Genomic DNA, 285,885 nt, shown 5'->3' with positions numbered 1-285,885 from the left:
GATGGAGGGAGCCTGCATGGTATAGATGGAAAGCCCAAATGGCAACTGTGGAATGTCAGGGAAGAGCTCTGTAAAGATAGCTTCATGGAAGAGAAGGGGCCAGGTGTGAGGATTTGGTAGAATGTGGTCAAGTGTAGGGAGAATGTGGCTTCTGACCACCATTCCCATTTTACCAAGCAGCTGTTCTCCCTGGGAACCCTGATATTGCAGTGGTGCAGCAGATGGATAGAGGTGTGCATGTCCCCACCCATGCCTGCTGGGAAAGGGAACCATGTATTGAGTGCCTGCTGTATGCTAGACACTATGCCAGATTCTCCGCCAGCATTATCACATGCAATCCTTATGATAACTCCGTGATATGTTATTCTTATTTTACAATGTAGAAGCTGACACTCAGAGAGGTTGAGTAATTTGTTCAAGGTCACACTGGTGGGAAGAGGCCAGGGCAGGATTTGAACTCAGGTCTTTCACATTCTAAAGTCTTTGTTCTTTCCACTCTGGTGCAGAGCATTTGGTTCCCAGCTTCCTGAACCTGATTTTCCTCTAGCCACTGGGTTTCTGGAGGAATTTATATGACATCGTTGCTGCCTTCATCATTAGAAGGCTGTCACCAGGGTGACAGGGAACAGTAGATATGGAGCTGTCACAATGGGAAAAATGAGGTGATGAGGAAGGCACTCCATCACCGCCTCTGGATTAGAGGTGGCCACGGCTCTGCCTGGCACATTCTGCCTGTCATGATTCTACTTCAGCTGCACCCCAACCTCATCCTTGCCTCTTCTTCAAAGGGGTGGAATCCAGGCTCAAAATCCATCCCTGAATTCCAAAATATGGAGTCATCTTCATGGAAAGGGGCCAAGCCATCATCTTCAGAACCAAGCGAGGAACTAGAGCAGCACTTAACACTTCGGGAGGTCACAGACCCCGCTCAGAAGCTGAGAAAAGCTATGGACCTTCTCGCTGGAAAAATGCACCTATGCACACACATTCACACACAAATCTGTTTGCATGCAATTTAAGGTAGTTCCTGGACTCTCTGCAGTCAAACTCAGGACTTTAAATTAGGAGGCTTTCTCTCTGGAAATGCTGGGGGGATACATTTATAAAATACAGTTTCTGACCATGTCTCCTTTTCTGATCCCTTCCCTATTCTTAAGCTCCTGGAGAAAACAAAGGAAATGTAACTCAAATGCAGTAACTGTTTTAGAAGAGTGAGTTGGCAACACCCTGTGTGGGCAGGTTGAAGCGCTGGCCACAGTGAGAGCTTTGGGTTATCTGTCCGTTTAAATTGCTCAGGGTTCTTCACGTCTATGATGGTGCAGGTGGGCTGCCCAGACAATCAGTAGTGGGCTCCATGTCTGAAAATCAGTCTGTCAAGCTCTAAGCCCCTCAGGGCGCTGGCTCGTGAAATGCGTAGGTGCTGCACCTTACAGGGGATGGGCTGGAAAATGCTTTGTAGAAGAGCCCGTTGCTGCAAGGCCCTGAGGTCCTCCTCCCTCTCACCCCCAGCTACCTCTGCAAGTTCCTGTTCCTCCCTCACAGGAAGCACGTGTGCTCTTAATAGAGCTGCCTAATCACTTGTTTAAACTAGACATTTTGTGGGTAATGACTCCTGGCTGGGTCCAGAGAAAGCCATCAGCTATCCCCTGTAGGGATGAGCCCTGCCGGACATGGTCCCTGCTGGCTGCAGGGGCCAGGGCAGTCCTTGCTGAGGCAGACCCAGCTGTGTGGTGGGGCATAGAGGGCGGATGGGGACTGTCTGGAAGTTTGGCAAAGAGAGCTGGCACCTCCCTCCCTCCCTTGCCTACCCTGCTACTCCTGGGCACAGGATGATCCCAAAGGTGAGGGCTGATGGGAGTGCAGAGCTGGGAGGCAGGGTGCCTGAGGTCGTTTCCCCCCTCTGCCAGTGGCACTCAAAGGACAGCTCCTGGCACAGGTCAGTCCCACGTACACCTGCACCTGTCTCCCAGCCGGAGAAGACAGAAAATCTGGCAATGCCTATGGTTTTCCAGTCCCAGGGGTGCGATTGCACAGCCAGCAGATTCACTGTTTGCCCAAAGTTTTGAGGTCTGAGGAGAGAGGTGCTAGAGAAATATAAGTTACAGCCATGTTAATTATTATTATTTTTATCATTATTACAGGAGAGAATGTTCCCCCTGTTAATTCCCTGGGAAAATGACTGTGAAAATGAGCTGGCACCATCCGGGCCTTGTGCCCAGGAGAGCAAGAGTGCTGGCTAATACAGCCTCCAAATTTGCTCCCCTCCAAGCTGCTTTTCCAGGTCTGCCACTATACCCCTCTGCCTGCCACCTCCCCTAACACACACGTGCACCCACGTGCACGATACACAACACCCACACTCTTACACACCTGCAGCCCCGGCTGCAGAGAGGAGCATGCATAGCTCCTGCAGCATTAGAGAAGGGATTTGGCCCTTGTTCCTATTTCACTGGGCGAAAACCAACTGAGCTATAGGAGAACCATGTGAAGGGGTGGGGGAAGACCCCTGCTTTCGTTCTGGAGTTTTCCACTTGCAAACACTTCCACATGCATCATCCCACAGGCTCTCTCACAGCTAGGTAGTTGGTGTGGGGTGAAAAGTGAGAGCTTAGGCATCACACAGCACTGAATTTACGCTGTGACTTCTGTTAATACATGTACTGGCTGTGTGACTGGGAGTCCGTTGCTTAATTTCTTCAAGTCTCTGTTTCACCGTCAATAAATATACTACTACTCTCATAGGGTTGTTGTGTGGATTAAAATCTTTTTAAAGCCTTGTGAGGGGTCTAACACATAGTTAGCATTCAATAAATGGTGCCTATTAAAATTCAAGGCAGATATTTTTATCCCCATTTTATAGATGAGAAGAAACTCAGAAAGTCAGTGAGATCGTCCTACAGCTGGTGTCAACCTAAGTAATAAACAGAGAGGCTCTCCAAAAGAAAAAGATGTTTCTTTGGGAATAGAGCATTGCAATGGGAATTTCCATGCCATGGTAAACTGTGTGTGTTCAGGAAGGCAAAAGAAGACAAAGATTTTTAAAAGAAAGGATGAGGAGGAGTACATAATTGTTTTGAAATAATTATCCTTGGCTACAAAGATCAATAACAAGGGTGACACCCATCTGAGGTTGGATACCCAGCTGTGGACAGATGTCCTTGCAGAAACATTTTTTGTGTAAGGTTTCGATGGCCTTTGTGCAAGATTGTGGTTCGTGCAATCTTTTTGTTAGTTTTTATCAGGCGTCCAAGCATGATAACCCTCTCTTCATGGCCTTCCCTGGCTCTATTTGTCAGGGTGGTATTTTTAACCCTGGTAAGTGCTAGAGCTGTTATTGGAACTCCTGGATTTCGATCCAGATTAACTCTTAGTGCCAAGCCCTCAAACGCCGCTGTTCTCCTGGGCGACTTGGGTGGCGATGGTGTGGAACTGCGTGGTTGCTGTTAGCCTTTTGGCTTCCCCTGCAGCCAGCTATGTCCTCCCTAGCCTGCCCCACACACATGACCATCCATCTGGGGACTTCTGAAGGTGTCACCTGGTGGCTGCAGCTGTTGCTCAGTCTCTGCCAGGTGGGGCAAGGGAGATGGGTAGAGGAGCCCCCAGAACCCCGTGAAAACCTCAGGGCCTCATGGGGTGAGAAAAGGTGGTGACGGATGGAAAGCAAGGAAAGGGAAGGGGTAGAGAAGAGACAGGAGAGTCAGGAAAAGAGGTGGGGCAGGGAGAGAGGAGCCAGGCCTCACAGTCTCCCGGGAAGGAGCTGCACAGCCTGTTCCACAGGCTGCATTTGCTACAGCTGGGAATGCCCTTCCAGGAGGGGGCGAATCCCATATTCAGAAACCTGTTTCTCTCTCTGATAATAACACATCCTTATGTTCGGTGGCCGCTATGGTCTGAATGTTTGTGTCTCCCCAGAGTTTCTGTGTTGAATCTTAACCCCCAGTGTGATGGTGTTACAAGGCAGGGCCCTTGGGAGGTGAGACCATGAGGGTGGAGCCCACCCGAGTAGGATTAGTGTCCTTGTAAGAGACCCCAGAGAGCTCCCTCTCCCTTTCTGCTGTGTGAGGGCACAGTGAGAAGAGGGCCCCCATCTATAAACCGGGAAGCGGGCCTTCACCAGACAGCGAATCTGCAGCTCCTCGATCTTGGGTTTCCCAGCCTCCAGAACAGTGAACAATAAATTTCCGTTGTTCATAAACTACATAGTTTATAATATTTTGTTGCAGCAGTCCAAATGGACTAAGATCATGGCAAATCCAGCTATTTAATTTACTTTTCAAATATGATCTGCTTGTGAATTTATGGTATATGAATTATATTTCAAAGCTATTGTGAACATATAGGATCATATAATATATACATATGTGTATGTATGTGTATAAAATCGTAATACGATTTGTTAAGAGCATAGATTCTTGCTTCCTACTAGCTGTATGATCTTGGGCAGGAGGCTTAACTTTTTTTTAACCTCAGTTTTCTCATCTGCACAATGGGGATAATAATATAATAGAGTTTTATGAGGATTGAAAGAGATAGTGAATGGCAAGTGCCTGGAAGAGAGTCAGCCCTTAATGAAATTAGCTAATTTTATTGCATCTATTTTAGCTACACAAGGCATATGTCATTACCTAAATTTTACTTATTTATTTGCTTACTTTAGAAACAGTGCCTTCTGTCACCCAAACTTGGATTGCAGTAGTGCAATCAGAGCTCACCACAGCCTCACCTCCTGGGCTCAAGCAATCCTCCTGCCTTAGCCTCTCAAGTAGCTAGGACTACAGGTATGCACCACCATGACAGGCTGACTTTAAAAACAAATTGTTATAGAGATGGGGTCTCACTATGTTGCCCAGGCTGGTCTTGAACTCCTGGCCTTAAGTGATCCTCCCAACTCGGCCTCCCAAAGTGCTGGGATTACAGGCATGAGCCACCATGCCTGGCCATTCCCCCTATTTTAGAATTGAGGAAACTGAGCTCAGGAGGATGTTTCTCTGTACAAGTCTGGAGGGCAGGCACCTTGTCTTATTCATCTCTGTGATCCTGTGCACAGGGTTGGGCTCAGTGAATCTTCGTAGAGTAATAGACGTTTCACCCCTTGCTCAGTGGGGACCTGGCACTGGAATGCCAGGTTCTGGCTCCTAAGCCCAGGTTCTCCCCATCAAGCCAGGCTGATCAGCTAGGGAGGTTGAGAAGGCCCTATGGCGCAGGAGCCTCCTGGAGGCCTGTGGGTCTCTCCAGAGCTACCCAGGGGACCATGCCACCACATGCTAACAGGGGAAGGACTTCCAAAGGCAGGAGCTGAGGCTGCTCTGCCAGGGGATAGCCGTCTCAGGGCAAGGTCATTTGGCAGGCTCACAGAGCCCCCCAAAACCCTTCCCCAGCCTGGGAGCAGGAGCCTGGGGGGTGGTGTCGCACTAGACGGGCAGATAGACAGCTTCTTCAGTCTGGGATTCCACTGAAAGCCCTGAAGGCCTGAAGCCCTGCTTCATGTAGTGCGGATTAGGCATGATGGGGTCCTAAAAATCTCCACATGGCCTCTTGGCAAGTCTGGGATTGCTTCCTCGCTTTGTACTACTTAGAAGACCTTGGGCAAGTTACTTCACCTCTGCAGGCCTCAGTTTCCTTATCCGTGAAATACAGGTGCCAGTAGTCTGACTCCAAAGGTGTGGGGGATTCAGTGAAATGGTGCACGGAAGCACAGAGCCGAGCCCTGTTGTGAATAATGAAGCAGGTCAGAGGCCTGGCCCCGAGATCACAGAGATCACCACGACTGTGCTCTGGCTATGCCAACAGTAATGGGTGAGATCAGCGCTGGTGATTGTGTTCCCCGGGCCTCTGCCTACAGGCCTCATGCCAGGGCCTGATGCTGGGGGCGGGCTACAGGGGTGAGCAGGCAATCACTGTTGGGGTCCCCCTATGCTCAGTGAATGCTTTCACGAAGCAGGAGGGAGACCAGAAGAAAAGCAAGGAAAGGAAAAGAAAACCCTAGCACATTCTCCTCTGTCCTCCCCCAGCTCCGCAGCTCCTGGGGGAACTGAGCTGCATAATACAATGAGATTTAATAAAATGCCTTTAACTCACAAAGTTTGTCTGCTGCCAGCTCCTTAATTAAATTGCCTAATGCTGCTTTGCAATGGCAGCACAAACTCCTGTGTTTAAAGAGCACGGTGTTGCCATGGCACTCCCCTACAGGGTAAGCAGGGTGTGGAGGAGCATACAGATGAGGCCCGGGGTCGGGGCCTTCCTGCAGAGTCCTCTCTACCACCCGCTCACCGACTGCCCCCAGACACACACACACACACACACACACATACATGCACACACATGTCACATGCTGCAATAGGCAGATTCTGGTCTGGTCTGGTCTGGGAAAGGATTTAATCCTTGCTAAGGATGCTGAGCTGCAGTTAGAACTGGGAGACTCAGAGGCAACCACACAGAGCAGAGCTGGTCAGCTGATCTGGCTGTGGACAGTGGGCTCCAGCCACAGCCCTTGGTACTCAGGGCAGCCCTGTAGGGCCTGGGGCAACCAAGTGTCTCCCCAAGTCGCTCCTTCTGGCTGCCAACAGCCACCACCCTCTTCCCTGGTGCACTGTTCAAATACACTCGTCTATGTGGGTCCTGACGAGAAGGGCTGGGAAGCACTGGGCTAGATCTGATTGGTTTGATGAGAAAGTAGGGATGTTCTTTCACATGTGGATGGTAGAGGAAGGAGAAGCTCATTTGCTTTATGGTTTTTGTTCTTCAGAAGTAATCTAAGTCCTAGCTTCACATTCAAACCAGTTGGGGATTTTTCCCCCAATGTTTTATTACGAAAAATTCCAACATAGAGCAAAGTTGAGGGAATTTTACAGTGAGCAACCATCTACCTACCACTTAGACTCTGCCATTAACCTTTTACTCGACTTGCCTTACCTGGCTCTTTCCATCTGTCCACTCCTCTATCAATCCATCTTACTTTTGGTGCATTTCAAAGTAAATTACAGCCATCCATACACTTTTCCCTAAATATTTCAGTATCAACAACTACGGGGTTTAATTTTTGCTTATAATATTTTTCTTTTGATATAAAATTTACGAAGAAATTCTGGAAAGTTTTTTTTAATACCATGTGTGGACCCAACACCTCAGAGATTGGTTTAATTGGTCTAGAGTGGGAGGTAGGCATCAATATATTTTATTTTATTTTATTTTTTCTAAAGGACAGAGTCTCCCCGTGTCTCCCAGGCTGAAGTGCAGTTGTGCAATCATGGCTTGCTTCAGCCTTAACCTCATGGGCTCCAGGGATCCTCCTGTCAGCCTCCTGAGTAGCTAGGACTACAGGCATGCACCTTGTAGCCCACTGCCCATAGCAAGACAAGTTGGCCAGCTCTGCTCTGTGCGGATGACCCTAAGTCCTCCAGATCACTATGTTGCCCAGGCTGGTCTCAAACTCCTGGGCTCAAGCAATCCCTTCACCTTGGCCTTCTAAAGTGCTGGGATTACAGGCATGAGCCACTGTACCTGGCCAGCATTAGTATATTTTAAAAGATCCCCATGTAATTCTATGGCACAGCCAGAGTTGAAAAACAGAGATAACAGGAAGCAAAGGATTGTCATTTTTATGTCCATGATCATCCTTCTTTTAGTGTGCCCCTCTGTGTGCATGTGAATCCACTTATTCTCATGTTAGCATTATTGGGGGGTCTCATTTCCCAATGTGTATTTCCCAGTGACAGAAGCCGTGTCTGTTTCAGGTTCTGTACACATCACAGCAATGAGGCCATGTGCATGTTCTGATGGTGATCAGGGCAGCTATAATGACCAGGATTGTGACAGTGGATGGAGGAGATGATGATGCTCGTGGAAGGTATTAAATGAGTGTGGTCATGGCAGCAAGCAGGGGATTCATAAGGCAAAGATGGGCTGGTGGCATTAACAGAGAAGGCAGGCTGCAGGTGGACTGACCATGGTGATGGTGGAGGTAAGTCTCATGATGGCATTGTGATAATGAGATGGTCATCTTGGTGATGCTGCTGCTGTTGCCTGTCCCTGTGAGGGTGATGTGCCAACAGATGCTGATTCCCTGCAGTGATTCTCGTCCGGGAAGAATGTTGGTCGTTACATGGCAGGAAGGTTGGTCCTTCCATTTGGGATTCTCACTGCTGCAAGGTGCAGCTCCTTCCAAAATTCTGAGGCCACCTGAGAACCTTCTACCCCTGGAGCCAAGGAAGAGGCTCAGCAGAGCAGCAGCAGCTCCTTGCTCAGCTGCCCTGTTCCACTGCACTTTAAGACAGCTCCGGTGTTAAGTACGAGTGGGTCATTAGGAACATTTATTTAAGATGAACTGTTCTGGGAGCCAGCCGGGCTTGGGATGCCAGCCATCTCGTGATCGATAGTGATTTTATTTGCTGCCTGAACAGTTTCCTGTTCCCTTCGTGCCTGGTGCACTCAAGGGAGGACTGGAAAACTGCTGTGGTTCCCCCTCCCTTAATCCATGCAGCAGGGGGCAGAGGTGAGCAAAGCCCCAGAGTAGTCCTGACCTCTCTCCAAGGGCTGGGATGATACCCTCTCTGAATTGTACTGGGCTGCGGAGAGAGGGTTAAGGATGAGAACAAGGTTGGGGCTGCCAAGACACATTACACTTAAAATATTTATATATTAATATTTACTTATATGTAAATATACATAAGCCCAGGGAATAATGCTGGAAAATACCTTTAAAATAATATTGCCCAACGTTTTTATTTTACAGATGAGAAAACTAGGGTTAAGTGGTCAGCAAATAAGATCGTTGTTAAGAACAATAAAAACACATTTTATGCAAATATCTCTAAGAAAGCAGAGTGAACTCACACCTGTGATCTGATCAGATCTTTAGAATGGTCCTGTGAGTTGGCAGGAAACTTCCTGCCCATCTGACCCATGGCTCCTGAATCCCTTCCCAGATTTTTTCCACTATGCAGTGAGCCTAGGTCACATCTGTATAGCACTTCTCAGCTCACCATGCGTATTTCACGTCATGTTTTCATTTGATCTGTACATCTCTAAAAAAGAGATGGCACTAGTCTTATTCCCATTTTTCAGTGGAGAAAACTGAGGTTCATGGAGATGAAGCATCTTGCCCAAGCTTGCACAGTTAGTAAGTAGCAAAGTGGGAACTAGAACTCAGGATGCCGATGTTACTGGATGGCTTAAAACAACATAAATGTATTGGCTCACAGATTTGGAGGCTGGAAGTTCAAAATCAAGTTGTCAGCAGGGCCACCCTGGCTCTGAAACTTGTAGAGAGGGATTCTTCCTTGCCTCTTCCTGCCTCCTGGTGGTGGCCATCAGTTGGTGGTGTCCCTTGGCTCACAGCTACAGTGCACATGGCACCTTCCTGTGTGTCTCTGTTTTCACATGGCTTTTTTTTTCTTATAAGGCTACCAGTCATATTGAATTAGGGCCTTCTGTAATAGCCTCATTGTCAGGTGATTTCATCTGCAAAGCCCTTATTTCCAAATAAGGTCATGTTTACAGGTACTGGGGCTTAGGACCTCAATATATCTTTTTGAGGAACACAATTCAACCCGTAACAGTCCCTGACCTCCAAGCCAAGGGCCTTTTCCAACATGCTGTTTGCGTACTGGGCTCCATCCCATTCATTCTCTCCTCTGTGTCTTCTATTCCCAAGGACCAGGTGCTCCCCTCCCCTGCAATGCAGGATGTAGGGCTGGCTGAGAGCCCTTTTCATTTTCTGCTCTTCCCAAATTATTACAAGCTAATAAAGTAAAATATGAAATATAGGTGGGCTTTTTGTCTTTTTTATTCCCAGACAGTAAAAATCATTAATGCTTGCTCTTAATTAGTTTAATTTCAAAGCTTCTAAATATTGATTTAACCTACACTCTTTTGTACTTGCTGCAGTCACTGAATTATGCCTGTTATTGATCGCAGATGGAAGCATTTCCTTCCACAGTCTTGGGGGCCCTGGGAGCCGCTGGACCTGCAGCGGGTGCACTGGGCTCCGAAGGCGTGGATGGGTGTGAAGGAGAGGAAGCCTCTGCCAGATTGGAAAGGGCCTTCTCCTGAAGAAGCGCTGCCGAGCTTAGGCCAGAGGCCAGTTACTTTCTCTCGGGTTGGCCCACGGCCAGTGGAGCTTGAATAAGAAGTCAACTGGAAATCTTATTCTATTCCAGCCTTGAGGAAGCAGGAGGAGAGCTGGGCAGCTGGGGCTGGAGGAGGGGGCTGGAGGAAGGTGATGTGGGGTCAGGGTTTAGAGCACAGGTGTTAGGGCCAGCCAGGAACAAGTCTGAGTCCTGGCTTTACCAGCTGAATGTTCTGGGCAGGGTACCTTACCTCTTACGTCTGGGAAGTGGGGCTAGTAATTTCCACATTATGGTGTTACTGTGAGCATTCAACACAATCACTCTGTGTCAGGCACCTAACCCAAGGCCTGGCTCGTAATCAGTGTCCAGTCAATGGCTACCATTATTATCATTGCCCTCTCGCTGGAAAAACAAAGACTGGACTTGGAAGCATACTGTATCTTCTAGCCTCAGCCTCCTTACTTGTTTAGGTGTGATCTTGAACAAGTCACTTATCTCCTTTCCACTAAAATGAGGATAATGGCCCCTATGGCTTCAGAGGGCTACTGCGAGAATCACATACATCGTAGTCCGTTTGTGCTGCTGTAACAGAATACCCCAGAATGGGTAATTTATAAAGAACAGAAATTTATTTCTTATGGTTCTGGAGGCTGGGAAGTCCAAGACAAGGTGCCAGCATATTGTGAGGGCTGCTCTCTGCTTTCAAGATGGTGCCTCAAAATGTTGCGTCCTCATGTGGCAGAAGGTAGACAGGCAAAAAAAAAAAAAAAAAAAAAAAAATTCCAGCTGACAAGCCCTTTTATAACAGTAATTTATTCCTTCGTGACCTAAACACCTCCCAACACTGTTGCACTGGGTAATAAGTTTCCCACACATGAATTTTTTGGGACATAGACCATAGCAACATAGGATTGTGGATATGGAAGATTTTTTTTTTTTTTGAGACAGAGTCTCACTCTGTCACCCAGGCTGGAGTGCAGTGCCACGATCTCAGCTAACTGCAACCTCCACCCCCCAGGTTCAAGCAGTTCTGCCTCAGCCTCCCAAGAAGCTGGCATTATAAGTGCATGCCACCACACCCAGCTAATTTTTGTATTTTTAATAGAGTCAGGGTTTCACCTTGTTGCCAGGCTAGTCTCGAACTCCTGACCTCAAGTTATCCACCCACCTTGACCTCCCAAAGTGCAGGGATTACAGGTGTGAGCCACCGCACCTGGCCGATATGGAAGAATTTTAATTGCAAGATGCGTTTGGTCTGAACAGATTTTATTATTGATGGCTGTTGTAGTTATTCCCTTTTTTTGTTTGGGTTTGGGTTTATTTTTATCATTAGAGACAGGGTCTTGCTCTGTTGTCCAGGCTGTAGTACTGTTGTGTAGTCATAGCTCACTGCAGCCTTGAACTCCTGGTCTCACATGATCCTCCCACCTCAGCTTCTGAAGTAGCTAAAACTAAAGGTATGAACCACCACACCCAGATAGATAGATAGGTTTTGTTTGGGTTTTGGTTTTGGTAAAGACAGGGTTTCACTGTGTGGGCCAGGCTGGTCTCAAACTCCTGGGCTCTAATAAGCCTCTCTTGGCCTCCCAAAGCACTGAGATTATAGGTGTGAGCCACTGCGCCCAGCTGGCTCCTGCCTTATACACTTCCTTCGGCTGGCCTCTGCCTGAGTATTGCACCCAGACTGTTTCGCCTCTGGCTTGCTGCTCCTACGTCTTCATCACATCACTCACACTCTCAGGACCCAAGGGGAGCTGCTCACTGCTTGCAATTCACTTCATATGTTTTAATCTCGGGACTTTTCCTCCTAGTGTCTCCTATCTGTGCATCTGCTGGCCTACAGATTCCGGCAACACTCCCGTGTGAATTTTTCAATGGCTTTATTGAAGTATAATTTGCATACCATCAAATTCAGCCATTTTCAGTGTACAGTGATTTTTTAGTAAATTCCCCTGAATGTTTGTCTAACTTCCTATACGAGGTAGAATCAATGCTCTTTCCCCTAGCTGTGCCTTGCTGCCCTCACTCTGTGACAACTTTTATCATCCTCTAGTAGACTGGTTTAGTTTTCTTTTTAACCTGTGAATTCCCACCTGCCCTCCCCATAACTTCACATACATACAGTGCCTGGGATAAGGTCAGGGCTCTATTTCATGCTCACTGGAAGCAGAGTTCCCTTGTGGCCAGGACAGAGGAAGTGAGGAGGGGTCTTGAATACCTAACCTAATCTGTCAGGGTATAAGCAGATCATCATATATACATACACATACATATATATATATATATCATATACGTGTGTGTGTGTATACATATTAGATGGAGCATTCTAGGTGTCACTGTTCTTGGTGTGTAGGATTCTGATCTCAGCTGGAGAGGAGGTTAGACACGAGCTAGCCGGCAATCCTCAAACTTAAGCATGCATCAGAACCGCCTGTAGGGCTTGTGCAAACACAGGTGACTAGGGCCCACCCTCAGGGTTTCTGATTCTGCAGGTCTGGGGTGGGCCACGGGACCCGCATTTCTAGCAAGTTTCCAGGTGATGCAGATACTACCGGTCCGGGGACCACAGCGTGAGAACCACTGCTCTAGCCCAGCCCCTCATTTGGGAGAGGAGAAACCCAAGGCCTAGGGCAGGAAGAAGACACCATCCGAAGTCTGTCCCCAGGCCAGGAGTACAGCCAGCCCTGTCCCATGCTGCGTCTCGCAGCACTGCTTCCCACACCTGGCTTTGGAGGTGGGTGCAGAGTGGGAGGTGGGAAGCAGCCTCTGAGAAACGCTGTCCACTGGTCTGCCCTGGCAAGGGGGAATGCAGAGGGACTGCTCGGCCGGGGAGAGGGCCTGGGGGAGGGAATGGCCGGGACACTGGAGGAGGTGGCCAGGAGGGACAGGCCATTGTCTTGCAGTTAGAAGAGAGGAAAGACAAACCCCACCGCTGGGCCTCAGCTGCAACCATTTATCTCCCGGCTGCCTGAGACAGCTGACGGAGGGAGCAGGCGGCACCCGGGAGACTCCTTCCTCCGCGTGATTTATCTGGAGCTTCGTCTGGCAAACCTGCTGATGAAATGAGTCTCCTTTTCTCTCCGCCTCATCAATTTTCATTCTGATTTCCTTTTCCTTTTCTGTTAGAAGGGGCTTGGCCTTTCTCCGTGTTTAACTGGGCCGCTCCCCATTCTCTGCCTCTCTCCTTGGCCACCAGGGCCCAGCCCCTCTGACCAGGCCTCACCCACCCCCGCCCAACCCCGACCTGAGGGTCCTTCCCTCAGTACCACTGACACTGGGGGGCGGGAAAGCCAAGCCTCCTTACCTCAGGCCTCGTTCACCTTGAAAGCAGTGGTGCTTCCCGCTATTCATCCAGGTCTTAAAGCCACTGTCCCTGCCCTTGAGCAGCCCGCAGTCTGAGAGAAGGTGAGCATCGTATTTGATGTGGACTTTTTTAATTTCAACTTTTATATACAGGGGTCCATGTGCAGATTTGTTCCTCTGGAATACTGCATGATGCTGGGGTTTGTAGTATGGCTCCTGTCACCCTGGTAGTGGGCATATACCTGATATGTAGGTTTTTAACCACCCCCCCACTCTCTAGTAGTCCACAGTGTCTGCTGTTCCTATATTTATGTCCATGTGTGCTCAGTACTTAACTCCCATTTATACATGAGAACATGTGATATTTGGTTTTCTGTTCCTGGTGTGAATTTGCTTAGGACGATGGCCTCCAGCTCCATCCATACTGCTGCAAAGGCCACGATTTCATTCTTTTGATCTTGTTCTTTCGATGGCTGTGTAGTAGTCCACGGTGTATGTATGAGTCTGTTTTCACACTGCTGATAAAGACATACCCGAGACTGGGAAGAAAAAGAGGTTTAATTGAACTTACAGTTCCACATGGCTAGGGAGGCCTCAGAATCATGGCGGGAGGTGAAAGGCACTTTCTACATGGTGGTGGCAAGAGAAAATGAGCAAGGTGCAAAAGTGGAAACCCCTGATAAAACCCTCAGATCTCATGAGAATTACTCACTACCATGAGAACAGTATGGGGGAAATCACCCCCAGGATTCAAATTATCTCCCATGAGTTCCTTCCACAACACGTGGAAATTATGGGAGTACAATTCAAGAAGAGATTTGGGTGGAGACACGCCAAACCATATCCGTGTATATGCAGGACATTTTCTTTGTGGATGTGGATCCTTGAGGGTGGAAGAAGGAGCAAGGGATTGATTATTTTGAGTGGGTGGTGGAGCCTGGCCATTAGGGAAGACCACATAGGGGTAAAATATAAACTATGACTTCTGAGATAGAAAGGAATTTCCCAGATACGCAGGTGAGGAAGAGGACTTGTGGGCAAGATCCCTGCATGTGCAGAGTCATGGGATAGGAGAGACAATCGCTTGTATTACTCTTGAGTCTTCCCTCCTCTTCCCCGTGCCCTTGCAGTTTGTCCCAGGGATCCACTGGGGCTAAAGGGATGTGCTGGGACCCAGGCTGCTGGAGGAGCCTTTGAAGAATGCTGTGGGGTCTGTTCAGTGCCCCCACCTGACTCCTGACGCAAGAGGCGGAGAAGCTCGTGGGTCAGCACTGGGCTCAGCTGCCCATCTGAGGCTAGCAACTGTGGCCAGCGTGGAACATCTATGGGAGGCCAACAGCTGCAACATTTAGAACTCTTCTGGGAGGGGCACTTTCGACCCTTCTGGAGAGCATGTGGGGAAGCAAGGAGTTGCTCCCCTAAGCCAGGAGGAGCTGGAGCTGAGTTGTTTATTGGGTGAGAGTTGTGTCTAACACCAGTGATCTTTAAATGAACTGAGTCCTAGGGCTGTCCTGAAGACCAGAACTACACCCCCAGTTGAAGCCTCCAGGGAGTGCTTATGGCTGACATCGGACAGGGCAGCTCCGTTAGGAAGGAGTGTTGCCTGCACTAGGAAGGTGCCAAGGAAGAGGCTGCCTGCCTTAGAGACTGAGTTCCCTGATAGGCCAGCCTGATGCTGGCCTGATACAAATGTGGTCTTGAAGCCCAGCCAGGGAAATGTGCCTCCAACAAATGGAAGTGGATAAAAAGGGAAAGAGACTCTAATGAGCGCCAGGCACTCTCTAGACATCTTTTCCAGATTCCCCTCGCTATGAGGCAGGTCTCTCTCCATCTTGCAGATGAGAATCTCAGTGAAGGGGCTCAGGACCACACAGCCAGTGCAGGTCTCTGGTACCGCACCGTCTCTAAAGCCTGCAGTTCAGCCACTTACCTACGCTCTGAGAGAGTCAGTGGAACCTGCGGGATTTCCGGAGGGGGAGCCTGAGAGAGCTTCAGAAGGGTGAAAGTTGTCATAGGAGCACGGCACATCCAGAGGCAAGAACCTGAGTCAGAGAAAAGGGCCCTCTTCACCTGGAGCCAGTGACCAAGGAAGGGCTAAAGAGGCCATGCCTGGAGTGGCCGGGGTATGGCCCAGGGAAGGCAGGCTCTGGGGTGATGCTTGTCTCCTTCCTGTCAGGAAGGAAGGAGGCAGGGGATCTGAGCCCAGACACTGCCCACCCGGTAGGCAGTGGAGCCACCTGAGCTCTGAGGCAGCCAGCCCCCACCTCTCCACTTGCTTTGCCTGCCTTGCCTTTCTTTTCTTCCCTCCCTCCCTCTTTCTTTCCTTCTCCCAATATTCTCTGAGCTACCACTGTGTCCAGACTGTTGGAAGAACTGGCAACTTGGAGCACAGCTCCTGCCCTAGAGGAGCTCACAGTCTGGTCGGGGAGACAGCCAGCCAGCCAATTTAGAATGGAGGTACACTGAGGCACACTAGGGCACCATGGGAGCCCAGGAAATGGGTGCAGGGGATCGGAAAAGGCTTTCCTGAGGATCAGCAGAAGCCTGGCAGCGAGCAGCAGTGAGGCGCAGCCTGGAGCTGCCTCCGTGCCCCGGCCGGCTGGCTCTGCTCCCCTGCAGCCTTTTTTGGTGCAGTGCAAGCAGACAGCAAGGACTCTGTGCGCTACCTACTGGCACCCTCTACTCCTAATTAAGAAATAACGAGGCAGGCTCCCTTCCAGGCAGCAGAGCTCTAATACTCTCTGTTTGGGCCAGCCAGGAGACCTGGGAAGACAGAGATTCCTGCCTGGGGACAGTCCCTCCCCTCCCAGGCCCAGCAAGGGGGGTTTCCTGGAACCCTGACCCCTCTCATTCCAGAGAGGAGGGGAGGGCAAGTGTGAACAAAGAAGCCTCACCTTTGCCCAGCAGATGCCCTCCAGTCTCTTCCCGCTATGACAGCCCTGGAGGTCAGGTGAGTGCTGGCACCAGACTCATGGAACTGGCAAGGGCTGGCGATGGGGTTCAGATCCTGGCTCCTCCACACGCTCGCTGTGGGACTTCAGTCCCGACCCTTAGCTTCGCGAAGCTTAGGTTTCTCATCTGAAAAGTGCCTCCCTCACAGAAGGATGGGAGGAGGAAAACCAAGTGGCTAGCAATAGAAGTGCTGGCACGTGGAAGACACTCAGGAACGCCACATCTTTCCTCTGAGACTTTGCTTTCTGTTATCATCCCAGTGGCGTCAACCAGAGTTGAAGGGACTCATTTTCCCAAAAGAGAGATTCTCAGAGTAATGGTTTTCAAGCTTTTATAGCTACAGCCAAAGGCAAAAAAAAAAAAGAAAAAAAAAAAGCCTTGTATCACATCCCAGTGCCCAAATGGGTATATAAAATGGTAGGGGTGAAACTATCTCAAAGCAATGCTTAGTCTGGCTGCACACAATGCAGTCTGATATTTTTGATTTTGTATTCTTTTTTTTGAGACTGAGTCTTGCTCTTGTTGCCCAGGCTGAAGTACAATGGTGTGATCTCAGTTCACCGCTACCTCTGCCTCCCGGGTTCAAGCAATTCTCTTGCCTCAGCTTCCTGAGGCATGTACCACCACACCAGGCTCATTTTGTATTTTTAGTAGAGACAGGGTTTTCCCATGTTGGTCTGGTTAGTCTCGAACTCCCGACCTCAGGTGACCTACCTGCCTCAGCCTCCCAAAGTGCTGGGATTACAGATGTGAGCCACCGCGCCTTGCCTCTATTTTTTTTTTTTTTTTTTTTTTTTTCTGGAGACAGAATCTCACTCTGTCATCAGGCTGGAGTGCAATGGTGCGATCTTGGCTCACTGCAACCTCTGCCTCCAGAGTTCAAGTGATTCTCTTGCCTCAGCCTCCCAAGTAGCTGGGACTACAGACACACACCACCATGCCCAGCTAAATTTTGTATATATGTATATATATATATATATATATATATATATATATATATATATATATTTTTTTTTTTTTTTTTTTTTTTTTTTTTTTTTGTAGAGACAAGGTTTCACCATGTTGGCCAGGATGGTCTCGATCTCCTGACCTTGTGATCCACCCACCTCGGCCTCCCAGAGTGCTGGGATTACAGGTGTGAGCTACCGTGCTGGCCTCTATTCATTTTTTAAATGTAGATCATGGCCCGCATTAGTTTTCATGACCTACTAATGGGTTGTGATTGACAGTTCACAGCAGAGCCCCCCTCAGGCCTGCAAGGGAAAGTGCACAGTACTAGGCTCTAGGGACACAAAACTCCAAAACCATCCTTTCCTCAAGGAGCTCTCTGCCTGGTTGGGAAGACAGACTCACGGCCTAACAGTGAGGAAGTTGCCACTGTGGTTTGTTCAGAGTCTCGGGGGCAGCTGTGGGAGGAACCATCCTTCTCTAAGAGAAAGCGTCACAGAGGAGAGGGCATCTGGGATGGGTTTTCACTGCTGAAGAGGAGTTGCATGGTTGAAGTTGGGGAAGGGCATGGCAGGCAGAGTGAGAGGCCCAAGGTGTGGAAGGAAAAATAGCCAGAGTGCGGTGTGTCTGGGAATGAGAGGCAGTGACGGGAAGTGAGGCTCTCTCAGGTGAGCAGGAGAGGCCAAAAGAGGCCATTGTACACAAGGCCAGAAGTGAAAAGAGAAGTGAAAGCGGTGTGAGCATTTTTAGGGGGGTGTGAGGTGGGAGAGGGCAGATGAAGAGGGCAGGCATTTCCAGCTTTTGGTGGACGGTGGTGCTGACAGCAGTGGGACCAGCACAGTACAGCAGGTGGTGGGGGGAGATGTGCCATGTAGGACAAGCGGAATGGGAGGAGCCTCTGAGACTGCCCAGTACAATGGCCCAGGGGACGGACGGTTAGGAGTGCAGGGCGGGCTCCTCCCTGGCCACCCCCAGTCCATCCTCCTGCCTATGCCCCAGAACTCTTGATGAGAAGGCCTAGGGGGCAGGGGGCCAGGAGGTCACCCGCATCATCCTCCCTCAAGGCAGCATGGCACTCCCAGGCCCAGGCCACGAGGATGCTGGCCAGAGCTGGGCCTCACGGCTTAGAGCAATTTTTAGATATGGGAACTCTGAAACGACAGAGAAGAATCAGCCTTTCTTCCTGGAGATCACTGGTTAAACATGAGACTTTGAGAAGCTATAGCTCCCTTTGAAGTAGAAGGAGGAATGAAGTGGATTTAAAGTTCCCTAACACCAGAGTAACCTAATTCCAAAGACCCCGGTCTCAACTTGTCATGGAAAAGGAAGGGGAATTCTGGGTTTTCAAAAGGAAACTGCTTGGAGGCAATAGAAGTCGGGACAGTGGCCAGCTCCAGGTGGAGGCTGGATACTGAGTGGGAGGGGACACACAGGAGCCTTCTGGAGTGCTGGGAATGTGTATGTGTTGATTTGGGTGGTGGTTGTACTGGTATCTATGCATGTTGGGACCAAGGACCTTTATGTACTCTCCTGTACATACAATATACCTCAACAATTATTTTAAAGTTTATTACAAAAGTTGAGAGATGAGAAGTAGTAGGTTGGTACCAAAGTAATTGAGGTTTTGGCCACTAATTTTAATGGTCAAAACCACAATTACTCTTGCGCCAACCCAATACATCATGAGATGGAAGGAGAGGCCACAGTGCTGGGAGGAATGGAGGGAAGGAATAGACACTTCCTGCGCCTTACATCGCGTACTCCTCACTGCCATTCCAGAAGGAGTGCAGGCATTATCCCCATTTCCCAGCTCGGGCATTTGAGGCTTGAAAGGCTAAGTACTTTGCCCAAGGTCACAGAGCGAGCAGCAGAGCCAGGCTCACGCTCCACCACTCCTCCTTCACATAAGTTATTCATGGAATTCAGACCCTGGAAGAGCAGATAAACGCTGAGGCTGAGGTCTCCTTCAGCTCTGAGGTTCTGGTTGTGTGTGATTAAATGGGAGGTGGGAGTGAGGGGCCAGGCTCACCTCCCAGGAGGAGCTGGAGGCCAGGTATGCAGATGGAGGACTGGCCTTCCTTGCCCTCAGCATCTCTCTCACCCAGCGCTTATCTGCTGGTGAGGAGGCTGAAGTTTATCAATGCTACACTCAATTACACCGCCCATCTGTCTCCGCAGCTTTGCAGGGAGAGGGGGGTCCTGGCACTGCAGCAGCCAAGGCCAGGCAATCGATCACCGCCTGCCACCCTCCCTCCGGACCCTCGGCTCCCGGGATGAGGCTGGGCAGGGAACCGCCTGGGAGAGGAGGGAGGAGGAGAGGAGAAGAGAGAGAGAGACTCTGTGTCCACCAATACCAGGCAGGAGCACTGGGGCTGTGCTGGGGCCGGGGCTGGAGAGGAGAGAAGGGAGAAAACAGTGACAGCATCTCCAAACTCTTCCTTCAGAGCTTTGCCAAAGGTCTTAGTTCAACGAAGGGTGTAGCGGATTAATTTCACAGTTTCTGCTAAATCCAGGGAAACAGTCTGGAGGACATAGGCCTGACAGCGTTTGCAGCATCAGCCCTTCCAAGAGGAAAACTTGCCCTTGGAATGGGCAACCAACCCAGCTTCTTGGAATACGGCTCTGGGGCATTTTGCCTCCTGTCCCTGAACCCCACCGCTGGCCAGCAGTTACTACACAAAAAGCAGTCCCCAGCCCCCAATCAGAAGGCGGGCTGAAGTCCGTGTGCAGCGGCTGGCTCTGTTTGTCCCTGTGGTTCCAGGCCCAGCCACACTCACACAGAAAGTGTCCTTCCCCACACTGTCCCCCAAGGGGGTCGTTCTAGGCAGGAGTCAAGGAACAGGAGCTGAGGGGCCCAGCAGGCAGCAGGTGGGGCAGAGGCACTGAGGACCCGGGCTGTCTCTGAAGGGATTTGTAACTGAGGCAGCCTTGACCTCTGTTCCTGTATAACAGGCGCTGATCCACGTTGGCTGGGCTGGTGACTCTTCAAAGACCCTGGATTTGAATCCTGACCCCACTCCATAGAAGCTGTGTAACCTCTGATGAATCACTTAACGTTTCTGACTCTCAGTTGCCTCCCTGGCAAAATGGGGCTAAATAATCCCTTCTTTGCCTACACACAGGGTTGTTGGGGGGATTAAATGCAACGCGTGTTCTCTACGCATTTCACTATAGCCACTCACAAGCACCCGCTACAGGCTCAGTCCTAAACTTGGTGCTCTGGGAACACAAAAGGCATGTAAGACATGGCCCCTGCCTCAAGCAGCTTGAAATCCAGTTGGGGAAAGTATACACGTGACAGTCTGAACTCCTGATCACCCCTGGAGATTACGGATGAAAGACAATTAGCTTTCTCTGCAGTTCCCCAGTAGAAACTGCTAATCAGCCTGCATGAGCGGGCCATGTGCGAGGCAGCCTTAGATGGTGATGGCAGGTGAGTGGGCAGCTCTGAGCTCTACCCTGGAAAGGGCTGCATGCTCAGCAGTGAGGGGGTGGACTTGTCTGGGCCTTTGCCAAGCCTTGGGGTCAGAGGTACAGTGTGAACATGAGTCATCAAGTCACTGACTCTCTGGATCCTAAGACCCAGCCCCAGGCTCTTGGCCCAAGAGCTACGACAAGCTCTGCCTCATCCACCCAGCCCAATCAGGGGAGGGCAGGAGGGGGCAGCAGGCTGGGATGGAGGGAAAGGTAAGTGCCTGGAGGGTTTCTTTGATCCCCGCAGCGCAGTTGAGCACTGACACAGCACTTAGGTGTTGGTGGAGAAGGGAGCCTGGACTCATATAGGATCTGAAGGTCAGGGAGATGCTGGGGTCCAGCTGAAGACCCCTCTCCACTTCCTCCAGCCCTCACCTTCTCTCCTCTTGTGAAATGTCTTGGGCTCTCCTAGTAGTTTTTTGTTTTTGAACCTGCCTCCCCAGCTAGCATGGCACTTGCTAACTTATCGAGTCCTAGGAACCAACTTCTGCTGCCTCCGAGGAAGTCCTAGAGCTGGAGCACCTCCTAACCCTAAGAGATGACTCGAGCTGGAAGGGAGTTAACATCCCGTTCTTTCTGTGTGCAACACACTCGTTTAATTCTAATGACAATATCATGTAACACAGAAGGAAATGGCTGCTCAGAGAAGTCAAGCAGCTTTGCCTAGGATGCCCGGGTAGTGAGTGGTAGGGCCGAGATTTGGGTCCCGATCTATTTGCTGGTGGGTCAGCTCTCTCACAGCAGGTCTAGGTGGGAGTCAGGGGTCTCTGGTCTGCAAGTGTGGCAGGACTACTGGCCAGAGATCCAGTTCCACAGGGACCTCTCGGGGACTCAACTTGTTCCCTACTTCCTTTCCACCCACATAGAATACCACAAAATTCCCTCCCCACTTCCTGACCCCCAAACACTGGCTTGGGTGGCTGAGTTCCCCTTGCACATGTATGCAGGCGTGCATGCATGTGTACACGTGTGTTTGTTTACCCTGAGTTCTACGTGTCAGTGCACACACGCCCCTACACAAAACCTCTGTGCCTTTTAAGTCACGGTTGTTTTTCCCACCATCAGAAATAGCTGCAGAGAAAAGTGGGAAGTAGTCAAATGTAAATAGGCTTGCTGTGTTCCTGCTCAGGGAAGGGTACCCTGCCTCCAACTGCTCCCCTCCCAAGCACTAGCATCGTGGAAGCAGGATGAGGTAGGCGAAGAGCCCCTCTGGCCCACTCAGAGGCAGCTTCCAGGATGGCTGCAGGAGACATGGCTCCAAGTTTTCTGCGGCTACCTGGTAAGGAGTCACCACCCCAGGGGACAAGAACGGGCATGCGGCCTGCTGCTGTGGCAGTCAGTATATCCCAGACCCTCCAGGGGCAGGGTAGGCTTGGGCCAGACAGACCTGGGAGCAGAGATGTGAAGTGTGGATGGCACACAGTCCCTGGACTTGGGTTCATTCCTGTATCTTGCTGCTCACCAGCTATGTGACTTGAGCCAAGTTCTTTAACCTCAGTCTCTTAATCTGCAAACTGGTGGTATTAGTGCTTATCTCACATACCTGTTATGAGGGTTATGTGAAATAAGACCTTCAGAGTTTTTGAAGAGTCCTGAGCAATCGTAGGTGCTCAGTGTTTGTGCATTTCTTTGACACTTGTAGCTAAAAACCTACCTGGAATCAGCCTTCCACTCAGGAGTCAGACCAGGCTCAAGAAGGGGACATGGTCTGGCCCCTTTTAATTCCCATCTTTGGTTCTGGGTCAAGACTGGACTTGCCCCCACGGCCCTGGGATCTGAGAGAGAAACTGGGTAGGTTCCTCACACCAGATGGAGGAAACAGCTGTGGCTTGGATTCTCGATTGCAGGGATGATGTCCAGGCTCCCGGGGAAAGGGGTTCTAGAGTCACAGAGACTGAGTCATATAATCAACACTCACTGGGCACTCATCCTGTACTACAGGCATGAGGCAAGACAGGTCTCTAGTTGGAGACTTTTTCCCACGGTGTGGTCGGAACTGTGACAGTAGGACGTGCGAGTACTGTAAGAGCATAAGGCCAGCCCCTTAGCCAGCAGGCGGGGAGGTTTTAGAGAAGCTTTCTTCTGCAGGAGGTGACTGAACTTAAAGCTGAGCATTGAGAACAAGTAGGAGTTTTCTGGAAGACAATGAGGAGGAGATATTAGAAGGTGGGGGGCATGTCACAGTAACTTCAACCCAAAAGGTTTGTGTGGAACGGGTAAGTGGGGTGGTGACAAGAGAAGCCAGGTGAAGGGGCCGAGCCAGGTCATAGAAGGTCTTACCTGCACAGCTGAGGAGCTCAGACCCAGGCTTCTTAACTCCACTACCTCGTCCTGGGCAACTCTGCCAGGCTGTTGGGAAAGGAGAAGAACTCCTGCCTCCATAATGGGGAAGTTGGCAAACACCAAAGCAGCACGCCCCGCCCAGAAGAGCCTAGGCAGCAGCACGCCCCGCCCAGAAGAGCCTAGGCAGCAGCACGCCCCGCCCAGAAGAGCCTAGGCAGCAGCACGCCCCGCCCAGAAGAGCCTAGGCAGCAGCACGCCCCGCCCAGAAGAGCCTAGGCAGCAGCACGCCCCTCCCAGAAGAGCCTAGGCAGCAGCACGCCCCGCCCAGAAGAGCCTAGGCAGCAGCACGCCCCGCCCAGAAGAGCCTAGGCAGCAGCACGCCCCTCCCAGAAGAGCCTAGGCAGCAGCACGCCCCGCCCAGAAGAGCCTAGGCAGCAGCACGCCCCTCCCAGAAGAGCCTAGGCAGCAGCACGCCCCGCCCAGAAGAGCCTAGGCAGCAGCACGCCCCGCCCAGAAGAGCCTAGGCAGCAGCACGCCCCGCCCAGAAGAGCCTAGGCAGCAGCACGCCCCGCCCAGAAGAGCCTAGGCAGCAGCACGCCCCGCCCAGAAGAGCCTAGGCAGCAGCACACCTGCTTCCCAGCCTGCCTGTATGTGGACCAGACTTGCTGCCTTTCACCTCCAGAGTCCTGGGGAGTCCATCCCAGATTTTAGAAGCTGTACTTATTCCATCAACCCTCACCCACCTCCCACGTACACTGCCAGAGGAAGTTTTGGAAACTCATTTTGTCTTTCATTTACCCAGTGAGCCAAGCAGGTTGGGAGGAAAGAGGTAAGAAAAGTTAGAAAACCTACCTCACATCTCTCTGGGCTCTGAAGGACTCTGAAGATGACAATAATTTCAGCCCATCCACTCTCCTTCCCTCCCAAAACACACACACACACACACACACACACACCCCTTCCTCTCCTTCACTGAAGACTCACAGACACTCACTCTGTGAGCAGATCTTAGAAACCAACACTAAAGCCTTAAGGACAGGCCTGGCCATGACCTGTGCAGCTCCTTTGGTTTGCTGAGTCAAAAACATGGGAGGGGCCGGGCGCGGTGGCTCACGCCTGTAATCCAGCACTTTGGGAGACCAAGGTGGGCAGATCCCTTGAGGTCAGGACTTTGAGACCAGCCTGGCCAACATGGAGAAATCCCATCTCTACTAAAAATACAAAAATTAGCTGGGGGTGGTGGCACATACCTGTAATCACAGCTACTCAGGAGGCTGAAGCAGGAGAATTGCTTGAACCCAGGAGGCAGAGGATGCAGTTTGCTGAGACTGCACCATTGTACTCCAGCCTGGGCAACAGAGTGAGACTCTGTCTCAAACAAACAAACAAGCAAACAAACACAGGAGTGGGGGTAGATACTGTTTCTCTGCAACCTCCTTAACTCTGCATCCTCTTCTTCCAGGGCTGCCCCTGATGGGGCCTGGCAATGAGTGAGCAGGCCCCGCCCCAGTGGACAAGAAGGAGGAGCTGTATCCAGAAGGGCGAGAAGTGATGCCCGGTGTAGAATGACTGCCCTGGGAGGGTGGTTCCTCGGGCCCTGGCAGGGTTGTTGACCCTCACCCTGCAAAACACGAAGAGCAGGACTCCAGACTCTTCTTGTGAATGGTCCCCTGCCCTGCAGCTCCACCATGAGGCTCCTCGTGACCCCCCTCTTGCTAGCTTGGGTGGCTGGTGCCACTGCCGCTGTGCCCGTGGTACCCTGGCGTGTGCCCTGCCCGCCTCAGTGTGCCTGCCAGATCCGGCCCTGGTATACGCCCCGCTCATCCTACCGTGAGGCCACCACTGTGGACTGCAATGACCTATTCCTGACGGCGGTGCCCCCTGCGCTCCCCGTGGGCACGCAGACCCTGCTCCTGCAGAGCAACAGCATTGCCCGTGTGGACCAGAGTGAGCTGGGCTACCTGGCCAATCTCACAGAGCTGGACCTGTCCCAGAACAGCTTTTCAGACGCCCGAGACTGTGATTTCCACGCCCTGCCCCAGCTGCTGAGCCTGCACCTGGAGGAGAACCAGCTGACCCGGCTGGAGGACCACAGCTTTGCAGGGCTGGCCAGCCTACAGGAACTGTATCTCAACCACAACCAGCTCTACCGCATCGCCCCCAGGGCCTTTGCGGGCCTCAGCAACCTGCTACGGTTGCACCTCAATTCCAACCTGCTGAGGGCCATTGATAGCCGCTGGTTCGAAATGCTGCCCAACCTGGAGATACTCATGATTGGCGGCAACAAGGTAGATGCCATCCTGGATATGAACTTCCGGCCCCTGGCCAACCTGCGCAGCCTGGTGCTAGCAGGCATGAACCTGCGGGAGATCTCCGACTATGCCCTGGAGGGGCTGCAGAGCCTGGAGAGCCTCTCCTTCTACGACAACCAGCTGGCTCGAGTGCCCAGGCGGGCACTGGAACAGGTGCCCGGGCTCAAGTTCCTAGACCTGAACAAGAACCCGCTCCAGCGGGTCGGGCCAGGGGACTTTGCCAACATGCTGCACCTCAAGGAACTGGGGCTGAACAACATGGAGGAGCTGGTCTCCATCGACAAGTTCGCCCTGGTGAACCTCCCCGAGCTGACCAAGCTGGACATCACCAACAACCCACGGCTGTCCTTCATCCACCCCCGCGCCTTCCACCACCTGCCCCAGATGGAGACCCTCATGCTCAACAACAATGCTCTCAGTGCCTTGCACCAGCAGACGGTGGAGTCCCTGCCCAACCTGCAGGAGGTAGGTCTCCACGGCAACCCCATCCGCTGTGACTGTGTCATCCGCTGGGCCAACGCCACGGGCACCCGTGTCCGCTTCATCGAGCCGCAGTCCACCCTGTGCGCGGAGCCTCCGGACCTCCAGCGCCGCCCAGTCCGTGAGGTGCCCTTCCGGGAGATGACGGACCACTGTTTGCCCCTCATCTCCCCCCGCAGCTTCCCCCCCAGCCTCCAGGTGGCCAGTGGAGAGAGCATGGTGCTGCATTGCCGGGCACTGGCCGAACCCGAACCCGAGATCTACTGGGTCACTCCAGCGGGGCTTCGACTCACACCTGCCCATGCAGGCAGGAGGTACCGGGTGTACCCCGAGGGGACCCTGGAGCTGCGGAGGGTGACGGCGGAAGAGGCAGGGCTGTACACCTGTGTGGCCCAGAACCTGGTGGGGGCTGACACTAAGACGGTTAGTGTGGTTGTGGGCCGTGCTCTCCTCCAGCCAGGCAGGGACGAAGGACGGGGGCTGGAGCTCCGGGTGCAGGAGACCCACCCCTATCACATCCTGCTATCTTGGGTCCCCCCACCCAACACAGTGTCCACCAACCTCACCTGGTCTAGTGCCTCCTCCCTCCGGGGTCAGGGGGCCACGGCTCTGGCCCGCCTGCCTCGGGGCACCCACAGCTACAACATTACCCGCCTCCTTCAGGCCACGGAGTACTGGGCCTGCCTGCAAGTGGCCTTTGCTGATGCCCATACCCAGTTGGCTTGCGTATGGGCCAGGACCAAAGAGGCTACTTCTTGCCACAGAGCCTTAGGGGACCGACCTGGGCTCATCGCCATCCTGGCTCTCGCTGTCCTCCTCCTGGCAGCTGGGCTAGCGGCCCACCTTGGCACAGGACAACCCAGGCAGGGGGTGGGTGGGCGGCGGCCTCTCCCTCCAGCCTGGGCTTTCTGGGGCTGGAGTGCCCCTTCTGTCCGGGTTGTGTCTGCTCCCCTCGTCCTGCCCTGGAATCCAGGGAGGAAGCTGTCCAGATCCTCAGTAGCGGAGACACTGTCGCCACCATTGTCTCAAAATTCTTGAAGCTCGGCCTGTACTCAGCAGGAAGGAAATCACTAGGACTACTTTTTACCAAAAGGGAAGCAGGCTGGGCCACATGCCCTGCCAGGAAGGGGACATGGACCCATGTGCTTGAGGCCTGGCAGCTGGGCCAAGACAGATGGGGCTTTGTGGCCCTGGGGGTGCTTCTGTGGCCTCCAAAAAGTTGCCCTTACCTTCCAGGGCCACCTCTGCTGCCATTCTGAGGAACATCTCCAAGGAACAGGAGGGACTCTGGCTAGAGCCTCCCGCCTCCCCATTTCCTCCTTGCCCAGAGGCTCCTGGGCCTGGCTTGGCTGTCCCCTGCCTGTGTCCCTGGGCTGCACCCCTTCCTCTTCTCTTTCTCTGTACAGTCTCAGTCGCTTGCTCTTGTGCTTCCTGGGCAAGGGCTGAAGGAGGCCTCTCCATCTCACCTCGGGGGACAGCCCTCAACATGGGAGTGACCCCAGCCAGATCCGAAGGACATTTGGAAGAGGACGCCCAGGAACGCCTCATCTCAGCAGCCCGGGCTTGGCATTCCGCAGCTGACTTTCTATAGGCAATTTTGTACCTTTGTGGAGAAATGTGTCACCTCCCCCAACCCGATTCACTCTTTTCTCCTGTTTTGTAAAAAATAAAAATAAATAATAACAATAATACGGGGGAAAGGAATGAAAGGAAAATAATCCTCTGAGTATTGAGTTAAGGAGCTCTGCTCTGGAATCTCCTCGGAGCCTGGAGGGAGATGGGCATGGGGGGCCACCTGGGATATGAGAAGAGGGACAGGGTGATAGAGAGGACAGTTTTTCCTTTTCAGTTTGAATTCTGGCTCCTGGGCCTGCTCCTGGCCCCCAAGAGTCTCCGTGGCTATGATAATGATCCGAGTGAGGAAAGGAAGGAGGCAGAGCGCAGGAGGCAAGGAGAGGGAACCATCGAGACATACCCCAAGATGGAGAGAGCGGAAATTTCCATCACCAAATGCTGTCACCCCTTCTCCTTCTCTGATAAGCAATTAACATGCCAGAGCATAGGAAGCACTTCCCAGCCTATTTCTAATTAAACAAACCCAAGAGGCAGAGTCATGCAGAGAATTGCAAATCATCAAGACAGCAAGAACTTTGGCTTGCTGGGGCAGGAGCGGGACATGGGGTGATAGAGGATTTAGGGAGGGGAGGGCTATGGAATAAGGAAGTGACTGCATTTTATCTTTCTGTTCCATTTCTGTATAATTTGCAATAAGCATGGTTTGCTTTTGTAGTTTTTTTTTTTCTTTTGAAACTGATCGAGTTCTTAGGACTCCATGTGAAGAGGAACATCTGTTGGGAAGCCATTAGAGCCAAGGGCAGAGGGGCACTGTGGCCCCATCAAGGGGGCCGTGCCAGAGCCAGTTGCCACTGGGCCACCGCTCTCCGTTTCTGAGCTAGGCTGGGAAAGGAATGGGTTTCCTGAGACTGACAGCAATGCACAAACCCCGAGGGTCCCCCTGTGCTACACAGCACATTTCGTAGACTTGGTGGAAGCAGATCCTGAGCCATCATCAAGACTGCAAACGTATACACAGGCGGAAGCCAGACCAGTGACAGAGCACCAGGCCCCATGGACCTGGAGCACTCACCTAAACCAGGGGGTAGTGTCCCTCCCTCAGGAAGCTCAAAGAGAGCAGGCTCTGCGAAGACCATCAGCAAATAGCCACGGTAGGAACCTTCTTCCTTTTGGCCCAGGTCCTTACTCAGAGTCACCTGTGGGGCTTGCTAAACACAGATGGCTGGTCCTGCCCCCAGAGTTTCCCATCTACTAGAGCTGGGTGGTGGCTGAGAACCTGGATGTCTAACAAGTTTTCAGGTGACACTGATGCTGCTAGACTGGGGACAACACTTTGAGAACCACTGGGTGCAGGCTTGCAGTGGCTGGGATTTTTCACTCCTGCTCCAGTCCTCGGCTTTTTAATAGACAGTGTTGTGGCTTATGGCTCCAGAAAAGAGTTGGGAAGAGGCTGGAGGATGGTCCCTCCTCCCCACTCTTCTGACAGGTTGCTCACCCCCATTTCAATGACACACTGCCTTGAGGTCAGCTGCTCCTTTCATGAGTGCTTTTTTACATGGGCATGTTCTGCATTATTTAGGGGAGGGGAAGGCAGAGACGCTTTCGACATCTACACACATGCTCCCCCTTCCTTTCCCTGCGGCACCCTGGCAGACACTCCTAGCACCCCACACGGTTCTCTTCTGATGAGTTTTGGGATCATCACAGCCATGTTCTAGGCAGCCCTTCCAATGGACTGGAGCTGGTCTGTGTAGTTTAGCCTATTCTCCATTCTCAGGATCCAGAAGCTCTGTAGGGAGGAGGTGGGACAGAGCCTGTGCTGATCACGGAAAACTGGAGTCAGAAATCAACTCCTCAGGCCAGGCGCGGTGGCTCATGCCTATAATCCCAGCACTTAGGGAGGCTGAGGCGGGCAAATAACCTGAGGTCAGAAGGTCAAGTTCATCCTGGGCAACATGGTGAAACTCCGTCTCTACTAAAAACACAAAAATTAGCTGGGCGTGGTGATGGGCACCTGTAATCCCAGCTACTTGGGAGGCTGAGGCAGGAGAATCGCTTGAACCCGGGAGGCGGAGGTTGCAGTGAGCCAAGATCGCACCATTGCACTCCAGCCTGGGAGACGAGCGAAACTGTCTCCATAAACAAAAAAGAAAGAAACGCCTCTCCTTTCCTCCCAGAAGATCCACAGTGCTGCCTGAGACATGGAGAATCAAGGTGTTCCCTTAAATAAGCTCCTGACCCCTGTAAGAGCCTGTGGAGCCCTGTAACACCCTGTCACCACCTCCACTGCCACCCTGGAACTTACTGAGCTATCAAAACAGGGGCACCTGCAGATACAGAGGTCCCAAGGCTTTAGATCCCTCAGGCTCAAAAGACATGCACGTGTGCCTGCAGTTGGAAGGTAGAAAGAGGGAGTGTTCCCAGCCCCGGAGGAACACTTGCCTGCTCTGATCTCTTTGCTACCCCCATTTCCACCAGACTCCTCAGTTACAGAATGATTGGAAGCTGTGAGCCCCTGGGGAAAGGCAGAAATCATCCAAGCCAGAGGATGCAGCTCTGGCTCCCAGGCTCCATGTGCCTGTACTTGATGCGCTGTGGCGTCTCAGCTGCTGTGGGGCTCACAGCTGCTCAAGTCCTTGAACGTGAATGCTTTCTTCTCAGAAGAAAGTGTCAGTTATGAGCGCTTAATCTGTGTCTCACCTGAATCCCCAGGTCCTGAACTGTTTGGCTACACCAGCGAAGTTAGGTCAGGTGGGAAAAGGAAAGCAGCTCATGACATCTCTTCTGTAACGAGAGATGACACTGCAGGGATACTCCCCAGTTGGAGAGAGGGAGGACAAGGCGCTCTGTGGGTTGCTGTGTCCTGGAATAGCCAGAAATGGAGCAGCTGAACGTAAGCAGCCTCTCCCCTGGTACACAGCTGGACGTTTGGCCTTGGTGTGTTTCGAGCAGGAGGAAGGACAGTGGGACCATCCCCTGCCCTCCTCTGGCCCTATGCGTCCATTAACACAGCCTAACAGGTGACATTGAAGCGTAAGCTTCAATACTAGACCAAACATCTGGGCAAATAAACATACTGGGTTTAAAACAAAACAGCTATTAAGCCTGCCTGGTGTCTTCTGTACATTTCAGATTGCTTTTCTTTTAATCCTAAATAGAAATAATACTTACCACCAGGTGCAGTGGCTCATGCCTGTAATTCCAGCACCTTGGGAGGCCAAGGCAGGTGGATCATCTGAGCCCAGGAGTTCAAGACCAGCCTGGCCAAGATAGTGAAACCCCATCTCTACTAAAAATACAAAAAAAAATTAGCCAGGCATGGTGGTGGGCACCTGTGGTCCAGCTACTCAGGAGGCTGAGGCAGGAGAATCGCTTGAATCCAGGAGGTGGAGATTGCAGTGAGCCAAGATTGTGCCACTGCACTCCAGCCTGGGCAACACAGTGAGACTCTGTCGAAGAAAAAAGAAAAGAAAAGAAAGGGAAGGAGGGAAGAAGGGAAGGAGGGAGGAGAAGGAAGGAAGAAAGGAAGGAGAAAGAAAAAGAAAGGAAGGAAGGAAGGAAAGAAGAAAAGAAAAGAAAAGAAAAAAAGAAAGGGAGGGAGGGAAGGAAGGAAGGAAACTTGCTTCTGTTTAAAATTTTAAGTTTAGGGCCTATCATTTCTTTCTATTGAAATGATTTCAAAACCTAACCCAATTTGTTGAGCATATTAGTTTTCCCTCCCTAGTGCACTGGCCAATTCAATCCTGCCTTCTGTGTCCTCATACACGGCTCAGATAGGTCACAGAGCAGAACTGGGCCAGGAGACAGTTCTGCGGCTCACCACTGCAGCCTTCCCGCCAGCCTGACATGGGTCCATTAATCAACATGTCTGGTGTGGCTGCTCAGCTAGCTACAAACCACCCAAATACACTATATCGCAGCCTGCATTTCTGCAACTCATCTGTAGGGTTGTCAAGACAAACTTTGTGAAAGGTTGAGCTGAAATGAGGATGTAATGAGTGTGTAGCATTCCTGGGAACCATCAGTCTAATCACCGTATCACAGAAGTAGAGAAGAACGGCTGGTCTGGTGTCAGGGACCAGCTGGGACTCTCCCGATCTTAGCACTGAAAGTCCCACATTTCAGGAAACTCTCTCAGTCCTGGGGAAACTGGGATGGTTGGTCACCTTGTCTAGTGAATTCTAAGTCTACCCAAGCCACCTTCCTCTCTCCCTTCCAATCAACAAACATTTAGTGAAGATGACCATGTGATAGGTGCCGTTCTGTGGACTAAGGATACAAACAAAAGTCGCAGAGGCTGTAGACCTCGCATTTTAGTAAGGGAGAAAGCTGATGGACGGGAGAAGTAGGTTAAAATATCTAATATGTTGAATGGGGATGAGTACTAGGGAGAAAAAAATGTCAGGAAAGATGAGTGGGGCCTCGATAGGGTGGTCATAAAAGGCCTCACTGAGAAGGTAGCATTTCAGCAAAGAGATGGGAAAGTGAACCAAGCAGTTGTCTGGGGGAAGAGTGATCCAGGCATGGAGAATGGCAAGGGTGAAGGTCAAGAGCAAGGAGGCTGGTGTGGCCCGAGCAAGAGCGGGTGGAGGAAAAGAACCCGTGAGACCTGCTGTCAGAGAAGCAGCCAGCAGCTGGCGGTGTGGGCCTGCAGACCACGAGAAGGACTGTGGCTTTTCCTTTCAGTAAGAAGGGGAGCCCCTGGAGAGTTCTGAGCAGACATGATTTGACTTACATGGATCCCTCTGGTTGCCAGATGGAGAACAGAGCATGTGGGTCTGGGGTGCACAAGGGCAGAGGTGAAGAGGCCAGGTAAGAGGCTACCAGGACTGTCACCTCGGTTGAATAATTTCCTCTAGAACTTTGCCAGGATGGATGCGAAATGCACCTTTGTACTTTCTAAATCTATCCTTTCCCTTATTTTAGAAAATTGAAGCCACGTTTGCTCTTTTGCAGGCTTCGGACTTCTTTCTGCTTTCCCATGATTCTTCCAAGTACTTATGCAAAGTAGTTCATGTAGACGAAGCCTCCACCATCACATCTGTAAGCTCTATCAGTGCCCTGCAGTGAGAATGACACTCACTTAAGGTGGTGAGGAATGATCTTGATTGGCCTTCAACTCCATCTTAATTGTGTTTGTTGTTAAAGCACATCGTTCCAAGGGAGACAACAGTGACATACACAAGTCACCATCCTGCTGTTCCATCAGCCATCAACAACGCCTTGACAGGTCCAGGCATGACGGCTGCCTTCCTTCCTTGTGATTTTACCCAAAGAACTCTTGTGTGTTCTTCACAGGTATCACAAGTGTCACAGCAACCTGTCCTTTAACCCAGCCAGTATGATTCTTACCCATTAACACTATTTTTTTGCAGTTACCCTTTAAGAACATCTGTATTTTGTAGAATGGCAATAATGGCTAAACTGATGAAGTATTTACTACATGCAAGTCACTGTCGTAGGAATTTCACAGGTGCCATGTCATTTTATTCACAGCTACCATATTCAAGTGGGTACAATTATCCCCATTTTACAGATTTAGATATTAGAGCTCAGAAAAGTTAAATGATTCATTCATCCAAGGTCACACAGCTAGTAGGTGGCAGAACCAGAATTCAAATGCTGTCTGATTCCAAAGGCCGGGTCTTCACCACTCTACCCTACTGATTTCAAATTTACATACTTTCGGCCAGGCGTGGTGGCTCATGCCTGGCGGGCTGATCACCTGAGGTCAGGAGTTCAAGACCAGCCTGGCCAACGTGGCAAAACTCCATCTTTACTAAAATACAAAAATTAGCTGGTCGTGGTGGCGGGTGCCTGTAATCCCAAATATGTGGGAGACCAAGGCAGTAGAATTGCTTGAACACAGGAGGTGAAGGTTGCAGTGAGCTGAGATTGAGCCACTGCACTCCAGCCTCAGCAACAGAGCAAGACTCTGTCTCAAAAAAAGAAATGTATATACTTTCAAAGTATGTCAAAAGTTTTGGGAGAGCAGAAGGATTCTAAGATCTGTGTGCACTGGAGAGCTCCCTGTGCAGCCACTTTTATTTTTAGAGGCTGCCCTCTTTTTTTTTTTTTTTAAACTCAGGATAATTTGCGACTTTATTGTCAGGACTTCAGTTTTAAAACCTCTTGAACTATTTTCTCTTGAGAACCACAGCTGATGATTCCTTTCTCTGAAGTTTTGAAGCATCCTTTGTAGAAGTCTGACTCTATATTCTCACCTTTTCATTCCCTGGATCCTATCAACTCTAAAATTCTGTAGTGGCTTCCTCTGGAGGCTCTGATCACTCCCCTCAGTAATCAGTTCTTTTTTGTTGGTCAGAATTAAGTCCAGAACAGCTTTTGCCCATGGGCTTCCTTTGCTTTTGAGCGATGTCAGCTGGGCAAGTCAGGAACTCATCAGAGGCTTAACGCTGAGCTCTGCCCCACACCAAGCGAGTGTCTAGATGGCAGGAGCCGCCCCTCACTGCCTCCTAATCTGCATGCCTATTTTACAGCATTGACGAGAAAACGTGGTCCCCATGGTCTCCTTCTAGCCTAGTGGCCCGTGTAATTCTCATAGACAATGTCCTCCCAAGCCATTCTCCTTTATCCTCATCCAAATGCTGGTTCTGCCTCTTATTGACCTTTTAGGCCCTGTTACAGACATGAATCAGTACCCCCGCCCTCCACATCCACCACATACTCCAAATCTTTCTGTTTCTCTAGGTTGCTTTATCTACAGCCCCCAGCCAAAGAAATTCTGCTTGGCTGTAGAAATTTCCAGTCACCTGGTTTCCGACCCCCACCTTCTGCACCACTGCACACTTAGAGAGACCTTGTCTGTGTTGCTTCTGGATGTCTTAGAGCTCTGAAAGAGCCATTGTTTGAAAATGGCAACTTCCAGGCTGGGCGTGGTAGCTCGCATCTGTAATCCTAACACTTTGGGAGGCCGAGACAGGTGGATCACTTGAGGTCAGGAGTTCAAGACCAGTCTGGCCAACATGGTGAAACCCCATCTCTACTAAAAATATAAAAATTAGCTAGGTGTGGTGGTACATGCCTGTAATCCCAGTTACTTGGGAGACTGAGGCAGGAGAATCACCTGAACCTGGGAAATGAAGGTTGCAGTGAGCTGAGGTTGCACCACTACACTCTAGCCCGGGCAACAGAGAGAGACTCTGTCTCAAAAAAAAAAAAAAGAAAGAAAAAGAAAATGGCAATTTCCTTCACACAGAACACTAGTAGGTTGGGAGAACGCTAAGGAGCTATTCCTTAACTTTAGTTGCCACCCTTACAAATCAAAAGGACCAGGCTGCCAGCCTGCAAGGGAGGAAGAAAGGCTTAGATTCAACCTATGTGAAAAGGATCATATGTGGTCTGTTTTGGAGGACTACTAAGCTCATTGATCTCGACCTTCTCACTTGCTGTTAGTAATAGCTGTTAGTAATAAATAAGGCCCAACAGATATTATCGTCCCCATTTTATAGGTAAAGAGGCTGAGGCTTGGAATATTTAAATAACTTACCCAAGGTCACACAACTAATAAGGTTACAGCTGGAGTTTGAACCCAGGTCCTCTAATTTTGAATTCCCTTGCCCTGTTCAGTTACCACGCCACCTTCTACATAAAGAACAAGGATGCGGATGGCATGTGCTCCTCTCAGGGCATGTAACACTAGACAGAAACAATCAGGGCTAACTACAGAGGATAAAGAAGAGATGGTGTCACTTACGCCAGTGGGGATTATAGAGCTGTGTGTGTGGCAAGCAGGAGCAAGAGCATACAGGGTGGTCCCAGGATGCATGGGGGTGGAACAGAGCTATGCAGAGGAGCCACAGCTCAGTGTGTGCTTCACCATCCCAGAGCTCTAAGACCATTGATCAGTAACATCCCAACTCTCACAGCTGAAGGCAACCTCAAGGAGTCATCTGGTTTAGGCCCCTACCTTCTAATGGCTCAAATACCATTATCTCTATTCATTTTACAGTGAGTGATGAAGGAGGAACTAGAACCCAGGTCTCCTGACTCAGGGAAGGGCTACATTAAGGATCATTGGAAGACAGGTGGTCATTTTTCTCAGGGTCCTCCACTAGAGTCAGTGGGTCAAAGATGGACTTCCATGGATTGCTGAAAAATTTTTCTATGTACATGTAGATGTAAAATGTCTGGAGAGAGGGCACCTTAGATTTAATAAGATTCTGAAACAGGTCTAAAATCCAGAAAGGTCAAGAACTACTGCATTAGAGGGTGCAAGAATCATACTCACAGCTGCAGGATTCGAGACTACCGCTGGGAGTTGCCAAGGGAAACAGAGCCACCCACAACAATCTGAGAGTCTGCCAGTGAGTTTTAGATTGATGAACATTCACCATCTCTACACCTAAATGGGACCCAGATTTACGTATAAAGACATTTCCTTTAAAATAAGGAAAATGCAGTGAATTCCCCGTGTTTTCATTTGCAAAGCAAAGGCTCTTATGTCGGCTCTTAACCTTCAAGCTTTCGGGAATTCTACTGCAATCCCCCACATCATCCATGGGTCTCTGACTCCTGAGAGCCACATTAGAGCTCACTCAGCCAGTGAACAATAACTGTCCCACCACCATGTGCCCAGTGAGGGCAGTGGCTTTAGCCAAGTGCCATGAGAAACCTAGACTGAAGCTCTTCTCTTCTTTAATCTTGGGTAGATTAGAATCACCCATCCTGTTCCCTTTCTCCTTTTTGCCCCTGCCCCAGTTCCTCAACCTTTCTGACCCCACCCTGCACACATGCAAATACATAGGCTGTGTTCACACGTGCCCGTACATGTGCTCGCACAAACACACACAACTTTGTAAATGTCATGTACAGCTCTGCTCCAGTCCCCCATTCTACACACCATCTGCCAGGAGCTATTTTAAGCACCTAATAAAACTGTTTTAGAGTGAATCCTGGGGTGTTCTGCCCTTTGCTTCTCCAGGGCAAGAGCAACCAAGCTCCAGATGGAGCTAAATTTTGCTACCAAGTGAAGAGGAGGAGAATCAACCAAGGGCTACGGAGAGACCCTAGTGACCTCCCCACAGCAGTATGGTGTGTCTCCGCTTTGTACTGACTGCCCCTTGCTGTAACACCCTTGGCTAGTAACCAAACCTCCCCACCTCATCCATAGGCGGCTACCACCTCACTCAGTGGTTCTGAAGCCTGAGCACGCATCAGAAGCACCTGGAGGGTGGCAAAAACACAGGTTGCTGGGCCTCATCTCAGAATTTCCAATTCCCTAATTCTGGAGTGGGGCTTGGAAGTTTGCATTTCTAACACAAGTTCCCAAATGTTTGCCGGTTCAGGGACTACACCAAGAGCTAGTGACCTAACTCACGAGCTTGTTGTGAAGATTAAATAAGAAAACATCTAAAGCACCTGGCACATAGTAAGGCAGTGGGCCTCAACCTTGGCTGTGCATTAGAATCACCTAGCGGGTTTTAAAACATCCGGATGCTCAGCACCGCAGATCAATTAAATCCAGGTCTCTAACGGTGAGATACGTAAATTGCCACTTTTTTTAAAGCTCCCAGGTGACCTCACTATGCAGCCAAGGTTGAGAGTCGCTGAATTAAGTGCTCGATAAATTTACAAAGCCCTTTATAAGCTACCCAGCCACCCCTATCCTAAGAGCCTCCCTCTCCTCCTCCTTCCCCAGAGTCCCGTCTCTCCCTCTGGCTCCCATGGGAAGACCTGAGTGAAGCTTAACCTTGGCTTTGGCTTCTAGAGTGGATGCTGAGGACCACGTGGAAGATGAGCGCTCGTTCGTTCACTCAGTGGCTCATCCACTCAGTCATCATCAGCCCAGCTGCCATTACGGCACCCACGAGGTGCTCGGGGAATACAGCGATCAGTCAAATCTAGTGTTGTCCTCAGGAGTTGGTAACATAGAACAAAAGATGTAGAATAATAGACTCTCAGATCCTGAAGGGTCCTCCAGCCCCACCTCCCACCCACCACAGAAGTTGTCTTTACAACCTGCCGATTATCTCTTCCCAGCATCAATACTTTAAGTGACAGAAAGCTCATCATTTCACAAGGCAGCCCATCCAGCTTAACAATGCTTCTTGTTAGAAAGTTCTTCCTTAGAAAACTGAAACCCACTGCCCTGTAACTCCCATTCATTAGCTCTAAACTCTGGAAGCTCCTCATCTCAGGCTTGCCCTCCCACATGACTAGACTGCAGCTATGCAGATTCCTTCCATGGTAAGGAGAAAATACAGCCTATAAGTCAAGGGTGTATTAATCCCATCAAAGTAGAGTTCCTCTCTATGAAAATTTACTGCCAGGCACAGTGGCTCACATCTGTAATCCCAGCACAATGGGAGACCAAGGTGGGCAAATCACCTGAGGTCAGAAATTCAATACTAGCCTGGTCAACATGGTGAAACCCTGTCTCTACTAAAAATGCAAAAATTAGCAGGGAATGAGTGGTGGGCACCTGTAATCCCAGCTACTTGGGAGGCTGAGGCAGGAGAATCACTTGAACCCTGGAGGCAGAGGTTGCAGTGAGCCAAGACTGCCATTGCACTCCAGCCTGGGCGACAAGAGTGAAACTGTCTCCAAAAAAAAAAGAAAGAAAAGAAAAAGAATATTTACTTTCTGGCTTTCACAGATTGTGCTGGGAAGCTAAAGTCAACATAACACAAAAATATTCACTAATGAACCAACCACAATTTACCCTTAACCCCTCACTAATAGATTCTTTCGGTTTAACTCCAGCCTCAGCCTGACCCAACCTATTGTGTCAAAGGTCTTTGTTGGTCTCTGCTGGTCACAGGTGGCTACCACTGCACAAACAAATATACAAACCAATTGCAAAGTGAAATTGCATATCCTGCCTCCCAAAATGCAGATTTTAATTAGGTTGATGAAATCAATGTTAGAGAATTTTTTGCATCATCCACAAAGCCATTGAAAAAATAAGGAGCTGGGGGAAACCAGCTACACTAATGAAGAGAAAACCAGCAGGGATCATGACAACGTAGTTACCACCAAGTCAATGACGTGGGTACCAGAAACTGAGAGGCCTTTGGAAAATGAATGAAGCATCGCAATATTTTTGCAAAACAAAGACGCTCTTTAAGATCCTGCAGCAAAAAATCAGGCAACAAAGAGTGTTTCCCTCCAGGAGTCTACCACTTGGTTAAGGAGTCCAGTATTACCAGGGGAAGAGTTTCTATACTATGTCAAGTACAAGTCAGCGATGACCAAGAGTTAGATTAAGGGGGACGTAGATTAATGGTTCAGAAGGGGAGGTCCAAGAAGACTCAAATGGTTGGTGAAGGCTCTGCTGAGGAGGAGGAAGTGGGCTTGTTTTTGAAGGAGGATGTACATCCACCATCACCACCACCTGTCGGCCTCCTATGTGGATACCCACCACACTCCAGTCAAGAGAGGCCCAAAAATCTACATCTAACATGCCAGGTACATTGAGGAATTAAATTGTGATGTGTATGGTCAAGATCTCAGGAACACAGACATGCAATGGACCAGGACACGTGGCAGGGGAGGCCAAGGGCTAGAGGCACCCCTGGAGGTAGAGGAGGAGGGCACATCTAAGAAACCACTCAAGCCCCTGGCTGCCCTGTGTCCAACCCATCAGGGTGTGTTGCCAGCAGGCCAGTGCTGAGGGTCCCCCATAGGTCTGGCCACTTCAGCCAGGAGGAGGACAGAGAACAGCAAAGTCACATTTTGCTCAGTGAAAGGGAAATTGGCAGCAACTAGCAGCCTTTCCCTCCATGCTGACGCTCTCCTGTATGGTCAGGGATGCTTCCAGCTTTCATCCCGTACATCCCACAGGAATAGGAAGGCAGAGATTCCCTTCATGGGTGTGGGACCCAAAGCAACATCGTGTTTCCCACCTCTCAGCCTCCCCACTATTTTTATAGAGAAGAAATAGGCTAAGGTGAATGCCAAGGGGAAAGTAAGTTATAAATACATGCGGCGAGAAGAAGTGGGGTGTGTGTGCAGGAGGTGCAGTCAGGGAAAACAGCTCGTGATTCCTGGCCATTTTGGTTCCAGTTAAGCACCCGGGGCCTTCTCCTCCAGCTGCCTCTCGGGGTCCCCATCCATCCTCAGGCAGGGGAAAGAGTGCCTGGGAATCCAATGTTACTCAAATAAGGGGAGTCTGAGTCAGGAATGAGCTCTCACTTCCTGCTGCCCCCAAGAAAGGAGAGCTGTCCATACCTCATCCCCACCCTTACCTTCACTTTGCTTTTTTTTTTTTTTAAAGAAAGGGCAGGGTCTATGTTTGGTTTTTGTGTATGTGTGTGGTTTGTGTGTGTTTTAGTTTGTTTTTTTTTGTTTTGTTTTGTTGTTGAGACGGAGTCTCACTCTCTTGCCCAGGCTCGCTGCAAGAGGTTCAAGTGATTCTCCTGCCTCGGTCTCTCGAGTAACTGGGACAACAGGCACATATCACCATGCTGGCTAATTTTTATATTTTTAGCAGAGATAGGGTTTTGCTATGTTGGCCAGGCTGGCCTTGAAATCCTGACCTCAAGTAATCTGGCCACCTCAGCCTCCCAAAGTGCTGGGATTATAGGTGTGAACCACCACACCTAGCTTGTTTTGCTTTTGGAGACAGGGGCTCACACCGTCACCCAGGCTGGCGTGCAGTGGCACGACCATAGCTTACTACAGCCTCAACGTCCTGAGCTCAAGCAATCCTCCCACCCCAGCCTCCTGAGTAGCTGGGACTACAGGTGAGCACCACCATGCTTGGCTAATTTTTGTATTTTTTGTAGAGATTGGTTTTTACCATGTAGCCTGGGCTACTCTCAAACTCCTAGGCTCAAACGATCCTCCCTCCTTGGCCTCCCAAAGTGCTGGGACTACAGACGTGAGCCACCACACCCAGTCCTGCTTTGCTTTTTTAAAAAATTAATCTAATTTCTTTTTATTTTTAATGGTGGTAAAAAGCACATAACAAAATGTATCATCCTAACCATTTATAAGTGTTCAATAGTATTAAGTATGTTGATGTTGTTGCAAACCAATAGCCTGAACTCTTCATTTTGCAAAACTGAACTCTGTACCCGTTAAACAACCACTCCCCATGCCCCCAAGCTCCAGCCTCTGACAACCACCATTCTACCTTCTGTCTCTATGAATCCGGCTGCTTTAGACACTTCATGTAAGTGGAATCACACAGTATTTGTCTTTTATTTCACTTAGCATCACGTCCTCAAGCTTCCCCCATGTTGCAGAACATGTCAGACGTTCCTTCCTTTTCAAGGCGGAGTACTATTCGCTGGTGTCTGTGCACCACATCTTGCTTATCCATTCATCTGTTGATGGGCATTTGGGTTGCTTCTACCTCTTGGCTGCTGTGAATAATGGTGCTATCAACACGGATACGCAAACATCTCTTCAAGACTCTGTTTTTTTCTTTTTGCGGGTGGCAGCGAGCGCGGAGAGTACACCATGAAGGCTTCGGGCACACTACGAGAGTACAAGGTGGTGGGTCGCTGCCTGCCCACCCCCAAATGCCACACGCCGCCCCTCTACCGCATGCGAATCTTTGCGCCTAATCACGTCGTCGCCAAGTCCTGCTTCTGGTACTTCGTGTCTCAGTTGAAGAAGATGAAGAAGTCTTCAGGGGAGATTGTCTACTGTGGGCAGGTGTTCAAGAAGTCTCCCTTGCAGGTGAAGAACTTTGGTATTTGGCTGCGCTATGACTCCCGGAGCGGCACCCACAACATGTAGCGGGAATACCGGGACCTGACCACCGCGGGCGCTGTCACCCAGTTCTACCGAGACATGGGCGCCCGGCACCGCGCCCGGGCCCACTCCATCCAGATCATGAAAGTGGAGGAGATCGCAGCCAGCAAGTGCCGCCGGCCGGCCGTCAAGCAGTTCCACGACTCCAAGATCAAGTTCCCGCTGCCCCACCTGGTCCTGCGCCGTCAGCACAAGCCACGCTTCACCACCAAGAGGCCCAACACCTTCTTCTAGGTGTGGGGCCCTCGCCTGGGTGTGCCCCAAATAAACTCAGGAACGCCAAAAAAAAAAAGGCTCTGTTTTCAATTTGTTTGGATGTATATCCAGAAGTGGGATTGTTGGATCATATGGTCATTCTATCTTTTTTTTAAGAATGGCCATATTGTTTTCCACAGCAGCCGCATCATTTTACATTCCCACCAGCAGTGCACGACAGTTCCATTTCTCCACCCTGCTTTGCTTTTGAGTATTTGGGAACTAGGGGCTGCCCCAGCACCTCTGGACTTGAAATGAGAACCCAGGACCTCAGTCCGGTTTGGCCCGAAATCTTAGTCCTTCTCTGCCTTCTCTTTAGAGCCGCCTCTTTTCATTTCTGGAGAAATGTCATTATCCAGCCCCTGAGGGGTCATGCTCTCCAGCAGGCCTGAGAGGAACAAAGAAAACCAGGGCTTCCAAGGCAATGAGTAAAACAAACTCCCAAGAGCAGTGGCCTCAGATGGCAGCTCCCACAGCAATGAGACAGATTCGGGGTGAGACACAGTGAGTCACCACCTCCTCCTGAGCTGGCTGCGTGGTCCACAGCAAGGGTAAGGAGATGAAAGGGGAGGCTGGACTTGGGGGAACAGGTGTGGAAGTGCGATGTCACTGTCACCTCTCCCACATCCACCATGGCATCCTCTAAGCCGGCCTCTCTGCTGTGTGCTGGAGTCAGCAGCCAATGGTCTCATTCTAAAATCCAAATCTGGTGCTACCACGTCCTGGCTTCAAATGTTTCTGAGGCTTCTTACTGCCCTCAGACTGAAGTCCAAATGCCTTGCACAATTACGGCCCCGCATGACCTGGCCTTGGTATCTCATGCTGGCTCTCTCCCATCACTCTGAGGTCCAGCCACATCAAATGCGTGTCAGTTGCTAGAACCAACCACACTCGCTGTCTCCTTTGGGCCTTCATACAGTGTCCTCTCAGCCTGGGACATTCTCCTCCACACCACCCTCTTTCTCTCCTTTTCATCTGGTTAGCTCTACTCATCCCTTAGGTTTCAGCCTAGATGGCACTTCCTCCAGGAAGCTTTCCATGACATCCTCCAATTCTGAGTCAGGGCCTCTTCTCAGTACAGCCACAGAACTTATTATACTGAGGGTGCAGTCTGTTGACTTGGCTGTGTTCTTAAAATACTCGGTTCCATGAGGAGAGCAGAGTCTTGTTCACTTTTTTCCTCTAGAACTCAGAACATGGCCTGGTTCAGTGTAGGTGTTTATTAAAAGCTTTTTGAAGAGTCGGTGAATGAGTGAATACATGAAGGACTGAACCATGAGGATGATGAGACCTGGCAGTGGTGGGTGGGCATCAGACTTCCACCTCCCCTCCCACCCACATGACCACAGAGGGCTCTAAACTGCCACCATGTCAAGTTAAAAATTAACCAGACCGTTTGATTTCTTCCTTGGCTTTTGGTGTCTCCCCCAAATTATGAAAAATAAGGGTAGGCAAAAAAGGGGTGGGGACCACACAGATGAAACACGAACCCTGGAGTTCCTTTGGAGAGCTACTCCAAAGCTCTGGGTCTGAGCAGATTTAAATTTATCCGGCTTTCCCCTGCCGCGAGGCACTTAGTAAGGAAGAATGCAGTTTCTTCAAGCCCCTCCCTGACTTTCCAGCTTCTGACCAAAGATCATGTTCTGCCCCCTCCAGCCCTCACCACCTCCCACCAGCCCACCCACCACCTCCTCTTCCTCTTGCCAGGAGATGGCTGTGATCTATGGATGTCTCCCTGGGAGCTGGCCCAGTCCCAAGGCCCAAGGAGCCAGGTGTGACAGTGATGTATGGGTCCGCGCTGGACTCTAATTGGCCATTCCCTGTGGAGCATGGAGACTTAGCAAGACAAAAATCTCCTCTATAGCATCCTGAATCTTTTCCTGTGGCTGATAAACAGCAAGTCCCTGAACTGGGAACATTCAGAAAGGAAGAGCAATGATTCAGGGGAGAGGAGGGAAGGAAAGCCTCCATCCAGAAGTGCTCATGCTCGCCCCAGGGCACTAGAGCTTCATGTTCTAGGGACACAAAGGATTAGAACATTTTATGTAAGTACTATTGTCATGTCATTTGAACTAAAAACAGCATGCAGAACCCCAAAGAGCTTCCACGCCTATTAGCCTTTTCACTCCCTTGCCATCCAGGAGTGGGCAGGGGTCTCTGTACAACCAGAGCTACTATTATGGTTTATTATTATTACTGCCCCCTGTTATTACATTATTTATTACACTTTATCTTCAGTCCTCCCAACAATCCCAGCAGGTAGGGAGTTGTTTGTGTCATCTAAAGCTGTATACAAACTTAACTTTTTAATAAGAAGAGTAATATAATTCTGAATTTGTGATTCACAAATAATTCATGCTCTTCTTTTATTTTGCTTTGTGTTTGTTTGTTTTCTAATGGACTTTATTTTTTAGAGCAGTTTTAGGCTCAGGGCGAAATTGAACAGATGGTACAGAGAGTTCCCACACAGCCCTGCCCTTGTGCGCACAGCCTCCCCTGTGCCCCACCAGAGTGATCCATTTGTTACAGTCAGTGACCTACATGGGCACATTGCTGTTACTCAAAGTCTACAGTTCACATTAGGGCTGCTCTTGATGTTGTACATTCTCTGAGTTTGGAAAAATGTATAATGACATGTATCCACCATTATAGTGTCCTACAGAGTACTTTCACTGCCCGAAACATCCTCTGTGCTGAGGTCAAGAGTTTTAACCTCATATCTAGACAAAGAAACAGAGGTCCAGGAAGTTTATGTGACTTACCCAATGCCAGGTCCAGGATTCAAAACAGAGTCTATTGTATTCCTGACCCCAAGCCCTTTCTCCCCTCTAGCACCAACTTCTCCCATAGCAGGTGGGTGAACTGTGGACCCTCATTACCCAGCTAGCCAGGGGCAATGTTGGAATGGAAGCCCAAGATGCTTGCCCTCGTCCCAGATGTCTGCTGGGTCCCTCCCTGTCCTGGTGGTCAACCTCAGGCATTACCCATGACCAGGCAATAGACTGGGATCATTGGATCAGATCCCAGAACATAAAGCAGACCTTTCAGTTCAGAGAGAAAACCTTGCTGTCCAGTGTCCTCTTGGGCTGAAGCCAGCATGGAAATTCAAGTCCATCCTTCTCTTGACTCCCAGGCCCTGAGGTCCCACCATGGCAGAGCAGAGCAAGTCCTCTCTCTGCCATTGAGAAGGGAGTGAGATGGTTACACATTTCATAGTAATCATGTATGTCAAGGTTCTCTGATGCCAAAGGGCCCAGACTAGAGGTAGCCAGGTGACCTGGCCAGGGCTGGAGTCTGGCCAGATTTGTCTAGCATCAAAGGTACCCCCAGCCCACCCCCCTCAAAATCATGCAGGGATGCACATACACATGCTCTTAATTACTCCTGACCTGGTACCAGCCTCATTGTGTGTCCTTTTCTAAGGGACTCTGCCTCCCACAATAGCCATTAAAACTGACAATTCTGAATGCAAGCTGTGGCAAAAAAAAAAAAAAAAGTAAGCTCCCCACCATTTGCTGGCAAACTGGCATGTCAGTGCTAACACCCTCGTCACCACCGCAATAGTCACCCTCGTCCCTACAGCCCCCACATTTGGAAGGCCAGTCACAAAGCCTTTTTCCATCCACACCACAATCCCATGAGGTGAGCAGAGCAGTATTTGTCTCCCCAGTTGGCGGATGCAAAACATGAGGCTCAGAGAGGTTAGGTGATTTACCCACGGTCACACAGCTGAGAATGGAATCTCAGCCTCTTTTTACTACCACACATAAAATTGCTCTGCTGTTGACAAAGCAGCAAGCATTTCTCCAGTTGCAGGCAAAACACCAGGCTGCCAAGCTATGATGCTTCGGGAGCAGAAAGTCTGTGATGAGAGAGAACACAGAACTTCCCTTCCCTCCTCTAGGCAGGGAGCCCCAGCAGGAGTCTCCGAAGGTCTCTGAGGACTACAGCTCTTCGGACTCCCTCTCACAGTGGCCACTCTGAGTCCCTCAGGAGAGAGGGACTCAACAGAGCAAGGTGGCAGGCGAGGGAGAGCAGAGCCTCACCCATCCTTCCTCTGCACCCCTTGTCCCCTCACCCCCCGAATATACTTCGGCTCCCCTCTCCCTCCCTATTTTGGGACTTAGGAAGGTCAGATAAAGTATCCAAGACCTCTCGCCCTCATTTCTTCCTGTCTTTCAGGAGCCATGTTAAATCTTAATTAGAGGAAATCTGAGGCCATTCCCATGGAGCGCCATTCAAGGAAAGCAGTAACCCCCAGTGCACACACACAGGGCGGGTGAGGCAAGCCCAGGCAGCGCACAGGTCTGGGGCTCAGGTGAGTCCCCACAGGCATGCTGCAAGCTGCCAGAGCCAGCCTGTGGACCTGCTGGGTGTCCAAGTAGGTGCAGCCTCTTTATCTATCTCTTTGCACTGGGGGTCAGAAGAATGGGGGAAGATCCGGGACCCATCTGATATGCTGAGTTCAGTTCAGTCTGCAAGATGGTTTTCCCAGTGAAATGAAATTCAGTCACACCCAAAGTGAGAACGGAAAGGCCCAGATAGATGAGGCTAAGACAGGCGCCCACAGCTGTTCTAGAAACTGACCCTGCTCCATCACACACACGCACGCACACAGACATGCCAGTACATGAACACACACACGCGTAGCGTACAGGCCCCCACAGACTGCAGCTCCACTCTAGAAGAAACGATTGTCAAGCATCACCCCACAAACCAGGAGCAGCTCCCAGCTCCTGCGTTACCTCCACCTCCCTCACTGCCCCGGCACTTAGACTATGTGAGACCATAGTCACACATGACTCCAGCCAGACCCAGGGGAGCCTGCTGTTCTTGCCCTCTCATATTATTTCCTGCTCTGAGCTAAGTTCCACAGTCATTCAGCCAAGCAGTGAAATAACTCCTCTTGCCAAAAAAGCTAATGCAAGGTGAAATGGTATTAATAACAGCACAGTGTCTAGACAGGAGGTAATGGTCCTGAAACACTCTGCACTGGTCCGCCTTCACCTTGCACAGCCCGAGAGCCACATACATTGATAAACTTGAGCGCCTTCAGCAAGGCTTCCCAGCATACAGGTCTAGATGGGATTCTCCCAACCTTGATGGCCTGTGAGAGCCATCCTTAGACAGTGTAGGATGATCGCATGGAATGGGGAGGAGAATCATTCTCAGCATTTTTAAAGGAGACATTTAGAACAGTGTATGTGAGTTACAGGGAGCTCGGTTTTAACTCAATGGAAGACAATTTTCTAACAGCAAAAGCTGACTAATGATAACAAAGGGTGTCTTTGTGAGGTGGTGAGAGCTCTGTCACAGTATATATTAAGATAGCATAGTGTTTAAGAGTTTAAGCTATAGAGTCAGATATACCCGGCTTCAGTTCCTGGCTCTGTCATTTCCTGATTGTGTGACTTTGAGGAAGTTACTGGAAACTCAGTTTCTTCGTCGGCACATAAGCGTAATAATACCTCCTCGGGTTTTGAGGATTGAGATTAAAGCACATAAACTGGAGTGCCTCACATGAACTATTATTATAAATAAAAAGCAGAAGCTGGGCGGCTACCAGTCGGGGATGCCAGCAAAGAGACTCCCACAGTGGTTGGGGAGGAATTAGATAATCTCTGAGATCCCATCTGACTCAAAGGATATACATCTTCATTCTTTCTTTTTTCTTCTCCTCATTCAACAGATGAAACCACACTGTGACAGAAAATATGCTAGACCCGGAATAGACAAGGGGTCAGAGACTGCCTCACAGCCTCACTCATTCCTTGCCTTAAAGCTGTCCCCAGGCCAGGCACGGTGGCTCACGCTATAATCCCAGAACTTTGGGAGGCTGAGGCAGGTGGATCACCTGAGGTCAGGAGTTCTAGACCAGCCTGGCCAGCATAGTGAAACCCTGTCTCTACTAAAAATACAAAAATTAGGCAGGTGTGGTGGCACATGCCTGTCATCCCAGCTACCCAGGAGGCTGAGGCAGGAGAATCACTTGAACCCGGGAGGCAGAGGTTGCAGTAGGCCAAGATCATGCCATTGCACCATGCTAGCCTAGGCAACAAGACCGAAACTCCATCTCAAAAAAAAAAAAAATTCCCCATCTGATCAGAAAGATGAGATGTTGGCATGTAACACACACGTGTGCACGCACACGCTGCCATGCTGCCGTGGCCTCATCAGCATGACGGACACTGAGCCCTGCACAAAGCATGAGTGTGTCAAGACTTGGCTATTCATTTCTCCCTGTAACTGACTCCAGAGCACGTGCCACTTCACAGGCTGTCTCCAGACCCTTTTGATGCTGCGTCCATTGCAGCAAGATCTATCTGCCACAACCTGGTGCACCAGATATCTATTCCCTAGGCCAAAAAGAAATCAACAAAAAGTTGTCTGCAGGCTGGCCTCATCATTACAGAAGTGACTGGTTGGCAGAGATCACCATTCCACAGGGAGTGCATGTTTCAGAAGGACAAAGCATAACTCTTCCGTGGGTGGGATCTGAAATAACCAGCCTAGCCTGAAACAGCAGGCTGGTCCCCCCACAGTATGGCACCAAGTCAGGAGCTCAGGGCTGGTTTCTGCTGTAGAATGTTGGACATTCAACTATGGCAGTAACCAGGTTAGTCTTGGTGAGTCCGTGTGGCTAAGCCTATGCCAAGCCCTCTACCGAGCCATCAGGGCCACTCTGTCCATAAGCCCACTGAGCAAACCCTGGGTCACTGAAAGAACAGTCTAATGAGCATCTCAAAGTAGACCACCTTGTCTGCCTGTCTACCTGACTACCAACAGGAGCTTGATTGATGTCCACATGACACAGAAATATTCTCATATTCTTTGCCCATTCTGGAGGCCAATCCACATCTCTTTTTTTCTAAACTTCCTTGTCACCAATCCCTGAATCTTACCCCTTCCACCTTTTTGACCATCTGGCCAAACCACTAGCAAAGCATATGCATTAATAAGGGCCTTACCTCAGGCCGTCTCTCCTTCAAGTAAAGTGGTCAATAAGTTGTACTGCTCAAAGCACGGCCCACTAGAAGGATTTCTGTTCTCTACTTCAGAGACTCTTCTGAATGGAGAGATAAGGCAAGGGTAGTTTACTTTGAGTGAGGGCCAACATGTCATAAAGAGTTTTGCAAAGCAGTCTTGGGTGTCTGCCTCCTCAGGCAACTCTGCATGCCGCCCTAGGGGCAGATTGAGGGAGAGGCAGCAGTGCAGCAGAAGTGGGCACACTGGAACTTATGTGAGTGGCTCATACCATTTTCACCAGCCATTGGCACCTGTTCGGACCAGTCCCACTCATATCACTTGCACTTGATTATGGAGTGTGACTGGACATGCCTGAATTCATGGCATGGTTCATCATGGTGGGTAGCTTGGGTTGCATGCTCATGTGGTGTCCAATGATCAGGGGTTTCATTTATTAGGGCCAATAAAAAGCCTAAACTGGCCGGGCATGGTGGCTCACTCCTGTAATCCCAGCACTTTGGCAAGTCGAGGTGAACGGATCACAAGGTCAAGAGATTGAGACCATACTGGCCAACATGGCGAAACCCTGTCTCTACTAAAAATGCAAAAATTAGCCAGGCAAGGTGGCACGTGCCTGTAGTCCCAGCTACTTGGTAGGCTAAGGCAGGAGAATCACTTGAACCCAGGATGGGGAGGTTGCAGTGAGCCGAGATCATGCCACTGCACTCCGGCCTGGCAACAGAGCAAGACTAGAATAATGACCCGAGAAAGAGAGTATGTCCTTCCTTCCAAAGCCTCTGGGTCTCTACATGAGCAGAATAGGCAATAAAAAAAAAATTAATTAAAAAACAACAACAACAAAGCCTCAGGATCTCCACTGGAGATCCTGGATCCCAGGTTCCACATAGCATCTGAAATTGGTCTACCAAATCCAGAGACTGGCCTTCCACCAAAATGGATTAACAGAGACAGAATTTACCCTCCCACCTAAAACAACCAAAAACCGACAAAATCTATGAAACAACTATTTATAAGACACAGTGTACCAGATAATGAAAAGCAATAATCCCTGAGAGATGGGAAAGGAACGAGGTCACTCCTGTGACTGCCCCAGCTTACTGACTTAAGGAAGTTTCCAGGCCTCCTTCCAGGAGGGAGGAGGAACCAAGTGGAGCCTGATGGATTCCCTGAGCGGAGGAGACAATGCTGAGATTCTAGCTACAAGGCAGATAGAATTCACAGGAAAGAAAACTGCAGGGGAAAGCACTGCACAGAGAGAGAACCCGAGATCTAAAGAGACCCCCGCCCCAGCCTTACGTATTCAGATGAGTACCAATCAGCACATGTAGGTCAGGAATCCATACGAGGCTGGGGAAAGAATCATCTGCAAGGATGAAAGTTTGCTGGGTGTAATTCCAGCACTTTGGGAGGTTGAGGCAGGCAGATCACTTGAGGTCAGGAGTTTGAGACCAGCCTGGCCAACATGGTGAAACCCTGTCTCTACTAAAATTACAAAAATAAGCTAAACTACGCCTGTGGTCACAGCTACTTGGGAGGCTGAAGGAGGAGAATCACTTGAACTTGGGAGGCAGAGGTTGCAGTGAGCCGAGATCTCACCAGTGCACTCCAGCCTGGGCGACAGAGTGAGACTCCGTCTCTAAAAAAAGAAAAAAAAAAGAAGAGTGAAAGTTTAGCTGGGTGCAATGGCACAAGCCTATAGTCCCAGCCATTTGGGAGGCTAAGACGGGAGGAATGGCTTGAGCTCCGGAGGTCGAGGCTGTAGTGATGATTGTCCACTGCACTCTTACCTGGGTGACAGAGCCAGACCCTGTCTCAAAAAACAAACAAACAAAGAAGAATGAAAGGCAACAGTGTTCAACACGCAAACTGGGAATGGTGCCTGTTCCTACAGGCCAGACTGGAAAACCCCATGATTCATGGGGCGTCAGATAAGTACATACAAGAGTGTTGCTTCCAGAGTGTGCAATAATTAGCCCTAGACCCTAAGTTCTCACCTTTCTCAATTAATACTTAGGCTGAATAGTTCTTGATTGTACACCTATTCTAAGCATTTATGTGCCTTTTAACAGAACTCCAAAATACATGAAGGAAAAACTGACAGAACTGCAAGGAGAAATGGACAAATCCAACTCATAATTATAGTCAGAGATTTTAATACCCTCTCTCAATGTTGATAGAACAAGTGGTCAGGAAATTAGCAAGGATACAGAAGATTTGAACGCTACCAAGCAACTCACCTCATGGACATTTCTAGGATGCTCCACCCAACAGCAGAGGACACATTCATTCTTTTTAAATCTACATGAAACTTCTATCAAGAAAGAACATCTTCTGGGCCAAAAAATAAAACTCAATAAAAAGGATTTATGTCACACTAAATATATCCCCTGACCATAGTAGAAATAAATTTGAAATCAATAACAGAAAGGTAACTAGAAAATCCCTAAATATTTGAGAACTAAATAACAAATTCTAAATAATCCAAGGGCCAAGGATAAGGGAAATTAGGAAATATTTTCAACTGAGTGAAAAAAAATGTAACATACCCAAATCTGTAGGATCAGCCTGGGCGCAGTGACTCACACCTGTAATCCCAGCACTTTGGAGACCAAAGCGGGAGGATCACTTGAGGCCAGGAGTTTAAAACCAGTGCCTGAGCAACAGAGCGAGACCCCATCTCTACAAAAAATAAAAAGAAATAACATTAGCCAGGCACATGGCACGTACCTGTAGTCCTAGCTACTTGGGAGACTGAAGCAGCAGGATGGCTTGAGCCAAGGAGTTCGAGGCTGCAGTGAGCCATGATTGTGCCACCGCACTCCAGCCTGAGCAACAGAGAGAGAGTCGAGACTCTGTCTCTAAAAAATCAAAAACAACAACAACAACAAAACTCTGGGATGCCACAAAAGTAGTTCTTATGGAGAAATTCGTAGCATTAAACACCTGTCTTGCAAAAGAAGGTTTCAAATCAACTCTCCTTCTATCACTGCTCTGCTATAATCTGTGTATATCTCTCCCACAAGATAAGTCCTCTGAGAACTGTAGACGTATCTCATCCATCCTGGGTCTACAGAACCTAACACCTGGTCCACCGCAGGCCTCCAGAAACACAACTTAACAAGAATTCCACCCTTACTGCCTTCCCTGTCACAGCAGCTGGGAGAAGCCCTCTAGAGCTGGGCCTTCTATCCTATTCCATTTGGAATAAACAAAATTCTGGTCCCCAGACATGGCCCAGGAAGACCCTGAGAACTGGAGAGAGGCCTATTTTTCAAGCTCAATCTGTTGGGGGAAAGCAGAACCCAACACCCTAGCCCTTGAAAACCCCCTTTTAAAACCTTGTTGTATTCGGCCACTCTTGCATTGACATAAAGAAATGCCTGATACTGGGTAAGTTATCAAGGAGGTTTAATTGGCTCGTGGTTCTGCGGGCTATACAGGAAGCATGGCAGCATCTGCTTCTGAGGAGGCCTCAGGGAGCTTCCAATCAAAGCAGAAGGCAAGGGAGGAACAGGTGCAATCCACGGCAAAAGCAGGACCTGAGTTCTTTCTCACCACGGGGCTTCTGCACCTGCTGCTGTCTCTTCCCTAGTTCTTCATGGGCCCGGCTCCCCACACTGTCCTGGTTACAGCTTAGCATGGCCTGTGGTACAGTGCACACTGACGTTTCAGCATGCCCAGACTCATCACCTGGAGCCCCTTCCTGTGGCATCACCAGATTTTGCTTTGGATAACTCCCCCTGCTCCAGTGGATACAGTCCTGATGAAACTGTCAATCACAGGTCCCTGGTCTTCATCCTGCTCTCCCCTGGCCAAAGAATGAGGACCCTTTGTCCCTGGGTTGTGAATCCCGAACAAAGTGTCACAAACCCAGAACACCATTGGGAGACGTTTGTCCCAGTGGCCACCCCCTGAAGAGACTGTCTTTGAGTGCCTGCCATAAAGGTGCCCAAAATAACCCTGGTTCCTGTGCCTTCTTTTATTCTTTTTCTCTTTTCTTCTTTCCTTTGATCCTGTAAACTCCCCTTATCCTTCCAGAAATGTCCTTTTGCTTAAGTTTTCCAGAACTAATTTCTATTGCTTGCAATAAAGAACTCTGAGGTCCCATCCTCAGTCAACATCTGTGTTTTTCAAAATTTAAACTGATTTTAAAACTTCTCTTTGTTTCCTTGTGTATTGTCTGTCTCTGCCACTGCAATGGAAGTGCCATGTCAGCAGGAACCTATTCTGTCTGCTCCCTCCTGTCCCTCGGCACCTAGTCCCTGCCTGGCACATAGCAGGGACTCCAGAGGAAGGGAGAACCACACTCTGGTCTGTATATTACCGTAGGGTCCACTTAGAACACAGGGCTGTGTGAAAGAAAGGGAAAGGAGAGGGCTTATGGAAACCAGTGAAGGAGCTTCCACCCCTCCCAGGAGAGTGAATTCTAGCTTTGGATTCCAAGCAGTAGATTTCAAGACCAGAGGTCTCCTCCCCTCCCCCTTTGATCTCTACCAAGCCTTCCTAAGTCTGGAGCAGTGTCTTGTAAATCTTTAATTACAAGAAAATTGCAACCCAACCAACGAACACACGAATAGTGTTGATAAATATTTAAAGTTGCTACAGCAGCAGATCTGAAGGGATTAAGAAAAGATATATTGGAGTGACAGTTATTAAACACTAAATCCCAGTAAATGTTACCGAGCATATAAATAATGCAAACTCCTGACAGCCGTGCTGTTGCTGACATGACAGGAGAGACGTCTGCTCAGGGACGTGGTGTCGGGGGAGGCAGTGGGTCCTCAAGGCCCGTGGCAGGGGTTTGGGAAGAGAGAGGACAGCCACGCACTTACCTCCCTGCCCCCTGGAGTCATGCCCTGCCTCACAGTCCCTTGGTGCCACTGGCTCCCTGGAGGGGTGGCAGATCATGGCTGGAAGGAAAGAAGAAGTCTCCAGAATGAGTACATTTGGAGGGCCCCAGTGGCCGGGCTGTCACCCGGGGCTGTCAGTCAGGTGGACCAGCTCTGACTTTTCCCAGGGCTCTGGAATGGGCCCGTTTGGATTGCCACCAGCACAAAGCCATTCGGAAGAAAGGTAACCAGCTTTGCTTCATTCATTCCTTCATCTTCACTCCTTTAATTCTCTACTCATTTCTTGTTTCACCATTCACCTATTTCCCCCACTTATGCACTAATTGTCTCGTTCTATTATTCATACACTCACTAGTGTATGCATTCTTTCATGCATTTATTCAATTACTCATGCATGTACTAATTTACTTAAAAGTTACTCACTCACTGGTCAAATGTTTATTGAGCACTTTTGACAGCCGGGGAGAAGCAAAGGTGAGAAATACCCAGGCTGTACCCTCAAGATCTGAAAGCCTAGGAGAGGGTGGGGACCAGAAAGATAAAAATATTCTAATATAGTAGGCTCTTGGCATTTGCAGAATCCATATTTGCAGTTTGACTATTCGGTAAATACCCACAAAGGTCTATGACTGTCAAAGATCTGAACTGCTACTGTTGACACACAGCTTTGAATGACACATGCATGGAGGCTGGTGTGTGGAAATGAAGGTACCTGATGAGGTCTGGAGAAGTCAGGGAAGGCTTCCTGCAGGGGGAGCTGCTTGGGCACCAGCTATATGCCAGGCATTCTACTGTGTTAGTTCATTTTATTATAACAGCACTCTCCCGGCCCATTTTAAAGATTAGAAAATTGGAGATCAGCTTGTCCAAAGCCACAAATGGCAAAAGAGAATCAGACCCTGTCTCCAAAGCCAACGTGCTTTCTACCGAATTCAACTGCCTCTTGGAGGCCCCAGCCATCTACTTCTCTACAATGAAGAGTGGGAAAATCCCTTCTTCCCAAGGACAGCGAGAAAAGTTTATTTTGTTTATTTGTTTGAGATATAATTTATGTTCAGTAAAATACACAGATTTTAAGTGTACCATTCAACACGTTTAGACAAATGAACACACCCATGTAACCAACATCTAAATCAAGGTATGAAATATTTCCATCACCCTAGAAAATCTCCACCAGAGACCACCACTGTTTTAATTTCCATCACCAGATTTGTGTTGCCAGTTCTTGAGTTTCATATAAATGTATTTAACGTATGAATGGCTTCTTTCCCTTAACATAGTAAGACAGAAGTAATATAGTTTGGATATTTGTCCCTGCCCAAATCTCACGTTGAATTATAATCCCCAATGCTGGAGGTGGGGCCTGGTAGGAATTGTTTGGGTCATGGGGGTAGATCCCTCATGGCTTGGTGAGTCCTTGAGATAGTAAATGAGTTATCACAAGATCTAGTCATTTAAAAGTGTGTGGGGGCCAGATGCAGTGGCTCACGCCTGTAATCCTAGCACTTTGGGAGGCCAAGGCGGGTGGATCACCTGAGGTCAGGAGTTTGAGACCAACCTAACCAACATGGTGAAACCCTGTCTCTACTAAAAATACAAAAAATTAGCCCAGTGTGGTGGTGGTGGTGGGTGCCTGTAATCCCAGCTACTCGGGAGGCTGGGGCAGGAGAATCACTTGAACCCAGGAGGCAAAGGTTGCAGTGAGCCGAGATCGTGCCATTGCACTCCAGCCTGGGCGACAAGAGCAAAATTCCATCTCAAAAAAAAAAAAAGTGCGTGCGGTCAGCTGCGGTGGCTCACTGCTGTAATCCCAGCACTTTGGGAGGCTGGGGCAGGGGGATGACTTGAGGCCAGGAGTTTGATACCAGCCTGGTCAAGATGATGAAACCCCATCTCTACGAAAAATACAGAAATTAGCCGGGCATGGTGGCGCATGCCTGTAATCCCAGCTACTTGGGAGCCTGAGGCAGGAGAATTGCTTGAACCCGGGAGGCGGAGGTTGCAGTGAGCCGAGATCACGCCACTGCACTCCAGAGCGAGACACTGTCTCGAAAAATAAAATAAAATAAAAATAAATTCATAAAAGTGTATGGTACTTCCCCTGCTACCCTGACTCTCTCCGTCCTGCTTTTGCCATGCATTGTGCCTGCTCTTCCTTTGCCTTCTGCCTTGATTGGAAGCTTTCTGAGGCCTCCTCAGAAGCAGATGCTGCCATGCTTCCTGTACAGCCCACAGAACCACGAGCCAATTAAACCTCCTTTCTTGATAACTTATCCAGTATCAGGCATTTCTTTATGTCAATGCAAGAATGGCCGAATACAACAAGGTTTTAAAAGGTGGTTTTCAAGCTGGGTATAGTGTCTGAGGCCTATAATCCTAGCACTTTGGGAGGCCAAGGCAGGTGGATCACTTGAGGTCAGGAGTTAGAGATAGGCCTGACCAATATGGTGAAACCCTGTCTCTACTGAAAATACAAAAGAAATTATCCAGCGTGGTGGTGCATGCTATAATCCCTGCTACTCAGGAGGCTGAGGTGGGAGGATTGCTTGAACCCAGAAGGCAAAGGTTGCAATGAGCCGAGATCACATCACTGCACTCCAGCCTGGGCTACAGAGTGAGACCCTGTTTCAAAAAAAAAAAAAAGGCAGGGACAGCTGAAATGCCTGACTTGCTGAATGAATGAGCTCAGAGAACCAGCCCTGCCCATGGAGGTTATGCTCTCCAGGTGTCCCCTGGGAGGAGGAGAACATTCCCTAAGGCTTCTCAATTATATTCTCACTGTCAGGGAGAATATATACATTTTATACATTACAATTGGATAACAAAATTTCCTGACACAGGGTGACGGGGGAAGGCTGAGGAAATGCCTCAAGGGTCTGTGACAACAAGGCTGGGGAAGTGGCCAGGGCCTGAATCAGATGCAGGAATGAGGGCAAGGGCCTTGGGGGCCTCCTGGACAATCCAGTGTCTTTCTCTAAAAAGGGCTGTGGCTGAGCCAGAACTGCTGCAGCCAATGGACTGAAGCTTTTTCATTGATCTATACATCTCAGTGGTCATTATCTGCAGCCCAGGCTGTCTCTGCCCCAGGCAGCTCACTACTGTGGCACCCTGTGGCATCCTTCCAACATGCCCCTTGAGAAGGAGCCAGGCTGTTCATCCCCAGAAGGAAAGAGAGGCTGGGGCAGAATACATGTCCATGTTCCAGACTACATCAGTCAGCCGATCAACAATCATCAAGAAGCCCTTCAGAGGGAAATGGCAATTTCATTCACTCTGGTCTTTAACCACCTATAGTCTCTTAGCATTTCCTAAATGTTTGTCTCTATCTTTCTCTCTCATGATGTCATTGAGTCAATGAAGATATACTGCATTTGAGAAGCAACCCAATATTATAAAGAACATTAGGCTGGGTATGGTGGCTCACACCCATAACTCTAGCACTTTGGGAGGCCGAGGCAGGAAGATCACCTGAGGTTGGGAGTTTGAGACCAGCCTGACCAACATGGAGAAACCCTGTCTCTACGAAAAAACACAAAATTAGCCAGGCGTGGTGGTACATAACTGTAATCCCAGCTACTCAAGAGACTGAGGCAGGAGAATTGCTTGAACCCAGGAGGCGGAGGTGTGGTAAGCCGAGATCAGCCAATTGCACTCCAGCCTGGGCAACAAGAGTAAAATTCCGTCTCAAAAAAATATATATATATTAACACTGGAGCCAGACTGTCTGGGTTTGAACCCGAGATTTTCCACTTACTAGCTGTGTGATCTTAGGCAAACTGGGTCTCAGATATCTTGTCTATAAACTGGCAATAATCAAATACTCACAGAGGTATTGTGAAGAGCAGAGGAGCTAAATATGTAACCTGTTTAGAAGGGTTTTGGTACATGGTGCAATAGACATTTTTGCTATTAAAATAATAATTGTTACTCTATGCAAAGCACAGTGCTAGATTCTGCACATAAGACAGTAACCAACAGAGAAATTCCACCTGCTCTCATGGAACTTAACTTGGAAGCTGCAGGGGAACTGCATCTTCTGACTGTGATACATGGAAGGAAATAGAAGTACAGTGGCTGGGGGAGATACAGTCGGGACCTGAGCTGGACTGAGACATCAGGGAAGGCTCTCCAGACATAGTGATACCACGTTGAGTTTCAAAGGATGGTGGGAGTTGACTGGGGAAGAAGGGCACAGCAGGCGCAGTATAGGGTGGGGAGGGGCCCGGCTGTCTGGAACTGAAAGGCCAATGTGAGTGGAGTTTGCAGAGATCCTCAAAGTGCAGAGTGGGGAGGGCAGGAGATGAAGCAATGCAGAGGAGTCGGGAGTCGGGAGTCAGGAGGCCGCTGCTGGTACAGTCCACAGAAAAGTAGACATAGCACCGAAGGCACAATCCATAACAGAGATGACTGAGAAGACTCCATTCAAATGAAAAACTGCTTTGCAAAACACGCCGTCAAGAGAAGGAGGAGACAAGCCACAGACTAGGAGAAATATTTGCCAAAGACATATCTGATTCAAAATATATAAAGAATTCTTAAAACACAACCATAAGAAAACAAACACCAGATTAAAAACTGAGCCAAGGCCGGGTGCGGTAGCTTATGCCTGTAATCCCAGCACTTTGGGAGGCAGAGGCAGGAGGATCATCTGAGGTCAGGAGTTCAAAACCAGCCTGGCCAACATGGCGAAACCCCATCTCTAATAAAAATACAAAAATTAGCCGGGCATGGTGGTGTGTGCCTGTAATCCCAGGTACCCGGGAGGCTGAGGCAGGAGAATGGCTTGAACCTGGGAGGCAGAGGTTGGAGTAAGCTGAGATCACTCCACTGCACTCCAGCCTGGGTGAGAGCGAGACTCCCTCTCAAAAAAAAGTGAGCCAAACACCTTAACAGACATCTCACCAAAGAAGTACAAATGACAGATACGCATATGAAAAGATGCCCCACATCACATGTCACTGGGGAAATGCAAATGAAAACAACGTGATACCACTACGTACATTAGAATGGCCCAAATCTGGAGCACTGACGATACCACATGCTAGTGAGGATGTGCAGCAACAGGAAATCTCATTCACTGCTGGTGAGGATACAAAATGGCACAGCCACTTTGGAAGACAGCTTCATGGTTTCTTACAAAACTAAACATACTTTCACCATATAATTTAGCAGTCGCACTCCTTGGTATTTACCCAAATGAGTGGAAAACTTATGTCCACAAAAAAACCCACACACAGATGTTTATAGCAGCTTTGTTTCTATTGCCAAAACTTGGAAGCACCCAAGGTGTCCTTCAGTAGGTGGAAGGATAAATAAACTGTGGTACATCCAGACAATGGAATATTATTCAGCGCTAAAAGGAAATGAGCAGCCAGGTGCTATGGCATTTGCCTGCAATCCCAGCTACTTGGTTGGTTGAGGCAGGAAGATGGCTTGAGCCCAGAAGCTCAAGACCAGCCTGGGCAACATAGTGAGCAAGACCCTATCTCAAAAAAAAAAAAAAAAAAAAAGAGAGAGAGCCAGAAAAGAAATACGAAAAAGAAAAGAAAGAAATGAGCTATCACTGGGCGCAGTGGCTCATGCCTGTAATCTCAGCACTTTTGGAAGCCGAGGCAGGTGGATCACCTGAGGTTGGAAGTTGGAGACCAGCCTGACCAACATGGAGAAACCCTGTCTCTACTAAATATACAAAATTAGCCAGGAGTGGTGGCACATGCCTGTAATCCCAGCTACTAGAGAGGCTGGGGCAGGAGAATCACTTGAACCTGGGAGGCAGAGGTTGCAGTGAGCCGAGAACATGCCATTGCACTCCAGCCTGGACAACGAAAGTGAAACTCCGTCTCAAAAAAAAAAAAAAAAGAAATGAGCTATCAAGCCACAAAGAAAGTTGGAAGAAATTTACATGCTTATTACTAAGTAAAAGAAGCCAATCTGAACAGGCTACATACTGCATGATTCCGACTATTTGACATTCTGGAAAAGACAAAACTATAGACACAGTAAAAAGATCAGTGGTTACCGGAAGTTAGGAGGTAAAAGGGATGAACAGATCGAGTACGGAGGATTTTTATGGCAGTAAAACTACTTTGTATGATGCTACACATTTGTTCGAACCCACAGAATATACACCACCAAGAGCGATTCCTAATGTAAACTGTGGACTGTGGGTGATAATGATGTGTCATGTGTCGGGGTGGGGGGCATACAAGAACTTTGTCTCTTCCTTGATTTTGCTGTGAACCTAAAACTGCTCTAAGAAATGAAGTCCATTAAAAAGAAAAAAGGAGCCACCCAAAGCATCCGCAGTGCGGAAAGAAAGAGTCAAGTTCCAGATGCGCTAAACGAGGAACAGGTGAACTCAATCCAGTGTGCCTCCAGTCCCTGGGCCTTGGGCAACGCCACTCACCGAGGGTCCACTGGAGGCTGGAGAGCAGGCTGGGACCGTTTCTGCCTCAGTAATCTTGAGTAGAGGAGGGTGAAACACCCAGGTAGAGTGTCCAGCAGGTATTTAAATGCATGACTCTAAAGTTCAGAGATGCTGTGTAGATCTGGAAGGCGTCTGCGGGTAAAAGATGGGTTAAACCATGAGCGCGGAGAGTGCCCAGCACACCAGGAAGAGACAGAAAAACGGCAAGGTGCGTCTCTGCAAGGGTTCCACGTGTGGCCTGAATGTATAATTTGGAAAAACTGCCACCCCCTACACCCTCCCTCTCAATCCCCCACGTTTTCACCCTCTTACCTGTCCCCATCAAAACGCAGCCAGTCGGGCTCCCCCTGTTGGGAAAAGGAAACCTTGGTCAGACTCCACAGCCCACATTTTTAGGTGGGGGCGGGTGTGGCCGATTGTGAGTGAGGAGGGAGAGAGGGGAGATGTTTGAGAGGGTAAGGGAAATAGAGAACAGCTGGGAGGGAGGGAGGAGGAGGAGGAGAATAGGAAGGGACAGAGGTGGAGGAGGGAAAGGAAAGGAGAGGGGCCTGGAGGAGGGGGAAGGAAAGACAAAGGACTGCTGGGAATCAACCCAGCAGGAATTACACTCTTTTTTTTTTCTTCAAATTTTTGGAAGCTAGCATTTACCCAGGTGGGAAAGGAAGCTTCTTCTTCTTTTTTTTTTTTTTGAGTCTGAGTTTCGCTCTTGTTGCCCAGGCTGGAGTGCAATGGCGGGATCTCAGCTCACTGCAACCGCCGCCTCCCAGGTTCAAGCAATTATCCTGCCTGAGCCTCCCGAGTAGCTGGGATTACAGGCGCGCGCCCCCACGCCCGGCTGGGAAAGGGAGCTTCTTCACAAATAACCAAACATATGTATGAGTGTCGGCTGCAGATGTGAATGTGAATGGCAAAGGGGGGCTGGCTGTGGCTGTGGGTGCAGATGGAGGGGATGTGCGTGCCTTACACATACTGTCAAGGAAAAGAGAAATGGGCAGAGGCCTCAAAATAAGCAAACCACCCTTCCACAGCCCCAATAAATCTGTTTTCGTTTCCTGTCTTCCCTGTCCTCTTCCATGTGCACGTGTGACCTTTACCTCTTTAACTCACCAGAGTTGAGGGAGGTAAAGCCATGCCGCATCGAGCAGAGTCCCAGACCACAGTCGCAGACGCCTTCCGAAGTCACCGTCTCCTAGCAAGCCCCTCCCCCAGCAAGGCCCGCACCAGCCCCGCCCCTCCCCACTTCCGCCAGGCTCTGGGCGTGGTCTTGCATCTGCTTTGCATTTCCAATGAGTGCTCCCCTGCCCCTCTCAGGCTGTCGACACCACCCCTCCCCAGGACTGCAGGGTCTCTGCCTTTTCTGAGTCAAGGCTTCCACCCTGCTTTCCTGGGCCGGAGGTGGCTGCCAGGTTTGTGCAGAGCTAGAGGTTCTGAGGCGCTGGGAACTCACAGGGTCAGCGCCTCCTCTATGCAACAACGTAAGTACATTTCCATGTCATGTGCAATCCTTGCAATATAAGGTGACTGACTGTGTTATAGGCCATCCACAAGATGTCCTCTCTGCCTAACCATTGTCCTAGAGTTGAAAACACTGGAAACTATTTTTTTTTTTTAAGAGTTTTTCCCCCATGAAAATGTTCCCCGTGAGCCAGAATGGTGAGCAGGAGGGCATTTCTTCAGCTCCCTGAAGCAGGTAGGTCCAAAAGCTGCCTGTTCTGCAGAGAGCCCGGGAGAATGGGTGCTGCCTGGTGTCCTGCCTTACCTGACATCACTCCAGTAGCCCCTGGGAGCATCTGAGAGGAACCCAATCCCAGGAGCACTGTCACTTGGTAGGATTGCTATCATTTAATTTGCCACATTGCTTTTTAACCTGCTTTTTGTGCCACCTCCTCTGGTAAATCATAAGTGCCCTAAGGGCTGGTTACATTCTATTCATCTCTCAGTGCCTGCCACATTGTGATATAAACAAGCAGAGCAACCACTGAGTGAGCACCTACCCTGGGCCAGGCACAAGTGCTTGACAGGTATAAATGACGTATCAATAGATGCCACTATTATGCCCACTTCACAGATGCTGAGATAGAAGCCCAGAGAGGTTAATTAACATGGCCACGATCACGCGGGGAATAGAAACCCAACTCATGTTTAGGCTTTTCAGTTTCTAGGGGAAACTTCCCTGAAATATTCTCAGGCAGCAGAAATCTGGAGCCAGCTCCAGGTCTGAGAGGGATGGCTCAGAAGCAGCATTGCCCCAGGCTCTGCCTCTGTTGTGTAATAAGTGGCGCCAAGGATTTAGAATTTCCCCAGAAGTGAAATAATGATCATAAATGTCTTTATTACAAGAAGATGTGCATTGCTTTTGCAATCTGCTTTTGTTTTTTGTTTTGTTTTATTTTGTTTGTTTAAGACAGGGTCTCATTCTGTCACCCAGCCTGGAGTGCAGTGGTGCAATCTCAGCTCACCGCAACCTCTGCCTCCGGAGCTCGAGTGATCCTCCCACTTCAAATAGCTGGGACCGCCGGCATGTGCCACCATGCTTGGCTATTTTTTATAGACACAAGTTTTGCCATGTTGCCCAGGCTGGTCTGGAGCTCCTGGACTCAAGCAATCCATCCACCTTGGCCTCCCAGTTTGGGGATTATAGGTGTGAGCCACTGTACCCGGCCTGCAATCTGCTTTTGAAAGCACTTTTCTATCAAATGTCTTTTTAGATGCTGTGAAGAAGGCAAGGTAGGTATCATTTCATTCTGATGAAGAAACTCAGGCTTCGAGAGAAGTGACCGTCCAAGACCGCATGGTGCGGTGAGGGCAGGAATGGCATCTGTGTGCTGGAAAGACTTTCAGAAGAGGATGCTCTTCCTCTAAATGAGTTTGGGGAACAGCCCAGCCCAAGGTACCCCCGGGGGACAGTCTCTGTCCTCAGGGATAGGTCTCAGGGCCATGCTGACTGCACACCGACCTGCTCCCTTCTTGAAGGAAGAGGCTGAATTTTGAGCACTCCAATGAGTGCAGGGACAGCTCGGGACCCCTGTGCCTCAGTGGCTGCACACTCCAAGGCCGAGTTTATGAAGGAGGACCCGCAGTCATCTATTTCCCCCGTCAAACACCACTACGGACTTGCAAACGCCAGACTCTAAAGTTGGCTCTCCAGGCTGGACCTGTTCAAATAAGCTGTGTCAGCCAGTCAGTCACAAAGGAACTGGCCCCTCCACCCCCAAAAGACCCCTAAACCAAAGCCTGGGTGGCAGAGCAATTGTCACCATCAAGCCAAGCCTGGGAGTCTAGGCTGAACTACGAAGAGAACACCATTGAGATAGATAGTCCCCACCCTCGTAAGCAAAGTGTCCAGTTTTCTGTTGTGTGGGCATCTAGGGAACTCCTAAGGGATCAGCTGCCCAGCAGCCCTTTTCTAGAAATGCAGGCACATCCACATGGATACAGCAAGATCTCCAGGAGACACGTGTCCTTCTCCTCCCCTGACAGCCACACTGATTGGACCAGCTGTGCAGAGCCCACCTGAGCTGCACCTCTCAGAGTCCTTCCCTGAGTATTTGGAACCAAGAGAGTGCAGCCTGGCTTTCTCATAAACACAAGGGATATAGACTTCAGAAATGTTAGTGGTGGCCGTTCTCCTCCTTGTAGTCAAGAATCAAGGAAAGCCACTCTACAGAAAGAGAAAAGAATGAGTCAGCCCTGAAAAGAGGAAGGAGGCCCACTTGCATCCATGCCTGTGGGTTCCATGGTACCCTAAGACTTTTCTCACAGTCCCCATTTTTGCTTAGAGTTGGTTTCTATTACTTGTAACCAATAGAGCTGATACAATGTAACTCAGTTGTTCTCAACCGGGGGTGCTTGTGTTCCCAGGGGACATTTGGCAATGTCTAGAGATACTTTTGGTTATCATAACTGGGGGAAAGGGGGTACTACTGACATCTAGTAGGTGGTCACAGATGCTGCTAAACATCCTACAATGCACAGGACAGCCCCTCACACCAGGAACCGTCTAGTCCAAAATGTCAACTTGAGGACCCCTCAATGCACCATGCTTGTCAAAGACAGGAGCCATCATCATGAAAAACAGGCTTTGTGTCTCACTTCTCCATTTAGCAAAGAGTCTTTCATTTTAAATGATACCGTTCTGGTGGTGAGAATATGGTGAGAGGACAGACGATGAGCGCAACCTCTGTGAAGAATCACTGGCTGGGCACAGTGGTTCATGCCTGTAATCCTAGCACTTCGGGAGGCCAAAGCCAGCAGATCACAAGGTCAGGAGTTTGAGACCAGTCTGGCCAACATAGTGAAACCCCATCTCAAGTAAAAATACAAAAAATTAGCTGAATGTGGTGGTGTGCACCTGTAATCCTAGCTACTCGGGAGGCTGAGGCAGGAGAACCGCGTGAACCTGGGAGGTGGAGGTTGCAGTGAGCTGAGATCGTGCCATTGCACTCCAGCCTAGGCAACAGTCAACAGTGGGAGACTCCGACTCAAAAAAAAAATAATAATAATAATCATTTAACAAGATATTTACCTGGGGCCTTAACATGTTCACTCTTAAATCAGTAATTTACTTTGTAGAATTTATTCTTGGTAGAAAATCTGAATTCAGAGATGTACACAAAGATTTATGCAAAAGGAGGTTCTATGCAGCTTTATTTATAATGGTGAAAAATGGAAACAACTTAAATATCCAACCATTGGGTATTGGTTACATAAATTATGATACAGTCATAGCAAAGAATAATATATGTAGCACTTGAAATTATGTTTATGATGATTATTTAGTAACACAGGGAAATGCTCATTATGTAACTGAAAAGCCAGAATATAAAATTTTTGAAATATGCGTAAGCACAGAAAAAAAGGCTACAGGGAAATATATCAAAATATTAACTATGGCTATCTCTAGGGAATAGGATCACAGCTTTTTTTTTTTTTTTTGCTGTTTTCCTATTTTTTAAAAAATTTTCCAATTTTTCTGTAATTAACGTATTATAATTCAGAAATTTAATACTAAAAAGGAATCCTGATATCAGAATTGAGGAGAGTCTAGATTATTCATTCATCAAAAAATAAATATATCTATTAAGGGCCTGCCATGTGCCAGATAGACACTGTGAATAGGCAGATAAGGTCCCTGACTTCAAGGGGTTTCCAGTCCAGGAGAGGAAGCATTTCAGAGGTTCCAGCTATTTGCAGATTCACTATGATAGAAACCATCTGAAAGGCTTTATTATTAACACCTAAATAGCTGCCGTCTGTTGAGAGCTTATTGTGTCAATACTAGATGGCTTACAGTTCTGATTTCATGATCTCTACATAACACCCTGAAAAAATATGGTAAGTCTTGGGCAGTGGCCAGAATTCAAACTAGATCCATTTACCATCAGCACAAATTCCCAGTCTCCTCTGCTCCCTGCTTCAGTGACAGGGGTCATTCAAGACCATGAGACGTGGCAAACTGGAGCCACCAAGAAAGATTTTAAAGTCGAGAGAGCCAGATAGAAAAGGGTATGCAGGCCAGGCGTGGTGGCTCAAACCTGTAATCCCAGCACTTTGGGAGGCCGAGGTGGGAGGATTGCCTGAGTCCAGGAATTCGAGACCAACCTGGGCAACATAGTGAGACCCTGTCTCTACAAAAAAATTTTTAAAAAGACAAAATTAGCCAGGCAGCGTGGTGCACACACCTGTGGTCCCAGCTACTCTGGAGGCTGAGGTGGGTGCATGGCTTCAGCCTGGGAGATTGAGGTTTCAGTGAGCCTTGATCATGCCACTTGGGCTTCAGCCTGGGCAAGACCCTGTCTCAAAGAAAAAAGAAGAAGAAAGAAAAGAAAGGGGCATGAGTGGGAGGAATATAGGCCACTGACCAGATATCCAGCAGTAGATCCAAGGGTGAGGTTGTTTGCAGTGTTAGGGAAGGTGGTGGGGCCACGGCTGGGGCAGAAGGGTGGTCGCCGTCACAGATGTGCTCTGAGCTGCCTGTGAGAAGGAAGAAAGAAAAAGCAAAAACCATTTAAGAAATGGGGACAGAAAGAAGAGTGCTTTGATGCAGATTGGAGTGGCTGCAGCTGGGGCCAGAAAGGAGCGTGTCCTCTCCCCAGAGGTGAGTCTGTTAGAGAAGGTTCCATGCAGTGAGAGGGGAGCACAGAGGGGAATGAGCTTGTGCTGCAAACCAAAGCTCAGGGGATGGAAATCAGGAGGCCTCATGGGTTGTAAAGGGCTGTTGAGATTGCCTCCTCCCAGAAGAAATCAACGGAAAGGCTCCTGCTTCTTTGGAGACCCAGAGTCCCTCCGAGGAAGCCAGGGCTGCAGCCAGCACTCAGTGTCACTGTTGCTGCTGCAGCTGCTGTTGTTTTCAGGCTACTTTGAGATAATAGATGTGAAAGTGTCTTGAGAAATACAGAGCACTCTATGTTCAAATAAAAGGTGTTGTTTCCATTCTTCCCTCTTCCTGTCTCATTTCTCAAAACTCCCTCTGCACACCAGGCAGCTGCTAGACTGAGCTACTGGACATGTCACGCCTCCCACAGGCTCCCTTGCCTCCAGCGCCCCCATCCCCTCCCCTTCACCTGGCTGACCCCCTCCTGCCTGGCACACAAGGCCCAACCCTGCTTCCTCTACCCTGGAAGCCTCTCCGGGACCCTCCAGACTGGGCTGGAGCCTCCTCCTCTGGGCTTGGCCGGCAGCTGCTGACCGCCGGCTGCACATACTGCAATTTCCTGTGCTTTCCGTTTTTGTTTTATCCTTTTCAGTCTTTTTCCCTCAATCTCCCCACCATGACATAAGTTTCTTGGGCACAGACAGAGTGTCTAATTTGTGATTTTATGCCTAGAATCTAGAAAAGTCCAGGCATATTGTTGTAAGCCCAGCAAATGTACGTGGATTTGAATGAATGAGTAAATAAAATAATGTATAGGAAGTCACTTTTTATGGTCTTAGGAATAATCATTATTAACAGTTCATTCAACAGTATTCACTGATCACCTACTAATCTTTGAAAGGCCTCTACCAGGTATGCAGGGCAGCACATAATAGGGTCTCTGCTCCCCAGGACTTTGCAAGGGAATGAGGGAGAATTTTACAGCCTACAGACGACAATAACATAAATGTAGTAACACTTATGTGCCCTAAAATAACTAGGCTGCCCCTTGTAGAAGCGCAGTCGGGAACAGCTCCCCAGAGGCTTCAGGAAGGCTCCTGAAGGAGGAGCTGATTTGAACTCTGCCTTGTCCGGCGCCCCCGCAGCCCTGGGCCCTTCACTTCGTTCTGTTCCTTCTGCTTTGGGATGACCTAAGAGAGCTTGTGTCCTGCCCCCAGCTGCTCCTGAGGGGCCAGCAGCTCCCTGGGCCTCTCTGAGGCCACGGAGTCTTTGCTCTGAGGCTCCCCGCAGGGTCACTCCTGCTGCAGCTCCCTCTGGCCAAGGCCTCAAAGCAGCACAGGCTGAGGGATTGGGAGCCCACCAAACCCTGGTTTGAGTCCTGGCTCTGCCACTTGCTGGTTGTGTGTAGACATAATTATACTTTATCCAAGCCCCAGTTCCTTGTGTATAAAATAAGGCCAGGCCAGGTGTGATAGTTCACACCTGTGATCCTAGCACCTTGGGAAGCTGAAGCAGAAGGATCACTTGAGGCCAGGAGTTCAAGACCAGCCTGGGCAACACAGCAAGACCTTGTTTATACAAAAATTCAAAAATGTAGCCAGGTCCCAGCCACTTAGGAGGCTGAGGTGGGAGAATTGAGGGGCCCAGGAGGTCGAGGTTGCAGTGAGCTGTGATGGTGCCACTGCATTCTAGCCTGGGTGACAAGAGTTAGATCCTGCCTCAAAAAAACAAAAGCATAACATAAATAAAACGAGGACAGCAATAGCCATTGGTGAGATGGTGACACTTCAATGAAACAACAGATATGGAGAACCTAGAACATACTTTTAAAAGCCTTCAATGGGCCAGGCACAGTGGCTCACGCCTATAATCCCAGCACTTTGGGAGGCCAAGGCGGGCAGATCACGAGGTCAGGAGTTTGAGACCAGCCTGGCCAATATGGTGAAAACTGTCTCTACTGAAAATACAAAAATTAGCCAGGCATGGTGACACATGCCTGTAGTCCCAGCTACTCAAGAGGCTGAGGCAGAAGAATCACTTGAACCCGGGAGGCAGAGGTTGCAGTGAGCCAAGATCACACTACTGTACTCCAGCCTGAGCGACAGAGCAAGACTCCGTCTCAAAAAAAAAAAAAGTGAACTATTTTTCCCTCTAGGATCCATAAAGCGCAGTGCATTGAAGCCGGGGTGGGTGCAATCTAGGCCTCATGGGTGAGTTACTCAGACATCTCACAGGGCCCTGCCCCACCCTCTGGTCTGGGAACCCTCCTGGGATCCCAGAAAAATGATGCAGGTTAGTAAAACTCAGACCTCCTAAATTTGATACACACATTTAAGAATCTCTCCTGCTGTGGCTGGGGCTCATGCCTATAATCGCAGCACTTTGGGAGGCTGAGGCGGGCGGATCATCTGAGGTTGAGAATTCAAGACCAGCCTGACCAACACGGAGAAACCCTGTCTCTACTAAAAATATAAAATTAGGGCCGGGCGCGGTGGCTCACGCCTATAATCCCAGCACTTTGGGAGGCCGAGGCAGGTGGATCATGAGGTCAAGAGATCGAGACCATCCTGGTCAACATGGCGAAACCCCGTCTCTACTAAAAATACAAAAAATTAGCTGGGCATAGTAGCGCGTGCCTGTAATCCCAGCTACTCTAGTGGCCGAGGCAGGAGAATTGCTTGAACCTGGGAGGCAGAGGTTGTGGTGAGCCGAGATCACAGCATTGCACTCCAGCCTGGGCAACAAGATGGAGACTCCATCTCAAAAAAGAAAAGAAAAGAATCTCTCCTATTGAGCAGGGTCAAGAACTAGTTGTAATTAAACTATAGGTGCCCGAAAAGAGAGAATGGCCACATTTTAACCTCTGACCCCATGAGGCACAAGGAGGCAGGTATAGTGACCCCAGATGAGAAAACCAGGCCTCGAGAAGGGAAGTGATTTGGCCAAGGGCACACAGTGCACAAGGGGCAGAACCCAGACCAAGTCGGCTCTTTCCTCTCTACATAGTTACCAGGTAATAGGTTGGGCACCCGGGGCCCACTTCTTGCCTAGGGACCAGTCTGCCTTTGTAGGACTAACAAATTAGCTACAAGATTAGAAATTACGGTTTAGAGGTCATTTAGCCTCTGGCTCCAAGAGTCTGAACCTTTCCAAATTGTCCCTGGGGATCACATCACTATTGTAAAACCTAAGATCAGTGCTTGAGGTATTTTGTAGACCCTGCTCTCGATGGACCAGCTGACACCCCCTAGACCGGTAATCTGGCTCAGTCAGTACTGCCACCACACCCAGGAACAGAAAACAGCAAGAAAACCTCACTCCGACCCGGACCTCACAGATTCCATCACCAACCTGACCAATCAGTACACCCCACTTCCAAAGCCCCTGCTTACCAAATTATCCTTAAAAACTCCCCGAATGCCTGAATGCTTGGGGAGACTGATTTTGAGTAATAATAAAACTCTGGTCTCCGGCACAGCCGGCTCGGCGTGAATTACTCTTTCTCCATTGTAATTCCCCTGTTAAGGCAGCAGGCAAGGTGAACCCACTGGGTGGTTACACTGTCCTTGCAGTCTCTAAGGCTCCTCCTGCCCCAGCGCTCAGGGACTCCCGGGCATTCAGTGGAGGGGTGTAAGATCCAGCCAGGACTGACATCCTGCTGACTTGCTTGTCACAGAACAAAGGTCCCAGGGTTATCTGGCCCATCTTCCTGCTCCCTGCTCTGCCCACCTCCTCTCTGCTTCCTGCTCCCAAACCAACCTGTCTGTCCACCCCGGTTATCAGCACTACAGCTGGCTGGAGGGGAGGGAAGGAGAGGCTGCCTTCATTGCAGCCTTGCACACATGAGCAAGTTTGTGGGCCCACAGCCTTCACCCCACCCAGCCCCTGCTCTGCCACCGCATCAGCTCCAGACTCTTCTCTCCTCCCTGCTCCCATCCCCCAACCACAGAAGCCAAACAGATTCCAAGAGAACAGCTGGAACCTCCTTGCGGCTGAACCTTTTACTGGCGGGAAGGGGAAAGGCATGCTCTGACCTGGGCGTCTCAGGGAGACACTGCTCAGGCCTCTGCCTTCTGGGTCTCCTCTTGGTTCCATTTGTCCTGTAGCCTCTCCCTGTACAGGAGGTTAGGAGGAGCAGTCACAGTCATCCTGCCTGATGCATTAGGATGCAGAAACCCAAGAAGCTTGAATGGCTCACTCAAGTTCACACACAGCAGCCCGAGGAGGAAACCATTCAGTCCAACAGGAGCTCGGCCAAGCTGCCAGCTGGCCTTGCCTTCCTCCCTGCGACAGCCAGTATCCTGTATGGATTCAGGGAGAACTCAAACGTCAAAACTGGCAGAGGTGGAAGAAGGGAGTGGCAAAGGGGGAAAAAGATGAATCGAGGGGCACGATCCCCCTAAGAATGAAGGCTTCAATGTACTCGGTGGCCCCTGCCAGCTCCCAGTGCCAGTCACAGCACCATCCTCCATTGAATCTTTAATTAAAACAACAGGACTTACAAGATGGGTGTCAAGCTACACACTTAATCTGCACCAGAGTCGGCCCCTCTGGGAGCCACTAAGACAGATCAAAGCTGCTTTTGTGGAGCCCTCACTCTCCAGGGGAGTCGGCAGCAGGAAAAAGATTTGGAAAAACCAACAAACAATAATAATAATAATAATAATAATAATAATAATAAATGAGGAAACAGAGGAGAGTTGGGAGTAGGAGGGCATGAGGCCCTCAGCCCAAGGAAGGCAGCAGGGTCCAGGCCATGCTTGGTCCCCTGGTGTCTCTCCTCACACCCAGCCCCAGTGACAACTGGTGTCCTCGGTTCAGACCATGGCGGCGAGCCCCTGCCTCTGTGTGCCTCACCCAATTGAAGGTCGTCCTGTGGCTTCCCTCCGTCTCTCTCCAGTAACTTAGAACTCTCCCTGATCGCATTCCTTTTTTCAGGCCTCCAAACCTTGCAAATGCTGCTGCTTCCTTGCCTGGAGCATCCTTAGCTTGGGTTTCTGTCACTTGCATTCAAAAGAGTCTAACATAAGAGAAGGCTCAGATAGAAGGGCAGAATGGATCACTAACTTTGGAGGCAAACTGCCCAGATTCAAATCCCTGTACCACCCCTTGCTAGCTGTGTGACCCCAAGCAGGTCATTTAACTTCTCTGTTACTTCATCTGTCAAATTCACTCATGACAGTACTTAACTCACAGGGCTGCTGTTAATGAGTTAATGTCCACACATATCTGATTAGAAGAGCACACTGTGTAACATGGCCCATTATTACAGCTCTAACTCCATCCCACAGGACCAGCTGGTCAGGGCCCCTTTCACAGCAGCAGTGAGTCCAGATGGGCCATACTTGGTGCTGCTCCTTGGGGGCAGCCCCTTCTGCTGTCTTCCCAAGGCCACATCTGCAATTGGAGAGGATTTGACCATCTCTGACTGGGGGAGGGGTGAGTGGAGGGAGGAGGGAGTCTTTATGTGGGACACCTTTGGAAGCCCTTGTCTTCTGTGTAGTCCCCAAGAAAAGGAATGCCTGCCAGCTCTGTAGAGGGCAGGCTGAGCTCTGGATATGGGCTTCCTATCCTCACAGCAGCTAGTTTCTTCCTATAAAGTCTGAAGTCAGATACATTCTGCCACCAGATTTTTTTCTGAAGCTCCCGTTTGGTCTGTTGGAGAAATTCATATTCTTCCAACTATCATAATTTTGCTCCATCTTTCAAGAGCTCATAACCCTGGCCTTGTTTTGCAAATAGAGCTTTCTTTCTCTCCTGCCTGTCCTTTACCTTACAAAGCTTCCCCATATTGAACAAAAACATTTTCAACTGCTCTGTAGTGGAAGATAGGGAGGCCAGGGGTCGGGGGGAAGGGGTGGCGATAAAGGGTAATTAAATAATTTCTACTGCAGCATGAAAAACTGAACAGCATGGAGTATTATTAATGTGATGTGCTCTTCCCAATGAATTAACACAAGCAATCCCTCTCTCCTGTCTGATGTTCAGTAAACATTTGTTGAATGAATAAATGTTAATAGCTTATGATTCTGTCTTTCCTCCTCTGATAAATTATGAAGTCCATGTAGCCAAATAGGATCAAATCCAGTTTATATGCAGTCTGTGTTTTGAGCCCCAGGTCAAAGTGAATAAAATATGTGTGAAAACACAGTGATAATGTCCATTGGAGCCCATTGGCTTCCTGTATTTGTATGGGATAGAGTCCACCTGGCTAGGTGTTGGTGACTTGAGAGTACCCTCTCCCTCTTCCAGGTTCCCATGTAAACCAGGGGCAGGTTTTCCCTTCAAGGTGGAACTCCGTTGAGACCCCATGGCAACTCTGGTGAATGACCAGCATGTGCAAACTCATTGTTCTTCAGCTGAGCCCAAAAGCGGGCAGGAGGAAGGGCAATTCCTGCAGGACTGAGTCTGCCCGCCGCTGAGCCTTGCTTTGCTCATTGCAGCTATTTAAGTCTGTCCATAGTGCTGTGACTCACCTGTCTGTCCTCGGTTGGAATTCCACAGGGAAATCACATGCAGAACCTGGTCACTATCTGTACACAAAGCACATGGAGAGATTCTAGGGACAGTCATTTCTAAGTAAATTACCTAAGGGCAGAAGAGTCTTCCCGGGAGCTGGGGGAGATTGGAGCCGGGGCAGGAGGTGGGAATAAGTGACTTGTGCATTAATCACAAAGCAATCAGCAGATGACAAGGGGCCTTGGAACCACTGCGTCTGTCTAGCTGGACGAGGCGAAAGGAAAGGCCGCCCCTCTCTGGGAACTCCCATCCGTCATACAGACACCCACTTACCTGGCTTGCATGTGCCTGGGCTTCCTGTTTTCACTGCCCAACAGAGACGCCGCCCTGGCCTGCTTCATTGGCCATTTTCCGCCCTCTGGGCCATCCCAGCATCCACCTGGCCTGCCCCACCTGGCCCAGGCCACAGAGGAGGGCGTGGCTTTGGCTAGTTGACCTTTAGGAAGTCATTTACTGGGTGTAGTCCATCTCAGTTCCTGAGATATCTGTAAACTTCTCTTTCTGTGGCCTGAATCTTCCCCAGATATCAGGGCCCACGCAGGAGAGCGGGAGGGAACTCTCATCCATCTTCCATCAACTTCTTCCCTTGATCCTCCCCAGCTTCTTCCCTCTCCTGGCAGCCCGCCCCAAGCCTGCTGTCCCCTGAGCACACAGGCTCCAATGAAGCAGGAGCGGCCGAGAGAAACAGACCTCTCCTCTCGGACACCGAACTAGAAAGGAAGGGGTTTATTATTAGGCCCGGGAGCAAGGCTTTATGTTTTGCCCAAACAGCCAAGCTACCCTAACAAAGAGAAGCTCTGACTTTATATAGGCTTACACTCTAGATACTACACATGAAAGGATCTTACGTTTACAGCCTTAGAAATTGTAAGTGAAAGGGTCTTGGGTTTACAGCTTTAGAAATCACATATGAAAGGGTCTTGGGTTTACAGCTTTAGAAATCACATATGAAAGGGTCTTGGGTTTACAGCTTTAGAAATCACATACCAAAGGGTCTTGGGTTTACAGTTTTAGGAATTACATGTGAAAGGGTCTTGGTCTCGGGATGGAGGAGTGGGGTGGGGTTTGATCTTGTTTAGGTAAAAACATCTTCTGGAGAGATCCCCGCATACCACGCCTGCTATCTTACGGGAAGGTGATTCAGGAGGCCAGCCTTTTATTCTATTGAAATGCAGTGTGGAGGTCAAGGGGAGGTGATCCCAGATGCCTGGGTCTCCTTCCTCACCTGCTGGTTGGAGTTGCCTCCTTTCTTACCTCCGAGGGCCCTCCCTGGGCTGTACGCTAGCCCTTGGATCGAAACCTGTTCCCAGGTTCAGGACAGTTTCTTTCTGACGTATTTTCACAAACGTGTTTGGTCTCCCAGGTCGTTTCCGTTTGAGCCGCAGCAACGTCCTTGCCCAGGTGTAACCCTTGGCAGTGGATTTCGGCAGTGGTGATGAGTTTGGAGTAGAAAAAAAGAGTCTTGATTAAAATGGCTACTTCGTGGCTCAAATCACAGATAGAGCATGAGATTTGGATTCAGGCATTGGATTTTTAAAATTATTATTATTATTATTATTATTATTTGAGACGGAGTTTCGCGATTTCGCCCAGGCTGGAGTGAAGTGGCGCTATCTCAGCTCACTGCAACCTCCGCCACCCCTCCCCTCACCCCCACCAGGTTCAAGCAATTCTGCTTCAGCGTCTCCCCAAGTGCCTGGGATTATAGGCAGCTGCCACCACGCCCAGCTAATTTTTGTATTTTTTTTTGTAGAGACGGGGTTTCACCATGTTGGCCAGGCTGGCCTCAAACTCCTGACCTCAGGTGATCCACCCGCCTTGGCCTCCCAAAGTGCTAGGATTACAGGTGTGAGCCCCTGTCATGGGATTTAAATCCTGGCACAACAACTTCCTAGCTGTGTAACCTTGAGGGAGTCACTTAACTTGTCCTAGGTTCTCATCAACAACAAGGATAAACATGCTTACCTCACAGATCTAGTTGAGGAGAGGATTTAATAAAAATAATAAATATATTTTTACCTTTTTTTTTAGAGAGAGAGAAAGAGGAGGAAGGAAGGAGGGAGGTAGAGAAAAGGAAGCAGGGAGAGAGAAGGAAAGAAGGAAGGGAGGGGGAGCAAGGAAAAGCGGGGAGGAAGGGGGAAAGAGGGAGAGAAGGAGGGGGAGAAAGGGAAAGAGGAAGGGGGAGAGAGGCAGGAAGGGAAGGCAGGAGAGAGGGAGAGAGAGCGCAAAGTATTTTATTTTTAATCCTGGTACAAAGTTGTAACCATTCTCCTTAGCATGGTAAGGCCAGCACTTTCAACATTGGGGAAGGGGTGAAGGTTGGGGAACTGAACTGCCCGCTGCAGCTGAATAGCATCTAGGCAGGTTATTTTAAAGGTCCTCAGCCCCAAATATCTGTGGCACCTGTGTACTACACCCCTCTGGATTTCCACCATTGCAGGAAATCCTCTGGGTAAGCATTATAGCTTCCTTAGGGTCTCCCATTTTTTTGTTTGCTTTTTTGAGAGGGAGTCTCACTCTGTCACCCAGGCTGGAGTGCAATGGCACAATCTCGGCTCACTGCAACCCTCTCCTCCCAGGTTCAAGTGATTCTCCTGGCTCAGTCTCCCAAGTAGCTGGGATTACAGGTGCCCGCCACCACACCCAGCTAATTTTTTAATTTTTAGTAGAGACGGGGTTTCACCACGTTGGCCAGGCTGGTCTCGAACTACTAACCTCAGGTGATCCAACCGCTTTGGCCTCCCAAAGTGCTGGGATTATAGGCATGAACCACCGTGCCTGACCAGGGTCTCCTTTGGAAAGGTGAAAATCCTTGTGAAAGTTACCAATACTGCAGTGTGAAAAGTGTAATTAAAAGATTTTATTTATTTTTGTGAGAATACAAGGTGCCCTAGAGCTCAGAAACCAGGAAAAAGCAAGGATTGTCCCAACTATGAGAGGTGAATTCAGGCCTGAGCCAAGCACTCTCTTATCCACGACCTCATTCTACCTCACAGCAACCTTCAGAGGGAGTTATTGTTAAATAGTTGTTTAAAAGTAAATCAAGGCCCTTGTATAAATACAGCCTCTTACAAACATGGAATTCAGACATGCCAATGATTTAACTCATTGATTAATAAGGGAACTAGTAAGATGTTACAGCTGCTCAAAAAAATCCAAAGAGCAGATGCATCAGAAGCCATCGGGAATGCTGACATTAATTCGCTTAATCATTACAAAACTGGTCAATATCCACGGGGCAATAATCAGTTGCATTTCCAATTGATATAATTTGCATTTCTATGGACAAAATCATTTGCATTATTATCAGTTTTCTGCAATTTTCAGAGTCATAAAATAGCTCAAAGGTAACCCACAGGGAAACAGACAACCAATAACAATCTTCTTTTGATATTTCAAAGTCTTTCACAACTTTTTCGAACATCGAACATTGTGATTATCCTCATTTCATCACAAAGCAGAAAGGATGGAGACAGGCACAGAAAGTAGAAATGAAGAGTGGAAATTTGGTCCAGAGGTACCCAAGTGCCATCCCATCTGTCCCGGGGGCTGGGGACTCTGTAGAATTGCTTGAACCCAGGAGGCGGAGATTGCAGTGAGCCGAAATCGCGCCACTGCACTCCAGCCTGGCGCCTGGCGACAGAATGAGACTCTGTCTCAAAAACAAAAAACAAAAAACAAAAAACGACGATGCCTGCCTGCTACCTGGGTCCCTAGCCCAGCAGCATTCTCCTTGTCCCAGCCAAAGATGGGAAGCTGACTTGGTTAGGCTGGGCATCCAGACACTCAGAATGAACAGAAAAGAAATAAGAAAATTGTGACTTACAGACTGACCCCTGGGGATGCCAGAGGATGGTCCAGCTGTAGTGAAGCCCGAAAATGAGCCACTCAGGTGCTAGCCTCCAATGCATTCTGTCTATTGTGCTGCATGGCTTGTGCTATGCTCTGAATATTGGTGTCTCCCCAAAATTCATACGTTGAAACTTAATCCCCAGTGTGATAGTATTAAGAGTGGGGACTCCGGGAGATGATGAGATCATGAAGGCAGAGCCCTCATGAAGGGGACTAGTTATAAAAGAGGCTGGAGGGAGCCGGTTTGCCCTTCTGCCATATGAGAACACACAGAGAGCAGCATCCTTGAAGAATGGGCTCCCACCAGACACCGAATCTGCTGGCACCTTGATCTTGGACTTCCCAGCCTCTAGAATTGTGAGCAATAACATCTCATAAAGATGTTTATGAAGCCAGGTGCAGTGGCTCATGCCTGTAATCCCAGCACTTTGGGAGGCCGAGATGGGCAGATCACCTGAGGTCAGGAATTCAAGACCAGCCTAGCCAACATGGTGAAACCCCGTTTCTACTAAAAATACAAAAATTAGCTAGGTGTGGTGGTGCATGCCTGTCATCCCAGCTACTCGAGAGGCTGAAGCAGGAGAGACACCTCAACCCAGGAGGCAGAGGTTGCAGTGAGCCAAGATTGCACCATTGCATTCCAGCCTGGGCAACATAATAAGACTCCATCTCAAAAAAAAAAAAAAAAAAAAAAAAAAAAGATGTTTATGGCCAGGCACGGTTGGCTTATGCCTGTAATCCCAGCACTTTGGAAGGCCAAGGTAAGTGAATCACTGGAAGTCAGGAGTTCAAGACCAGCATGGTGAAAGTCTGTCTCTACTAAAAATACAAAAATTATCTGGGAGTGGTGACGTGTGCCTGTAATCCCAGTTACTTGGGAGGCTGAGGCATGAGAATCACTTGAACCTGGGAAGCAGAGTTTGCAGTGAGTGGAGATTGTGCCACTGCACTACAGCATGGGCAACAGAGCGAGACCCTGTCCCCCCCACAAAAAGATGTTTATGAGTTATCCAGTCTAAGATATTTTCTTATGGCAAGGCAAGGGGTCTAAGACACTTGCCAGTAGTCTTTACCTGCACCGTCCTCCCTGCCTATAATGAAGAAGATCCTGAAGCTCAATAAAAGTTGGCCTAAGCTGGCATGCAGGCTAAGAAAGACAGGAACAGGGCTTGGCACCATCTCGCTTCCTGAGAGCCTGCTCCAGCACCCACGGTGCAGGGTTGTAAGCAAAGCCAGAGACAAAAGGGATTACAGACTTCAAAAGCCAATGACTAACTAGTATCTGCTGAATTGAAGCAGAGATTTCCTAGCATATGACAATATTAACATTTGCAGCCTGGGTTTTAACTCCTCCACATCAGGGGTTTGGTTGGCAAAGCCCTGTTACCTCCCCAACATTTGACTATCTGCTGCTAAAAGTCAGAAACGATCAAAGGCCTTGCTTTTAAAGGCACAGGGCTGCTCTACCAGAGAGCGAGAGGCCCAGGCAGGCCCCACCTGGAAAGAACAGAGAGCGCACACACGCACACTGGAGTTTGGGGTTTCATTCTAATCAAGTGGGGCATCCCACATCACTCCACGGAGGAAGGAGGGTCGCATGCAGTGGAGGATCTGCGGCCACCAGCAAGTTCAGCACTGTTACCCCATAGTACCTGCTTTCTGCTGGATTAACAGGGAGAAGCAGTGAGCACTGGGGAGAGAGAGCTCCTGACGGTTTTTAAAGAAGAGTGCATTTAAACTGAAACTCAGAGTGCGCCTGAACGGCTGGGCTGGAAAATTGGTTGTTTAGCTCTGCAGTTTGTGTCAGGGACTCACTGGCTGAGAGAGAATAAAAGCAGCTTGATTTTTGAAACTGCCAGTATTAAGAACCAAGGCGAAGACCTCTAGGGAGCAGGGACTCAAGTGACCTCTTTTCCCCATTCCTACACAGCAGAGGGAGTAACAGGACCAAGCTCAAGAAGAATTGCCCACGGATCTGAGCTGTTAGCACTACAGGCATTGATTAGGGTATAGGATTTCCTTGTTCCCAGCTCTGCCTTCCAGGAATCGCAGCCCCAGAAGTCCAGAATCTCAGAACCGGAAGGGACCAGACATGGCACAGGAATCCCTGCTTCAGCTCCCGTGACAGCTCCTGTCCTCTGCGGAGCCCGGTGGCCCAGGGAATGCTCGCTACTCCTCTGCCCAGCCTGCTCACTGCTCGCCAGCATAGACTGGCGGTAAATTCCTTCTTGTGTGAGCTGAAACCTGTCTCCCTTTCATCAACCAGCGCAGTGGGCACGTACCATGGCACCTCAGATGAGAATGGTCCCTCAGAGATCCCATGAGTCAGACTACCCAAATTCACCTGCAAGCATTTTTCTCTGGGTCTACCTAGCGTTCTAAAATGGTTTTTTTGATCCAATATTTACAACAGAGAGATTTCCTAATCTAGCCTTGTGGATTCTCTTGGTATATTGGAAAGGCTGGCAACAATGGCCCACACTACCATCTGAAAGGACCTGGCTGGAGTTGGGTGTTGGTTGTCCCGCTGCTGTGGGCATGGATCTCCAGTTTACCTGCATCCCACACTCCCTAGTGTCGCTGTCCCAGCAGCTTTCCTCTAAGATCCACTGGTCTCTGTAGCTTATGACCTATTCGTGCTCCATGTTTTTGTTTTTGTTTTGTCTTGTTTTGTTTTTGAGACAGAGTTTCGCTCTTGTTGCCCAGGCTGGAGTGCAATGGCGCAGTCTCGGCTCACCGCAACTTCTGCCTCCTGAGATCGTGCCTCAGCCTCCGGAGTGGCTAGGATTACAAGCGTGAGCCACCATGCCTGGCCCATGCTCCAAGTTTTACCAGTGACCATGTGCCAGGATCCTCCTTGGCCTATGGTTTATTCCCTTCCTTTATAATTTAACGTCTTCCCTTCCAGAGCCACACTCACCTCGAGGAATTTCCTTCCTCTTGTCCTGCTTCTATTTCCATCTTGTGGCCTTTACTGGTATAAAAATAACCAAACTAAGAAAGCAACTTTGTTAACTACTCCTCTCCTTGTGCCCATGCATTTAAATCAGTAGTGCTCAGGCGGGCATGGTGGTTCACGCCTGTAACACTAGCACTCTGGGGGACTGAAGCAGGTGGATGACTTGAGCCTAGGAGTTTGAGACCAACCTGGGCAACATAGGGAAACCGCATCTCTACAAAAAATATAAAAATTACCTAGGCATGGTGGTGCATGCCTATAGTCCCGGCTACTTGGGAGGCTGAGGTGGGAGGATCGTTTGAACCTGAAAGGTCAAGCCTGCAGTGAGCTGAGATTGTGCCACTGCACTCTAGCCTGCTGACAGAGTGAGACCCTGTCTAAAAAACAAAACAAAACAAAAATCAGTAGTGCTCAACTAGCAACAGGACCATCTATAAGGGACTTTGGGAAATTTTCTGTATTACAATAACTGGGGCAATAATTGCTTGGGGTCCAAAAATGCTAAAGATTGTGCTATGCTAGGGAGAGTCCCATTAAAAAACAAACCAAAACCTTATTTCCATTCAAAATGCTGCCAATTCTCATGGGAAAATACTGATTTAAATAGGATGCTAGCTAATTTTGTCCTAAATCATTTTTCTCTATGCCTATGTAAAATGGGAGCAACATATTTCATTCTCGTACCAATACATTTCTTCCATAGAGTTGTTGTGACAATTGTGTGAGATTTAAAGAACAGATACTTGACACATATTAAGCATACAACAAATGCTAGCAATGATGGCTGATGGAGAAATTGAATGATGAGACAGGAATTGGTGTGTCTGCCCATAGACCTGAATTCCAGTTCAAGCTGGAATAGCTAATCTGCCATTAACGAACCACCTGACTCTGGTCATGTTTCTCCCCTCTGAACAATGAATAACCAGTTGTACTAGATTTCGGGAGTCTTGGTCATCCAAAATATTCCATGGTTCTGTGTTCCTAATACAAAAAGCATATCTTTTTTTTTTTTTGGAGACAAGGTCTCACTCTGTCACCCAGGCTGGAGTGCAGTGCTGTGATCTTGGCTCATTGCAGCCTCTGTCTCCTGGGTTCAAGCGATTCTCCTGCCTCAGCCTCTAGAGTAGCTGGGATTACAGGCACACACCACCCTGCCTGACTAGTTTTTTGTATTTTTAATAGAGACTGAGTTTCTCCATGTTGGCCAGGCTGGTCTCAAACTCCTGACCTCAGGTGATCCGCCCACCTCAGCCTCCCAAAGTGCTAGGATTACAGGTGTGAGTCATGGTGCTGGCCTCAATATTCTTGCTGGCTTTTCTTGTCTGGGCTAGCATTCCCAGGTGCAATGGGGAAAGCTGACCCGAGGCTGTATTTCCTTTCCCAGCAAATTAAAGAACAAAGACAAAGAACAAACCATATGCGTATACAGGACCCAGATACACATTGGTTATCATTGCGGCTCTGAAATCTGTAATGTTTTCAGGGAGGTGGTGGTGGGTAACCTCAGCTTCTCCTAGTTGTTCCCTTTCCTTAGATGGGGAAAGAGTTTCCTCCTGGAATACAGCCTTTTGTGATGGATACCTCTTGACCACTAGTCTCTCATCACAAAGGGATTCAGGGAAACAGCTTCTGAGACTCCATAGAGGCTCAGAAATAGATCCCTCCCCCTATCGCCTGCTGGAAGGAAGGCTGCCGCCATAGGGGTAGGAGGTGGGATGTTGCACATCAAAGGGAAAAAAACAGCAGTTCAGTTCATTTAAATAAACCAGGAAGAAGGGAACTGCAATAGGTTATTACTGAGAGAATAATTTGTAGCTAGGTTACAGATCGTCTTCAGGAGATGGAGACTGAATGGTAAAATGGACAAAATACAAAACGGAAACAGAACTGTCTCGGTGGCTGGTGGGGAGTGACAGCACCATTTACTCCACCCTTCTACTCCAGATTTTCCTCCTGGATGTTAGAGGTATTTTTCAAATGCTTTCTCAAAACACCAGGGGCAAACATATTTCAATAAAGACTTAAGGGAGTTATCCTCAAGCGGATTCAACGATGTTAAGGGCAGAGGGACCGCCCATCCCCTTAGATTTTTTATAGGTTACTGGTGCCCTCTGGTGGGGAATAAAGGTTACGTCTGTGGGGTACAGGCCGGAGATTTGATTGGTCATTTGTGTTCAGACGCTGCAATCCCCCAGTTCTGATATACCACCAAGAGGAGGCAGTATCAGGTGATAAGCACTTCACAGGTGTTATCTCACGGTCCATCAGCCTGTTTCACAGATTAGGAAGCTGAGGCTTAGAGACATGAGGTGAACTACCTAAGGTCACTCAGCTAACTGGCAATCCTAATTCAGTGCCAAGAATTCCAGGAATGCTGATGGTCAGTGCTTCAAACATAGACAAACTCTCATACACACTCACACAAAAAGACCAAGAAGAAAGTAGATGCAATTTCCTCCAAAACGCATCCCCTACGAAGGTAGCAGCTTTAGCCAGTTTTGAGCACTGCACTTTGCTGGAGTTAAGATTTCCCAACGTAGGGCACTGGAAAGTTAGAGGCTCTTTACCTTGAGTCAAAAGCATGGCTTACTTCCCACTAGTGATTCTCTTAGAGGTTAATGATGTAGGGGAACAAGCTCTAGACTGAGAGGGGGCAGGTGTTAACTGGCCATGTAATACTTGATAGCGCTTCCGTCGTAAAGTAAGAGTGTTCAAGAAAGTGATCTTTAAGGCCATAAAAGGTATTTTTTGCACCCCTTGTCGTAAACCTAAAATAAGTGCTCATTCCCCTCTCCCTTCCTTTCTCCACTCCTGCAAGGTTTCCTGTGTATGTATGTGACAGAAATATTAGAGTATCTGCCTAAATTCTGAGCCCAGTAAAACAAAACCAAAATCCATTCTCATCCCCATGATGCTTCCATAACCTTGTCCCTAACCATTTCCCGCTGTTCCTCTTCCTCTCCCCAAACCTTTCCCTCTTAGCCTTAGACTTCTTCAGCAGTGGTTCTCAGAATGTGGTTTCTCGGCCAGAAACATCAGCATCACCTGGGAACTAGATAGAAATGCAAATACTTGGACCCCAGGCAGACCTACTTTACTGGAACCTCTGGGTGAGGCCCAGCAACCTGTCAAACACTATCAGACCTGCCAAACTGCTTGCTCAAGTTTGACAGCCACTGTTCTAGAACAAGGTTCTTAATCTAGGGTCCACAGATGGTTCTAGGAAGTTTAAATGTTTTTTGGATTTGCATGTAACATTTTGGAAGTGTACATGCCCTTTTTCTGGAGACAGATCTCAGAGCAGTCAACTCTTGACACCAAAAAAGTTATGAACTACTATGTTACCCTTCTATTTCTTTCTTTGCTTTTTTTTTTTCTTTTTGAGACAGAGTTTTGCTCTTGTTGCCCAGGCTTGAGTATAATGTTGCTATCTCTGCTCACTGCAACTTCTGTCTCCTGAGTTGAAGAGATTCTCCAGTCTCAGCCTCCAGAGAAGCTGTGCTTACAGGTGCCCGCCACCATGCCTGGCTAATTTTTGTATTTTTAGTAGAGACGGGGTTTCACCATGTTGGCCAGGCTGGTCTCAAACTCCTGACCTCAGATGATCCCAAAGTGCTGGGATTACAGGTGTGAGCCAGCCTATCATTCTGTTTCATGGCAAGCAACTTCCTGCCTACATCTGCAAACTCTTCTTTCCTCCTCTTCTTTGCCTTAAAAGATACCTGGCTTTCCCTCCAAAGGATCTTAGTGGTCACTTTCCCATACCTCATGTGCTTTCAAGATAGGGTATGGGGCCTCCCCAGTACTGCACTCAGACCACTGTTCTTCCATACTTCCAAATCTCTGCGCTTTTTTTGACATTTATATCTATACTTCCCTTTATTCCTCCTTTACTGCTGTCATATGCTGACCTTGCTCACAGTTTCCCTTATTCATTACAGACTTTGGGTTCCTACCTCCTGCCAACTTCTTGGGTGATAACAACATCACATGAATGACCCTCCAACACCTCGGCCTTGTGGGACCTTAACCACTTCACATCAAAGAATTTCACCTTCACATACTCCAGCCGCTCACTCTGTTGTGCCCTGGGGGCTTGCCCTCATCTGGGATGCTCCACTGTATGCCAGTCAGCTTACATCAAATTACGCTGTGGTGGCCGGGCACGGTGGCTCATGCCTATAATCCCAGCACTTTTTGGGATTACCAGGTCTGGAGTTTGAAACCAGCCTGGCCAACATGGTGAAACCCCGTCTCTACTAAAAATACAAATATTAGCCAGGCGTGGTGGCACGTGCTTGTTAGTCCCAGCTACTCAGGAGGCTGAGGCAGAAGAATCGCTTGAACCCGGGAGGTGGAGGCTGCAGTGAGCCGAGATCACACCACTGCACTCCAGCCTGGGCAACAGAGCGCGACTCTGTCTCAAAAAAATAAAAAGGCCAGGCACGGTGGCTTATGCCTTTGTTTCTAATGCCCCTTGTTTTCATTTTCAAAATGCTACCCTGGGGGCCCAGTATGGTGGCTCGTGCCTATAAACAGTACTTTGGGAGGCTGAGGTGGGTGATCACTTGGGCCCAGGAGTTTGAGACCAACCTGGGCAACATGGCAAAACTCTTATCTCTTCAAAACCACAAAAAACTTAGCCAAGCGTGGTGGTGCATGCCTGTGGTCTCAGCTACTCGGGAGGCTGAGGTGGGTGGATGGCTTCAGCCAGGTCAAGGCAGCAGTGAACTGTGATCTTGCCAATGAACTTCAGCCTGGGTGACAGAATGAGACCCTATCTCAAAAAAAAAAAAAACAGTTACCATGGTATGTCCACTATCACCCCACCCCATCCCGAAGGCCTCCTCAGATATATATCACACATTTCTAAAGGGTATCATTTATGCAGCAGCCTTCAGTGCCCAAGAAATCACATAGCTCACACCAATCTGCACCAACTATATGGTAATCCTGCCCCCACTCAAGCTCAGGACAGTGAGCTGGATGTTTCACTCACTGTAATGGCTTTAAGTCTAAGTGAATGAACTTTTGAAAGGCGTATGTACTACCAAGCTCTCTGTGGGCCATTCACTCTTCTCTGGTAGCCCTCCAAAGAACAAAACCCAAGCGTCATGGACCAGTGGCTTCAATGAAGCCCTGAAATTGATGTTTAATATTGTGCTATTTATAAGAAGAGGTTTCATGAGTTTCATTAGCTTTTCAAGGAGGACTATAATCCCCACAAGTTTAAGAACCACTGCTAAAGACCCTAGCAGATGCAGACATACAGCTGATTAATGCACATAGCGTGACAAACCCTCAGTACCTCTCGTACTGGCCCCAATTCAAAATCACAACAAGCTCAATGTTAGAAAACACTCTGTAAAATTTGATGGATTTCTTCAGGATTGGGACCCTGAAAATAAAATATAGCAGTTGCTCTAAAAGGTAACTGGGAGAAAATATCCAAAGCTGATCATTTTAAGTCCATTAACTTCCCCAAAAAAGCAACAGAAGTAATTTTATGTTATATCTTTGGTCTGTTGTATCAGACCAAAACATATAACAGCAATGAGATTTGACTGTATACACACAAAATTACCTATTTCACAAATAATGACAACACACAATGGCAAATGGAAACACATTTAATACACAAAAAAGCACAATTTTAAAAGTATAAAAAGCATTGCATAGTGCAAACACCAAAGAGATACAGAGCTATTAATTTAGTGGTGCTTATATTATAAAGAAAACTGGGCAAGAATGCAGAAAATGCCTCCCTCTTTCCTTAGTGAGCTGGCCATATTCAAAAGGTTATTTATTTACTTTGCTGGAAACTGGAGTTTTATTATTACTCAATTCAGTCTCCCAAAAAGTTACTTTAAATTGCCGCTTTCTTCCCACTTTATGAAACCACATTTGCTACTCTTGTGACTCTCTGATCAGAAATATTTGGAAAATGGCATGTTTTCTATATATTGGCAGTGTGTTTTATGCCACCTACCCAAGTGTATGTAGAAACTATTTGGGCCGGGTGCAGTGGCTCACGCCTGTAATCCCAGTACTTTGGGAGGCCAAAGTGCACAGATCACCTGAGGTCAGGAGTTTGAGACCAGCCTGGCCAACATGGTGAAACCGTCTCTACTAAAAATACAAAAATTAGCTGGGCGTGGTGGCAGGCACCTGTAGTCCCAGCTACTTGGGAGGCTGAGGCAGGAGAATCACTTGAACTCGAGAGGCAGAAGTTGCAGTGAGCCGAGATTGTACCACTGTACTCCAGCCTTGGCGACAGAGTGAGACACTGTCCCCACACCCCTCAAAAAATATTTTTTGTACATCAAGACCACAGCAAGGCAGTTTTACCAGGATAGAACGTGCTATACAAATTTACAAACTTCTCTCCGAACACCCAGGGAAAGAATTCTTTTCTAGTCAAGAGCCTCATTTCCAGGAAAGGATATCTAAACTAGAAGCATGGGTAAAAGGGCTTACAGTAAGCAAGACAAGCTCTGCCAGGCAGGCATAAAGGAGAGCTTGTGCTCAGCTTCCATAACACGAGGTATTCTGAATATATAACCCAGAGCTTGGTACGCCAACCAAGAGCATCACAGGCTCTTATATCTCCTCAAGGAAATTAATAGACTTCAAAGTTGCTTCCCCATGTTTAATCCACCCAACAAACTATGAGGTAGAAGGGCAGGTATGTACACTGATTTTTACAGATGAGAAAAACTGAGGCATACGAAGGTCAAGACTGGCACCCAATACTTACTCTGCCTCCACCCAAGAGGCACTTAATAGTGTACAGCTAGAGACTGAAGAAAGTCATATTCAGAGGTGGCTGAGGTCTACCTTGCCAAGTGCTGAGGAAGCCAACAAGCATTTCATTCCTCCTTTGAAACATTTTCTGTTGATTTTAAAAGGGGGAAGAAAAAAACCTCAAAGAAACATTTTGATTCTCATTGAGAATGAAGTGAAGAAATGAGGCAAACTACAGAGGAAAAAAAGTAATTCTGTAAGAAGGAAGTCTGACCTCAATTTTTTTTGAGACAGGGTGTCTCTCACCCACCTTGGATTCCAGTGGTGCCATCTCAGCTGACTGCAAACTCCACCTCCCAGGATTAAGCGATCCTCCCACCTCGGCCTCCTGAGTAGCTGGGACAACAGGCGTGCACCACTATGCCCAGCTATTTTCTGTTTGGTAGAGACAGGGTTTCATTATGTTGCCTAGGCTGGTCTCGAACTCCTGAGCTCAAGCAATCTGCCCACTTTGGCCATCCAAGTGCTGGGATAACAGGAGTGAGCCACCGTGCCTGGCCTGACCTCAACTTCTTAGTGCTGAGACAACAGGGAAGCTAACTCCCCTATCTCCCATCACATACTTCGGAAGCCTCAACTACAAGCTGTTACTTTATTAGATAGTAGCTCTGCCACCATAGCTTCCCATCTACCACCTAACTGCAACAGATACACTTCCCAGGACTGATTGGAAAGAAGAATCTTATCTAAAGATACTGTAGTTACAAGGGCTGATAAGGGTCTTTGGTATAAAAGCAATATCAAGAAATAGGTAATAACTTTGAACTAAGGGAATATAAGAGATACAGTAAAGGTGGAAGAAAGGGTTTTAAGGGAGACCAGAGTTTTATTACTCAAATCAGTCTCCCAAAGTTATTTTAAAATGCTGTTTTCTTCCTACTTTATGAAACCACATTTGCTACTCTGTTGATAGTGACTATCTGATCAGAAATATTTGTCTGTTGACATCAGTACTTAACCCTTTTAAAAAACAATGCCTTCAGGTAAGAAATTAGGGACTCATAAGCTGTTATAATGATAAATGTCAATTTTCTTTTCTTTTCTTTCTTTTTTTTTTTTTGAGACGGAGTGTTGCTCTGTTGCCCAGGGAGTAGTGCAGTGGTATCGTCTTGGCTCACTGCAACCTCCGCCTCCCTGGTTCAAGAGATTCTCCCGTCTCAGCCTCCCAAGTAGCTGGGACTACAGGCACATGCCACCACATCTGGTCTCCAACTCCTGAACTCAGGCAATCCACCCACCTCCCAAAGTGCTGGAATTAAATTAGGCATGAGCCACCGCCCTCAGCCTAATGTCAACTTTCAATAAAGCATTAGCCAAATTACAGCAACTGCTCTGAAAGAGGAATTGCTCTTTTAGCATTATTTGACCCTTTTTAGGTATCCTTGACCCTCTCCACCTTAAGAAATGAGGAGTTCTACTAACTGTCCTGTGCTCCCAGAAGGGATTAATCCTAAAAGGGAAAACCACCTGCAGGGGGAAGCAGCATCTTGGATTTCAGATAGAGTACCAAAAAACATTAGCTACCTCTTTCTGCAGACATACTTCTTTCTCTATAACACTTTCAGTCATCCAAAAGGCTACTGGTAGAGGTGCAATAAATCTAAGTGTAGATTTACTGTAACAGTTTATTTAATTACGCTATATTCACCAATAACAGCGTTACCAATAATGGCATTAGTGCACATCAAAAGATCTGAAAATGCTAATGGGACATTTCCCACAAAAGGGAAGAAATCTGGTGGCTCCTATAAAGGGAGAATATAGCAACGACAAGCAAAATGAAACGTTTTGTCAACAGAAAGTACTTCTCAAAGCAATCAGGAAAAACGGTTCCCAAATTAGGCCTGGGGAGCCACTTCAGTCACTATCTCAGACACTGATTATTTTCAGTTTAGTCTTAGGGGCCTCAGTATTTCCCCTCATCTGCTAAGCTTCAACTTGTCTACCCACAAGTCTCATAAATTCTAGCCAAGTAACCTTAACATTCCCTATGGCAGTGCAAAATTCCAGACATTTGTAAATACTGTACATTTCACGTTTAGCATACGAGAGAGCTTACTGGTTCCTTTATCTTTGAAGTGCAGATTCTAAAAACATAGCTAGTTCCTTATCTATGGCCATCTAGATGTAGCAAAGGTAGCATCAGAATCGAAATGTGCTTGCACATATGTGCACTTGAGTGGGAGAACCATCAAAATAAATTGCTCCTTAGGATATAAGTCTGAACAATTTAAGCAGATAACTGACTAAATGACAAACAGATTCACAGTATCTAAAGCCATATATCAGAAATTCACATAATTCTGCAGAGAAAAAAACCAAATGTCTGGTTAACAATTGTCTTCCTTTCAAAAGCGAGTCAAGAGGTAACATTACATAGCTTTGTATTACAGAATAGAACATTCGCCAATAACTCATTAATAACTTTTCAAGGGAGCCAACATTGCATTGAATTGACACACAAAAAAATGTTACAAATGTCCTTGACCCTTAAAATAAATTCCTACAAACCAAATAATACCACACAATGCATTACATATATCTAACTATACATAAATTATAATTAAAACACAACCATGTATTTCCAATGCTTGGCAGTGACTCAGTCTTACATTACACAAGTTAGTGGCAGTGTGGAGGCTGGCATGGCTCAACTCCAATCTATCGTCCATGCCTAGGATTAGAAATCCATAATATTCCATAGGGAGACTGGAGAAATGGCAAACCATATTAAAGCCTTGGTCTAAGATTTTTATAAAGTCTGATTTAAGCATTAAATACAAAAACATACCAATTACTGTTAAGCACACTGCAAGGAGAGTGAGTTAATATTGAGACAGACCTTTTTAGTTGTAATATTGAAATTCATCATGGTTCTAATGATTTGTCATCTCTGCGCTGAACTTTTTGCCCAAGATAACAATCATAAATATTAATTTAAATGACAACTACAAGAAATCTGATGGTAATGGGGTATGATTATTCAAGTCTATGGCACGATGCAGCAGAAACAATGAGCTCCACTGACACAGATCCTTCCTCACAATCGAGATTTTAACTCGACCATGACTTACCCATAACTAGGTGACCATATAATTTAACATCCAAATGAGGACACTTGAAGGTGAAATGGGAGAGATGGAAATAAATTCCCTTTTCCATCGCAGGTGGGATGCAGAAAAACGGGAGCAAATTGGCAGTCTCCAGAAAACTAGAGCACATGGTCCCAATAACTACAGATAGAAGATGAATATCAGTACTTGGAAGTTTCCTTATAGCAGTAAACTCTGAACACTTCACACATAAACTATGTATTGCTTTAGTTTAGTGGTAGTGAGTAAAAAAAATCTGTACCACAGTGGCAAGGGAAAAAAGAACAAAATCAAAAACAGATCAAGGAAATAATTTAGGCTGGGCATGGTGGCTCATGCCTATAATCCCAGAACTTTGGGAGGCCAAGGTGGGTGGGTTATCTAAGGTCAGGAGTTAGAGACCAGCCTGACCAACATGGTGAAACTACCTCTACTAAAAATACAAAATCAGCCCGACGTAGTGGTACACACCTGTAATCCCAGGTACTCAGGAGGCTGAGGCAGAATCATTTGAACCCAGGAGGCGGAGAACGCAGTGAGCTGAGATGGCTCCATTGCACTCCAACCTGGGCGACAAGAGTGAAAACTCCAACTCAAAAAAAAAAAAAAAAAGGAAAACCCAGGTGAGCAAGCAGGAAGAGGAGTAAAGTTGAGCAGCGTAAAAGAATTATTTCCTGGGCAATCATGTGCCAAATTTGGCATCAAATATCTACAAACTTAAGTAAAATGCTTAGTTTTTATTAAAAATTATAACTCATGTAGAGGATCAGATGACACAAGCACAGGTCCCCAACTGTCCCTTCCTCCAGTTTACCACTTGCAAAAGCAAGTGGCTATCAATCACTATAAAGAGAGCATTTGGCGGGAGGCAGGGATAGGGAGAAAACTAACTTTCTAAAGTTTGAGAGCACTAGCCATGGTCTAATAAAACATTTAACCCAAAGAACTGTGGCTCTATTTATTGGGGGAAAAACTCTCATCCCTAATTCCTAGAGAGACAGAGATTTGAGCTTCATTCTTGAGTAAAGAGCACTAATGGAGAAAACGGTTCAGGTCTGCCACTTTTACTTGTCCTGATACTGGGGGTAGTTTTCTGATTAATAAGAAAGCCTGGGGGGTGGGGGGGGATAAAATGGGGAGAAATGCCGGATACAGTCAAAGGGGGAACAGAGACGGCAAACGACCTGGTTATGTATGCACCTATGCAACAACCCTGCATGACCTGCACATGTACCCCAGAACCTAAAGTAAAATTAAAAAAAAAAAAAAAAAAAGTCTGACATTTACTGGGTACTTCCCTTTTGGGAGAAAGTGTCATAAGTCACTGTTCTCTCTCAAGTCTCATTTTGGCTGCAAATCGTCTTCTCTAAAACCATGTATTTAGATCTATAAGATTAGTTGTCCCAAATTCAATAACCACTACCACTTAAAACGAGAAGGTATTTTTTAAAGATATAGTAGTTGAAACTTGGATTCTAGTAGTAACTCTACCACCTAGCTGTGTTATTAGCCTCATGTGCAAAATTAAGAGTTGTTGAGCCCTGCGCGGTGGCTCACGCCTGTAATCTCAGCACTTTGGGAGGCCGAGGCGGGTGGATCACGAGGTCAAGAGATCGAGACCATCCTGGTCAACATGGTGAAACCCCGTCTCTACTAAAAATACAAAAAATTAGCTGGGCAGGGTGGCGCGTGCCTGTAATCCCAGCTACTTGGGAGGCTGAGGCAGAACTGCCTGAACCCAGGAGGCGGAGGTTGCGGTGAGCCGAGATCGCGCCATTGCACTCCAGCCTGGGTAACAAGAGCGAAACTCCATCTCAAAAAAAAAAAAAAAAGAGTTGTCGAATACGAGTGCAGGATACTTTTAAAATTCTGTAACTTTAACAGAACTTCTCTCAAAACTAAATGCAGTAATAAAGAAATGCTGTTCTGTATGGCACCTAAAAAAGCAGAAAGGAAAAACCCTTCCTTCCAGGGCAAACTTGTCCGAACTATGGACTGTGAGCCACAGGCAGACCAGGACGGCTTTGAATGCAGCCCAACACAATTTGTAAACTTTTTAAAAACATTTTGAGATTTTTCGGCCAGGTGTGGTGGCTCATGCCTGTAATCCTAGCACTTTGGGAGGCCGAGGCGGCCAGATCACCTAAGGTCAGGAGTTCAAGAACAGCCTGGCCAACATGGTGAAACTCTGTCTCTACTAAAAATACAAAAATAAGCCGGGTGTGGTGGTGGACGCCTGTAATCCCAGCTACTTGGGAGGTTGAGGCAAGAGAATCGCTTGAATCTGGGAGGCGGAGGTTGCAGCGAGCCAAGATAACGCCATTCTACTTCAGCCTGGCGACAGAACAAGACTGTCTCCAAAAAAAACAACAAACAAAACAAAACAAAAATCACAAGATGAGGTTTTTTTTTTAAACTTTTTTTTTTTGAAGCTTATCAGCTATTATTAGTGTTAGTGTATTTTGTGTGTGGTTCAAGACAATTCTTCTTCCAATGTGGCCCAGGGAAGCCAAAAGATTGGACACCCCTGTCTAGGGCAAGGATTCTAAAAGCATGTTCTGTATAAAATTTGCAAAGAGATTCCAGGAATACTTGTTCAAATGCAAATTCCTGGTCCAGATCTCAGGGATCAGTCTCTTGGGCTTTAGGCACGTTTAACAAGCAACCCAGGTGAATTTTATGATCCTTAAGTTTGACAATTCTAGGGCCTTGGTCTTCAAAATGACACATACATACCCTTGAGGATACACCAACATTTTCCCATGGGGTAAGGACACATGCATCGCTATATGGAAACCAACTTAAAGACCTCCAATTTCCATATGTATTGTCCTAAAATATGTGCTCTGATGAGGCCTCTTCATATCTACCATTTCTCTTTAATTCCCTTGTCACAACAGCCATACTCCTTATTCTAAAAAAAACAAAACAGACTGCCTGTCAACCATCCAGTATCATACCAAGGGGCAATGCCCCTTGGTGTAAGCAGCTCCAGAGACACTAAACAAAGGGGTTAAAAAAAAAAATCTAGGTAACTCCAAAGAGGCAAAGAGGGTGGGGGATGGTGGCTCAGGACTGTAATCCCGAGAGGCTGAGGCAGAAGGGTTGCCTGAACCTGAGTTTGGGACTAGCCTAGGCAACATGGCACAACACTATCTGTACAAAAAACACAAAAATCAGCTGGGCATGGTAGCACACACCTATGGTCCCAGCTACTTGGGAGGTTGAGGTGGGAGGATTGCTTGGATCTGGGAGGTCAAGGCTGCAGTGAGCTGTGATTGTGCCAATGCACTCCAGCCTGGGCAATAAAGCAAGTCCTTGTCTCCAAAAAAAAAAAGAACTGATCCTTCTGAAGGCTATGCAGAGGAATATGTTTGTGTGTTTATCTGAATTAAAACCAAGACATGTTCTGCCTGAAGTTAAGTCTGATTTGACTGATTAATTTTAAACTGAGTACAGGCTTTGCCAGTTTATACAACAGGACTTTTTCTATAAATTTAATCAGCTAAATCTATAGCCCCAAGGCTTTCATAAAAATATCTTTAAGCCTACCTTCAAGGGTTTGTGCGTGTGTAAGGGAAAAATATATATATATTTTAAAGCCAAGCATAGTGGCTCACGGTGGTAATCCCAACACTGTGTGGGAGGCTGAGACAGGGAAACCACTTAAACCCAGAAGTTTGAGACCAGCCTGGGCAACATAATGAGATGATGTCTACAAAAAAAAAATTTTTAATTAATTGGGTGTGACGGAAGCTGAGGCTGGAGGATCACTTGAGCCCAGAAGGTTGAGGCTTCAGTGGGCAGTGTTGTGCCACTCCACTCCAGCTTGGATGACAAAGTGAAACCCTGTCTCTCAAAAACACAAAAATCTTTAAAGCACATATATAATATGCAATACGTTGGATAGTATATCCTTTGTAAGTACTTAAATTTTAAAAATTTAGATGTCAGATTAAAGTCTTGCAAAAGGGCCAGACTAGGTGGCTCCTGACTATAATCTCAGCACTCTGGAAGGCTGAGGTGTGAGGACTGTTTGAGCCCAGGAGTCCGAGACCAACACAGTGAGACTTCATCTCCACAAAACATTAAAACATTAGCCAGTGCTCTTTTGGAACGTTATCCTTTCATTAGCAGGTCTTGCTCTGTCATCCAAGCGGGTGTGGAGTGGCATGATCATAGCTCACTGTAGCCTCCTGTGCTCAACTGATCCTCTCACCTCAGCCTCCCAAGTAGCTGGGATTACAGGATAACTTCCTGCAATGAGTCAGCTAAACATTCCTGAATCCAACCATTCTACCCCTGACAAACTCCAGTATCTGACGCTCTATCACGTGTGGAAACATAGTCACTCACATCAGTTTCAACAAGTACACTGCTTAGTGAAATATGGGTCTTTAAAAACATAATGGAATTTGAAAAAAGAAACAACACACTGATGGTAATGTCTTTCTCTGAATGAATGTGTGTAAAACTGTAACAGGCACAAAAACCAAAGCCAAAGAATCAAAGACTTACATCTGTCAAACCTATTCTACAGAAGCCATTTCAATATCAGAGCTGTTTCTTAAGATAGGTTTGAAAACGTATGTCACAACTTAAATCTGAAAACAAAGCCAAGCGCAAACACCAAGTAGAAGTTGCACTGTAAGAACATGCAGGTCAGCCAGGTGTAGAAGATAAATGGTCAAAATATGACATGAAGAAGAGAACTAAGACAGTTACATATAGCAATTCAATCTCTATCAGGTTTTCTGCATTAACACTGGAATTTAATCTAATTAAAAATAAGCTCTCCTAATGGATTATGGCATGGGCCAGGTTTTCAGTTAATACAATGTTTGTGATAATGTGGACAGTGGCTTGGCTAATTAACGGGCAAGGAACTTGGAAGGAGTTGCTTCAATTCAACACCAGGGACCCAGGGTGAAGAACAATGCAAGGACAGTTCTAAAACCTGTGAGGTTCTTGAATTTTTTTTTTTTTTTGAAACAGAGTCTCGTTCTGTTGCCCAGGCTGGAGTGCAATTGGCGTGATCTCAGCTCACTGCAACCTCCAACTCCTGGGTTCAACCATTTCTCCTGTCTCAGCCTCCTAAGTACTCCTGAGTAGCTGGGATTACAGGCACATACTACCATGCCTGCCTAATTTTTGTTATTTTTAGTAAAGATGAGGTTTTACCATGTTGGTCAGGCTGGTCTTAGAACTCCTGACCTCATGATCCACCTGCCTCAGCCTTCCAAAGTGGCTGGGATTACAGGTGTGAGCCACCGGGCCCGGCCCCCTGTGAGATTCTACAGTGTTTGGTAAGATGGAGTTGTGTAAGTGTGTAACTATGGAGTGCAGAGTGACCTCTGTAATAAAAGACCTCTAATGACAAAAAAAAAAAAAAACAGCCAGTGTGGTTATGCTAGTCTATAATAGTCTCAGCTATTCAGGAGGCTTAAGTGGGAAGACCACTTATGCCCAGGAACCAAGACTGCAGTGAGCCATGATCACACCACTGCACCGCACTTCAGCCTGGGAGACAGAACAAGACCCTGCCTGTCGCCCCACACCTCCCCTACAACCCCCAAAAAAAGTGCAACAAAAAAACTAATCTAGGGTGAGAGCCACGAAATAGTCAAAAAACTGTCTGAAAAGGGGCAGGAGGGAGTGTTTTAGGGTGACAGAAACATTCTACTGCTTTTATGGGGTGGTTAGATTTTTAAAACTTGTTAGAAGTAAACACTTTATCATGTTACTTATACCTCAATATTGTAAATGTGCACGGAGGATCTCTTGTTTTTCATAATTTAACTAATCAGATTACTTCTGTTTTTCATTGTTGGTGCCCGTTTTTTTCTCACAGCTACCTTGGATTTTAATACCTAAGAACATTCTCTAACAGACAAGTAGGGAATAAAATTAAATAAAGGATTGATCTTCAAATAATGTGATGTGAACTGAATAAATGCATTTTTGTATTCGTACTATCATTATGCTATAAAAACCTTAATAACCAGCTGAATCTCTTTCTTGCAAATAGGACATGAACCCCCAGCCTTCTTTAGTCTTCTGGCACAGTGAAAACAAGTGACAAGATGTCCTGTCCTCCCATGAATAATGTTTCCATCTCGTGGTCTTTTCTCACATAAGCTACATGGCTTCAAAAGATTCTGGCAATCCTCCATGTTTTCTGTATCTGTTCTCTGTTCAGAAAGGTTATCTAACTGTTCTCCCATGCTTGAGATGGTTTCTTGGCTTTCAGAACTGTGAGCCAAATCCAAGAATTCCACCGAGTTGCAGGGATCAAAAAGTTTGGAGTTTTCTTTCTTTATATACACATCTTTAGGTCTAACGACAGGAGCCGAAATGGTTCTTCGACAATCAGGCACATCAATTCCTTCATTTTCCTTTTCAGGTATGGCAGTGATGTCAGATGTGGAGAGAGAATGGGTTAGCTTTGAACAGTCTGAATACCAATCCTTCCTCAAGGCCCAACAACGAAAACAGTACCTCTTGCTTGGAGAGTTAAATTTCTTGCATTCAGTACACTGCCACTCATTCTACAAAGACAAGTGAAGCCAATTAATACTGAGGGGGTGAATATGATGCTGAGAAAAAGGAAAGGAGGTCAAATTCATTCACATCCTCTCACTAAGCTAGTGATAGTCCAGACATTCCACACCAGTGAGCTAGTCTAGGATTTGAGCAAATTCTACAGCCATGTGAAGGAAAGCCTTTGGAAGTTTTACTTACACTGATAGTGCCACAACTGCTATTTTCAAGCCAAAATCTGATATAGCTATCTTTAAGAAAAGTTGAATTATTCTGGCTTTCTACCTTGTCTGGATGAAATATACATTGTTTACTGTACCTTATGGCCTTCTTTGGGGTTATTTTTCTTTGTACAACTTACCTCTTTACCAGGCAAGAAGCTAAAGAATGAAGACACTACTCTGTCATTCTTTTCTACAATAGCAAATGTTATAAAATTTGGCAAAAAAGAAAGCTAAAACAAATGAGATTTGAAAACTACTAAATCTACTCATGCACTCTGATTGCACCCAGGATTACAGGTATAATTTTATGCCTAAATCATGCTCTCTGAAAAATAAATGTTCTTGTCCTTGAATGCCAAGTAATTTTTCTCTACTTCTCCATATTCAAATTAGGAGACAGACATTAGATCTCAATGAATTATAAATGCTTTGCTTAATTCAAAAAAAGCTATAGGGAACAAGTAAGACTAATGTAGTTAACTGCCTGGCTGTGACAGGATCAATGATTTGACGTAAGCTGAACTTTATTACTTTCAGGTCAAAGGCTAAGCACTTCGGGTCTAGAAGTCATAAATAACTCAATTGTCCAGACTGAGAGGCAGGGGTACAACCACGTGTTAAACTGGGATATACTCCAGACAGCCTCAAAACACTCTTGCCAGTCTGAGATCTTCCAATCTCATTTAAAATGTTGTACAAATAATCAAAGGAACTTCATAAAGATTTGGAATTTGTGACTGATGGTGTGCCATAGTTTAACTGGCATCACTTTTTATTAGTAGTACATAAAATAATAGGGCTTATTAAATTCAACGGCATCCATTTGCTTAACATTTTCTGGGTCCAAGTAGACACAAAAGTCTGATTAATATGGAAACACTTATCTCTGTTATTTGTATTATGGTCAAGAACACTTTTACTGGATCAATATAGTTCACTTTATTACTAAGCTACACACAGATAATTGGCAATGAACTACCACAATGCTCAACAGTGGTGTGGTGGAAGTGGGGGAAACTATCAACACCAGAAACAACCTAAAAACGTTTCTCTCTCCAAGCAAAAAAATGTAAAATCTCCTTATCCTTCCTCCAACAACCTTTTCTCCATAGTATGTTACCTGTGGCAAGACTACAAGAAACACGGGGAAACAGCAAGTAAAAAGCAAGGTATACATTTGGGTCTAGACTTGAGTTATCAACTAGTGACAAATCCATACCTATTAACCCAAACGCAGAATATCAAATCTTCTTCAATAGTCCTCTGTTTAATATCTGTGGGGAAATTAAGCTGTTTTCCATTTCCTTCTTTTTAAGAAAACAGTATTATTTTTATATTCAACAAATAATTTTAGATAGCCTATGGTCTGTCTTTGGGATTACAGAGAGGTGTTGAGTCGTGGAAAGCAGCACAGGACTATTTTGCGTAACTTTTTGTCTCCAAAGAGATTTGATGGCGGGGAGAAAGGCACACAGAGGCATAAATCTCATGGTTTTCAAGGTAGAGAGAGGATAAGATCAAATTATCCCCTTCCCTTAAGTTGCAATAAAAATTTCTTACAAGATGTAAAGAAACCAACATCACTTAGCAACTAGGCAAGGGAGAGAGAAATGGGTGGTGGTGGGGGGAACAACAGTCTTCAACACAAGTGAACTGCTGGACTTATATAATCTGAAGATGGGGCTGGTGCAAAATAGTTTTCACTGGAGATTCATACCTCAGAGGTAACTTCTACATCAGTATCATCACTTAAGGACTTAGGGTCGTCAAGATCATCATTTTTTCCCACTTCAATCACCTGTGAAGGCAAAATGTCTCATTAGTAATGTTTACCTGTTTTAGATGAGGCTGATTACCTAGAATCAAAAAAGACAACAGCTTCAATTTAAAACGAACATTCTGCTTCCATCACTAGCACTTAAGAAGACAGCTTAAATGCAAGACCAAACATGATTCTGTACATCTAGTTGGCATTTCAGTAGTAGCACAAACGACAGAAAAGCACCCAGAAGGGTTACTAAATAAATTCTGCATTCAGAAGACAGAAGATGCCCATATTTATGACTTTAAATATCTGGGCATGGTGGCTATTTTACAGCCAGGTGCCTATAATTTCAGCACTTTGGGAGGTCAAGGCCAGAGGATCCCTTGAGCCCAGGAGTTTGAGACTGGCCTAGGCAACAGAGCGAGACCCTGTCTCTACACAAAATATAAAAAATTAGCCAGGTGTGGTAGTACACACCTGTAGTCTCAGCTACTTGGGGGCTGAGACAAGAGAATCGCTTGAGTCCAAGAGTTTCAGCTTTCAGTAAGCTATGATCTCACCATGGCATTCCAGCCTGTGAGACAGAATAAGAGCCTGTCTCTAAAACAATTTTAAAATAAATAAATAGCTCAGGCCAGTAATCCCAGCACTTTGGAAGGCCAAGGTGGGTGGATCACAAGGTCAAAAGATAGAGACCACCATCCTGGTCAACATGGTAAAACCCCATCTCTAGTAAAAACACAAAAATTAGCTGGGCGTCGTGGTGCACCCCTGTAAAGCCAGCTAGTCAAGAAGCTGAGGCAAGAGAATTGCAGAAACCGGGGAAGCGGAGGTTACAGTGAGCCAAGATTGCACCACTGCACACCAGCCTGGTGACAGAGCAAGACTCTGTCCCAAAAATAAATAAATAATTAATTAATTATTAATTTCGGAGTGGAAAAGCTCCAAATTTGAAAATTTTTATCTAGGCAGACAGGAAGAATGAAACAAAGTATTTTAAATTTTACTTTTCATATTCAAAAGTAAAACTAGTTATGTGATACTCTGGCTGTCCCATGGAAACAGAAACAAAAAGCCCATTTCAAAAGTAAGGAGTATTCTAAATTTAAAAAATTTTAAATTTTAAACCCAGTTTTGTAGTCCAATAAATGGAATAAAACCAATTATGAAACAATTATGAACCTCTGTATAGCAACCTCACAAAAGGTCAAGTATTTTAAGTTTTATCTCTCTCTAAAAAGTTTCCTAGGCCAGGTATGGTTGCACATGTCTGTGATCTCAACTACCTGGGAGGCTGAAGTGAAAGGACCATTTGAGCTACGGAGTTTAAGATTAAACTGGGCAAAACAGGGAGATCCTATCTCAAAAATAAATAAGTTTCCAAATATCACTTTTGTCTTCATTCAAGCCACCTGCATTCCTTCTAATGCTACCTATATAACTAATCTAAGAGAACCCAGGCATCATTTGACTACAATAAATATACTACAGTATCCTTCAGGAACTCAAAATTCCTATGAAAACTCCTTAAACAAATAAAAAGGATGACCCAATTTAGGTCTGGTTTTCTTTGCTGTACTTATCTGATGGATGTTTACTGACACTCTTCTACATGCTGGGCACTGGATCTGCTCCCCAGTTTCTTTGGAGTCTTGAGAAAGCTGCCTGTATGACTCTTCATCTGTACACGAGTGCATACCATATGTATGAGTACATACAATATGTACTCAAGAGTTCTAACTCCCCTCTTTTCTACTATTTTAACTCTAAAATAGCTATAAAAAATACCTTCCATTTACGTATAAAATGGTTATAGAAGCTATCAAGATTTCCAAGAAATAAGTCTCCTACAGGCTACTGTTCATTTAGAACACGGGTGTCCAACCTTTTGGCTTCCCTGGGCCACACTGGAAGAATTGTCTTGGGCCACACATAAAATACACTAACACCAATGATAGCTGATGAGCTAAAAGGGAAAAAAAAAAAAAAAAAATCGCAAAAAACTCATCATGTTTTAAAGAAGTTTATGAATTTGTGTTGATTCAAAGCCGTTCTGGGCTGAATGTGGTCCACAGGCTGCAGGTTGGACTACCTCAATTAGCAGCTTAGCTTGTTAGCAAATAGAAAAAAAAAAAAGGTAGCTTGTTGCTATAAGCAGAGGAAAAAAAAAAGAGGAGCTTACTGCTTTTGAGTAAGTAGAAGCCAAGCAGCACTAGTTAACCTAATATTAATTTTAAAATTGGATATTGAAAAATGTTAGGTAAAAAGGGGATTACGTAACCAATCTGTTGTACAAAGAGATACACAGAGATCTGAAGAGATTACATACCATGAGCGCACAAACAGAATCAACATGAAATTTTTCCACAACTTACCTTTTTGTCACTTATTTTCCCTACTTCTTCACTTGCTTGTTCAGTGTCAGCAGCTTCAACTTTTATTCCAACACCTAACTGCTCTGATACTGATTCATTCAAAAACCACAAGTCATCTGTAGTATCTGAAACAATAGCAGTATCCACATCCTAATAGAAAAAAAAAAAATGAGTTCTGTATTCAGAGGTTTATCATAGATGTTGAAACAACACAAATGAACCCAAAATTCAATGTCTTAAATCGCCAGAGAATGTCTTGCCTTTATTCAATGGACATATATTCATTCAACAGGTATCTACTTGACACCTACTATGGATAAACTAATAGATGGATTTAATGGTGCCAGGCAAGGACTTTTCTATTTTAAAACTAAATCAGGTGTAACACCTGAGAAACAGTACTGAAGAGTTTAAAAGGTAAAGACTTGTAATTGCTCAAGTAAACAGAATCCATTCCCTAAATTCCTTCTACAGGTGATAACCTAAGAAGCTAGAAAACATTCCATTAGTTCTGACATATTCTTTCCCTTAAAATGGTCAAGGATGCTTATTAAAGAAATACGAGTAACTTAACATTTCTCAACACTTGTCCTAGAAAAATAAATAAATAAAAAGAAATATGAGAAATACTGGTCACCCAACCTTTTGCCCTGACACTTTCTGAACTCCTGAACACCTTTCAATATATAAAACTTTCTGCATTCATCTATGAATATTTCATGACATGCTTTTCTACAACATTCATGAGCGAGACAATTTATTTTGCCACTGTTATATACTCATTCATTTATTAAACAACCACTCACTGAATACCTATTATGTGCCACGTACTGTTCTAGGCACTAGGTAATGGAATAGAGTGGTGAATAATACAAAAGCCCTGGGCTTACATTTCAGTGACAAACAGACAATACATATATAAAATACAGCAATATTTTTACAAAGTGAAAAGTGCTATAGAGAATAGGATAAAAGAGAAGGGTGTCTAGAGAGGAGGCTATTTTAACCAGGAATGGGTTTTGCAGGCCACCACTTATTACTACACAGCTCCAAAACAAAAAGTGAATGGATCCAACTGGAACTATATAACATAATATAGCCTTGGTGGCCAGGGAGAACCTCTTTGAAGAAATTACATTTGAGGAGAGTCCTAAATCATGAGAAGGCAAACAAAGAATATAGGGGAAGGGTGTTTCAGAAACAGTAAAGAACAAATTTAAGGTGGCTGAGGAAGAAATTTTGTGCTAGTGTCAGAAAGGAGCCTGGTATATCTAAAACACATGTAGTGAACAAGGAAGAATGACAAGAAGTAAGGAAGAAGGAGACTGAATCAGTTATGACTATAGCAGAAAGTCTAGCTTTTATTCTACTTGTTTTCTGAAGCCACTGGACACAATGTGGTTTATCCATTAAAAAATATACTCTTTGACAAGTCTAAACTACTAGAAGAATAAGAAAGAGGTGGACCATGTGGTATGAGGATGCTATAATGCCTATATGAAAAGCGATAATGTTTTGAATTGGGGTATGACGGCAAAAGTAGTAAAAAGTTGTCAGATTTTGAATATGTTTTGAATATAAAGAGCTAGTAATCTGAATGTGGTCTCTGACAGAGAAAGAAATCAGTATCTCCTTGATATATGGCTGGAATAATTGGGTAGATGGTAAATTTATGAAAGAGGAAAGGCTGGGGAAGGAATGTTTGGCTAAAAAGAAGGAAGTTCCTTTCTTCTTTCTCTCTCCTCTCTCTCCGCCTCCCTCGCACCCTTCCTCTCCTCCCTCCCACTCCCTTCCTCTCTCTCCCCCCTCCCTTCCTTCCTCGCTCCCTTTCTTTCTCTCCCTCCCTCCCTCCCTCGCTCCTTTCCCCTCTCCCCCTCCCTTCCTCGCTCCCTTCCTCTTTCCCTCCCTCCCTCGCTCCCTTCCTCTTTCTCTCCCTCCCTCCCTCGCTCCCTTCCCCTCTCTCTCCCCTTCCCTTCCTCTCTCCCTCTCTCCCTCCCACCCTCCCTCCCTCTCCCTCCCCCTCCCCCTCTCTCTGAATGACAGGGTCTTGCTCTGCTGCCCAGGCTGGAGTGCAGTGACACAATCATAGCTCAGTGAAGCCTCAGCCTCCCAGGCTCCAATGATACTGCTGTCTCAGCCTCCCAAGTAGCTGAGACTACAGGTGTGTGCCACCATGCCTGGCAAATTTTTATTTTTTTTGTAAAGATGGGGTCTATGTTGCCCAGGCTGGTCTTAAACTCCTGGGCTCAAGCAATCCTCCAGTCTCGGCCTTCCAGTGTTACAGGCTGACACTTCTACAGATTACAATATTAGCCATTACGCCTAGCCAAAAGTTCCATTTTGAAATTGTTCAATGTCAAATCCTTTAAGTAGAGGTGTTAGTTAATTAGGTATCTGAAAACTGAAGCTGGGCATTTAGGGCAGAGATAAGGACTATAGATATAGATTTGGGTATCACATGCATAAAGATAGTATTTAATGCCACAAGAGTAAATAAGAATTCTTAGAGAATATAATGTGTGGTCAAGAGTAACCAAGAATGTTACCCTTTCAAAGGAAAAAAAAAAAACCGCTCCCCTTCAAATGTGAAATTTACCTGATTTGTCTGTAAATCAGTTGAGCCACTACTTCTAGGTGTATAGTTGTTTCTCAAGTTTCCTAAAAACCACCAAGGCAGGCCAGCTACATCCCACTCCTCAAATCCAAGGTCCAGCCTAGATGTCTCATCTTGGGTTAAATTTTCTATTAAGTCTTCATCTATAGAAGTCAAATGAAAAGGATGATAACTATGCACGCAACGCATAATAACCAAGACTATCTTTAGAATATTTAAAACTTCTTTATAAAATAGGTAAAAAGAAATTCCTATTCTAAGAAAGAACCAGAAATCAAGTATCTTAGTGGCAGAGCTCAAATCTCCTCTCATTTAGGCTTCATTAGCAAGTAATGACACTAGAATTAGATCATCGTTTATCAAGTCTAAATTCTAAAAGCACTGTCTTCTATAAGAAGATAGGGGGAAAAACAACTCTAAAAGCATCTGAACAATGACCTTGTTCTAAAAGAATTTCTAAATGAGCCAGGCATAGTGGCTCATGCCTGTAATTCCAGCACTTTGGGAAGCTGAGGTGGGCGGATCAGGAGGTCAGGAGTTCGAGACCAGCCTGACCAACATGGTGAAACCCAGTATCTACTAAAAATACAAAAAAAAATTTAGGCAGGCGTGATGGCACGCACTGAGGCAGGAGAATCACTTGAATCTGGGAGGCGGAGGTTGCAGAGAGCCAAGATCGCGCCACTGCACTCCAGCCTGGGCGACAAAAGCAAAACTCTGTCTCAAAAAAAAAAAAAAAAAAAAAAAAGTAGAATTTCTTCACTGCACTCCAGCCTGGGTGACAAAAGCAAAACTCCATCTCAAAAAAAAAAAAAAAAAAAATTTCTAAATGTTCATTTACTGGCATTTTAAACACTCCTATCATTGTATGATCTATAGAATTACTTGCTTTAGTACACAGTGCCTGATAATAGTTTGATCCATGGCACTGCAAATGATGGTAACATAGTGGCATAACCGTTAAGATCAAAGCAAGGCAATACAAACCATAATAGGGGATCACAAGGTTGTCCAAGCAATCTCACTGGTACCACATATTCTAAGTCATTTCTCAAAAATTTTTATGTTTTAGTAGATAACAACCACTATAAAACACTAAACTCTATGTTGTCCAAACACCTACATATGTCCTTGCTGGATCAACGGGCTCTTGGAGCTAAGTATCCAGACATATCACAAATATTAAGGCCCCACATCATTTCAAGTGAAACATCTCATGTTGTGTATCTGAATGACACTGAGGGAAGCTAATAACTTAAGTCTGTTATATGATATTCTTTTCCATATTCCAGTCTTTTGTTGCGCTCTACTGCTCCTTTCTTACTTTCTCATTCTCTTCTACCTCTTCCCAATACATTAGGCCTACCCACAACAACCATGGGCGTTAATGTGTGCTGACGTACACATGGTGAAGGATTTTCTGCAACACATGGGTGCTTGACAGAACATAAGGTTACCCTATTTACTTACAAGTTATGTCAATAATGCTGACTAAAAGGCTTGTCTGTGGCCAGGGAAACTTCAATTATGTTTCCACTTATTCACTGTTGAAATTATCAGAAACCAAATTCTTGGGATGGTGCCATATTAAAATTATTCTTCCCTACTAGAGCTCTACCACTTATGAAGGAAATGAAAATAGGTCATTCCACAAGTAAAAATTCTGTCCTTTCCACCTACAGGCCTTCCTGAAAATAGTAAGTTATTTATTCCCAAATTTTCATCACAAATTACATATCCTCTCCCTCGAATTGGTTGTTCTTATACCCGCCCTTGCCCCTCAACTTGTTTTTTGAGCTAGAGGTCCACTTTGTCGCCCAGGCTGGAGTGCTGTGGCACGATACTGACTTACTGCAACCTCCACCTCCTGGATTCAAGTGATCCTTCCACCTTAGTCTCCTGAGTAGCTTGGAGCACAGGCATGCACCACCATGCCCAGCTAATTTTTCACTAGGCTCATTTTTTTGTAAAGGCGAGGTCTCGCTATGTTACTCAAGCTGGTCTCAAATTCTTGAGCTCAAGCAATCTTCCTGCCTTGTCCTCCCAAAGTGTGGGATTACAGGCATGAGCTATCATACCTGGCCTGGATTTTCTAATAGTGCCCAGCCCCGTTCTTACATATCTTAAAATTGCCTTTTGAGTACAAAATAAGCAAAGATTTGTATTAAAGGAGTAAAATTATACATTTAATATCACATAGACTGGAACAGTTACAAAGTAGCTAGGTAGACCAAAAATTCAGTTTATGCTCAAATGCAATTTAAAGAAAACAATCCAGCATGATAAAATTATTCAAATTTGATTTAAACTTTTAAAATAACTTCGGCAGCCAAAGTTTCTCAGACATAACTAGAGGCTTAACCTGCCACTGATCTGCATGCCTAGGCTAGAAGCCATCATGCCATAATATCACTCTGGAGAATTTACAATTTCATTCATCTTTGCCAAAAAAAACCCCCTAATTTTAGAAAGTGTTTTATAAAGTGGAGTTTTGGAGAAAATATGCATTAACACATTAGCCTGACCACAACATAGCTAATGCAGTGGCAAAGATCTGGTGACTGCCAACCAAGGGCAAAAAAATTTTCTGGATTTGGAATATTTGCATATATGTAATGAGATATCCTGGGAAGGGGACCCACGTTTAAACACAGAATTCATTTATGTTTCATGTACACCTTGTACACACAAGCCTGAAGGTAGTTTTATATAATATTTTAAATAATTCTGTGTATGAAACAGTTTTTATTACTGCAACCTGTCACATGAGGTCAGGTGTTAAATTTTCTACTATGGTGTCATGTGAGTACTCAAAAGTTTACAGATTTTGGAGCATTTCAAATTTAGAATGTTCAACTTATACCAGGCTCCTTACATCTCTTCTTGGCTTTGTGATTAAGTATATTATGTCACCTTCGCAAATTTCAAAATGTATAAAAATTGGGCCAGGCGCAATCCCAGCACTTTGGGAGGCCAAAGGTGGATCATTTGAGGCCAGGAGTTCGAGACCAGCCTGGTCAACATGGCAAAACTCCAGTCCCTACTAAAAATACAAAAATTAGCCAGGTGTGGTGGTGTGCGCCTGTAATCCCAGCACTTTAGGAGGCTGAAGAGGGTAGATCATTTGAGGTCAGGAGTTTGAGACTAGCCTGGCCAACATGGTGAAACCCCATCTCTACTAAAATACAAAAATAGCCGGGTGTGGTGGCACACACCTGTAATCCCAGCTACTTGGGAGGCTGTGGCACAATAATCAGTTGAACCAGGGAAGTGGAGGTTGCAGTGAGCTGAGATCATCACACTGCTGCACTCCAGCCTGGGCAACCGAGCAAGACTTTGTCCCACAAAAAAAAAAAGTATGAAAATTAGCCTTTGCCTCAAGTAGACAAATCAGAAAAAAAATTCTAGCCAAATCATATACACACAAGAATACCAAGATTTAAAAGTCTAAGGCAGCTGAATTCATGTATATAGAAAAGCCACCTGGTGGCAAATCAGTAAATATGTAGCTATTTTCTAGCAGCATGCTAGCCAATAGAAGGGTCTTGCACCATCCTGGTACTCATGGGTTGCTAAAAAGCACTACCTTCTTCAAAGCTAACAATGGCAGTAACTAGGTTGATGAAGAAGGTTTTCAAAGAAGAGTGAGGAATTACGACATATGCCTCTCTATTTCACATATGGAAAGATTTTTTTAAAAAGGGGGCCGGGCGCGGTGGCTCATGCCTATAATCTCAGCACTTATGGAGGCCAAAGCAGGCAGATCACAAGGTCAGGAGTTCAAGACCAGCCTGGCCAATATGGCAAAACCCCATCTCTACTAAAAATACAAAAAATATTTAGCCGAGTGTTATGGCGCATGCCTGTGATCCCAACTACTCGGGAGGCTGAGGCAGGAGAACCACTTGAACCCGGGAGGCGGAGGTTGCAGTGAGCTGAGATCACGCCACTGCACTCCAGCTTGGGTGACAGAGCAAGACTCCATCTCAAAAAAAAAAAGGCTGACACAGTGGCTTACGCCTGTAATCCTAGCACTATGGGAGGCTGAGGCAGGAGGATCACAAGGTCAGGAGTTCAAGACCAGCCTGGCCGATATGGCAAAACCCTATCTCTCCTAAAAATACAAAAAAAAATTAGCCAAGTGTGGTGACACATGCCTGTAATCCCAGCTACTCGGGAGGCTGAGGCAGGAGAATTGCTTGAACCCGGGAGGCAGAGGTTCCAGTGAGCCGAGATCACACCACTGCACTCCAGCCTGGGCGACAGAGAGAAACTCCATCTCAAAAAAAAGTAAAAATAAAAATAAATTTTTTAAAGGGTGAAAGGAAGAGGAAGAGAACAAAAGTCTATATACCCTTAATCCAAAACATACCTTCTCTAGAATTTACGCATTTATGCTGTGAGGTAGGCAGTGTGGGGATATCATCTTCTGCAGTTCTTCTCCTGGAAGTGGAACTTTCTGCTGCACTTTGCTGAAAGAAGGGAAAGATGTCATCCATCAGTGCAGTAGAAATAACTGAGACCAGGGGATGTAGCAGTTCCATTCTGGCTCACCAGTTAGTGTGAAACACAATGGGTTACACACAAGAAAGAGAACTCGAGTTCACAACAGTCATCAAATAAAGGCAACATCTCTCCTCAACCCACTGTGAGCAAAGCTAGGAGAATCCCAAACCTGGGGGGAAAGAAAGCCTCTGCACAAAGGCCAAAATCTACTGTTAAAAACAGGCTATCTGTATAAAGCCGCAAGCCTACTACAAAATTAGGCATAATTCAGAAAACATGTGAAACCCTCACCACATACCAAGATGATTATAAAATTTCCCCAAATTTGGGGAAGCTTTAGGAAATGGCCTGACATGAACTTAACTGCAACAAGTCTATTAAAATCTAATAAAGCAGTTTCCTCACACACACACACACAGGTACACACAAACCCAAAGAAAAATGCAACTGGAAGAACTGAAGATCAGAAGTGCTACATCCCAAAGAAAGGTTCAGAGACTGGAACTCTGTTATGGGCAGAACAGAGAAGGTTCACTCTGTCCCTGGTCTGTGAACTCCCAAGAACCTATCTTATTAAATTCTTACCACATTCAGGGAAAGGTCTTGGGAGTTCAAGATCCATAGGTACAGAGAAGGGGCCACTCTGTACAACAAAAGAAGTCACCATGTGGTGATTTTACCTTCAGTTGGTCTTGACTTGGAATATCCATACTGTGATCCTGTGCGAGAGCGAGAGTCTGAGCAGCATCTGGATAGCAAGTAAAACAAAAGGAAAACCTTCCCTGGTAATAACCATTCTTTCCACACAGAAAGGACCTCAGCAAACAACCCGGGAGCCAGGTGTAGTCCCTAGAAATGTACTTCTCCATGTAGGCTGGACAAGGCTCTCATTTGCAAGGGAAAAATCAAAATTGGTAAAAATGACAAAGACCAGGACAGGCTATATCCAAAATATATTACCAAAATATAATTGGGGAAAAAAAGTGAAAAATAGCTAAAAATCTTCTTCCATGTCAAGTTTTGAAATTTTTATATGAAAAGTGGTTCTAAGCAGTATATAATGGAAACTATTTTTGTCATCTCTTCCTGTATTACCAAATTTGCCTAACTCACAAACAATAGCAAAAAAGTGTGTGGCTTTTTTAATTTAATTTTTATTTTCACGTGTTAAAAGTCACAGAGAGTTATGAGATCTTAAAATCTGGATTTTTCTCCATTCGCTTCATAAAACAATAGCATCTGCATCTAAAGCAACATTGTAAGTGTCAATGATAATTTTATGGTTTAAATCCCATCACCATCACCTGTATATAAATTAGGTTTTTTCATCTTATTTTTCCCAGTTGCTATAAACATTTCCTAAGAAGTAGCAGCAAATAAAGTTTTTCTCAAGACCAATAAAAAGAAGCAAAGAAAACAACCCAGTAGAGAGAAATTCTTAGGTACTACACTAATCTAAAAGAGAAATACATTCCAAGGACTTAAAAGGAAATTTTTCAAGTAGAACAAAAGACAAAAACTTGGCTACAGGAAAAGATCAAGGTGCAAACAATAATCTGAACTATTCATTATTTGAGGCTATGTAAATGAGATACACCCAAATAAGTCTACTGTGGGTCAGGTTCATCAACCACTACCAGGTTCAGAGATAAAATATTTATGGAAATTATCATCACATCCAATAAAGGCTGCTACAGGAAGGATACAGATCCTACAACTGATCTGTCAATGTAGTTGTTCTGATAAAAGTAAACATTTTCAAAATTCTAATTATAAAAAACATTATTTCCAGAAACATTTTTGTAGATACATGGAGGAAATGAAAAGTTCGAGAAACAGCATTTTCTGACCACAGTGGTCTTCAAAGCAAAGTTCGATTAACATATAATGCAGGGCCGGGCGCGGTGGCTCACACCTGTAATCCCAGCACTTTGGGAGGCCAAGGCGGGTGGATCACGAGGTCAAGAGATCGAGACCATCCTGGTCAACATGGTGAAACCCCGTCTCTACTAAAAATACAAAAAATTAGCTGGGTATGGTGGCGCGTGCCTGTAATCCCAGGTACTCAGGAGGCTGAGGCAGGAGAATTGCTTGAACCCAGGAGACGGAGGTTGCGGTGAGCCGAGATAGCGCCATTGCACTCCAGCCTGGGTAACAAGAGCGAAACTCCATCTCAGGAAAAAAAAAAAAACAAAAAAACATATAATGCAGATAGGGCAATTCTTTAATAAAGCAATCCTATTACTGTCATTTATATTTCTAAAGCCTTACTACTTTACTTAGGTTAAAAGAGTTGCAAGCAAAAATAATCTGAGGAAATCACAATGTAAAAAAGAAGTTTTAAAATCAGCCAGGTGTGGTGGCTCATGCCTGTAATCCCAGCGTTTTGGGAGGCTGAGATGGGTGAACTGCTTGAGCCCAGGAGTTCAAGACCAGCCTGAGCAACCCACCAGCCTGATTAAACCCCATCTCTACTGAAATCACAAAAATTAGCCAGGTTGGTGGTGCATGCCTATAATCCCAGCTACTCAGGAGGCTGAGGTAGGAGAATCACTGGAACCCAGGAAGTAGAGGTTGCAGTGAGCTGAGATCGCACCAATGCACTCTAGCCTGGTAGACAGAGCAAGACTGAGTCTCAAAAACAAATAAAAGTAAACAAACACAAAGTTCATCATATTTCATTAGTATACTTGGCAAAATCTGGAGAAATGATTTAGAAAGAACTACCTTCATTTTATACAATGGCATCTTCTTCAACCATTAAAATGAAAAGTCTAACCCATTTGCAAAGGTATAAAATAGATTATATGAAAAGCACTTCTCTCATTTAAAAATCAACAGAGATGGCCAGCCACAAGCACCAATGCAATTGCAAGTCAGAACAGATAACCAATCAGAACTACTTGGGGCAATTTCTTAGTTTTGATCATCATACTATAATTGTGTAAGATGTTACCACTTGGAGAATCTGGGTAAAGGATATAGGGAAACTCTATGCAATACTTTTGCAACTTTATTAAGTCTGAAATTTTTTCAAAATGACAAATTAAGGAATAAAAATGGGCCAGGCGTGGTCGCTCACACCTGTCATCCCAACACTTTGGGAGGCCGAAGGGGGACTGCTTGAGTCCTGGAGTTCAAGACCAGCCTAGGCAACATGGTGAAAACCTGTTTCTACAAAAAAATATACAAAAAAACTAGCCAGGTATGGTGGTGTACTCCTGTAGTCTCAGCTACTGGGGAGGCTGAGGTGGGAGGACTGCTTGTGCCACGGAGGTGGAGGTTGCAGTGAGCCGAGATCTTGCCACTGCACTCCAGCCTGAGCAACAGAGAGATGCCGTCTCCAAGCAAACCAAAGCAACCTAACAACAAAATGTTCTTTATATGGCATGTTACATTCTGCAAAGAAAGTACAAAAGGGAGAATTACAGATATTCTAAGAACAGATCAATCCGAAAACAAATTTTACTGAAAAAGTGGATCAGCAATCATAAAATCCTCCATGTATTTCAAATCTTTAGTGACTATCCCAGGAAAGTCATGCTATTTTACAAGTGACTGAATTTCAATAAAGCTGCCATATTATTTGCAGGGCCTTCAGTCTGAAATTGACAGCTATGTGAAGTGGGCAAATGACTCAATGAGACCAACAGGCTTCAAAATTCAGTAAGTTCAAAATCATGTTTCAGTATGAGAGCAATGTCTCCTTCTCTGCCTTTAAAGAATAAATCTTTATTAGGAATTGATTCTAGGGTTGGGCTTGGTGGCTCATGCCGTAATCCTAAGACCTTGGGAGGCTGAAATGGAAGGATCACTGAGGACAGGAGTTCAAGACCAACCTGAGCAACACAGGAAGACGTCATTTCTACAAAAGACAAAATTAGCCAGGTGCAGTGTAGTGCCATGCACCTGTAGTCCTAGCTATTTGGGAGACGGAGACAGGAAGATCACTTAAGCCCAGGAGGTAGAGGCTGCGGTGAACTACGATTGTACCACTGCATTTCAGCCTGAGCGACAGAGTAAGACCCTGTCTACATTTAATAAAAAGAAGAAGAAGAAGAAGAAAAGAAAAAGAAAAAAAGGGAATGGATTCTTCCCAAGCTATTTATTTCTGTAAATTATCAAAAGATAGCCCATCTTGGCCAAGTGCAGTGGCTCACACCTGTAATCCCAGGACTCTAGGAGGTTCAAGTAGGTGGAATGCTTGAGTCCAGGAGCTCAACATCAGCCTGGGCAACACAGCAAAACCCCATCTCTACTAAAAATACTGAAAAATTAGCCAGGTATGGTGGCATGTGCCTATAATCCCAGCTACTCGGGAGGGAGGCTGAGGTGGGAGAATCACTTGAGCCCTAGAAGACAAGGCTGCAATGAGCTGAGACAGTACCACTGCACTCCAGGCTAGGCAACAAGAGACCCTATTTCAAATGAAAAAAAGATGGTCAATCTAAAAAGATTACTAACTTGGGCTTTCTTCAAAGGGCAATGTTACCTAAAATCTAATATGAAGCTCACAAAAGGGCTTTATATAGTAGTGGAGAAGTAGAAAATTTCGTTATTTGGAAATGGCTACATTCAGTCTACCCAGTTTACCTATCTCTTAGAGACCACCACTTTGGAGACTTCAGACTCCAGTACAGCCAGTTTCCTACACATACCTAATAGATTAGACTCAAAGAGCAGTATTTAGAAGGTCTAGAATCAAGTAAAGGGTTAGACAAATTGGCATTCAGATAAGAGATGGCTAAAGCCACTAGGTGAAAGGTTCTTGAGAAACGTGTATAACAGATCGATCAGACTGATACCGCCTGAGCTCAAAAATTGTTAACATAATTGACTAAAAGAGGGACAGGCAGATCTTACATGACTCTGATGTGATGAAACCCAAGTACGAAGCACCACCTACAAAGCTGTCTTGGCAAACAATTTAAACTTGAATTTATTCAAGCACTACCAGTTTACCAAAAATAGAGGGGGTAAAGAAACACATTAAACAAAATCACAAGGATATAACCTGCCAACTCTAGAACGTGGGAAATTCTACAGGACAAATAACCCAGTTCTTCAACAAGTAAATGACATGAAAACAAAAGGAAGGTTAAGTTTTATAGACTGAAGACACTTATGAGACATGTCAACCAAAGGTGATGTGTAGAGTTTGGATCTTAATTCAAGTAAGCCAAAAATAACAAGGTATTTTTGAGATAACTGGGGGAAACGATACATAAACTGGCTATGAAATAGGATTATGGAATTATATATTAAATTTGTTATGTGTAACAATGGTATTGAATGTTTGAAAAAAAAAAACCGCTAGAGATTTTTAAGAGTGTGTCTAGATGAAGCAATATGACAAAATGTTAACAGCACGCCTAGAAAGTGGGAATCCCTCTATTCTATGTTTGATTTTTCAGTGAAAAGTTAATAACATAGTAACACTGTGTGACTAGTAGTATATATTCCTCCCAGTCATGCCAAAGACAGCATTCCATTTCCACCTTCATCTTTGTTGCTTTCCCATCATTTGCCCCCTTGAACTCAAAGCTGTGATATAGACTGAAAAAAAAAATGTGACGTACCTGTAGTAGCAGTGGCTAAAGTGACAAGATTCTTTCTTAGCATATCATAGAGAGGGCTGTTAAAGAGATAAGATTAAAAAATTAACAACCCCAAATGCCATTATGAAGATATCAGTTGTTTGCTGTTAAATAGTAAATGTATTTCTGATGTTATCTCTCAACTTTCTCCATAAGGCATAGAGGCAGAATTTTTTTCCCAGATTTTAAAAAAATTATTTAATTATTAAGATGTTAATGCCCAGGCCTCTGTGTTACTTTGTCAATATTAAAAAAAACTGATTAATTTACATTTTATTTCATTAGCTCACAGTAATCCAAGTGGGTAGATTTCCTTTGGAAACTATTCCTTCCTTCCAGGAGTTAAGTTTCACATTTTAATTGGAAAGTAGGGGTGGAGAGAAGTCTCAATGTAAGACAGACTGAGCTCAGATGCAACAGTCATCAAAGCTAAAGAGAAAGAGAACACTAGCCTCTAAATTACTAATTAGCTTTTGACTGTTTATAAGCTAATGACTTACACCCCACGCAGCTGGAGAAAAGTAACAGGTCAGATTAGCCCTATCGTGATTCTTACTAGGCTCATCATCAACCCCTAAATGCCCAGCAATTCTACATTTCTCTCATCTGCTCACTCTTCCTTTCTCCAACAATTACTTCACAAAATTCTAACCTAGTCACATCAGCTTCATCCTACCCAGGTCTTTACACATGGTGTTCAATCAACCTCAAACACTCTTTCAACTAATCCCCTCTCATCAACTCCTTAATTATCTTTCAGCTTTTGGCTCAAATCTCACTTCCTCAAAAGAACTTTTCCTTGACCTCTAATACTTTAAATACTACCCACTCTCAGCTTCATGTATCTCTTTTCTGTAGCACTTACCAAAGTGTAGGTTTACCATGAATTGTTATGATAATTTATCAAATTATCCACTTCATAAAATCAGACTGTGGGCTGCTCATTACCATATTCTGAGTACCTCATAGGCTACCTAACATATGTAGGCCCTTACATATTTGTTGAGCAAAGTAATAAACCTATAGAAATTAAGTGGCTAGGTATAAGCACCCAAAAGGATACGCAAACCCTCACACTTTTTACCTTGGGTCTTTCACGGAGAAGCTCTGACATCCCAGTAGTTCTCCCAAAAGATCTCCACCACAATATACCATATGCTGTTCCTGCTGATCATAAAGCTGCTTCACCATTATGTACTGACCTAAATAGTGCATGACCTGCATGAAATAAAATACCATGTTGTGATCTGTCCAGTACTGCCAAAAACACAAATTCATTAGAGGAGGTAAGGTAAGTTAGTTTGCTAAAGAAAGAGATAACATATTTACAAGACTGTCAATGTTTGTGCAAGGGGTCCTACAACAGGAAAGTTGCTCCCAACTACTAGGTCCATTTACTCCTTGTCTTTCTGACCCAAACTTTTTAGCACAGAAATGAACTACCTGACAATGAGAAAAAGCAGTGAATTTACCTAGTAAAATTTTCTCAGACATCCAAATAAAGAAATCTATTCTATTATTAGAAGTAATAAACTTTAAATTTGCCTGGATATAAAACTATTTTCCTAGTCCAGGGCACATAAAAAAAGACTTTAGGCTTCTGATGTGTGTTCACGTAATAATTATTCTTTCTGGCAAATGAAGTACAATGTTCAATAAGCCATCAGCACCTGAGTGAATGAAACATAAAATCTAAGTGTTTATCAAATACAAATTTAGTAGTCTGGATGAAGTGGTTCACACCTCTAATCCCAGCACTTTGGGAGGCCAAGGCAGGCAAACTGCTTGAACCCAGGAATTTGATACCAGTCTGGGCAACATGGCAAAACCCTGTCTCTACAAAAAATACAAAACTTAGCCAGGCATGGTGAGGCATGCCCGTAGTCCCAGCTACTAGGAAGGCTGAGGCAGGTGGATCACTTGAACCTGAAAAGTGGAGGGTTGCAGTGAGCTGAGGTATACAACCATTGCACTCCAGCCTGGGTGACAGAGTAACAAGACCCTGGCTCAAAAAAATAAATAGGCTGGTCATGGTGTCTCATGACTGTAATCCCAACACTTTGGGAGGCTTAGGTGGGTGGATCACCTGAGGTCAGGAGTTTGAGATCAGCCTGGCCAAGATGGTGAAACCCTGCCTTTACTAAAAATACAAAAATTAGCCAGGCATGGTGGCACGTGCCTGTAATCCCAGCTACTCGGGAGGCTGAGGCAGGAGAATCGCTTGAACCTGGGAGGCGGAGATTGCAGTGAGCTGAGATTGCAGTGAGCTGAGATTGCACCACTGCACTCCAGCCTGGGTGACAGAGCAACACTTTGTCTCAAAAATAATAAAATAAATAAATAACAAAAATCAGGAAATTCCTTTTATGCAATAGCTAGAGTCAATGTTCATAACAGAAAGCTTATCATGTAAACTCAGGCCAACTCTGCCATGCTAAATGAAGGAGATGGCATCATTCATCATAACCACTATGATATAAAAATCCAGAGTTTACCCCTTGCCTGCATGTGACACCAGAATTGCCATGGCCAGCTATCCGTAAGGGCAGCGCTGCCCAGGAGCTGTAGGACAAGTGCCAGGAGCACCTCTGGGTAGCTGCTACCCTGGACCCCCCAAATAGTGGAGGGCAGTATGGCAGCAGGTTACCCCCTGGTGGTAGTTATGGGAGTCCCGCCCCTGGAGGGCCTTATGGACCATCAGCTGGAGGGCCCTGTGGACAACCCAATCCTGGGATGTTTCCCTCTGGAACTCTAGGAGGACCATATGGCAGTGTAGCTCCAGGGGGCCCCTATGGTCAGCCACCTCTAAATTCCTATGGTGCCCAGCAGCTTGGGTCTTATGGACAGGGTGGCGTCCCTCCCAATGTGGATGCTGAGGCCTGCTCCTGGTTCCAATCAGTGGAGTCCAATCACAGTAACTCTCTCTCCATGAAGGAGGTGAAGCAGGCCCTGGTCAACTTCAACTGATCCTCATTCAATAATGAGACCTGCCTTATGATGATAAACATTTTTGACAAGACCAAGTCTGGCTGCATCAATGTCTACGGCTTCTCAGCCTCGTGGAAATTCATCCAGCAGTGGAAGACGCTCTTCCAGCAGTATAACAGGGACCACTCAGGCTCCATTAGCTACAGAGCTGCAGCAAGCTCTGTCCCAAATGGGACAACCCCAGTTCACCCAGCTTCTGGTCTCCTGCTACTGCTCACACTCTGCCAATCCTCCTCTGCAGCTTGACTGCTTTATCCAGGTGTGCACTCAGCTCCAGGTGCTGATGGAGGCCTTTCGGGAGAAGGACACAGCTACACAAGGCAACACTCAGCTCAGCTTCGAGTACTTTGTCACCATGACAGTTTCTTGGATGCTATGACCCAACCCGTCTGTGGAGAATGCACCAGGGACCTTTACTGGCTTCTTAGAGTAAGAAGCATGTGTACCTCTCTTCTTTCTCTGTCCCTCTAAAAGAACATTCTCCCTTGCTTGATGCAACACCGTTCTAAAAGAGGATTGAGAGTCTTGCATCATAGCCACCAAATAGTAAGGACCAGGGCTGAGGTCACACAGGTAGGGTCCTGACGGAGAAAAGGATGGAAGTTGAATGTCCTGATGGCCATGAGCAGTTGAGTGGCACAGCCTGGCACCAGGAGCAGGAGATACCAGTCCTTGTAATAGAGTTAGTGTCCAGTCAGTTGAGCTCCACCCTGATGCCAGTGGTGAGTGTTCATCGGCCTGTTACTGTTAGCACCTGTGTTCCTTCACCAGGCCATCCTGTCACATGAGCCCATTTTCTCCCAGGTGGAATCTGACCAAGCATGAGAGACCATGGGACCAGTGGCTTGGATTCCACCACACCCATAAATCCTTGTGTGTTAACTTCTAGCTGCCTGGGGCTGTCCCTGCTCAGGGAGCTCAGCCATATCTGCTCCCCAGGCATCTTTGGCCAGCCTACTGCCCTCCGCAGCTGAGACCCCTCACTTGCCTGCCAGGCTTTGCTTGGCTTCGGATTCCAGGGGACAGTGGTCACCTCTCCCTGCCAATACAATACTCTTTTTAGTTTGCATTTTTTTCATTTGGGGCCAGAAGTCCAGTGAAATTGTAAGCTTCAATAAAAAGATCAAACTCAAAAAAACAAACAAAAATCCAGACTTTAATAACAGTTTGGAAAAAAAGGTGATACGTGTCAAAATTTTTAGAGCTACAGTCCAAAACAATGCACTTAATTTAAAATCATAAAATACAGGTATTCTAAAAAAACAGAAATGCCTCCAGATTTGTTTCCTTGAGAGGTGTAACGGTTTTGGAGTGTGGCAGTGTTGATAGGTGTGAAGGTTTTAAGTTTAAAAAAAAAAAGCCTGATAATTTTGTTTCTTCTCTTTAGGGTTAGCTATCTACCCTACCAAATGAAAGCAGTTCCAACAGACTAACATTTTAATAATGAGTCTTTTCCACTTAAAGAATATAATTCCTTTTTGCTTTTTTAAAAAATCAGAAGCTAAATAAGATATTTAAATGTGTAAATGTTTACAATAATTCACAGTGCTCAGAAGAGTATTTGACACATTTATAATGAAAACTGGCCAGGTGCAGTGGCTCACGCCTATAATCCCAGCACTTTGGAGGCCGAGGCGAGCAGATCATGAGGTCAAGAGATTTGAGGCCATCCTGACCAACATGGTGAAATCCCATCTCTATCAGTAAAAAATACAAAAATTAGCTGGCACCTGCCTGTAGTCCCAGCTACTAGGGAGGCTGAGGCAGAACTGCTTGAACCTGGAAGGCGGAGGTTGCAGTGAGCCAAGATGGCGCCACTGCAGTCCAGCCTGGTGCCAGAGGGAGACTGTCTTTAAAAACAAACAAAAAAAAAGAACAAAGAATAATGAAAACTGCTGCATTTAATTCCTGCCTCAAAATACAGCCTATACGTCCAACAATGTCCTTTTTTTTGAGACAGGGTCTCATCTGTCAACCAAGCTGAGTGCCTATCACTGCAACCTTCGCCTTCCAGGTTCAAGCGATCCTCCCACCTCAGCCTCCCAAGTAGATGCTGGGACTACAGGGGTATACCACCATGCCTACCCAATTTTCGTATTATTTTATTAGAGACGGGGTTTCACCATTTTGCCCAGGCTGGTCTCAAATTCCTGGGCTCAAGTGATCCACCCACCTCACACTTTCAAAGTGCTGGGATTACAGGTGTGAGCCACCATGCCCAGTGGCCCACCCCTGGGTTCCTTGCACCCTCCCCAACTAGGTTTCTGGTTTTTGTTTTTGTTTTCAAGAGAGAGGGTCTCACTCTCTTGCCCAGCCTATGGTGCAGTGGTTGCCATCATAATTCATTGTAGCTTCAAATTCCTGGGCTCAAGTGATCCTGCCACCTCAGCCTTCTGAGTAGCTGGGACTACAGGCATGCTCCACTCAACCTGGCTTATGAATTTTTGTATTTTTTGTAGAGATGAGGTTTCATCATGTTGCCCAGTCTGGTCTCAAAATCCGGGGCTCAAACAATCCATTCACCTCAGCCTCCCAAAATACTGGGATTACAAGCGTGAGCCACGGTGCCAGGCCCAAAAAGTGTCTTTTTAATCCTTACTCGCTCTGCATTTTAACTCAATGAATTCATGGTTCATCTTATGTTTATCTTACAACATGCTCCAAAAGAAAGGAAATATAATGTTCAACTTAACAGTCTTTAAACAGAGTAAAAGTTGCCCCTCTGATACCTCAGGAGTAGAACTGAGACCTGATTTCAAAATTACTCATTCACTGGCTTGTATTTCTCAACTGTTCCTTTTTTTTGAGACGGAGTCTTGCTGTATCACCAGGCTGGAGTGCGATGGCACTATCTCCGCTCACTGCAACCTCCGCCTCCCGGGTTCAAGCAATTCTCCTGCCTCAACCTCGTGAGTAACCGGGATTACAGGCATGTGCCACCACACCTAGCTCATTTGTTGTTTTTTTGGTAGAGATGGAGTTTCGGCATGTTAGCCAAGATGGTCTCGATTTCCTGACCTCGTGATCTGCCCACCTCGGCCTCTCAAAGTGCTGGGATTACAGGCGTGAGCCACCATGCCTGGCCAACTATTCTTAAAACTGAGAATTTTATGGCTTACCTCTTTAACAGTGAACATTTCACCTTGCGCACCTGCTGCGTGCAAAATCTTCAAAAGTGGTAGTTTTGGTCGTACCTGATGTAAACATAAAAGAAATGTGCTATTTACATTTCAAGTAGGTTTCTGAAACTATGGAACAAAAGAACCTCTTTAAACAGCTTCCCCCGCTTTTTTTTGTTTTTTTGGGGCAAAGTCTTGCTCTGTTGCCCAGGCTGCAGTGCAGTGGTGTGATCACAGGTCACTGCAGCCTCAATCTCCCTGGCTCAACTTCAGCCTTCAGAGTAGCTGGGACTACAGATGCACACTACCATACCGGGTAATTTTTCTATTTTTTTATAGATAGGGGGTTTCACCATGTTTCCCTGGTTGGTCTCAAACCCCTAGCCTCAAGAGACCTGCCTACCTCAGCCTCCCAAAGCGCTGGGAACACAGGTATAAGCCACCTCACCCAGTAACACTCCCACATCCCCCTCATTTTTTAAAAAGAAACAAGGTCTTACTCTCTTGCCCAGTCTTGGGTGCAGTGGTTGTGATTGTAATTCACTGCAGCTTCGAACTCCTGGGTTCAAGTGATCATCCTGACTCAGCCTCCCAAGCAGCTAGAACTGAAGGCATACCCCACTGCACCCAGCTAATTTATTTTTTTAGAAATTTTCTGTAGAGACAGGGGCCTCATTATGTTGCCGAGGCTGGTATCAAACACCTGGCTTGAAGTGAGCTTCCTGCCTCAACTTCTCAAAGTGCTAGGAATACAGTCATGAGCCAGTTAAACCTTAAAAAAAAAAAAGAAAAAGGGCCGGACGCAGTGGCTCACGCCTATAATCCCAGCACTTTGGGAAGCTGAGATGGGTGGATCACGAGGTCAAGAGACCAAGACCATCCTGGTCAACAAGGTGAAACCTCATCTCTACGAAAAAATACAAAAATTAGCTGGGCATGGTGGTGCACACTTGTAGTCCCAGCTACTCGGGAGGCTGAGGCAGGAGAATTGCTTGAACCCAGGAGGCGGAGGTTGCGGTGAGCCGAGATGGCGCCATTGCACTCAAGCCTGGGTAACAAGAGCAAAACTCCGTCTCAAAAAAAAAGAAAAAAAAACCCAAAACCCAAAATGATTTACCTGATTGGTTTGTCCAGGAGAGATCCTACAAGCACTGTCAGATGTTGAACACTGGGCAGAGGTGGAAAATGATGTCATTTTGGCAGTGAAGAAACTGCAGTCTGTTGGTAAAACTAAATAGAAAAAAAAACTTTATAAAATCTATTCTAACACAGAAAATTCCCTATTTAGCATTCACAGAAAGGCAACCAGCAGAAGTAAAAAACAAATATGACACATAAAATGGAGCACCCTACGCAAATGCTGTATACCCTTGCTGAGGTTCTGCATATCTTCCAACGACTTTCTAGTTCAGATCCTGTCAAACTGAAGAATTTAATTAAGTATAAGAATCGTCCATGCTTCTGTCAGGTGAAGCCTGAAACAGAAACAGTTTCAGGCATGCTTTAACCTCCTTGCTGATGTTAATGAGTAAACTGTTTTAGCTGAAAGTCAAATCCTTATCTTCCCAATGGTTATCAGACAGAGCCCTCTCTAGATGCAGGACTGGGGATTTACCAAGGTGAGTCATAGGTTTAAATTCCAACAAGACTTGTAGGAAAACCTCTAAAACATGTTGGAACATGTCTTGACAGAGGACCACAGTAAACTAAAAGTCAACACTTTCAGTTCCAGTTAAAACAGCTTTTAAATGTATCAACCCCAAAAAGAACATGGCAATTATAAATCTACAAAACGGGTTAAACCAAGATGGACACATAGCATCAAGGAAAAGATGTAGCATGAACTGAAATACAGAGTAAAGGTTAATGAAAATCTTTCACCTATCTTTTATCCAAAAAAAAAAAAAAGCTACAGAGAAGAAAAATAGATTTTTTTTTTTTATTTTTTGGAGTTTGACAGTTTGTCAACGAGGCCTCGCCGTCACCCAGGCTGGAGTGCAGTGGCTCGATCTTGGCTCACTGCAACCTCCGCTTCCCAGGTTCAAGCAATTCTCCTGCCTCAGTCTCCTGAGTAGCTGGCACACGCCACCACACTCTGCTAAGTTTTGTATTTTTAGTAGAAACGGGATTTTACCACATTAGGCAGGCTGGTCTCAAATTCCTGACCTTGTGATCCACCCACCACGGCCTCCCAAAGTGCTGGGATTACAGGCATGAGCCACTGCACCTGGCCAATAAATAGATTTTCAAATAAACTTGCTTGAGTTAACCTTCATTCACACTGTTTTTCTAACAAAAAGGCAACAATTATTAAAACTGATGACTAACAAGCCACATCAGGGAAAGGGTAAAAGAATACTAGAAAGACAATCAATAGGCCAGGCTCAGTGGCTCACACCTGTAATTCTAACACTTTGGGAGGCTAAGACAGGCAGATCACCTAAGGTCAGGAGTTTAAGACTAACCTGGGCAACATGGTGAAACCCTGTTTCTACTAAAAATACAAAAACTAGCTGGGTGTGGCATGTGCCTATAATCCCAGCTACTCAGGAGGCTGAGGCATGAGAATCTCTTGAACCGGCAAGGTGGAGATTTCAGTGAGCCAAGACCTTGCCACTGCACTCCAACCTGGGCGACAGAGTGATAACCTGTCTCCAAAAAAATTTAAAAAAAATTTTAAGACAATCAGCCAGGCTCAGTGACTCATGCCTGTAATCCCAGCACTTTGGGAGGCCGAGGAAGGTGGATCACCTGGGGTCAGGAATTCAAAATCAGCCTGGCCAACATGGTGAAACCCTGTCTCTACTAAAACTATGAAATTTAGCCAGGCATGGTGGCACATGCCTTTAATTCCAGCTACTCAGGAGGCTGAGGTAGGAGAATCGCTTGAAGCAGAGGCAGAGGTTGCAGTGAGCTGAGATAATGCCATTGCACTCCAGCCTGGGTGACAAGAGGGAAACTCCCTCTCCAAAAAAAAAAAAAAGACAATCAATAAATATACTGGCTAAATAAAACAAGATCCCTCATGCTTCTGAAAAGGCTTATAGCTGTAACAAAATATAAATTCCTCCCTCTCCCATTACCTTCCTTTGCTACAAAATAGGAAGTCAAATAGGAAACAAGCACAACTTAAAATTTAAAAGCTTTATGCCCAAAAGAAAAAAAGTAACTTTAAAGCTGGCTTTTAATGGGTGGCTGTTGATCTCATCACCTACTTCCTCATTCACTTTCTTCTTTTAGAGATGGAGTCTCACTCTGTCACCCAGGCTGGAGTGCAGTGGCACAATCATGGTTCACTGCAGCCTCTCAGCCTCCTGGGCTCCAGCAATCCTCCCATCTCAGCCTCCCAAGCAGATGGGACTTCAGGTGCAAGTCACCATGCCCAGCTAATTTATTTTTTTTTGTAGAGACAGGGTCTTGCTATGTTGCCCTAGCTGGTCTCAAATTCCTGGGCTCCTCCTTCAGCCAAAGTGCTGTAATCCCTGGGATTATAGACATAGGCTACCATTCCCAGCCTGCCCTCTAGTTCTTATCCCTTCTTTTTGTCTCTGCTCAAATGATAGTTTGTCAACGAGGCCTCACATGAACAGTCATTTTTAAAACTAAAACTCCCAACCACTTCTATGCCCTATCTTCTTCCCTGCTTTATTTTTCCCTACCAACCTTATTACCAACCAAAAACACTATATATTTTAATTATTTATTATGTAAAACACAAGCTTCAAGTGGGCAGGAATTTGTAAGTATTTATTTATACATTTCCAGTGTCTAAACTATATACGTGGTAGAGCAACATAGTAGATGGAAACATTAATAATAATGTGCAGTTTCCAAAAATGGCTCCCAATGAACCACGCTCCCTAACTGGCTCTATGACTTAATAGAATGCAGCAGGTGATAATGTGACAATTCCAGGCCTGGCAGGTTGTTTTGTACTTTTGGAAGTGCCCAAAATCTGGCTACCCTACTGGAGACCACACAAAAAGGCTATAAGGAGAGGGAGATGTAGTTGCCCAGCTGAGCCCGACTCTTAGCTGTATCCTCCAAAGCACCACACATCTTCCAGCCCCAGTTGCCACCTGACTACAACAAAGCACTCACTCAACGGTCTTGAGGTGTCCAAAAAAAAAAGGAAAGAAAGAAAACACAACAAACCACCACACACCTTCCAGCCCCAGTTGCCACCTGACTTACAGCTGCATGACAAACCACAAGATCACCAAAACTATCCAATTCAACCCGTCACTCCACTGAATGAAAAATAAAATGACTGTTGCAACTCACTAAGTTTTGGGGTGGTTTATTCCATAGCGTTAGATAATTGAAACAAATGGTAAAGACTCATCAAGACTACTATGTACCAGGCATACATGTAAACCCATTTAATACCGAAATAGCCCTACTATGTAGATACTATCCTTATTTTAAAGATCAGGAAAGAGAAACATAAGTTATTCGTCCAAGATCACCCAATGAGTAAGCTACTGAAGTCAAGATTTCAAACTCAGACAAGCACTAACATCTCCATTTAGCAGCATTTTTCCCCATTAGACATCAAGTGCACAGAATTAATCTCTTTTATTCAAAACATACTCTGTTCATCCACACATGGCCCATTTTACTTATGTTTACCTTTTTATAACTTGAGACAGGGCATTGTACTGGAGTACAGTGGCACAAACATAGCTCACTGCCACCTCAACCTCCTGGGCTCAAGCACTCCTTCTACTTCAGTCTCCTGATTATCTGGGACTACAGGCTTGCGCTACCATATCTGGCTAATTTTTTTCATTTTTTTGTAGAGACAGGGTTTTGCTACGTTGCCCAGAATAGTCTCAAACTCCTGGCCTCAAGTGATCCTCTTAACCCAAGTGTTGGGGTTACAGGCATGAGCCACCATACCTCGCCTTATTTTTAATAATGCAATCATCATCCACAAACTAGGACATCTGACAATAACCTATATTTAACCATAACATCCCCCATCCCATTCTGCTGCCTTCCTGCAATAACCATCCTGATTCCTATTGTTTTCATTTCCCTTGCTTTCCTTTTTATACGTTTTAGGATCAAAATGGATTCCTAAAAAGTATTTTTGGTTTAGCTGTTCTTAGAAAAAAAGAAAAGCAGTGATGTTGCATGTAATTTGGGAGATTCTGTTTCACTAAAATAGATTAATTCCTACTGTCACATCAAAATTCATTTTTTATAGATTTTTGTTATTGTGGTAAACTATACATAGTAAAATTTAGTTTTCACTTTTTTTTTTTAAGAGACAGGGTCTCACCCTGTTGCCCAGGCTCACTGTAACCTCGAACTCCTAGGCTCAACTCCTCAACTCCTGGCTCAGCCTCCCAAGTGGATAGGACTACAGGTTGGCACCAGCACACTTTAGCTAATGTGTTTGTGTGTTGGGGGGGGAAGGGGCACCAGCATACTTTAGCTAGTGTGTGTGTGTGTGTGTGTGTGTGTGTGTGTGTAGACACGGTCTCACTATACTGCTTAGGCTGGTCTCAAACTCCTGGCCTTGAAACAATCTCTCGCCTTGGCCTCCCAAAGCCCTGGGATTACAGGCGTGAACCACTGTACCCAACTCATTCTATCCATTTATAAGTGTTCAATTCAGTGACACTAAGTATACTCCTAATGTTATACAACAATCACCACCACCGATCTCCATCCAGAACTTCCTCATCATCCCAAACTGAAACTCTGTACTCATTAAATCATAGTTCCCCCATTAGCTCCCTCTCTAGCACCTCGTAACCACCATTCTACTTTCTGTCTCTATGAATTTGCCTAGTCTAGGTATCTCAAATAGGTAAAATTATACAATATTTGTCCTTTTTATGTCTGGCTTATTTCACTTAGCATGGTCAAAGTTCATCCATGTTGTAGCCTACTTTTATTCATTTTTCATTTATTTTGACTTCTGAATATCCTGTATGTGATAAACATTTGAGTTGTTTTTTACGGTTTTACTGTTATAAATAGTGCTACAGGTTGAGTATCCCTATTGGAAATGTTTGGGACCAGAAGTGTTTCCAGTTCTAGATTTTTTCAGATTTTGAAATATTTGCATTACACGTACTGGCTGAGCATCTCTAATCCAAAAATCCAAAATCCAAAATGCTCCAATGAGCAATTTACTGTGAGCATCATGTCAGTTTCAGATTTTAAAGGACTTCAGATTTTTGGACTTAGGATGCTCAGTCTTTTATTAACATTCTGGTACATGGCTTAAACAATCTTTTACTCTCTACTATGGTTTTAATAGTCCCAATGCGGCAGTATTGAGAGGTGTGGCCTGTAAGATGTAGCTAGACTTTAGGGTTCTTTTTAATCTGGCTTGTTTTTACCTTTAACTGGTAAGCTTAGTTCACTTAATATAACTGATAAATATGGACGTTTCCACCATCTTATAATTTAACATTTTGTCTTACTCTGTTTCTTTCTGATATGTCTCCCTGCTAATAAGAATTTTAGGCTGGGTGTGGCGGCTCGCGCTTGTAATCCCAGCACTTTGGGAGGCCAAGGTAGGTGGATTGTTGAGTCCAGGAGTTCGAGACCAGCCTGAGCAACATGAAAAAACCTCAACTCTACAAAAAATATAAAAATTAGCCCAGCATGGTGGAGCACATCTGTGGTCCCAGCTACTCAGGAGGCTGAGGTGAGAGGATCACTTGAGCCTGGGGAGTTGAGGCTACAGGTAAGTCACAATCAGGTCACTGAACTCCACCTAGGCAACAGAGCGAGACTCCATCTCAAAAACAAAAAAAAGAAAGAAAAAGAAAAAAGAGTGAGTGCTGTGGCTCGTGCCTGTAATCCCAGCACTTTGAGAGGCTGAGGCAGGCAGATCACAAGGTCAGGAGTTCAAGCTCAGCCTGGCCAACACGGTGAAACCATCTCTGCTTAAAAAAAAAAAAAAAAAAAAAAGGTAGCTGAGCATGGTGGCGCACATCTGTAATCCCGGCTACTCGAGTCTGAGGCAGGAGAATCACTTGAACCCAGGAAGCAAAGGTTGCAGTGAGCCGAGTAAAAAATGAAAAAAGGAAAAAAAAAGATCTTTAGCATAACATCATATGGATTTTAAATTCTGATGCAGATATGTACTTTTGTCCTTTCTTCGTTTTTGTTTTTTGTTCTTTTGCCTTGGCCTTTAAGTCAATAAACAAGACCAAGGAATCAGATTATCTTTACTTCATATATTTATTTTAACAGTTCTCAGGTTTGAGTATCTCAGCACTTCATCCAGCACTGTTTTCAATGTAGGTCTTTTGTGTAGTGAAGGTTCCAAGACTTCACATATCTGAGAATATTTTTATCATTCCCTCCTATTTAAACTTATGTGGTTGGCTATAAAATTCTAGTGTGCCCTTTAATACTCTGAAAACATTCTCTTGTCTTCTTGCATTTAGTGATGCTGTTGAAAACTCTGAAGTAAATTCAGTTTTGCTCCTTTGTATGTGACCCTTCTGAGGCCCCCACAATTTTCTTTTGCTTTGATTTTCTTAAATTTGACTATAACATATCTAAGAGTGAGATTCCTTATTTCTCATCCTTAGCACTGTAAGGGACTTCTGAATCTGAGGTATTTCATTTTTTTTTTATTATTGTAAAGGAGACAATTACTCCACTATTTCTTCAAATACTTCCTTTTTATTTTTATTTCTCAAAGACTTTTATCAGATATCAGTACCTCTATACCTACTCTTAGTTTTTCATTTCTATTTTCTTTGTTCTAGATTTTCTCCTTATAAAATTCTAATTCATTCCTCAGTTGTATCCATTCTGTTATTTATTCCATCTGCGATTCCATAACATTACACATGGGGAAAAAACAGAATGGATACAGATGTTTTGAGACAGGGTCTCATTCTGTCACCCAGGCTGGACTGCAGTGCCGTGATCAAGGCTCACTGGAACCTCGACCTCCCCAACTCAAGCAAGCCTTCCACCTTGGCCTCTGGAGTAGCTAGACTACAGGCATTTACCACCAAACCCAGCTAGTTTTTTTTATGTTGCCCAGGCTGGTCTCAAACTCTAAGCAAAAGCAATCCTTCTCAGCCTCCCAAAGTGCAGGGATTACAGGCATGAGCCACCATGCCCAGTCAGTGTTCTTTATTTCAACCACTGTATTTTTCATGTCTAGTATTTCTGATTGGTTCTCCCAGTCTCCACTTATACTTTTATTTCAAATTGCCAACATCTTCCCTTATTTCTTTTAGGATGATTATCAGTCTACCTTTAAACTCTTAGTCCATTTGTTCTAATTATTTCTGTTCCAATGAAGCTTGTATGTTTTCTCTTAAAATACCTTTGCTCGTCTGTTATTTTTACCCAGAAGACGGATATCAGTTACTGTGACAAGCAAATATAGGTGAAATCCAGACTCTAGTCCATATCAGCCCCAGTAAAGTAGAAAGCCACAATCACTCTCCATCGCACATAATCACTACTCAGATATGATCACTACTCAGGGCTTCAACTTTCATTTCCCAGGCAGAAGCAGTATTATGATAGGAATCTGGCAAGACCTAAGGATTAAGAGGGTAAGCCACAGAGAAGTGATTGCCTGAAGTCAGTCACCACCTGTTTTCCCCACCACTCTTCACAAGTATGGGCTTCTCTAACACCCTGATTCACTCTTGAGAGAAGTGGACTAGGGCTCTGAGTTACAGCAGGTGTGGAAAAGGGTTAATTCCAACATAATGAAGCAGGGGAGAAACTAGAGCAATATTCCAATAGTTGCCTTGCCCAATGGTTTCATTCTCCCACAGTCATGCCTGGCTAACTGTTGTTTCAGGTCAGCTGCTGCCTCCCACCTCCCATCCCCAACCTCCAACCAGTTTGAAACTGACCATGTGTGTTTCTCCAGTATTTTCCCTTTATAGTTCCTTCAGGAATGATTTTCAGGAAGAGAGCCCCAGCCATGTTGGTTAAGTACCTTCGTAGGCATAGGAATTGACCACTTGGCAACTTTGAAGAATTTAAATAAAAATAAAGGTTTCTTACATTACTTTAACACCCAACACAAAGTTCTGTACCATTAAAAAGATAACTGATTTAGGCCGGGCGCAGTGGCTCATGCCTATAATCCCAGCACTTTGGGAGGCCAAGGCGGGTGGATCGCGAGGTCAAGAGATTGAGACCATCCTGGTCAACATGGTGAAACCCCTTCTCTACTAAAAAATGCAAAAATTAGCTGGGCGTGGTGGCGTTCACCTGTAGTCCCAGCTACTCGGGAGGCTGAAGCAGAAGAATTGCTTGAACCCAGGAGGCGGAGGTTGCGGTGAGCTGAGATCGCACCATTGCACTCCAGCCTGGGTAACAAGAGCGAAACTCCGTCTCAGAACAACAACAAAAAAGAGACCAAAAAGAATGGGAGAGAACACATTATAAGCAATGGCACTGTCAAGATTTTATGCGAAAAATGAAGTCAGTTGAAATCCCTTTTGAATACACCAGTTAGATACTGTTACCCGCCCCCTCCCTTTTTTTTTTTTTTTTAAAGAGACAGGGCTTTTCCATGTTGGTCAGGCTGGTCTTGAACTCCCAACCTCAGGTGATCCACACACCTCGGCCTCCTGAAGTGCTAGGATTACAGGCATGAACCACCGCACCCAACCTTTCTTTTTTTTTTTTGGAGACAGAGTCTCTCTGTCGCCCAGGCTGGAGTACGGCAGGATCTCCACTCACTGACTCACTGCAACTTGCACCTCCCGGGTTCAAGCAATTCTTCTGCCTCAGCCTTCCACGTTGCTGGGAATACAGTCGTATGTCACCACGCCCAGCTAATTTTTTTTTTTTTCATTTTTAGTACAGATGGGGTTTCACCATATTGCCTAGGCTGGGTTCGAACTCCTGACTTTGTGATCCGCCTGCCTTGGCCTCCCAAGTTACCCGCTTTTAAAAGAAAAAACTATTTGGCTTAAAGAAGTCAAATAACTTCCTAAGTCTAAAACTTATCCTTTTCAACTATAATATGCTGCTGATTAGTAGTAATACTCAGTTGCTCACACCAGAAAGTTAGAAGTAATCCTCAATCTCTCCCTCTTCCTCTATTACCACATCTATAACCCAACCTTGTAGATTTATAACTCCCAAATAACTCAAAACCTTCCCATCTCTTCATCTGCATGACTACTTCCCCAAACCAAAAAGGGTTATTTCTTGCTTGGGTCACTGCAATAAATTCTATCCTAGTCTTTCTAAACCCCACTCCAATACAAACTGTACACTACAAAAAAAATATATATATATATATTTTTTGAGACAAAGTTTTGCTCTTCCTGCCCAGGTTGGAGTGCAATGGCGTGATCTTGGCTCACCACAACCTCCACGTACCAGGTTCAAGCGATTCTCCTGCCTCAGCCTCCCTCCCAAGTAGCTGGGATTACAGAAATGCACCACCAAAGGCTGGCTAATTTTGTATTTTTAACAGAGACCAGGATTCTCCATATTGGTCAGGCTGGTCTCGAACTCTCGACCTCAGGTGATCTACCCGCCTCAACCTCCCAAAGTGCTGGTATTACAGGCAAGCGCCACCTCATCCAGCCTGCCAAAAGCATTAAAAAAAAAAAAAATTCTGACCAAGCACAGTGGCTCACACCTGTAATCCCAGCACTTTGGGAGGCCAAGGTGGGTGGATCACGAGGTCAGGAGTTCAAAACCAGTCTGATCACAATGGTAAAACTTCATCTCTACTAAAAATACAAAAATTATCTGGGCGTGGTGGCATGTGCCCACTTTATTTTGAGACTCTGTCTCAATAAAAAGGAAAAATGAAAAAAAAAAAATCCCATCGTGTCAGGGCCTGGTCAACAGCTTGCTACTGCTGTAAGATAAAACACATGGTCTAGTGCCTCAGCACCTTTTCAGTCTTACCTTGCACTATTCAGTCTTAAGCCTCAGTTTCTCAAACAGGGCCTCTGCACACATTGTTCCTTCATTTGGAGCACTGTGAGCTTTGCAGAAAACTGATTCATCCTAAACCTTACAGTCTCAGGTTAAATGTCGCCTATTCAACAGTCATCAAGAGATGCCAGGTCGGGAGCAGTGGCTCACGCCTGTAATCCTAGCACTTTGGAAGGCCGAGGCGGGCAGATCACTTGAGGCCATGAGTTCCAGAGCAACCTGGCCAACATAGTGAAAACCCCTCACTACTGAAAATACAAAAATTAGGGCTGGCTGCGGTCGCTGACGCCTGTAACCCCAGCACTTTGGGAGGCCGAGGCGGGCAGATCACGAGGTCAGGAGTTCGAGACCAGCCTGATCAACAAGGTGAAACCCCATCTCTACTTAAAAAAAAAAAAAAAAAAAAATGACCTGAGTGCTGTGGCGTGCGCCTGTATTCTCAGCTACTCCCGAGGCTGAGGCAGGAGAATCGCTTGAGCCAGGGAGGTGGAGGTTGCAGTGAGCGGATATTGCGCCACTGCACTCCAGCCAGGGTGACAGAGTGAGACTCCGTCTCAAAACACACACACGTTTCTCTGAACCCTATCTCGATATTATCTAGAAGTTTTGGTGTGGCTCCAACACGAGCATTTTCAAACAAGGACTCAAGTACCTCTAAGGCAGACCTTCCGCAGTCCTTAACTTAAAAACTTAAGACAAGTCAATGTCATGCTCCCCACCTCCCTCTCTCCCATTTCTATTCTCTGAATTGCCTCAATGGCCCTCAAATGTTGTGTCCACTTAAACTCAATCCAACTACGTCGACTTTGGGTGTGTCACCAAATGGCCAGTTACATCACGTCACCCACCCTCACTTCTATCTTCCGCGAGCCCTTATTCCACAACTCTTCCCCTCCCCACGAGTCCTCCTTCCGCCCGGCGCAGCATTCCCCAAGCCGCCAGACCCACGCCTCAAGCTCCTCCCACCCGCTACCCCCGCTTCCAGGCCCGCACAATTGGCGGTACAGCCGCCCGCTCCTCACTCTCCAGCTACCGCTCCCGGCACCCCACCGACGAAGGCCAAGAACCACACCTTACAACAGCTCCATGAATCTCTCCCCGGTCGGGTCCGGGGAGGGGAAGGGTCGGCAGCCACAGGCCCTACCTGGGCAGCATTTTGAAATGGCGAGTAATGAAGCCGCAACTTCCGGCCTCCCACAAGGCCCTACGCGAGGGCTTCCGGTAAGGCCTCCGAAACCATAGATGGGGCAATCGGAGGATTAGAGAGCTAGCAAGGCTGAGCTCTATACCATAGAGTAGATCCTAGTTCCGGGAGAGAGTCGTGGGGTCCGGAAGATTGAAAGTCTTCAGATTTCAAGAAGTAATATTTGAGGGACTTGCAGGGTCTTGTGATACTTACAGACGTGTATTAGGAGATCAGAAAACAGAGAAGGTCGTAATCACAGGCTGCCTTCAGCTCTTCGGAAAAACCACGCTTCCTCTGGCATTCGCCAGTATTCATCCTTACTCCCCAAGGGTGGCGGGGGCAGGAAACGGAGCGATGGCGTCACGAGGGTGGTAAGGAAGCTTGAAGGCATGTCAAATAAATTTTTTAAGGCGCTGGGTGCGGTGACTCACGCCTGTAATCCCAGCACTTTGGGAGGCCAAGGCAGGCGGATCACCTGAGGTCAGCAGTTCAAGACCAGCCTGACCAACATGGTGAAACCCCATCTCTACTAAAAATTCAAAAATTAGCCGGGCGTCGTGGTGCGGCCGCCTGTAATAGCTACTCAGGAGGCTGAGGCAGGAGAATCGCTTGAAGCTGGGAGGTAGAGGTTGCAGTGAGCCAAGATCGCACCACTGCACTCCACCCTGGGTGACAGAGTAAGACTCCGTCTCAAAAAAAAAAAAAAAATGTGCTTAGCATACATCCAGGAAAAAAAAAAAAACTTGATCACTAACCATGATTTAAAAAAAGAAAAGAAAATACAAAAATTAGTTGGACATGGCGGCACAGGCCTGTAATCCAGCTACTTAGGTCGCTGAGGCAGGAGAATCGCTTGAACCCGGGAGGCAGAGGTTGCAGTGAGGCGAGATCACACCACTTCACGCCAGTGGCGGGGCAGGGGATGCTAAAACCATTTGAGTGAAAGGTTGGCATGGAAAGAAAACACATGGAGTAGGCTGACCATTCCACCCTCCCCAACCGTATCACTAAAAGAGGGTCTTTCACACACCATATAATACTTGATTATGAAGCAACAAGAAACCAGAACACCACCTATGAAGTATTCCTGACCAAAAGATAAAGAATCCAAATCTAGATCTACCTACTAACTGCGAGTTAGTAGGGAAAATGGAGACCAAAGAGTTAATTAGCCAAATCCAGAATATAGGAGTTCTACAGGACCTGGAGTTAAAGGGAAGATTAAAGTGGGGGGGACTTTTAGAGAATCTTAAAAAACCAACTGCAGGTGGTGGCCTGTGCCTGTATTCCCAGTTATTCCGGAGGCTGAGGCAGGAGGATCCCCAGAGTGAAGGAGTTTCAGGCTGTAGTGTGCAATGATCACTTCTGTGAATAGCCACTGCACTCCAGCCTGAGCACACAGTGAGAACTCATCTTTTTTTTTTTTGAGACAGGCTCTCCCGCTGTTGCCTAGAGTGCAGTGGCTCCATCCCGGCTCGCTGCAGCCTCGACCTCCTGGGCTCAAGTAATCCTCCCACTTCAGTCTCTCAGGCAGGTGGGACTAGAAGCTCCAGACATGACTCCTCGCTGATTTTTGGCAGAGGTGGGGTGTCAGTTTGTTGCCTAGGCTTGTCTCGAACTCCTGGACTTAAGCAATCCTGCCCCTTCTGCCTCCCAACGTTCTGGGATTAAAAGCGTGAGCCACTAGGCCTGGCCAAAATCCCATCTATTTAAAAAAAAAAAAAAAAAAAAGTACGTAAGAGGAAAGAGAGTACTAAATCTAAACTGAGATATAGGCATACTTAATACCAAGAGGTTGCAAGTATCTTTGACAGATACTAATTCCACATGCCAACAACCCCGGGGCTTGGAGGCACTCCCTAACAATGATCTTCCCTGATGAATGAACAGAGGTGCAGCATCTTCTCCAGGTGTCGCTTTAAAACTGTGGTTCATGGGCAGACGCAGTGGCTCACACCTGTAATTCCAACACTTTGGGAGGCCGAGGCGGGCGGATCATCTGAGGTCAGGAGTTCGAGACCAGCCTGGCCAACACGGTGAAACCCCATCTCTACTAAAAATACAAAAATTAGACGGGCGTGGTGGCGGGCGCCTATAATCCCAGCTATTCCCGAGGCTGAGGCAGGATAATCACTTGAACCTGGGAGGCGGAGGCTGCAGTGAGCCTAGCTCGCGCCACTGCACTCCAGCCTGGGCAAAAAGAGCGGAACTCCACTCAAAAAAAAAAAAAAATTGTGGTTTTCAAGCTTTAAGGTATACAAAATTCACTGGGAGATGTGCTTATTAAAATATATTTCTCTGAACCCCATCTCGATACTGTCTGGACGTTTCGGTGTGGCTCCAACACGAGCATTTTCAAACAAGGACTCAAGTGTCTCTAAGGCAGACCTTCCGCAGTCCTAAAAATATCTTAAAAACTTAAGACACGTCAATGACATGCTCCCCACCTCCCTCTCTCCCACTTCTATTCTCTGAATTGCCTCAATGGCCCTCAAATGTTGTGTCCACTTAAACTCAATCCAACTACGTCGACTTTGGGTGTGTCACCAGATGGCCAGTTACATCACGTCACCCACCCTCACTTCTATCTTCCGCGAGCCCTTATCCCACAACCCTTCCCCTCCCCACGAGTCCTCCTTCCGCCCGGCGCGGCATTCCCCAAGCCGCCAGACCCACGCCTCAAGCTCCTCCCACCCGCTACCCCCGCTTCCAGGCCCGCACAATTGGCGGTACAGCTGCCCGCCCCTCACTCTCCAGCTACCGCTCCCGGCACCCCGCCGACGAAGGCCAAGAGCCACACCTTACGGCAACTCCATGAATCTCTCCCCGGTCGAGCCCGGGGAGGGGGAGGGGTGGCAGTCACAGGTCCAAGGGCCTAGGCAGCATTTTGAAATGGCGAGTAATGAAGCCGCAACTTCCGGCCTCCCACAAGGCCCTACGCGAGGGCTTCCGGTAAGGCCTCCGAAACCATAGATGGGGCAATCGGAGGACTAGAGAGCTAGCAAGGCTGAGCTCTATACCATAGAGTAGATCCTAGTTCCGGGAGAGAGTCATGGGGCCCGGAAGGTTGAAAGTCTTCAGATTTCAAGAATATTTGAGGGACTTGCAGGGTCTTGTGATACTTACGGACGTGTATTAGGAGATCAGAAAGCAGAGAAGGGGAAGAGCTAAGGTCGTAATCACAGGCTGCCTTCAGCTCTTCGGAAAAACTACGCTTCCTCTGGCATTCGCCAGTATTCATCCTTACTCCCCAAGGATGGTAAGGAGGAGAAACGGGGCGAAGGCATCACTAGGGTGGTAAGAAAGCTTGAAGCCATGTCAAATAAGAAATGTTTGAAGGCGCCAGGGGCGGTGGCTCACCCCTGTAGTCCCATTTGGGAGTCCGAAGCAGGCGGATCACCTCAGGTCAGGAGTTCGAGACCAGCCTGACCAACATAACATGGTGAACCATTGTTTCTTTCTTTCTTTCTTTTTTGAACCCCTGTTTCTATTAAAAATACAAAAAGTAGCCGGGCGTGGTGGTGCGCCCCTGTAATCCCAGCTACTCAGTAGGTTGAGACAGGACAATCGCTTGAACCTAGGAGGCGGAGGTTGCAGTGAGCCAAGATTGCACCATTGCCCTCCAACCTGGGCAACAAGAGTGAAACTCCTTTAAAAAAAAAAAGAAAAGAAAAGAAAAAAAGAAAAATAGTTGAAGGCTCAAAGGAATTTTTAACCTGCTTATAAACGAGGGAGGCCAGGCGCAGAGGCTCACAGCGGTAATCCCAGACTGGGAGGTCGAGGTGGGCGGATCACCTGAGGTCAGGAGTTCCAGACCAGCCTGTCCAAAATAAAGAAACCCCGTCTCTACTAAAAATTCAAAAAATTAGCTGGGCGTGGTGGCGGGCACCTATAATCCCAGCTACCTGGGAGGCTGAAGCAGGAGAATCACTTGAACCCGGGAGGCAGAGGTTGCAATGAGCCGAGATCAAGCCATTGTACTCCAGCCTGGGCGTTAGGAGCGGAAGTCAGTCTCAAAAAAAGGAAAAAAAACAAACGAGGGAAAGGGTTGGGAGCTGTCTTCAAATAACTGAATAGTATAATATTGGAAATAACGGAGCCTTATTCTCTGCTCCAAAGTGCAGAACTAAAACCAATAGAAATTACAAGGCAGTATATTTTAGCTAAAAAATCCTCTAACATTTAAGAGTCATCCTGAAATAAATGCAATTAGGTATTTAGGGGAAGTAATGTCATTTGAAGGCAACTTGCCTGAGAGGTTTGTTGAAAGCTCTTCTATACTAGGAAACGTTAGACCTGGTTGTGTAACCCAAGAAAGCTCCATCTCAGTGTTCTTTGCACCTCTCTTTTAGCATTTACCATGTATTGTTTTAGTTATTCATGTATATACCATTTTTATCTCTCCCAATAAACAATACAAAACGTGGCTCCCAGTGCTGGATACAGACCCATGCAAAAGAACTCAGGGCAATAACCGTCCTTAAATTTGTGCATTCCACCTTGCCGTGCTTCTAGCATAAACTCCTGCATAGCTGGGAGATCCAGAGTTCCATAAAGGAGCTGAAGAATTAATTTTTTCATAGAAATCTGCAGCCACCTCACTGGAAAAAAAGAAAAGGTGTGGGGGAGCTTTTTTAGGCGAACCACTGTCAACTATTTCCCCTGTCCTTTTGTGCAATTAGTATTTTTTTTAAAACTTCCAACAGGAATTTTTTTTTTGTAACTTTTAAATAGCATCTGGTTAGTTTGGATCCTTTCCTAATGTCTCCTGGAGTCTTGGAATATGATCTGTTCATGCAGTTCCGTTTGTGTAAGATCAACAAGTATTTGTTGAGGCCAGGTGCAGTGGCTCACCCCTGTAATCCCAACGCTCTGGGAGACCAAGGTGGGAGGATCGTTTAAGCCCAGGAGTTCAAGACCAGCCTGGGCAACAAAGCAAGATCCCCATCTCTACAAAAAAAAAAAAAAGTTTTTTAATTAGCTGAGCATCCTATTGTGTGCCGAGCACCAACCTAGAGGATTCCAAAACAAGATCTGGAATCTGTCTAGTAGAGGAGTCAGACTGTCCAGGTAAAAAGAATGTGCTAAGTGCAATGATTGATGAGCTGCAGTTACCCTTTCCTAGTTTAAGAGAGATGAGCCCTTTCAATTTGGGCAAAATATTCACCAACATCTCTAATTTGTCTTCATTTAAAACATTGAGGGCTGTAGCTGGGTGTGGTGGCAGATATCCTATAATCCCAGCTACCCAGGAGGCTAAGGTGGGAGAATCGCTTGAACCCAGGCAGAGGTTGCAGTGAGCAGAGATTGTGCCACTGCGCTCCAGCTTGGGTGACAGAGTGAGACTCCATCTTAAAAAAAAAAAAAAAACCTTGAGGGCTGGGCACAGTGGCTCATGCCTTTAATCCCAGCACTTTGGGAGGCCGAGGCGGGGGGATCACCTGAGGTAAGGAATTTGAGACCAGCCTGGCCAACATGGTGAAACACTGTCTCTACTAAAAATACAAAAAAAATTAGCCGACCAGGGTGTTGGGCGCCTGTAATCCCAGCTACTTGGGAGGCTGAGGGAGAATTGCTTAAACTGGGAAGAGGAGGTTGCAGTGAGCCCAGATCGAGCCACTGCACTCCAGCCTGGGTGACAGAGCGAGAATCCGTCTCGATAGATAGATAGATAGATAGATAGATAGATAGATAGATAGATAGATAGAACCTTGATAAATATGTTGAATAGGCCGTGGTTAAGAATAGAGTTTTTCCCATCATGGTTGACACTGATTTGTGAGTAATTACTCATCTTCTAATTTTTTAAAGAAATAGACACAGGATCTTACTATGTTGCCCAGTCTGGTCTGGAACTACTGGCCTCAAGTGATTCTCCCTCCTTGGCCTCCCAAAGTGTTAGTATTACAGGTGTAATCCTTTAATCCTACAGGTGGCACCCACTACCACACCTGGCTAATTTTGTGGGTTCTTTGTTTTTGTTTTTGTTTTGAGATGGGGTCTGGGCCGGGCGCAGTGGCTCATGCCTGTAATCCTAGCACTTTGGGAGGCCGAGGTGGGTGGATCACCTGAGGTTAGGAGTTCAAGACCAGCCTGGCCAACATGGCGAAACCCCATCTTTTAAAAAAAAAAAAAAAAAGAGAGAGATGGAATCTGGCTCCATTGCCAGGCTGGAGTGCAGTGGCATGATCTTGGCTCACTACCATCTCCGCCTCCCATGTTCAAGGCATTCTCCTGACTCAGCCTCCTGAGTAGCTGGGATTACAAGTGCACACCACCACACCCAGCTAATTTTTGTATTTTTAGTAGAGATGGGGTTTCACCATGTTGGCCAGGATGGTCTCAATCTCCTGACCTCAAGTGATCCGCCTGCCTCGGCCTCCCAAAGTGCTGGGATTACAGGCATGAGTCACCTCGCCTGGCCTCCAATGTTGTTCTTAAGCCAGCAGTGATCTCCCTTAATGTGGTTAACATCTGGCAACATTTCTCCATCTGTTCCCAAGGATTTCATAAAATGACTTGCCATAATAATAATTTTAAAAAAACACTACTGTAAGATTTCCCTTTTCTACCAGTCAAGTAACCTTACCAAAAAAAAAAAAAAAAATTCTGGGTGTGGTGGCTCACGCCTGTAATCCCAGCTCTTTGGGAGGCCAAGGCAGGCAGATCACTTGAGGTCAGGAGTTCGAGAACAGCCTGGCTACATGGCAAAACCCCATCTTTATTTAAAATACAAAAATTAGCTTGGTGTGATGGTAGATGCTTATAACCCCAGCTACCCAGGAGGTTGAGGCAGAAGAATCACTTGAATCTGGAGGCAGAGGTTTCAGTGAGCCGAGATTGCATCACTGCACACCAGCCTGGGCAACAGAGCGAGACTCCGTCTCAAAAAAAAAAAAAAAAAAAAAAGCTATACTCACAAATTGTCGATTTGATTAAAAAGACAGGAAACCTCGGTTCTAATCTAGCTATTTCTGGAAACCAGAAAAAGTTACACAGTGTTTCACATCTTCAGTTCCCTAATCTGTAAAATAAAATGGCTGAATTCAACCATTTCTTATGGCCCCTTCTAGTTTTAAAAAAATTAGAAGTCATCAAGCCTGTAATCCCAGCACTTTGGGAGGCCGAGGTGGGTGGATCACGAGGTCAAGAGATCGAGATCATCCTGGTCAACATGGTGAAACCCCGTCTCTACTAAAAAGACAAAAAATTAGCTGGGCACGGTGGCGCGTGCCTGTAATCCCAGCTACTCAGGAGGCTGAGGCAGGAGAATTGCCTGAACCCAGGAGGCGGAGGTTGCGGTGAGCCGCGATAGCGCCATTGCACTCCAGCCTGGGTAACAAGAGCGAAACTCCGTCTCAAAAAAAAAAAAAAAAAATTAGAAGTCAGTATTATTGGCCTAAAGCTTTTCTGGAAAAAAGTAATGACTTTATACATATCAAAAGGTATAAAGAGGCCAGGCGTGGTGACTCACGCCTGTAATCCAAGCACTTTGAAGGCCAAGGTGGGCGGATCACCTGAGGTCGGGAGTTCAAGACCAACCTGACCAATATGGTGAAACCCCGTCTTTAAAAAATAAAAAAAAGATATAAAGGATATGATCTCCCTTTTCCCATTCCTCTTCCTAAAGAACAATACTTTACACACACAAAACAGTTCCCCGCAGTCACCTCTATGGTATCTCCTTCCTTCAGCCTCTGGGGAACCACTATCCTGAGTTTGGTGTTTACCCCTGCCATGCATTTATATACGTGTATATAAACTAAAGATCTTTAGGGTTTATGTGTGTACATATTCCTTAAAAATATGTTTATGCTTTTAAAATTTTTACAAATGGCATCAAACTATATGTGATCAACTGCAACTTACATTTTTGCTCATCATTGTGAAGTTCAGTGCTGTTAAACTGTGTAGTTATGGTTAATTCATTCCCCCCCCCCCAACAACGGAGTTTTGCTGGAGTGCGATGGCACTATCTCGGCTCACTACAGTCTCCGCCACCCGGGGTTCAAGCAATTCTCCTGCCTCAGCCCCCCGAGTAGCTGGGACTACAGGCACACACCACCACACCTGGCTAATTTTTTATTAAAAAAATTATTCTTAGTAGAGATGGGGTTTCACCATGTCAGCCAGGATGGTCTCAAACTCTTGACTCGTGATCCACCCGTCTTGGCCTCCCAAAGTGCTGGGATTACAGGCATGAGCCACTGTGCCCAGCCCTGATTAATTCATTTTTAATGTTGTAATGTTGTTATATAGAAATATATTGAAATGTATGAATGTATAATTAGTTGTTGTATAGTAATTTTATTAGTTTTCTAGAGTCACCATAACAAAATACCACTGAGTGGCTTAAACAGAAATTTATTTTTTCATAGTTCTGGAGAAGTTGAAGATCTACATGTTAGCAAGTTAGCTTTCTACTGACGCCTTCTTTCCTTGGCTTGCAGATGGCTGTCTTTTCACTGTGTCCTCGTCCTTGTGTGGTTACCCATTGGTCTATATGTTGTCTGTAATATAACCTCCTCTTTGGGGGCCAGGCACAGTGGCTCATGCCTATAATCCCAGCACTTTGGGAGGCCAAGGCGGGTGGATCACGAGGTCAAGAGATTGAGACCATCCTGGTCAACAAGGTGAAACCCCATCTCTACTAAAAAATACAAAAATTAGCTGGGCATGGTGGCGCACGCCTGTCGTCCCAGCTACTCGGGAGGCCAAGGCAGGAGAATTGCTTGAACCCAGGAGGCAGAGGTTGAGGTGAGCCGAGATCACGCCATTGCACTCCAGCCTGGGTAACAAGAGCGAAACTCCATCTCAAAAAAAAGACCTCCTCTTCTTATGAGGACAGTTGGGCCCACCCATGTTACCTCATTTTACCTTAATCACCTCTTTAAAAGCACTGTCTCCAAATACATTCCTGTTCTGAAGTACTAGGGGTGGTGTCGAACATGAATTTTGAGAGGGACACAATTCAGCCTGTAATAGTAATGGATGCACCACAATTTTTTATTCATCTCCTCCTTTAATAAATACTTAAGCATTTTCAATTGTTTGCCATTGCAAACAATGCTGTTATCATTCTCATGCTTATCTCCATGTGTACTCTAGAGAAAATTACTGAATCATGGACTACATATAGTCCACCCTAATAGATTATGCCAAGGTGCTCTCTAAAGTGATTGTAGAAAAAACACACTCCTGATAGATGTGTGTAAGAATTATCTTGCTGCAAAAATAAATAAAATAAAATAAAATAAAATAATTATCTTGCTGCACATATTTGCCAGTCCTTGGCATTTTCAAATTATGAAAAAGAATCTGATAAATGCAAAATGGTTTCTCATGGTGGTTTGTTTTATATGTCCATGATTATTAGTAAGGTTAAGCATTTTTTCATATTTATCGCCTTAAGGTTCCTATATATGAGTTGCCTAATCAGATCTTTTGCCCATTTTTCTATTGGATTGCCTTTTACTTTTTTTTCTTTTTTTTTTTTTTTTTGAAACGGAGTCTCATTCTGTCACCCAGGCTGGAGTGCAGTGGTGCGATCTAGGCTCACTGCAACCTCTTCCTTCTGGGTTCAAGCTAGTCTCCTGCCTCAGGCTCCTGAGTAGCTGGGAGTACAGGCGCATGCCACCACACCTGGCTAATTATTTGTATTTTTAGTAGAGACGGGGTTTCACAGTGTTAGCCAGGATGGTCTTGATCTCTTGACCTCGTGATCTGCCTGCCTTGGCCCCCCAAAGTGCTGGGACAATAGGCGTGAGCCACAATGCCTGGCTTGTCTTTTACTTATTGACTTGGGGTTCTCCATATAATCTGGATCGTAATCCTTCTTGGTTATATGTGTTGTAAATAATGAGTTCACAGATGTAGCTTTTCACTTTTTAAACATTGTCTTTGATTAACAATGTTTAATGAAATAAAATTTGTTAATTTTTCTTATGTTTTGTGCTTTTCTTGGATACATAAGAAATTCTTCCTTGTTTCTGGGTCATAAAGATACTCTCATATATTTTCTTCTAAGAGTTCCAAAGATTTGCTTTTCTTTTTTTAAGGGTCCAAAAGGCCAACTGGAAAGATTTGCTTTTCACACTTAGGCTGTTAATGTGTTTGTGATTGATTTTTGTGCATGTCGTAACATGCAGATCCAACATACAGTGCCAGATTGGAGTGCAGTGTCTCCATCCTGGTTCACTGCAGCCTTCACCTCCTGGGTCCAAGCAATCCTCCCACCTCAGCCTCCTAAGTAGCTGGGACTACACGCTCAAGCCACTACACTTGGCTAATTTTTAATTTTTGTATTTTTTGTAGAGAGGGAGTTTCATCATGTTGCCCAAGCTGGTCTTGAACTCCTGGGCTCAAGAGATCCTCCCACCTCAGCCTCCCCAGTAGCAGGAATCACAGACAGGCACCACCATGCCCAGTTTATTAATTGATTATGTGGGGGGTGGGCAGGATCGGGAGGGGGCAGGTCTGGCTATATTGTCTAGGTGCCTCTCAAACTCCTAGCCTCAAGCAGTCCTCCCAAAGTGCTGGGATACCACGCCCAGCCTTAAATCAGCTTTCTACATCTCATTCCACTTCAATCAAATATCCTTTGTTGAAAGGTGAGTGGTGTCAGAGAAGGTTGAAAGAGCAGGATTCATAGGGTCTGTTCTTGTTACATCTTTGCCATTAAATCTTTATGCCTTTATGAATGCTTATTACATGTAAGACACTACTGCAAACACTGTGTGTATACTATACTATTTCAATCCTGCCATCATCCTATTGTCCTGACACACAGGGAAGTAGCTTGCTTAAGTTACACAGTGGCAGTCAGGATTTGAACAGGGCACCTAACTTCAGAACCCAGGCTTTGTGTAAGCATTTATCCTTTTTCTTTACAAACAGTGTTATCTTTTTTTAATCCTTTGTTTTTCAATGCACATATATGCACCACTTTCTCAAAAATATGAAACAAACAAAACACAATTGATATGAAATATTTCCTAACTTAAAAATGCTTTCCATTTTTTTCCCAAATCCTACTCTTCCAAAACATGAGTTTAATGGCTACATAATAATTATAACCGTACCATAATTTATGTAGCTATTTTTCTTGTTTCTGATTACTTTTTTTTTCTTTCTAAGTTCAATTCAGGTACTCGTTTCTGATTAAAATGCCATGATGATCTCTCCTGTAGTCAGATCTTTTTGTACACCCCTGATTATTTCTTTCTTCGTTTTTTTTTTGTTTTTTTTTTTTGAGACGGAGTCTCACTCTGTTGCCCAGGCTGGGGTGCAGTGGCACAATCTTGGCTCACTGCAACCTCCGCCTCCTGGATTCAAGCGAGTCTCCTGCTTCAGCCTCCTGAGTAGCTGGGACTACAGGCGGGCTAATTTTTTTTTTTTTTTTTTTTTGTATTTTTCAGTAGAGACGGGGTTCACCATGTTGGTCAGGCTGGTCTCGAACTCTTGACCTCGTGATCTGCCCGCCTCGGCCTCCCAAAGTGGTGGATTACAAGCGTGAGCCACTGCGCCCGCCACCCCTGATTATTTCTTTCTTTCTTTTTTTTTTCTTACTGGAATAGTTACTCCGGATATGGACACCCCTGATTATTTCTTCAGGACAAATTCTTAAAAGTGGAATTGCTGGACCAGAGCAATCACCCGGAAAGAGATTAAGAATGGAATCTGTAAAGCAACATTAGCTAACAAAGATGCTTTAATGTCCCACTCTCAAAGCTCTACCGTGGTAATTCTCAACACCAGCTCCATAGCAGAGGGCAGTGCTCAAATTACCGTTGGCTACGGAAGGGAAAAACCTCCAGTGCCAAGATCAAAAGTCTCTTTTCAAGGCCACGTTCAGTTTTCCTGTCTCTCTAGCTTAGTAGGGCTTCTGCCCCCAAGGTCGCTGCTCGTGAATTTCTCCTGAGTTTGCGCCCCTTAAAATTACTTGGATGCGGCGGGCGAATTACCTGAGGTCAGAAGTTCCAGAAGTTAGCCAACACGGTGAAACCCCCGTCTCTACTAAAAACACAAAAATTAGCTGGGCATAGTGGTGGGCGCCTGTAATCCCAGCAGCTTGGGAGGCTGAGGCAGGAGAATTGTTTGAACCCGGGAGACGGAGGTTATTACAGTGAACCGTGAGATCCTACCATTGCACTCCAGTCAGGGTGACAGAGAGAGACTCCGCCTCAAAACAAAACAAAAAAAACGACTTGGATGCTTTCAAGGGACCCACTGGATAACCTCACCATCCTTCCTTTCACTTTATACCGCGCAGTGCAACCCGATAGCTTCAGAATAGCAAATTCATAGTCTCTCTTAGACAGACTCTTTTTTTTTTTTATCGTTGGGTAGGTTTTAGCGCTGATGTCCATCCTATTACCAATGGTAAAATAGATCTAAGGTTATTACAGCGCTTCAAAAGTGACACCTTGCCATTCTTTTAATCCTGAACCTATTATATTACAAATCAAAGAAACCTACCTAATAATGCTTACTAGGCGCATAGATATCTTGCAACTCTGAATTAGCTGGTGATGCTGGTGAAAGGTGCAGAATTTGGGCCTTTTGTTTTTCTTTTTACGCACGGATCACGAACTTTCTTGGCGTTAAAGCAGTCCCACAAAATGTGGATGATGCAATCGCTCAAGGGCCCTCTCTCTTATGTAAGGTATAGCAGAACAACTTTTTCTCCACGGGAGCCCGGATAGCTCAGTCGGTAGAGCATCAGACTTTTAATCTGAGGGTCCAGGGTTCAAGTCCCTGTTCGGGCGGCCGGTTTCTTTTTCCTTAATGGATAAATAAAAATTGTATGTTATGATGTGGAACATCATGTTCTGAAATATGTACATATTGTTGAATAATTAAATCAAGCTGATGAGGGTATGCATTCTCACAGACTTTATTTTTGAGGTGAGAGTAGGAGCTGCTTGCTTTTAAGTGTTTTTTTCTTCCTTTCTCAGCTATGAGCAATCAGAAAACTGACGTCTTTCTGGGAAACCACCGTCCCAAACCTCGATACTTGCCAAGGTATTAAATGATTTTCCAGTCATTTTTTTTCCTCCCTGAGAACATATTTATCTAACATATTCTGAAACCAATGAAAAATTAATTAAATTCAATTTTCAACGTAAGGGCTTATAAAATCCACCTTGGGGAAAACTACAAACGCCCGAACAGGGACTTGAACCCTGGACCCTCAGATTAAAAGTCTGATGCTCTACCGACTGAGCTATCCGGGCACTCCTTAGCAAAGCGTTTTGCTGTTTACTTCATATGAGTCTAATAGATTGCTTTCTCTCTCTTTTTTTTTTTTAGATGGAGTTTCACTCTGTTGCCAGGCTGGAGTACAGTGGCACGATCCCAGCTCACTGCAACGTCTGCCTCCCGGGTTCAAGTGATTCTCCTGCATCAGCCTCCGGAGTAGCTGGGACGCGCCACCACACCCAGCTAATTTTTGTATTTTTAGTAGAGATGGGGCTTCACCAGGCCAGAATGGTCTCCATCGCTTGACGTTGTAATCTGCCCGCCTTGGTTTACCCAAAGTGCTGGGATTACAGGGGTGAAACACCGCGCCTGTCCTGCTTCCTTTTAAGTAGCTAGATTTAGGTTTTAATTAGGATTAAAGGTTTTTTCTTTTCTTTTTCTTTTCTTTTTTTTTTTTTTTGAGACGGAGTTTCGCTCATGTTACCCAGGCTGGAGTGCAATGGCGCGATCTCGGCTCACCGCAACCTCCGCCTCCTGGGTTCAGGCAATTCTCCTGCCTCAGCCTCCTGAGTAGCTGGGATTACAGGCACGCGCCACCATGCCCAGCTAATTTTTTGTATTTTTAGTAGAGACGGGGTTTCACCATGTTGACCAGGATGGTCATGGTCTCGATCTCTTGACCTCGTGATCCACCCGCCTCGGCCTCCCAAAGTGCTGGGATTACAGGCATGAGCCACCGCGCCCGGCTCTATTTTCTTTTTCTTTTTTGTTTTAGCAAGACAAAGCAAAACAAATACTTGCCTTTCCTTTTCTTCTTGTTCCATTCACTCACTTAAAACATGTGTTCTTCAACCTGTTTCATGTTTGATAAGTTATCAGTATTTACTAACTCTCTAAAAGGAAGTTAATGGTAGTAAATTACAGAAAAATGGGCAACCAAGGTAATATTCAAAATTCAGACACAGGGTTACAACTTCCTTCCCTCCTTCCTTCCTTCCTTCTTTCCTTTCTTCCTTCCTTCCTTCTTTTTTTCCTTTCAATCTTTGCAGCTGTGCTAAGGAGCGGCCTCTTTTTATTATACTTCTGCCTTCTATTTATCACTTCCCTGATAAGACCTCTTAATTTTAATTATAATTATTCTACTGAGCCAAATTACAGCATCTCTCCCATTAATGAAAAATACATTTCCATTCATCAGATGATGTAGCTGTTAGATAAGCATTCCTTAGCACAAAAGAAGAAAAGACACTTTGATTCATGCACAGAGGAGCTAATACTATAAGAAAATACAAGTGATTGTTGAAAGGTCTGAATTAAAATTGTGGGAAAAGGAGTTTAGACCTTTAATTTGACTCTGGATTCAATTTCTGCCTTTCCTCCTTTTGCAAGCAAGTTGCAGTTTTCTTTTCTTTGAGAAGGAGTCTCATTCTGTCACCCAGCCTGCGTGATCTGGCAACCTCTGCCTCCCAGGTTCAAGCAATTCTCCTGCCTCAGACTCCCATGTAGCTGGGATTACAGGTGCCTGCCACCAGGCCCGGCTAATATTTTCGAATTGTTTTTTAGTACAGACAGGGTTTCACCATGTTGGCCAGGCTGGTCTTGAACTCCTGACCTCAGATAATCTGCCCACCTTGGCCTACTAAAGTGCTGGGATTACAGGAGAGAGCCACCACACCCAGCCTCAAGTTGCAGTTTTCAAGACAGACTCAGAAGATGAATCTTCCCAAAGCAGTGTGTGCCAGGGGGAGCAACATAGAGTATTAAGAATACAAATCTCCAGCAGCCTAATTTTTCCTAAAATCAATTTCTTTTTTTTTTTCCTTTTTCTTTTTCTTTTTTTTTTTTTTTTTTGAGACAGTTTGGCTCTTGTTGCCCAAGCTGGAGTGCAATGGCACGTCTCGGCTCATTGCAACCTCCACCTTCCGGCTTCAAGGGATTCTTCTGCCTCAGCCTCCTGAGTAGCTGGGATTATAGGCACGCGCCACTATGCCCAGCTAATTTTTTGTATTTTTAGTAGGAACAAGGTTTCACCATGTTAGCTAGGCTGGTCTCAAACCCCTGACCTCAGGTGATCCGCCCGCCTCAGCCTCCCAAAGCACTGGGATTACAGGCGTGAGCCACTGCACCCGGCCACCTAAAATCAATTTCATCAACCCTGACACATGGGGTGTGGAATACAAGATTATGAAATTTCAAATACTGATAAGGGAATTCATTCTAGTTTCTGGGAACTAGTGGCTTCTGAACACAATGAACAACAAAATAGCTCAGCCTCAGTTGGGGAAATTTTTCTTTCCTACAATTGTCTGATTGTTTTAGAACAAAGACCAACAAATTGTATGATCCTGAGCAGACCTGGATTTCCACATTTATAAAATAAGGGAAATTGATTAGATGGCCTCTAAGATAACTTGTAAATCTAAAGTTTTACCATTCTGTTACTTTTTCCGTTGTGAATAAGATTAGAAGGAACAGACTCAAAATGTGCCAGAATGGAGTGATTTAATTCAACAAACATTTTCCGATCATCTATTACGGCTTAGGCTCTGTGCTAGCCCTAGAGTCTGAGATGAGTAGGGCATGGGTCCCGCTAACAGTCTAGGAAAGAAGACACATACACCAACAAACAATTTCAACATAACGTGAAGTGGCAGCAGATGAGGATGGACAAAAAGGCAGGCTTTATAAAATGAGGGTGGCTGAGTCCCTGAGTTTTCAGCAGGGAAACTTCATAATCAGCATTCAGTCTAAACAAGTAGCGATCAGAGGTGTACTGAAGAAATTGTAATGAGAAAAACACAGACATTTATTTATTTAGACATTTTTTCAGCACCCACTGTGCAGATAAGGAAAAACTGCTAGCACTGTTTCTATGAATGAGATGTGGAAATAAATTCTATTACAAAAGTTTTAAGGAAGGGAAAAGGTGTCTACCCAGGCCTCCTTAAAAGGGCAAGAATAGATAAAGGGGTCAAGTTTTTTCCTACCCGAAGGCTTTGTTACGTGGCATTCCTGTTCCTACAAGATAACAAAACCAGCTGTTTAAATTAACTGAATGGGATTAATCAATCAAAATTTGCTTACTGGTTACCCACTGCTTCCACAACAGTGACCTAGGCACAGTAGGGAGGAAAACAGAAAATCTGGAAGGAATGCAGGGACTGCAAGGTGTATTTAGAGGATGGAGAATAACTTAATCTGGATGGAGCAGAGGGAGATAGAGAGGGGTAAGGTCACATTCGAGACCACACTTCCACCAGGCTAAAGCAAACAATTTTATCCTACAGGCAACGGTGAGCTATTGAACGATTGGCTTGTTAACATTGCAAAGTCCACTCAAGATAGTATGAAATGAATCTGTTTGCTTCATTTAGTTGCATCAAAAACACCACAAGTGCCATCTTGTACTTTAGCATAAAATCTTCCTGGAGTGCTTCTTGAAACTTCCTTATGCAGACTGTTGAACTTAATTTTCCCACTAGAGGGCAAGCTAAACTCACAGATTCTGTATATTTGATGATTCTACTAGTTCTTTAATTTCTCCCACTATCTTTTTAAGTGTGTGCGTGTGTGTGTATATACACTTGAGATTACACAGCAAATTTCAAGTACACCATATATTATTAATAACTATAGTCACTGTACTGTATGTTGGTTCCCAAACTTTATTCATCTTATAACTGAAACTTTGTGCTCTTTGATCAAGATCTATTCGTTTCCCTCACCTCCCAGCCCTTGGTAACCATTCTCCTGTTTCTGTGAGTTCAACTTTTTTGGATTCCACATAGAAGTGAAATCATATAGTATTTGTCTTTCTGTTTCTAGCTTATTTCACTTAGCATAAAGTCCTCCAGATCCGTCCATGTTGTTGCAAATGGCAGGATTTCCTTATGTATCCCATTTTCTTTCTTTCTTTTTCTTTCTTTTTTTTTTTTTTTGAGATGGAGTTTCACTCTTATTGCCCCGGCTGAAGTGCAGTGGCATGGTCTCAGCTCAACTGCAACCTCTGCTTCCTGGTTTCAAGCAATTTTCTTGCCTCAGTCTCCCAAAGTAGCTCGGACTACAGGAGCCTGCCACCACCACACCCGGCTTTTTTTTTTTTTTTTCCCGGAGAAGAGGTTTCACCATGTTGGCCAGACTAGTCTCGAACTCCTGACTTCAGCCAATCCGCCCACCTCGGCCTCCCAAAGTGCTGGGATTACAGACATGACCCCACCAAGACCAGCCTAATTATTGTTTTTGTTTTTGTTTTTGTTTTTTCAGGTTTTTTTCTTTTTTTTTTAAAGACAGGGTTTCACCATGTTGGTCAGGCTGGTCTTGAACTTCTGACCTCAGGTGATCCACCTGCCTTGGCCTCCAAAGTGCTTGGATTACAGGCGTGAGCCACCACGCCCGGCCTAATTTTTGTATTTTTAATGGAGACATGGCTTCACCATTTTGGCTAGGCTGATCTCAAAATCCTGACCTTAGGTGATCTGCCCGCCTCAGCCTCCCAAAGTACTGGAATGACAGGTGCGAGCCACTGCACCTGGCCCCCATTTTCTTTATCCAGTCACCTGTTGCCAGATACTTCTGTTGAATCCACATCTTGTCTATTGTGAATAATGCTGCAATGAACATGGCGGCGCCGATCTCTCTTTAACATACTGATTTCATTTCCTTTGGATATATTCCCAGAAGTGGGATTGCTGGTTTGTATAGTAGTTCTATTTTTAATATTTTAAAGGAATCTCCATACTGTTTTCCATATGGCTGTACCAGTTTACATTCCCACCAACGGTGTACAAGCATCCCTTTTCTCCACACCCTCGCCATCACTTGTAATCTTTTGACTTTTTGAGAATAGCTACACTACCAAGTGTAAGGTGATCTCTCCTTATGGTTTTGACTTACACTTCCTGATGATTAATGATGTTGAGCACCTTTTCATATACCTGTGAGTCATTTTTTTTTTTTTTTTTTGAGATGGAGTTTCACTCTTGTTGCCCAGACCAGAGTGCAATGGTGCGATCTCGGCTCACTGCAACCTCCGTCTCCCGGGTATAAGGGACTCTCCTGCCTCAGCCTCCCAAGTAGCTAGAATTACAGGCATGTGTCACCACGCCTGGCTAATTTAGCATTTTTAGTAGAGACGGGGTTTCTCCATGTTGGTCAGACTGGTCTTGAACTTCTGACCTCGGGTGATCTGTCCACCTCAGCCTCCCAAAGTGCTCGGATTACAGGTGTGAGCCACTGTGCCCGGCCACCTGTGGGTCATTTGTATGTCTTCTTTGGGAAAATGTTGATTCAGGTCCTTTGCTCATTTAAAAAAATTCTGGTTATTTGCTTTTGTTTTGCTTTACTATTGAATTGTATAAGTTCCTTATATATTTTATATATTAACCCCGATCAGATATATGGTTTGCAAATTTTTTCTCTCATTCTGTATGTTGCCTTTTCATTTTGTTGAGCCCTACCATAATAATTTTTAAAGGGATTTATTTTTACCCTCCTTCTCATCAGACTTACTGCCTTTGAAAAAAATCATCATCAGTCTATATCACAGAGGGGTAAAGTTGTAGACCCTTCCTTCCCAGAGTTCCGCAAACCAATACCAAGTTGTAGCAACCTACTCAGGGGCCCAGTCTTCTATTGTCACGGTATAGTGCATGGAGTCTTTGGAACTTAGACCATCACAAGGTACTAGGAAGATGCATAGTACAGGTTGTTTTTTGTTTGTCTCTTTTGAGACAGGGTTGCAATCATAGCTTACTATGGCCTCAATTTCCTGGCTCAAGTGATCCTCTCATGTCAGCTTCCAGAGTAGCTGGGACTACAGGCATGTACCACCATGCCTAGTGATTTTTTTTTTTTAATGTTTTTGTAGAGATGGGGTCTTGGTATGTTGCCCAGGCTACTCTTGAACTCCCTTAGCTCAAGGGATCCTCCCGCCTCAGCCTCACAAAGTGTTGGAATTATGGGCATGAGCCACCATGCCTGCTTGAGCCCAAGAATCTTACACAGCATCAAGAGCTCAAATACTGAGGCTGGGCACCCAGGGTCATGCCTGTAATCCCAGCACTTTGGGAGGATGAGGCGGGTGTATTACAAGGTCAGGAGTTCAAGACCAACCTAGCTAAGATGGTGAAACACCGTCTCCACTAAAAATACAAAAATTAGCCAGGCGTGGTGGCAGGCGCCTGTAATCCCAGCTACTCGGAAGGCTGAGACAGATAATTGCTTGAACCCGGGAGGCAGAGTTTGCAGTGAGCCGAGATTGTGCCACTGCACTCCAGCCTGGGTGACAGAACAAGACTCTGTCTCAAAGAATAATAATAGTAATAAGAGCTCGGATACTGGAATAAATACTCCCTGAACAACACAGCCCTCAAATGTCATGGATCATTGAAAAGGTGTAGGGAAGAAATTGGACTGATTTCGAAGCCAGTAAGAGTCGAAGGAATGAAGCAGTCAGTCTATCCATAAACTTTTTACTGAGCACCCACCCCATCTCTAATATCCATTCACTTTTCAAAGATATTTGGATATTTTTGAAGAAAGCCTATTGAAAGATTTCAAAATAAAATTGTTATAAACACTGCCTTTCAAAATATTGGCTTGGGCTGGAGGCAGTGGCTCATGCCTATAATGCCAGCACTTTGGGAGGCTGAGGCAGGTGGATCACCTGAGGTTAGGAGTTCAAGACTAGCCTGACCAACATGGAGAAACCTTGTCTCTTATAAAAATACAAAATTAGCCAGGCATGGTGGCACATGCCTGTAATCGCAGCTACTGGGGAGGCTGAGGCAGGAGAATCGCTTGAACCTGGGAGGAGGAGGTCACAGTGAGCCAAGATAGCGCCATTGCACTCCAGCCTGGGCAGAAGAGCAAAACTTCATCTCAAAAAAAAAAAAAAATTAGCTTAGAGTTGTTTTACAGATTAGTCCTAGCCTAGAGCAGAGCTATGAGAAAATATAGCCAGATAAACATTCTATCATCATCTCCTACCATTAATTTCAGCCATTTGTTCCCTGACCAGTAACCTACTTATTAGCACTGAATTTTATTTTTTATTTTTTAATAAGACAGGATCTTACTCTGTCGCCCAGGCTGGCATGCAGTTGCATGATCATAGCTCACTGCAGCCTCGACCTCCTGGACTCAGGTGATCTTCCCACCTCAGCCTCCTGGGTAGCTGGTACTACAGGTACACACTACCAGGCCCAGCTAATTTTTTGTGTTTTTGTAGAGATGAGGTTTTGCCATATTGCCCAGGCTGGTCTTGAACCCCTAGGCTCAAGCAATCCACCAGCCTGGGCCTCCCATAGCACCAGGATTACAGGCATGAGCCATCACGCCCGGTCACCACTGCAATCTTAGACTCTCAAGCTTTTCATTTTCTGGCTCAGTTGCTCTGTCTTCCTGTAAACTAGATCCAGGTCTTCATCCATTCACTTATTGACCAAGAATTCATTGAGCACCAGCTTTGAATCAGGCAATGAATTAGGCCTGGAAATTCAAAGGTAAAACAATGGAGATCCCTTGTCTTTAAGGAGCTTACAGTCTGTTGCCCTCCTCTTCTGTCCCCTCCCCAATTCAGAAAAAAGTAGACAAGCAGTTATAACACCCATGATCAGTGTTACAACTCAAGTAGCTATTGGGTGTGTCTAGACACTCTTAGGAGGCACTCTAGGGTCACTTTGCAGAGAATTCGTTGTAGGACGTCTTAGTTTGTTATTGCTGCTGTAACAAATGACCACAAATTTAGTGGATTAATGCAACACAAATTTATTATGCTATAGTTCTGCAGATCAAAAGCCCAACATGGGGTTCACGGGGCTAAAATCAAGGTTCTGCAGGGTCATGTTCCTTCCTGGAGGCTCTCAGGCAGAATCTGTCCTTTGACTTTTCCAGGTTCTAGAGGTCGTTCATACCCTTTGGCTCAGGACCTCCATGCTCTGACTTTCAAGCTAGCAATGTTGCATTTTTCTGACTTTTTTTTTTTTTTTTGAGATGGAGTCTTGCTCTGTCACCAGGCTGGACTGCAGTGCAGTGGTGTGATCTCGGCTCACTGCAACCTCCGCCTCCCAGGTTCAAGCAATTGTCCTGCCTCAGCCTCCTGAGTAGCTGGGACTACAGGCATAAGCCACCATGCCCAGCTAATTTCTGTAGTTTTAGTAGACACAGGGTTTCACCATGTTGGCCAGCATAGTCTTGATCTCCTGACCTCATGATCTGCCCGCCTCGGCCTCCCAAAGTGCTGGGATTACAGACATGAGCCACCATGCCCAGCCTTTCCGACCATTCTCCCATCATCACATCTCTCTCTGACTTCAACTAGGAAAGGTTCCCAGCTTTCCAGGACTGATGTGATTAGATTGGGCCCACCTGGATAATACAGGCTAATCTTCCACTCCCAAGGGTCTTAACTTAATCACATCCACAAAATCCTTTTGCCACGTAAAATAATGCAGCCATAGGTTCCAGGGATTAGGAAGTAGACATTTCCTCCTTTGGGAGACCATTACTCAGCTTACCATGTAGAGAGACAACGCATAAAGGGAAGGGGATAGAGGTGGGGATTGGAGGTAGGAGGCCCTTTCCAGGCAGTGGGAAACCATATGGAAAGGCCCTTAGGTAAGAATATTGTATATTCTAGGAACTGCAGGGAGTTTAGCAAGGCCCAAGTACGAAGTTTACACTGGAATGCGGGAGGCTGTTCATTCAAGACACATTTATTGAATACCGTGTGGTAGGTGCCTTTAGGAGATGCAGGAATGCACAAGACAAAGTCCTTGTTCTCTGAAGCTAGAGTAAAAAGCAAGGGCTGTGAGAGAATTCCGAGTTTCCTTAGGAGATTCGACTTTAGGAGTTACACAAAGTCACCCATTAATTCATCTGCCAAAAATTTTTTGAGCACAAGTGCCAGGCATTGTTCTAGGCTCTGAGAACACAGATGTTTCAAAACCAAAGCAAAAATCCCATAACCTACCACTCAGTCGATTTTAAGCAGGGGAAGCAGATGTTTGCTTTGGAAACATCACCCTGGCTGGGTTGCTTGAGAAAAGATTGGAAGCGGAATAAGACTAGAGGTAGGCCCAGTCCCTTTCCTCCCCCTTCTTCAAGATTCACAGCCTTGGGCAGGTCACAGTGGCTCATGCCTGTAATCCCAGCACTTTCCGAGGCTGAGGTGGGGTTGGTGGGGGTCGGGGGTGGGGGGGATCATCTAAGGTCAGGAGTTCAAGACCAGCCTCGCCAAGATAGTTAAACCACATCTCTACTAAAAATACAAACATTAGCCAGGCTTGGTGGCACTCACCTGTAATCCCAGCTACTCAGCAGCTGAGGCAGGAGAATCACTTGAACCTGGGAGGCAGAGGTTGCAGTGAGCTAAGATTGTACCACTGCACTCCAGCCTGAGTGACAAGAGCAAGACTCTGTCTCAAAAAAAAAAGATTCTCCTTTGCTCAGCTTCACTTCCCTCCTTGGGCACCTCCTCTTTTATCAGGAGCCCTGTTTATCCTTCATGCCTCCACTGTACCTATCTTGGAAACCTGACCTCATGTTCTACACCTGGGCTCTAAGCACTGCAGGACAAAATGATGAAAACATTCAGATGTTTTTATTCACAGCCACAACATATTAGAGTATCCAATGCCACCTGTATTCTCAATTCTACTGACAATTCTCTCTCTCTCTCCCCCCTCCCTCTGGAGCTACCACTCTCATTCCTTTCTATTTTAACTTTAACCACTTTCTTTAAGTCTTTAGTCCTTTTTTTTTTTTTTTTCCGAGACAGAGTCTTGCTTTGTTGCCCAGGCTGGAGTGCAGTGGTGCAATCTTGGCTCACTGCAACTTCTGCCTCCCAGGTTCAAGCAATTCTCCTGTCTCAGCCTCCTGAGTAGCTGGGATTACAGGCATACGCCACCATGGCTGGCTAATTTTTTGTATTTTTAGTAGAGACGGGGTTTCATCATGTTGGGCAGGCTGGTTTCGAGCTCCCAATCTCAGGTGATCCATCCGCCTCGGCCTCCCAAAGTGCTGGGATTATAGGCATGAGCCACTGTGCCCAGCTAGGCCTTTAACCTCATCTTGACCCTTCCTCTCTCAACAGATTGCTTAGAGACTATCAGGCAGCAACCAGTCCTCTCAACATCTAGTCTCAAGTTCTAGTCTCTTTACCAGTCTACAAATGCATCTGCTTTTGTATAGCCTTCCTCTCAAAGATATCAGAGGCAGCTCCACCCCACATGCCTGGGTCCCATCTCCCTCCTATTCATGAATTTGCTCTCTTTGGTCTTACTCTGCAGCATATGAACATGTTTAAGCCTTTCTCATCCTAAAAAGAAAAAACAAAAATCTCCCCTTTTATCCTGCATTCCCCTCTACCCACTGCCTTATATTTCTTCTTGTCTTAAATTGCCAAGCTTCTAGAAAAAGCGTGTCTCTTTTATTCTAGATCTAGTCTCATCCATTCACTTACTGACCAAGAATTTATTATTTATTTACTTATTTATTTATTTTCTTTTCTGAGATGGAGTTTCGCTTTTGTTACCCAGGCTGGAGTGCAATGGCGCGATCTCGGCTCACCGCAGCTTCTGCCTCCTGGGTTCAGACAATTCTCCTGCCTCAGCCTCCCGAGTAGCTGGGATTACAGGCACGCGCCACCATGCCCAGCTAATTTTTGTATTTTTAGTAGAGACAGGGTTTCACCATGTTGACCAGGATGGTCTCGATCTCTTAACCTCGTGATCCACCCGCCTCAGCCTCCTAAAGTGCTGGGATTACAGGCGTGAGCCACCGCGCCCGGCCCCTGACCAAGAATTTATTGAGCACCAGCTTTTAAGCAGGCAATGAATTAGGCCTAGAACCCGCTGGAGGCTGGTTTAACTATGATCACTCTCACTCCATGAGCACCAGTGACTTTCTTGCCCCTCCAAAGGGATTTTCCAGCCCTGTCCTCCTGGAGGTTCCTGTTGCACTTGTTACCCAGTCAATCTTTTTTTTTTTTTTTTTTTTTGAGACTGAGTCTCGCTCTGGCTCCCAGGCTTGAGTGCAGTGGTGTGATCTCGGCTCACTGCAACCTCTGCTTCCTGGGTTCAAGGGATTCTCCTGCCTCAGCCTTCCCAGTAGCTGGGACTACACGTGCGTGCCACCACGCCCAGCTAGTTTTTTGTATTTTTAGTAAAGACAGGGTTTCACTATGTTGGTCAGGCTAGTCTCAATCTCTTGACCTTGTGATAAGCCCGCCTCGGCCTCCCAAAGTGCTGGGATTACAGGCAAGAGCCATCACACCTGGCCTATCCAGTCATTCTCTTCTGAGACTCTCCCACCCTAGTTTCTGACAGTCTGTGGCCTCCAGTTTTTCTCTTACCTCTCTGGTTGTTTCTTCTTTCCTCCTTCCGCCCATCTGGATGACGTCATACAGACTTATAACTTCACTGACCACCTATAACCTGCAGAATCCAAAGCTGCTATCACTTGTCCACATCCCAATTTGAGTTTAATTTAGTAGGTTTGCTGTCTACTAGACACCCTCAGCTAGACATTCCACAAGCACCTCAAACTCAGCATGTTCAAAATTAAACTTGGGATCCCTCCCCTAACATCTGGGCCCTGTCTTACTAGTTGTCCCTAACTTAGGTAATGGTACCGCCTACCAACAATTCCTAAGGCTTCAAATGGGGAGTAATTCTAGAGCCCTCTCTTTCCCTAATTCCCTACAGTTTACATATTATCAAATATTATTGATTTCTCTTCATAAGTATCTCTTGTATCTACCCAGTTTTTTTCTTCCCCACTGCCACAGCTCTGGTACAGTTTTGAGATTTCCAGATTTCCCACCTGGAATGTAGCCACGGCTTCTCTGTTGAGCTCCCAGGCTGCACTCCTGACCTGTGTTATTAGGTCCTGGCAGAAAGCAAATGGCACATTGCACTTGAGGAGTATTTGAGGAGAGGTTAAAAAATGAGAGAATTTATAAAAGGTCGAGGGGCATAGGAAAACCACAAGAAATAGTGTACTATCGGGGCCAGTAGCAAATCAATGTTTCTATCCTCTAGGCCTGAGAAGTCAAAGGAGGGGAGTGATTATCTGAATCAAGAAAGAGGGAGGGGAGAGAGAATCACCTGTGGAAGCTGTGATCTTTAGTTGAGGGTGGCAGCCAGTGCACTGTGACTCCAAAGGGAGGGATTCTGAAGAATAAATGTCCAGTTTTCCCTGACCTCCCTCCCTATTCAATCTCCAGCCATGGCTCCCTTTGGTCAAATCCTTCTAGGAAACCAGAGGGCCAGGAAGATTTGGAGAGGCGTAGGGAAGACATGCAGTGCATCCTCCAAATTCTTCTCTATAATAGGCCAGGAAGTTTTTTAATGGTCACACTACTTCCCAGCTCCATTTGTGCACAGCAGGTTCTCGGTCACCTGCAAAACCTAAACTTTTTGGCATGCTCCAGTTTCTCTCTCACTTTTTTTTTTTTTTTTTTTTGAGACCAAGTCTTGCTCTGTAGCCCAGGCTGGAGTGCAGTAGCAATGATCCTGACTCACCACAACCTCCACCTCCCAGGTTCCAGCAATTCTCCTACCTCAGCCTCCAGAGTAGCTGGGATTACAGGCACGCGCCACTGCACCTGGCTAATTTTTTGTATTTTTAGTAGAGACGGGGTTTTACCATGTTGGCCAGGCTAGTCTTGAACTCCCGACCTCTGGTAATCCGCCTGCCTTGGCCTTCCAAGGTGTTAGGATTATAGGCGTGAGCGACTGCACCCTGGCTTCTCTTTACCCAATTTTTTCCTTACCAAAATGTATGATAAAGCCTGTGATTTGATCCTCCACTCAGCTACCCAGGCTTACTTCCTGGGAGTTCTCACCTTCAGACTCTTCACTCCAGCAGCATGGAACCACCAGTGGCCCCTGCCTGTATCACTCTGTTCTCTCAGGCTTCTGAGCTTGACTTGATGACAGACATAGAGTGAGCTGTCATAAATATTTGTACGGTGAACAAGTAGCGAATGCATTCATGGACACGTCTTTTAACCCCTGTGGTTCCTGAAATCAGGAATAACATCATATACATTATGACACATGTGCAGAGCTGGCTGCCTTCAGTTAATTATCAAGATGTTTCACTTACGTTCTCTCCTTTGATCATTATGAAAGCCCTGCATGATAGGTGAGGATGCTATTGTTTATGTTCAGAGGGTGAAGTGGACTACTCAAAGACACACAGCACTGGGTACAGAAGGGACTGTAGGAGCAGAAAGGGGCGGTGATCCCTTTCCTCCCCATCATAAGAGTCACAGCCAATACTGCTATAACAAAAGGCAAGTTAACAAGAAAAAAGCCTAACGAATGTATTTAATCATAGTTTTACTTGAAAGGCTGAGAACCAGGTGTTAATCTTCATAGCCTGTAGAGAAAGAAAGAAGAAATGAGGGCAGTGGAGGAAAAAACGATTCACATTTTTAGGAAAAGGTACTTTGAGATCAGGGATAGTTGGTACAATGCAAACCAAATGCAAACGAGGAGCTGGCCAACTCATGGTTTCTTTTGGGTGGAGCCTTTAGGAAAATTCTTCCAGAGACCAATGCTCGAAGTAAGATATTTAGAGTAGAAATTTTAAATATAACATATTGTATGAAGGTTTTTTTCCCCCTACCCTAGTTGGGTTGGAGGATCCTCTGTCTCCCCTCCTCACTTAGGTTGACTGCTATTTTCTGGGTCACAGCTCGGAAGATCCACCTGGACGAATACGAAAACGAGACTCCCCTTCCAGAAAGGAAGGAAGAAGGCAGACGAATGAGACTGAGCGTGTAAAGGCCAGAGACAGCCTCTCTCTATCCCCACCTCACCCTCAAGGTAGGGCCTCCTCGGAACATCGCTACCGTAATTATGGGGGAAATTCCTGAAACGTATAACTGGACCTCAGCACCGTCATTTCTAGCAGAACGATTACGCTTTCCTCTGCCCCAAAGCCAAGGGGTGCCAGCAGGGGAAAGTAAAGACCATCCGCAAAAACCCTCACCCGAGTGGGGAGTAGAAATCCTGGCTCTTGGGTTGCAGATCTCAACTTGACGCCAGCGCGTTTCTCTTCCCCCACGCAATGGCAAGTGGGGAGGGAGTCGGAGGGGAGAGGAGGAGAGAAGGGGGAAGGGGAGGGGAGAGGCCGAGGGCGGCCCGGGTTCCAGCAGCCGCCCCGCCCTCCGGCTCGCGGCGGATTCGGCGCTGCGGCTGGAGCCGGCGGCCGGGCGGCTGCCTGTCCAGGCTGGGTCTGGCCGAGCCTCGCGTCGCCGTGCAGTGCGCCGGGTGTCCGGGAGATGGCTTCCCCTCTCTCGCCCGCTGCTCCCGCTATTGTCTCACCCGGGGTGGCCTGACTCTGCGAGCTCGCGCACGCTCTCGGCGGAGAGCACCCCTCCCCGCCCCCCAAGCAGGTCCTTGCACCCTTTGCTACCTCTCCCTCTCCCCCTTGGACCCCAGAGTCGGCGCGGAGCCTGGAGAGGGGAGCGGCCCGGGAGCGGGCGGTGTGCGGCCGGCCAGCTCCCCTCGCGCTGGTGCAAGAGGCGCTTGGAGCCGCAGAGCGAGCCCGGGAGGCGCGGAGCGAGCAGCCCACGTCGCCGGGCACAAGACACGTCGGGTGTTGCAGCAGAGCCCGCAGCTAGCTCAGGTAGGACACGCACCCAGCCGGTTGCACCGGCCCCAGGGTCTGCAAAGTGCCCCCAGAGTGGAGGCAGCGGAGGTCAGGAGGCTCTCCCTCCAACATGGCAAGAGCGGAGGTGCAACAATGGAAGCAGCCGAGGGTTCCAGGCGGCGGGCTGAGCGGCGGACGCCGTGGAAGCCTGAGCTCCTGCCGGCCGCGCAGAGCAGGTTGCCCCTCACCCCACCCCACTGCACTCCAGCAGCTTCAGGGCCTCTGGGGCTCCAGGCACCCGCGTCCCCACCCCCTTCTCGCTAAACACACTTCCTGGCTCCCAGCTGCTGGGCGATCTGAACCAGCCAATGCCTTTAGGGTTCATTTATTTAAGATGAGAAATAAAAAAAGCAAAACCTGTCCTGTGATGGGGTAGTGCCTTCCGTGGATTGGGGGAGAAGTCGGCATCTAGCCTGGGGAATGTGTACATTTCTTAGCCGGGCGGAGGGTAGAACTGCCTTCTCCCTTATAAGGACACTGCAGCAAAAGGAGATTGAAAGCTTGAAAGAGGGAGAGGGACCCTCAGGCCTGAGTTCGCGGGTGCTCGGAGAAGGCGCTGCCCTCCTGGCCTATACTTGTCTCTCATTTTCAGCTCCCGACAGCGGTGACTTTGATGTTGGAGGGAGCAATCGCAGCAGGAAGCACAAGCAAGGCTGCCAGGCTGGTGTGGGGTGGAGTAGGGTGGGGAGCCCAGGGGCTTGGCAGGCTCCTGGGTTGTGGGAAGAGGTTACCAAATGTATGAGGTTAGTGCACACACCCTAGTTGGCCGATGTTGAAGAGTGTGTGTGTGTGTGAGATCTGCCTTTGCTCTTGCTCCTTCAGGCCTGCCTTCTCTCCATCTCCACCCTCTTCTGGGGTCTTTGTAGCTTCCCTGCCCCAGTCCTTCCCGTCATGCCTGGGATGGAATCGCTATACTGTCTCTGGCAGCCCTCTTGGGCTGTTTTTTCTCAACTCTGTTAGAGAGTTTTGTACCCTGGGCTGGCTGGTCCCAGCATGGCACCAGATTCTTTAGCAGGCAGCTACCCGGGGTCCAAGAAGTGGGCCAATGCTGCCCCTCCTCCTCACTCTAAACTACCTATTTGGGATATGGCCAGGCAGATGTAAGCAATTTGCACTAAATTCCAACCCTGAGTCAGTGCTGAATGAAAACTTACTCTGTTGCTGCATTCGGCCTTGGGAAGATTTTAGGAAGATAAATGGCCCACGGGGTGGCAATGCTGACCCCAAATACTTCCCTCTCCCCAACTTTAGCTGTGGATCGCAGAGCAGAGAGGCAGTGAGCCTTTGGAATCCCAGCTCCTCCAGAGCCTGGCCGTCCCATCTTGAGGTTGTGTCCATGGAAAAATTAAGTCGAGGCACATTTTATAACTCTGTTTGGCAGCCAGCATCTGAAAAGACGGTGGCTCTGAGCTGGAGCCCTAGACCCAGGCTGTGGCTGCTTCTTCTTCGGCCTTTGGGTGAGCCCAAGGTTTAATTTCCATGGCTCTGAGCTTACTGCTGAGTGTGCATGGGTGTATATGGCTGAATCTGATCAAGCTGTCAGGCCTGGCTGCTTGTCCATTTCCTTCTCCACTGGAAGCATGAGGGAGAAAGGGCCAAGGGGGTGTGATGGGTGAGGAAGGGTCAGTTTATCTGGGGACTTGGGCTGTTCCTGGAGGAGCCCCTTTGGGCTTCCTTGGTGGTCTGGAATGTGTTTGGTCTTTGTCATGACCTAGTATGCTCTGGCAGATACTCTATACCCTCGTGGGCCTTTGGTCCCCTCTTGGTGGTGTCCCCACTCCTCCTATGCCTGGTGCTTTGCATCTGTATCATGTCTGTGGTCCTTCAGCCTGGATAGCCCTGCCTGGACCAGCAGGGAGGAAAATGAGGAGGTCTCTGTTCCCTTGAGGGGCATGTAACTAGCACTAAGGTTCAGGCTCCTCATATTCCCAGGATGTGAACTTGGACATCATAATGTGAAGTAGTAGAGAAAACAGTGTCCTGGTGTGACTTTCTTCTTAGCTACGTGAGCTTAGACAGTTTGTGAACCTAAGATTTAGTTTGCATATTTGTAAAATGGAGGTGGGAGAGTAGCCATGGCTTGCAGGATTAATAATGTAATACTGCTTACCAAGAACTGAACAAAATCCTGTGTGCAAAAGTACCCTGAAAACTGCAGAGTACTTTACAAATGATTATTCATCCTGGATTTACCCTCCATCGTAAGGGAGGGAGAACTGTCAGGAATGGGGATAGGGTGGGGTCTGAGGGCCATAGGGAGTAGGGAATGTTTTGGGACCTTTTCTTTCTTGCTAAGGAAAGAGTAATGTGACAATACCAAGGTAACTGCTGTATTCCTTGGATATTTTTCTTTTTTGAGACGGAGTCTTGCTCTGTCGTCAGGCTGGAGTGCAGTGGTGTGATCTCGGCTCACTGCAACCTCCGCCTCCCAGGTTCAAGTGATTCTCCTGCCTCAGCCTCCCGAGTGGCTGGGACTAGAGGCAGGTGCCACCACGTCTGGTTAGTTTTTGTATTTTTTACTGATAGAGATGGAGTTTCACCATGTTGGCCAGAATGGCCTCAATCGCTTGACCTCGTGATCTGCCCACCTTGGCCTCCCAAATTGCTGGGATTACAGGCGTGAGCCACTGCGCCCGGCTAGGTATTTTTCTTTAGTGTTGGCAGGATGGGAACTGGGAGAGAAGGAAAGGCTGCCTCATGATATTTGTAGTAATGGAGGAGGACAAACACCTTCTAAAGGTTGGCTACTGCCTTTAGACAGGTTAACGCTGAGCTGGCAAGTAATGTAAACGCTTACACTCATTGATATCAGCCATCTAGTAAATAATAAAGGTGGGATTTGAAGCAGGCGGTCACACTCCATACCCTGTGCTCATAGCCTCAGTGCCACTCCCAGAGAGACAGTGGGTCTTGGGAGAACAGAAAGGGACAGCAAAATGAGGAGTTCATTCTTTTTGTTTGTTTGGTTTTGAGACGGGGTCTCTCCTTGTTGCCTAGGCTGGTGTGCAGTGGGCTGAAGTGATCCAACCTCAGCCCCCACCCTGAGTAGTTGGCACTACAGGCATGCACCACCTGTGTGTTTGTTCCATTCCTGACATAGGCATGGTGGCTTATACCTGTAATCCCAGCACTTTGGGATGCCAAGGCAGGTGCGGCTAATTTTTAAATTTTTTGTAGAGATAGGGTCTCAGTATGTTGTCCATGCTGGTCTCAAACTCCTAGCCTCAAATGAGCCTCCTGCCTTGGCCTCCCAAAGTGTTAGGATTATAGGCGTGTGCCACTATATCCAGCCTCAGAATTCTTTTTTTTTTTTTTTTTGTGACAGAGTCTTACTCTGTCACCCAGACTGGAGTGTAGTGGCACCATCTCTGCTCACTGCAAGCTCTACCTCCCAGGTTCAAGGGATTCTCATGCCTCAGCCTCCTAAGTAGCTGGGATTATAGGTATGTGCCACCATGCCTGGCTAAATTTTTGTATTTTTAGTAGAGATGAGATTTCACCGTATTGGCCAGGCTGGTCTTGAATTCCTGACCTCAGGTGATCTGCCCACCTCGGCCTCCCAAAGTTTCATGATTACAGGCGTGAGCCACCATGTCCAGCCTCAGAATTCATTCTTAATGGATTCCTTGAATTCCCATCAGACGTCACCAGCCTGGGACATCTCATGGGCATGTAGGCATAATAAATTTGTCTGGGCCTTATCTGCTTTTCTGTGCATTTTTATTTCTATCCCTACCTTCTAAGGAAGGAGGAGATGTGGGATAATCTGATCAAGTCATTTTGCTGCCTTCTGAGCAATGCTAATAGAAGGTTTGGAGCTGGGCATGGTGGCTTATGCCTGTATTCCCAGCACTTTGGGAGGTCGAAGCAGGTGGATCACCTGAGATCGGAAGTTCGAGACCAGCTTGGCCAATATGGAAAAACCCTGTCTCTTAAAAGAAAATACAAAAATTAGCTGGGTGTGATGGCGGGCACCTGTAATCCTAGCTACTGGGGGGGCTGAGGCAGGAGAATCGCTTGAATGGGGAGGCGGAGGTTGCGGTGAGCCGAAATTGCGCCATTGCACTCCAGCCTGGGCAACAAGAGCAAAAGTTTGTCTTAAAAAAAAAATCTTCCAGGATCCCAGAACAAAAAAAAAAAAAGATTGGGTGCAGGAATGGTGGCTTGTGCTGTAATTTCAGCACTTGGGAGACTGACGTGGGAGGATCACTTGAGCCCAGGAGTTCAAGACCAGCCTGGGCAACATAGCAAGATCTCGTTTCTACTAAAAATAAAAATAAAAAATGTTAGCAGGGCGTGATGGTGCATACTTGTGGTCTCAGCTACTCAGGAGGCTGAAGTGGAAGGATCTTTTGAGCTCAGGAATTTGAGTCTGCAGTGAGCTATAATTGCACCACTCTGATTGCACCCAGGTGTCACTCTAGCCTGGGTGACAGAGTGAGACCCTGGCTCTAAAAAAATTTTTAAAAAAGTCCTCCAGACTGCCCTTGAGCCGCCATCATGGATACCAGCCATGTGCAGCCTATCGAGCTGGCCAGGGTCACCAAGGTCCTGGGCAGGACCGGCTCCCAGGGACAGTGCATGCAGGTACGCATGAATTTAGGGATGACACAAGCTGCTCCATCATCTGCAATGTAAAAGGCCCCGTGCGCAAGGGCGACGTGCTCACCCTGTTGGAGTCAGAGCGAGAGGCCTGGAGGTTGCGCTGAGCTTGGCTGCTCACTGGGCCTTGGATGTTGGATTCGACCACTTGAGATGGAAATGGTGTGTCATGACCTGCTCCTTTATTTTGTGCCGCCACAGTAAATTGAGTTGGACCTTTAAATACAGCGTTTGTGATCTAAAAAAAAAAAACCTTATACAACTAATTTGAAAGGAGACAAAGTTTAAGTCTAGGTCAAGGAACCTCTAGAAACTGTGTTCCTTCTGTGCTATGCTGAAGGGGCCTGCAAGAAAAAAAACGTTTATGAAGCTTGAGTCCTGAATGAGGTGGAGCTTACCCAGGAGCCAGTAATGACAGAAGGGGTTCTTAAAGTCATTTCTGGAAGAGCATATGATCACAAAGGTTTAAGTTAATCAGATCCTGTTAAAAAGGAACTCATTCATTTATTCATTAATTTGACAAACATCTTGATTGTTTACCAGTGACTTTAGGTACTTTTAAGTCATTGAGTGGTGGAAATATGGGGTGCTTTGTGAACTTATAAGTGGGGCCTTTTTGGTAGTCAGACTTCTTGGAGGAAATAAGTGTTTGCAGAGATCTGAACAATGAGTAGGAATTGGGGCAGGATGCGGAATGGAGTGTGGTGAAGGAGGCGAACTGAAAGCAGTTTAAGCTGGCCAGGGCCACTGAAGGAGTTTGCATTTTATCTTTTGTGCATTCATTCCACCATTAAGCATTGAATGCGCACTGACACGCTTCTATGGGCACAGCAGTGAAGAGACGGGTAAAACCCTTGCCTAGTGCTTGGCGTTCTGAGAAAACTTAGTTCACTCATAGTTCTTGTTCACTAAGAGTAGTTCACTAAGAATTAAACCAAGCTTTTTAATGTTATTGACAGGAATTCTATACTGATAGATAGGGAATTACGTGGAGAGATTTTCTGGTTGAACTCAAGGAAAGTTGAGAAGGACTCTCCTGATAATCCTATAGATTATACAGGGTAGATACAAAAGGTGGATTAGTTAATGATTGGTTAAATGTTCATTCAGCAAAAACATCTTCAGTGCCTCTGCTCATTCATTCCTACGTTTCTTTTTTTTTTTTTTTTTTTTTGAGATGGAGTCTCGCTCTTGTTACCCAGGCTGGAGTGCAATGGCGCGATCTCGGCTCACCGCAACCTCCGCCTCCTGGGTTCAGGCAATTCTCCTGCCTCAGCCTCCTGAGTAGCTGGGATTACAGGCACGCGCCACCGTGCCCAGCTAATTTTTTTTTTTTGTATTAGTAGAGACGGGGTTTCACAATGTTGACCAGGATGGTCTCGATCTCTCGACCTCGTGATCCACCCGCCTCGGCCTCCCAAAGTGCTGGGATTACAGGCTTGAGCCACCGCGCCCGGCCTCATTCCTACGTTTCTTCATTCATTCATCAAATGAGGGGCAGTGTAAGTTCAGCAGATGGTTAAGAGCATGGCTGTGGAACTAGATTACTTGGGTTCAAAGCCTGGCTCCACCACTTACAAGGTGTGTGACCTTGGAAATGTTATTTAATTTCTTTTTTTTTTTAATTGTATTTTAGGTTTTGGGGTACATGTGAAGAACATGCAAAATTGTTGCATAAGTACACACGTGGCAGTGTGATTTGCTGCCTTCCTCCCCTTCACCTATATCTGGCATTTCTCCCCATGCTATCTCTCCCCACCTCCCCACCCCACGCTGTTCCTACCCTGTTTCCCCCCAACAGACTCCAGTGTGTAGTGCTCCCCTCCCTGTGTCCATGTGTTCTCATCTTTTTTTTTTTTTTGAGACGGAGTTTTACTCTTGTTGCCCAGGCTGGAGTGCAATGGTGCAGTCTCGGCTTACTGCAGCCTCTGCCTCCCGGGTTCAAGTGATTCTCCTGCCTCAGCCTCCCAAGTAGCTGGGATTACAGGCATACGCCACCATGCCTGGCTAATTTCTTGTATTTAATAGAGATGGGATTTCACCATGTTGATCAGGCTGGTCTTGAACTGCTGGCCTCGGGTGATCCACCTGCCTCGGCCTCCCAAAGTGCTGGAATTACAGGTGTGAGCCACCACGTCTAGCCAGAAAAGTTATTTAATTTATCTGTGCATCAGTTTCCTTATATGTAAAATGGGGGAAATAATACCAGAAAATTTTGTTGTAAAATGAAATGAGTTAATTAATGAACTGCTTAGAGCAGTGCCTGATGCATGTAAAGGGTGACTCAGCAGCTCATGGTTCTTGTAATTATTATCCCTCAATAGCAGGTTTGTGCTAAACTCTAAGAATACAACCTTGAATTGAGTGCGGTCCCTGACCTTGAGGGAACCACGTTGTACCCACCCCCTCAAATGCAGGTAACTGGATGAGTTTCTTCATGGAGTGGGGTAATTTTATAAGCTCAGTGTGAATCAATTGTGATAGGGTGCCCTGAGAGTTAATATATACAGTCTTAGGCAGCATTTCCTAGAGATTATAGAAACTAGAACTGTGGTGTTTATTGTTTTGGAGATCTCTAAACTCTTAAGAATCTGATAAATGCTATGGGGTGATTATCTGGAAAAATACATTATAATTTTGCCTTCATCAAACAGCCTCTGAACCTCTGATCCTATGACGAGGAGCTGTTAAGTCGTCTCCTCTGGGTTGGTCAGACCACCCTGAGAACATAGTATTAGCAGTTCTGTACTGAGCCTGTACTTTGTGTAAAACATTGTGCTAAGCATCCTGGGGGAGACAAAGATAAATGAAGAGATAATCCATACGGTTTAAAGGCTTAGTGGAAAAGAATGTTTTGTATGTAATGAGGCGTTTGTAGATACAAGTTGAAATGATAAAAGTAATAGTGTTCAGCTTGGGCAGTGGAACAAGGCTTTATCTGTACAAAAAGTTTAAAAATTAGCTGGGCATGGTGGTATGCACCTGTACTCCTAGCTACTTGAGAGGCTGAGGTGGGAGGATTGCTTGACCCGGGGAGTTTGAGGTTACAGTGAGCTGCCACTGCACTCCAGCCTGGGCAACAGAGACAGACCCTGTCTCTTTAAAAAATAAACAAAGAGGTCGGGTGCAGTCGCTCATGCCTGTAATTACAACACTTTGGGAGGCCAAGAAGGGCAGATCACTTGAGGTCAGGAGTTCAAGACCAGCCTGCCCAACATGGTGAAACCCCGTCTCTACAAAAATACAAAAAGTAGCCAGGCATAACAGCAGGTGCCTATAATCCCAGCTATTCTGGAAGCTGAGGCAGGAGAATTGCTTGAATCTGGAAGGTGGAAGTTGCAGTAAGCAGAGATCATGCCACTGCACTTCAGCCTGGGTGACAGAGCAACACTCCATCTCAAAAACCAACAAACCAAGGCCGGGCACCGTGGCTCACGCCTGTAATCCCAGCACTTTGGGAGGCCGAGGCAGGTGGATCACGAGGTCAAGAGATTGAGACCATCCTGGTCAACATGGTGAAACCCCGTCTCTACTAAAAATACAAAAATTAGCTGGGCATAGTGGCGCGCGCCTGTAGTCCCAGCTACTCAGGAGGCTGAGGCAGGAGAATTGCTTGAACCCAGGAGGCGGAGGTTGTGGTGAGCCGAGATCGTGCCATTCCACTCCAGCCTGGGTAACAAGAGTGAAACTCAGTCTCAAAAATAAAAAAAATAAAAAAAACAAACAAAAAGAAATATGAAGGATGTTCCTTAAAAGATGTATTGGTAGCTGTGTTAATAAACAAACAAGAGGTTATCTTTATTCGGCGCTCAGTCACCCAGGCTGGAGTGCAATGGCATGATCTCAGCTCACTGCAACCTTGCCTCCTGGGATGAAGCAATTCTCCTACCTCAGCCTCCAGAGTAGCTGGTATTATAGGCACCTGCTGTCATGCCCGGCTACTTTTTATATTTTTGTAGAGACAGGGTTTCACCACATTGGACAGGCTGGACTTGAACTCCCACCTCAGGTGACCCCATCGCCTCAGCCTCTCAAATTTCTGGGATTACAGGTGTGAGCCACCACACCCAGCCATCTTTATTCTTAAGATTAGTGGGCTAATGTCTGTAAAAGTGCTTTGTAGCTATATATAGCTACACAAATAAAAGCTGTTCTTTTTATTCTAATCACTAGTAGGGATAATCCAAAACAGAATGCACATAAATGCAGGAGAGCACATTAAAAATTATAAAAATGTTCAAAAGAAAGCAAAGTCACTTTTATTCGTGAGGGATGTGCGATGGCTCTAATATAAGAGCAGGCACTGCTGGGTGCAGTGGCTCACACTGTAATCCCAGCACTTTGAGAGGCCGGGCGGGTAGATCACTTGAGTTCGAGATCAGCCTGGGCAACATGGTGAAAGCCTATCTACCAAAAATACAAAAAATTAGCCAGGTCTGGTGACGCTTGTGTCTGTAGTCCCAGCTACTCAGGAGGCTAGGGTGGGAGGATTGCTTGGGCCTGGGAGGCAGAAGTTGCAGTGAGCCAAGATCCTGCCACTGCACTCCAGTCTGGGTGACAGATCAAGACCCTGTCTCAAAAAAAAAAAAAAAAGAAGAATGACATGATTAGAGCTGCCCCATAGGAAGATTAACCTGGTAGTGGAGAGCAGATACTTCAGGGGGTCAGCAAATGACAGACTAGTTAGTGGTCTGTCTCAATCATTCAGGTGAGATAAAGGAATAATAATTTTTTTTGGTGTCCAATAAAATAATTTTTCAAGTAAGGGAATAATCATTCGGGTAAAAGAAAGGAATAACAATTTTTGTGGTGCCCAATATATGCTTTATATAGGTTATTTCACTTAGTGAAAGTCATCAGAGGCTTGGAAAGGAGTGGACCAATCTAAGAGAGATTAGAACAGGAAGGCTGGGGGATTTCCTTTCCTGAAGGATGGGAGAGGGCTGGGCGTGGTGGCTCACGCCTGTAATCCCAGCACTTCAGGAGGCCGAGGTGGGCAGATCATGAGGTCGGGAGTTCGAGACCAGTCTGGCCAAGATAGTGAAACCCTGTCTCTACTAATAATACAAAAAATTAGCTGAGTGTGGTGGTATGCGCCTGTAATCCCAGCTACTCCAGAGGCTGAGGCAGGAGAATTGTGTGAACCCGGGAGGCAGGGGTTGCAGTGAGCCAAGATCACGCCATTGCACTCCAGCGCGAGACACCATCTCAAAAAAAAAAAAAAAAAAAAATCAACGGAAGAGATAACTGGGTGCAGTGGCTTACCTCTGTAATCCCAGCCACTTGTGAAACTGGGGTGGGAGGACTGCTTAAGACTGGGAGGTCGAGGCTACAGTGAGCTGTGAGCACTGTGCGACAGATCACACCACTTCACTCCAACCTAAATGACTCAGTGAGACCTTGTCTCTTAAAATAAAAAAAAAAGACTCACGCCTGTAATCCCAGCACTTTGGGAGGCTGAGGCGGAGGTCAGGAGTTTGAGACAGCCTGACCAACATGGAGAAACCCCATCTCTACTGAAAATACAAGATTAGCCGGGAGTGGTGGTACATGGCTGTAATCCCAACTACGTGGGAGGCTGAGGCAGGAGAATCGCTTGAACCCAGGAGGTGGAGGTTTCGGTGAGCTGAGATCACGCCATTGCATTTCAGCCTAGAAAACAAGAGTCAAACTCTGTCTGGAAAGAGCACTGGAGAGGGAGTCTAAGGACCTGGACTCCTTCTTCTTGTCTCACCTCTATCACTGACAAGCTGTATGACTTCACACAATCCCCCCTGCTCATTGGTTCTCTTGTCTGCCAAACTGTGGGGTGTTTGTTTGCTTGTTTATTTATTTTTATTTTTATTTTTTTGAGTGGCCTGGGAGAGTGAAATGTTCTGGAATGTTGGGGGGAGAGCGTGGTGGTGTTCCAGAATAATCACCAATATCAGCTTAAACACGTACTCAAATGTGATGTGCCTGGGTTTCCACAACAGAATGGGAAAAAGACTATGAAGTTTGGGCCCGCACACGTTTCAGTTTAACTCTTGATTCTATTGTTTACAAGTTGTGTGACCTTTGGGCCAATTATTCCATCCCTTTCCTGTTTTCTACTTTCCTCTTCCATAAAAGAAGGATAATAATATCCACATTTAAGGATTGTTACGAGGACTAAATAAGACAATACCTGGCACAAAATACCAGAGGGGGAAGAAAGGTCTGTTTCCTTCCTCCTATTTCTGTGATGCTTGTGTTCATGTAATTTCACTTCTCTGCTTCCCTTCTCTTTCCCTTTCACCACCACAAAGTGTAATACCCTCACTCCTGTTGCGACAGTGGGCTGTACGAGTTTCACAGACCTTGTAAGGCACATACATGGGGAAGGTATTTCAGCATGGTTTCTGTGGACTGTTGGCGAAGGATGCTTATACAAACAGTCACACCCTGGCCACTCATCCACTGAAACAGTCTGTGAATCACTGCTGAGAATGACCTCTGACTGCCGCTATCCTGGGGGACCCTAGGTGAGGGTCACATGGGCAAGGGGCTGGTGGAATGTGAGTGTGCTGTAGTGTGCCGGGTGGTTCACCGCTCTGCTGAGCGTCCCCTTTGCTTAGTGTAGACTTAGGTTCTGCCTTAAGGACATCTCTGTCTCCCTTGGGACCTTCCTGTGCAAATTGGGGGATAAGAAATTGGAGAAAGGCGTCAGGGCATGTACAAAGCAACATCAAAACGAATTGACATGATTCTTTGCTCTATACCGCTCCCCCTCGCTAAAGTCACTTTCTTGTTTCAAAATCTTCATGACCGCTCCACGCACAGAGATGCAAAAATGGTCAATACCATATAAGGCAAAAGTGTTGCTCTTGTTCCCCAGGTGACAGGGCCACCATTTTTATCAGTGTGACATACAGAGCATCAGAGTATTAAGGAGACGCTGAGAAGTGAGGAGATATAGGAAGGCTTAACCAGGGAAAGCTTCTGAAGCTCTTTTTTTTTTCTTTTGAGACAGGGTCTCCCTCTATCACCCAGGCTGGAGTGCAGTGGCTCAGTCATGGCTCAGTTGATCCTCCTATCTCACCTCCCAAGTAGCTGGGACTACAGGGACATGCCACCACACCAAGCTAATTTTTGTATTTTTTTGTAGCAGTGGAGTCTCACTATGTTTCCCAGGCTGGCCTCAAACTTCTGGGCTCAAGCGATCATCCTACTTCGGCCTCCCAAAATGCTGGGATTATAGGTTTGAGCCACTGTGCCTGGCCTTTCTGAGGATCTTGAATTCAGATGGAAACGAGAGAGAAAGCAGGAGGAAGGAAAGGGACCCTCAGTGGTAGCCATGGCTTTGAGGCCCTGAGAGTCAGGTACGATGGGGTGTCCATACCAGGCTGTACATGCAGGTGAGCAGGGCAGAGGGGAAACTGAGACCTACTGCTGCAACATGTCTAGGGGTGACCAGGCTGACATGGGCAATCCTGCTGGGATACCCTGTGGTCTGGCGCCGTCAGGACCACTGCCTTCCGCCTTCTTCCCAGTCCCCCCATCTAGGTATCCTTCCTGTGGTTTGAGGATTCTGGGAAGCCACAGGCTATCTTGGAGAGTATCTCATTTCTCAGTTCCTTTTTTTTTTTTTGAGACAGAGTGCAGTGCAGTGGTGCGATCTTGGCTCATTGCAACCTCTGCTTCCCAGGTTCAAGTGATTCTCCTGCCTCAGCCTCCCTAGTAGCTGGGATTACAGGTGCCCGCCGCCATGCCTAGCTAATTTTTGTATTTTTGGTAGAGATGGGGTTTCACCATGTTGCCCATGCTGGTCTTGAACTCCTGACCTCAAGTAATCTGCCTGCCTTGGCCTCCCAAAGTGCTGGGATTACAGGCATGAGCCATTGCACCCGGTCTTCAGTTATCTCTTAAGGCCTTGTACTCTGAATAGGGTTTCTCCTTTGACCTGGGTAAAGTAGAAAGAATCCTTGGTCTCCCTGCTGGGTTCAGTGTCCTTGACTGACCCTGGAGCAGGATATCCTTCTGGCCTGGTACCAGGAAGAATGGAGGCTCCCAACTTGGGAACCACATGGCTATAGGCAGAGGACTGTGGCCACCTGGATCAACCTGGGCTAAGAATAGCTAAGACCCAGGGGTTGGAGGGGTCAGTGCCTTAAAGGGGCAGGCTGCCTGATGGGCAGCATTGTGGGGACAGTACTCTAGAGAGGGGCGAGAGGTTCCTAGGCTCAGGAGCTGAGGCCGGGGGAGGCTATGGAGCCATGAGGCCTAACGCTAGAGAGCACCCCGTCTAGCTTTTCATAGCTCATTCCTCCCTGTGAAAATAGAAATCTTACCATTTCCAGGGCCTGCTGGGTTGGGCACTTCCCTCCTCTGACTCTGCTTTTTAAATGCAAATGTCCCTGGGAGGGACTGACACCTTGGCCTCTCACCCCTGTGTAAATGAGTATCAGATGTTTAGGGGTGTTTCATTTTCCTGCTTTTCTCTGGATTGAAAGATGGGAACTGCCTGAAAGCTGGTGTCCCTTTCCTACCCTGGTCTGTGGGGACCCCAGGGCTTCTCTACACCTTCCTGATTTAGGGAACAACCGGCCACCCTGGGGGCCTGCCAGAAGGCCTGGGTGCATTTGGGAAAGGGCCCTTGTGAGGCTCTTCTGTCTGAGGCTCTTTTCATGACATGCTCTTTGCCTGGGTGCCCCCAGCATGCTGGAATGCAGAGAAGGAAGAGCCTGCTTGGGGAAGGGCTGGAGCTGCCCCCTGGGGCTGAGAGGGCCTGTTTTTCTTTCTCTTCTGGGTTTAACCTTTTTCCTCAGACTTCTTTGTCAGTGACACAAAGAATGTGACCTCGGCCGGGTGCAGTGGCTCACGCCTGTAATTGGCCTTTGGGAGGCTGAAGTTGGCAGATCACAAGGTCAGGAGATCGAGACCATCCTGGCTAACGTAGTGAAACCCTGTCTGTACTAGAAATACAAAAAAAATTAGCTGGATGTGGTGGTGGGTGCCTGTAATCCCAGCTATTCAGGAGGCTGAGGCAGGAGAATTGCTTGAACCCAGGAGGTGGAGGTTGCAGTGAGCCGAGATCGCACCACTACACTCCAGCCTGGGTGACAGAGCGAGACTCCATCTCAAAAAAAAAAAAAAGAAGAAAAGAAAAAAAAAGAATGTGACTTCACGCGGTCTAGGCCAGCTTCCTTGCTTCTGGGAGAGCTGGTATGGGAGTGAGTGAGCAGGAGGGTGTACCTGAGGGGAGTAGGGTGTGTATGGGGAGGGTGTGAGGGGGATGGGATAAGCGTGGGAGGTATGTGGTCTGTATGTAGGGGAAGCGTAGATGTGTGTGGGGGGTGCGGGGGGGAAGTGTGGGGGATTGGGGGTTACACTCAGTTTGTGTGATCCCTATGGCTTCAGGTCCCCAAGAGTGACTGTACTCTATTAGGGATTGTCTTGATGTTTGGGGAGTTAGCATTAACTGAAGGTATCTGCTTTATCATTAAACTGTGAGTCCGGCTTGCTACTTTAGGAAGAGCATAGTGGCACAGGACAGTGGGCTGGGCTGTGGGCACATGGTAGAGAGCCTTCCTATCCCGAGGGAGGAAAGAAGCATGGCATGGGGGCTGCTCGGTGCCTTAGCCGGTTCCCACGGATGGCTGGCTCTGTCTTTTTCTGCTTGAGTTCCTTTGGCCTTCCTCAGCGCTGAGCAGGTGGCTGTCAGCTGCCAGCAGCCTGCCACCCACACAGCCTGACCCTGCCCATTGGCTCCTGCACCCAGGCTTACAGGCAGTCACCCCCATCCTCCCCACAGACAGCACCACCACCTGAGGGCTGCTGGCCCTGCCTCCTCCACTGTTATGTGTGTGATCCTTCTGTGTACTGGGGCTCTGGCACATCTGTGCTGAGTGTATACTTGTAGGGGACAGCACAGGGCTGGGGCCAAGAGTGTTTCTGAGTGTTCCCACCATGCCAGCCTCCCTACATCGGGTCTATGACCTTTTCCCGACTCTGCAGCAACTCTAGTGGGAGACACAGTACAAAGCCACTTAGCCTTAGTGGTCCTCCCTCTCATCTGGGACAGAAAGGAGGACCCTGTCACTCAGACAAGAGAAAGCCTTTCGGATGTCTGAGAAAGGTGCTACCAGAAAGCACCCTAAGAATTATTATAATTGAATGAATTGGAGACACTCACTCAAAAAGGAAGTGTCAGTCCCCAGCAAGGATGTCTTCCTTCTGGAGGATGGTCTCACTGGCATTATTCATTGCCCTCTGGTCAGTCCAGTGCCTCTGCAGTTACCCTGACGTACAACCTCATCCCCTTGCCATGGGGCTGGACCCTCGCTTAAAGCACGCCTCAGCGCTGCTTCCTTGCTCCTTGCAGACCCAGATGGGTTAGCCCAGCCCCGTTGAGCCTGGTGCAGAGGACCTGGGGAGGCAGCCTCTCTGCCACAGCCTCTCTGTCCTCTCTCTGGTGAGCCGTCCAGGCAGAGCCAAGCCTTGGTTTGTTGTTCCCTCACTTTGGAGCCCTGGCTGGATGGGAACAGCCGGGACCTGCTTTATGGACTCTGCTGAACAGGCTGGCATCCTCCGGGGAGTTTTCCCCACCCACACAGGAATGAATCCTGCAGAACTGGGTTCCCAAGCGCATGAGCTAAGAAGGCTGAACTGCGGCTGGAGGTGACAGTGGTGACAATCTGGGCCTTGCGGGAGACCTCAGTTTACAGGAAGCAAATGCTATGTTGAGGCAAAGCTGAGAAGGATGGTCGATGGGGGAGGCCAGGCCTAAAGAGAGCCACTGTGTCTTCGCCTCCGACGCCACCCATTTTCTGTGTCCTCTTTCAGGGGAGCTGCTTTTGTACTTCACAGCATCTACAGGACCTTCAGAGCATTTCGGGTTTCCTAGGTGTTGCTGTTTGGAAATGCTGTGGTGGTTTCTCTGATACAGGATGGGCTGGAGGCTGAGGTTGGTCAGGGGAGGTCATCCTGGGACCTTTCCTGTCCCCCTGCCTTTCTCTGGAAGGCCAAGAAAGCTAGAGGAGTCCCTCATATCTACCATGCCCTTAGAGGGAACCTGGGGTGAACTGCATGAGAAGGACTCGTTCTTGGGTGAGGGAAGAGTCGGAGGAGGAAGCAGGAAGTAGGAGCCAGACAGAGGAGAGGTGGCTGCTCTGGTTCCTGGGATGATTCCTGGGTTAGAAATACACATGCTGCCAAGACTTTCTTTCTTCTTTGCCAAATGTTCCATTCAGTTGATTGCCAGCTTCTGGTCCCTGGCCTTGCAATCAAAATTGCCAGCTCTAGAGGAAGGAAAGTTTTTAGAGGAGCCATAAGCTGCCTCACCTCTTCCATCCTGGTCTCTCCTCATACTCAAAGCCCAGAATCAACAGGGTATGTGGCAGGAGCTATGATCTCCAAGGATTCCATGTGTGTGTGCATGAGACCAAATGGTTTCTGAGCTAGAACTGGGGTCTCTGAATTGGAGTCAGCAGTGCATGAAGACCTGACTTTACGTAGCTGTGTCCCACAGGCTCCAAGCTCCTGGCCCTCAGCTTGTCTAGGACCCCGAAAGACTTTCACTAAACTCTTGTGTGCACTTTGGCTTCAAATTAACGGCGAGTCCAGGGTATGGTATGCCCAGAGAGTAGAAGGATAGACAGTAAGTCCTGGTAGGAAATACCAGATCATATGGGGCTGCTTTAGTTTAGCTAAGAGGACACTAGAGAGAGGATGTATGAGTGGGAAGAAAACGCAAGCTATTGGCCAGGTGTGGTGGCTCACGCCTGTAATCCCAGCACTTTTGGAGGCCAAGGCAGGAGGATTACCTGAGGTCGGCAGTTCGAGACCAAACTGACCAACATGGAGAAACCCTGTCTCTACTAAAAATAGAAAATTAGCTGGGCGTGGTGGCACATGTCTATAATCTCACCTACTTGGGAGGCTGAGGCAGGAGAATTGCTTAAACTCGGGAGGTGGAGGTTGCGGTGAGCCGAGATCGCGCCATTGCACTCCAGCCTGAGCAACAAGAAGGAAACTCCGCCTCAAAACAAAACAAATCAAAACAAAAATAAAAACACAAGCTGTTATTTTCTGTCTTCTCACATTTGGAACTAAATGAGAGGCAACCAGAGGGCTTGCATGCTACAGAAGAGAAAGACCTTGTTGGTGCATGTGATTCCATAATAGACCTACCATCAGATAAGCTTATAGAGCCATATACAACCCGTGGGTTTTCCATAAGGAAGCAGGGATCAGATGCACTTCTGTTGGAGGCTGGGAGCTGGTCTGCTTGACCTCAATACACCTTCCTGCTGGAGGAGTCGGATTCCTGGCCGAGTGTGTTGATGTTCCCTGTTAGAGCCGGGCTGTGGGAGGGGCAGGTGGAGCCGGCAGCAGGTGCGTGGAGTGAGCTGTGGGACAGGGTCCCTGGCTGCAAAGCCAGTGGGATTGGGGGTATGGGTGAGTGTGGGTGCTGGACAGAGGTGGAGGTCCTCTCTGAAGAGAAAAATCTGGACCCCAAAGGAGTTAAGTCCTTATGGCCTCTGACCACCTGATCCTGCCTGCCCTTAGGGGAGGTGCTGAGGATCCCTTCCTGGGGCAGTTGTAGAGCTGAGTCTCTTCCCTTAGTAAAAACTATTGAGGCCGGGCACGGTGGCTCACGCCTATAATCCCAGCACTTTGGGAGGCCGAGGCGGATGGATCACAAGGTCAAGAGATCGAGACCATCCTGGTCAACAAGGTGAAACCCCGTCTCTACTAAAAAACACAAAAATTAGCTGGGCATGGTGGCGCACGCCTGTAGTCCCAGCTACTCGGGAGGCTGAGGCAGGAGAATTGATTGAACCCAGGAGGCGGAGGTTGTGGTGAGCCGAGATTGTGCCATTGCACTCCAGCCTGGGTAAAAAGAGCAAAACTCCGTCTCAAAAAAAAAAAAAAAAAAAAAAAAAAAAAAAAACTATTGAAAATCAGGATGCCCAAGACTGGGGGCTTGAGACCCTGTCTGTTCTTCACCGCCTTGCTTTAGAGCTCTCCATTTTCCCTGCCCACTGAAGACGGCCCAAGACATGCAGTACCTTTCCGCTTCCTGCTTTATGCCCCAAGAGGGGACTGAATTCTTTATGTATGTGTCTGCCACCTTTGCTAGATTGTAAGCTCCCTGGAATAATTGTGCCACAGTCATCTGAATACTCCTTTTTTTTTTTTTGAGGCAGAGTCTCACTCTGTTGCCCAGGCTGGAGTGCACTGGCGTGATCTTGGCTCACTACAACCTCCGCCTCCTGGGTTCAAGCGATTCTCCTGCCTCAGCCTCCTGGGTAGCTGGGATTACAGGTGCGTGCCACCACACGCAGCTAATTTTTGTATTTTTAGTAGAGATGGGGTTTCATCACGTTAGCCAGGCTGGTCTTGAGCTCCTGATCTTGTGATCCACCCACCTCATCCTCCCAAAGTGCTGGGATTACAGATGTGAGCCACCTCACCTGGCCTTATCTGGATACTTCTAAGTCTTTAGATATGTGTGTGCCTGTCCTGGCAAGTAGCTGGCACTCAACATCCATTGGGATCCAATCTGTGGCTCAGGGTATGGGGAAGAGATGACCCAGACCACTCCAGATTCTCCCAGTCCCAAGCAGGACAATTCTGTTAGGGTGCCTTCCAGCAAGACAGCAGGAAGCCTCACTACCCACTGGCTCCAGTGGTGGCCCCTGGGGCTCCTCCCACGCTGGCACAGGGACTACACAGAGCCAGCTCCACTGGAGCGAGTGCCCTCTTCTTTCTGTCCATCCTTTGACTCTGAACCATTGTGTCACTCTGTCCTGACCCCATTTCCTCCCTGGCCAGCCCTCAGCCATCTGTGGGCAGCTGTGGGACTGAGTTTGATGCCTGGTACAGCTCAGACCCTGGCACCGACCTGCTTGGCCATAGGCATGTCCTCTCGTTTCATTAGCTGACTGCCGGGTGCTTTTTGGGGTTCCTTTACCCAGGTCCCCTTATCTTCCTGAGAGTTCTGAAACCCTAGCCTGTGGGATCAAACCTGGCTGCGTATTTGAATCACTGTGGGGGCTTTTGAAGCACACAGCATCCAGGGACTCACCCTACTGAGTCAGAACCTCCAGAGTAGAGGCTGGGAATGTGTATATTTTTAAAACTTCCCAGATGACAATTGCAGTCACTCAAATGTGGAGTGTACATTAGCTAATGTTATTGTTGTCAACGTTAAGTTTTGTGGGTGTGTTCATGGCATTGTGTTTACATAGGAGAATGCCCTTGCTTTTAGAGATTCAGGCTGACATTTTTTTTTTTTTTTTTTTTTTTTTTTTTTTTGAGACGGAGTTTCGCTCTTGATACCCAGGCTGGAGCGCAATGGCGCGATCTCGGCTCACCGCAATCTCCGCCTCCTGGGTTCAGGCAATTCTCCTGCCTCAGCCTCCTGAGTAGCTGGGATTACAGGCACGCGCCACCGTGCCCAGCTAATTTTTTGTATTAGTAGAGACGGGGTTTCACCATGTTGACCAGGACGGTCTCGATCTCTTGACCTCGTGATCCACCCGCCTCGGCCTCCCAAAGTGTTGGGATTACAGGTGTGAGCCACTGCACCTGGCCAAAGTGTTTCTTACAAACACTTTGGAAAGGGCATCTTACTTTCAAATGGTAAAGCAGAGCAAGAGAGAGAGCAAATGTGGGGAAATGTTAACAATTATTGCAGGCAGGTGGTAAAACAGGCACTCTGTTTTCTAAGAGGTGGACATTAGGAGAGAACGCAGCCTGAACCACCAAGGTGTATAACTCCAGGAGGCACCATTCACATGGTTTTCGTTTTTTGTGGTCGAGGTGTCATTCATATGGATAGGATGTGTGGGGTGCCCCCTGTGTACCCTTCCTCTTTCAAGGAACCTACATGGCTATTTGTTTTTATACAGAATCTCTAGTAGCCCTTGAAGACTAAGAGAATAGAGCAACCTTTTTTTTGTTTTGTTTTTTGAGACAGGGTTTCTGTCACCCAGAATGTAGTGCAATGGCACCATGATGGCTCACTGTAGTTTCAAACTCCCAGGCTCAAGCGATTCTCCCACTTCACCCTTTCAAGTAGCTAGGACTACAGGTGCATGCCACTATACTCAGCTAATTTTTTTTTCCCATAGGGATGGGGTCTCACTATGTTGCCCAGGTTGGTCTGGAACCCTGGACTCAAGCAATCCTCCTATCTCAGCTTCTCAAAGTGCTGAGATTACAGACATGAGCTATCACACCTGGCCCTGGAGCAATTTCTAATGTAGAGCCTGACAGAGAACTGAACTGGGGAAGTGGGGAGGTAGGAAACATGAAACCCTGATTCCTAAAATACTTTTTGTGTGTCCTCTAGTCCTGGAAAATGAAATCTAGGGCTTGAGTTTTTAGAGGAAGCCAGCTCGCTGTGTTTCAAGGTCGTTGGGACTGGTTGCTCCTGCCTTTCCCCTTTCCCTCAATGGAGTTCCCTCGAGTCTGGCTGCTGCTCTCTGAACCTTCACTTCACCTTGGGGGTGGCCCTCCTGGTCCTGCGGGGGATACTTTTTGTTCTATTTCGTCACCATCTCTCAGCATCATAGCGAGCTGAGTGCTGAGCCTTTGGGAGGAGCATTGCCAGTGTGGCCCTGGGCATGAGATCTGTCAGAGGGCTGGGCTTCCTTCCCTGTGTCACTGAGACAGTCTAGTGGCAGCCTGGCCCAGAGCCAGGGGGATGTTGGTTAGAGAGGGGTAGCTCACCTTTCCTCCATCTGAATTCCAGTCTGGGAAGAGCCTCAGAAACAGCGCCTGCATGGATCACCCTGGGACCTTTCCTTCTCTTTCATGTGACTTTGGAGTCCTCTGAGAGATTCGACCTAAGGAATCAGTAGGTTGGAATCAAGGAATCCCAGAGCTGGAAGGCACTGTGTGTGGTTTTCTTGCCATCTTTGCACCTGCCTTACAGACGCCAACCCAACCTAGTTAGTTCTGAAACCCAGTCCTGTGTTTGAAGGATGCGAAGGAGCACACCACCTCCATCTTGATCACCCACCTCCATGTCTCAAAATACCCCACCACCCAGAAGGCTCTGCCCTGACATTCCAGTTCAAGCTCAGTAGAAATGATGTGAATTTGGAACTTGAGGAACATAGTGGGGGTGATAGATCCATAAACATGTAATTTTGGATACAATGTCTTAAGCCTATGTTTGAGATATACACTGGTTGCTATTGGGAGCCAATAGCAAATAGCAAATTGGAACAACTTGAAGCAAATCACAGAGGTATTACGTATGTGGTAATGAATGGCTGGATGGAGAGAGTCTTATAGAGAAATCAGAGCCTTTGAAGCATCTTAAGCGGGAAGCTAGGCGATCAGATTTACATTTTAGGAAGAGCCCTCAGGATGTTCTGTGAAAAAGCCTTGAAGGGCTGGAGGTGGTGACTCGCGCCTGTAATCCCAGCACTTTGGGAGGCCAAGGCAGGTGGATTGCCTGAGGTCAGGAGTTCAAGACCAGCCTGGCCAACATGATGAAACCGTGTCTCTACTAAAAATATAAAAATTAGCTGGGCATGGTGGCAGGCGCCTGTAATCCCAGCTACTCGGGAGGCTGAAGCAGGAGAATCACTTGAACCTGGAGGTGGAGGTTGCAGTGAGCAAAGATCCTGCCTGTACTCCAGCCTGGGCAATAGAGCAATACTACGTCTCAAAAAAAAAAAAAAAGCTTGGGTGTGGTGGCTCATGCCTGTAATGTAATCCCAGCACTTTGGGAGGCCAAGGCAGGATGGATTACCTGAGGTCGGGAGTTCGCGACCAGCCTGACCAACATGGAAAAACCCCGTCTCTACTAAAAATACACAATTAGCTGGGCATGGTGGTGCATGCCTATAATCCCAGCTACTTGGGAGGCTGAGACAGGAGAATAGCTTGAACCTGGGAGGTGAAGTTTGCAGTGGGTCGAGATCACACCATTGCACTCCAGCCTGGGTAACAAGAGTGAAACTCCATCTCAACAACGACAAAAAAGGCCTTGAAGAGGGCAAGGTTAGTAGGGGGAAGAACTCTTAGGAGGCCATTGTAATAGCCCAAATTAGAAGATAAGGGCTTGAATTAGGGCAACCACAGTTAGGATAGAAGGAAAGATTAGCTTTGGGAAGTATTAAGGAGGAAAAGGTGGCAGGCCTTGGTGACTGGATAGAGGGGTGAAAGGAAGGGGGACTCTAGGATGACTGCAGGATTTTTAGCTTGGGGATCCGGCGGGTGCCATTCACCACAATGGGAAAGCAGGAGCAAGGAGCAGATTGTCGGGGGGAAAGATGATGATGGTTGAGTTTTGGACATTTGGATTTTGAGATATGAGTGGGCATATAAACTTGAAGGAGAGGTACATATTTGGAATCATCAACATGTGAGTAGTATGAATAGATGAGATTGCCCAAGCAGAGGGGGCAGAGTTAACAGTAAGCTGGGAATAGAATCCTGAGCCAACACCAACATTTCAGGGGTGGACAAAGGAAGAGGAAGACAAAGAGGAAGGAGATGGAGAATAAGAAAAAAATAGTGTCGTGAAAGCCAGGGGGAGAGGGTTTAAGGAAGGAATGGTTCATAGAGCCAAATACAGCAGCAGTGTCCAGGCAGGTGGCAATGTCTGCTGACTGGGTGGCCCGGCTTTGCTGCTGGAGCAGTTTTAGTGGGATGCAGGGGGCAGGCACCAGATTACAGTGAGTTACAGAGTAAATGGGAAGGGAGAATTTGGAAACATCAGGTGTAGTCCACTCTCTGGAAGCTTGGCTGAGAACGGAAGGAAGAACAGAGAGGACAAAGCCAAGCGGAGGTGTTTAGGGTGTGGGGTTTTTCCTTTCTTGTTAAGATTAGACGAAGCTTCGAATCAGAGTCACAGCACCAAAAAGAAAAAAGAAATATGAAGTGTGTTTATGTGCTGAAAAGAAAAATCACATTAAGGAGAGGAGATTGAAGATACAGGAGAGGGAAGGAAATCCGTGGAATGTTATCCTAGAGATGAAGTGGATGCGGCAAGGGCAGAAGGAAGCTGCGCCTCAGCAGGAGGCAGGAACCGCTTCCCCTGGGCCAAAAGGAAGAAAGCGAAGCTGAGTGCAGATGTGGATAGATGAGGGTTGGAAGAGAGGCTGGAAGTTGAAAAAGATTATTTCCAATGTTAGACAAGGAAACAGCAGCAGAAGAAAATTATTTCCAATGGCCTGAATTTTCCTCCTCACAATAGTGCCTGTTAAGGCAAATCCTTTTTTTTTTTTTCCAGACAGAATTTCACTCTTATTGCCCAGGCTGGAGTGCGATGGCACGATCTCAGCTCACCGCAACCTCCACCTCCCAGGTTCAAGCAATTCTCCTGCCTCAGCTTCCCAAGTAGCTGGGATTACAGGCATGTGCCACCGCGCCTGGCTAATTTTGTATTTTTAGTAGAGATGGGATTTCTCCTTGTTGGTCAGGCTGGTCTTGAACTCTCAACCTCAGATGATCCACCCGCCTCAGCCTCCCAAAGTGCTGAGATTATAGGCATGAGCCACCGTGCCCGTCTTTTTAAGGCAAATCTTAATACTCTGCTTGTTCTAGCTCAGCACTGAAAATACACAATTATTCTCTGGATTAACATGCTTAAGCCCAATCCAACTTTGAGCATTTATGTGGTGTCTCCTATCTGTAAGGCACTAGGCTCTCCTTTTCCTGGGACCAGTCTCCCAGCTCCAGGCAGCCAGGTTCTGAATATCTCCATCTGCTTATGCTACTCCTTTGAATTTCAAATAGCAAGACTCATACCCACTGTGGATAAAAAGTGATATGTAAGGAGCTGTGGAAAGGCAGAGAAATTAAGTTAACGGAGAGCTGCTTTAGATACCCTGAGGCTGGGCTCGGACTGTTCCATCCTTGGTGAACTAATTCCTAAGTACAGTAGTTGTCAGATTCACTGAGCCAGAACCCTTCAGACCAGGGTTGTGCCCATACCTGACAGATGTACCAGGGTCCCGGAAGGGTACCCCAGGATAAGGGATAACTTTGTCCTAAGTTATTTTGAATCTCAGCAACTTGCCACACAAGAATCTATCTGAGCCTTTTTCCTATGGATGTTTTCAACATTCTAATCATGAGGTGTAATGTTTCATGTTTGTTACCTGTTGGGTGACGCAGTACAAAAGAATGAACAGTTTTTGATAATTTTATGGAATTGTGACCCTCTTGGACTGCTGGTGCTGAGAGTCGGAAGTGACTTCTTCATGTACTTCATGCTTGTCTCCCCCAACCTCGTCACAAACACACATTCACAGATCCAGAGTTCTCAGCTAGGGCTACACATTAGAATCTCCTGGGGAGTTTTTAAAATATATACCATTACCCTACCGCAGAGCAATTAAATCAGACTCTCTTGAGAGTATTTGAGCTTCAGTACTTTTTAAAATTTCCCCAGTGTTGTGCTAATGTTGCAGCTGGGGTTGAGAACCACTGGGCCAGACTGACCTTATCATTGCAACCATTTATTGAGTGCTTCTCAACTTGGCTCATGTCATGGCTTCTAGAGAAAAGAGTACCAGCACTGAAGAAAGTGGAAGCACTGGCTCGGGGATCCTGTGTGACTTCCTGAGGGCTGAGGGGACCAATATTTTGGCACACCTGTAAGACATCAAGTAGCTGAGTCTCACCTGTTGGCAAGCTTTGTTTTGTTGCATATATTGGTGTATTTTGGGAGGATCCTAGTGCTGAGTAATTACAAGGTCCGTTTAACAGGGCTCTCTGGGACTTTCCATTTATAGTTTCATCGAGGTGTAATTGACATATAATAAAATATGCATATTGAAAGCGTTTGGTAAGTTTTGCCATGTGAGTATACCAATGAAGGCATGACCACAATCAAGATAATGAACATATTCATCACCTCCAAAGCTTCCCTTGTGTCCCTTTGTAACCCATCCTTCTTTCCACTCCGTCCCCAAGATACCACTGATGTGCTTTCTGTCATTATAGATGAGTTTGCATTTTCCAGAATTTTATATAAATGGAATCATACATACTCATACTCTTGTCTGGCATCTTTTACTCAGCAAAGCTATTTTAAGATTCATCCATGTTATTGCATTTGTCAATAATTCATTCCTTTTTATTGCCAAGAAGTGTGAATTGTATAGACATCACATTTTAAAAAATCCATTCACTGTTGGACATTTTGGGTTGCTTTTAGTTTTGGGATATTACAAATAAAGCTGCGGTAGATATTCATGGACAAGTCTTTGTGTGGACATACGCTTTTATTTTTCTTGGATAAGTAGGAGTGATAGTTGAATCCTATGTTAGGTGTATGTTTACCTTTTTAAGAAGCTGGCTATTTTCTAAAGTGGTTGTACCTTTGTGCATTTCCCACCAGTAGTGTATGAGAGCTGTCCTCTTCAAATTGACTGGAGAAGCTTTGCTTTCATCTCTTCTTCTTGGCTAATAGAAGGTGCCTCTTGGCCAGGCATGGTGGCTCACGTCTGTAATCCCAGCACTTTGGGAGGCCGAGGCAGTGGATCACCTGAGGTCAGCAGTTTGAAACAAGCCTGGCTAACATGGCAAAACCCCGTCTCTACTAAAAATACAAAAAGTAGCCGGGTGTGGTGGTGGGTGTCTGTATTCCCAGCTACTTGGGAGGCTGAGGCAGGAGAATTACTTGAACCTGAGAGGTGGAGGTTGCAGCGAGCTGAGATCGCATCATTGCACTCCACCCTGGGCGACAGAGCAAGACTCTGTCTCAAACAAACAAACTAAAAGGTGCCTCTCTCTTCTTGGGGCACAAATGACAGAGGTGAGTATAGGGATTAGGGCACAGAGATGAGACATGTAGAGATGAATGGATGGGTAGCTGGATATAATAAATAGGTAAACTTGTCTTGGTATTCCTTTTTTCCTCCATCTTTCTGTACTTTCCATTTGTTGTAGACACCAAAGAAGCAGGCATTGGCCCAGATTATGTCACCTAAATTGGATTACTAGTAAATCTCTCTTTATGACTGACAGATATTTTTACCCCTCACCTGCAGGTGCCCAGACACCATGTCACAACCCTCCAGAACTGAGGTTGGCAGGAAGTAGAGGCTTCTTTGTCTCCTGTGTTCCCCATCCTCACCATGTCTTCGACTCAGGGCAATGGGGAACACTGGAAGTCCCTGGAGTCTGTGGGCATCAGCCGCAAAGAGCTGGCGATGGCCGAAGCCCTGCAGATGGAGTATGATGCCCTGTCCCGGCTCCGGCATGACAAGAAGGAGAGCAGAGCCAAGCAGAACGCAGACCCCTCTCTCAGCTGGGATGAGCCTGGGGTAGACTTCTATAGCAAGCCAGCAGGAAGGCGGACCGACCTCAAGCTGTTACGCGGTCTCTCTGGCTCTGATCCTACCCTCAACTACAACTCACTCTCCCCACAGGAAGGGCCGCCCAACCACTCTACCTCCCAAGGGCCCCAGCCTGGCCCAGATCCCTGGCCCAAAGGCTCCCTGTCTGGAGACTATCTCTACATTTTTGATGGTTCAGATGGAGAAGTCTCTTTGTCCCCAGGACCAGGAGACATAGAGGGCTCTTGCAAGAAACTATCCCCACCTCCTCTGCCTCCCCGAACCTCTATCTGGGATACGCCTCCCCTGCCTCCCAGAAAGGGGTCCCCGTCATCCTCTAAGATCTCCCAGCCCAATGACATCAACACTTTCTCTTTGGTCGAACAATTGCCGGGCAAACTGCTAGGGAATCAGATCCTGGAAGAGGAAGAGGTGCCAGGAGGTGGGGGTCAGGGCCGCCTGCTGGGGTCTGTGGACTATGATGGCATCAACGATGCAATTACAAGGCTCAACTTGAAGTCAACCTATGATGCGGAGATGTTGCGGGATGCCACCAGGGGCTGGAAGGAGGGCCGAGGGACCCTGGACTTCAGCAAAGACACCTCTGGAAAACCCGTGGCCCGGAGCAAGACTATGCCCCCTCAGGTGCCCCCCCGCACCTATGCCTCCCGCTATGCCAACCGAAAGAATGCAACACCTGGCAAGAACCGCCGGATTTCCGCAGCTCCGGTGAGGACCTTCCTGTGTTTCTCCTGTCTTCCTTTTTCCATGTCCTTTAGAAACAGGGACTAGTCTCTCTGCTGTTCCACATCCTACTCTTTACCCCTTTAGGCTTCTCCTACTCTCTTTTTCTGCCACTGGGACCCTGGCCCTGGTGGGGAAGGTCCAAGAGAGGCTTGATTAGGGGTGGATACCAGTAGAGGAAGGTCGTCTTTTCATGGCCAGTTTTCACATATCTTGGCCAAAACGGCCCTTCTGGGGGCAGGCATTTGGAAATCCTGGTTCCTAGCGTGTGGCCACTTCCTGATGTAAGGACTGAATTGGGAGTTAGGGGATTCATTACCGACTCTGGCTGAATGGCCCTCTGGACCGGAGCAAGTTGCTTCCGCTTGCTCTGAGGCCCTGCTCTGCCAAAAATGCTGCGTGGCGATGAAGATCATTCACAATAGTAACCGCTTGTTTAGTGCCCACTGAATGCCAGACTTTGGTCCAGATCTCCACAACAACCCTTCCTGATAGTCCAAAGACACACAGCAAGCAATAGCAGGGCCAGCATTCAGCCCTGGCCTCTCTCGTTCCTAAGCCCTTTCCCTCCCCCTTTTTCTCTCTCTCTCCCTGCTCTGTTATTTATTGTGATAAAATGTACATGACATAAAATCCGGCACTGTCACCATCTGTAAGCGTGCATTCAGTGGCATTATCTACATTCACACTGTCGTGTGACCCTTTCATTATTCATCTCTACCCATCCTCTTCTCACAATGAAAATATTTAGAAAAAGTATGCAGTATGACAAATAATTTTATTTTTTTCAGAACATAGTGTAAAATAGCAGAACTATCTAGGTCAAAGCCCCCAGGCAGGTTCCAGGGGAGTTCTGATCTTTTTTCTGGTTTAGGGGAGCTTCAGCAGCATCTCCCAAATGGGACCAGAAGGCCACTTGGTATTTCATCCTTGGTCCCTGGAAACCCTCGCTGCAAGGAGTCAAGAGATACCTCCATGGCTGATGCCTTCTTTTTCTTTTCTTTTTTGAGACAGAGTCTCTCTCTGTTGCCTAGCCTGGAGTGCAGTGGAGTGATCTTGGCTCACTACAGCCTCTACCTCCTGAGTTCAAGCAATTCTCCTGCCTCAGCCTCCTGAGTAGCTGGTATTACAGGCACGCACCACCATGCCCGGCTAATTTTTGTATTTTTAGTAGAGACAGGGTTTTGCCACATTGGCCAGGCTGGTCTCGAACTCCTGACCTCAGGTGATCTGCCTTCCTTGGCCTCCCAAAGTGCTGGGATTACAGGCGTGAGCCACTGCACCTGGACGGCCGATGCCTTCTGTGACAGCTTAACACTCTACTTCATTCCATCCGGTTTCCTCCTTAGCCATTGTTTAAGGGCACTGGGGATTTCCCACCTTGTCGCCTTGTATCTAGCCTTTGGGATCCTTCCCAACTCTGAAGAGCTACATAGTCCTTTAGAAACAGGGACTTCCTCTGTTTCTGCTAAGAGAGTGACCCCAAAAGCTGAATCGGCTCCTGGGATAAGGCACATCCCTAGAGCTCAGGGATTTTTAAAGGCCCTGCTCTGAGAGGTGGGGCTGTTTCTGCTATTTATAGGGACTGGGAGATTCCTGTTCCCAGCTCCGAGTTCCTCACACCCAGCTGGGCCTGCTCACTGAGTCAGGGCACCCTGGTAGGTGGTCACCTCTGTCGCTCGCTCGCTCTCCTGCCTCCCTCAGTCCCTCGCCCTCCCCCATCCCCTGCGTGCCATCAGGGTTCTGAGACAGAGCTCAGCCCAGAATCTCCTTGAAGAAGTGGGCACAAAGCAGAAAGCTCTTGCCAGGTCTGAGTGGGGAAATGCGGCCTTGGTCCTCCCCAGGTCAGCTTGGTGCAGGGGCTCGGCCTGCCAGGAGGCAGGACCCCTTGGGCCCTCGGCCTGTACCACCTCCCCGCTTCCGCCGGGCTTCCAGCCGGAGGGAACCTCCTTATCCCAGGCCAGCGGAGCCAGCTCTGGAAATGGCTGGCTCTGAATGCCAGCCTGATACCCCCGCTGCCAGCCTCTGCCCGGCAGACTCCCCCAGCCAGCATCGGGCGATGCCATCAGGGCCTGCCAGCCGGGCAAACGTAAGTGGCTTTTGTTTTCTTATGGTGCCAGTGAGTGGTACAGAAAGGGCATGACAGTGCCCTTCAGTGGCCACTCTGTTCTCTCCCCATCTTGCCTTCTCTTCCCTCCCCCTACTGTTTCTCTGTCTTTCTTTTTTTATTCCTCTCTCTCTCCCTCTCTCTCGTGGGTTAATTGCTGACAGTGGTACTATTGTTTTGACTAGGACACAGGCACGAACTTGGCAGAGCTGGGGCCTCACATGCCAACTGTCCCCAATGCCGCCCTCCCCTCTGCGCACCCCCGCCCCCCACCCCCCATTAACACCCAGGGGAGCAGGGCTGACAAGAGAGGGTCGACCAGAGGAAACAGTCTGGATATTCAAATGAGGAGCTCAGTTGCTGCCATCTGCCCCAAGAGGCAGGGAGGACTTGAGGGTAGCCAGTGGGTTGGATGAGAGGTGTGGGGTGTTGTGATGTGCACAGGCCGGAGCCAGACTCCCCCCGGAAACAGCTGTTGGAACTGCATGGCGGCTGAGTCTCCATCTGAGCTGAAGCCTCATTTCCTGGTGTGGCCTCCTAGGCTGCCCTGAGCAGGCCTGTCAGGCAGAAACATGTCATGCACCGACTCTCCCTCCCCCTCACTTCCTTCTCCCTAGGGCTGGGCTACAGGCCTTGCTAGGGGCTTCGTTAGGAACCCTCCTGGGTGACTGAAAACAGCTCTGGGATGGGAGATGGTTTGAGGCCTTGTCTGAGAATCCCACCGCCACACACATATTTTGAGAGAGGAAATGGGGCCAAGGCAGGCTCCCTGACATTCCAGCCATCCAGAGCCGGCCGACTCGGAAGCCAGGAACCAAGCTTCTGCCAGGTCTTCCCCTGCCCAGACCACTGCTTTGCTGCTTTCTTCCTCAAATAGCATTTACCCTGAAGGCACGTGTATCTGAGTCATCTCTTCTACCTAAGGGCTCTTGGTCTCTTCTCTGCTTTGGGTCCCTGGGGCTTGTGGATGTGGAGGCCTTTGACCAGGGCCAATCTTCCCTGGGCACCATTTGAGCAGCCCACCTGCTCTAGCCTCAGTGGAGAGGCTGGGAAAAATGGCTCCTGCCCTGCTCCCTGTCACGCCTCTGAGAGAATTCTCCAGAAAGCCCTTGCTGCAGGAGTGGCCTGACAGCACTGGACGGCCCTACCAGCTGCCTTACACTTAGCAGACTGTCCCGTCCTGAAGTGGCTTTGGCCACATTCTCATCCATCGCACCCAGGCTTCAGTACTCAACCAGAGAGCTTCACCTCCTGCAACCCGGCTCCTTCCTGGTCTCCTAGGACAGCAGATACATATATTCCTGGATGTCCCATATGTTCTTGTGCCCCTTTCATTGAATGTCAAGTGACTAAAAATTCTTGTCATCTAGAGTTTGACTTTAGGTCTGGGAGTATCTCATAGGGAGGGGACACCATGGGGGGAAAGGCACTGAGTTGGCTGCTCTTCTCTTAAAGGTGGGCTCCCGGTCCCACACCGTTGCCAATGGCCACGAGTTGTTTGAGGTCTCAGAAGAGAGAGATGAAGAGGTTGCTGCATTTTGTCACATGCTGGATATGTAAGAGTTAAAGAATGGGGCAGGGGATGTGGGAGGGCTATGGGGGATGGGGAGGAGGGCCATCCATTTCAGAGCATTCTTTAGGAGAGAAGAAGCACCATAATTAAATAAATCTCAATTCATAGCTATGAAATGCTTCCTACAACAAGTGTCTGTAGGGTTTTTGAAATCTTAGAAGTTTCACTTTTTTTTTTGAGATGGGGTCTCGCTCTGTTGCCCAGGCTGCAGTGCAGTGGCGCGATCTCGGCTCGCTGCAACCTCTGTCTCCCAGGTTCTAGCGATTCTCCTGCCTCAGCCTCCTGAGTAGCTGGGATTACAGGCGCCTGGCACCATGCCTAGCTAATTTTGTGTATTTTTAGTAGAGACGGGGTTTTGCTATGTTGGTCAGACTGGTCTCGAACTCTTGCCCTCGTGATCTGCCTACATCAGCCTCCCAAAGTGTTGGGATTACAGGCATGAGCCACCCCACCCAGCAAAGTTTCACATTTTTAACAAAATTTATGAAACCTCCATTGAATGGTCAAGGTATCCTGATCACCCTAGGGTCTGACCCTCAGTTGCCCTTAGGAGCAAATGCACCCCAGTTGGCAATAAGAGTGTTATCCGGAACTAAAAGAGAAAGGAAATGGATTCATAAAAGAATTTTCCATTAAACTTAGCATGGAAAGCTTTGTCATTTTAGAACTATTTGCACTGTTCAATGGTGGGAAACATTTTGCAATTATAAGAGAAGTCTCAGGAAGGGGGTTTCTCAGAGCTGCGACCCCACTGTCCCCATCCTGGCCTGCAAATGTGGAGGGCCGGGCTGAGTGGGGACAGAGGGGTTCCTGAGTCCAGGCATGAAGGCTCCAGCAGACCTCTTCTTGACTACTCTCTTCTAAAGGCGCAGTGAGGGTTTTTTTTTTCTTCCTGTGCAGCCTTCGATCTGGCTCTGACATCCAGGACTACTCCCTCACTGGCTATGTCTGGAGTGCTGTCACCCCTAGCCCAGAGCACCTGGGGGATGAGGTCAACCTAAAGGTGACGGTGTTGTGTGACAGCCTTCGAGAGGCACTCACTTTTACCTGCAACTGTAAGTTAGTGAGCGGGGAGAGGGTGTGAGCATCTCTTGAAGTGGGGCGGGGATGACTGCGTTTTGGATCCTGTTCCTGTCTCATCTTGTGACCCAGATGAAGGGCAGTGAGGATGCTCCTTTGTCGGGCTAGCTTTAGGGCCAGATTTCTAGTGCAGTCACTTTCCCCTACCCTGAACTACTTGCATGCTTTATCTGGTTGGTGATGGTGCTGGAGAACACTTAGCTGGGAAGGGGGATCAGGGTGGGGAAACCGAGCCCCAACAGCCCCAACACCCATCGTCTTTGCTCCCCCTGCCTTACCCTTCACAGGTTCCTCCACTGTAGACTTGCTTATCTACCAGACCCTGTGCTACACCCATGATGACCTGAGGAATGTGGACGTGGGTGACTTTGTGCTGAAGCCCTGTGGGCTGGAGGAGTTCCTACAGAAGTGAGTGAATTGGTGGGAGGTAGCCCCTGCCTTCTGGGTAATAGGATTGTGAGGGGACTTCTTGGGATTGGTGCTGGGACTGGCCTGGCAGCTCCGCCCCAATCCCACAGTCAAGACTCCTGCTTTCTGGGCACACTCGGCCACGTCGCACTTTCCCCAGGAGCTCTGTCTTCCAGCAGGGTTGGCTGACGGCCTGAGGCAAATCTGCTGCAGAAAGAGTTTGGAGCTGGGATTGGGCAAAGACTAGGTCATATCTGCTTGCAGATCCTGCTTTTGGAGAGACGTGTGTATTTGTGGGGAGGGGTAGGCTTGGGGAGACTATATGGTGAGCGCTATATCTCCTGCTCTAGATTATGGGTGGTGTTTTTATGGCCTGGGCAGAAGTACCCTTGTGGAGCCCAGGGGGGAAAGTCTCTCCCCATTCTCCTGCCAACAGGCCTTTTCCCCTGCTGGCCTGTGCAGCTGGTTATCCTCCTCCCAAAAGCACGCCTCCAGCTCCTCTTCATCCAGTGCCCTCTGTGGAAAGCAGCCTCTCTGGAAAGTCTGATGTGGACCAGCTGAGGCAACCCCCTTTCCACTACCCTGGGTTCTGGAGGGCTGGGGTGGAAGGGAGGCAAGGTTACTACCTCTCAGATGGTACAGCGGTGTGGCGGCAGACAGACAAGCTCTGCTTTTCTCCCTTAGGCTTCAGGGCAGCTCCTGCCCCCACCTCTGTCTACTTGGAGGAAGCAGGTCTTGAGAATGGAGAAAGGAGAGACCTGTCTCTCACTTCTTAGGAGTGCCCTATAAGTGCCACTCCTTGCCTTTCCCTCTCTTATATCCAGGTTTAGATGCAAGGATGGTTGATCTATGGTTAGAGCATAGGATTTGGCAGTCGGGTTGGAAGATTAATTCCTGGGCTTCTTTCTTTTTATGAGACAGAGTCTCGCTTTGTCACCCAGGCTGGAGTGCAGTGGCACCATCTCTAACTGCAGCCTCTACCTCCCAGGCTCAAGTGATTCTCATGCCTCAGCCTCCCGAGTAGCTGGGATTACATGAGTGACACCATGCCCGGCTAATTTTTGTATTGTTAATAGAGAAAGGGTTTTACCACGTTGGTCAGACTGGTCTTAAACTCCTGACCTCAGGTGATCTGCCTACCTCAGCCTCCCAAAGTGCTGGGATTATGGGCGTGAGCCGCTGTGCCCAGCTATCTGGGCTTATTTCTTCAAATTTAGGGATATTGTGGGGTCCTTTCTGGCCTCTGCCTCCTCATCTGGAAGCTAAGGGAAAAGAAAGAAGCAGGGCCCTGTATGGTACAACTCCAGGGTGCTGTTCAAATGTGCTCCACCTTTAAACTCACTTATGTATGCACTTTCCCCTAGAGGAGCAGGAAGGGTCCTAGACGCAGGGTCGCCTGGCAGAGAGAGCACCAGGCGGCCTGCCACCGTTAGAAGGGAACAAGGGGACATAGTGGGTAAGTTGAAGCTCCTGCTGACACCATTACACAGGTTTGAATTCTGATTTGCCACTTCCTAGTTGTGAAGTCTGATGCTCAGCGCCCTCTGTAAGTTTCAGGGAGGGTGAAATGTGAGAATGGCCCAGTGGGCAATCAGTAAATACCAGCAGGGAAGGAGCAGCCCACAGAAAAAAGTCACGGGGCTCTGGGCTGGCCAGATACTGCCATTTCCCTTGCAGCACCCCAAATCCTGGAGCCCCTGGGTCCAGAGGTAGTGGGAACTGTCAGGTTACCTTCCTGCCAAGACTCAGGTAAAATGTTCTCAGTGAGGTGGGACAGGGTCAGTGGTCCTCAGGTCACACCCCTTGTGCTCTGACTTGAATGCGTGGAGAGGAAGGCCTTCCACAGGGAAGATCAAGCCAGGCCTCCAGGGGACCTGTGTCCATGAGTCCTGGTCTGGGAGCCCCACTCCTGCCCAACAGAAAAGCACAGTGCTGGTTCGTGGCCCAGCCTCCAGGCCCCCAATACATGACAACTGGCTGGGGTGGGGGTGGAAAGGACCCTCTAGGGGTTCCAGAAATCTGCTAGTTCCCAAGGAAGCCCTCAGATTTTCTACCCCTGAAAATTAGGAGGGGCTGATACTGAAGGGGCGAGTGGGTTCAGGATGCAGGCTGCTCTCAGATAAGAACCTCGAGGCAGTCCTGTGGGAGGGCTGGGTTTCCTGCCACCTACCCCAGCCCCACCACACTCTTCCTTCCTCTCAGGCTCGCCCACCAGGCCCAGCCCCGCAGCCCGGCCTCATCACCTCCAGGTTTTGGCTGCACTTCAGTCTTAGATCTGAGAGGGACAAGATCGGAGGCTTGGTCTTCTCAGAATGTGGAGAACCCCTCCCTCAAACCCTTACTGGATCTAGACGACCCTGGGGCCCTGCACCTCCCCCAGCTTCTGCACATACCCCTCCCCTCGTGCTCCTGTCCTCTCCTCTCCATTTCTGGCCTAGATTCCCAGCTCTGCTGAGGAAGGAAGTCCTTTTCCGGCTTCTGTTACCCAGCTCTTGAGGCCAGGTCCAGGCCTGCAGTGCTGGCCTGGAGGTAGTTCTCCCTCTGCTCCTCCTCTTGGGTTTCCTTGCTGATAAAGGTGTGATTTGGGAGAGAGGAAGAAGTTGGATCACAGAGGGACTCCTAGGCCTTCCTCTCTGAAAGGGGGAGTCTTACATATGGGTGCTTGAGTAGGTGGGACTGGCATGCATTTGGGACTTTTCAAGGAGTCATAAAAATTTTTAAGATTATTCACAAGCAGGCAGGGTCCACAGAGGGAAGGTAGAAAAAGAACTTGAGGCTGGGCGCAGTGGCTCAAGCCTGTAATCCTAGCACTTTGGGAGGCCAAAACAGGCGGATCACGAGGTCAGGAGTTCAAGACCAGCCTGGCCAAGATGGTGAAAGCCCGTCTCTACTAAAAATACAAAAATTAGCTGGGCGTGGTGGCAGGTACCTGTAATCCCAGCTACTTGAGAGGTTGAGACAGGAGAATTGCTTGAACCCGGGAGGTGGAGGTTGCGGTGAGCTAAGAGCGCACCACTGCACTCCAGCCTGGGCGAGACTCCATGTCAAAAAAAAAAAAGAGAAAGAACTTGAAGGGGGACACTAACCTGGGGACTCGGGGGTTGGTTGTGTTTGGCCTCAGAACCCTAGTTGGTAGCATTGGAAGAGGGGTCACTCTCTGAGCTCCCACATTGGAGCCTGTGCACAGGTGGACTCCATGTCTCTTCCTGGTTGTCCCCTGTGTGGAGGCCCAGAGAATAGGGCTTCAGCAACTGCTCCCTGTGATGTCCCTCTGTTTCCCCACTCCCTCCAACGGTTCCCAGCCCTGGGGTGAGGCAGCGATTACCACACAGGTAATAAATACCTAGGAGAGTCAATATTTGTACCGACCAAGGGTTAAGTAGTTTAGGTGGCTTTTGTATAGACGGATCTCTGTTTCTTTTCCTAAGCTCTACCATGACATTTTCTAGGAACCAAAGCAGGGGGTGCAACACAAGTGCTACCCTCTTACCTAGACCTTCTTTCTGCATCTCTCTCCCCATGGCTAAGGTACGCACCTCCCTTCCCAGCGCGTCCCCAGGATGCTAATGGTCTTGTCTCTCTGCTCCACCAGCAAGCACGCCTTGGGCAGCCATGAGCACATCCAGTACTGCCGCAAGTTTGACATTGACATCCGGCTACAGCTGATGGAGCAGAGGGCCGTGCGCAGTGACCTGGCCCGGACGGTTGGTGTGAGGCTGGCGGAGAGTTGCAGGGCTGGGGAGGTGGAATGGGAATACAGTATGGAACACATCAGGTGGGAGTGGGGTAGGAGTGATGGATGGGTTGAGATAAGGGCACCGCCCCTCTCTGAATAGGGCACTTCTTACACAGGTGAATGATGACCAGAGCCCCTCCACCTTGAACTACCTCGTCCATCTCCAAGAGAGGCCTGTCAAGCAGACCATCAGCAGGTGAGCATGGGCGCCTGTTTGGATGTGCTCCAAACAGGAACTGTGTAGGGACCCCATCAGATGTGCCTGCTTGCGTTTCTGCTAGGGCTAAGGGATTCTTGCAGGTTTCAGGGATTGGGGCCCACATGTCTTCTCAGGGAAGATCCCCACTCCAGGCATGTTTCATCTCTTCCCTCTGGAACTTTGCCATCCTTCTCTCCAGGTGAGAAGTGGCAGAGTAGAAAGACTCTCCCTCCTTCAGTCTTCACAAGACGTATGGAAAGAGTGCGACCTCCTTTAAATCAGAGTGTGAGCTGAGGAGAGGGAGGGAGAAACTGGGTTTCCCAGAGCACTGGGTCTTTCATGACCTCTCCTATTGTGTTCCCCTGCCCCCAACTCCCAGGCAGGCCCTGAGTCTTCTGTTCGACACTTACCACAACGAGGTGGATGCCTTCCTGCTGGCTGACGTGAGTACGAATCCAGGGGCTGGCCCAGCTGCCAAAAGCTCCTCCTCCCCTTCCCCAGTCCTCCCGGGATCACCCAGCGCTATGAGGGATCTGGGTGGAGCCTGAAAATCTGTTGGCAGAGCACTTCCTTTTATCCCCCTCGCTCATGGGCAATGACGAGTGCATCGCCAGGGATTCTGCTCCTCCATAGACGTAGGTCAGGAACTACGTCCTGGTCCCATTCTCTGGAGTAGGATGTCTCCAGAGCTAAGGGACCTGGAGCTGTCACCCCCTAGCTGCTACACTTGATGTGCATTGGAGCATGCATCCTATGAGCAGTGTCAGAAACCTTTGGTCTGAGAGGTTCTGCTGTGCTGGTATCATAGGGAGGAAACCATCAGGAAGTAGAAGGTTTCAAATGTAGGGAGGCGCCAGAGCTCTCCCCACTTGGACTCACGTGGAGCCTCAAGCCTCAAAATCATGAGAATCCACATTTGTCTTAAATGTCACAAGGCCGAAGAAAATCTGACAGTTGTCTTCAAAAACAATCCCTTGCCGAGTGCAATGGCCCATGCCCGTAATCCTAACCCTTCGGGAGACTGAGGTGGGAAGACTGTTAAGACCAGCCTGGGCAACACAGCAAGACACCATCTCTACAAAAAATACAAAAATTAGCCAGTCATGGTGGCACACACCTGTAGCTCCAGCTACTCTGGAGGCTGAAGTGGGAGGATCGCTTGAGCCCAGGAGTTTGGGGCTGTAGTGAGCTATGATCACACCACTGTACTCTAGCCTGGGTGACAGAGTGAGACCCTATCTCAAAAAACAAAAACCAATCCCTGTCTCATTGATCCAGTTTACAGTAGTCATAGACTCTTCCCTTTTGAGGGGTTCAGTATTATGTCTAGTCACTGCCAGAATCCCTTCTCTAGCAGCCTCTGCTTGAACATTTCCACTGATGCAGGGGAAGCTCTCTGAACACCTGTGCTGTGCTGGTCTGGGCCTGTGCTAGTGGCTATGGGGTGGCGTGGGGGGAGGGTAGAGAAGTCTAAGAATTGTCATAGCCTTTGGGGAGCTTGTGTTCTTGTTATAAAAACTGAATAGTAACATACAGCTATTAGTAGACGGAACAGGATGGTAATAAATTAATTAAGAGCTCCTGGAGGGTGCTAGAGGAAGGGGATTGGCCAGGGATGGCTTTATGGAGGAGGTAGAATTTTAGCTCCTCTGTGATTTAAATGTACATAGGTGATAGGAGCTGGACAAGCGAGGGAATTCCAAATGAGGAAACTGCAGGAACCAAAGTGCAGAGGGGAGGGGATGGCTGTGGCATGTCTGCAGAAGTGGGATATCTGTCTGGAAATTCTGCAGGTCTCTGGGAGAGATCCTGTATGTATGTGAATAGTACAAGTAGACTAACGATAGAGAGAGGCTAGAAATAGGAGGAGCTTCAAGGGGAACAGCTGAAAGAATTGGGGCATGTGGGCATGGCCCATTGAATTCAGTGGGAGAGACTGTTCGCTGATGCTGGATATTTGAAAATGAAATATATTGCACATTTACCCCCGAGGATCATGAATCTCTACTCTTCCCAACACTTTCCTTTAAAGACTGGGCGAGGGAGGGGTTGGAGACCAAGAGCATGAGAGCAGAGCCTGCCGGCCTCACTGTGCCACCTCCCACAGGGGGACTTCCCACTGAAGGCTGACAGGGTGGTCCAGTCCGTCAAGGCCATCTGCAACGCCCTGGCTGCTGTGGAAACCCCTGAGATCACCAATGCTCTCAACCAGCTGCCCCCCTGCCCCTCCCGCATGCAGCCTAAAATTCAGAAGGTAAAGGGGCCCAGGGTGCTAGCACGGGGAAGGAAGAGAGGAATACTGCAAGGTAACTGAGCTGCCTGTTGCTAGGGTGTGTAGGTGTTCACTCACTAAAAAGGGGCTTCTCTCCACCTCCACCTTTTATGTTTAAGCAATTCAACCACAAGAGCTCTTCAAAAATGGATGCCAAATGTGTCCCCTCTTCCTGAGGTAGAGGGAGAGCTACCTGGCACTGATGCTGAGAGCCCAGGCGAGTAAAGGCTTTATTCACAGTCACCAAGGCATTGCCTGACAGTCTGCATATCCATCAGGGCGCAAAAACAAACCAGGAGGAAAATCTCTCTAGAGCCAGGGGCTCCGGGACTCCAGCAGGGGCTGTGTGCTCTGCAGCCCAGTGGCCCGAGGGTTGGGATGTCTCAGAAGGGTGGACGCGATTACTATCCTCCGTCAGCTCACTCTGTCCATCACACAGATCTGGTACCAACCATTACTCTATCCTCTCTGGGGATTCTTAGCTCCTCACATTTCAGTCCAGTCTGGTCCAGATGAGTGCAGCTGTGAAAAGCCCTTCTTCCAGCTGTGACGAAAAAGGCTGTGGCCCTGAAGCTCCCCTCCCTCTTCTTTTTCCCCAACAGGATCCCAGTGTCTTGGCTGTGAGGGAAAACCGAGGTAAGGGAACTGCACTTCATCTTTATCCAGTCGGGCTGCCGAAAACTCCAGTCTCTGCCTAGATTCCTTTTTCTGCCTGGCTCCCTTGATTTATGTGCCGGAGTTTGCTTGGTGCGCACACGAGCATGTGTGTGTGTGCGTGTGTGTGTGTGTGTTCGTTCCTATATGAGGTGTGGACACAGCTGGAGAGCACATTTCTTTCCACAAAGTGTTTTCTCATTATTTTTCCTAGTCATTCCTCCTGGTGTCCCTGGGAGATGGTGATGAGGGGGTGGAAGTGTGGGAGTGGCGTGGCGGGGCAGTGCTAGCCCTGCCATCCAGATGGGAAGCCTCCCACTTGGGTAGATTGTGATTATTCTCCCAATGGCTCACACTCGCTACGTTTCCGATTTAGAATGGGGCTTGGGAGAGGATGAGAAAGAATTTTTCACTAGGATTTTTCTAGGATTCCCCTGTTGTGCCCTTCCAGCTGAACTTTATCGACCTGCATCCCTGGGATTCCTTTGTTTTGGTTCGTTTTTTGTTTTTGCATTCCTGGGATTGTTATGGTGATTCCCAGTCTTTTGGATGTCATAGACCAGTAAAATGTCCCCCAAAGTATTTGGGGGACCAACAGAGAAGTGCCAGCCTTTTACTTGGCCAAATTTTTTGGCCTTTGCTTTATTGAAGCAACTGCTAATAATTATTAACACCATTTCCTAAAAGAAAGGACATTTTAATGCTGAGTAAGTGGCAATACATAAAAATAAGGATTATATTTAACATTGTGTAACTGTCAGTATATGAAAAGCTCACGACGTGCCTCTGCTTTTTTCACATTTCACCACAGACGGGTGAACTTTGTCACAGCTATTAGAGACTGACTAGCATTTGGGGACCACTTGGGGGGTGCATAGGTCTTAGGCCATCCCATTCTAGCCAGTGCCATGGCCACAAGGTAGGGCTTGTGGCGGCCTCATGTCTTTCTCTTCTGACCCCTTTCCTTCCCAGAGAAGGTCGTGGAAGCCCTGACCGCTGCCATCTTGGACCTGGTGGAGCTGTACTGCAACACATTCAATGCAGACTTCCAGACGGCAGTGCCCGGGAGCTGCAAACATGACCTGGTCCAGGAGGCCTACCATTTCTCCGGGGCCCTGGCCTTCACTGTCTATGCCACGCATCGTATCCCCATCACCTGGGCCACCAGGTGAGCCCGGGCTGAGTAGCCGCTAGGGAGCAAGCTGAGTTTGACCTCCACCGGGGCGTCTTCCCATCTGCGCGTAATTCCACTGTCCTAAGTCTTAGGATGTGTGGCATTGTGTGACATTGTGGTGCAATGGGGCTGCGGGGCTGAGCCAAGTGCCTGAGGAGGACCTGGGCTGGGGACAGCCCAGAGGAGAGAGGAGTCCCTCAGGAGGTGAAGCAGATCTTGTTATTGCCTCTTGGTGCCGGCTGCCTCTGCATCCCTGCCCCCTCCAGATCCAAGGCCAGTGGAAGGAGACATGGCAACAGATGGCCGATTCCCAGATAGAGTGCAAGCTCCCCGGCAGTGGGAGTTGGGGGGAGGTGGGAATGACCCTTTGTCTGGGGTTCCCTAGGCCTGCAGGGGTGGGTGGAGGAGGATGTTCTTTTGGTAATCCTCAGCTCCTCTGTTGGGTCCCCAGTATCCAAGGCCTGAGGGAATAGGCACTGGGCCCTACCCCACCCCTGCCGGTCCCCTTCCCCCAGCCCCCTTCTCCTGCTCTCTTTGTTCCTCACTTAATGTATTCCTCTGGGCGATTGGCAGAGAACAAAGGAGGCAGCCTGGGAAACCGGGGCCTTCTCTGACCTCTTCTGTCAGGCACCTGTCATGAGCCACAGGGACCCCCGTGTGTTGGCATTCACGTCGGCATATGTCGTCTTCCTCCCCCACCCTTCTCACTTGCGCATGCACGTGCGCGCACACACACGCACACACACACAGATGCTCGATGGGCTGGAGCTTTCTATAAGGAGGCTGGGTGGCCAGTTCCCACTAAAGAAAGAAAAACCACAAGGCTCAGCATGGAGCCTAAAACCAGGCAGAGGAATCCCGATTGCGTTGCTTTGGCCTGAGCGCATTTCCTTACACCCAGTTTGGCTGTCCTACCCAGAAAGCCCGTGTTACAGCCCTCAGAGACTGAGTTTTGCCGGGGAAAATGGATTTTGGCCTTTGGGGGATGCATAGGTTTGGGTGATTGGTTTTGGGAGCTGGGTATCCTGACCTGCTCCCTTTCTTTTGTAGCTATGAAGATTTCTACCTCTCCTGCTCCCTCAGCCATGGTGGCAAGGAGCTGTGCAGCCCCCTGCAGACCCGAAGAGCCCACTTCTCCAAGTACCTCTTCCACCTCATCATCTGGGACCAGCAGTAAGCCCTTCCCCCAGGCTCCAGTGCCCAGGCCACTGCAGACCTGTTAAGCCTCCGAAATATCCCTGGGGCCAGATAACTAGTCCTGGACTATCGATAAACCCAGGCTTCCTCGTTAACCCTAACTGGACAAGTCATTTGAACTCTCGAGTGTCCACTTCCCTGACTCTTAAATGGGGCCAAGTATAATTACCACCTCTCAAGTTCTCATGAGGGTCCAATGAGAAGGATCCATAAAGGCTCTTTGTAAACCATAAAAAACCATATAAATGTTAGTTGTTAGTTTTAATAGTACTTTATTTTTTGATCTTGTCTCCCTTAAAGAGTTTAACTAGTTGGAGGGCTTCTCATCCTCTCCTTCTTCCCACAGTTTCTGTAGACTAAGGAGAGGAGACTGCTTTTTCCCTTTATCAACAGAGAAGGAAGGGTTGCCTTGAGAAAGAATATTGAGCTTGGATTCACAGGAGTGAGGGTCTAATTCTAGCTCTGTCTCGAATACTACTTTCTCTCTATTCTTTCTGTGCTTCATGTTCTCAAACTGAGAAATGGGGACATTTGTTTAACTCAGAGGCACTTTTGGCTTCGAGATGAGATAGGCGGGTTATAAATATAAATATGAAACCAAAGCGCAAGGTAGTATTAATCACCGCGTGTTAACAGTAATTTGGTGTCAGGGAGGTAGGCATTAGCCGAGCAGAGCAGGAAGGAAACGGAGGACAGGGTGCCTTGCTTGAATGGGGTCACTGCGGGGGTTTTCCTGCCCTGTGCCTCATCTGTGCTGTGCTCTACCTTCCTTCCAGACAGTCAGAAAATCCCCTGTGTGCTGCCCCCAGCTTCACTCCCCACACTGACTATATTAGAGTCCTCACTTGCAGAGCAGCACTGCAACTTAAGTATATGGAGCACAGATTTTTTATTTTTTCTATTTTTCTATTTATTTATTTATTTTTTTGAGACAGAGTCTTGTTCTGTCGCCCAGGCTGGAGTGCAGTGGCCCGATCTTGGCTCATTACAACTTCCGCCTCCCGAGTTCAAGCCATTCTCCTGCCTTAGCCTCCCGAGTCAGCCGGGACTACAGGCACGCACCACCACGCCTGGTTAATTTTTGTATTTTTAGTAGAGATGAGGTTTCACCATATTGGTCAGACTGGTCTTGAACTCCTGACCTCATGATCTGCCTGCCTTGGCCTCCCAAAGTACTAGGATTATAGGCATGAGCCATCATGCCGTGCCTGAAGCACAGATTAAAGAGAATGAGGAGGGTCCTGGAGAGGCCGAGGATGATAAATAAGTAGATAAAGAATCCGGAAATGCTAGAAGGGATGGGTCATTTTACAGATGGACATCTGGGAAAATGCCTGCACACTTAGGTAATTTGTAGAGCAATAAAGGTGTATATGACCAGGCATGGTGGCTCACACCTGTAGCTGCCGCACTTTGGGAGGCCAAGGTGGGAGGATTGCTTGAGCGCAGGAATTTGAGACCAGCCCAGGCAACACAAAGAGGTCTTATCGCTACTAAAAAAAATTACTTATGTATTTTATTTATTTATTTTTCGAGATGGAGTCTTACTCTGTCACCCAGGCTGGAGTGCAGTGGCGCAATCTCGGCTCACTGCAACCTCCACCTCCTGGGTTCAAGCGATTTTCCTACCTCAGCCTTCCGAGTAGCTGGAACTACAGGTGCGTGCCACCACACCCGGCTAATTTTTTCCTATTTTTAGTAGAGACGGGGTTTCACCGTGTCGGCCAGGATGGTCTTGATCTCCTGACCTCATGATCCACCTGCCTCGGCCTCCCAAAGTGTTGGGATTACAGGCGTGAGCCATTGCGCCCAGTCCCTATCTTGAATTTTAAAGGCCAGTCCCCTGCCTAGAGCCTTGCAAAGGGCATTGTCTTGCACTGCCCATCCAGATGCCCCGAATGAGACTTCTTGGCTCTTCATGGTCAAGACTAAGACATTTGGGAGAAGGCATGCCAGTGTTCCTAGGACAGGCTTTGGGCCAGTCATTCTCTCCTTCTTACTGTAGGTGCAGCCTTGGGCAGGTCATTCAACCTAGAATGGCTGTGATAATAGGGCCTACCCTACAGGATTGTTTGAGGAACAGTTAGGACACTGTAAATAAAGTACTTGGCACAGGCTTCTGAGCTGGGGAGCCCTCTTGTTTCGGTTTCTCTGTTCCAGGTGACTGACAGAGTGGCTGATACCTGGGGATACATGTGTATGAAAATACCATGTGTATAACCCAGTGCCAGTGCAGTAACCACAGCGTCACATAGCAAAAAGTACAGTGTGCACACACATCCAAGTGAAGCTATGCTCCCCTTTTCCCTGATGAGAAACTGAGGCACAGAGATGGGAGTTAAGTTGCCCAGGATTGTGAGTGGTGGAACCAGGACTGGCACCAACCAGCACATTCCGGGAATCCTTCATGGAGGAGGCGGCCTGTGTGATGTGATGTTGTTGAATGGGCTGCAGGAAGGAGAGGGGTTTCTCAGGGAGGAAGGTAAGGACTGCAGCTAACATAATGGTTATCCTGACCAGCCCTGGGTGAAGGTCTGTAGGAGAGGTTTTGGAATACCAGATATACCCGAGGACTGAAGGGAAGGGGGCTAAGAAGGAAGAAGCTGGAAGCTTCTTCCTTGGATGAAAAGAAAGGGCTAAGTCTCTCCTCTTTGCTATGGGGTCAGCTGATTCTCTGCCCCACTGTAGCGGTACAGGGATCAGCTAACTCTCAAAATAGGCCCAGCAGCCCTGCTTTGTCACCTCCAGCCAAGCCCTGGCCTGGCATGTTTGCTGGCTGCTGGAGGGGCCCTAATTATAGCTGTGGGCCCCCCAGAGCAGAGGCAGCTGGGACAGAGCAGGGCTCTGCCAGTTTGTGGTAGGCTGGAGGGAGTGCCTCACCTAGGTGGAGATTCCCCTGGAGGAGTGAGGGCAGCGGTGGACGCAGGTTGCTTTATCATGAAACTGCTAACCTTGGGGGTGGCCACCCTGCCTCTGTGCCCTCTGGCGTAGAAGTTGCTGGGCCCTGGGCTGGCCAGGAGGGTGTGACAGTATGGACTTTGGCCCAGGGACAGTTTCCCTGAAAGGTAATGTGGGTCCTCCCTGCCCTTCCACAGCTCCCCTCCCCTGGGTACTTCACCCCACCCAGCAGTTCCTTATCCTGAGCTTGGAGGGAGTGGCTGGGTGTGATTCAGATGGAGGGACCTGGACGGAACTTCTGGGCTTGAGGAGTGGTGGGGCTGATGTGTCTCGGTTCTCTTGGCCCTGCCATTGGCTTTCTCACTACTGGGGGACATGGAGAAGCCCCTTCTCTTTGAATCTTTGAAGTCCCTTTGGCTTTGAATCTCTCTTGGGGGTAGGGGTGAGGAAAAACCCATCGTGTGTCCCTGGGGCTAGGTGAAGGGACTTCTGTGAGGACAGGTGAGAGGACTGTGGGGGAGGGTGAACCGAGGGCAGAGAACATGGTGCTTCTTCCTGGTAGCTCTCGGTGAGAAGCGGGGGAGGGATGGGGACTGTCAAAGGGAAAAGGAGGACAAGAGGAGTAGCTTTGTGGACCTTCTGCAGAAATTCTAACACGAGGAAAGGAGCAAGGCCGACAACGTGGGACGTGTCATCACCTAAGTCCGAGGCGGCTCTGGCTAAGTGGGTTCTGTCCAGGCACCACGGGTAGCCTCGCAATCAGGGGATGTCTGCCTCACTCGGCTACAAAGCTCCGAGGACACCGCATTGTGCTTCTAGGAACATCCAGTGGGGGTTTCGCCTAGTTTGGGACCTCTCCTGGTTCCGCAGGAGGAGGGCTTCCCCAGGGAGTATGTCTAAACCCTGAGAGGGAGGCTGTATCCTCAGCCTCAGCATGACTTCCTGGACCACCTGTTGCCTGAAGCCACAGGAATGGCCCCTCCTAATTTGACTTCCCGTTCTCCGTAGGATCTGCTTCCCGGTGCAGGTGAACCGGCTGCCTCGGGAGACTCTGCTGTGTGTGACTCTCTATGCTCTGCCCATCCCCCCACCGGGGAGCTCCTCGGAGGCCAACAAACAGCGGAGAGTGCCCGAAGCCTTGGGCTGGGTCACTACCCCACTCTTCAACTTCAGGCAGTATGTGAGCCCCAGGATACAGCTTCTTGGCCTTGGAAGGGGAGGAGGGGGACAGAGAAAGGGGCCCGGCTGCTGCACTGGCCAGTGCCAGTGCCCTTGGGAGGGCTGGCCATGTGGGGCTCACTGGTGAGGTACAGAGGGTCCCCAAGCACAGAACTGGTGACCAGGACTATTGATGTAACCAAGAGCCACTGAGCGGTTCCGGTGGCACAGGACTGTTGAGGATACACAGAAAAGCAATGCTTTGGTAATATATCATCTGCTCCTGTCACTAGAAGAACGCTAGAGGTCATGTAGCCCAGCCTCCCCACCTCACGACGGTATCCCTACCACCAAGTCATCCAGACCAGGCTGTGGTTAGCTCCCAAGGCCTCTTGGGGGGCGTGAGCTTTTACAGGACTTGGAAGAAGGAAGCCACTATGGTCTACCAGGAGAATGAGAGAGGGGAGTTGGATGGTAGCTTCAGACAGAAAAGACAGATTTTTGGATTCGGGGAGCAGGAGAAAAACCTCTCTGCTTAGCCATTTTAGCGGCTCTTCCCACCCTCCTTCCTTCTTAGGGTCCTGACCTGTGGCCGGAAGCTTCTGGGTCTGTGGCCAGCAACACAGGAAAGCCCTAGTGCCCGTTGGAGTGCACCGAACTTCCACCAGCCAGACAGCGTCATCCTGCAGGTGAGGCTGTAGCTCTTCCCTCCATTCACCAGCAAGACCATTCCAGTCAACTCTACGTTTTTCCCCTTGAGATCTGGGCTGGGACAGCAAGGGAGTGAGAATGCTAGAACTTCCAGCACGGGATGATGATGCGACTGAAGCAACCGAGTGAATATGGTTAGATGTGCAGTGGGAGGTGGGCTCTGGGGTATCCATCTCCCATCTCCTGGGTTAAATTTATTTCATGGAGCCTGAAGATAGGGTCTGAGACCCTCTGCATTCAGGGCTCAGCTTCTGAGTCCCTTGTATTGAATCCTCATACTTTTGAGTCTGATCAAACCTGACCTGTGCCCTCTTGAGGCCTGAGGGGACACCTTTCCCCCAGCCAGTGATGCAGTGCTTTCACAGGGTGGACCTCTTTTCCAGGGAGAAGAGAGGAGCTGTTCACGCCCACAATCCAGTTTCCAGTTCCCAGTTCCCTGTTCCCAGCTTCCCTTTCTGGTGGTTATGAGATACTTTGGTATGGAGTATGAACGTTGACATAGAATGAAATACAGTGATTTAGAATGAAAGCTCCCTGAGGCAGGTGTTTTTTTTTGAGACAGGGTCTCTGTCACCCAGGCTGGAATGCAACTGCACAATCTTGGCTCACTGCAAACTCTGCCTCCCAGGCACAGATCATTCCCCACCTCAGCCTCCCAAGTAGATGGGACTACAGGTGCACACCACCACACCCGGCTAATTTTTGTCTGTCTTATTTACTACTCTATGCCCAGAGCCTAGAAAATGCCTGGCACATGTTCGAATTCAATAGATATTTGTTGAATGAGGCTGGGTGCGGTGGCTCACACCTGTAATCTCAGCACTTTGGGAGGCTGAAGTCGGGGGGGGGGGAATCACTTGAGGTCAGGAGTTCGAGACCAGCCTAGTCAACATGGTGATACCCTGTCTCTACTAAAAATACAAAAATTAACTGGGCATGGTGGGGTATACCTGTAATCCCAGCTACTCAGGAAGCTGAGGCGTGAGAATTGCTTGAACCTGGGAGGCGGACGTTAAAGTGAGCCGAGATCACACCTCTCCACTCCAGCCTGGGTGACAGAGCAAGACTCTCTCTCAAAAAAAAAAAAAAAAAAAAAGATATTTGTTGAATGAAAGAAAGTAGAGCTCCTTTGGAGAACTGGCTCACTCAGCTCTGATATTCACTTTAGTAGGATGAACGTCTGGTGGCATAGAATAGGGACCAGTGTTCCAGGGCCTCCTCCCAGTGTGTGGTCCTGCCTCCCCTCTGGTGGCAGTGCCCTCCGGCACGCTCTGGAAGGCTCCCCGGCCTCAGCCTGGATGCTCCCCGTGGTTCAGCCAGGTGACACTTCTGTTGAGAGTTCTGGCTGGGGCTTGTCCCCTCACCAAAGTGCATCTCCACCGGACCTCTTCCTCACATGTCCATTCTTTTTCTCTTTTTTTCCCCTCTCATTTTTTGCTGAGAGTTATAGCTGGAAAGGACTTTAGAGATCACCAAGTCCAGCTGGTTTATTTTACAAAGAACCTGAGGGAAACTGAGGGAGGGACAGGCCAGAATGCTGGAGTGAGAGAAAGAAGCTGAGGGTCCACCCACGCTGCCTGTTCTCTCTCCTCACGTCCCTGATCCCGTCCCCCAGATTGACTTCCCCACCTCGGCCTTTGACATCAAGTTCACCAGCCCCCCTGGAGACAAGTTCAGCCCCCGCTATGAGTTTGGCAGCCTCCGGGAAGAAGACCAGCGCAAGCTTAAAGACATCATGCAGAAGGAGTCCCTGTACTGGTGAGGCCCAGGCCCCCACTTCATCTGACCTCCCAGCACTGGGTCCCCGTCCTCCCGCTTAGGGAGCGGAGGTGGGAAGGGGTGGGCATTGCCACCTAGGCAGGAAGTGGTGGCAGCCCCCAGGCCTTTCTCCAACAGCAGACACTAGGAAAAGTGGAGAAGTCAAGGTCAGGAAATTAGAACTGAGAATACCCAAGTCCCACCCTGGGGACTTGGTCCAGACTCCGCTACCCAGGAGGACCAGGGCTGTGCCCCACACCCCAGATGTGCTGTCTACTATCTTCTGTCCACGGGGGCAGCTGCCCCACCACCCTGCCCCCACCTCCTGCCCTCGCCTCCTGCCCCTGCCACACCAACAGTCTTTGAAATTTTCTGGCCCTGTCACTTTCCAAAAAGGATCGGGTGTCCAGGCGAGCTGGCAGCTCTCAGGGGTGAGCGAGTCCAGGCTGATCTCATCGTTGGGTCTGCTGCTTTCACGGGATCGGAGAAGGAGGGGTGGGACTGGAGCTGGAGGACCTAGAGGGACCCGGTTTCCCTGTCTGCTCTCTGTTTACCTGTCTGGCTCCTGGTAGCTCTGTGCGTGTGTTGTGTGGTGGGGGGCATGAGAGACATGGGGCTCATCTCTGTGCCTTATATCCACTGGGAGAAGCCGGAGTAGCTGAGTGACTGCAGACCTCCCTTCCCCCACTCTGCCGACTGCACTTCATTAGCCCCTCAGCTCCCTTCTCCCATTAGACACCTGATCTCAAGCAAGGCCCAATTAGCTGCGGGTCCTTGAAAGCTGACAGCTGGTCCCAGGAGGCCTCTCTGCGGCGGAGACCCTGGTGTGGGGGGACCACTGCCCTCTGGTGGTTCTGCTTGAGAACGGTGCCCTCAGGGCCTCCGCAGGAGGGCCGGCAGATTCGGTGCCCTTGGCCCATGCATTCTGCCTGCATCCAAGATGTCCCTGAGTTAGGAGCAAAGGTAGGATTTGAGCCCTGTTTCCTGAACTTTCCTTCATATTGGAATCACCTGGTGATCTTTGGAATATACCAATGCCTGGCTTCCCAGCCATTCGGACTTAACTGGTTATCAGGTGTGACCAGCCATGGCAAGGGGGTTCACCTAGCCCCTCAAGTGGCTGTCATTGCAGCAAAGCTTGGGAACCACTGAATTGCAGTGCATGCAGCACTCCCTGGAGGGTAAGCACTGCAGCCCCTGAGCGACACTGTTCTCTCTCACTGCTCCCTACTCTCCCGCCACCTTCTCCTTTCCCTGTGCTCGCCAGGCTCACTGATGCTGACAAGAAGCGCCTTTGGGAGAAGCGATATTACTGCCACTCGGAGGTGAGCTCGCTCCCCCTGGTGCTCGCCAGCGCCCCCAGCTGGGAGTGGGCTTGCCTGCCCGACATCTATGCTCTCCTGAAGCAGTGGACCCACATGAACCACCAGGATGCTCTGGGGCTCCTGCATGCCACGTGAGTTGTAACACCCGACTTTTCTGACCAAGTGACCCTGTAGAAGCCAGGGCATGGCACTGCCTATCATGGATCTGAGCCAGCCCTGGGGAACATGGTAAAGTGGGTGTGGATATTCAGGGATTTTCCATTTCTCCTTTTTGCTTTTTCTTTCTCATTTTTTACCCCAATGTTATACTGTGGTCATTTTTCAAACATACGACAAAATTGAAAATTGTACAGTGAATACCCATGTGCCCATCACTTAGATTCTATCATTAGCATTTTCTCTGTGTGCTGGATTGTATATATTTCATTTATCCATCCCTGTATCCATCTATCTATCAAAGATTTTTTTTTCTTTTTTGAGACAGAGTCTTGCTCTGTCCCAGGCTGGAGTGCAGTGGCACGATCTCTGCTCACTGCAACCTCTGCCTCCTGGGTTCAAGCAATTCTCCTGCCTCAGAGTCCTGAGTAGCTGGGAGTACAGGCATACGCCAATTTTTGTATTTTTAGTAGAGGTGGGGTTTCATAATGTTGTCCAGGCTGGTCTCAATCTCTTGACCTTGTGATCCACCTGCCTCGGCCTCCCACAGTGTTGCAATGACAGGCATGAGTCACCTTGCCCAGCCTATCCATCGTATTTTTTATGCTTTTTTTTTTTTTTGAGACAGGGTTTTGCTCTGCCACCCGGGCTGGAGTGCAGTGGCATGAATACGGCTCACTGCAGCCTCAACCTCCTGGGCTCAAAAGCAATCACCCTGCCCCAGCCTCCAAGTAGCTGGAACAACAAAGAGGCACACCACCACACCTGACTAATTTTTTAAATTTTTTGTTGAGATGAAGTCTCACTATGTTGCCCAGGCTGTTTTCAAACTCCTGGGTTCAAGCAGTCCTCCCTCCTTGGCCTCCCAAAGTGCTGGGATTACAGGTGTGAGCTACCATGCCCAGCCTTCGTATACACTTTGAAGTAAATTACACACACCATGGAACTCCCTGCTTTGGCATGCACATTATTAACTGGAGCTCAATGTTTGTTCTGTTGTTTTTTTTTCTTTTGAGGCAACATTTACACATAAGCAAATACCCAAACTTTACTTATACGCTGGCTGAATTTTGACAAATGCATACACCTGTGTAACTGAAATCCTTATTACTTAGTTTTATTTTAACTTTTGTCTCTTTCCCTCTTTCTCTTGAAGGGTTCTCTGTGGACCCAAGGCTTCCAGTCTCAGATCTGTTAGGGCTGCCTTTTCTAGATGGTACCCAGGATTTTCTGCTTATTTCTTACCACTCTCAGTAATAAAATGTACCTATTCATGTGACCTGCCTTTAGGAGTTTTTGAGGCAATGGTTTTGTTAAAATTCTGTGATTTTCTGTTATTTGCTTGGTACCTTTTGCATGAAAGGATGTTACCAAGACAAAATAATGCTTTTACCCACATTAGGGCCCTCCAGTGGTGGGAATTTCTGGCACAGTGGGAGGCAGGGGAGAAATCTCTGGGAGTACGGTTGAGGGCTTTGTCCCATTTTAAATCATCCAAAGAGTAAAAGTAGCTACCCGATTGCTCCCCCGTGGTTCAAGGTAGACTCTGACCATGAAGGAGGCTCATTCCCCAAGGGTTGCTGTCCAAGGAAGGTGCTAAGGATTCTTCTAGTGACTTTGGCAGAATCTAGGGCCATTGCATTTTTTCTCTCCATGCCTCTGAAGCCCAGGGGTGAGGATGCTTGGCTCACAGCTGTGCCTCAGCCTGCAGCGAGGTTGTCAGGGCACTGGGCTCTGTTTTGCAGCTTCCCGGACCAGGAGGTGCGTCGTATGGCTGTGCAGTGGATTGGCTCACTCTCAGATGCCGAGCTGCTGGACTACCTGCCCCAGCTGGTACAGGTGGGTGCACTGGTCTTCCCTCCAGTTCTGCTGGTCCCATCTCCAATACCCCAAGTGAGTCTGCATTCTGCCCCTTAGAAACCAGAGATCCCAGCCAGGTGCGGTGGCTCATGCCTGTAATTCCAGCACTTTGGGAGGCTGAGGCAGGTGGATCATGAGGTCAGGAGTTCAAGACCAGCCTGGCTGATATGGTGAAACCCCATCGCTACAAATAATGCAAAAATTAGCTGGGCGTGGTAGTGCACACCTGTAATCCCAGCTACTCAGGAGGCTGAGGCAGGAGCATAGCTTGAACCCGGGAGGTGGAGGTTATAGTGAGCTGAGATCACGCCACTGCACTCCAGCCTGGGCGACACAGCAAGACTGTCTGAAAGAAAAAAGAAGAAGAAGAAAAAGAAACCAGAGATCCCAGTGCAATAATGATAGGTGTAGATTACAGGCAGTTAACGAAGCTTCATATTCTCTTTCTCCTTTTCTCCTAAACAGGCCCTGAAGTATGAGTGCTACCTGGACAGCCCGTTGGTGCGCTTCCTCCTGAAACGAGCTGTGTCTGACTTGAGAGTGACTCACTACTTCTTCTGGTAAAACTGTGTGTAGAAAAGTGGGAGGTAGACACGTGTCTTTCATGTAGGAGCATTTCACTCTTAGGCACGCAAGGGCGAGGGGCTGAGTTGTCTGGGCTTCAGGATGTCGCTGACTTCCCATGCGGCCTCAGGGGCCTCAGCTCACCCCCACGTAACATAGCGAGGCTTATTCCTGTCTCTCCTCTCCCACACATGGCAGAAATAGAAAGGAGAAACGAGTTGCAAAGGGGCTGTGAACTCTACTTAAAGACAGAATGAGGGCACAGACTGGGCTATGGGCACATATAAGCCATACATACAGAATATTTTCCCTCCCAAGTTCAGGGTGGGTTTTGCAGTGAGTTGGAGCTGGGTCTGACCCCATCTGCCCCTGCACCCTTGCCTTTGATCGCTGGAGTGCCCTGACTCCTGACTCCCTCTGCCTCACAGGTTGCTGAAGGACGGCCTCAAGGACTCTCAGTTCAGTATCCGCTACCAGTATCTGCTGGCAGCCTTACTGTGCTGCTGTGGCAAGGGGCTCAGAGAGGAGTTTAACCGCCAGTGCTGGCTTGTCAATGCCCTGGCCAAACTGGCCCAGCAGGTCCGAGAGGCAGCCCCATCGGCAAGGCAGGTGAGTGGGGTGACGCTGCCTCTACCCATTTCTCATCCAGGGCTTTGGCAGCCAGTTTCTTCTTAGGAATCCTGAACAACAAGATTCCATGCAACAATTTCTGATGTCGGAGCTGGGAGCAGATGACTCTGGAACCTGCAGGCCGTAAACAAGCAGTCCACAAGCTGGATACAGCCTGTGGATGTGTTGTTTGGCCTGTAAAATACTGACATTTTTATTTAGCTCTTTGTTTTAAAGGCTAAGCACAGTTGTATAAGTTGTTCACTGCACAGGAACACTCAGCCAGAAGGGGCAAGTAAGGGCTGAAATCCAGCCATATTTTGTTCCTGCTGTGACCCATGGCTCAGGCCTGCTGCCACCCAGAGAGGACACCTTTATCTGTTTGTACGAAGGCCCTATAACCAGCCAGCAGTGTTCCTGGTGCTGACATTTAAAAATGGAGAGATTTTGTACCAACGTCCAGATCGTTAGCTTTTCTTGGCAAAAGCCCGAGCAGCTCTTCCCCCTTAAGAGACAGCCTACCCTCTCGGTGCTCTAGGGCCGGCTTCCTGCCGTTCCGCCCTCTGCTCCCCTCTGGAGCGATCTGGTCTTGCTGCTTGTGTACTGTCCCAGGCTGGGGTTCAGGGGGTCCTCCTTCTTAAGGATCTTCTGGAGGATGTCCACACTTCTCAGGGGGTGATTTTCATACCAACCACTGCTGAGAACCCACCCTCAGGAGAGGTCTGGTTCTCAGTACGGGCCCTCCATTTCACCCCTGCCGCCCTCTTCCACTTCTTTCCAGGGAATCCTCCGCACGGGCCTGGAGGAGGTGAAGCAGTTCTTTATCCTCAATGGCTCGTGCCGCCTGCCACTCAGCCCCAGTCTGCTGGTTAAGGGAATCGTGCCCAGGGTGAGTGACTGGTAGGTTTGGGGCTGTCAGCGTGGGAGGGCTCAGTGGAGGTGAGGTCCTCACTGACCAGGCACACGAGGGTGAGGAGCTGAGTCGTCTGGCTTCAGGACGTTGCGGACTTACCTGCGGCCTTGGACTAGCATCTTTTCCTCAGGGGTCTCAGCTCACCTCCATGTAACATAGTGAGGATTATTCCTGCCTCTCCTCTACCCACACATGGCAGAAATATAAGAGAAGCAAGATGCAGAGGGGCTGTGAACTCAAAGACAGAGTGAGGGCACAGACTGGGGTATGGGCACAGGTGAGCCTCTCTGTATAAGCTGTAAAGTAAGAGAGAGATTAGGAGGAAGGGCATATTTGTGGCCTCCTCCCATTCCTAATGTGTATGGACTTTTACAAGCCTAACAGCTTGCAGGGTAGAGGAACTGGGTTGCAGGCTGGGCGGCTGGGCAGGTGTCTTTCTTTGGTGATGTTGCGGATGAAGTCGGGGGTGGTGGTGGTGATAGCAGCTGTCATCTGTCATTGCTTGAGCACTCTCTGTGCCCGGCCCTGTTCTGAGTGCTTTACGTTGGTTATGGCATTTTATCCTCACAACTCTTAGGAAGTTGGTACTATTGGGAGTCCCCTTTCACAGAGGAGTAAACTGAGGTGTAGATGGGACATGTGACTTACCAGAGGTCACACAACTAGTAAACTGTGTGCAGAATGAACTAACTGGATGAGCGGTCAAGTGCTAGAACTGAGGTCAGTGCCGAGCACTTTATAACAAACTGAATTGGGATGAGGCCTCTAACGAGAGAAGGAAGGAAGTTGGGTTCCTGAGAAATCCGGAAGAAACGGTGAGCAGGTCTTGGGTGGGCCTGCAGCAGCGGGGAGCAGCATCTTGATCTGAAGTGGAGAGGTCATTTTCCTTTCCTGGCACAGGCCACTCTGACCCTCGTCACTACCCTTTTCACCATGGCAGGACTGTTCCTACTTCAACTCCAATGCTGTTCCCCTCAAACTCTCCTTCCAAAATGTGGATCCCCTGGGTGAGAACGTCCGTGTCATCTTCAAGGTGAGAATACTTTACTCAAGCCTGGTGGACCAGGTTGGGGGAGAGGAGGAGGCAGCCTGGACTGGCTAAGTAGGCCCTGGGTGGTTCCCTTCCCACTGTTCCATGCTGTCTTGATGTAGGAAAGACGATCTGGTGAAAAGGGATTTAGATGAATCCTTCATGGCCCCAGAGGCCTAAGAACAGACTGTTAGGCATAGGGAGGCAACTGACAGCTCAATATTCCGAAGTGCTTTCTAGGAGGCAGAGCTCCCTCAACAATGGGTTGGGGAAGGTGGTGACCTGCTTGTCCCTCGGGTATTCAAGCAGAGGCTGAATGCCATGTGACAGGGCTGTCTAAGAGGAAATTAATATATCAGGTGCAGGTCCAACTAGATGAACCCTAAGGTCCCTTCTGACTCTGATGTATCCACAATTCTGAGATGTAAACGATAGCCTCAGAGCATGTTATCTAGTGGGGGAGACAAAATACATGCACATGACTTAGTAACTTACATGTTTGCTGTGTGCAAGTTCCAAATCCAAAGTGTAAACATTCAAGTTTAAAAAAGGCCTGATGGGCCGGGTTCATGCCTGTAATCCCAGCACTTTGGGAGGCTGAGGCATGTGGATCACTTGAGGTCAGGAGTTTGAGACCAGCCAGGCCAAGATGGGGGGACCCCATCTCTACAAAAAAGACAAAAAAAATTAGCTGGGCGTGGTGGCAGGCACCTGTAATCCCAGCTACTTGGGAGGCTGAGGCATGAGAATCGTTTGAACCTGGGAGGCGGAGGATGCAGTGAGCCGAGATCGCGCCACTGCAAAGCCCGATGATCAGAAGGGCTGCATGTAGAAGCAGACCGTGAATTTAATTCAGATGGGCCCATGGGATTGAGGGATGAGCCAGAACAACACATGGGCAAAATGGGAAGGTTCCTGGGCCATCTTTGACCTGGTGTGAGCTGAGTGAGCAGGTCAGTGGTGTGAGGCAGGAGAACTCCCTGTCACTGTTAGTTAGGCCCATCTGGGAGACTGAGAGCTGGGGAGGCAGTGGAGTTGGGATCTGATCACTGTCTCCCTCCATCCAGTGTGGGGACGACCTTCGCCAGGACATGCTAACGCTGCAGATGATTCGCATCATGAGCAAGATCTGGGTCCAGGAGGGGCTGGACATGCGCATGGTCATCTTCCGCTGCTTCTCCACCGGCCGGGGCAGAGGTCAGTGGGGAGTGAGGGTGAGGGTGGTGGAGGGGACCCCTTTGCTTATTGTCCTTTTGCCCATTGCCAACACAAACTGTGTCCTCCTCCAGGAAAGTGAAGGGGGAAAGATTATTTCATGAGAAGCTGTGGAATGGCCTTAAAAGGGAGGCATGGGAGAGAGACCGTTATAAAGTAAAACAGACTTGGCACCATAACAGCCAAATGTGTAGACTTTGGATCCTGATTAAAACAAACCAATTGTAAGGAAATATTTTTTGGGCCAGGCGTGGTAGCTCATTCCTGTAATCCCAGCACTTTGGGAAGCTGAGATGGGAGAATTGCTTGAGCTCAGGAATGTTTGAGACCAACCTAGACACATAGTGAAACCTCATCTCTAATAAAAATTATTAAAAAATTAGCTGGGCCTCATGGCAGATGCCTGCAGTTCCAGCTCTTTGGGAGGCTGAGGCAGGATCACTTGAGCCCAGGAGTTTGAGGCTGCAGTGAGTCTAATCACACCATTGTACTTCAGACTGGGTGACAGAGTGAGATCCTCTGTGGAAAGAAAAAAAAAATACACACACACACACACACACACACACACACACACACACATATATATATATATATATATATATATGAGAGAGAGAGACAATTGGGGGAAATTTAAATATAGATTGAGTTAAAGAATTATTGTTAACTTTTTGGATGTGACAATGGCATGGTGGCTATGTCCTTGTAATTACACTTGAAATATTTATGAGTGAAATAAAGTATCAGGGATTTGCTTTAAAATACTCCAACCAAGGTGGCAGGGAGTGGGGAAACAGGGTTGTGTGATTAGCAAACAAGATTAGCAAAATGTTGATAATTTTTGAAGCTAGGTGACAGTTACATGTGAATTCATGATACCATTCTTTTTTTCTTATATGTATATTTTAATTCCCATAATAAGAATGAAGAGCAAAGGGAACAGCAGCTATAAACTAGAGAGAACAAAAAGACACAGTACAGCAAAGGAAATGTGGGAATGCCCTTCCTTTCTATGGTTACTGTTTTCCCGTTATTATCAGACTTAGTGCAAATGCCTTACAGCTTAATTTATAGGGAAGCATGAGCACAGTTCTTATAATCCTCTCCCTGCAGACCCTTCATTCTGGTCTGGAGCATGACCCCCATTTCTTCCCTCACAGGGATGGTGGAGATGATCCCTAATGCCGAGACCCTACGTAAGATCCAGGTGGAGCATGGGGTGACCGGCTCGTTCAAGGACCGGCCCCTGGCAGACTGGCTGCAGAAACATAACCCTGGGGAGGACGAGTATGAGAAGGTAGGACTGGGGGCTGGGGGTGCATCTGGGGTGCGCGTGCCTGATGCCGGGACACAGCTCTTTAACCACAAGACCCGCACTTGCACAGAGAAGAGAGCTCAGCTTTGTTGGCAGAAGGACGTACTCTTGCTTGGTTGGCTGGTGCCTCCAAATATCTAGGGATGACTCACTCAAATGGCTCTTGTGAGCTGGCTGAGAAAATCCCCTGGTACTGGACTGAGAAACCTTCATCAAGTCCCCCTGGCAGATTAAGTCTTGGAGGAGGGGCCAGCTTTTGGGAGCCTACCTGTATCCCATCCAATGGTGGATCCTGTTCAAGTTTCCTTGTATTCTCAGAGGGTTCAGTGGTACTTTGTAGAATCAGAGTTGGTTGGAAGAGACTTTAGAGATCATTTTGTTCCAGCCCCTTCTTTTCATAGGTGTGAATTAAAATTTACTCACTATTCCTAGTGTTGGAGCTGGTTTGTGGCAAGGCTGCAACTCAAAGCCAGGATTGAGGTTAGATATGAGACAGAGATGAGAGAAAAGAGGGCTGACTGGTTCCTGATGAAGGAAGATTAGAGAAGTGGAGCTTTCCTGGGTGGTAGGGCCTTGGTGGCCCGCTGGGGTCCATGGCCTGTTCCCAGCGTCACAACTCTAGTCTCTGGGTTAATTAGGTTGAGTGAGGTAGGGACACTTGGAGGGAACAAGTCACAATAACCAAACTCCTAAGAGACTGGCTATATGCCAGAATGCTAATTCATACGATTTTAATTTCAAGGGACCCAAATACTAATTTATATTGATCAATGCACTTTATCCCGAAGGCAAAACCATCATGGGTAGCCAAAGTATAATCAGAACATTGTTTAGTGAATTTGTAATTAGATGATCTTAAATGGCTTTAAGGGTTTTTATTCCCCAGGGTTTAATTCCTGACCTGCTGGGCTCTCTGCATTCTTCTTGTGCCAGCTCATCCTCTCTTTCTACTTCAACTACCACCTATAATGCTGATGACCTCCAAAGCCATTCCTCTAGCCCTCTTCCCTCCCTCCAGGTGGCTCTCCAGCCACCTTCTTGCTGGACTTTTCCACCTGTTTGACCCACGTCTCAAACCCAGTGTAGGCAAAACTGAGCCCACTGCTCCTCCTTCGCCTCTTGAAACCTGCATTTTGTCTTTGCTGTTAGTCAATGGTGTGACTCTCTCTGTGCATTTACCCAAGCCAAAGCCACAGTCTTCCTGATGCTTCCTTCCGCCTCGCTTCTGCTGTACCAAGCTCTGTTTATCCTTCTTCCCAACTATCTCTCAAATATGTCCTCTTCTTTCCATTTTCTTACTATTGCTTTTGTTCAGCTCTTTGCTGTCTGTCCCTGAACCACTGGAATGCCTCTCCATCTACGGCCAACATCTGCTTGATTTCAGAGTTTTTTTTTTATTTTTTTAGATGGAGTTTCACTCTTGTCACCCAGGCTGGAGTGCAATGGCACGATCTTGGCTCACTGCAACCTCTGCCTCCTCGGTTCAAGCAATTCTCTTGCTCAGTCTCCCTGGTAGCTGGGACTGTAGGTGTGCACCACCACGCCCAGCTAATTTTTGTATTTTTAGTAGAGACGGGGTTTCATCATGTTGGCCAGGATGGTCTCGATCTCTTGACCTTGTGGTCCACCCACCACGGCCTCCCAAAGTGCTGAGATTACAGGTGTGAGCCACCGTGCCCGGCCTTTTTCAGGTATTAAACACCCATAAGCAGAGGCACTGTACTAGGTGCTGGAGTTATGATTACTCCCTGCCAATGTAATAGTCATATATGTGTAATTATTCCATATATGGAATAATACTAAATAAAAATAAGTGCACGGAAGAATGTACAAGAATACACACACAGAGAAACTAACTCTGCATGTTCATGTTTAATCTTAGTCTTTCAAAGATAGCTTCTCTGCCCTTCTAGCCTTTCTGCAAGAATAATGCTGGTAGTTTCTTTCTTTTTGAGGCAGGGTCTGACTCTGCCACCAGGCTGGGATATTCCAGCCTGGGTGATAGGCCTTGTGAAATAGCCAAGAACCTCTGCCTCCTGGGTTCATGCAATTCTCCTGCCTCAGCCTCCCAAATATCTGGGACTACAGGTGTGTGCCACCATCCCCGTCTAATTTTTCTATTTTTTGTGGAGACGGTGTTTTGCCATTTTGCCCAGGCTGGTCTTGAACCTAGGGGTTCGAGTGATTTGCCCACCTCAGCCTCCCAAAGTGCTGGGATTACAGGCATGAGCCACCACACCCAGCAATGCTGGTAGTTTCATATGACGACTTCCAGAAGAAATAAACTACAGATATATTTCTCTTGGCCACCTACTCAACAAGAGAGTATCCCACACTCTACACATGAAACCCCTTTAATCAGGAGGGAGAGTGCTCCCTGATGGAGTGAGACTTCTTGCCAGTAAGTGGCTAACGCCCTGTATAACTAGGGAGGGGAAAAGAGTTTAGTCATTTACCCACAGGCACACAGCTATTTTCGTAGCCAGAACAGGATTCATTTAAGGTAGAAAGGATATCTGTGACAGGCAGCCTACTTGATCTCTCCTTGCTTTTCTCACGCCTCTCTCACCCCCATTCCCTATTCTTACCTAGCCTCCCCCACTTCCTCAGAACAAACAAGAGATGGCAAAGCAGCAGTATGACCAAGCCCATTGGAATTATCCTTTCATTTCACGGATACCACTTGCTGTAGGTCATGGACCAAGATGTCCAAAATTATTCCTGAGCACTGACGGAAATTACTTAGACCTGCTCTGAGGTCAAAATTCAGCTATCATGGTAGGCAGTGCTTGAATGAGAAAAGGGTCCTGGTATATCTTCAAAATGAGTCCTAAAGAACATACCGAGTACTTTAAGTAGAGGAACATAAGGTGTACTTCTGACCCAAACAAATGGCCCTTTCACATGTACTTTATGAGACTCTGGGAGAGAAAAATAACCAGGTGCTTCAGAATAGGTTTTTCGTATTTAATTCTTCATGGCAAAATAATGAAGTTCTAAAGAACTATTTCTCCTGAGGTTTTAAAATTGTCAAGAGTTATTCTGTTTAAAAATAATAATAACAGGCTGGGCGTGGAGGCTATACCTGTAATCCCAGCACTTTGGGAGGTCGAGGTGGGCGGATCACCTGAGGTCAAGAGTTCAAGACCAGCCTGACAAACATGATGAAACTTCATTTCTACTACAAATACAAAAATTAGCTGGGCGTGATGGTGCACACCTGTAATCCCAGCTATTTGGGAGGCTGAGGTAGGAGAATCACTTGAACCCAGGAGGCGGAGTTTGCAGTGAGCTGAGAACACGCCACTGCACTCCAGCCTGGACAAGAGAGCGAGACTCCATCTCAAAAAATAATAATAATAATAAACCTCCTTAAGCAATAGATTTTTCTTGGGTTTTCCTTAAAAAATATATATATTATGCAGGCAAGACACTGTAAAAGTTCATTTCAGAAGAACCAGTGGAAGAATTTAAATTTGGCACTATGATCAACACTACTAAATTAGTAGAAATAATGATATATAAAACTTACCAACAAAAGAACCCTCAGCAGAATAGCAAAAACTTTGCTCAGGACATTTGAGGTCAAATGGAAGACAGAAACTGTTTTCCTGTAAGCCCCTAGGGGCAGATTAGGTAAAGCACGGATAGAGGGAAAAGCGAGAATGGAAGTAAAACTCAGTGTTATGCAGATTTAGGCCTCATTTTTTAGCTTTTTTAAAATGTTGAGTCTTTCAGGCTGGTTTTGCTTTGTATTAGATCTGTATAGTTTAGTGATTTAGTTATATATTTAAGCTACAATTAATCTTTTTTCTTTGGTGATATTTATTTCTTTGCCTTTTTTTTTAATGACTTAAAATTTTTAAATGTTTTGTTGAATCTATTTAGAGCTTCACCATGGCAATATGTATTTCCCTTAAAACACTGCAGACAAATATACTAGGAGTGTGCCCTTTAATCTTTACTAGTTATTGTGAGATTGCTGTGTAAGCTAATAAACACATTTGTAAATACATTGTTTGCGGGAAGAAAACTTCTGAGTTACAGCTCAGGAAAAGCCTGCTGATTTATGTTGTAAACATCACTTAACATGGTATAAAGATGAAAAGACAACAAAAATATCTTCGTACTTCCTCATCCCCTCATTGCAACAAAACCTTAAACTGGAAGAACCTTAGTCCCCTCTCTTTCCTCTTCCTCTTCCACTTCCCCCTTATTGTCACCTTGTAATATTCAGAGAGCACTTGGATTATGGATCTGAACAGAGAAACGCTTACAGATACTCATCAGCCCACATACCAATAACTTACACTTAAAGATGGGATGCAGCTGTGAAGTGCTCTATATAATATGGTGTAACTGTTAAAGGCAAGGGTTGACTCTTGGTTTTATTTTGACGTGGCATGTCCTGAAATAAATATTGATTCAATTAAAATAAAAGGAAAAAGAGAGTATCTGTGACAGGGAGAGGATCTGATAGAGATCAGGCCAAGACTGAGAGTTACGTGTTATGCTCCTTATTAAGTGCTTTTATTCATTTATTTTACTTTCTTAGAAATAGTCTTCCAGAAGGTGAATGCTGTGATTTCTTTACAACCTTGCTCTTCTTAGTTTCCAGTGGATTCGTCATCAGGTTGTAGTTTGATAAGTAGCTGGGGTGGGAGCATTCTGTGTGGAGCTAGTTTTGCAACAGGCCTTGTGAAATAGTCCAGAAGCTGTTAGGGGAACAGATCTATAGCCCCATGGGACCAAAAGGGCAAAGTAAGCCCTATGAACAGAGGTGACAGTGCATCTGTAGGGTTCAAAGGAGGAGGAGTCAGTGTGAGCTGGGAAGGTCTGAAAAGATATGGGACTCAAGGTCATTGAAGGATGAATGGGTGGAAATTTATGGAAGAAGGCAAGGAAGGCGGGCATTCTCTATCTAGTAAGCTTTCCCTCATGCCCAATTTCATGCATTCCTAGCTGGCTATGACGATCATTGCTCTCTGCTGATGTCTTTCCTGAGTTCTTAGGAGTTCTACAAACCTCACGAGGAGGACTTAGAAGGCAGAAGTGGTCTATTTCCTGATTCCATGTATTTTTTCTTCCTGGAAAGACAGATAAGGGGACAGATGTTGACCAGACAAAATAAGATGGATTCAGCCAGGCGTGGTGGCTCATGCCTGTAATCCCAGCCCTTTGGAAGGCCGAAGCGGGTGGATCACGAGGTCCGGCATTCAAGACCAGCCTGGCCAACATAGTGAAACCCTGTCTCTACTAAAAATACAAAAAATTTAGCTGGGCATGGTGGCACCTGCCTGTAATCCCAGCTACTCAGGAGGCTGAGGCAGGAGAATTGCTTGAATCCGGGAGGCAGAGGTTGCAGTGAGCAGAGATCACACCACTGCACTCCAGCCTGGGTGACAGAGCGAGACTCTGTCTCAAAAACAAAAACAAAATAAGATGGATTCAACCCCTCACCACTTCTCTCCTGCTTTAAACTCAGAAATATCTCTAACACATTTTACCGACTAGAGATGTCTGATTTTCAAGTGTGAAACACTCTCTAGACGTGTTAAGCTGCCTCAGCTCTTCTTTGGAGTGCAGTGATTTTAATTAGATTAGCATTTAGCTGTTACCAAGAACTCTGGAAATAGGAATTATATTTGGGTCAGGAAGAAGGATGATAGAGTTCTGAGCAGGGTCAGGAAGAGAGCCTTAAGTCGGCTGTCTCAGTGGCTGTACCTAAAATCATCACGGCCAGTTGGGGAGGTTGTAAATGTCAGTCTTCCCACCATGTCAGTCTTCTCATTTATTAAGGTTCCCTTAGTCTGGGCTATTGGATCAGTCCACTGTCTGTCCAACCAATCTCCCTAGGAGAAAGAAAAGATGATATTCAGATGAAGTGGTGAAGATATACATATAAGCCTCCATCTTCTTCTCTATAACACATGGGAGATGTTTCTGTGTGTGTGCATGTGTAAGTTAGTACATGATGAAGGATGAACAGGCAGATGTGAGACCCTGTTGGGGTTCACAAAAGAGAGAGACCAGGGCTGCCTGAGTTCTGTCTGGCTGTGGCCCCTGGAGTTCTTCCAGGCCAGCTTTATGTCCTCTCCTCCCATATGCCTTGACCCCTCCCAGGCTGTGGAGAACTTTATCTACTCCTGTGCTGGCTGCTGCGTGGCCACGTACGTCTTGGGCATCTGTGACCGACATAATGACAACATCATGCTGAAGACCACTGGTCACATGTTCCACATTGATTTTGGGCGCTTCCTGGGCCATGCCCAGATGTTTGGCAACATCAAGCGGTAAGTGATCTCCTGAAGCCAAGTTACGAGTGGAGGGCGAGGAGGTGAGCAACGGTGGTTCAGAGCTGGGACACAAACCCGTGACGGAAGCCGCTGGGCCTCAGATCGTGGTCCCAGGGCTGAGCAGCATTGGAGGAGAGGAGACTGATAAAGAGGTCAAGTCCTTGCGGGGAACTTGCAGAAGAATGTGGGGACCAGCTGTTCTTCCCTACCAAGGACCGAACAAAGGGAAATGAACCCAAGCTGTAGCAAAAGGGAATCCAGTTAGATATCCAGAAAAAAATACGGCCAGCTCACAGAGAAGGAACCAATGAAGGATATAGAAATCTTTTAAGATTAAGGCAGGAAAGGAACAAAGAAAAAAGTTAGAGCCCCATCTATCCAGTTTGGACACATGACGAGGGATGAGGGAAACCGTCCCCTGGTGCGGCCCATATGGCGGGCTTCCTCCTCCATGTTGACCTTCTACCTGTATGTTCCCCTTGGCTCAGGGACCGTGCCCCCTTTGTCTTCACCTCGGACATGGCGTATGTCATCAACGGGGGTGACAAGCCTTCCAGCCGCTTCCATGATTTTGTTGACCTTTGCTGCCAAGCCTACAACCTCATTCGCAAGCACACCCACCTCTTCCTCAACCTTCTGGGCCTGGTGAGGAGCTCCATCCCTTTCCGAACACCTCCTTCTTATTACCTGGCACCATCTTTAAGACTTCCCTGTCTTGCTTCAGGGGATTTCTAGAGATTTACCTCTCTGAGCCCCAACTGAATACCTGCCTGCCCTAGGTAAAGGCAGGGACCCGGACTACCTGAGGACAGCGATGTCTGTGTAGGTGTCTAACTCCCTGCCCCAGCCCCTCAGTTCCTGTGGCCCTCCAGCCACTGCCCACAGCATCTGTCTACCACCCTCTAGAAGGGTTAGGGAGCCTAGCTGTAGAAAGCCTTGCCTTAGGGTGGAGAAGCAGAGAGAATTCTCTCTTGTTACAGCCACCCTCTCTTCTTCTTTCCACTCCTTCTAGATGTTGTCCTGTGGGATCCCTGAGCTCTCAGACCTGGAGGACCTCAAGTATGTGTATGATGCCCTGAGGCCTCAGGACACAGAGGCCAATGCCACTACCTACTTCACTAGGTAACACCCTGAGTGCATCAGCACTGCCCACCCTGAGTAATTCCCAGCCTGCTGGATTGGCAGGAGCGGGACTGGGAAAGCGAAGGCTTAGCTCAGAGGGTAGAGCCTAGAGTTGACCACGTGGATATATTGTCCCAACTTCACCCATGATTTAGGTAAATCATTTTGCTTCTCTCAGCCTTGGTTTCCCATCTGCGTTTTGGTGCTAACCTTTGTACACAAGTGTATCGCTGTCACTCTTACCTACATTCTCACTAGGTCCCAGTCAAATACTTTGTCTGTGGGGCAATGTATAATGTGGCTTTTGGAATAATTTTTTTTTTTTGAGATGGAGTCTCGCTCTGTCACCAGGCTGGAGTACAGTGGTGAGACCTCAGCTCACTGCAACCTCTGCCTCCTGAGTTCAAGTGATTCTCCTGCTTCAGCCTCCCGAGTAGCTGGGACTACAGGTGTGTGCCACCACACCCAGCTAGATTTTCTATTTTTAGTAGAGACAGGGTTTCACCTTATAGGCCAGGATGGTCTTGATCTCGTCATCAAGCTCGTGATCCACCCACCTCGGCTTCCCAAAGTGCTGGGATTACAGGCATGAGTGACCATGCCCAGCCTGAGCCACCGTGCCCAGCCAATAATTTTTAAGTTTCTTTTTTTTTTTTTTAAGACAGAGTCTTGCTCTGTCACCAGGCTGGAGTGCAGTGGCGCAATCTCGGCTCACCGCAACCTCCGCCTCCTGGGTTCAAGCGATTCTTCCGCCTCAGCCTCCCGAGTAGCTGGGATTACAGGTGCGTGCCACCATGCCCGGCTAATTGTTGTATTTTTAGTAGAGACGGGGTTTCACCATGTTGGCCAGGATGGTCTCGATCTCTTGACCTTGTGATCCGCCTGCCTCGGCCTCCGGAAGTGCTGGGATTACAGGCGTGAGCCGCCGCGCCCAGTCCCTTTTTTAACTTTCTTGGTCAGACCCTTCCCCCTTGCCAAAACATAGAGTTCCATGATTCAGTTTCCTCATATTTGACAGTGTGTTAGGCACACTGTGTGTGAAAGCAAGGATGTGTCTATCTACGAATGCCTACAAAATGTTGTCCATGTGATAACGTTCTCCATTATATTGTTCACTCTTTTTGGAACTCAGAGAATTACATTTTCTCTGTTAGACCTCCTAACACAGGACTTCCCCCTCTGAATTGAAATCTCTAGATTGAACAGTGCTTGGTAAGGTTCTATTTTACTGAATTTTGAAATTTTTACGCCACAATATTTAGACATTTACACAGAGTTCCTAGTTCCTTTCTACCTCGGTTTGATCATCTTTGGCTCAGGTGGGTAGCCAGGGGAAGAGATAAGACCCTTGGGTTCACATGAGCAAATTGGATGAGATAATTGTCTGCCAATCATTTGCTTGAGGAGGATATGACACAGGAAAATGATTTGATCTGAGCTGACTGTTAGTCTCAAGAGTCAGGATTATTCCTTGGAACACCCCCGTCGAGGCAGCAGGAATTTGGGTTCATGGTTATATCCTCTTTTCTCATCCTCCTGCCAGGTTGATTGAGTCCAGCCTGGGCAGTGTAGCCACAAAGCTCAATTTTTTCATCCATAATCTGGCTCAGATGAAGTTCACGGGCTCAGATGACCGGCTGACCCTCTCCTTTGCCTCCCGAACACACACTCTCAAGAGCTCTGGCCGCATCAGTGATGTCTTCCTCTGCCGCCATGAGAAGATCTTCCACCCCAGCAAAGGCTATGTAAGTGTTTTCTCTAGTTTGACCCCCTTACTTGCTCTCTGCTGACCCTGGCTTATTGAGGTCCTGACTTTTTTCACACTTGCACAGTGGGCACTGGAGTGGACTGAGTGTCCTGTGTTGGGAGCAGTCCCGGACCACTGCCCTCTCCCTTGCTCACGTGACCTACCTAGAACTGGGGAGCTGAATTGGATGGTTATTCCCTCTGAGTCAAGGGTCCCGGCAACATATGTGGGAAGGCTGTATATGCTGTCTATCATCTGTCTGCACTGGAGAGACTCTTGCCCTCTTCCTTCTGGAACGTGCCCCTCCCCTCAGCGCGCGCGCACACACACACGCACACACATACACACACAACTTCCAGACCTTTCCTACCCCCTTCATTGGATGCAGAGGGCTCGGCAGGTACACCCTAAGATCTGGACCTTTGCAGATATATGTGGTAAAGGTGATGCGAGAGAATGCTCACGAGGCCACCTATATCCAGCGGACCTTTGAGGAGTTCCAGGAATTACACAATAAGCTGCGGCTGCTCTTCCCTTCTTCCCACTTGCCCAGGTAGCTGCCCTTTTACTATCTGCGCAGAGGGATGTGTTGGGGGGAAGGATACGGGGTGGGAGGTGGGCAGGATTGCAGCGGCGGAAAATAACCTTTTGGACTAAAGAGCTGCCTGCTTTGCTTGGCCTAGTATGGAGCTTGGTAGCAAGCGCTCCCCCTGCTGGCCAAGCTGTCCTTGCACGCGAGAGCTCTCACTCCTGGCCCACTGGCCAGAAAAGAAGGCATGAGGCGGCGTTGGTTGAATCTGATGTTTCAAATTTTCTAATTATTTGAAGAGTTACACTATTTTTCAGATGGATAAGCAAAATGTCATATGTACATATAGTGGGATATTATTCAGCGTTTAAAAGGGAGGGAAATTCTGACATGGGCAACGCTGTGGATGGACCTTGAGGACATTCTGCTAAGTGAAATAAGCCAATCACAAAAAGACAAATTGGCGTGATTCCACTTATCTGAGTTACCTGGAGTAGTCAGATTCCTAGAGACAGAAACTAGAAAGCTAGCTGCCCAGGTCTGAGGGCAGGGAGGTATGGTTGTTGAATGGGCACAGAGTTTCAGTTTTGTAAGATGAAACAAGCATGGAGTTGGTTAGTGGTGACGGTTGCACAACAATGTGAATATAGTTACCGTACACTTAAAAGTGGTTAAGATGGCAAATTTTATATGTATTTTACTGCAATTTTTTAAAAAAACTACTTTTCAGGCCAGGCAAGGTGGCTCTGTAATCCCAGAACTTTGGGAGGTCAAGGCGGGTGGATCACCTGAGTTCAGGAGTTCGAGACCAGCCTGGCCAACATGGTGAAACCCTATCTCTATTAAAAATACAAAAATTAGCTTGGTGGCAGGCGCCTATAATCCCAGCTACTCAGGAGGCTGAGGCAGGAGAATTGCTTGAACCCAGGAGGTGGAGGTTGCAGTGAGCTGAGATCACATGACTGCACTCCAGCCTGGGCAGCAAAGCGAGACTCATCTCAAAACAAACAAACAAACAAACAACTTTTTAAATGAATTTTTTGGCTGGGTGCGGCTCATGCCTGTAACCACAGCACTTTGGCAGGCAGATCACGAGCTAAGGAGTTCGAGACCAGTCTGGCCAACATGGTGAAACCCCTTCTCTACTAAAAATACAAAAATTAGCTGGGCATAGTGGTGGTTGCCCGGTATCCCAGGTACTCAGGAGGCTGAGGCAGGAGAATTTCCTGAACCTGGGAAGTGGAGGTTGCAGTGAGCCGAGATTATGCCACCGCACTCCAGCCTGGGTGACAGAGCAAGTCTCCGTCTCAAAAAACCAAAACAAAACAAAACTGAATTTTTACATTGACGAGAGAAACTGAGGGCTCCCGAGACACTTCTGGGGAGCCATTTGGTTTTCTTGTCTGGGGCCCTTGGAAATGCAGGTGTGAGATGCTGAGCAGGTGTCAGATCTGGCCACAGATGTGCAGCACAGGAGGAATTGTGAGGGTCCCTAGAAAGGGAGGCTGCTGGGAAAGGGGTGCCAGGGGACTGGAAATGCAAATGAAATGTGAAAAAAGCCCACTGTGTCCATTTTCTTTCCCCATCTTCACCTCCTGCATCCCCACTGCCTATGCTGCCTCGCCAGCTTCCCTAGTCGCTTCGTGATTGGCCGCTCCCGGGGAGAGGCGGTGGCCGAGCGGCGGAGGGAGGAGCTAAACGGCTACATCTGGCGCTTGATCCACGCAGCCCCTGAGGTGGCCGAGGTGGGTGGGCTCGCCTTTCCTCCTGGCTGTCCAGGCTGGTTGGTGGGGACGGTTGGGGAGGCAGGGATGGGAGTGTCTGGAGCCAGTAGGAGTCAGGAACAGGACTTGGCACCTCTGAGTCTGCGGGCTGAGTGACCAGTGCTCCAGTCTGCAGAAGACAGGAGGTGGGTGGGTCCAGAGTGGTTCTAGCCTCACAGGGTTATGCACGGAAATGCAATTAAACAGAAACGTGAATGCATCCAGGCACATGGTTATTTTGAGAACCCAGAGTGATGAGAGTGAGCATAGCCTCAGGAAGGAAGGCTCTTCCTTGAGTAAAAAGAGTTTTTTGAGCCGGTTAAGTATGTATATCAACCTAGATTTTTTTTTTTAACAAACGGTATTCTAATGGTCCTAACAAAGTCATGAGGAATCCTATTATTAAATACTTTAACAAATCATCTGACTCTATTGTCCATGTTCCCTTCCTATTTGTCCATATGCAAGCATGATTTTTACAGTTTTACGATGGTCATAGCTTAAGTATACCTCTAGAATCTGAGCTTTTTTCCCTGAGTGTTTATAGTACGCGTATGCTATAACCTTAAATATCTGTTCCCCCAAACACCAACTTGCAGTACCATAATCTTAACCATTTGATTTTTGAAAGATATTTAGAGTATGTGCTTTTTCTTTCTCACTATTAATGCTCAAGTGAGTATTTTCACACAGGTTTTTTGTTTGTTTTTTTGAAACAGGATCTTGCTGTGTCATTCAGGCTGGAGTGCAGTGGCACAATCACAGCTCACTGCAGCCTCAACCTCCCAAGCTCAAGTGATCCTCCCACCTCAGCCTCCTGAGTAGCTAGGACTGTAGGAATGGACCACCACATCCAGCTAATTTTTGTATGTTTTGTAAAGACAGGGTCTCCCTATGTCACCAGGCTGGTCTCAGACTCGTGAGCTCAAGTGATCCTCTGGCCTCAGCCTCCCAAAGTGCTGGGATTACAGGCATGAGCCATTGCACTCGGCCTGTTTTTTTCTTTCTGTGCTTTTTAGTATGAGAACTTTTAAACATGCAAAAAAGTAGAGAAACAATACAATTAGCACCTATGTATTCATCACCTAAACAGTTCACATTTTGCTATATTTGCTTTATCTATTTTTTCATGATATAAAAATAAATTACAGGCCAGATGCGGTGGCTCATGCCTGTAATCTTAGCACTTTGGGAGGCCAAGGCAGGTTGATCACCTGAGGTCAGGAATTCAAGACCAGTCTGGCCAACATGGAGAAACCCTGCCTCTACTAAAAATACAAATATTAGCTGGGCGTGGCAGCACACGCCTGTAATCCCAGCTATTCAGGAGGCTGAAGCAGAAGAATCGTTTGAACTCAGGAGGCAGAGGTTGCAGTGAGCCGAGATTGTGTCATTGCACTCTAGCCTGGGCATCAGAGCAAGGCTCCGCCTCAAAAAAAAAAAAAAGTAAATTACAGACATCATAATACTGTACCCCCTAAATACTCACTATGCATCTCTAAATAATAAGGCCTTATTTTTAATGTAACTACAGTGTTATCCAGTACATAGTTCATATTCAGAATTTCCCTATCATCTCCCAAATTCCTTTTCCCGTTGGCTTGTTGGAGCCATAATCCACATAAGAACTGCATGTTGTTGGTTGGCATATTTCCTAAGTCTTTTTTAACCTGGAACAGTTCCCTTCCTTTTTGTATTGTGCCATCGTCTTATTGAAGAATGGCCCTGTTTCTGTTCCGTTCCAGTGTGATTTGGTGTACACCTTCTTCCACCTGCTGCCCCGGGATGAGAAGGCTATGGGCACCAGCCCGGCTCCTAAGTCCTCAGGTACAGTACCTTCTTTGAGACCTTCCTGCCAACTCCTCTGAACTGCCCCAAGGGTAACTGCTGCTGCTCCCACCTCTTCTCAGTTCTCTCTCCTTGACTTGCCTCCTGTTCCTTTTCTTACTTTCCAGGGAACCTGGTTTCCCACTCAGGCTGTGGGGTCCATAGCTTCTTACCTGGGTTCCCCACAGGGTGAATATTCAGTTGATGATATCCTCAGACCCATCCCCACCCAGTTAACTCTAATCACATTCAGACTACACTTATGTCGATACCTCACGAGTATCAGGAACCTGACGTGGAGAGGCTGGGGTGAGGGGTTCAGAAAGAAAACAGAAACACCCATGTGGCCTCTTGACCCTTCTTGGTTTCCTTTGTCCCTACAGATGGAACATGGGCCCGGCCCGTCGGAAAGGTGGGAGGGGAGGTGAAGCTGTCCATCTCCTACAAAAACAATAAACTCTTCATCATGGTAATGCATATTCGGGGCTTGGTAAGTACATGCACAGCCCTGATTTTTTTTTTTTTTTTTTAATTTTTCTTGAGCTACTTGTCTGGGCAGACCTTCTCTGCCCCATGTCATAAGGGTAACCACCACAGTTTACTGAACATCCACCATGGGCCTATTACCATAGCAAGCCTATAGTATGACCAGGCAATACAAGATACAGCTTCTCGTAGCTGTGGTCTTTGACAAGTAACCTAATCATTCTGAGCCTCATCAGAATGAGGAAAATGTTAGCACCTACCTCATAGAGTCATTATGGGGATTAAATGAGATAGTGCTTGTGGAATACTTAACACCATGCCTGGTTTTATTATAATAATGATGATTATAGTAATTTTCGTAAGGGAGAGGCCCAAGGGGCTCATGACCTGGCTATAATAATTCAGCAGCCACGTGACATCCTTTGAACATGATCAAGGCAGTATATAATTACTAAATTTTTGGTATGAGTTCTAAGAGCATTGTGACTAGAAGCAGAAGGGAATTTTTTTTTTTTTTAGATGGAGTTTTGCTCTGTCACCCAGGCTGGAATGCAGTGGTGGCGATCTCGGCTTACTGCAACCCCTGCCTCCTGGGTTCAAGTGATTTTCCTGCCTCAGCCTCCTGAGTAGCTGGGACTACAGGCGTGTGCCACCATGCTTGGCTAATTTTTGTATTTTTTTAAATTAGAGACCGGGTTTCACCATGTTGGCTAGGCTGATCTCAAGTGCCTGACCTCAGGTGATCCACCCGCCTCAGCCTCCCAAAGTGCTGGGATTACAGGTGTGAGCCACTGCACTCAGCCAGGAAGGGAGCTTTTATCGAATACTTGCATTGTGCTGCATTCCATGTTAGGCATTTTGTGTAGGTTGGGGTAGTGGGATATGGCAGGAGGAGCATGAACATTCATCCATTTATTCTTCATTCAATAAATGTTCTAGTGCCTACTATATGCCAGGCACTGATACATTAGCTCTGGGTATGGGGGAAAACTAAACAAAATCCCTGCCCTCAGGAGACTTACACTCTAGTTGGAAAGGGCATACAGGCAGATAAGTAAAATATATGGCATAGAAGATGGTAGTAAGAGCTATGACAGGAAATGAAACAGAGAAGGAATGCTAGGATGGAATGAAGGGAGTGGAATTTGTACAAAGTAGTCAGGGAAGGCCTCATTGTTGAGGAGGTATCTTACCAAAATGAAGAATGTGAGGGAGGGAGCCGTGTTTATGCATCTGAGGGCAGACTGTCCCAGGCAGAGGGAGCAATTAGATCTGATAGCCCAGAGTTGGGAGCCTTCCGGGGTGCATCAGAAACAGCAAGGACCAGTGGCTGAAGCCGATGGAGCAAAGTGGACAGGAGTGGATGATGAGGCTGGAGAGGGTATGACAAGCCAGCACCTCACTCCGACAGTAAGAACCCTGGCTTTTTCCCTGGATGACATGAGTTTGTGCAGAGGCGTGACATGATCTGACTTAGATTTTAAAAGGATCAGGCTGGGTGAATCACTAGTTGGCTGCCCTTGAGCGAGCAACTCAATCTCTCTGACTCATATCTCTACCTCTAGGGGTTAAGTGGACCAAATGACAAAATAGACAAGGACAGTGTGTATGGCAGGAAGACACCTGGGAACATGATGGTTCACTCAGAGCACAGTATAGGATGTCCTGAGCATTTGGATAAAAAGTATAGACTTGATTTCACAGGCAGTCTGATTGGTGTTTTCATAGGACACAACGTTATCACGGTAGATATTTTTATCAGAATGGAGTGAGCTTGGAAGCAGACAAAATAAATTCGGTGTGCATTGCAAGACGCCAGATGGGAGATGAGAGTCTGGATCAGAGTGTGATCACAGGCATGGTGATGAAGAGACAGATGTTGAGAATCTTAATATCTTTTGGCTTTCATTCTGTTGTAGCAGCTGCTCCAGGATGGAAATGACCCTGACCCCTATGTGAAAATTTACCTCCTTCCTGACCCTCAGAAAACCACTAAGAGGAAAACCAAAGTGGCCCGGAAAACCTGCAACCCTACCTACAATGAGATGGTGGGTGGGGAAAACGGTGGGAGGGGTGGGCAGGGGTTGGCAGCCTACACCAGTTCTCCTAAAGTCGTAAAGAACGTATTAAGACATCGTATTAAGAACATGGCTGTACTTGCTAATTTAGGTGTTGTCTGTGGCCGCTTTCATGTTGCAATGGCAGGGTTGAGTAGCTGTAACATAGACTATATGGCTTTTAAAGCCTAAAAATATTTACTGTCTGTCCCTTTACATAAAAAGTATGCCAGGCCAGGCATGGTGGCTCACACCTGTAATCCCAGCACTTTGGGAGCCTGAGGTGGGCGGATCACCTGAGGTCGGGAGTTTGAGACCAGCCTGGCCAACATGGAGAAACCCCATCTCTACTAAAAGTACAAAATTAGCTGGGCATGGTGGTGCATGCCTGTAATCCCAGCTACTCAGGAGGCTGAGGCAGGAGGATTGCTTGAACCTGAGAGGTGGAGGTTGCAGTGAGCCGAGATCATGCCATTGTACTCCAGCCTAGGCAACAAGAGTGAAACTGTGTCCCAAAAAAAAAAAAAAGAAAAAAGTTTGCCAGCCCTTTTGGGCTGGGATTTCATGACTGGGGTCTGGCTCTATCCTGTGGGAAGGAGGCGCCTGCTGGTCCTGTGCTGAAAATGAGCAGTGGCCCCAGTACAAAGCCCTCACCTGCTTCAACTCTGAGCAAAAAGCAGAGTTCATTAATGCTTCCCGTGGAGTCTGTGTACCTTCTGTATTCCGGGGACTCTGCGGGGTTGGTGTTAGCCTCAGCTGGATCAACCCCATAGACTTTAGCATCTGCCTCTCTCAGATTCCCTCTGGATTCTTCCTGTTCCTTCTCTCACCCTTCCCTCTCCCATCTCTCTGTTTGCAGTTGGTGTATGATGGGATTCCCAAGGGAGACCTGCAGCAGCGGGAGCTCCAGCTGAGCGTGCTGAGTGAGCAGGGATTCTGGGAGAACGTCCTCCTCGGTGAGGTACACATCCGCCTGCGAGAGCTGGACCTGGCTCAGGAGAAGACTGGCTGGTTCGCACTGGGATCTCGAAGTCATGGCACCTTGTGAGCCCAGCAGAGCTACCACCCAGATCCCAGGCTGGTGGCGGGAGCTGGGAGAGAGGACTCTCTCCTGCGAGACTCTTCCTTGTGAAGGGCGGGGGCCCTGGGCGGGCCTCTGGCTCGGTCCAGGTGATTCTGGCCCCCGTGGTAGGAGGCAGGGAGAGTAAGACGCTCTCTGCTGTCTCTTCCTCTGCAGACTGAACGTGGGTTGGTTGTGATGAGCAGCCCCTTGGAGGCTGTGAGGTTGCAGCAAAGTTTTAAGTTTACCTTGTGTCAAGGGAGCAATGCCTGGTTTGGGGAGTATGTGGGGTGGGCTGTATGAAGTAGCATTTCGGGGGCGGGTGGGTGGATATCTTTATTTTTAAAAAATGAAATAGTGATGTTGTCCTAACTGGGACAGGAAGCCTTGCGAGAAGGGACATATCTATGCCTCAGAAGGCAAGAGAGGAAGACTATTTGGACTTTTTGTATGATAAGGTTCTTATTGGACTTTTCCCTAGATTTTTGGTGGTGTTTTGTTTTCTAGCTATAGGAACTATTTGGGGAGGGGCCCAGTGGGTCCTCGGTCAGAGCCCTCCCTCTCTAAGGGCAGGCTGGGGAGGGTAGGGAGGGCTGCCTGTGCTGGACTGAGGCCTGTGCCACTGGGCCTTTCTGATTTTGCCTCCAAAGGAGAGCGCTGTGATACCTACACATGTAAGGAAGGGCCTTCCGTATTGGGGTTCCGCCAGGGACCCGTATTCAGGGACCCATGCTCTTTTGGGGGGACTTTTCCTCTTACCTTCCGTACTTTATTAGGACTTGCCCTGAATACCATCTTCTCCCCCTTGCTCCTCCATTCTCCCGGCCCTTCTGGGGGTCAGCTGGTCTCTATGAATTTGCTGGGGGTGTTCCCCCATAGGTCTCTCCCTTCATTTCTTTCTGGTGGGACAAAATACTGCCTGAGTCCTTAGATGTAGTTTCACTCAAAAGCATCTTGGCCCTGGGAAGAGTTCCCTGGGCTGCGGATGCCGCTGTGACTGCTTGCTCAGTGGCCTCTGGAAAGCATTCCCCATCCATCACTGCCCACTTCTTTCTGCTGTGCTGCTTCCCTCCGGAACTCCATTTCTGTCACCCTTTTTATAAGACTTTTCCTCATTCTGTGGGGCCATAAACCTATTTAGTCTAGAGCCAAAGGAATGCCCTATCTGAAGGAAAGGGGCATGGAGTTGGGTGGGGGATTCCATCAAAACTTTTTTTTTTTTTTCCTATGATTTTCTTTGGTCTGTAGGAGGCTGGATTGGAGTGGTGATTATTCCCCTGGAGCTAAGCTCAGGAGCCCGAAGGGAGAGACGGAGTCTTATCTCTTCATATTCTTTATTCCCTACCAGATGGATTCTATGTTCGCTCTTTTGTGTTTCACTCCAAAGGGTTGTCTTCCTTGCCAAAAAGAGGGTGGGACTTTGAATTTGATATTAACTTTTAAAACCAGAGTTGGCTGGATGTTTCCCGTGATTGGGAAAAGAGTGAAATCAGGAGGTTCTGGTTCTGTAAACTGTCCCTCCCTAATTCCGAAGATCAGAAACTCCCTGTTCTGCTGACTCATTCCATAACGGGAGAAAGAAGCTCCATTGACCGAAGCCACAGGGCAGCATGGAAGTTTAAATTTTCTCTAAAATTAAATGCCAAGAATAAAGCTGGCTGCTCCCGGGAGGGGGAAGGGGAGTGGAGAGCGGGTGGTGAAACTTTTCCAGATGAATGGACCATAAATGTGTTACTGGCTTTGTGCCTGTAGCTCATTTTATTATGACCCTGTATGCTCCTGATTTAAAGAGATCTGTGTACTGTTTACTTCCCACTTCCCAGAATCCCTTGTATCTCCTTTCTTGGGAATTGTATTTTCTAATAAATGACATTTGAGAAAAAAATGAAACTATAATTTTATTTTTTTGAGACAGGGTCTCGCTCAGTCACCCAGGCTGGAGTACAGTGGTGAGATCTCGGCTCACTGCAACCTCCTCCTCCCGGAATCAATGCATCCTCCCACCTCATCCTTCCCAGTAGCTGGGACCACAGGCGCATACCACCATGCCTGGCTAATTTTTTTTATTCTTTGTAGAGACAGGGTTTCGCCATGTTTCCCAGGCTGGTCTTGAACTCCTGGGCTCAAGTGACCCACCCACCTCAGCCTCCCATAATTTTTAAAAATAATTTTTAGTAGAGACAAGGTCTTGCTATGTTGCCCAGGCTGATCTTGAACTCCTGAGTCCAAGCAACCCTGTCACCTTGTCCTCCCAAAGTGTTGGGATTACAGGTGTGAGCCACTGCACCCAGCTGAAACTATCATTCTAAACACTGATTGATGTTTAAATGTTTAGATTGAAACATCTGATGTATGACATGAAAATAATTGAGTTTTTTTTTTTTTTTTTTGAGACAGAGTCTTGCTCTTGCTGCCCAGACTGGAGTGCAGTAGCATGATCTCAGCTCACTGCAACCTCTGCCTCCCGTGTGCAAGCGATTCTCCTGCCTCAGCCTCCTGAGTAGCTGGGAGTGCAGGCGCCCGCCACCACACTCAGTTAATTTTTGTAGTTTTAGTAGAGATGGGGTTTTGCCATGTTGGCCAGGCTGGTCTCCGACTCCTGACCTCATGATCCACCTGCTTCATCCTCCCAAAATGCTGGGATTACGGGCATGAGCCACCACACCCAGTAAATAACAGTGGTTTTTTTATGCCACCAAACAGTAACTTTTATATGTACTAGTGCACTGCACTTACCATTTTACATCTGTCTGCTAAATCCTCACAACAACTTCATTAGGTGGGTGTCACTACCCGTTTTACAGATGAAGAAACTGAAGCTCAGAGGGATAAAGTAACTTGCCTAAGGGCACACAGCCAATAAGTCTTGGAGCTGGAATTTGAACCCAGGTTTGTTGCATTCCAAACCTTGTGCAACCCCTCCCAGGTGATGTTTAATACAATCCCTTAAATTGGTCTAATTGACATTTCGGGTGCTTTTTATACGTGATATCATTTCCCATGACAACTGCCCTGGACAGTAAGTATGGCTCATTCATGAATTCTGTCCGCAAACATTCACAGTTCTTACCAGTACTACCTCCATTCATAAAAAATACATTGCAGTGAATGCATCCTGGGCCCTGTACTAGGTACCGGCTTGGGGCTTACCACGGTAAATTAAGACAGTTCTCTGCATTTAAGAAGCATACTACCTAGTGATATTTAACCAACTCCATTTTATTTTATTTTATTTTATTTTTTTGAGATGGAGTTTCGCTCTTGTTACCCAGGCTGGAGTGCAATGGCACGATCTCGGCTCACCGCAACCTCCGCCTCCTGGGTTCAGGCAATTCTCCTGCCTCAGCCAACTCCATTTTATAGGAGAAAAAACTGAAACTTCAGTTGCCTCACAACTGTCAAGCCACCACAGCATAAGCATAGCCCAGAAGTGACACCCTCAAGTACAGATGGAAGTGATGTGACCTTTGTTCAAGCATTGAACCCAGAATTTTTCAAAACTCTCCAGTGGGGAGTCATTTCATACCAGGGAATTCTGTGGGGGCTTCTAGGGGATTTTTCAGTAGTAAACAGCAGGAAGTATTATCTGCTGTATAAGTGGTCTTGAAGTGTCACTGCAGTTCTGGACAAGTCCCTGTGGACTTTTTAAAGGTTAGTACTTGAGGTTGGGCATGGTGACTCACACCTGTAATCCAGCACTTTGGGAGACCAAGGCAGGTGGATCTCCTGAGGTCAGGAGTTCGAGACTAGCCTAGCTAACATAGTGAAACCCCATCTCTACTAAAAATACAAAATTGGTGGGCGTGGTGGCAGGCGCCTGTACTCCCAGCTGTTTGGGAGGCTGAGGCAGGAGAATTGCTTAAACCCAGGAGGCGGAGGTTGCAGTGAGCTGAGATCGCACCATTGCACTCCAGCCTGGGCAACAAGAGCAAGACTCTGTCTCCAAAAAAGAAAAAAAAAAATGGTTAGTACTTGAATCTGCCAAGAGTCTTAGTGAAGGAAATTTCTTGGCCAAATGGGGTAGAAATCTGAACCCTCCTGAGGGGGTGGGAATGAGAAAGGCAGGGAATGAGGGAGAGGGTTTGCCCAGGGAGAAAAGAAACAGAAGAAGCCCAGGGGACCCAGATTTCTGAGTTCAAAGAGAGGTGGCAAAAATTAGGTAGCCCAGCTTGCCAAGATTTGGGGAACAGATTAGCCTGGATTTGAAAGTTGAAAAAATGAGGCAGTGTTTTAAGTTGGGAGAGAATTTTCTGGTGACTGGGACTTGTCTAAAGTGATCAATTCAGCAAGCAACACCAGTGGCTTACTCTGGGTGAGGCAAGGAGTCAGGTACTGGGGCTACTCAGATAACAAAGGTATGGATCCTGTCTTCAAGGAACTCAGTCTTTCGAGGGAGGCAGGCATGGAAAGAAATAATACATGGGAGTATGACATGGACAAGGTGGCATGCAGAGGGATGGGGCAGGCAGAATGGGCTTCAGAGATGATTTTATCTGATCTGAGTATTAAAGTCAACCAGAGCTCCAGACTTTATTCTTAGGGTGATGGGGTTTTCAGAAAGGGAACTGCAGGGGCCAGGCACGGTGGCTTACGGCTGTAATCACAGTACTTTGGGAGGCCGAGGCGGGAGGATCACCTGAGGTCAGGAGTTCAAGACCAGCCTAGCCAACATGGTGAAACCCCGTCTTTACTAAAAATACAAAAATTATCTGGGCGTGGTGATAATGCCTGTAATCCCAGCTACTCAGGAAGCTGAGGCAGGAGAATAGCTTGAACCCAGGAGGTGGAAATTGCGGTGAGCTGAGATTGCACCACTGCACTCTAGCCTGGGCAACAGAGAGAGACTCCATCTCAAAAAAAAAAAAAAAAAAAAAAAAGGGAATGGTAATGCCTAATTTATGCATTAAGAGATCCTTCTGGCTGCTGTTTGCAGCAAGAATGAAAGCAGAAGAGAAGGCTATTGTATTCCGGGAGGGAAATGATGGTGGCTTGGGGATGGTGGACGGTGGTGAAATTCTGGATATATTTTGAAGGTAGAGCTGGTAGGACTTGCTGATGGACTGCATATGGAATTGAGGGAAAAGGGAGTTGAGGATGATGCCTCAGTTTGGAGCCTCAGAATGTAGGCAGAGGAATTACTGGGATGGGGGAGGTAGGTTCAGTAGAGCTGAATCAAGACTTGATTGTGATAAGTTTGAGATGTGTGACAGAAATCCAAGTGGAGGAGAAGTAGAATGGAATCTGAAGCCCAGGGGAAGTCAGTCTGGAAGTTTAGATGTGGAAGTCATCGGGATTCAGGTAGTGTTTAATTCCATGGAACCAGATGAGATCACCCAGGTTGGAGAGGTATGTGGGTGGACTGAGGCCAACATTTAGAGGAGGAGGAGGAGCAGATCAATGGTGTCCCAGAAACCTAAAGAAGTATGATCAGTTTCCTGGGGCTGCCATAACAAAGTATCACAAACTGAGAGGCTTAAACAGAAATGTATTAACAAAGTACTACAAACTGAGAGGCTTAAACAGAAATGTATTTCTAGAGGTTGGAAGTCCAAAATCAAGGTGTCAGCAAGGTTGATTCTTTGTGAGAGCTGTGAGAGAAAGTCTGTTCCATGTTTCTCTCCCAGCTTCTGGAGGTTTGCTGGCAATCTAGCATTCCTTGGGCTTATATATGCATCAACCCAATCTCTTGCCTTCACGTGGACGTGGCATTCTCTCCGTGTGCACGCATGTGTCTGTGTCCAAATCTCTTTTTATAAAGATGCTGTCATGTTGGATTAGAGCCCACCATAATGACCTCATCTTAAGTTGATCATCTGCAAATAACCTATTTCCAAATAAGATCACATTCACAGGTACTAAGAGGGTTAGGACTTTATCTTTTGGGGGACACAATTCAACCCCTAACAGTCAAGAGGAGTGAATACAGCAAAATGTTCTTGGTGACTTTGATAAGAGCTGCCTGCATGAGTGGTGGGGGCGAAAGCCACACTGGAGTAGGCTGGGGAGAGCATAAGCACTGACACACTCTCGAGGTTTCGCTCTGGTGGTGCAGAAGCTTGGAGGGGTGTATATCTAGGGAAGGTTTATTATTATTTATTTACTTTTCTGAGACAGTCTCGCTCTGTTACCCACGCTGCAGCGTGGTGGTTATGTTCTTGGCTCACTGCAGCCTTGACCTCGTTGGCTCAAGCAATCCTCCCACCTCAACCTCCTGAGTAGCTGGGACTACAGGCGTGCGCCACCATGCCTGGCTAATTTTTAAAATTTTTATAGAGACAAGGTCTTGCTATGTTGTCCAGGCTGGTCTCGAACCCTTGGGCTTAAGCCTTGGTTCCAGCCCCCTGCCTTGGCCCCACAAAGTGTTAGGATTACAGGCATAAACCACGATGCTGGGTGGTCTTTTTGTTTTTAATATAGGTGATATTAAATTATGTTAATGTGAATATTATTGAGAGAAATGTGTATGCTACTAGGAAGAAGGGATAAGAGAGGTCAGAATTTTTTGAGTAAAAATGGTAGGATAGGTGGCCAGGCATGTTAGCTCATGCCTGTAATCCCAGCATTTTGGGAGGCCGAAGTGGGTAGATCACAAGGTCAAGAGATTGAGACCATCCTGGCCAACATGGTGAAACCCCATCTCTACTAAAAATACAAAAATTAACTAGGTGTGATGGTGAGCACGCCTGTAGCCCCAGCTACTCCGGAGACTGAGGCAGGAGAATTGTTTGAACCTGGGAGGTGGAGGTTGCAGTGAGCCAAGATCATGCCACTACACGCCACCCTGGTGACACAGTGAGACTGTGTCTCAAAAAAAAAATTAAAAAAAGGGGATAGGATCAGATCTAGGAGCCTTCTTGGGTTATAGTGGGATTGAAGGTGGGTTATAGTGGGATTGAAGGTAGATTATGTGGGTCCAGGTGCCAGTGGATTTGGTCAGGGAAAGATGAGGTGATTTCTGTCCAGTTGTGTCTGTTTTTTCTTGAAGTATGAATGTGATCATAAACTGAGAATGTGTATTTATGGGAAATGCTAGAAATTTGAAGAAAAAATGTATTGTGAGAGTCTCAGAGTATAGGAGAGGCAAAGCTTCTAGGGAACTGTGGCGGGAGTGCCTGGTTTTGATGAGATTTGTGATCACAAGTATGAAATGAGTCACTCAGCATGCCTGAGTGATCTTCCTGAGCAATGATTAGCTGCAAGGGTGCAGGCGCAGAATGAGTGAGTAGCTGGGCTTAACTAGGGTTGGAATTTTGCCAGGGAGTAGAGGGCAAGAGGGTAGTTTTAATACTGGTTCATGGAAATTCATGCTGCGTAAGGAGGGAAATGAATAGTGTGACGGATCACAAAAAGTGGTAAGAGCAACGGTTTGTGGTCTCTGAGGGGTTGACTGGCAGCTGAATAGGGATATCAGGGCAGTGCAGATTGGTAGGAGGCAGCAGCCACTGTGTGGGGATACTGGGATATCAGATTTTGGAGCTGGTGGCGACTCTGAAAAATCAAGAGCCATATACACTTTTACCTCAGGCCGGGCAAAGTCTTTTAAAATAAACAGAATTAACTGAGGTTTTAATTTTCTCCAGCCAAAGTGCCAGTTAGCTTGACAACTGAAGAACTTTTTGTCTTCACCAGCTTGCACGTGGCCTTGGCAACGTGTTATCTCTGTGTACAGAGCTGGCCTCCCTCTGCCCTCTAGCAGGCTTGGGAAGGCTGAGTCACACTTTTCCAGCTGAGAGGAAACAAGGCAAAGTCACACTCTCAGAGGTAGCTCTCAAATATTTTAATTTTAAAAACTGTTTTTTTTTTTTTTTCATAAATTTGTAGACTGTTGCTCAGGTTCTTTCTTTCTTTTCCCTTCCCTCCCCTCCCTCCCTCCCCTCCCTCCCTCCCTTCCTTCTTCCTTCCCTCCCTCCTCTACCTTTCCTTTCCTTCCTTTCTTTTCTTTCCTTCTTTCTCCTCCCTCCCTGCCTTCCTCCCTTCCTGCCCTCCCTCCCTGCCTTCCTCCCTTCCCGCCCTCCCTCCCTGCCTTCCTCCCTTCCCGCCCTCCCTCCCTGCCTTCCTCCCTTCCTGCCCTCCCTCCCTGCCTTCCTCCCTGCCTTCCTCCCTTCCTGTCTTCCCTTCCTCCCCTCCCCTTTTTCTCACTCTGTCACCCATACTGGAGTGTGGTGGCATGTTCTCAGCTCACTGAAACCTCAACCTCCTGGTCTCAAGTAATCCTCCCACTTCAATCTCCCCAGTGGCTGGGAACACAGGTGCACACCACCACACCTGGTTAATTTTTTGTAGAGCCAAGTTTTGCCATGTTGCTCAGGCTGGTCTTGAACTCTTAGGCTCAAGCAATCGGCACACCTTGGCCTCCCAAAGTGCTAGGATTACAAGCGTGAGCCACCGTGTCTAGCCCAAATACTTTATGATTGCATTTTCCATCTCTAGGACAACTTCCAACATAAGGAAGAATAAAAATTATATATCCAATGACTACATGGGAAAGGGGAGGCCCATTCAAGAAAGTTTTAAGAAATTGTTTTGAGGAATATGCGGTATCAGTCAGTGACAAAGTTGATAGTGGAATGCAAGAGGCTTGCTCTTAAGGAAGATGACATTGTTTTAAAGTATTATTACTCTTCTGTTCATTCAACAAACATTTATTGGTTGCCTATTATGTGCCAGTCAACATACTACCTCAATGATTCTTAAACTTTCTGGTCTCAGGAAAAAGTTTATAATCTTAAAAAAATGAGGGCCCCAGCCAGATGCAGTAGCTCATGCCTGTAATCCCTGCACTTTGGGAAGCAGAGATAGGCAAATCGCTTGAGCTCAGGAGTTTGAGACCAGCCTGGGCAACATAGCGAAACCTCATCTCTACTAAAAAGAAAAAAAAAAATCCCAACCTGGCACACATGGTGAAATATAAAATATACTTCACCATCTTTACTAAAAAAATATAAAAATGAGTCACACATGGTGGTGGGTGCCTATAACCCCAGCAACTTGGGAGGCTGAGGCAGGAGAATCACTTGAACCTAGGAGGCAGTGGTTGCAGTGAGCTGAGATCGCACCACTGGACTCCAGCAAGGGCCACAGAGACTCCATCTCAAAAAAATAATAATAGAATAAAAAGAAAACAAATCAACCTGGTGTGGTACACACCTGTGATGCCAGCAACTTGGGAGGCTGAAGTGGGAGGATTGCTTGAGCCTGGGAGTTCAAGAGCGCAGTGAGCCATGATTGCATCACTGCACTCTAATTTGGGCAACACAGCAAGACCCTGTCTCAAAAAAAAAAAAAAAAATTACTAAGGACTCCAAATAACTTTCTTTATGCCTTTACATGGTTTATATCTATCAATATTTCCTATTTAAGAATTCACAACCAGCCGGACGTGGTGGCTCAGGCCTATAATCCCAGCACTTTGGGAGGCCGAGGCGGGTGGATCATGAGGTCAAGAGATTGAGACCATCCTGATCAACATGGTGAAACCCTGTCTCTACTAAAAATACAAAAAAATTAGCTGGGCATGGTGGTGCGCGCCTGTAGTCCCAGCTACTCGGGAGGCTGAGGCAGGAGAATTGCTTGAACCCAGGAGGTGGAGGTTGCGGTGAGCTGAGATCGTGCCATTGCACTCCAGCCTGGGTAACAAGAGTGAAAACTCCGTCTCAAAAAGAAAAAAAAAAAAAAAAGAATTCAAAACCAAGATACTGAAAAATGTTCATTTAGGCTGGGTGTGGTGGTAGGCACCTGCAGTTCCAGCTACTTGGGAGGCTGAGGCAGGAGGATTGCTTGAGCCCAGGAGTTCAAGGCCATAGCATTCTGGGATTGCACCTGTGAATACCCACTGCACTCCAGCCTGGGCAACATATAAGACCCTGTCTCTAACGATAAATAACAATACAATTTTATTTTATTTATTTATTTTGAGACAGAGTCTCACTTTGTTGCCAGGCTGGAGTGCAGTGGCACCATCTTGGCTTGCTGCAACCTCTGCCTCCTGGGTTCAAGCAATTCTCCTGCCTCAGCCTCCCAAATTGCTGGGACTACAGGCGCATGCCACCATGCCCAGCTAATTTTTGTCTTTTTAGCAGATACAGGGTTTTACCATGTTGGCCAGGATGGTCTCCATCTCTTGACCTCGCGATCCACCTGCCTCAGCCTCTCAAAGTGCTGGAATTACAGATGTGAGCCACCATGCCTGGCCCAAAATTTTTAAAAATTGAATTAAAAATAATAAACCCATTACATGTTATTTATTTATTTATTTTTTGAGGCAGTATCTCACTCTGCTGCCCAGGCTGGAGTGCAGTGGCAAAATCGTGGCTTACTGCACTCAAGCCTCCCGGGCTTGAGTGATCCTCTCACTTCAGCCTCCGGAGTAGCTGGGACCACAGACGTGCACCATCATGCCTAGCTAATTTTTACATATTTTGTAGAGACAGGGTTTTGCCATGTTGCCCAGGCTGGTAATGTTCAATTATTTTTCAAAACTAAAAAGCTTAGTGAGAAGAGTGGCACCGTCTTACATTTTTTCCAAATGTCTAAATATCTGGCTTAATATAAAATGGCTAGAATCTCATATCTATCTGCTTTTGCAGTCATTCTATTGCTAGATCACATACCATGTATCTTCTAGAAGACTTCACTGTACATTCATGACGAAACGAGAGTTAAAAAGGAAAAGAAAAGCTTAGAATTATTAGGAAAATATTTCTGGCCTTCAGGACTCTCTGAAAGGGTTTCAAAGCAGGATCCCCAGGGGCGCCCAGAGTATACTCTGGGAACCACTTTGCTAGACAGTTGGATACAGCCCTCAAGGAGTTCAGGCACCAGCAAGAGAGAACATTTACACGTATATATAATACAATGTATTAAGTGCTCTAATAGAGCAGAATAATATAAGTGCTGTGAGGGATCCATTAATTCGGGCTGGAAAGGTCAACGAAGGCTTCAAGGAGAAGCTGACATTTGAGCTGGATCTTGGAGGATGAGGAGGTGTATCAGAAGAAAGGTGCAGCTTTTCTTGGCTGAGAAACAGCATGAGTTAAGGCATGAAACGAAGAGTACAGGTAAAGCCCAACATTCCTAGAATATAACATGCATGAAGACAAGCGACAGCAGAGGAGGCTGGAAGAGGACAGTGGGAGGGCAGGCTGAATAGAGCCTTTATTCTGCAGGCAATGAGGAAGCAACCACAGAAGAATATTAGCTAATTACCAAGCCATTGAAAGAGGAATTATTAGCCTTGCGTTACAAGAAACAGGCTACCAGTAACGAATTTGCATACTAGGATCTCTATTATGAAACTGACTTCTATTATTAATACATTTTTTCTGAAGTTCTTAGGATCGAGAAGTGAGAGTTTCCAGAGGCATGGATAATAACATAGGGTGAACAACAGAAACTGAGTCCCTCTTGGCTTCCTAGAAAGTGGTTGTGGTCAGGCACCGTGGCTCACGCCTGTAATCCCAGCACTCTGGGAGGCCGAAGTGGGTAGATCACGAGGTCAGGAGATCGAGATCAGCCTGGCCAACATAGTGAAATCCTGTCTCTCCTAAAAATACAAAAATTAGCCGGGTGTGGTGGCACGCGCCTGTAGTCTCAGCTACTTGGGAGGCTGTGGCAGAAAACTCGCTTGAACCCGGGAGGTGGAGATTGCAGTGAGCTGAGACCCTGCCATTGCACTTTAGCCTAGGCGACAGAGCAAGACACTCCGTCTCAAAAAAAAAGAAAGAAGTGATTGTTCCTTAAACAGGTCCAGTAAGACAAGAGGCGCTGCTGGTCTTCCGGGTCCCTAAAGACTTTTCTGCTGTCCCTAGTGCTCATAGCTGCCACCCTCCCTCTGTAATCGATATTTGACTTCAGGGGTATCTATTAAAAAGTTTTAGCAGAAATAAATGAACTAAGACCAAACCCACAAGAGAGAATCAAATACAGCAATTAAAATTTTTTTCAAAGGATAGTGATCCATGTTTTCATTTTGGGTGTTGTGTTCTGTGTTTCTGGTTGCTAAGAAAGTATTAATAAATATGAATTGAATATGCTGCCTGGTTGGAAGCATAAAAGAGTACACAGTTCTGGGGACTGAGCTGCTTCTCTGTGACTTTAGTTTGCCCCACACCAGACATGTATTTACACAGCATTGTCCACCTTTTACACAAGATCTCAGGTTGATGGTCTATGTAGTCCTCAAAAATAGGAGAACTCTGAAATATCGGTCATGTTGGGTGCGGTGGCTCACGCCTATGACCCAAGCACTTTAGGAGGCCGAGGCGGGCAGATCACTTGAGCTCAGAGTTTGAAACCAACCTGGGCAACATGACGAAACCCTGTCTCTACAAAAAATATACAAAAGTTGGCCAGCCCGCTGGCTCATACCTGTAATCCCAGCACTTTGGAAGGCCGAGGCGGGCGGATCACGAGGTCAAGAGAGCCAGACCATCCCGGCCAACATGGTGAAACCCCCTCTCCACTAAAAATACAAAATTTAGCTGGGCCTGGTGGCGCGTGCATGCAGTCCCAGCTACTCGGGAGGCTGAGGCAGGAGAATCGCTTGAACCCGGAAGGCGGAGGTTGCAGTGAGCCGAGATCGCGTCACTGCACTCCAGCCTGGTGAGAGTGAGACCCCATTTCAAAAACAAAAAGAAGCAAACAGAAAGAAATTAGCTGGGTGTGGTGGTGCGCGCCTGTAGTCCCGGCTCCTCCAGAGGCTGAGGTGGGAGGCTCGCTGGAGCCCAGGAGGTTGAGGCTGCAGTGAGCCGAGATCCTACCACTGCACTCCAACCTGGGTAACAGAGCCAGACCCTGTCTCAAATAAACAAATGAATAATAAAAATCTAAGACTACGAGAAGCCTACAGTTGGCCTATAGGGCATTCAACCTTTCATGGATTGAAAACATTCGAGAAAAACAAAAAATAAAACATAATACAAATAAATACAGTATAACAACTATATAGCACTTGTATTGTATTGGGTATTAATCTAGGGAGATTTAAAGTATCTGAGAAGGTGTATGTAGGTTATAAACAAACACTGTCATTTTACATAAGGGACTTGACCATCTGCGGATTCTGGCGTCTAAGGGGTCCCGGAACTAATCCTCATTGCATACCAGGGGATGACGTACACACGTTGGCATGTATTAGGCCATCAAAAGGCTTCCAGGAAATTCTCGGGTTATCTTGGAAACTCGCTCCCAAAGCCCTTTAACCCAGAGGGCTGCGGGGGCGGTCTCCTAGGAGACCACAGAGAAACGATTGCGCATGCGTCCATCCCGCCGGCTGATGCAATCTCTAGCTGCTGTGCCCCCCTACCTCGAGTAAGGAAGCCGACAGGGAAATCTGATGAGACCAATTGGCAGCCACACGGATGTGGGCGGAAAGGCCCGCCCCTGTGGGCTTAACGAGTGACGTTAGGCGGCGCGGCGCTAGTGGCGTAGAGGCCCGGCAGTCCTGCGTCTCATCCGGCGGCAGAAGGGGAGGGGGGTGTCCTGCCGGCGCGCGGGCTCTGCGGCCATTTTGGGCTTCGCTTCTACCGCGCCCGTCGACCTACCCAGCTCTTCCGGTGTCGCGCTGCTCAGGGGCTTTTCAACCCTGTCACTCCGAAAACCGCCGCTGAGGCCGCGGGCGGGCTCCTATCCATGTTGTTGAAGCGTCGAGACGACTAGGGAACTTCTTTTCCCGCCGAGATGGAAGTCGCATCAGCCGCCGCCTCCTGCGCCGGCCGTTCCTCCCTGTGTTCTGCCGCCGGCTGCCGCATCCGCTGCCCTCGCTGCCCTCTGTGGCTTTTCTGCTGGCTCAGAAATCGGCCTGGAGCACCGACGCCACCGCTGGGCAGGGCCGAGATTCTGTAGGCTTCCTCCGAGTTCCGTTCGGCCTCCAGCCGCCGAGCGCCGCGGCCCTACCTGAGAGACTGCCAAGAAAAAGGAGATGGAGCCGGGGACAGGCGGATCGCGGAAACGGCCCGGCCCTTGGGCGGGCTCCCGGTTCTGGCTACCCTTTTTCCCCTGGCGATCGCAAGCAGGCTCTTCCAAGTTCTCGACGCCTCTTGTCCCGGAAAACTCCGGGAACCCCACACTGCTTTCCTCGGCCCGGCCCGAGACTCGGGTCAGCTACTGGACGAGGTTGCTTTCCCAGCTCCTTGCGCCGCTCCCCGGATTGCTTCAGAAGCTGCTGATTTGGGGTCAACTTTTCGGTGGAATGTTTCCGACCGGATGGCTAGATTTTGCTGGAGTCCACAGCGCCCTGAGAGCCCTGAAGGGACGGGAGAAACAAGCCGCCCCCACAGCGCAGAAATCTTTGAGTTCGCTCCAGCTGGACCCCTCGGGCCCCTTGGCTACCAGTCCCCTTGATTGGTTAGAGGAGGGGATCCGCTGGCCATGCTCGCCCCCAGACTTAGATTTGGAGCTTAAAGCCAAGGGAAGTGCTTTGGACCCCTCAGCACACGCTTTTCTCTTAGAGCAGCAGCTATGGGGAGTGGAACTGTTGCCCAGTAGCCTTCAATCCCGTCTGTACTCTGACCGGGAACTTGGCTCTTCGCCCTCCCGGTCTCTAAACATTCAACGCATAGACAATTTCAGCGTGGTCTCCTATTTGCTGAACCCTTCCTACCTGGACTGCTTTCCTCGGCTAGAAGTCAGCTATCATAACAGTGATGGAAATGGCGATTTAGTCGGCTTCCAGACACTAACCTCAGAGAGTAGCTGCCTGAGAGAGGACCATTGTCATCCCCAGCCGCTGAGTGCAGAGCTTACTCCGGCCTCGTGGCAGGGATGTCCACCTCTTTCTACGGAAGGCCTACCAGAAATTCATCATCTTCGCATGAAACGGCTGGAATTCCTTCAGCAGGCTAGCAAGGGACAAGAGTTACCCACCCCTGACCAAGATAATGGCTACCACAGCCTGGAGGAGGAGCACAGCCTTCTCCGGATGGATCTGAAATACTGCAGAGATAACCCAACACAGTTTGTTTCTCCTGCTGGAGACATTCCTGGAACCACTCAAGAATCCACCGAAGAAAAAATAGCATTGTTAACTGAAGAGGTTCCTCTTGCTTTGGAAAAACAGAGCTCTTCCGAGAGCTGTCCATCTTGTGAGATACCTATGGAAAAGGAGCCTGGAGAGGACCGAATAAGTATGGTTGGCTACTCATGCATAGGAGATGACCTTCCCATTTCTGCCAGACCAGCTTGTAGTAACAAACTCATAGATTATATTTTGGGAGGTGCATCCAGTGACCTGGAAACAAGTTCCGATCCAGAAGGTGAGGATTGGGATGAGGAAGCTGAGGATGATGGTTTTGATAGTGATAGCTCACTGTCAGACTCAGACCTTGAACAAGACTCTGAAGGGCTTCACCTTTGGAACTCTTTCTACAGTGTAGATCCTTACAATCCCCAGAACTTTACAGCAACAATTCAGACTGCTGCCAGAATTGTTCCTGAAGAGCCTTCTGATTCAGAGAAGGATTTGTCTGGCAAGTCTGATCTAGAGAATTCCTCCCAGTCAGGGAGCCTTCCTGAGACCCCTGAGCATAGTTCTGGGGAGGAAGATGACTGGGAATCTAGTGCAGATGAAGCAGAGAGTCTCAAACTGTGGAACTCTTTCTGTAATTCTGATGACCCCTACAACCCTTTAAATTTTAAGGCTCCTTTTCAAACATCAGGGGGAAATTGGAAAGGCTGTTGTGACTCAAAGGCACCATCTGAGCCCATTGTGCCCATTTCTGAGTGTCACACCTTACTTTCTTGTAAGGTGCAGCTGTTGGGGAGCCAAGAAAGTGAATGTCCAGACTTGTTACAGCGTGAAGTTCTTTCTGGAGGAAGACACACACATGTCAAAAGAAAAAAGGTTTGTTTCTTGTCTTTTAACATGCCTGGTATGTTCTGACTGTTTGGACATGGTTAAATATCGCAGCATGACTTTTTGGAGGCTTAGTAGTTCATGTGTGTTTGAGGAAGGCCTCTAAATTCATACGCTTGGATTGAGAAATATGTAAATGACCCTTCTCCTCTCCCTCACCCCCCACCACCATGCACATTGTTCTTGTCCAAAATGAACATACCAGTGTGTGGATGTTAGCAGGAAAGTGTCATTTTTATTTGGATTAGTAGTTCTGGGCTATTTCCTTACGAGCATCAGCTTCTCACTTTTTTTTTTTTTTACTGACTACAAAACTGTGTATATACGATTTAATTTTCTAGAGATTGAAAAGGTCCTGTTACAGTCATAGAGTTTTAAAATGATTTTAAATGTGGTATGTTGTTTGCAAATACTTAATATTTTGTTTGCATATAACAAAAGTGTCTTCATTCCTGTCCATTACAACCCAAAGGGATGATGATAACAAGTAGCAAGTCAAATTTATCTGGTCGTTTGGCATGAAAGGCAATAGTAATTGCAGTGGTTTTGATATCACATGGTTATAATTGAAAGTCAAAGCCAATACAGGAAGTGGTACTGCCTTTTCTTAGGAATGCAACGCTAGTTGTCGGTGGTCAGCTACAGATTAATAATAAACAGTGATGACCACTTAACTTGGTTTATCTTGACTAGTTGTTTCCTATTCCCAGGCTAGTCTTAAAACTTCAGGCAGCGTTCTACTTTCGTTACATTGTCAGGTTAACCTTATTCGGGGAGCCTTTCGAGTTAGTTTGTTTTTCTTTATTGTTGATTCAACTGAAGTTATTAATTGAAATCTCCCCAAACTCAAAGATGTCTATTATTGTAGAGGGAAAGTTTCTTTAGTTTCCTATAACGTTATTTGGAAAGAAAAGATAGTGGGTGAGTCATTATTGACCTCGGATTCTGGGGAGTTTCCAGAGGACAGTACCATAATCTCTTGGCTCCAAATGGCCAGCTTAATACTTTGAAATTATTCCTGGGTAGAAAATACCTCTAAATGGTGATAATCTTATGTCTTTAGGGCAAAATAAGTCATGTTAAAAATTAAATTTTAGTTCACACTTTGTAAATGTCACGGTAAAACAGCTTTTCTCATCCTTTTAAGGGGCCCCTGAAAAAATGACCTATTTAGAATGAATAGGTAAGAAACAAAGTGGGGCAATGGATTGAGCACTTGACAGCCGGAGACCCGCGTTCTCTACCCCTCAGTGGTTAAGGCTGAGAGATTTGGAAGGCAGCCAGACTTGGGAAGTTACCTCTCATGGCCTCGATTCACTCACTTATGATGGGAAAAATAATACCTATTATACAAGTTATTGCAAAACTTGAATGAGACAAGTAAATAAAAGTCAAAATTTATTGTGCCTTGCCTTTATGTTTGTTTGTTTTTTTTTTTTGGAGACGGAGTTTCGCTCTTGTTACCCAGGCTGGAGTGCAATGGCGCCATCTCGGCTCACCGCAACCTCCGCCTCCTGGGTTCAGGCAATTCTCCTGCCTCAGCCTCCTGAGTAGCTGGGATTACAGGCACGCACCACCATGCCCAGCTAATTTTTTGTATTTTTAGTAGAGACGGGGTTTCACCATGTTTACCAGGATGGTCTCGATCTCTTGACCTCGTGATCCACCCGCCTCAGCCTCCCAAAGTGCTGGGATTACAGGCGTGAGCCACCGCGCCCGGCCCTGTTCCTTGCCTTTAAATGCTAGCTCTTATTGAGAGACCTCAGGCCAGTCTCATGTCTAATTTTAGCTTTCTCATTGAGTAAAATGAAATGAGTAGAGTAGATGGTACTATTGACTCTGAACTAGAAGCAGAATTTATAAATGATTTTGTCTGAATATGATAGAATTATTTGACAGCCTTTGACTGCCTGCCATTGGTATAGATGGAATATGGTTTATGGAATATATGGAGTATATAGTGAGTCTAAGAAAACCCTTCTACCTCTGTTTTCTTTTCTGTATAATGGGGATAATAGTCCATACCTCATAGGGTTACTGTGAGGATTAAATGAAATAAAAATGTAAAGCGCTTTGAAAAGAGCTTGACATATGATAAACACTACATTTCTGTTATTTATCTTAATGACACAATGAATGAGTAATATTCAAGACTAGAAAGCAATATCTAGTGAGGTGTTACATACCTGCTAATTGTCCTCAGGGGCATCCCTTGGCCTGATGTAAAGGGAATGAAAGGAGTAGGCCACAGTGGGGTTAGCTGATGTAACTATTAAACATACTTTAAAGCAAGTATTTACTTTTGGAGTTTGATATCTTAGAAAGAAACTATTAGAAATTAAGAAGGGATTAAGTAGTAATGAGTAGGGATTGTTATGTATATTAGAATCACAATTTCATATATGTATAGTGATAGCATCTTGAATACAAAGGTTTTTAAAATCTTAATTATGAAGTTTCTTATAGTAGCAGGGTGTTAAAAATACTAATTTGGCTGTACTTTGTTTATTAAGTAACTTTTTCTCTTCTATATGGTGATTACCACAGTAGTAATACAAAAATAGTACTACATGTTGATTTAAAAGTTAGAAAGCACTGAAAAACGAAAAAAAAATTTTAAAAGGAAAAAGAATAAAAGTAAGCAAAAATATTGTTAAAGCCTTTATGCTGTGATAAAAACAGTGACTTCCAGGGATATAGTGGTTATTTTCAGAAATGTTTTGCTTGTCATTTTGAGGGAAGAATATCACACAACTGTATTTCCCTAAGGATTAAAAAATAGCAAGGATTAATAACAGCTCGAAAAATTCAGTTCCCTATCTGGATTCATTTTATTAACACCAAAAGTCAAGGGCCGGTAAGGCACAGGGAACGGGGGGGCAGACAACTCTGTGTGTGTGTGTGTGTGTGTGTGTGTGTGTGTATGTGTGTGTGTATTACACAGGTAGATATAGATAAATGAGAGATACAGATAGATGAAAGATATATATCTCTATGAAATATTTAGGTGACATTTGATCACTGTTTCATCCAAATGCCATCTAGTCAGAACTTGATATTATTCTTAGCTGGGAAGAGTAAGATATTCTATATTCTGAAATAATTGGTAGCATAAAGGGTTATTGACCTCAATGCTAATTGTAACATCCTAGAGAGTTGTTGAAATTTGTCTTTGTTTTTGTAGGTAACTTTCCTTGAAGAAGTTACTGAGTATTATATAAGTGGCGATGAGGATCGCAAAGGACCATGGGAAGAATTTGCAAGGGATGGATGCAGGTTCCAGAAACGAATTCAAGAAACAGAAGAAGCTATTGGATATTGCTTGACATTTGAGCACAGAGAAAGAATGTTTAATAGACTCCAGGGAAAATGCTTCAAAGGACTTAATGTTTTCAAGCAATGTTAAGATGAGTTGACAGCCTGTAGTCCTAGCATGCACTACCTCTTACCTGAGAGGTGTCTTTTAAAAACAAATCTGGCAGCTGTCCTTTGACATTTTTGTTTGTTTGTTTTAGAGGAAATATAACTTGGATCTAGTTTGATTTTTTCTTTTTTTTTTTTTTTTCCCCAAATGTCCCACTCTGAAACATTCAGGTTTGAAGCCAGCCCTGATAATGAAGGATTAACTAGCGTTTCTAATCCTCCCTTTTTTGATTTAATTGGATGTGCTTTTAAATGTCCTTTGCTTGCTTGAATGAAAAGGGGACCTTTTTGAGTTATCATTTTGCACTTTCAAAACTTATTTTCTTGGAAAACGATATTTACAGGGCTTAAAACCCATTTTCATTTCTAATCTAAATTTTGTGTGCCTGTCTGAAAACTTTGGGCTCTTTTTTGTTTCTTTCCCAAAATTCAGAAGTTAATGGGCTTTGATGTTTTTCTATATATTTTTTTTATTTCAATGATTTGGCCTATCTACCTTAGGCTAAAAAAATAACCTTGTATATGCTACCAACTTAAAGTACATTATTTTGTGTCACTTTCTTTTTCCTTGTAAAAATGACTTGGGTTGAAAATCTATTTAGTTCTACCTAGGAAATTTCCAAGGACTGCCACAAAACTCGAATGTGCAGTACTTTACTACTTTGGGAAAGCTACATCTTTCTACCAAATTTTAAGATCTAATGTATTTAATTTCTTTGCAAACTGTTCTTTGGAGAGGGCTCTATATATGTTTTTGTAGTTCCCAATTTAATATAGTTCTTTGTATTTCTTAACAGGTTGCAGTTGTTGCAAAACACTCTGGAAAGTAATAGTTACATCACAAGCATTTATTTTTTAAACTTAAAAGCCTAGAATTTTTCTAGGAAGAAAATAGGAGACATCTCAGAGTAATGTGATTTTGGTATATATGCTCTCAACAGAAAGCCAGTGTTAATGAATAGCATGCCTCAGCACAGTCACTTTGAAAACTGTCAGGACGTCACTGTAAAATTGGAAATGGGCAGTTCTGAATTTTCACATTTGAAATGTGAAATATAAACTTTAGTCAATATCCAGGTTTATTGTGTCCTACTATTTAATAATGAGAGAAGTAATGGCAAGGTCTTTACTTTCAGGAAAGAAGTATAGATTAATGACTAGACAGTCTTAATATGTTTAGCCCAAAGTTTCCTTTGAAGTCTTTGCATTGACTGGTTGTGTTTGGTTTATTTGTTTAGCTTTACAAGGTACACATGAGTTAGGTTGAGGGATTGTTAACCAACTCTTCAGTGGACTGCTTTCACTCTGTGTGCTTCCTATCAGGAAAAACACAAGTAGAATAGGTGACCTCTTAGTTTTGAACTTAAGTGTGGGGATGAATTTTTCATCAGAAGTGCTTACAGGGTTACTACCTCAGTTTACAATCATCTACCTGGTCATTATTTTATTTCTATCTGGTTTGTCCTAAGAACTGCCTCTAGTGTTTATATATTCATACTTAAACACATTGAGAATGCAACACCATAAAAGTTGGTCAAGAGTTTTGCAGAGCCCTTATTCTCTGTGTTTTGTGCACCTCCACTTCAGGTAATGATAGGGAGCACATTTACAGGCTGGTCTAATAACATGAAAACAGGCTAGTGTCAAGCACCAGCTATGTCAATTGGAAAGCAGGCATCATTTGCCTTGGAAAAAGCTTTTTGACAACATATAGGCATTCTTTTAAAACCAAGCTGAAGCATTTTATTTCTGAGACTTACGTTGTGTTTCCTGTTTCTGAAACCTAGCACCTCTGTGTATTTGAAAGTAATGAGACATCTTTCATTGGATTTTGGGAGATTGTTCCCATGGGATTCTAACCTCACTACCAAATGACTAAAAGCTTGATTAAGAATTCTGCCATATACTACCCTCCTTTAGAAGAAGTGATCAGAAGGTGATGAGAAGGACAGAAGGGACTGTTTTAAAGTTAGACTGAGGAGAAAAAAGCAAAATTCTTGTTAGTTTCATCCCAATTCTAGTTAGAACAAAGTTAAACCCCCATAATCTTACAGAGAAAATCCTTGGAGGTTTTAATTAAACATTTTACACATTTATAATCTTGTTAATGGTGCTTTAAGTGTCAATGTAGCATGTAAAAGGCTTTGTACAGACAGGTAAAAGTTCCATTTCTAGTGATGAAGTGTGATAACACTTCATCTTTAACTTGAAATCTAAACTATCAGATTTTATTTTTGTATAATTTAAGGAAGTTTGATAGGGAACTAGAAGACTAAATTGGCTTCTACAGATCAGTGATTTAAATGTAACTACTTGCTTTGTATAGTTAAAATTATATTTGTGTATATAACATAACTAATCTGTAAATTGTAATAATATTTGCAATTATTAAATGTTAAATGATACTTTGGTTCAACTTTATATGTATCATAGTATTTTACATTGGTTTTGGAATTACTAAACAGGATTAATATAATTGCAAACAACACTTTAGTAACAGAAGAATTTGGTTCTTGAAGTATTATGAGAGGCGCTTCTGAGAGACTGAAGATTTGATTCTGAAATTGGCCCCAGCTTTTCAGTTCTGCTGCAAAGAAAATAAACAGAAGCAATAACATTCAGATGCTGGGCTCAGCCTGTGGTTTAGCAGGGAAATCTCTATTTGTGCATTATGTCATGTTAATCATGGTATTGTAAAATCATGATGATCTCTCATTTACAAAAATGGGCCAGCTATGGTGGATCATGCCTATAATTCCAGCACTTTGGGAGGCTGAGGTGGGAGGATTGCTTCAGGCCCAGAGTTCAAGACCAGCTTGAGCAACAGTGAGACCCTTTCCTCTACAAAACAAAAACAAAAAAAAAAAAACAAGCCCATGGTGGCGCACACCTGTGGTCCTAGCCTATAGTCTCAGTTACCTGGGAAGTTGAGCGAGCAGGTGGGTTGCTTGAGCACAGAAATTCAAACCTGCAGTGAGCTATGATTACACCACTGCACTCCAGCCTGAGTGATAGACAGTCTCAAAAAAAAAGTCAGATGGAATTGTGCTTTAATATTAAATACACGATCATTGAGACTGTCTCAAAAGAAAGAAAATAAATGTTATAACACCAGAAACAAATTTTTACTCTGCAAAAAAAAAAAAAGCATTTGGGTTATGGCAGCCCTATGAATGGATTAAAGAATAATAATACTCTGAATAGAGGTACTTTCATCCTCCCTGTTAATGAAGAAAAGTTATTAAAGGTTTATTTCTGAACTGGAAGTAAAGAAACTAACATCTAGTTGCAGTTAAACAATATATAGTACAAACTGAGTTGACATCCGGGTTATTTTATTTCTATCTTGGGGTTAATTGAAGCATGTCTGCCATTCCCCAGTAATATACATGAAAATACCCACATTTACATTAAGCCAGATTTACTGCTATGCTTATCCTGATATTTTGTAGAAACTGTGTCGTTTTTCTTTTCTACTTCAGTAGAAAGTTAAAAACAAATATTTAATTGCCAACCTCAGAATTTTTTTTTTTGGAGACAGGGTCTTGCTTTGTCCTCCAGGCTGTAGTGCAGTGGTGTGATCTTGGCTCACTGCAGCCTCAACAGCCTCAACCTCCCAGGTTCAAGCGATTCTCCCACCTCAGCCTTTTGAGTAGCGGGGACTACAGGTGCACACCACCACACTCGGCTAATTTTTATGTTTTTTGTAGAGATGGGGTTTTGCCATGTTGCCCAGGCTGGGACCTCAGAAATTTTGATCATTACTCAGATTTGGGAATTTGGTGTTCTCTGGCATATTCTCATTTGGAGAGTTCATTTGGACTCTATTCTCTGTACCTTTTTTTTTTTTTGGTCATCAGTTACCATTAGTTTATTATAAAAGAGATACAGAAATTATTTACATGATGAAAGATTTCAGAACCTCAGTGGAATGGGCAGCTTCACGTTGATGCCATTTCAATAGTGACTTATTTCAGTCTACGTACTTTCCAAGAATGTCACCATCTCTAAATAGGAAATAATCCTTTGTCACCATCTCTAAATAGGAACTACTTTGGTGCCTCCATATCCTGGGAGAAGAACTTTATCTCCAACTTTCACGCTAACTGGTTGAATCTCTCCACCCTTTCCTTTAGAACCCGATCCCACAGCGACTACTGTGGCTTGCAATACTTTTCTTTGAGATTTTTCTGGAAGCATAATGCCTCCTTTGGTTACAGTTTCAGCAGCACTCTTTTCAACCAATACTCGGTCAAAGAGTGGGAGAAACTTTCTAAACGCCTGTCCCGCCATGACTCCCTCCGCCTCAGACTCGTACTCTGCTCTGGTGCTATTCTCTGTACCTTTTTAAAATAAAAATGGGAAATCTTCACTTTTTCTCATAACAATGCATGTTATTTATAAAAGCATATAATACAGAGATATACAAAGACATTTTTGGCACATTAAAAAATAATGCTTCCCAGGAATTGCCTTTCTGAGCTGAGAGACTTAATTTCTTTTTTTTTTTTTTTTTTTAAGAGAGAGAGAATAGGAAGGAGGAAAAAGGAAGCGAAAGAGAGAGAGAGAATGGGGAGGAGGGAGAAGGAAAAGAAAGAGGGAGAGAGAATGGGAGTATTGCTTTCTTGCCCAGGCTAGAATGCAATTTAGTAATGGGTATTGAAAAGCTCTTTTATACTGATAATTATACTTAATGATGTGGTCAGGAAGGAATAAGGGAAGAAGATAACAAACAGCCAACCAATATTTAATTTAAACCTATGAAATGCTATGCGATTACTGAGGAGTGATTTACTTCCAATTATATAGTCACCTTTGGAATAGGTGTGAGGTGGTAATGTATGTTTTGTGTATTTGAAGTGGAGAGTTCTATAAATGTTTATTAAGTTTACTTGTTCCGGGTCTGAGTTCAAGTTCTGAATATCCTTGTTAATTTTCTATCTCGTTGATCTATAGAATCGTTAGCTCTTCTTGTTGCATTGATCCTTTTGCCATTATGTAATGTCATTCCTCGCCTCTTTTGATCTTTGTTGCTTTAAAGTCTACTTTATCAGAGGCGAGAATTGCATCTCCTGCTTTTTGTTTATTAGTTTATTTTTACTCTCTGTTTGATTGGTAAATCTTCCTCCTTCTCTCTGAGTCTTTGTGTATTGTTGCATGTAAGATGGGCCCGGATGCAGCATACCGATGGGTTTTGGCTTTTTATCCAATTAAAATATATATAGGTTTAATACCGGCGTTTGATGCTAGCTGGCTGTTTTGCCCATTAGTTGATGTAAATTTTTTATTGTGTTAAAGTTCTTTGCTTTTTGATATATTTTTGGAAAGGCTGATATTGGTTGTTCCTTTATATGTATAGTGCTTCTTTCAGAAGCTCTTGTAAAGCAGGCCTGGTGGTGGTGAACTCTCTAAGTACTTGTTTGTTCGCAAAAGATTTAATTTTTCCTTCACTCATAAAGTTTAGTTTGGCTGGATAGGAAATTCTGGGTTGAAAGTTCTTTTCTTTAAGGATGTTAAATATTGGTCCCCACTCTTTTCTGGCTTGTAGGGTTTCTGCTGAGAGATCTGCTGTAAGTCTGATAGGTTTCCCTTTATGGGTAACCTGACCTTTCTCTCTGGCTGCCCTTAGTATTTTCTCCTTCATTTCAACCCTAATAAATCTGGCGATTATGTGCCTTGGGGTTGGTCTTCTTGAAGAATATCTTTGTGGTGTTCTCTGTATTACCTGGAGTTGAATATTACCCTGCCTTGCCAGGTTGGGAAACTTTTCCTGAATGATATCCTGAAGAGTATTTTCCAACTTGGATTCATTCTCTTCATCACATTCAGGTACACCTATCAAACGTAAATTAGGTCTTTTCACATAGTCCCATATTTCCTGGAGACTTTGCTCATTCCTTTTCATCCTTTTTTCTGCATTCTTGTTTTCTCGTTTCATTTCACTGAGCTGGTCCTCGACTTCTGATATCTTTCCTTCTGCTTGATCAATTCGACTGTTTAAACTTGTGCATGCTTCGCGAAGTTCTCGTGTTGTGTTTTTCAGCTCCATCAATTCACTTATATTCTTCTCTAAATTGTCCATTCTCGTTAACAGTTCGTCAAACCTTTTTTCAAGGTTCTTAGTTTCTTTGCATTGGGTTAGAACAAGTTCTTTTAATTCACAGAAGTTTCTTATCACCCACGTTTTGAAACCTGCTTCTGTTATTGGAACACACGTGTAATCTATTAAGCCTTGTTCCGTTACTGATGAGGAATTGCAATCCCCTGTAGAGGGAGAGGCATTCTGATTTTGAGTATTCTCTACCTTTTTATGCTGGTTTCTTCCCTTCATTATATATTTGTCCGTCTGTCGTCTTTATAATTACCGGCTTTCTAACTGGGTCTCTGACGTCCAACTTGTTGATTCCCTGCGCCGAGATCTGAGCAATCCACTGAGCCGGCCAAAACAGTGGTGTTAAGATTGATGGTGCTTTTCTGCCCGGGAATCTCCGGACTCTGCACCAAGAACTGGCGTGCTAAGGCACCAGCAAAACCACCACGCCGGCCACAAGAGTCGCCCTGGCGACCCGTGGGGCTCCTCCACTGGGAATCTCCTGGTCCGTGAGCAACTAATATTCGTCTGAAAGTGTGGCGTCCTCTCGTTCTTTGCGCTTTCACTGGGAGGTACGTGCCCGAGCTGCTAATCATCAGCCATCTTGGATCTCTCTCCCCTTAATTTCTTTTTATTTATTTATTAATTTATTTTGAGACAGAGTCTTACTCTGTCGCCAGGCGCCAAGCTGGAGTGCAGTGGCACAATCTCGGCTCACTGCAACCTCTGCCTCCAGGTTCAAGCAATTCTCCTGCCTCAGCCTCCCGAGTAGCTGGGACTACAGGTGCACGCCACCATGCCCAGCTAATTTTTGTATTTTTAGTAGAGACGGGGTTTCACCATATTGGCCAGGATGGTCTCGATCTCTTGACCTTGTGATCTGCCCGCCTCGGCCTCCCAAAGTGCTGAGATTACAGGCTTGAGCCACTGCGCCTGGCCCTTAATTTCTTTTTATCTGTAAAAAGAGGTTTTGAGAGTTATTTAATTATATATATGTTAGCTATTTGAAATCTTTCCTTATGAACTTAGTTGAATGTTTTGGGATCAGCACAAAACACCAATCTTTTCCTTCCTGGATGTGCTCCAGCGAGACTTAAGTCTGTGTTGGTCAGTTGTGACTTTAAAATAAAAAGGCAGCATGATACCAAGATCTGTAACAAGCAGTATCATAAAGAGGATACATCAATTTCTTTTAACCCTGCTGACTTTGAGGATCATCAAGCAGGACCTATGATGCTTTAAACCAATATGTTTCCACGGCAGGTTTGACATCGGAATTTAAAGAGAACGAACTCATTCTACACATGGAATGGAGAAGGCAGTTGAGAGCAGGGTTATGTATTACCATGTAAGCAATTTGAGTTACATCAGCGTTTCACCACCGGCAGTCTCCTTAATCTCATCAGGGAAAGACAGGGGAAACTAGGTTTGTGGAAAGTAGGTTGCCTGACCCACGGGGAGGATACCCTAGAGATCTAATGAGCCTGAGAGCTGCAAGGCCTGGAAAGCTCAACCACAAGGGAAGCAGCTTTGGAACAATTTTTCGGGGTTTGTTCTTTTAATCTTTTATACTTCCCCCTTTATCTCAGTAATGTCCTTTTTCCATTTCCTCTTGCCTTTATTTCCTGAATATTTTATTTTCACTACTGTTTTATAATTCCTCACAAAGAAGAAGGATGAAGAACTTAATAGCAAAAGAAGAGGACAATTGCCAGAGACAGAAGAAGAAAGGACCTCACAAAGTTTTTTTTTTTTTTTTGAGACGGAGTTTCGCTCTTGTTACCCAGGCTGGAGTGCAATGGCGCCATCTCGGCTCACCGCAACCTCCGCCTCCTGGGTTCAGGCAATTCTCCTGCCTCAGCCTCCTGAATAGCTGGGATTACAGGCACGCGCCACCATGCCCAGCTAATTTTTTGTATTTTTAGTAGAGGTGGGGTTTCACCATGTTGACCAGGATGGTCTCGATCTCTTGACCTCGTGATCCAGCCGCCTCAGCCTCCCAAAGTGCTGGGATTACAGGCGTGAGCCACCACGCCCGGCTCACAAAGTTTTTGACTTTCTACCAGAGCTCATTGCACATTTTCCCACTAAAATATTGGGTAGACATTTATATTAAGACTGGATTGGCCAGGGGCGGTGGCTCATGCCTGTAATCCCAGCACTTTGGGAGGCCAACGCTGGAGGATCTCTTGAGCCCAGGAGTTCAAGACCAGTGAGGGCAACATGGCAAAACCATCTTTACAAAAAAAAAAAAAAAAAAAATTTAGCTGGGCATGGTGGTGCATGCCTGTAGTCCCAGGTACTTGGGAGGCTGAGGTGATAGCTATGACTGAACCACTGCACTGCAGCCTTGGTGACAAAGTGAGACCCTGTCTCAAAAACGTTGAAAAAAAAAAAAGATGGATTAACTTTCAGAAACATCCCAAGAATGTTCCGGGTCAAAGAAAGAGGTGATAAGAAAGCTGAATAATGCTGCTTTGAGTTTAACCTTCTTTGCCTTTTCTTTCTTTCTTTCTTTCTTTTTTTTTTTTTTTTTTTGAGACAGGGTCTCACTGTCACCAAGGCTCTGAAGTGCAGTGGCATGATCACAGCTCACTGCAACCTCGACTTCCCAGGCTCGGGCAATCCTCCCACCTCAGCCTCTCAAGTAGCTGGGACCAAGGCGTGCACCACTTTGCCTGCCCAATTTTTGTATTTTTCTTTCTTTCTCCTTCCTTCCTTCCTTCCTTCCTTCTTTCTTCTTTCTCCCTTTTCTTTCTTTCTTTCTTTCTTTCTTTCTTTCTTTCTTTCTTTCTTTCTTTCTTTCTTTCTTTCTCTCTCTCTCTCTTTCTCTCTCTCTCTCTCTCTCTCTCTCTCCTTCCTTCCTTCCTTCCTTCTTTCTTTCTTTCTTTCTTTCTTTCTTTCTTTCTTTCTTTCTTTCTTTCTTTCCTTCCTTCCTTCCTTCCTTCCTTCCTTCCTTCCTTTCTTTCGAGACAGGGTCTCGCTATGTTGCCCAGGCTGATCTCAAACTCCTGAACTCAAGCAATTAGCCTACCTTGGCCTCCTAAAGTGCTGGGATTACAGATGTGAGTCATCACATCTGGCCAAACCTCCTTTTCTTAATGGGGTTCATATATCGGCTCTGAAGGCAAAAACCAGAGGAGTCCCAGGAGTTTTAAAAAAGATTTATCTGGATATATGTTTTGAAGTGGGTGTTTTTAAGACCAAATTTCATCATGAAGGATTCATTCCTCTTTGGATCTCAAATAATCACCTTAAAGAGACCTCTGATCACTCTATCCTCCACCCTTCCTTTTTCCTCTCCAGTACCTTTTAAAATTATGTTCACTCTGACCTCATCTTGTTAACATTTTTTTTTTTTTTTTTTTTTTTTTTTTTTGGAGACGGAGTTTCGGTCTTGTTATCCAGGCTGGAGTGCAATGGCGCGATCTCGGCTCACCGCAACCTCCACCTCCCGGGTTCAGGCAATTCTCCTGCCTCAGCCTCCTGAGTAGCTGGGATTACAGGCACGCACCACCATGCCCAGCTAATTTTTTGTATTTTTAGTAGAGACAGCGTTTCACCATGTTGACCAGGATGGTCTCGATCTCTTGACCTCGTGATCCTCCTGCCTCAGCCTCCCAAAGTGCTGGGATTACAGGCGTGAGCCACCACACCCGGCATCTTGTTAACATTTTTACTTGCTTCTCATCTGCACCCATCCTCACTAGTCTGTAAGCTCCATGAGAGCAGGGATCTTCTTATTTATGAATCCAGAGCCTACAACTGTGCCTGGTATGTTATAGTCAAGAAATATTTGTTGAATAACAACTTTTTTTTTTTTTTTTGAGACAGGGTTTCACTCCCATCACCCAGACTGGAATGCAATGGTATGATCTTGGCTCACTGCAACCTCCATCTCCCAGGCTAAAGCGATTCTCCTGCCTTAGCCTCCTAAGTAGCTGGGACTACAGGTGGACGCCACCACACCCAGCAAATTTTTAGTTTTTCGTAGAGATGGGGTTTCACCATGTTACCCAGGCTGGTCTTGAACTCCTGGGCTCATGAGCTGCCTGCCTTGGCCTCCCAAAATGCTGGGATTACAGGTGTGAGCCACCATATAGCAACTCCTGGCCTCAAGCAGTCCTCCTGCCTTGACCTCCCAAAATGCTGGGATTACATGTGTGAGCCACTGGGCTTGACCAAGTTAATAGCTTTCCCAAAGTCACCTCTCTTATCAGCTTTACTGAAGTTCCATCAACACAGCCTTGTCTGACAGAAACAAGTGTGCCACAATCATCAGATGATGTTGAATCACAGAATTTAAATGTCCTTAGAGAAAAACCACAGCAAGCTTTAACTAAATTTGTAAAAGTAATTACAAATTTCAATTTGACTAGGGATACCACATCCATTAATTCGAGTGTCATTAATAAGACACATTGTTAATTTATGAATTTAATATGCGAGCAAATCAGCTGAGACCCTTCTTACCCAGAATTAATAGGCTGAATTGGAGTACCAGGGTATTCTTGCCACCACACCAGGGGTTTAAGCTCTTTTTGACAGAAGATTGGCTTTGGGTTTCTAGTGATGTCTGTTGTCTCCACCAGAGATTTCTCCACTAGAAATCTAGTGATGCTCTGTTGTCTCCACCAGATGGCGTTATCTTCCACCTGGGAGTGCCTGATGGACGCCTGTTACACGGATCTGGTGGCTTTTGCTCCCCTGGAGGTGGGTCCCTCAATGTGTAAACAAGCTGGAAAACTGCCCGGCCCTGCCGATTCCAGGCCTGCCTGGCCCAGTGTGACTCCACCTTTTCGTGGTAACTACCCAGAAGTAGGGGCCGTTTCTTACGGGAGAACCAACATTTGTTTTTGAACACAAACAAAGGAACTGATTTCTTTTTGATCTGCTCAGAGAGAGAGAGTAAAATGAGCATGGTGATTTAAGAGATTGGAGGTGAGATCTAAGAGGCTGGTGTTTGAGATTTGCTGGGTTTTGTGTGTTAGGGTTTTTCCACTTTGTCTCTCTCTTTAGTTGCCCAGCGTTCAGTTTTCTGTTGCATTCCTGCGCATCAGGGCAGGTGTTCTCAATGCAAGGAGGATACCGTATTGCTTCTGGCATAGAGAATCACTGTGTTTGATGACAGAGTGGTACATGTGACTGGCCTGAAAGGAGGCAAAAAAGCCAAGAACTATTGGGCTGGGGGTTCCTGCTAGTGTTGCTGGCTTCCCTCTTGGAGCTAACAGCCAAGGCCAGGTAGATGACGGAGACTCCTGTTTGGTAGGTTGATATTAGCTCCCTATGAACTGAAATCAACAAACCTGGGTGAGGGGCTGTCCTTAAGCGACTTCCAGGTGTACAGAATGGAAGGCCTATAGTGTCTGCACATAACTTCCTTGTGCCTGCAGTGACTGAGGCAACTTTCAACTGTATTATTGTGGTGCTTTTTCTTTCTCTTGTTTCTGCTTGATTTGACTGAGTAGAGAGGGCAGGGGTTTCTTTTTTGCGTCGCTAAGAATTTACATAGGAGGTTTTTTGTTTTTGTTTTTACCACATCTAGAAATATCTAAAATGTTTTGCCACATTTTCTAGACAACCTCTGAATGCATTCCCTTCCCCAGGACAATTTGCTGCCGAAAGTCACAGCTCAGTTGGCCTGGGGTGTAACCCAGTATGCCCTGAGGGAAGGTGCTTTTTTTTTTAAGATGAGTTTTGCTCTTGTTGCCCAGGCTGGAGTGCAATGGCGTGGTCTCAGCTCACTGCAACCTCCTGGGTTCAAGTGATTCTCTTGCCTCAGCCTCCTGAGTAGCTGGGATTATAGGTGCCCACCACCATGCTCAGCTAATTTTTGTATTTTTTTAGTAAAGACGGAGTTTCACCATGTTGGCCAGGCTGGTCTTGAACTCTGGACTTCAGGTGATCTGTCCACCTTGGCCTCCCAAAGTGCTGGGATTACAGGCGTGAGCCACTGCACCCAGCCGGGAAGGTACTTTTTTAGAGGAATATTGAAATACAGAAGAAGGGTCTTGCTGGGATGTCCAAAGATGGAAGCAGGTGCATGTTCTTGAAATTAATTTCCCGGGTTGTTTCAAAGGATGACAAGTTATGCTAGGCCCATGTCCCTTCTTATCCCTCCCACTCAGCATAGAACCCTCTGGGTTCTTTGGGAATATTTGCCTCCCTTGATCAGGTTTCATCTCCCCTCTAAAGGCTTCCCTGATGATGACTCCATCTCTGTCATCTGCAGAATTCTTCATCTTGTTTTCAGTATTACAGTACCTTCTACGCCTTTTTTAGAAGCAATTTTTCTTAGAGACAGGGTCTTGCTCAGTTGCCTAGGCTGGAGTACAGTGGAACAGTTATAGCTCACTGCAGCCTCAAACTCCTGGGCTTAAACAGTCCTCCCACCACAGCCTCCCAGGTAGCTAGGACCACAAGCATACACCACAATGCCTGGCTAATTTTATATTTTTTGTGTAGAGATGAGGTCTCATTGCCCAGGCTGGTCTTAAACTCCTGGCCCCAGGAGATCCTACTGTCTGGGCCTCCCAAATTATCGAGATTACAGGTGTGAGCCACCTCACTTGGCCCCTGTATGCTTTTTTATCACTGTTCGTGTCACATTGAATTTTAATTGTGGTTTGCTCTTTCCTTTCTTCCTCTGTGGTGGAAGGTTCTGCACAGCGACCAGAGTATTTTAGACACAAAATACACTTTTCTTTAACTCAAGTGGCAATTTCCATAGCCTCTTTTTTCCAATAGACATGCTCCCTCCTGACATAGCAATTAAGTAATTTATGAATTCATTTCAAAGAAGCAATTTTATGTGTGAAAAGGTCTATCTTCAATGTTGACATTTTTTTATCTGTAGTATTTGAGCTTTTTTTTTTTTTTTGACAAGCTAGCATCATTAGTGATGACTTTAAACCCAAGGTTTTAAATCAGTTGATGCAAGGTCTTCATGACTAATCTTTCAAGTTGTAGCCTGAGGGTCACTGAACTGTGGTCAGTGTGATGAAAGGCACTTCATTATGCAGGATAGCGTTCATATCCAGTTTTCCAACATGGTCGAGGGCATTATTTTTTAAACTTTTCTGTTTTTTGCCTAGGTGAGGTGGCTCCCGCCTGTAATCCCAGCACTTTGGGAGGCTGAGGTGGGCGGATCACAAAGTCAAGAGATCGAGACAATCCTGGGCAACGTGGTGAAACCCCGTCTCTACTAAAAATACAAAACTTAGCTGGGCGTGGTAGTGCGTGCCTGTAGTCCCAGCTACTCAGGAGGCTGAGGCAGGAGAATCGTTTGAACCTGGGAGGCAGAGGTTGCAGTGAGCCGAGATCATGCCACTGCACTCCAGCCTGGTGACATAAAACAAACAAAACAAAACAAAAAATCCCAAAACTTTTCTATTTCTTAAATTGACAAAATTGTATATATTTACCGTCTATAACACGATGTTTTGAAATATGTGTACATGTGGAACGCTAAGTCAAGCTAATTAACTACATATTACCTCACATACTTAACGTTTTTTGTGGTGAGAACCCTCAAAATCTACTCTCAGTGATTTTCTTTTTCTTTCTTTATTTTTTGAGACAAGCTGGAGTGCAGTGGCGAAATCTTGGCTCACCTCTGCCTCCGGGCTTAAGCAGTTCTCGTGCCTCAGCCTCTCAAGTAGCTGGAACTACAGGCACCTGCCACCAAGACCGGCTAATTTTTTTGTATTTTAGTAGAGATGAGTTTCACCGTGTTGCCCAGGGCGGTGCTTGGTTGCCTCGGCTGGAGTACAGTGAGTTGCCTAGGCTTGTACTTCTGAGCTCAGGTGATCCGCCTGCCGCGGCCTCCCAAAGTGCTGGGATTACAGGTGTGAGCCACCATGCAGGGCATTTTTGTTTTTTTTGAGACAAAATCTTGCAGCCTGTCAGTTACCTGGCTGGAGTGCAGTGGTGCAATCATGGCTTTCTTCAGCCTTAACCTCCTGGATTGAGGCAATCCTCCTTCCTCAGTTTCCCGAGTAGCCGGGACCATAGGCTCGCACCACCACGACAGGCTAATTTTAAAATTATCTGTACAGGCAAGGTCTCCCTATGTTGCCCAGGCTGGTCTTGAAGTCCTAGGCTCAAGTGATCCTCCTGCCTCGGCCTCCCACGGTGTTGGGATTACAGGTGTGAGTCACCTCACCTGACCAGTTTGCAAGAATATAATACACTGTTATTAACTACTGTCACCATGTTGTACAATAGATCTCTTGAACTTATTCCTCCTAACTGAAATTTTGTAACCTTTGAGCAACATCTCTCCAACCTACTCCTTGGATTTTATTAGCTTATTGAGGTATAATTTACATACAGTCAGTTTCACTCATTTTAAGTGTGAATTCAGTGAGTTTTGATAAACACATGTCATATAAACACCACCACAATCAAAATATGGATCATTTCCATCACCCAGAAAGTTCCCTCATGTTCTTTCGTATTCCGTCCCCCTCCCAACCTCCAGCTTTTGGCAGCCATTGATCTGCTTTGCTTTTCTTTCTTTATTGTTTTATTTTGAGAGACAGGGTCTCACTGTCACCCAGGCTAGAGTGTAGAGGTGTGATCATGGCTCAATGTGGCCTTATCTCCTGGGCTCATGTGATCCTCCACCTCAGTCTCCTGAGTAGCCGATACTACAGAGGTGTGCCACCACACCCAGCTGTTTTTCTTAAATTTTTAGTAGAGACCGGGTTTTGCCATGTTGCCCAGGCTGGTCTTGAACGTCTGGGCTCAAGAGATCTGCCTTTTTTGGCCTCCCAGTGTGCTGGGATTACAGGTGTGAGCCACCACATCTGGCCTTTGATGCTTTTCAACACTATTTGAGCTTTTCTAGAATTTCGTAAAAATGGTATTATATGTACAGTATGGACCCTTCTGTGTTGGGCTTCTTTAGTGTAATGGTTTGAGATTCATCTTTGCTGTTGAGTGTATCAGTTGTCCATTCCTTTTCATGGCTGAGTAATATTCCATTGTAGAATTATACCACTGTGTTCATTCACTAGATAATAAATGTTTTGTTTACAATTTGTGTCTATTATGAATAAAGCTTCTGTGAACTGTTGAGTACAAGTGTTTGTGTGGACATACGTTTTCATTGCTTTTTGATAAATCTAGAAGTGAGATTGCTGGATCATATGGTGAGTATATATTCAACAATAGCAGAAACTCCCAAACAGTTTTTCAAAGTGGCTATGCTCCTTGGCAGCAGCGTATGAGCCCCAGTTGCTCCACATCCTTGCCAACACTTGACATTGTAAGTCTTTTTAAGTTTAGCTATTCTAGTGGCATCTTATTTTGGTGTAAATTTGCATTTCCTTGGTGTTTAATGATACGGAGCATCTTTCCATACGTTTATTTGCATTGACAAATACCTTCTTCAGTGAAGTATCTGTTCAAATCTTTTGTCCTTTTTTGAAGCCAAATTGTTAGTATTTGTGTGGGTTTGTGTATGTGTGTGGCACATTAAAAACATATTCTAGATCTAAGTCATTTATGTATGTTTCACAGATATTTTCTCCCAGTCTGTGGCTTGCCTTTTCATTTTCTTTTTTTTTTTTTTTGAGATGGAGTTTCGCTCTTGTTACCCAGGCTGGAGTGCAATGGCGCGATCTCGGCTCACCGCAACCTCGCCTCCTGGGTTCAGGCAATTCTCCTGCCTCAGCCTCCTGAGTAGCTGGGATTACAGGCACGTGCCACCATGCCCAGCTAATTTTTTGTATTTTTTTTTAGTAGAGACGGGGTTTCACCACGTTAACCAGGATGGTCTTGATCTCTTGACCTCGTGATCCACCCACTTCGGCCTCCCAAAGTGCTGGGATTACAGGCGTGAGCCACTGCGCCCGGCCGCCTTTTCATTTTTTAAATAATGTAACTTGGAGAGCAGATTTTTAAAAAATTTTGCAGAAGTTCAGTTTATCAATTTTTTTCTTCTATGGGTCCATGCTTTTCCAAAGGTCTTAGAAAATTTTCCCTAATAAGGCCACAAATATTTTTGCTTATGTTTACTTCTAGAAGTTTTGTAGTTTTAGCTCTGACATTTAAGTCTGTCATTCACTCTGAAGTAACCTTTGTATGTGTTATGAAGGCAAGGGTTAAGCTTCATATTTTTGCACATGGCTATTCAATTGTTGAAAAGACTGTCCTTTCTCCATTGAGTAACTTTGGCATCTTTATCAACTTTCAACTGACTGTGTAGATGATCTATTTCTGGACCCTCTATTCTGTTTCATCGATCTGTGTCTCTGTGCTTACATAAATACCACACTGCCTTGATTACTGTAACGTTGTAGTAAGTCTTGAAATTACTTTATTCTTTTTCAAAATGGTTTTGGTTACTCCCGGCCCTTTGTATATTCTTTTTTTGAAAACCAAATCTTTATTGTCTAGAAATATATATTTAAAAAACCCCCTTCAAAAGATGCTATTCATTCATTTCCCCATTCCTCTTCTTCCACACCTCTCATATAAAGGACATTATTGCACCTTATTAAAACTTTACCTAGATGTCCAGACAATGCCTCATTTATGAATTCTGTACCTGCAAGCTGCATGTTCATATAGCCATGTACCGATACCAAGTAGCCGTTGTACTCCATTCCCTGACTTAAGCTTCAGCATCACTGGCTCTCCTGTTAATCCACTGGGGAAAGATTTGAGATTGAGGGGTAAACTCATCGTAACTAAAGGGAATGTTCAGGCTACTTGCCAACGACCTAGCTGCAGATCTCCTGTCCCTCCTAACTCAGCAGGTCCTGAACCACTGAACTTCAAGAGAAATAGCTTCCAAATAAAAGTGTCACCCTTTGTATTTCTATTTGAATTTCAGGACTAGCTTATTAATTATTACCAAAAAAATCCAGGGAGGGGGACTGGTGGGGCATTGAATGGGATCGCACTGAATCTATGGATTGATTTAGGAAGAGTTGACATCTTAACAATATTGATTCCTTTGATCCATAAACACACCGTATCTCTCCATTTATTTGAGTCTTTTTAAATTTCTCTCAAGTGTTTTGTAGTATTCAATATATTGATTTTTTTTTTTTTTGAGACAAAGTTTTGCTCTTGTTGCCCAGGCTGGAGGGCAATGGCGCAATCTTGGCTCACCGCAACCTCCACCTCCCGGGTTCAAGCAGTTCTCCTGCCTCAGCCTCCCGAGTAGCTGGGATTACATGCATGCACCATCATGCCTGGCTAATTTTGTATTTTCAGTAGAGACAGGATTGCTCCATGTTAGTCAGGCTGGTCTCGAACTCCCGACTTCAGGTGATTCGCCCGCCTTGGCCTCCCAAAGTGCTGAGATTACAGGTGTCAGCCACCACTCTCGGCCTAATATATTGATCTTTTTTACATTATCCCTAAATATTTCCTTTTTGAGATACTATTGTAAATTGTCCCTTTTTCATTTTAATTTCCACTTCTTTGCTAGTAATATAGAAATACAATTTATTTTTGTATATTGACCCTGTGTCCTGTGACCTTAGAATATATTAGATAGATGATTGCATCTTAGAATACAACTAGGTTTGCTTCCTTCTTTCTCCTCCGTATCCTTTTTATTTACGTTTTTCTTGCTCTGTTGTACTGGCTAGCATACCAAGTACAAAGCGAAACAGAAGTGGTCAGAGCAGGCATCCTCACCTCGTCTTTAGGATCGGTGTTGTCTTCTTTTTCATCCCGATCTTGGTAATTTATACCTTGTCTTCTTTCTCTCTCTTTCTCTCTTTTTTTGCTTATCAGTCTGGTTAGAGGTTTATTAATTTTACTGTTCTTTTCAAAGAACCAGTGTTTGTTTTCATTGATTGGTTTCCAGTTGTTTCTTGTTTTGCTTTGTTTTGTCCATTGCTTTCTGATTTGTAGTGTATTTTCCTTCTTCTACTTTTTTGGGGGTTAATTCTTTTTCTGATTCTTAAGGTGGCACTTAGACCACTGATTCAAGACCTTTCTTTTCTTCTAATATTAATATCTAACGCTAAAAAGTTCCCTAGAGTCACCATTAGCTGCTTCTCACCTGTGTTTATATGTTGTGTTTTCATTTTCATTCAGTTCAAGTTATTTTTTAATTTCCTGTGTGATGTCCTTGACCTATGGCTATTGGAAGTGTGTCATTTAGGCCAGACACAGTTGCTTACACCTATAATCCCAGAACTTTAGAAGGCTGAGGTGGGAGGATCACTTGAGCCCAGGAGCTTGAGACCAGCCTTGGCAAAATATGGAGATCCTGTCTCTACCGAAAAAAAAAAAAAAGCCAGGCATGGTGGCACAAATTTGTGGTCTTAGCTACTCAGGAGACTGAGGTGGAAGAATTTCTTGAGACTGGGAGGTCAAGGGTATAGGGAGGTGTGATCACGCCACTGCACTCCAGCCTAGGTGACAGAATGTGCATGTGTCAAAAAAAAAAAAGGAAAAATATAAAAAGTGTGTCACTTAATTTTTAAATTTAAACATTTGAGATTTCCCAAATATCTTGTTGACTTCTAATTTAATTTTATTGTGCCTAGATAAAATTACTTTCTTTTATTCTAATCCTTTTAAATTTATTGAGATTTGTTTTATGCCCTAGCATATGTCTGTCTTATAGAATATTCCATTATATGTTTGACCAGAAAATGTGTATTCTGCTTTTGCTAGTGACATGCTCTCTACACGCTGGTTAGGTCAAGTTGATTGATAATGTTGTTCAAGCCCTCTATACACCTACTGATTTTCTAATTGTTTTATAAATTGATACTCCAAGAGAGGAGTATCAACACACCAACTGTAATTGTTCGACTGAATTGTTTATTTCTGCATTCTCTACTGTCAGTTTTTACTTTCTGTATTTTAGGGCTCTTTACTAGGTGCATTTAGATCTATTATTGTTTATCTTCCTGATTTTGCTCCATAGGGACATTTGGAAAAGTCTGGAGACATTTTTGGTTGTTGCAACTGGGGAAATGCTGTTGGCACCTAGCGGCTAGAAGCCAGAGATACTGCTTAATATTCTGCAATGCCTGGACAGGCCCCGAAGCAAAGAATTATTCAGTTCACAGTGCAGAGACTGAGGCTGAGAAACCAAATTTCTTTTAATACTTAATACCTAAAGCTCTAGCAATTTTTAAAGAATAAATGCTTCTCAGTTTTTGGTCTGCCTTTGGTTCATTTTCAGATGCCTGAAATGTTTATTTTTGTCAGTTTTTTCTAGTTTTATATTTACTTTTGAGGATGAGGATTTGCAGATAGCTTCATAACACCACAAAGATGGAAGTCTGTCTGTCCTTTAACATTTAATCTTTTGCTGCCTTTATATTTAAAGTAAGTTTCTTGTAGATAGCATTCAGTTGGATCTTTTTAAAAAAAATGCAATCTCACAATGTCTTCCTTTTAATTGGGAATATTTAGACCATTTACACTTAATGTAATTATTGATAGAGTTGAGATTAAATCTATTTTGTTTTGTGTTTTGTGTATTTCTCTTTTTCTGCCCTTTTTTTGGATTTTTTTTGTGACTCCATTTTATCTTCACTATTGGCTTATTAGCTACACCTCTTTATTTGATTTTAGCAACTGTGTTTAAATATATGGCTTTAACTCATCAAAGTCACAGTATACCTTTAAATAATATTATACGACCTCATGTATATGACCTCACTTATGTGTGTGTGTGTCTGTGTGTGTGTGTCTGTGTGTGTGTGTGTCTGTGTGTGTGTCTGTGTGTGTCTGTGTGTATGTGTGTCTGTGTCTGTGTGTGTCTGTATGTGTCTGTGTGTGTGTGTCTGTGTCTCTGTGTGTGTGTGTCTGTGTGTGTGTCTGTGTGTCTGTGTGTCTCTGTGTGTGTCTGTGTGTGTCTCTGTGTGTGTCTGTGTGTCTGTGTGTCTGTGTGTGTCTCTGTGTGTGTCTGTGTGTGTCTCTGTGTGTGTCTGTCTGTGTGTGTGTGTCTGTGTCTGTGTGTGTGTCTGTGTGTGTCTCTGTGTGTGTCTGTGTGTCTGTGTGTGTCTCTGTGTGTCTGTGTGTGTGTGTGTCTGTGTGTCTGTGTGTGTGTCTGTGTGTGTGTGTCTGTGTGTGTGTGTCTGTGTGTGTGTCTGTGTGTGTGTCTGTGTACGAGCACCTAACAACAGTATGCTAACATTTCCTCCCTCTTGTCCCTTGTGCTACTGCTGTGGTTACTTTTCTTTATACAAAAGTTATAAACCTACAATATGTTCCTGTTATTTTTGCTTTAAAGAGTTCATCTTCATCATCTTTTAAAGAGATTGAGAGTTAGAAAAAAATCTTTGTTTACCACGTTTACCATTTCTGCTGCTTTATGTAGATCACAATTTCTATTAGATATCATTTTCCTTCTGTCTGAAGAGCTGCTTGAACATTTCTTGTCATGTAAGCTTGCTGCTGCTGATGTCTCTCTGCTGATTTTGTCTGAAAGTCTTTACTTCTTCCTTCGCCTTTTGAAAAATATTTTCATTAGCTTTAGAATTCTAGGTTGATGGTTTTTTCCTTCAATACTTAAGAACTGGATGAGATAACAGAGTGACTTTTTTTTCTGAGACAGGGTCTCCCTCTGTCACCCAGGCTGGAGTGCATTAGCACCATCCTGGCTTACTATAACCTTGAACTCCTGGGCGCCAGCAGTCCTCTGCCTCAGCCTCCCTCCCAAAGTGCTAGGATTATAGGTGTGAGCCAGTGCACTTGGCCAAGTGACTTCTTTAAACTCTTTAAGTCCCTGATTTTGTGCTAGGATCCCTAAAGTTAAGATGTTAGATGTAACACTTGTCTTCTCAAGTTAACTGTTTTAGGAACACATTTACCTTTCCCCAGTAACAAAGTCTGATATTGCTGTTGGGCTCATATCCATGTTTCCTGTCAATTGTTTTTGCCTTGTGGGATTACACATTGGTCTATCAACTGCCTTTGACTCTGAGCCTAATATTACTTCCTCACGCTCCTGTGGTTTTCTATGCTCCTTACCAGCGCACACGTTCTCTTTTACCGACTCTATCTAATAGTAAGTTTAAGAGATTAGACCTCTCTGGTTCTTTCCTAGTGCTTTTTCCAGTGCTGTAAAGAGAACCTGGGCATTGGTCCAGACAGATTTGAGCTTGAATTCCAGCTTTCCATTTCCACCAGCTTTGTGGCTATAAGTAAATTATTTGAGTCTTAAGAGGCCGTCTGTAAAATTTGAATAATAATATCTCTCAGAGTCGTTGGGAGGATTAAAGTAGGTAATATATGACAAGTTCTTACACCATATTTGTCACATAATATCAAATACTCACATCGCATATATTATAGCATATATCCCAATTTACAGATGAGGGATGTGAGGCATAGTAACCTGCCCAAGTTACATAACTAGGGAATGGCAGAGAACTAGGAGTGAAACCCAGTCTGGCTCCAGATCCTATGCCTCTGATTACAACGCTTCACTCCTTTTCTAGGTAAATGTTAATTCATTCTTTTTGGATTAGATAGAGTTGGACTTTAACAAATGAGTACTATTGACTGGGTGGATGTTGGGGAAATGAGGCAGTTAAAGGGTACCAAAGCAAAGGATATTTCAAGTAGGAAAAATAGCTTTGGAGAAAAAGTCGAAATGCAATGATACAGGAAACATGCCGGGGAAATGACTCATAGGCTGGCAAAGTTGGGTGGAGGTCCTGGGGGATAGAGGAGTTTGTTATGTAGGGTCTAAATGATAGAGTTACTTTGAATGCTAACAAAATTGGTCTGTTTTATTCTACCTAATGTGACAAACCATTGTGGGAGTGACATGGTCAGATTGGTTCTTTTGGAATAGCTCTTGGATCATTTCGTGGATGGATTGAACTGAGGAGCAACTAGAATAGGGAATCAAGTGGAATGCTCTTGTCAAATACAGGCATGAAGTAATGAGCTCGACCAAAGGCATGGTTAGAGTGGAACGGGGGAACCACGGAGGTGGAACAGTTGGCAGGATTCAGCAGATTATTAGATGAAGGAGGAGGAGAAACCACAAAGGGGTCAGCTTTACTAGGCTTGGTGACAAGGAGGAAGGTGATGTTTTCACTGAGATAGGAAATTCTGAAAGGGGAGCACGGTGCGGGAGGGAGATGTAAGAGTTCTGTTTCACATGGATAACTGGCCATTTGGAGCACCACCTAAGGGAAATTTTGTAGGCCAGTCCTCAGGGAGGAGGGAAAGAAGAGAAGGGCTTAGGTAAAGAGAGGTGGGATTCACAGACCAGAGGCAGGTTCAAAGCAATTTCAGAGGTGAAAATGGCATGGAGTTTTGGGGAGGTCCTGTCAGTAGCTTGGGTCAAAACTTTGCTCGCACAAAACCCCTCAACCTCTCTTACCTATCCTTTTTCCCCAAGTCCTAGCTTGGCCAAGAAGTAGTCAATTCTTTAAGGAACAATAGAGGCTAGAGCTAGGAGCATATGGAGCTGAAGATCACATTTTCTTTAGTTCTAATTTAGTTTAATTTTTTTTTTAGAGATGAGGTCTCACTCTGTCACCCTGGCTGGAGTGCAGTGGCACGATCATAGCTCACTGCAGCCTCCAACTCCTGGGCTTGAGTGATCTTCTAGCCTCAACCTCACAAGTAGCTGGGACTACAGCTAATTTTTTAAAATCTTTTGAAGAAATGAGGTTCTATTTTGTTGCCCAGGCTGGTCTCAAACTCCTGGCTTCAAGTGATCCAGTCCCCTTGGCCTCCTAAAATGCTGGGATTACAGGTGTGAGCCCCCACACCCAGCCACATTTTACTTAAGAAAATAAAATAATATTCCACTTCTTACTCCCCATCATATTCAAACTGTTATGCATATTTTGTTTAAAAGGTTGATTTTTGCATTTGTTTCCTAGAAGACCATAAAGTAAAAAAGAAGCATATCTTAGGTTATAAAGGTGGACCCAGTGCCCAGCATACAGCTTGGTTTCCTCAATTATTTGTTCATTTATGAGCACAGTGAGAGTACATTTATGAGTACATGTGCCGAATATCCATTTACTCATCAAATATTTACTGAGCACTTACTGTGTGCCAGGGTCTGGGCCAAGTGCTGGGAACACAGATTTGAACAAGACTGGCAAGGTCTCTCTCTGCTCTCAAGAAGTTTGCACCTTAAATGGTGGAGTCAGAAAACAAAAATAAGATAACAAGAAGCTTTCAGGTTGTGGTATATGCTTTAAAGACAATAGAAGAGAGTGATGTGATAGGGAGAAACTTGCAGGGTATCTTTGGATACAGCAGTTGGGGAAGGTACCACTGAGGAGGTGACTTTGACCGTGTGGCTGAGTGGTAGAGAGGAGTGGGTCATAAGGTGATTCGGGGGAAGCGGGATGAAAGAAGGCCGTGGTTAAGCAGTAATGAATAAGTGGGAGGGAACCATGAGATGACAGCGGCTGGACCAACAGGGGCCAGATCATGGGCAGACTACGGGAAAAAACTTCGGATTTATTCTCTGTGTAATTGGAGGGCTTTAGCTGGTGAGAGTGTGGGGTGCTACAATCATATTTTCTCTTTGCAAAGATCCTCTGGCTATTGTGTAAAAAAAAAAAGTATTGGGCCAAGTGAGGAGGAAGGGAGGCCAGATGAAGAGGCTGTTTAGATGGTCTATGTAGGACATGGCGGAGGCTTGGACCAGGGGGCAGTGGAAATGGAAAGGGGGAGGATTTGGGGTATATCTGGAAGGAGGTGAAATTGACTGCATGTGGAATGTGAGGAAAGAAATCTAGGGTGACTCCTAAGTAGAATGACGAACCAACCCGGATTGCCTGAGACTGAGGGGTTTCCTGGGACATGGGACTTTCAGGGCTAAAACCAGGACAAGTCCCAGACAAACCAGGATAGTTGGTCACATTCTTTTAGGTTTTTGGGCCAAGCAGTGGGGTGAGTAGCTCGTGCCATATACAGAGGTAGAGAGGACTCAGGGAGAACAAATTTTTTGAGCAGAATTCTACTTTGGCCCCGTTAAGTTTGAGATGCTGATTAAACACTCACGTGGAGATGGAGTGGGCAAATGTATATACACATCTGAAGCCCAAGGGGGAGATTAGATTCAGATAGGAATCTGGGAGCTAGTGATATATGGATGGCGTTGAAAACAATGGGGGAGATTACCTAGGGAGAGTATGTTCATAAAGTAGCGAAAGGGCCCAGGGTGGAGTTTGGATATGAAATTTTGAGGGTAAGCCGCGGAGGAGCAGTCGTCCAAGGCATTAAGAAGGAACAGTCAGTGAAGTAGCAGGTAACCCAGGAGAACGTGGTGTCAGGGAAGCCTAGATCAAAACAGGCTCCATGAAGGACAGAGTGGTCAACTATGTCTACTGCTGCTGAATAAAATGGAGAAAGAAAAGTAGATTAAAAGACAGACCCTGCTTCCAAGGAGTTTCAGTGTGATGGGGAGATGGGAAAGTCAATTCCTATACAGTTATGGGTGCTATAGCAGTGACAAGCACAGGATACCAGCAGCCTTACCGAGGGCTCCGTCCTGGGCTGCCTTTGGAAGGATTGGAAAACGGGACCAGGTTGGAGAAGAGTTCTCCAGGTTGAGGAAGCCACAGGCACAAAGGCACAGTCAAGGAACTGTAGGGTTTCAGGATGGCTGGGGCACAGAGTGGTGACACAAAAAGAGGCATGAAGTGCGGGGAGGGGGAGAGCCAGGGCTATCATATGCGACAGAGAGGTCACCCAGGATGGGAATTGAAAAGTGTTGGATTTAGCAACCTGGACATAAGGGCCTATTTTTGCCAGAATAGTTTCAGCCATTTCAAGGAGTTATGGTGATATAAGCCAGATGATGAGTAACTGGGAAGCAAAGAATAAGACATCCCAAGTGCAGAGATCACTCATTTAATAAGACTGAAGTGACATGAAGGAGAGTGGCGATGTGTCATCTGGTAATGAGGGTCTAGATAATGGCAGCATCCCAGAGTGGCGTTGGGTTTTTCGTTTGTTTTTTTTTCTTCCTTTTATGGTAGAAATCTTGAGCTTAGTTATAGGCTTGAGGGGAAGAACTAGAAGTGAGGGAGAGCTTGAAAATATAGCGGGGAGGAGATGAGTGATGGAGTAAGGATTCTGGGAAGCTGGTGAGGGATGGGCACTTGCAGGGTTGGGAACACGTAAAGTTTAGCTTTGGATAGGAGGAAAGAGACAGATGGGTAGAAATAGAGATGAGATTGTAACAGTGGGCTTAGGAAGACTGAAGGGAAGGTGTTCTTTTCTGATTGCCTTTATTTTCTCTTGGAATAATGATGAGGTCTGCTGCTGAGAGCAGCTGTAGACCCAGCAAGGGATATATGGAATCAACGTAATTCCGACACTGGCTTGATATTTTTTCTGGGCAGGAGCAGAAAAGTAGACGGATTAATCCAGAGTGGGGTCTTGCAGTGTGGATACAGCTGAGGACAAGTGGACAAGGCAATTAGCAAGGATGAATTGACAGGCCATGAGTCTGGACTGAATAATGCAGGAAGTAGAATGAGGCTTTGGTTGATAGATTAGGAGGAAATGTACTGAAGGAAGGTGGCAAGAAGCAGGTATAAAGAGAAGAAAGGGCTGGGCGCGATGGCTCATACCTGGAATCCCTGCACTTTGGGAGGCTGAGGCAGGTGGGTCACCTGAGGTCAGGAGTTCGAGACCAACCCCGTCAACATGATGAAACCCTGTCTCTACTAAAAAACAAAAAATTAGCTGGGCATGGTGGTGGTCGCCTATATAATCCTAGCTACACCCGAGGCCTGAGGCAGGAGAATCACTTGAACCAGGGAGGCGGAGGTTGCAGTGAGCTGAGATCGTGCCACTGCACTCCAGCATGGGCAACAATAGTGAAACTCTGTCTCAAAAATAAATAAATAAGAATTAAAAAAAAAAAAATAAGACAGGAATGAGGGTATGAGAAGGACCAAAACTGTTGTCAGGAAGTAGGACATTAGAGTTTATGCTTTCCAGGCTGGAGCAAATCTGCGTGGTGAGGAAGTCCAGGCTGTGGTCTTGGCTGTGAGTAGCTAATTGGAGTGGGGTGAATAGCTCTGGAGTTGAGAGTATCCGGGTATTGTAAGGTTAGGACATTGGATAGATAGTTCATTCACATTAGTGCTGAAATCACACAGAACGAGAGGGAGATATGGGAGCGAGAAGAAACTGCTGAACTGGGAGCTGAGGTCCTTGATGAGTGGAGAGGACTGACCTTCACTCCACTCATCAAGTGGAGAGCAGGTTGGTGGGTGACAGAGACAAGAGAGGAAGAAGCTGATTGGCTGAAGGTGAAAACGGTTTTTGCCGAGATGGAGGCATAATTGTGCCTTCTACATTTATTGAACTAAATTGAACCAAAGTGCTATGTTAGTCCCAGGAAATGCCAGAGTCGGCACCAGCTGCCATTTTCTAGAAAAATCCCAGAACAGACATTAAAGTCAGCACTGAAAGAGCATTGCCTACCTAGAAAGAGCTGTCAAGTCAAGAAGAGACCCAGAGAAGAGAGGTCAGCAGGTGGACTGGGGGGCCATTCCTCTGAGCTCCACCAGGCCCGTATCTTGCCCTGACAATTTCAGTCCTCCCCTCCCCCTCTGGGGAACCATCAGTGCCAGCTCTCTGGTCCATGACACATCCTGGCAGGAAAAGTCAGCCAGCCATCTTGGGCTGGCATCATTCCCAGGAGAAGCCAGAGCAGAGGCTTTGAGAGATGGAGCTGAAGGAAGCACATTTCAGCGCCCTTCTCTACGGAGGAGCAAGGGCTCATTAGCCAAAATGATCATCTTCCCAGGCCTATGCTCAGACCAACTTAAAAATCACCTGGGCTGTCTCTCCACCCTTTCACCCAGGAGTACAAGTTGCTTCCTGCTCAGACAGAACCCACCCTAACCTCAGCCATTCTGGAGCATGGGCACCACTCACACATCGCTTCTGCCTGCGAGCGATGTGGATACACACAGGGCGCACCTCCAGGACGCCGCCGTCTCTCGCGCTCCTCCTGTTTCACGGGCACTTGTTCTTGAGTCTCCTTTGCAGATTCTTTCTCATTAGCTTGACCTCTGAAATTTGGAGTGCCCCAGTTCTCAGCCCTTCGTCTCTGTCTCCTCCCCACCTACACTCATTTCCTTTGTGATCTCAAACAGCCTCAGGGCTGTAATGCCATCTAATCACCGAAAAATACCAATGCATACCAATGTTATCTCTACTCCCTAGTCTGCTATTAGGCTGGTGCAAATGTAATTGCGGTTTTTGCCACTGCTCTTTTTTTTTTTTTTTTTTTTTTTTTCAGATGGAGTTTCGCTCTTGTTACCCAGGCTGGAGTGCAATGGCGCGACCTTGGCTCACCGCAACCTCCGCCTCCTGGGTTCAAGCGATTCTCCTGCCTCAGCCTCCTGAGTAGCTGGGATTACAGGCACGCGCCACCGTGCCCAGCTAATTTTTTTGTATTTTTAGTAGAGACAGGGTTTCACCATGTTGACCAGGATGGTCTCGATCTCTTGACCTCGTGATCCACCCGCCTCAGCCTCCCAAAGTGCTGGGATTACAGGTGTGAGCCACTGCGCCCGGCCCTCTTTTTTTTTTTTTTTTGAGATGGAGTTTCGCTCTTGTTGCCCAGGCTGGAGTGCAATGGCACAATCTTGGCTCACCGCAACCTCCACCTCCCGGGTTCAAGCGATTCTCCTGCCTCAACCTCCTGAGTAGCTGGGATTACAGGCATGTGCCACCACACCTGGCTAATTTTGTATTTTTAGTAGAGACGGGATTTCTCCATGTTGGTCAGGCTGGTCTTGAACCCCTGACCTCAGGCGATCCATCCACCTAGGCCTCCCAAAGTGCTGGGATTACAGGTGTGAGCCACTGTGCCCGGCCTTATCATTGCTTTTAATGGCAAAAACTGCAATTACATTTGTACCAACCTAATAGTCTTATACATCCATTCACCTTGCTGGCATCTCTGCTTGGCTATCTCATGGGCATCTCCAACATAACATGCTCAAAACTGAAGGTCTGATCCCCTCACTCCCTGCCACACGTGCTCTACCCGCAGTCTACCGCCATCTCGGTCAATGGGAAGGAGCTCTATCCTTCCAGCTGCCCAGGCCACATCCCTTGGAGTCATCCTGACTCCTCTTCCTCTAAGCCCAATTACAGTCTATCAGCAAATCCTGTCAGTTCTACCTTCAAAAGATACCCAGAATCTTACTATTTCTTGCTGCTTCTCCCCCTGACATCTTGAACCAAGCCATCATCATGTCTTGCTTGGAGATTATTACAATAGCCTCCTAACTAGAATCTGCTTCACCCCTATTTCAAACAGCAGCCAGAGTGATCCTCTAAATAACATGAAGTCCTGAAGATAAGGCCACTTCTGCACTCAAAACCAACCAACCATTTTCGGCATCATTTGGAATAAAAGCAAAACTCCTTCCAATGGCTGGGAATGACCTGGCCTCCCTCCACCCTCCATCCTCATCTCCTCCTAGTCTCTCCCTCATTCACCCTGCTCCGGCCTTCCTGGCCTCCTTGTCACTTCTCAAACACTTCAAGGATGCTCCCGCCTCCAGATCTTTGCACTTGCTATTTCCTCTGCCTAGAGCGTGCTTCCCTGGTGCCCACATGATTTGCTGTCTCCTGTAATTCAAGCCTTTGTCCAAATGTCATTCTTCTCACTGAGGCTATGTAAAATATACACGATATAAGACAGCAGCATCCACTGTGGTCCTTTCGTTCCCTTTACTCTTTCCATTTCTCTCTATAGACTTATCTTCTGAGACCACACGCTTAGGAACTCCGTGAAGGGAGGGACACTCTGTCCTTGCCCACAGACGGTCTTAATAAATATCTGTGGGACCAATGCAATTCAATATACTTGGTTGTGGGGGAAACCTCAGAATTCTGCCAACCTCTGGATGCTAGCACTAGAATGGCAGTTTTTATAATGAAACCCTTCTCTTTCAAGCCCTTACAGAGGTATGGCTTTAATTAAGCAACTAGTCTGTCTGGGCCCTTGCATATTTACACGGCCATATCTCGAATATGGCAGAGATGGCTATTGCCTTCCTTTCCTTTGCTTCCTGGTTCTTGGAAGACAATCATCAGTGGCTGGTGGCCTCGCCTGTGGGTGAGCCTAACTATTAAACACCAGCCCTCAGCACAGATTGCTCTTGTGGTTATTCTTTTATAGCCCAAAGGAATCTGTTATGATCTTCTTATAACTCTGTGAGTCTCTTGGCCAAGTATGTTTAAACGATGTAGCAAATGCCTCGATGTGAACTTCCTACGGATCAGGTTTTCAGGAGACTTGAGTTCTGGTCCTAACTCTACTGTGGAATTGTCACAATTCTGGGTACTTCTTTGAATTCTCTAGTATCTTCGTTGGGAAAAATGTGTTTTTTTGGAGTAGATGATCACTAAGGCCCTTTCTTGATCTAAAATTGTGGCTTTCTCAGAACGGAAGAGCTCCTATTTGTGAGTCACCAGAAACACATGATTATCTCTTTGGCTTTCCCATTACACACAAAAAGCCTTTTTTTGTGACTTTTGTATCTGTCCGGATTTTTTCATTTGTTAGGGGCAGAAACCCAGCTCAAGCCAACTAAAGGAAGTAAGGGGTTTATTGGCGCCTGCAGCTGGAATTTCAGGGGTGGAGTGGCAGACTGGGTCCCAGGGCTCCCAGGATGCAAGGAGGACCCAGTCTCGCTCTGTCTTCTGGCTTCACTTCCTCCTGTGTTGGTTTCACTTTCAGGCAGGCTCTGTCCACATGAGGACCCCAGCAGCAGTGACACAACATTTGCCACCTTCAAATGCAAGAGAAAAAGGGCTTCTTCCTGATAATTGTGGGATCTTTAAAAAACAGAGTCTCATTGGTCTTGTCTGAGCCCTGCGTCCTTTCCTGAACCAGGGGAATGGAGAGTTGTCCGATCTCTGGCTGGATCTCTGTCACTGCCCAACCCTCAATGGAGTGACAGTAAAGGTGGGGCCAGCACACCCAACCCACACAGGCTGAGAGCGGCAGAGGATAGATGTCAAAAGGAAACCTGGGGCTATCAGCAGAAGAAGGGAGAGTGGATGATGGGCAAGTAAAAATAATAATGGACATTTATTTCAGTCCTCATTGAGGTTTTTTTTTTTTTGGAAACAGAGTCTTACTCTGTCACCCAGGCTGGAGTGCAGTGGCGCGATCTCAGCTCACTGAAACCTCCACTTCCCAGATTCAAGAGATTCTTGTGCCAAAGCCACCTGAGTAGCTGGGATTACAGGCGTGTGCCACCAAATAATTTTTGTGTTTTTAGTACAAACGAGGTTTCACCATGTTGGCCAGGCTGGTCTCGAACTCCTGACCTGAAGTTATCCACCCACCTTGGCCTTCCAGAGTGTTGGGAAGTATAGGTGTGAGCCACCGCACCTGGCCCTCATTGAGTTATGATTTCTTGTAGGTACTGTATTAATTTCTCATGGCTACTGTAACAAATTACTACAAATTGGGTGGTTTAAAACAACTGAAATTTATACTCTCACAGTTCAGGTGTGAAATCAAGGTGTTGGCAGGGCTACACTCGCTCTGGAAGCTCTTGGGGGAAATGTACTCTTTGCCTCGTCGAGTTTAGGTGGTTGCAACATTCCCTGACTTCTGGCTACATCACTCCAATCTCTGTTTTCATGGTCACATGACTTCCTCCTCTTCTATTAAATTTCTTACGTGTCTCTTATGAAGATATTTATCATTAGATTTAGTGCTCACCCCAGTAATCCAGGATGATTTTCTCATCTTAAGATTCTTAATTGTAGCTGCAAAGACCTTTTTCCAAATGAGGAAACATGAACAGATTCTAGGGATTTGACGCAGATAGTAACCCTGTCACTCCACTGAGGATTGGGCTGTGACAGAGATCCGGCCAGAGGAGCTGTTTTTTTAGCCTACCACAGATATCAAACCAGAAATAGTAATGTTGAAGTGATTAAGACATCAGAATGTAACGGAGGTTCAGAATAATTTATATATATTACTGATAAATTTTATCCAAATGCTTGGTTGCCTTTTAAAGAGATAAAAGAGGCCAGATGCAGTTGCTGACTCCTGTAACGCCAGCATTTTGGGAGGCTGAGGTGGGATTGTCGGTTGAGTCCAGCAGTTCAAGGTCACAGTGAGTTACGATTGTGCCACTGTACCACCTCACCTGGGTGACAAAATAAGATCCTGTTTCTAAGCAAATCAATAAATCAATAAATAAAAAGTTTGAAAGAGATAAAAAACATTTGCCGTGGGGAGAAAAGCAAACAGCTAAATTTCTGACTTAGATGCCAGCCATGTATGATTTTCATTTTAATATGTCAACCTTCCTTCTCTTTTGTAGGTAATTGTTGAACCAGCAGCTGCTTTTATTTGGGTTTCTACTCTTTTTCTGCATATCTTTAGTGCTTTTGCTAAAATGTCATTGCTAGCAGTATCGATACTAATCATAACTGATAACAAATAGCATGTGAAAAGTCACTAGCAAGAATACGTCACAGTTAGGAAAATATTTTCAAACCTGATTTCTTATTTCAAATGAGTAATAAACATTTAAAAATCTGAGCCACTGACCTTTTCTCATCTAGGTAAATGTCCCTAGGAACCCCAGGCTGGATTAGACATTAAACAAGACGAAAACCTTGTGGAAAAAGAGATCAACAGGAGCTCAAAGAAGACAGTGGTGACATGTTTCCAAATAGCTGTCATCTGGTCCCCTGTTTCCGCCCACATTCAGCAGCAGCAGCTGCCCTTACTGGTTGCTCAGGTTGGACTGGGAGTGCTCTGCTTGCTGGTATTTTCCCTTGAGGCATCTTGGCAGCAACCCTGGCAGTTTATGTTCTTGACCATCACAGGGGCTAGGCAGGTGGCTCTGTGCTTTGTCAGTGGCGTGAGTCCTACAGGTGTTTCATACGGCTGGTGACTGGGGATTGCAGCCTGGCAGAGTCTGCTCCCTTGATCTGCCAACTTTTCCCAATTCAGGAACGAAGGGGCACTGAGACCTTCATCTGTGCTTCCCAGGTGCAGCTCTGCTGTATTGTCCAGTGAAGCTTTCTCCACTAGAAATTTGTAGGCTCTGAGAAGAGAGAAAGAATTTGGACATTGTGGGCCTCTGCTTGTCTTCTGCTTCTGGAGAATGGACTTAGCCTAGATGTGGCACCCAGGCCAACATGGTGAAACCTTGTCTCTGCTGTATATGTTGGCAGAGTCAATTTCCAGTGTTGGAGTGTGAATGATGTAATGAAAAGAGCTCTGGCCTGAGACATTGGTAAGCGAATCCTTTTCAGCCACCACCTTTCTCAGTGACCTTGACCAGCCCCTTTCCCTTCTCTGTTTCTCATTTGCCATATTCAAAACAAGAGGATTGGACTAGATGTTCTCTGAGGCATCTCCTAGCTTTACCAACTGTCAGATGTATACACCTTACACCCTCCAGGTTGAGCATTTGGGATCCATGAGAAGGATCACTGGTGTTTCTTTTTCTAGGAAGATCTCTCCCCACACACCCTGATGATGCTGATGGTTATAGTCAGAGTGCCCCTAAATAAAGTCCAAAAGTACAGGATTGTGGTTAGAATTAAGAGTGGTTCCCAGTTATGATCATATCCAGATTCATCAAACGTTAATTGGGCCGGGCGTGGTGGCTCATGCCTGTAATCGCAGCGCTTTGGAAGGCTGAGGCAGGTGGATCACTTGAGGTCAAGAGTTTGAGACCAGTCTGATCAACATGGTGAAACCCCATGTCTACTAAAAATACACAAAAATTAGCCAGATGTGGTAGTGAGTGCTTGTAGTCCCAGCTACTTAGGAGGCTGAGGTGGGAGAATCACTTGAATCCGGGAGGTGGAGGTTGCAATGAGCCGAGATCATGCCACTGCACTCCAGCCTGGGGGATAGAGCTAGACTCCGCCTCAAATTAAAAAAAAGTGTTACTTGGGTGCCGCAGGCAGCTGCCAGGGCTGTAAAGTTGGATAAGATGGAGTTCCTGCCCCAAGGAGCACACAGTCTGATGGAGGAGACAGATGACTAAATCAAGGATTGCATTATAGTATGCTAAGTGCATGACACATAGAGGAAGGACATTTAATCTCTCTGGGGTAGTGTCAGGAATGGCTTCCTGGAGGAGGTGGCACATGGGTGGACACTGAAGGGATGAGTAGGGATTACCTATGTGGAATGGGGATCAAATCTGCTAGAATGCTCACAAAAAGTATGTTCGCCCAACAGGTACTTGCCAACTGTCATGGAACACATTGCTCCCTTTAAAGACAGGTGTCTCTCTCATTGTCTAATTATTCTCCTGGGTCTGGCACATAGAATGGAACAGTATGTACCTACTTGGAGCCCCAGGGGCAGATTCGGAGTAAGCTGGGAAAGCCAAATGGACCCTAACATTTTTTTTCTTTTCTGAGACCAGGTCTCACTCTGTTTCCCAGGCTGGAGTGCAGTGGCAGGTTCACAGCTCACTGCAGCCTTGACCTCCCAGGCTCAAAATGATCCTCCTGACAGTGTTCTGAGTTGCTGGGACTACAGGCTCATGCCACCATGTTCAGCTAATTAATTTATTTTTTTTTTTTTTTGTAGTGAGGGGGTCTTGTTATGTTGCCTAAGCTGGCCAACTTTGATATAGACCCCGAGCTGGCAGAACTGTGGGCACCAGAAATACTATTTTTTTGTATACCAGTATGAAATGCTTGCAATCTGCATTCCGTGCACATAACACATTCCCTTTTTTCTCTCTCTATTTTTCTTCCTTCTCCCTTTTCCATTTCTGGTGCAAGTTAGGGGGAATGGAAAGGAGGGACACAAATGACGTTGGTTTCTGAGTATTTCTAAGGTCTCCCTGTGATTTTACTTAGTCATGGCAGGCTTCTTAGAGGAGGTGCTGGGAAAGAAAGGTTAAAAACTAGCTCGACTAATCAGACTGGCATCTGAGCTAGAAGAGGCTCCCGGGGCCCCTCGCTGCTCACAGCCCCGCCACGCTCCCGTGCCTTTGACCTTTGTTCCTCTGCTAACCTCCCGCCGAGTAGAACCAGGTTTGATCACTTCCCCTTTTCCGTTCAGTGGCTGGACACGTCCATGAGGTTCCTGATTCAAAGCGCTTTCAGTCAAACTGGTTCCCTGCGCGGGGCGCCTGGACTGGGGACTTGGGGCTGCCGCCGAGTTCTCGGGGCCGTGAATTACCTTCCGAGGCGGCGGCGCGGCTCCGCCCCCGGCCCCGCCGGTGGTTCAAGTGCAAGATCAGAGCTGGGAGCGGAGAGGCAACACCCTTGCTCGCACTGCAACCTGCTCCCTTCGGGGAGGGATCCTCCCCGCTCCAGCGTCTTCTCGCCGGGCTCCGCCAGGCTGGCGGGCAGCAGAGCCAGGACGAGCGGAGACCCAGCGCTGCCCGTTAACAGTCCCGGCAGGAGGGGCATCGTAATTACTCACCGCGCTGATTGCCCGTCATTAAAGTTCAGGAAACGGTCCGAAGAGGAGCTCCCAGTCGAGGAGG

At 46.6% G+C, this 285,885-nt stretch overlaps 4 protein-coding genes, 1 long non-coding RNA gene, 2 other non-coding genes and 4 pseudogenes across 12 annotated transcripts; 8 read left to right on the top strand and 3 right to left on the bottom strand.

The window, feature by feature from the left end:
- The first annotated feature begins 23,577 nt into the window (after nucleotides 1-23,577).
- LRRN2 (leucine rich repeat neuronal 2) lies at nucleotides 23,578-27,986 on the top strand. Its single transcript, XM_012459387.3, has one exon. The coding sequence runs from the start codon at nucleotides 24,716-24,718 to the stop codon at nucleotides 26,855-26,857; it is 2,142 nt and encodes a 713-aa protein (XP_012314810.1). The 5' UTR covers nucleotides 23,578-24,715; the 3' UTR covers nucleotides 26,858-27,986.
- A 12,784-nt stretch (nucleotides 27,987-40,770) lies between these two features.
- Nucleotides 40,771-41,403, top strand: LOC105722137 (large ribosomal subunit protein eL20-like; annotated as a pseudogene).
- Nucleotides 41,404-84,679: 43,276 nt separating this feature from the next.
- Nucleotides 84,680-133,724, bottom strand: MDM4 (MDM4 regulator of p53). Of its 4 annotated transcripts, none has more exons than XM_012459388.3 (11): nucleotides 133,593-133,701; nucleotides 119,807-119,919; nucleotides 118,690-118,764; nucleotides 113,667-113,800; nucleotides 112,565-112,620; nucleotides 107,666-107,733; nucleotides 106,852-106,951; nucleotides 102,462-102,622; nucleotides 99,866-100,015; nucleotides 97,443-97,523; nucleotides 84,680-95,509 (listed from the first exon to the last, which is right to left on the bottom strand). In XM_012459388.3, exons 2-11 carry the CDS (start codon nucleotides 119,882-119,884, stop codon nucleotides 94,940-94,942), a joined length of 1,473 nt encoding a protein of 490 aa, XP_012314811.2. In that variant the 5' UTR covers nucleotides 119,885-119,919; nucleotides 133,593-133,701; the 3' UTR covers nucleotides 84,680-94,939. The 4 variants fall into 4 exon arrangements, 3 of the variants coding, with proteins under 3 accessions (XP_012314811.2, XP_021532900.2, XP_064216339.1); XM_021677225.2 differs by lacking the exon at nucleotides 133,593-133,701 and adding an exon at nucleotides 130,679-130,814; XR_010336498.1 differs by lacking the exons at nucleotides 84,680-95,509; nucleotides 97,443-97,523; nucleotides 99,866-100,015; nucleotides 107,666-107,733 and having other exon boundaries at nucleotides 102,535-102,622; nucleotides 133,593-133,719.
- Nucleotides 115,108-115,949, top strand: LOC105722139 (peflin-like; annotated as a pseudogene).
- On the top strand, nucleotides 133,699-144,382 carry LOC135268218 (uncharacterized). The gene is made up of 3 exons (XR_010336499.1): nucleotides 133,699-134,051; nucleotides 143,749-143,815; nucleotides 144,104-144,382. It is a non-coding gene; the product is annotated as an uncharacterized LOC135268218 (long non-coding RNA).
- On the top strand, nucleotides 143,487-143,559 carry TRNAK-UUU (transfer RNA lysine (anticodon UUU)). Its single transcript has one exon. It is a non-coding gene; the product is annotated as a tRNA-Lys (tRNA).
- TRNAK-UUU (transfer RNA lysine (anticodon UUU)) lies at nucleotides 143,955-144,027 on the bottom strand. Its single transcript has one exon. It is a non-coding gene; the product is annotated as a tRNA-Lys (tRNA).
- Nucleotides 144,383-158,543: 14,161 nt separating the features above from the next.
- Nucleotides 158,544-233,993, top strand: PIK3C2B (phosphatidylinositol-4-phosphate 3-kinase catalytic subunit type 2 beta). 3 transcript variants are annotated; one of them, XM_012459391.3, is made up of 33 exons: nucleotides 158,544-158,632; nucleotides 184,243-185,259; nucleotides 188,837-188,937; nucleotides 189,855-190,009; nucleotides 190,322-190,442; nucleotides 194,035-194,146; nucleotides 194,295-194,374; nucleotides 194,757-194,820; nucleotides 196,485-196,631; nucleotides 197,252-197,285; nucleotides 198,276-198,471; nucleotides 199,528-199,650; nucleotides 203,581-203,748; nucleotides 204,308-204,419; nucleotides 206,057-206,199; nucleotides 207,467-207,655; nucleotides 209,426-209,519; nucleotides 210,006-210,100; nucleotides 210,533-210,713; nucleotides 211,495-211,602; nucleotides 212,567-212,659; nucleotides 213,724-213,853; nucleotides 215,029-215,165; nucleotides 221,307-221,476; nucleotides 221,968-222,124; nucleotides 222,492-222,601; nucleotides 224,145-224,346; nucleotides 224,777-224,901; nucleotides 226,505-226,622; nucleotides 228,386-228,467; nucleotides 228,851-228,957; nucleotides 230,873-231,001; nucleotides 231,870-233,993. In XM_012459391.3, the coding sequence occupies exons 2-33, from the start codon at nucleotides 184,330-184,332 to the stop codon at nucleotides 232,056-232,058; spliced, it is 4,902 nt and encodes a 1,633-aa protein (XP_012314814.1). In that variant the 5' UTR covers nucleotides 158,544-158,632; nucleotides 184,243-184,329; the 3' UTR covers nucleotides 232,059-233,993. The 3 variants fall into 3 exon arrangements, 2 of the variants coding, with proteins under 2 accessions (XP_012314814.1, XP_012314812.1); XM_012459389.3 differs by having other exon boundaries at nucleotides 194,035-194,152; XR_010336497.1 differs by lacking the exons at nucleotides 226,505-226,622; nucleotides 231,870-233,993 and having other exon boundaries at nucleotides 194,035-194,152; nucleotides 230,873-230,963.
- On the top strand, nucleotides 162,837-164,379 carry LOC110569549 (small ribosomal subunit protein eS28-like; annotated as a pseudogene).
- Nucleotides 233,994-245,521: 11,528 nt separating the features above from the next.
- On the top strand, nucleotides 245,522-253,748 carry PPP1R15B (protein phosphatase 1 regulatory subunit 15B). Its single transcript, XM_012459394.2, has 2 exons — nucleotides 245,522-247,908; nucleotides 251,105-253,748. The coding sequence occupies exons 1-2, from the start codon at nucleotides 245,989-245,991 to the stop codon at nucleotides 251,324-251,326; spliced, it is 2,142 nt and encodes a 713-aa protein (XP_012314817.2). The 5' UTR covers nucleotides 245,522-245,988; the 3' UTR covers nucleotides 251,327-253,748.
- A 14,128-nt stretch (nucleotides 253,749-267,876) lies between these two features.
- LOC135268208 (small nuclear ribonucleoprotein F-like) lies at nucleotides 267,877-268,126 on the bottom strand (annotated as a pseudogene).
- Nucleotides 268,127-285,885: the final 17,759 nt, after the last annotated feature.

The sequence above is a fragment of the Aotus nancymaae genome, unplaced genomic scaffold, assembly GCF_030222135.1.
Source record: "Aotus nancymaae isolate 86718 unplaced genomic scaffold, 86718_ANA_hifiasm-v0.15.2.pri h1tg000039l, whole genome shotgun sequence".
Classification (NCBI taxonomy): domain Eukaryota; kingdom Metazoa; phylum Chordata; class Mammalia; order Primates; family Aotidae; genus Aotus; species Aotus nancymaae.
Note: the sequence above shows the minus strand (reverse complement) of the source record. Positions and strands in the feature narration are given on the sequence as shown.

Excerpts from the sequence above, each read along its gene's own strand:
- LRRN2 (XM_012459387.3), top strand. The coding sequence starts at position 24,716 with ATGAGGCTCCTCGTGACCCCCCTCTTGCTAGCTTGGGTGGCTGGTGCC.
- MDM4 (XM_012459388.3), bottom strand. The coding sequence starts at position 119,884 with ATGACATCATTTTCCACCTCTGCCCAGTGTTCAACATCTGACAGTGCT. Across the intron at positions 112,621-113,666 it reads TTCTCCGTGAAAGACCCAAG|CCCTCTCTATGATATGCTAA; the intron begins GTAAAAAGTGTG and ends TCTCTTTAACAG. Across the intron at positions 100,016-102,461 it reads CTGATTTACAGACAAATCAG|GATGTGGATACTGCTATTGT; the intron begins GTAAATTTCACA and ends TTTTTCTATTAG.
- PIK3C2B (XM_012459389.3), top strand. The coding sequence starts at position 184,330 with ATGTCTTCGACTCAGGGCAATGGGGAACACTGGAAGTCCCTGGAGTCT. Across the intron at positions 224,902-226,504 it reads CCTTCTTCCCACTTGCCCAG|CTTCCCTAGTCGCTTCGTGA; the intron begins GTAGCTGCCCTT and ends CTGCCTCGCCAG. Across the intron at positions 228,468-228,850 it reads CCCGGCTCCTAAGTCCTCAG|ATGGAACATGGGCCCGGCCC; the intron begins GTACAGTACCTT and ends TTGTCCCTACAG.
- PPP1R15B (XM_012459394.2), top strand. The coding sequence starts at position 245,989 with ATGGAGCCGGGGACAGGCGGATCGCGGAAACGGCCCGGCCCTTGGGCG. Across the intron at positions 247,909-251,104 it reads CACATGTCAAAAGAAAAAAG|GTAACTTTCCTTGAAGAAGT; the intron begins GTTTGTTTCTTG and ends TTGTTTTTGTAG.